We start from the raw sequence: 279157 nt of genomic DNA on the forward strand, positions 1-279157 counted from the left end.
ATAACTCAAAATTAATATCATTAAGTTATTATCCAAATACCATTAGAACTTACATATAATTTTCTCTTTTTTTATATTCTTGAAAACCTATAAATGTTATTGCCATTTTTCATGCCAATTTTATTGTAAAATGATTTATTTCGTATAATAATTTTTGCCTATTCCGTTTTTTCATCGGTTCTTACATTTTGTTTACTTTAATATTAGAGTGTTTTAAACAAATGTCTTAAACAAACAAAGAATACAATGACTCTAGAGCTGTCGTGTTTAAAGATTCTTATATGTGGATGACGGAGACAATAACGTGATATTTTACGATTTTACTTCGCTTCGTTAAATTGTTATTATAAGCGTAACAATATAAGGTATAATTTTTCATTTTTTATTAGGTAATATTAAGAATATATATATATTTAAACTGTAGAGATGTATATATACGTAGGGTACTCATGCATATTATGACGATTACAACTTTTACAACTTTTTGAATCGTTATATCTCAAAACCGGTGGCTAATAGAAAAAAAAGTATTAATAAATTTTATGTAGATAATTTTATGACCTACAATTTTTGTCTGAGGTATTTTCATGATAAAACTTACCGTTTTGCTGAAAATTTGCGAAAAACACATTTAAAATATATACGACCTTATTTTAGGAACAGATTTATGAAAATAGATTAGATATGTCAGTATATTAAAAAAGCTGGCAGTCAGAAAAAAATAAATTTTGTCTCTTTATGGATATTATTATTACATCGTATTAATAATTACAAGGGATATGTCGTATCTTCAATATTTTATATAACATTTGTCCAAGGAACTAAACTCAGACCACAAAACAAACACTCATGCGATGGAAGTGACCTTTGCTCGTATAAAATACACAAATTGTCGTCAACAAATGTAAATTCATTTAGTGCCTACTTATAACGTGATTGATAATAAATTTTTCGTATCCGTATTTTCAGTTTATTTTCACACATTAAATACTAGACTAAATATAAATATTTATGTAATCTGTACATTACACGATAATTCCATAAGGTATTGTTCGACGCGATCATGCATTTAATCATTAATAATTACCTAAAATTATAAAATATTCTTCCAACTTATAATAATTTAAACGTTCTGATTTTTTTTTTTAGAAATTGATGCCTGTACTTTAAACATTGTTATATAACTCGTCAGTATCATTGAAAGAAGACAGCGAACTGCTAAAACTCAAATTAATAATAGAGCAAGAGCCTGTAAACACCAGACTTTGGTTATTTCGTAAAAGCTGAAAGTCAGCGCATACACGGGTAAGTATGATGGCATAAGTAATAGTATTATTAATATTATAATCATTAATTCATATTGAATTAATCTTTGAAAATATCATATAATATAATTTTGCTGATATACGCGTGTAGAAATGTAATCCTTTTTATAATATAAAAATATCAACTTCTCTTCAACACAATGGGACCCGGCGCCTGACCGGTAAATCCATGGAATGCTGAGAAGTTTCGTCTCTGTAACTTGGATCATTTTACATTATATCCATGTGTACCCAATTTAAATTTTCATTTCTTCTTTTATCCATTTTCTATATATATTTTTTTTAATTAACTAAGGATCTTTAATGACCAGTGGTATTTATTAACTGTTTGTTTGCAGTCATCATAACAATACCAATCATATAGTGTTGAATACCAATTTGTTTTTAACTATTATAATATTAAAACACATTCTTTTAAATATTAGCACAAATTCTTATTTGTTGAAAGTAAAAGATAGCTAAAAAAAACACCTCGTATGAAATTTAATCTTTAAAGCAACATTTGTCTTATCTCAGTATGCAAACATACTTATTTATTACCAAATAAATCTGCGATTTAGATAGAAACCGCTCCCTAAAATATATATTAATTTAAGGCGGCCTTAAATAAAATATATATATAAAAATCGACATCGGAATAATGAATTTAATATTTCAAACAAAGGTTAAATCATTTATATGCCATCGATTAAGCTGATATAAAAAAAAAAATGTCGAGTGTAATCAAATAAAATTACGTAATATCACTTTTATGATTCTGGTAACACTGGTAACTTCCGTAAATTTACTAAATCGGTCACTTTGACATAAGACCTCTACTTATTACTCTGATAAAACTCTTTAAAATCCAGATACTTTTTCGGATGAGTCATGACAAAATAAATGAATTTCATAGGGAAACAAATTATTAAAAAGACTTACATATATCTTTATTAAAACGCATAGTTACTGACCTTGCATAATTAATAACCTTGTATTATTTACGAACATGTAAAATGAATAAAATAAAATGAAGGAATTATTTATATCAACGATATTTTAAGTAAGTAATGTTGAATTCATTTATCCTGTACAATATATTGTTATACATATAAAAAAAAACCACATATATTCATACACACTCCAATCAGAAGATTTAAAAAATACATTATTAAATTTCACAACCTACAGGCCAGGCTAGGATATAGGCTATGCTACGCTAGGCTATTGCCTTACACAAAAATATTACTTAATTTTTTGTATAAGTATGTGCTCGCTTTTGATTTCATGGGTTTGTCTTATATCATTCGGTATTAAAATGAATATAATTGTCAAATAAATTAATATTATTATCTCAGTTATAAGTTGACGTAACTCCGCCTGACGTACTAACTGTTTCATATGACAGCTATTAGTTAGACGTGTTATACATCGTTCCAATACAATCATACTCTCTCTCAATGAACCTTTCATAATATTTGAAGGTCGTCTTATTTCGCTATACATTTTTTAGCACGACTTATCCGCGAATCACAGATTTATCAAGGCGGAATGTTTCTTCCTGTCGGACGAGGCTTGCGAAATTTCGAATTATTTTAATAGGCTATAAAAATATGCAAAACGACATACCTAATATATTTCATTGTCACTGTTTACTTATGATGAATATTCATGTAACATGCTAACATTCTAATGACTTTTTGTGATTTTTTTATCTGTTTTCATAAATAATATATTTTTAGTTTAATTTAAATTACAATGAAGAAAACTTGTTGAACTAAAAAAGTGGTATGACTTAGTTACTTCTAAGGAAATTAGTTTTTTATCTTTTATATTGTAATATAAGTGCAACTGTCACTTAATGTACTGTAAGAGATATATATATATATAAAATGTAATATTATATGTCATAGAAATATATGTATGACATATAATATTTTCTATAATATATACGACACGTATATTTTTAGAGCAGCCATGTAATAGACTTAGCAGATGTCTAAATTGTTATAGTCTCATTATTTAATTTTGTAAATAGTGAAAGTTACAATTAATGTTTATGATTTAATTTTTTTCAAATAAACTTTACAAATTTCACGGAGTCCGCGCTATTTTAATGTCAAACACGTGGTCCAATATAATTACCAGGTTCGGGCGTTGACACAGCATAGCATTTTCTCATGTTTAATTGGCGAATTGTGGAAGGTCAGCCGGCTGTCACCTTGCTGTCCAAGGTGGTCCAGCAGTCTCTGGACCAATGCGGAAATATATCCGTTTTGTTCAAATCAATTAAACAATTTCATCAAATATTGCGCAACCCATTTACATATTGAGCGTGGTCACAAGGGCACTATATCGTGTTTATAGAATACGTTTTGCATTATAACGCTACATAGCAACAAATTATATATTGCTAAGTGCATTTTATAAGCTTTGTTATGTTGCGAGGCAGCGTAACGTGTAATTAATCTTCAATTCAATGTCAACGGTTAATTAAGCCGGCAGTAACTTTACAAGTTAAAATCCATAAAAATGCATGCCTAAATAACAAATGCGATCATTATTTTAGATTGGTGTGAATATGGCTGTTTGACATGTGATCGTCTGACAAAAACAACCTCTTTGTAGATATATATTTTTAATTTGTTTGAATAGTTGAAACTTTAGTTACATGAAAACAAAAAAAAATCTATTGAAAATGTATTTAATCATTACAGATTTTTTAATACAATATAAACACTCAAAATCTGGTAACGTTAACAATGTACGTAAGATGATTTATTACATCATTAACAATAAAAAAAATAATTTGGTTTGTTCAACGGATTTGTATGTTTTCAAATTGTGTATTGAATTTTTTTTATGCTCGCATAATTAAGAAATCAGTGACTTTTATAACTCATTCTAACGCCATTTTTAATTACTATCTATTCTTTATTTTACTGAGGCTTTTGTTCTATGTATGCAAAATAAATAAAATTAAACAGTTTGATTGTATTTTAAACTCAGGTCTTTTTATTGAAGTGATGGTACATGTACCAAAGTAAAAGCTGTTTTTTAACTTTTGTTTCGTTTAATCTTTGATAGGACCGTAGCGATCCAGACAGAACATTAACTAGCAGATAGTCGATGTTACAAGGAGTATCTTAGGCTAATTTACTTTTTGAGATATTAATTTTTTTTTTTTTGATATCAATATTCAAAAAAATATGTCGTGCAGTCGAATTCCTGATCATATTCAATTCCATATAAAACAAAATGTATAACATTTATTACTATGTGAAACGTGTTAGATAGGGGCCCGTTAAACCTACACCTATTACATTTTTTTATATGAATATAAAATTATAGCAGACCTTGTCAACTTATATTCTGTTTAGAAAAGGTTCAATTCGTCTCGAATTCCTATAAAAAAAGAAATTTCACATCTTTATGGCATATGGGATGGCTCCAGTCAGTAAATTAAATGTTCATATTGTTTTTTAAAAATCAAAACATTTCTAATTTTTAATTTCCTTTCGGTATAGCATTCTTTCATATAAACTTTTTTTTGTATGCGAACCGGGAAACGCTTAGTAAGAGTGCGCTGAAACTTTTGTTTAGCATTTTAGAACTATAAGTTTGTTTACACAAAATGATTTTATGTTTCGAATTAATACTCCTTTTTATTATAAAATAGATTAAAAACATAAGTGCTATAACAAGTAAGACCTTAAACTTTCATTTATTTTGAAGGTATCTGTAATTAAAATATAAATAATATAAATTTATTTGTTATTGTATCACAATCGAAAAAAGAATTGTTTCAAATGAAGGTGTTCAGTAATATATATATTCACTCTCATAACCTAGAATATTAAATCGAAGACATTGAGAATAAACGATATTAAAGCTGTTAAAATATATGTCATATCGGAACCGGTTTTAAAACAAAAATAAACATTCACATAGAGGACTCAACTTTTGTTTCCAAATGTTTAATTAGAACAATGCGACAAGCTTCGGCGGTTTTCCCATATACTATCTATGGCTTTGAACGGTTTAAGTCATTCATGAGAAATACCTGCGCTCCAAGGTCTAAATTAATAAGTAACTTAATAAATCATTTCCCCGTTAAAGGACTCATAGTGTGTAAAACTAATGTCCCATAACTTTTCCTATTTAATGTCTTATTTGTATTTTCTTTTGTTACAGTAATGTCATTTATTTTATTTTATACATTTCACGCGAAGCAAGGTCCCTTTGACATTTTAATTGAGATCAAACATGTTTTAAAGGTATTCTACATAAACTTTAAGGAGTTGACAGATATTCGAAGGTTTTTTAATCTAAAACATATAGGGGCAACGGTTCGTTGTTTAAAAAAAATAAATAAATAAATATTATACAATATTTTAAACTTATTAAGATACTAGTTAAAAAAATCTTCTCTAGCAAACAGCAATGCAGTTTTTAAAGTTATTGTAATTATTCTATTCTCAAATTGCATGTGGGTGGAAGATTTGTGTTTTTTTTTTTTTTTTGGGAACGTTAAATAACTGTAATAGTCTATAGTTTAAACGGCTATAATAGAAATAAATAAAGCTCTATACTGTAAGAACTTGCTCACAATCAATTATTACACTTTAAATTATAAATCATATCAAAAGACTTTATTTATAGCATGAAATATATTTAACACTTTTCACCTACATAAGAATTTTTATAAACGACGCCTTCTAAAGACGAATAGTTGAAATTTGTCGAATAGTTCAGATTTGTTCGGTTATCGTATTATGAATAATTAATAATGTAAAAATCTATTTCTCAAGAACCACGTTGAATAAACGGTGTCCCATAATCAATTTATCGGTGATATCTAGTTTTGAATCACGTTTTTGATCGTACAGGAGGCGACACGTGATGTCATAAGCACTGAACCACTATGCATACAACATATTCAACATTCATTAATGAATATTTTAAATCAGCATTATTCCCATTTTCACAATATATTTTGCACGTCACATTTTTTGAAATGGTATCGGTATTTCACCTCACTATCGGATTCTATATTAATTATTCTTTAAAATATTATCTATTTTTTATATTAAATACTCGTATATCGAAGATTTTTAAAACACATTTGTTGGTAACAAAGAAACTTTATTATTATTGATTATAAATTAAAGCGATTTTATTCCTGTATGTTTCTTTAGAGTTTTTTTTTTTTGAGTACGATTTCAAACAAAAACAATTTTAATAAATTACAATATATAATTATATACTTCGACTTACATTTTAATGTACACGTATTAATAAATATAAGATGTTTTATTTAACATACAATCATTAAATTTATGAAGTTGTACATATAAATTGTGCTACGTCGTAGACGTCTACGAATTTTTAATTCCAGGATAATTGTGAGAATGTCTTTCTTAAGAGATGTTATTATGATACTCACAAGTACCTATATATTTTAAACCACACAATATAGTCGTAAAGGTTTTCTTGTATTGTATAACTTTATTTGTAGTTAACTTACTAGAATTATATTTTTATAATTGTTATCTCAAACAGTTTTCCGTTGAAAAATTACGATGAAAATCTTGTGATAATCTAACATTAAGGAAGTAAAGATACAAAGTCCTGACGAAAAATTTTCTCCGTTATTGAATATAAAATATTATTGTCCAATATAAATATATGCTAACATATTTTTTATTATAATAATGTATACATATAATATTTATTTGCAGCAGCTTATAACCTTGGTGGGATACGACCTTAAGGCAATGACCTCAAATCTTCGTAACTCGAAATAGCTATAAATATTCCCGATTTTAGGGATATAGTAAATGTAGTTTAAGTAAAATCATATCTGTATAGTAATGGTCTAAAGTTCAATGCATTGAACTTGTTGACAGCTGTCATATTTTAAATAAAATTTATCATTTATCCTTCATTATACGTTATGACATTTAGGATAATTATAAGGGAACTGATGTAAATTAAGAATTATTATATAATTCAGTAAAGAGTTTTTATATTTAATTTATTCAGAGTGTATAAAATCATAACAACAATATCATAGCTAACACAATGTAGCAAATTTACGTAAAAAAAATCTTTTTTTTTGATAAAAAAATAAATAAATTATACTCTGACTGGATTATTAAATTAAGATTAGTCTCCAGTTATGAAGCGAAGGCAAAAAAAAACGTGTCAAAAAAAACGAGAATCGAAACACGGAATAACATTCGACGATTGAGTTTGTGAGTATAATTCAATGATTGTTATTTATCGCATCCATAAAGATTATACAAAATAATGAGAATTTAATTTGCTTGAATAAATTCTGATTAAACATATCTATAGATATGAAACTAAAGAAGAAAAGAAATATCGATTGGCAATATTTTTATCTATAAAAAAACGATTTTTATTTTTAAACAAGTTTAATTATAACGGATCCCACATCACACGATAGTTCAAATATCGTATTAATACATGAAACCTAATGATGTTTAGAGAACAGCATGACGAGGGTAATTTCCACAGACGTCAAAATAATAAAAAATTCAAATACCATATTGAATGACGTTCTGAAGAAATAAACAATGTTAAAAATCTATTTCATCAGATAGAGTTTGAAACATTCGTCAAAACAGTAATATAGTATAGTTTGAATTGTTTGTTTGAATTAAATTTATTAAAAAACACAGCGACAAAGTCGACGTGTAAATATTTATGCGCCTCACACCCAGACGATGGGAATCTTTCTCTTCCTTGATGACGACTGAATTACCCTTTTTTATTGACTCATAGTTAAATAAAGCCCAACATCCTCATTCATTTACTAAATATATAAATATAAAATTATTGTCAGATCAAAATAGTATACGAACTGTATAAACATTTTTTTCTTTTTGTATAAAATTAAAAAAAAAAACAAAGATATACTTATGTTTATTTTAAACTAGAGGGAAGTCCCCGCAGCGAATATGCCAGATAAATGTATAAAATTCTGCTAAAGGAAATACATTTCAATACCTCGTTACAATTAACAATATTTATAAAATATAATATATTCTTATTAATAAAACTCAACTGTCTTACAAAACACCTCATTCACCAGATGAAACAAATCATCAAATAAGATTAATCACGCCAACGATCGAAGGACATTGTTCGTTGTTTTTTCACTCATTAAATACTAAGCAGTAAGCTGGAGGTAATAATATATATAAGTCATCAAATTGGAAAAAAAGAAAACAATTTTTATTTGTTTATTAGTAATCGTATTACGTTCGTCGTGTCTTTGCTGCGTAGCCTAAATATTGTTGGCACTCAAACATTTGGACGGATGACATTTGTAAACTATAATGTTAACATATAAAAAGTAAAACACAGATAATATAAAACTTATCGATAATTTAAAAAAAATACAGATAATGCAAAACCTATATAATGTATATTAATTACAATAATACGTTAGAGTGTTTGTCATAAACACGTGGATATCTGTCAACGATCGGAATGGAATCCCGTCCGCTTTGTTTGTAATGAATACGTAATGGTTGTATTTTAATTACAATTTATCATAATAACATTTAAATAGGATGAGGTATCAGACGGTCGCTGACGTCAAAGTTTGACCACTAACCTCTGTTACTGTTTCTTTTATGTGCGTCAGACATTTTGGGTGAAGCTCGCAAAAAAAAAAGGATCATAAAGAACCACTTAATTAAAATATACAAGAAATTATATATTGTTTTAATTTAATATATAATTATATATGTATATTAGAAAATTAATACGTATAATAAAAAATTATATAAACAAATGTACTAGAACTCGAATTTCGGTTGCTTTAAAGTAATTTTCATGCAACATTGTTATTCCGCTTCTCTTTATGTTCAATGTAATATATTAATTATTATTATTATTTATTATAGTATAAAGCAAGCATCTGTCCGTCACAGAGTTCATTATAATTGCGCTACATGAATTGCAACCTCAACGTCTTATTTGTACATTATCTTGAGCAGTGATTAAATATACATGGAGTTGCTATTAAAAGTTTTTTCCATTATAAATATAATAGATCTCTGTGTTCATTACAAATGATTAAATATTTATGACGGAGTGAATGAACCTTACACCGATGCAAACCGACTTTTTATTTCAATGGGTCGTCGTCGCGATTCACGATTTTTTTTTATATCTTAAAATAACTAAACGTTGTATGTTAACAACGTTTTGTTATTTATAAACATATACATCGTATCGTATATACACGGTATAAATACCAATTACGAATAGAACAGTTCAAATAGATGTACATAAAAACAGCCTAACCATCCCGGAAACAACTACACAAGATAAGACAGGAATACCACAAATAGTAACTACCTGTTTCATGAAAAATATATTTTTTTATTTTTGTTTGCAAAAAAACAAAAATCAAATACTGACAAATTATTATAAGAAGACTCGATTATTCGATTGCAATATTATCACATATATAAGATTTTAAACAAAGAAAGTTTACAAATATATTAACAAACAATAAAACTATGAAGTGTAATAAATCTTAAAATAAACTATGCAGGTTATAAAACCACTTATTTTTTTACTTTATTTCTTGAATAGCAAGTATTAAAACCGCAATCATGTAAATATTCCGCTCTAAAAGTACAGAAATCAGATTGTTGTGATATAATGATTTAATATTAATAAGGGAATATTTTCCACACGCATTGGGTAAAACCCATTACGACCACAAGAGATCCACATATATGCAACTAGATGGTTTTGTTTTCAAGTAACGGAAACAGACCGAGGGAATCAGAAAAAAATTGACGTCATACGAAATTTATTCCGTCTCATAATCACAAAAAAAACCATAGCAATAAAATTTTAAGCAGTGTTTACACTATAAAATAGACTTAAAAAAAATTTAAATAACACATATTAAAAGGTTTGCGACTTTTCCGGTCTTGAAATTAACTGATCCCACGAAAACAATTACTGCAAATTACTAGAAACGTTAACACGTGGTAATTGCTAGATGTAAGACATCTAAGAAATATAGTCTTATACATATTCAAGATGTTTTTCTAGAACTTTCTTTTCGGATTAAAATGAATGTGCGTAGTATCAATATTTTTGTCTACACCGTGAAACAAAACAATGCATATTAATCGAGCAATATTTTCATAGAGACTATAATTTGCAACCCGAAAACCGGTGTTTTTTTTTTTAAGTTTTTAACAACATATTATAATAAAGCCTTACTTCTTATACCACGTTAATCAAACCAGTGTATAGGGTGCAATCCAAGTTTTGCATTGTCCCACTAAATGCAAGGCACTGCCCGTTACTCCTTAAATACCTACGTTTATACTAATATAATGTTTATACTAATATTTATGAATTAAGAACTGTTAATTCTCCGTACGTAGGTATCAATGGGAAATTGGACTAAGTATACATTGTTAAGATGTCCCCGCAAGTTATGACGCCTGCAATACTAGGTGGATCACTTACGCGTTGCCGACACTTACATATTTTGTAACCATTACGTTACCTTGATGTATCCCAAGTTAAATTAGACCAAAGAATAACTGTCACTATTTCATCAAAACTAAACAAATATATAATTTAATTACACATTGAATAAGTTAATATATCGTCAATAAATTATTTATCATTAGGCCTTATATATCTTTTCTGTCATGACATGACAGTGTCAAGTCAGAATATATGATAAAGAATATGTTGTCATCGAGTTAGCAGTTGCCAATTAATCGAATTATTAAAATTTAATCATTAATATATATAAAAAGCACTGACTCTTTATAATGACGAGGCCACTGTTAGAAGACTGGGGCGATTTATCGACTGCCTTGATGTCAAAAATAAATCAGCAGGGTATTTATTATTTATGAGTTTTATTAATTTTTACGAGAAGTAGTATTGGTTTTTTCATATTGTAAAATAAATTAAAAACAATATATATATTATTTTCGTATATGTTAAACTATGAAGAAATCTTATCTTAACAACTACAAAGGGACAAAATAATTTTCTCCATATCTGAATAATTTCAATTGCTGTTATATCTTAAAAACATTAAATTATTCAAAGATACAATGTATTGGCCTGAGTACTTAATTCTACATATAATAATATGTTGAAACAATATAATTACATACATTTACGTTATTTAGAAACACTTCGTAATGACATCTACCGACAGGTCGTACACAACTGGAACCATAACTATTTTTATAACGTCATAATAGGTTAATCATAATAACAACAATTTTCTTTGTTTTTTACATATGTACACATGTTCTCATATAGAAGTTTACTTATATATTATGAAATATTGGAAATAAATCTATATAGCAATCATCTTGTTTATTTCGTACGATATAAAGCTTTCTAAATGTGTATTACAGTTTGTACTTGTGGCAATGATTTTTAAATCTTAATATTTTTGGTACATATGTCGTTCAAATATAACTTGTATGTTTTCATATAATAAAAGAATATTTAAAACCATTGCCTTACACCGAACTAATAGTTGCTTTTCATAGCTTGGTATGAAATCTCGTCAAAAGTAATTAATTCGTGTTCGACCCTTTTTGCTTTATCAGAAACAGCCAGTGACGTAACATATCAATAAATTGTTTATACACCAATATTAAAATGAAATTTGTTTTTGTTACATGTGTACAGATCTTTACAAAGCATGTGTATCTTATGTTAAAATCCTCCCATAACTTCAAAGCTTAGAATGAATTAATTTAATACTAAATATATCGCTTTAATAATATTTTTGCATTCAAAAATATGAATAGCTATTATAAGTTTCGTTCGTTTTAAGATGGTCAAGATCACATATTGACTGTGAAGGCGCTACAACTACTTTATACGGAATCTAGATTGACTGCTTATATAAAAGTCTTTGTGCGTCACACATTATAATAAAGTAATAACGTCTATTAATTAATAAATACATTTATTCTCCTTCTAAGCATATATATTTTTCTTCATTTATTACGGTTATAAACATTAGAAAAGAGTCTAGAAGAAATTAACTTCATTATTTTCCATATCTTGATATGTTTTAAAAAAAAATAACTCGTAAATTAAGTAATATTTTTAGGAATAAACAATTAATATAAAATTTATACACAAATTTTAGTTGTACTTCAGTTGTGCTTAAAATAATATACGCCCTAATTACAACGTTCGAATCGTATATATGTATATTATTAAATATTAATTAACTTAAAATAAAACCTAAAAACTTTAGTATTGTTCTTTTTATGATACCGGAAAACCAAATGAAACGAAAACAAATGTTCAAAAATTATATATATTATAAAGTTTGGAACGAGTTTAAGACGTGATTGTGATTTTAATACAAACTTGTCCATTTGGAAGCTTCCATCAAGGAAGGTAGTATACAATATTGCATATATTATGTATGTGAGTTGTTAGTCACCTGTTATAAAGAAATATCCGACCAGACTTGCTGGATTTATAATATAAAAAAATACGGAAAAGGGACAAGAATATATTACGTAATCAAACTAACTTATTAAGTAATGTGACATGGTTAACATATTTTAATACTTAATTCCACTATTCGAACATTTAATACTACTACTCGAGTAAGGACACGATAGCTTAAAAGGTAAAACGACTGGGACGCGTTATCCCGAAGGTCGAAAGTTCCATTTCTGCTTATGTTTATTAATTATTGAATATTTTTTTTATTTAAATAAAAAAGTATAATGACCCTTTCAACTAGATTATTTAATATTAAGCAATGTTATTCAATAAGTATTTTATAAAAATTTCTTAGTATTGAGAAATATATTTTCTTAGAAGAGGTATATTAAGATGGTATAGTATTTTCCATTATAAAACATATATAAAACATATAGACAACTCTGACAACAGTACAAAGAAAAACTGACATTATATATACATATATATATATATGTGTGTGTGTGTGTTTGTGTGTGTATTTATATTGAAGTACTCTCAGATATATTATCCGTTATAACATGAACAACTAAACTAACATTTATCTTATTTAGTTGAGTGGAAAAAATTCTGTATAAAAAAACGCAACTACGCAACCAGATCATTCGAATTATATTCAGTTATGATCCTTATGAGCACGGAAACTTTTGAACTATTAAGTCGCTGAAGAGTTGTTGAAATTTATAACGATATGAGACTTGTTTACTAAAATATACCGAGAACATTCCATTATATGGAAATATTATGAGAAGATTTACGTGAATATAAAGTTAAACTCAAAGTTCCAATGAAAATACATAGGAGCAGCCAGAACAATGGCTTTCTCTTAAAAAGGTTTATATCAGATCTTGTTGAGTAACTTAATGTTATTATATTTTTTAAATTTGGTATATTTGAATAAATTTTATATATATCTTTAAGACAAAGTCTCTTGAATTGTGTATGATTTAAAAGTACTAAAGTCCTCCAATGCTCCTTAAACACCTGTTACCTTTAAAACTGTGTTTGGTTTTAAATTTTTACTCACCTTTTAGTTGGTCAATTTGTCAAAGATTTTTATTTGTCTGTCTCTGGATAAAAGAATTTATTCAATTAAATTCACACAACGAAATCCCTTAACATGGAATTTTAATGTCTCAACTAATAATGACCAACTAACAGTGATGATTTTAATTGATGTCATACATTCACTTAAATAATAGATTGCCAGATTCTAAATTTAAAAATTTTCTATTTAAAATTACATCACAAAAAAAAACAAAATAAAAACAATTGCACCAAAATATAGCTACCCACATTTAAATTATTTTAGGAACATGTTTATTAATAATCATAATCAAGTATTTGATGTAATATAAAAATATGTTAAAGTAAAAAAAGGGAACTATAAATTAGAAAACGATTTTTTTTTTTTATAAATTAATGTTTTAATACTGGCACGCTATATAAGAACTTGGAAAATGCTATGTAGCATTCTTATACTTAAATATTAGATATTCCTACAAATCATTGACTATAAAATATTTTAATAGGCTTAAATAATTATCATACAGCTGAGAGTTGGTTGTTCTATATATATATTACCTAAACAACCAGTTCTTTTCCATAAACAGCGTTTCTATAAAATAATTCATGGCATTTAAATCATCGTCGATATTAAAAACGTACGTCACACCTAACCTATAATATAAAAATTAAATACCTGCTCCAATCAAGAATATTACTAAATAACCGTAATAACATCAAAAAAAAAAAAAATTTCTTTTTAACTTTAGTTAAAAAAAAAGAAAACATTAACACGTCCAAGACGTTTGAAATGAAAGCAGTAAAAAGTCTCGATAACAAAAAAAACTTATTTGCAGCACTCACATGTTACTTACCAGAATATTCTTCGGGTCATTGGCCAGCGTATGACGTTTGGTTTATAGACGTATGAAAAAAAAATCATCAGTCATAACAAAGTTTTTGTTTTATATTTACTTACAATTAAGAACATTATTTTTGTATCCGTTTTATTTCATAACGATATCTCGAAATCCTTATTTAAAGTTAAGACTGTTTAAATTGAATTTAAATTTATTCTTTACATATCGAAAAAAAACGGATTTTATACTATAATATTTCTGCAAGTCAACCCTTAATAGGTCAAATACAATACAGAATAAATAATATGGTCGTAAAAAAAAATAAATATTTTTGTATTTAAAATTATAACTATATAATAATGTTGTAATCGTTGAATAACTGTCGGCTAACTGCAAGAGATCTTTGTTTAGCGATAAGATCGCCATTTGTCACTAAATATAATTACTTTTGATTATAATTGCGATTATTTTCTTCCTTTTATACACAATTTATATTTCATATACATACAAGTTTATATAAAAAAAAATATGCGATGCCTCCTCAAATACTTATGTTTCCTGAAAATTCCTTGAGTAGGAGAAAAACTTATTTTATTGTATAATTAAACGTATTAAAAAAAATACATATATGTTTTAACCTCACAAAACTTTAACATATCTAGGTATGTGTGTAAAATTGTGGAGGATAATTCATACCTATTGCTAGGATGTACGTTATCATTTAGCGTGGTCCTGAGATGTGACTTTGACAGTTTTTTTCTTTGTAGATAAGTCAGAATCTTCTGAAAGACATATTGGTGTCACCGACAAAGTCCTGAGACTAGTAAAAATTATTATTTATTGTAATCCAAGGTTATCTTAACGTAGTTTTGTCTTTAAAATGCCTTCAAAATAAATTTTCCACGTCTTGGTATAATAATACGCAGATTACCGCATTATAATCAATTAAATTTATTGATTTAATTTGCCAAGCTTTAATAGTTTCCTTTTATACTCTTTATATTTTACATCCTCTAGTATTTTGTTACGAAACGCACCTGCAAAGGTCTATCTTCCATAAGGACCCTGTGGAAAAAGTCTTATAAATTCTGATACAAAACAGCTAACTGGGTATCAGAATTTATCAGTTAAAAAAATATTTATAAGATTGAAAAAATTTTCTGATACAGATTTCTATAAGAATTTATCAGTTATGAGAATTTATGAGACCGTTTCCACAGGGGAGTGTCGATTAATTTTCAGGATAGGACGCCGATGTTGCTGTTAGCTAGGTTCACCATAAGATCATAATTAAAAGCCTCGGTGTAAAAGTATATTAGGATTTATCTAATAAACATACAAGTGCTTAGTGTTGAATGTGTATTTCTTTTTAGTGTTTTCGAAGATTTTTTCGGTCGGTCTTCTAAAAGACCGTCTGTTTAATAATATACGAGTACATCAATTCAATACAGATAAGTGTTAATAAAATAGGTGCTATAGATTACGAACGTAACTTTATCCACGTATTTCTTCAACACGACGGATTTCTCCCTGTAATGAGTTTGTATTTCTTTGTCAATTTATCCTGCATGTGATCTATTTGAATGTCAGAATACAATTCTTAATTCAAGGTACCATCAAAGGTTCGATGTTGAAATTGAACGCTAGCAGTTGTATATCTTAGATTTGTTACATTTGTCCTTATATAATACATTATTCAGAAACAAAATATATTTTAAGGAAAATCCCACCAAAATGCGATAAATGACAAAACTAAAAATTAGCACCTTCCTAACTTAATTTTCACTTCTAACTTTATATGAATATATACAAAATACTTTAAAGTATTTATACTTTTGGATCCAAATTTTCTAGAGAACACGATTCACGTTTTATGTTGTACGTAAATATTGTACTTTTTTTGTCATTTAATTTACTTGTAACATACAGAACTTATAGAACAGAAATATATGACAAATATTGATTTACCTCAAACTTACCTAGCGACTCTCAAAATATAACAATTAACTTAAAAGGAATGAATGCAACTTATTACGATAGATCTGATATGATTTATAGTCGTTTTTATATAACCGTCCATTAGGTATTTAATAGTAGAATAATGTAATTCCTTGAAATAATAAATTATATTTTATTGTTATTGTAAATAAAATCTAAATGACAAACAAATTGTTACCTCTGCTCTAGTTCAAGGTAAAGAACACAACGGGTTCATTGAGTTACATACACCAATAATTAAAATCAAAAATGATTTAATTATATCGTGATACAAAACAATGATTAAAACTATTGAATAACGTTTATTCGAATCAAAGTTGACTAAATGTTTGTATGAAACACTCGTAAACAGTTGTAACTTCAATATAAGTAAATAGTGTTTTCTTTAAAAATATTATATAAAAATCAATCACTGTCAATGTCAACAATGTTATATTTGCATTATATTAAAGTGCGTACTTATTTTCTTCACGATGAGGTAAGCAATATGGACTCTATCGGTGATATAAAAACTTCATGTTAAAAAAAACGAAAGACGAAGCAGATAACTGTAAAATCTAGTTTAGATAACCGGGGTATACCGTTTTAAGTTTCGACTGAGACTAAAAGTAAATTAAGCATAGATTTAAAAAACATACATTTGAAACTAAATTAAGTTTGATACAACCTTTTTCTTATGGCAACTGTCAACCTGAACTGAAGCTTTCATTTTCATGATCTTCGCTGACGTTTTATTTCGCTTTAAAAAAACAGTGATGAGAAAAACATGTCGTTTGAATTTGGAACGTTAATAAATTCTAATTTAAGTATTTCACTTATCTCTTAAATTAGTATCTATGTACTATTATTACACTTTTATGTATATATCATGGAGGAAACTTGATAATTTACCTCTAAACCTACTACACTTTCAAAAATAATGGCTTTATTCTAGGACAATTGATTAATTAGCGACAATAGTTTACTTTTAGTTATATACGAAAGCATATGATCGCGACATCTAGAGCTATTGATTAGTTATTAATTAGTTTTTTATGTAAAACCTATTTAAATGTCTCTTATAAAGCAATACAGAAACACTAAGGTGTTTTAAATGTTAACCATAAAATTAAGTATTGCTAAGTAAAAAAAAGAACGGTGAAAAAGTCAAACATTCCTATTAATTTAAACCTTACATTACAAAATACAATTAATTTTGAGCAACTTCCAAAAAGAAATGCATGTAAGCGATTATAATCGGAACAGATTCGATGTAATTGTTCTTAAAGCCAATGAAAAAGTAGAAAGTGGAAAATATTTACAAACATTGAATGTTTTTTTTTTTGTCGTGTAATTTTCTCGAAATTATAGAATCAATACTTTTTTTTCGTCTGAATTTATTTAAACTAATAATGGACGAGTCAAGGTCGAAGTTTTACGTCGCAATATCACTCATAATAATGAATGTCACTAGGTGTACTATCATTGACATCGTTTAGAAAGTAGATATTTTAAATACTAACACATTATTTTTTTTAACATTCAAGAACAATAATATTTTATTTAATATTTCAATTCAAACAACTTTAAATATGGTTTATCTTAACAGATAATGGTTATCAATCAATGAACACGTACATTTTTTAATAATTCATTCATACATGAATTGTTTCTGATAATAGCATTTTTTTTTATAAATAATTTTCTTAATATAATGAAAAAGTTAGATCAGATGAAATTAAATGTCATCAAAATTTTCATAACACAAAATTGATTCGTTTAATTTGGTTTAAAATTTATCTCCATTTCAAAAATTCTTTCAAAATTTTTAGATGTTGGTATTATTGGATGACTGGACATTTTCTTGTAAGACTTATTCGTATAACACTCACTGGTGTGACATTACGAAGTCTTTTTTAAGTTTATTGTCATAATCACCCTCAGATATTACGTTAGTAATTTGCGGTAATACCTAAATTCTTTCTTATAGGAGTAAATCCAACAAAATATATCATGAATCAAGATAATATTAACAGCTGAGTATTATTAATACAAAAATTTTATAACACAATGTTATATATTTGTGTTTTATATTAGACGTATGTATCTATATATATTTTTAAAACACATACTAAGCAAACGTTAATATTTAACATATACATAATAAACTACAACTCAATCGTAAAAATTAAACAAATACAAGTTACTTATATATAAAAATCGAACATCCTGTTAGGGATCGGAATATAAAGATTTTAATTAATTTTATGTAACAATAATCATATATTTTTTTAACTCTTTATATTTTCGTTTAAATTAAGCTAAAATTATTTTTATTATGGTTAATCATAATTCAGTTACATAAGATACTTATAATAATGTCATGTATATATATATATATACGACGGAACCTAAAGTCGTTGTATCGACTGTTTTCCGCTTAGCTGATTCAATTAATATCTGTATTTCGGCGTATTTTACTTTATTTAAACAAATGATGTAAGAATACTTCAGTATCGACATAAAAAGGTGATATTTACAATGGCAGAAAACATCTATCCATCCGCGTTCAAACTGTTCTTATATGATAATTGTCTTCAATAATTTAATGTTATAGTTCAAAGTCTGTGGCCGAGTGAATTACCTGGATTTACGACATAGTGAGGTTACTTGTTCTTCTAAGAAAATAATTTAATTAGGAATTTCCTACTTATACTATCTTTTGTGTTATTTTGTTTCAAGTTTTTTTGTCAATGTTTTTCATTTATAAGAAATTGTATTGTAGTTGGTCTTTGAAACTCGATTCTTAGATTCCATTAATTGATTTTACGAAATATTGCGTTTCTGCAAGATACGACTGTAATTAAAAATATATTAGATATAAAGATTTTTTATTTATTTTTTACTAAACCTCTGTTTTTTTGCGACCAATATTAATAGTGTACTTTCATAGCTATACATGTATATATATATTATTTTGAACAAATTATAAGCATTTTTTAATTTATTATTTATAAATATACAAAATAACATATTATGTCTATTTTAAAATTAAATTTCGTTCGTTAATCCTGAAATTAAGTCCGAGGTATGTTTTTTGCGTTATAAATTGAATTATGAACAAAAATATAAATAAAAAACAAAAATATCGTCTCTGGCTTTCTTTAAATTTTCCTGTAACAAAGAACACTGACCTCACTCACCTCATTAGGATGTTTGCACTATTTTTAAGTGAATAACATTATAGACCATTGTTGGACATTGTATTATAATTTATAAAAAAGTGTAAATGCTAAACACCAAAGTTTTTTATCACTAAAACCTTCCACATATTATCTTACAATCAATTCTTCAAAAGCTCAACAAAGTACCAGAAATTTATACATAAGACCACATTTTTTTCATAATACTCTTTGTAAGGTCGATCTTTGAAACCTATTATGCGCTCTGAACTCCAGACACCTGCTATTAGCGAAGTTTAAAAGTTGTTTGTTTATTAAACGCTCTGCCTAAATATAATACATCCTGCTTTACGGTGTTAGATGGTCCGCACGAGGAGTCAAGTTGAAGGCGCGTGAATGCGATGTGATAAAAGGGCGTGTTGTAGTTGTGGCGTGCCAGTCTCAAGTATACCTGCATACTGCGCGGGCGCACGGCACTCGCGCGTTCATTTACGAATTTCGATTAAGCAGCGCCCCCACCAATAGTATCGGACACCGCCGTCCATTCGTATAGTGTTGTGATCTCACTGGAAAGGCTTGGAGCCCATCAACAAACACTCTTAGGTGAGATTATGATGATACAAGCTATTATGAAACCATCGTTCAGTATCATGTGACTGATTACAGCATTCTATTAAAATATAATAAATCCCTTAATCAATTTAATTTATATGTTATAATCTTTTTTACTTTAAACACTAGAAAGCATTCAAACTGACCTTGTGACGAAATTCTTAATTGTAAAACTCAAAGGTTAATTTTTATACGTTAACATTCATATTGGAAATTTCTCGCTTTAAAAGGAATTATATTCATGGCCACATAGTTAAGATGCAATTAAATATAACTATAAAATATATATATTAATTACTATGTAAATAAATATATAATACAATGCACATAAAATATAATATAGAGAATTGCGATATATGTGATTAAATTCAGCGAAGTATCACATGTATGGGTAGATTTAAATTATACGTTTTGAAACAGTGTTATAAAAATAATTACTGTTCGAGAGTTAATTATACGATAAAGACAGTTTAAAGCTAATCTTTGACCGTATAATAATCAACGTAACCTGTTATATCTTATTTCTATATTCCATAAAACAAATAAAGAGCCTTTATGATGTATGGTGTCGGGGTATGCCAGTAAATTATAATATGATTCGTAGCCGTAATGAAAAACGTTCATTAAACGCAATAGTCTAAGAAAGGAGATTGGTTTTGAAGCCAAGGATCCACCAAGGCGTTTCGTAGACGTTAGTATTCCCAGTGCGTGAGGCGCGAGGCGGTGGACGTGTATCGTAAGGTCGCGACGACTACTTCACATGACATGAGATTTCAGATTAACTGTTAGGGGTTTGATATACCATTATAGGAATATACTACAGTTAGGCATTTGAAATATAATTGTTAGGCGTTCGTAATACATGTATTACGATAACATAGAAATCAATCAATTTGAAATCATTTAAGAATTGATAAGGTTAAAATAACTATTTTCTTTTCTCACTCGTGCGGTCAGTTCTAAAAAACCAATAATCTTTTATATGAATAATAAAGAAAAATAGATGAGAATAGGTTTCTTTAATTGTTGACATGCACATTTATTATTGTTATTATTATTAAATACTATCAAAATCAAGAGATATAAATAAAATTTCTTCAACTCTATTTTTAAATACTAAATTTTCACGCTTATATCAAGTTAGCACAGATAATGAAACATATTGATATGATGTCACTCGGGAAACATAGCACTTGTCTAATTTTTTTAAATCACGATGTTAACATCCCTAGCATAAGTAGTTGCGTCAATTTACAAATGACTTGTGTAAAGATTCTCAAATATAAATAGTATAGCTTAAGATTTTATAATGGCCGATTATTACAATGTATTACTTATAAAATATTTGCCTTTTGAATAGTTTTATACCAACAAAAGATCTTACTTGAACCATCTTCCATTTTCCTCATATAAGTCGGTCAAAAGAGATCATCATTGAACGCTTCATCAACTTACAATGATTACCTGGAAGAACAATAAATACCTTGGCCTCTTCGTGTGGCTTAAAACAAAATATATATAATGATGAAGCTTAGAAAATGGCAACACCCAGTTTAACATGAACGAAGCACATGCCTTATAGATAACATAACCTTCTTTAGATAAAAACCATCTAAACATAACCTAAATTAAGCGAAGATGGCATTGACAGTTAATAATAATACAGAACGAACAAAATTTTCACATTCACTTAAAACCGCTATAAAGATAAATGAAATCGGAAATTTATTATTTCATAATAAACATGACAGCGCTTAACAAATATTATGATTATTTATTTTCGTAAGAATTTGTAAATTTCTGATAGAATATATTTGTTCGATCTTAATTTTCCTATCATCAATATCCAAGAACCGTTGAAACTAGAAAGATGAATACTATAAGCAATTATACAATGAAGCTAGCTAAAACTATTTGGATAAAAAAAAATGTAACAAGGTTCAATTAGTACTGAGAAATTTACTGATAGAAAAGATAAAACTAATTTCATGGTGAGATTTAATTAACATAATTATCCGTAGCAAGGTTAATTTGGACTTGTCGATGGTTCCACAAACTGATTGTTTGAGTAAACAATTCCGATACTCTACCATTAAAGCCTCTGTATAAGGTACACGAATAAGGAAATTTTATCGGAAAATCGTGAAGCAATCACTATCATGAAGAAAATTAATTGTTATACAAATTGTTTTAAGGCCACTATTGTAAATCTTATTGCATTTTCATCATGTAATTGGCACTTTTTTTTCTATATCTATATTGAAAATTATATGTAAATTTTATCGATTAACCTTCTGCAAAAACAATACTGATCAAGCCTTTTATATATTCTCAGTTTGAGCATATTTGAAATGTTATTTACATTTTTTTGAGGCCGATTCTCTTAAACTATGTTTAACATTATAACATCCATTAGAGATACAGGATATCCTATTATGAATCAGAGTCCAAAAGACCTTAAGAAACCAAAATTAACCAAATTCTTCGTTCGTATACAAAATCAAATTGTAGGATGTAAAGTTGCTCTATTATGCCGAATTGTAAAACATCTTATATTATTTGTATTTTGCTCTTTTGATACCGGAAAGATGATGATATGTAGATATAAATATAAGTTTAATACCGGTTACCATTAATGTTCCTCACTAACTGGTTTGATGCTAAGATGAAGTAACAAATTATTATCAAACACGATCGCTATGTATTGACATTTATACAACAATGATTCCATGAAATAGTGACAGCGATCATTAGTTAGATATTTACAGAGACACTTGTATATAAACACATTAACACCACACACCAGCTGACTTATTTGATACTTACATCCTTATTATTACGGTTACGTAGAAACATCAAATATAGCGATGAATTCAAAATATTACTAAGGTAAATATAGTCCTAGGACGGTAATCCTTGAATGACCATTATCCAATAGGAAGTGTTCCTTGCTTACGATATTTTTAGCCTCGCTGTGTTTCTGATCATCGCTTGTCATATGATAAGCAGAATTCTGTTAAGTGATGATGTGGACATGTCAGATTGCTATACGATGGTGTGTGTGCATCACGTCCGTTACGGCCTCGTAAGTTGGACCGACGACGCCTGTAAATGTTTACATTTGAGCCGGTGGCGGTCCGAGTACCAGAGGCGCAACGACCACTGATTAGTTGCAAAATGATCGCGCCCGAATTGAGTTCAGGGTCGAGCGTGTTGCCTCCGGGTGTTGCGCAAGTCTGCACTCACCCGTCCGACAATAAACGACTGTCTACGCCGCCGCTGTTAACTTCCATCTCGGATCGAGACAGTTAAAATAGAACCGTTTTAACTATAGTTTTCGTAAACGTGACCTGAATAACTTAAAATAAGTTGCCGATTACAAGACAAGATAGGCTTAAAAAAAATAACGCTGTAAACTCGATTATGGGAAACAACTTTCGATTAATATTCAATGAATAAATGAAGTCGGTTAGAAAGATGGCAGCAGCCAAGTTATGAGTAAAAGTTACAAATGAATATTAATAAAGCAAGTAGTGGGCAAGTAGTAGTGAGTTATAAATAAAGGCTTTATAAAAATGACATTTTCTTTAGTAGCAATCCCCTGTGTATCATTTAGTTACGCTCTACTTTCAACGTAAATATTACGTAAAAGATTACTCGACAACTTGTATAGACTTCCACATTTACAAATAATATACAACAGAAACATAATGGTTTTACTTACATAAATCTTTAACTTTGTAGTATTGATAACATTCTAAACACAATTTCGGCGTCCCGCTCTATGCAACAGCATAAAATTTGAAATATTGTAAAAAACCAATACACAAATAGTTCATATAAATAATTTCGTTATACAAATTCTTGTCCTTGCTGAATATTTGACATAATTCTTATAAATTCACTATGTTTTCTATTAAGGTTAATGTTTTAATAAAATGGTTATTCAAGAGTAGAAATTTTGTAATCATTTAATAAGCACTCCTTTGTTTCACACAATTCGTATGAATTTGACCAAACAATGCTCGTTTGTAACGTGTAAAAAAAAATATCAGAAAACAATGGCTTAATTTAACAGTTTCGCCCTTGCTTATTTGGATACGTGTCCCAACAAGATAATTTTAATAACATGAAACAAAATTATTATAAAATTATGCATAAATACGAAGAAGTGTAAATCAATACGTCATTACTTCATAATAATATTATATCTTTACAATGTAAATTTATGTAATGATTTTAAACTCGAACAAATTTTTTTATAATTAAAATTTTAAATTTTTAAATACTTTGTCAGTATACAGTATTTAAATTTTTTTCTATCAATTTGTTCAAAAAGTTTATAAAACTCGTTTGAAGTCTAAAACAAAAACACTTTAAATGTGCAAACTAACATAAAAATTAAAATTGAAATAACAGTAATTTCAATATTTTATTCAACGGAAAACTACTTTATGAACGTACAAAGTGTAATTAAATTATTCTCTTAAAATACCTAGCCAAATAGCATCTCTTAAGATACTTTCACAACGTACGACTCGTTACAATTCACTGAAAGTTATTTACAATTACAAAACGGCATTTTATTGGCGTGCAGGCATGCTTCATTGTCAATGTCGCTTACACGCATACGAAGTTCAAACTATCAAAACACTTGACATTAATTTAATTTACAATAAGTAATTGTTGCCATATTTTTACATTTCATTTGTTTTTTTTACATTTCATTTCATGTGCCTTTTAGGTATTTTCAATTTAAATTCGCGTTGCAGTTTATTTTACTGTAATTCTCATAGCTGCTACAAAAAAAAAGTTTTTTTTTATATGTTTGTTCTTCAAATTTGCATGAATCTAACTTAGTTGAGCCTAAAATATTAACTCAAACAAAGAATTTCCTTTTTCACTGCATTTTGTTGTTATAAGTTTATTAGTTATTGTCTTAGTTTTAATATTTAGTAGTGTGTAATAATAAAGTGGCCAATTTTATTACAATAACATATTAAAGTTTTAATTCGTATCAAAATACATATCTAAATTAAATACATTTGATAATATTTCGAATGGTATGAAACTATAAAACTTCAACGTAATTAACGAAACTTTAGATAGTTTTTATTATAATATATTAAATAAAACATTTTTTATAATTTTGTTGTACACAAATATATTAAGTGTGTAAAACCCACAATCACCATGCATATAACATTTCCAAATTTATTACGTGTCAAGTAATTTATCATAGTTTAAATAAAAACAAATACAATACCTAATAAGACTATAAATTATTCGTTAAGCATATTTAATTTTACAATTTAACAGCTGCTCGTAAACAAAATAAATAATTTATCCTTCAAATATTTGTCATTTACACTTAAAGGTTGATGTCAAATATTTTACGGTAACAATAAAAGCTGTGACAGCGCGGGGTCTCAAATCGAAAGAATATGAACGAAAAGATTTCGAAGTAAGAATTGATAATTGTTGTTGAGAAAAGACCAATAGAGCCCGTGTTTTATTTGGACTCAAAGTTAGTAATGATTTAAGAAAGGAATCCTCCTTCGTACATCATTCTATTATATTTTTCATTCATACGATCCTAAATCTACAAGTGTGATCACTTCAAGATACTTATATTAAACAAAACATTTAAACGAAGATGCAAATTTGTATTGGCAATGCGGAGATAGTTCTCTCTTTATATACAACTTATAATACGTATTAGAATCAAACAACACTGACAATATTTGAATTTTTTTCTTTAAAGAAAACGTCGAAACAGTATCGAAGTAAAAATAAAACTATCGACGACGGTGCGTAAATATTCTGAATAGAATTAAATACAAAACTTTACCTGTGTCTTTTACTAATGTTAAATGAACCATGTACGCACCATACGGCAGTAGAATGACAATATGGTTCGGGCTTCCCCACTATATCTTATTTTTTAAATTTATGACTAATATTGCCATCATGCAGGTAATAACCTTATATCTTAGCTTTAAAACCTCTTTGCTATATATCTGTTACTATTTAACAATTATGCTTTCTTTTTATTAAATATGCATACTTTATTTACTAATTCGATATTGTTTTGTCTCAGCTGATCCACTTAGTACTATAGTGATAAGTTACGCGGTAAACAAAACATAAATAGGTAGGTACCTTGTTAAATGTTATAACTAATTTTCCTAGTAGCTTAAATATGACATAAAAAAAACATTATTATTGTCTTGCAAAATAAAATATGATATAATATCAATGAAGTAATAGGCAACCAAATTAATATTATATTTTTGTAATAAACATATAATATTATTATTTTGTAAGTATTTAAACTATTTTTTTTATTTTAAAAATTTTATTACCGTTACAGTAACGAAAATTAAGATTAAACCTACAATGATATTGTTGATTGTCTATGGATGAGATCATTCCTTTGTCTATTTACCGAGAATCGCTATTTTTGACATTTACGACGAGCGATCTGGTAATGGGTAATTGTTTATAAAACACTCCTTTGGATTATATAAAATTAACAAGGGAGACTTCAATTTTATAGTTTTGAGAGCAACTATAAAAGAAATCTGAATATATTTTAATTATTCTATATCAGAGTTTTACAACCAAATACCGATACGTTTATTAAATATTAACACTTGAATTGCGTAAGTCTGTTTTGTAAACATAGCAACGAAATCGATATTATGTCCGAACCCTTATTTAGTTTTAATATAATGGACACCTTATATTCTTTGGTTGCCATATTTTAAAACTAGTAATGTTTGACTTCTGACGTAACGTCGTCGTCGATCGGTTTGACAGGGTACACCTGTTGCTGTTAGCTAAGTCTAAGTGTGGATCGTCACAGTCGTGTGGAATGTGCCCTTTAAATAATATAATATCCGAAGATTGAAAAAAACTGTAAACGGCTGTAGTATTAACGTAGGATTTTTGAATGAGAAACTAGAAACGCTTCTTAATGTGACGACGCAAACTGGTGATAAGCTTGGATATAGAGATGAATAGAATAATATACTTTAATGCACACCACAAAAACGTAATTTATGTAAAGAATGTTACAGAAGAAAGGAGAAATAATCTAAGTTGATACTATCATATTATACGAAGATTTATGAATGAAAAACTGAACACGCTCCGTATTTAGTTGGACGATACAAACTTGTGATAGTTCTATTAATAAAAATACTGAATAGCTCACTTAAAATACATAATTGATATTGTTTTAGTGGAGTAAGCAGAAATAAATAATTACTTTGTAACATTTGTTAATTCATATTTGTTTTAAAATAATAATAATTAAATAAGACTCATTAAAATATGTTATGGCATTGAAAATTCTAATTAGAAAAAAATATTTACTTTATAATTACGTATTGCCAAAATACCTGACAGTGGCATTAAATATTATGTTGCCACAGACGCAACAGGTGCAAATGCAACTAAATATAATATACCAACCGACCCTAATAGTATTCTTATTTGTAAAACTTGTTTATGTACAATTTTATAGTTCGGATAATGTCTTCTTGCAAGCGAAGAGTTCTCACTGCAAGCAACCGCGACTCAGACAGTTCCACATTACGTAAAGCAACGTGCAGCCAATGACCCACTTAGGAGATTACTAAGCTAACGACAATAAAACTATATTAATGAAATAAAAAAAAACACACACACACCTACTTAGAATCTATCTGCATTAAATTTTGTTCCAATTACAAATTCATATGATTGTGATAATTTTTTTTATGTTGTAATAATGACATTCTTACAACACAACCCACTTACAGAGCAACAACGGCTCTTTATTATCTGTGATATAGTCATATGATAATGCCAAAGAAGATATTTTTAAGGTATGTTAAAGAAGCAAAATCGGACAGCACTTTTATTATAAATTTCGTCAACAATAACATGAGCAAAGCATTACTTGCATTACCACACATTTCTATATAAGTGCTGCAATCTAACGAATCGTGTGATTAATTCGATGTTATTATCGTAGTCTGTTTATACACTTACATATCTACTATCTAATCGAAAGCTGATAAATAGGTATGTAACTATAAAACATTTTGTGCTGACATATAGGACGTGAAAAAATGTTTCGCTGCATTGTATAAGTGCGTTGTCACAGACTTATGTCTGCGGCACGTATGCAACGACTTCATTTAACTACCGTGATAATAAAAACCTTTGAGATAATAATATTGATAATTTTAAAATTTTAAACCCCTTATCAATTTAAATTATTAAATTACATATAGTAACAGTTAATAACATCGGTTAACAAACTAAGGCGTGTTCATATATAATTTGATAACTATATCTTAGTGAATATTTATGACTTTCATCGTCACGCAGACGGCTGATAACAAACTAAAGCAGACAGACAACACTAGAAAGGTTATTGCGTTAAATATAAAAATTTCTGTACAGGATCAACTAATTTAATATGTACGAGTAAAAACATTTAATCTCGTGTGCAAATACGTCATGTTAATTAAAATTACAATAATGTTTATTATTGAATTAAACTATTTATAAGTAAAGTACTTGTCATTTAATAAAGGTAGTTTAAAAAAAATATTTAATATCGGAGTTTTTTTTTATATTAAGCACATTTGGACACATATCCTCTTTATTAATGAAAATAGGTTTTATAATTACCAATAGTCGACTTCAAACACTGATTGACATATTTTATTCTTATAATTGACACACTTTTGTTTTAGTGGTGAAAAGACAATTAGTCGCATTTATGTCAATAAATGTAATAATTTAAAAAATTAGAGACAGGCTTGAACTATATCATAAGTACATATTAAATATAAATAACCAATAAACAGTCGTTTTCCTTCTACAAAGTCTTGTTGAATATATTTATTTACATTAGTATCGAAGAACAAATGGAATAATTGCCACACCAACCATCGAGATCTTAGGAAACAATGACAAACAACATGAAGGGTTACAATCACCATTAGAATAATAACAGAAAAAGGATTATATTTTAAAATTGTGTAAAAATTCTCGAGCTTGTACAGGAAACCGGTACGATCTTGTATATTATTAATAATTTCATTATATTTTACCTAGTCTTCGTAGTTTTTATTATAGTGTGGAACATAAAAGGGGCCATTATAATAATTATCTTATGAATATACATTGGAGCCATTTTATGTATATATGACAGATATTGCCTCACTATTTTACTTAATACATATTTGTTTGCAATGTTTAATTTGCTATATTTATTTTAAATGTAGAATCAAGTCCTATACCAACATGGAAGAGTATTAGGTTTTCGTTAATATTGTAGAGATATTTCATTTCATAGAAATAAAGTATGAAAGCAGTAACTTGTTTTTGTACTATATATGTACTTTTTACAATTATTTATCTTAATTCATAATCATTATCATAAATTGGTGGCAATTTAAGTCTAATATCTTAATACACTGAGTTGTATTCCAGTGTCGTATGTACAATACGCTGAAATCGGTCAGATAAGGACAGCTTAAAATTGAAAGAAGTATAATTGACCTGCATCATATAACTCATTACGGTTTCTAAATTAAAAAAATACATAAAATAATGCAATGATTATTTTTATTGTCTTAGATCGCTATCCTTAGACCCGCGAGTGGAAGCTGTTTGCCAATATAAAATTAAGGTAAACTCCCAAATCTTTATTCATAAGATATAAAAATTAAAAAGAAAACATAAAAATAGTTTTCAACTAATATTTATTGTAGAATAAAAAATCTATATATTTCTTACATAAGTGATTTCTAGAGTAAATTTTTTAAATTATCTTTTGTTTTATTAATATACACGAAACATAACATTGTAAAACATCAGGATTTTAAATAATCTACTTTAGGTAAATTATTATATTTATCTTAATTATACAATAGGAATATAAATTTTTAGCATCAATTTTATGATAACATAGAAAGTTACGTATTTTTATGAAAATATAGGTATATTAGGTAATTACACGTGAATTAAAATATTTTAATATTTTTACGACATTTGATGAATGAGGTCAAGGTTTTTTAATCTGTGCGAATGTATGTGTATGTCATATGAAATTACGCCATCTATCGAAAAAGCGAAGCAACATCATCAAAAGTCAGTTCTCACTTCTCAGAGAGTGACTAATAATAAGTAATATGCAAGGTTCGATATGAGTATAAAATAATACTTAGAATCAATTATAGCCACCAAATTTCAATTAACATCAAACGAACCGCTAGGTAATTCCTAAAAATATGTAAAGTAAAATGGAAAATGTTACTATCATTAACTGATAGTACGGTGTGTTTCTGTTTCATATTACCTCTTGTGTCAGTGTAACTCAAAGTCTCGAGGTAATTCGTTATCTCATAGTTCATATCACCTCATTTAATCACTGTTAATTTTACGTGACTAACCAATACCGTTTTCTTTCAGATCACACTAAAATGGCTCTAATATTGCAGTATATAAATGATATGCATATATTTATGGATAAGTATGGAGGTAAGCAATAAGATTTTTATATGATATACTACTGGAAAAGATATAATTAACATCTGTCCTAAAAAAATTACTAATATACACATAGTATCCAAATAAACTTAGTTTTAAAAGGTTGATAAGCTAATAATATATATTCCAAGTAAATCAGTTTTTTTACTAGTTTTTTATATTTTATTACTATAAAATTGGTACCAAATTATTTTGAAATATGTATATAATTAAACATTAATATATTTGATAAAATTTTCTTTTTAGTTTATATTGATTTCTATTTAATGTCCAATATAATTACAGAACATTAAATATTCAAACAAATTTTATGTTTTAATGTACTAATGAGCTTGGCAAATTGCACAGAATTTGTCAATGATGTCACCATATGAAAATGCATATTTATAGATTGTTACAATATATGCACTTAAATATAAAGATATACATATAGTTATATATCTTTATATATATATAATATACAAACAAAACACCTCATTTAACATTACTGTGCAGCAAAATAAAAAGTATATATAAATATCCCTAATTTTTTTTTATGTGTTTAATGCTCAATTTGAAACCTTATGAAGCACTTTACACAACTTTTGTTAGAGATCAAGGGGTGTGTAAAGTGAAGTAAGTACTTAGAGAAGTATAGGTAGGAAATTCAACCTGTTGAAGAATTATTTATACAATTCATGTTTTGCCTCATATACAGGTTGTATTGTTTAACATCAAGGTGTTTTTATATAATTTCCAAGTAACCATTTTAATTATAATCTGTAATTGTACTAGTTTTTATTTTAATTTGCAAATGTCACAATCAATAGATTTAATGAAGGGAAACCATCAAATGAATCATTTAATTTTGTTTTATTGAATAATAGCCATTTATAAAAAGATGGGTCAGATAATTTGTGTTGGCACACTATAATAGAAGTGATTTATAAAATTAATTTTGTATTCCAGATCCTAGGACAAATCCATGGTTACTCATGAGCTCACCATTTCCTACTTTATTGATATGTCTTAGTTATGTTTATCTAGTCAAGGTGAATATATTTTTATTGTAAACATACTCTATATTAATATATGATATGTTTAGTTGTTGTTTATATGACAATGTGTATTGGTTTCAGGTTCTTGGGCCACGTTTCATGGAAAATAGAAAACCTTATGAATTAAAAAACTTATTAATAGCTTATAACTTTTTACAAGTTGTTTTTAGCACATGGCTTTTCTATGAGGTGAGATAACTGCATGTTTTGCTTATATGACTCTGTTAATGCACACTATTGTTCTTGTGTTGTTTTGAAGGTTGTATTTTGATTGAGTTTACAACAACTTGAATGTATTGTCTGTCATAATTTTTTACACTAGCAACACCTAAATGTCAATATGAAATAAAATATAATTCTTATTTTTTATTAGTATATGTTTAAACAAATTTAATATCTTTAAATCTAACAAGTTTAACTGTTTGAGTTCATATTTTTATGTGTTTTCAAATTGTTTCATAAAACTGATTGATAGACCATTAAAAAAGTTGTAAATGATTTATTGAAGATATATAAACAACATTAATATATGTACTTTAACGGAATGTAAAAAAAAAAAAAACTATAATTTTTCGCGTATTTATAGGAGACTAATAAACATTACTGAAATAAATAACATAAAAAAGAAATTTATAGCATAATAACTTACTATGTAGCAGTTTGCTGTTAAGATCCAGTGCTGAGAGTGTATTATTTTAACTTTACCGCAAGTATTGTGGTAACTTCTTTTTTTGAGGCAATATAGTTTTCTCGTGGTGCAGTAAGTTTCTCTAGCTTTGGTTATTTATGTTATTTGCAATGTACCCAGAGCATGATGGGAGGCTGGCTGGGCCATTACAGTTTTCGATGTCAACCAGTGGACAGATCAAACAATCCTATAGCTATTAGAGTAAGTGATGAACCAAACGTCACTGTACATAGACATGATCATGATGTATATAGCTCTACAGTATAATGTGTACTTTATACTAACACGTAATGCGTTTAATACCAGATTGTTCTGCGATCTATTTGGTATGGCATTAGATACATATATATGCAGGTGGTGTAAAATTAACATGGGTCCGGTGTGGGAATTGTTTCAGATTGGTGCTGCCGGTTGGTTCACAGGCAGGTATAGCTTTCAATGTCAGCCGGTGGACCACTCCAAACATCCACAAACTATGAGGGTATTTAAATTGTTGTATCATAATATAATCCCTACAGCGGCTGAATCCAGATTGTTTTAAACGAAATAGATGTGTTATCATAATTAATTGTTTATTAAAAACATATCAAGCGATTGTAAAATCCATTTTATCTCACAAATATTTACCAATACATCATGATTATCATTTGTAAAATCTTTTTCATATTAAATCATTTTGCACAATACATTCGCATGAGATATTGAAACGCTTTAGTAATTTAGGCTTTGCCAGTTTTTAATTTTAATTTAACGGCTTCCATGATAGATATTTAAATGTTATCACAATCATTCAGCGAGACATTTCACAGTGTAGATATCATGACATACCACGATTTATTTATAATTTTTTTCATAATATTTTACGAAACTATGCCACGATCCAATTTTTATGTAAGACTAAATATTGAATGGCGACATCCAATATAATTAATTCAAATTATTTCATATCATTTATATTATGTGTAGATTAGAACATCTTAGACAGTTATACAATCATTCTAGATGTTTTGTTCCAGTTTATAATAGTTTATTTTACAAGCTCTTGATTAACATAGTTTTTTTTTTATTAATATGAAGAGTGTTGTAACATTTGAAGTACTTGGTAGAGAAACCTTTTATTAAATGAAGTATTAAAAGCTTTTATTTCAAAGTTAGGCATATTTAAAAATGATTGAGTGAAACAATGCTAATTAATGTTTAAAATAATTCCAGATGGTTCATGCTTGCTGGTGGTATTACTTCTCAAAATTCACTGAATTCTTCGATACGGTGAGTTGGTTTGTAATTGCTTTGTATAAATTCTAATGATATGTTGAAATGTTATACAAAAAAGTTTTTATTCCGTTTTCAACATATTTATTCTTATACATTACAAATTTTTACCGTATTATATATTTCAGTTTTTTTCCATAAATTCTATCAAACAAATTTTATCACGTATCAGTGAAACGTTTAATACAACACGTACATACGTTTTCAATGTTTTGACTTTAACTCATTTTTATATAATGAAAAAATATTTTGAATTTAGAACATATATAAAATTGATTTTTTTTATTAAATTTGAAATTGGAACATTTCTGTATTTGTTTGCGACAGATCTTCTTTGTGCTAAGAAAGAAATTCGATCACGTGTCAACCCTCCATGTAATACACCACGGCGTGATGCCGATGTCGGTCTGGTTCGGTGTCAAGTTCACACCTGGCGGCCATTCTACGTTCTTCGGACTTTTGAATACTTTTGTTCACATCATCATGTATACTTACTATATGCTCGCTGCCATGGGACCTCACATGAGGAAATACCTCTGGTGGAAGAAATACCTCACCACCTTACAAATGGTGAGTTGAATTAATATTCATGTAGTTAAACTGAAGTATTATTAATATGAACACTAGTTTGTATATAAGCGATGATACTTTTTGAACCATCGCGGTCGTTCCTAATTTGAATTCTATAACGTTTGTTTACTTTAAATGTAGTAGTATAATATTTTTCTTATGTCTTCTTATATAAAAGTAGTCCTCAAAGGAACCATCGTTAGCTAATATTATATAGATTTCTATTGATTTATGTGAATTGAACTTTATGAATAATAATAATAATATAAACTTATTATATAGTTTATTCATATTCTAGTAGAGTCGTTATGTAATAGTGATGTTGCCACAAACCTATAAAATATAGAACCTGTTTCAAATATATCTCTAGTATCAGGTCGTTAGATTTGTATAGTGAAAATGACTATTTATTCTTATAATTAACCCGGATAAGTGCTTTTTTATAATAATTTATGGTTTAATGTTTGTTGTGTTATAATAAAATATAACATTAAAAATCTTAAGGTGTTGTATGTAGTAAAAAAGTATATAATGGACGATATATTATTCAGTATCAAATTGTTTTGGCAATCCAACGGGTCAAGGTCAATGGCCACATACTACGTGGACTCGACCCAAGGCCATGTGGCATGTAATATATTATAGCCATTATAATATATATGTGTGTGTAATAAAGGAAATGACTAACTACGTTTTTCTATTTAATACAATTCACAAGAATTGTTTTTTTTTTATATATATAGTATTACATTAAAAGTTGTTTTGATAGTTTGTGTACATTATTTGTTTATATTATGCATGGATATTCAAATTGAAGAATTGTTAAATTTTTATATTAAAGTTATTTACATAGTTGAATATAAAATTGAAACAACTGTTTAAAGAAATTTGCAAATATAGTAGGAATGTTATGTATAGGTGGCAACACAGGGCTGTCAAATGTTGCTATATGTATTTAATATTTATTTACAGGTCCAATTTGTTGGTATCATGGTACATGCGTTCCAGCTGTTGTTTATTGAGTGTGACTATCCTCGCGCATTCGTATGGTGGATAGGAATGCATGCGGTCATGTTCTTCTTCCTCTTCAAAGACTTCTACAACCAATCTTATTCTAAACCTAAGGTATGTCGTTTCAGCTGATATAAGAAATTAACTGATGTTAACTTCGAAAAAGAAATAAGATTTAATACTAAACTAAGGTTACACCATCAATAATGAGTAACTATGTAAATTTTCTTCCAGGCTCGTGCCAAGTCACCTGTGCCGGTTCAAACGAAAATTGAAGACGTTATGGACATAACTTATAAGAACGGTGTAAAGAATGGTTATGCTATAGGCCATACAAATGGTCTCGTCCGAGCGAGAACTGTTCTGCCCGCTGGCAATTGACCTCTAAATACCTCACTCTGTGATTCATAGCGTCTACTTGACACAACCCACAAACCCACATTAACCCTCATAATCATGTGAGTTCTTAAGCTCAGTGGAAAATGGACCTTAGGGCAATGGTGCAGGACATACTACTGATTAGAGTTAAATGTGATTTATCTAGTGTATATATAATGGTATCAGTGGTGTAAATTTTATTTTTTATTGATACAATATAGCTAGATTATGTGATCGCATAGCGTTTTGTACTGCTATAAATATATCGCCTGTCATAACCTCCCGCAATGGACTTAATATGTTTGGTGCTGAATTGAAATAACATAGCAACAAATCTATATAATTGTCAATTATTTTGAGTATTATATTGTATTTTCTATAATTTTTAGTGCAATTAGTTTGATTTATACATAATGTTTTTGTAACTTTTTTATTGTAATGTACTGTTTGAACTGAACAAAACGCCGGACACTTTGGGAACAAACCACTACATAGTTTGTTTTAATGCAATGTAAATTTATTAATACATGTAATTCGTGGATTGTTATTGTTTGTTATTGTAAAAATTGTACATAAAGTATAAATACTGTTGCATTGTAATTATCTGGACATATAAAATTACTGTTATTCATGTAGGGTAGTATTAAATTTGTTCCCAGTACAGATTTTGCTCAGCGCTGCCAATATAAGAACATCTCTCGCACTACTCTCTTTATACAAAATGCAATGCTGTTATTTTGTAACACTTAGACGGTTGTGTTGGCTATTTATTTTGTTTAATTTTAATTTTATTTATATACCAAATATATAACGAGGTAACATCCCGATGTCGCTGCAAACTTAGTGTCTTATTTTAGTTTACCAGATAGGTACAAAAATTATTTAGTCAAAATCATGTTTATCGTTAGTTAGATTAATTTGAATTATTATAGTTTGCGGTGATTCTGGATGGGGGGCTTTCTAACGTAATATTTATTGTTACGCGAGTTGCGAGAATGCTTTATATGTGTAACATTGGGCATTCTTCCTCTCAACAAAAAGACATAATTTAACAACGGGTTTGTAGCAATAACCATTGATATTTAAATTCAGTCTTCCGTTTTGATTTGTACTTACCAGATATTAGGTGCTTTGAGTTTTTCGAACAGTTGTTGTTGACTGCGGATAGGCTAAAGCTCGCCATTTTGTAAATATAATTTTTGTTTTATTAGTGATATTGAAATCATTTAATGTAATATTGCAATTTTTATACAAAAATGCAAATAAACTATAAGAATAAATGTTTTATTTTTTTATTTAATCCCTAAATTCATAAAATAAAATATCCTAACCACATTTAATACGTTACACATTTATATATGGAAGACTAGACAAAAAAAAAACATTACAATCATGCTTACATATGAAAATTAAATTATCGATATGCGAGGTAATAACTTTAAAATCTTATATTAAGTACTAAAGTAGACAAAAATTCGTAATATAAATACAACAATACATGGACGTAGTATTACGTTGATTTTGCACAGCGGAATCCTAAATTGCCGGCGGAACTGTCGTCAGTGTTGTGCGAACGCGAGGAACATCGATATCGATAACAGTATGATCGATGGCAGAGATACGAGCCTCCCTTCTTTACTTTTTCTTTGGGCTAAAACAACATAATCCTTAGAAGTTAGTAGTGTGATAGGATTTATTAATTCATATAAATAAAATGCGTTCCAATACCCAAAGTATATTTTTTTATGTAGTTATATAATTTTGTAGACATTACTGAATTAGCTTCATTCGTTTAAATGTCACGAGGCTAATAAGTTTTTTATACTTCGAAAATCAAGACAGGTGACGATAAAACATAAAATACCTAACCTTAAATTTATTTAAACATTAAATACACTTGATTATACTTACATTGTCTTCAGACCAGGAGTCCTCTGTCCATTCCCATACATTCCCAGCCATGTTGTGGAGGCCGAGTTTGTTCTGTTCAAACAGGTGTACTGGATTTGTGCCAACGTAACCGTCTTTCGCGGAATTGTGGTTCGGGAATGTACCTTGCCATATATTTGCCCTTAAACATCATTTATTATTCATATAAGTGTAAAAAAGGAAAGAGGTTACATTTAATTAAAACTATTCAATTCAAATGTATTCTTTTTAGTTTAACAATAAAAAAAGATAATTTATTAAGTCACGTGTATATACCACGAGCTTCTACCCGTGGGTCCAAACGCATGAGCATAATTATCAAAATAACAAATTCAATACTTAATATGTAGCTGTGTATGTAGTTAATTCACTATTACATTAAAATCTGCTTCGCTATAAAGAATTGGCATGATAAAAAATTATAACATGCTTTCTATTAGCTCCAGTGTGTAATTTGCATATGTATATAATAAATTTGAATTAATTTAAAAAAATTTGTTTGTTTTTTTTATCATATAAATTTATATTATCATTTTTATCATATAAATTTATATTACAATTTACTTAAAACTGTAATGAAACCAGAAGTTTTTGTTTTTTTTTTTTTTCTTAAAAATTTTATCTTGTTCGTATGAATATGATGAATTTTGACAAGAAGTATATCATTACAATCTTTTTTTAAATTAAAAAATTAGATTTTTTTCCTGTAATAATGAGAGGTCAATGTTCTTCGTAATTTTAAGACACACCCAGCTCCATTTAATTATATGAAAGCACAAAACATTGTTTTATATGTTAATTACATTTAGTCTTACAATTTTTCTTTATTTAAATTATAAAATATCACATAATTTAAATTTGTACAATTTAATTGAGTTCATACTATTTTTAAAGTTATTATGCGACAAAAACGTTGTTATCTTAAAGATAACATTCATCAGTCATAAGACGGTAAATCTTATAAGACACTTGATTGGATGATCAGATAATGATGCAGAAGGTAATCTTAAAATAAATTTTAATTATGACCTGAATGATAGACTAACGATAATACTATAGTCATTAACTTTACACTTCTTTTGTTTACTCACATATGCTGTCTATCCGGGAACAGTTTGTCACCCCATGGGTATGTTATATTATAATGATCCCCTCGGCAGCCGGCCTCCCATTCAGCTTCAGTTGGCAATCTCGCACCTCTCCAAGCACAGTATGCCTTTGCATCATTCCATGACACATGAGTAACAGGGTGATCCATCAAATCTATTTAAATATGTCTTTTGAATTTCCTTTACTTTGAATGTGAATGAAATGGTGAGTTAGTGATACAACTTATTATTTTCTAGGATCAGACTTCAATACGTCAGTTTGAGGAACAGATATTCTTTCTAAAAAGCTACCTAATGTAGTAGTGTTGTTAGTTATGTGATAATGTAAAAGAATTAAATCATTAACCTGCCACATCAGAGTCCGGACCCAAAGGATGTTTCCAATTGGTACCATAAACTTTGTACCACCATGGTGCCTGCATAACTCGAAAGTCATGCAATTGTTTCTTAAACGTGTTATTCAAAAAAAGTGTGAACACAAAGCTATCACCAAATGTTTCGGCCTCAGTCTTATAATCCGTTGATTCGGTAAAAATTGTAAAATCTCTGTTAGAAACCTCGTATTTGTCTAAGTAAAAACTTTTTAACTGCACAAATTTTTTTGGACCTTCATTATCAGTATCAATGAGTATTTCATCAGTGCCAACCTGGTAGGTACCCGAAGGTATAAGAATCATTTTGGAGGAAACACTATGGGTATTCAATGTATTCCCGTGTTTAATATCAATAGGACATTGATTAGAAGATAATTCATTATAAAAGTTCGTTTTTAAATTTACATGTGAATTACGATTGACGTTACAGCCACACTCAATTTCCGAATTGTGTATAACTTTAAAAAACGTAGAAATAATTAAAATAAAAAAGTAAAACATTATTAATATTTAATAGAAGTACAAAACCGCTAAACTAGTAAAAACGAAAAATAAACATGTCACTTGTCAATTCGTAAACACCTGTTTGACAAATGACATAAGAATTTAAGCGTATACTAATGTTGTATAATAATAATATTTTACAATTTATTTATGATTATTATACTATATGAACAGGAATAGTCGTCAATATTTTACTTCCGGAAAAGTATAATAAAACTTTTTAAAATATAGTTTTATTACTTGTGGGTTAGGTCATTAGCCGTAAACATTAATCTTAATAAATCGTTTAAAACATCCCACATATGATAATAGAAATAATAAACCTTTTCGTTTCGTTATAATAATAACCAAAATTTTCAAAAGCAGATGTTAAAATAACAAAACGTATATTTTTTTGATATTCCCAAGTACACTTTATTCTATCCTGCGTTTCTGACAAAGTATTTTTATCTGGTCTTCTCACTATGGTTTCTGTAAAAAAGATTAATATCCAAAAAACTTTTTATTTAATATCAGATTTAATAGAATTAATATAGTCATCACTGTCCATGTTTATTAGTTCCATATTTGGCATTTTGAAAATAACTGTAAATACTAAGTAAAATAGTACTGTTTACTCTGATTAGCGATTGCTAATCAGATGACTTCGAGACCCTTTTACCTATGATTATAAGTAAAAGGGTCTCGAAGTCATGTTAGACTAAATTAAGACTCTAAAATTAAGATTTTCCTTCATAAATGATTAAGTGCTAGTTTATAATAAGTATGTAACAAAGGAATTTAGAATCTTATCTATTTTCTCATCTTTTGGACAACTGCTCTAATTTTAACCAATATGAAAGGCATCAGTACAGTTTCAAGAATGTAACACAAACGTAGCATCTTCGATGATGGAAGTTCTGTTTCAAGGATTTTTCCACCAAGTAATGTTACCATTTTATACCAATTCAGATTGCTTTGAAAATGTGCTAATTAGTGCAAAGTGTTTGACTTCCGAATATAATTAAAATGTATAAAGTACATGTAAGCTTTCTATTACCTTTGTATCACATTTTTCGATAAACAAACATGAGTATGTCAAGAGTTAATTGTGTTCCTAACGCTTTTTATCTAGGGTAGTCGTTTAGTCTTTCATTATAAATACATTTTCTGATATAATGTTTATTCAATACTTATATTATATATCATGTATGTTATTTCACGATATTTTTCTTTTTTACTTAAATGATCATAATTGATGGTGATAGAGCCTAGCTGTGGGCAAATTACTGCAGTTCAAACATGGGCTGGCTCGACCGGGGAAGTACCACCCTCTCACAGAAGATCGATGTGAAGTAGTCTTATACGGCTGCGTTTCGTTCGATGAGTGAGAGAGCCGCTTGCCCTTTCCGTTTTCCCACCCTTTCCTCTCCCAGTTCCCCAAATAGGGGTGGCAACGCATCCGCAAATTTTTTTGCGAAAGTCCATGGGTGACGGTACTACCTCCATTAGGTAGGCCGTTTGCTCGTTTGTCTCCTTTGACATAAAAAAAACCTTATTGTGTCTTAGGTGCAGGCAGAAGAAATATTAACTTATATTTTAAAAACAGATTGTATCCATAAATTATTAATTTTCAATTTTCATAGAGCTACTAAAGCATGAAAAAAGTATAATAAATGGGTAGTATAATAAAACTCTTTTATTTAAATTATATTTTGTAAAATACAATAAATATTAACCAAATACAAGCCTGTATACGAAAGAAAATATTAAAAAATAAAATGTATATTTTATACCCATCCCTATCAACACCCTGTAAAGCGGTGGCCGTGGGATCCTGTAATAAGATCAACAATTTGTAATATATTTTGTAAGAAAAACAATAAAAGAAGATAAAAATTATTTACAGTTATCACTCAATCTCACCTTAATTAAAATAAATAAGAACTTGAGCTCATCACATGAAGATTTAGTTGCTGAAAATGAATAAAAAAATAAAAATTAAATTCTTACTTGAAAACCATGAAAAACTAGATCAAAAGAAATATAATAGATTAATTGTAATAAAAAAATAGTGCAACTAAATCTTCGGTTAAAACTACTAATGGTTTCTTAATAAAATTAAAATAATAATAATAAAGTAAGGCCTAAATACGTTAAGGTACCTTTTTTATTTGAAACTCATCTAATATCTACAAAAATAAAATATAAATCCTTACAATAGTAGGGGTACAATATCTTCTTGCTTCATCTGACCGTAGTATTTCATTATACCGTCAACATGTCCCATACCCACAACTCCCAAAACTCGAGGTTTTTCAACTAAAAGTCGTTTATATCAATAGGTTAGGGCTTAACACTGATACATAATTACTACGCAAGCCAGTAGTTATGAAAGCTTTATATAATTTTGTTACTTCCATAAACGATAGAGTCACATAAGCATTGATTATATAAAACTAAGTGTATTCTATTTGAGTATGAAATATTATGTTTTAAGAATTATAAGCCTAGAAAAGAATAGAACCGCATTTAGAGTAGTAAGACGGCTTAACATAAATTCTTAAACATTAAATATCGGAAATTCTCACCACTACGAACACATTCTTGCAAAGAAAATGCCAGGCATTTATCTCGTTCGTCGACAAAAACATGAAACACTTTTTTGAACGCGGGCACTTGCCTTGTTATTTCCTCAAACTGAGCATGTACGTAGTCTTTATCTTTATATCTCTCTAATTGGTCTTTGCTACAAACATATATATATGTAATTTTACTTCAAGATGTATTTCATATATGTATCATATTACAAGTTAATTTGTCTTAAGGAAAACCGTTTTATATGAAAGAAAGATATATATCGTACTCTAAAGGCTTTGGATTTGATGTGGTCAGGTGGTAGAGAACTTGTCCAAGCTCTAAGACAGTCAAGGATTGGAACGCCCGAGCTATAGTTATGCGTATCGGCCGATCGCCAAGAAATAATTTGCATCCTGGGATTTTCTTCATCTTGAAATAAAAATCATTTCAAACAGATAAAAATGGTTCACAATAATTCGTTGTTACTAATATTATTCTGGTGCTACCTTTGTAATTATTTAAGTCAAGATATTACTTAATCGGTATAAATTGTTATTAAGTATATAAAATATTAATTAGTATCTCCAAGTGTTCACCTCATGATATGCTCTACGGAATTCCCCTCCTGGAGCTACCCCCAGTTCTTTGGCGATATCAGCGTAGGTTTTTAATAACATGGCGTGAAGCATCCCAGACATAAAGCTCTGCCCTTTAACAGCGTCTCTAGGATAAGGTGAAAGACTGTTAGATTGCTTAAAATACTTCTAAAGAATCACCTATGAATACAATAGAAGGGACATTTCAAGTAAATAAATTTATATTAAATTAAAAATGTTTTATTTAAAAATTATTGTATAAAGTACATGTGACTGAATGTTTCTTATTTAGAGCTATCAATAGAGGACGAAACTAACAAAAGTATGTTTATAAGGTAACAAAATAAGTCTGACAACATATTGTAGTTTAAACTTACTTTATTTTCTGTGCATTTAAATTTTTAGCATCTTCTAAAAACTTTCGGTCATCCAATTCTAAGAGGGATACTCTTTGACGACATAGCTCTATTAGAATCGCATTTGGTTTGAGAACTTTCACAATCTAATAAAAAAAAATTGTATACATACATATTTAAATTGAAATAACACCTATATACAATCTTAGTTAAATAATACAACATTTAATAATATAATAAAGATACAGCTACCCATTACAGTAGGGTACTAGATGACGTTACGTGACGAACCTCAGAAACGTCCTCCACAGACTTTTTACTAAAATGCACGGTACCTAATAATACAACTTTAGCATTGTCATCGTTTTGTAAAAATGTAGCCGAAGGTGGTAATGGTAGACTGGCGGCGTCGCTCGTATTTCTTGCAGCAATGAGTCGAGGAACTACAAAGTTTAATCATTAAAATCACTTATACTAACGAAGAAACTACATATAATGTATTTGATATACATACAGTTGTCAAAAATCTTATGTCCCGTATTTGTAAGCGTCACATAATTATTGTATTTCGAAAATACAATTTGTCTAAGGGCAGAGCATGATGAGAATCTCATTTTTTATAAATAATATCTATACACTGAAATTTTGTTCCCAAAGTTATCATTGTTACATATTGATTTTTATTTAACACATATCCTAAGTCATTTTATCTTCATCTCAATGACACACTGCTGTTATTTTCTTTTAATTCTCCCTACAAATGTTATTCGAATAAAAAAGATTCTATTAAATACTAATGGAGACTTTTTTTATTTCTCGTTTGACGGAATTCTTTTAAAGAGGATTTGTGAACAGGATAGGAACACCCTATTTCAATTTTGAATGCGAACTACAAACAACAAGCCTTAATTATTCTACTAAATGCTTTTCTGAAAATTCATATAGCATTACAAATGCGGATAGAATTTGAGAAATATGAAGGCAATAATTTCAAATTTATTTACAATGATAATTTAAATTAGACAATAAAATTAAAAACAGAATGCATCGTAGCTGAGTAAATATAAATAGAAATAGTATTAGAAGCCAAAAAAATATTGAAAGTAAATAGTCATGGTTTTGCCTCAATGAATGCAATTAAACGTAACATGTCTAGACTACACAGAGAAAGTAGTGGAAACTACTAGATGGCAATCATTACACGTCTCTCGATCTCATTGACAATCATTTAACTTGCGTTATTTTTTCTTTTGTAAAGTAAGACATATTATTTGTCGGATAATATTATGTTCCTACAGGCGTAATAGGTACACCTTTACATGTAGTGATGTATAAAACAACTGACGTGATTTAAACACATCCCAGCTTGAGTAAATTATCTTTTACGTATGATTATCTACTAACATGCTGTACACTCAAAGAAGAAGTTACAATATAACTTATACCTACTCTCTCGTGTTTGCTCCACACAGTACTCAAGATTATAATTAGTCCAATAAATAAAAACGTTGGCATTGGCAAAAAATTCCACGATTCCAGTGCGATGAAGCCATAGCTGAAGAAAAATTATAATAATTTCACAATATAAAAACTGTATACTCAGTCTAAATTTGCATAGTTATGATAAACGGAGCGTTAATTGTTTTTTATTCATACGTATCACATTATTGTATTGAAGTATGTTAATGAATGAGAAACGGGAAATGATTCGTGTGTAGTGTGACCATAGATGCTTGGGAATTGTTGGAATTATCTTATAGAACGACAAACGAGCTATGAATGTGTCTTGTTTCGTCTTTAAAAACTTCTATTGTAACTTTGTCCCGAAATCCATACCGTCCTATATAATTTTGTAGTTCTGAGAGTTTACGTTTTTGTATCGGGCAGTTTTGTCTGAATCATACAAAAATATCGCAAAGCGGTCTCACGGAGATCGATTATTGACTGGGACTTTATCAGCTTTGTTGTTTAAATCGTAATTACTACATTTATTTTGTTAACATTAAATATTATTTATAAAAGTAACACCTAAATATTCATACTTACCTCTGTATTTCATGATATGAAATAATTTTTTTAAATAAAACAACAGTTATTTTTAAACTTATATTAAACATTCTCAACTATTTTAATTAACTATAACATTTTTGTCAGATTTAACACTTTACCATCTAACAATACTTTAAACATAAAACAATAATTAAAATAAAATTTACTTAAAATGTAAAAATTTTGATGACTTTAAAAAAAAATGTATCAATCAAACTCCTTTGAATACAGATAGTAAAAACTTAAGGAAAAATATTTTTATAACAAACATTATAATGTAAAGAAACTTAAAGTATGACATAATTTTTTTTTTGTCAAGAACAGTTATCGATGATAGAATAATTCAAAAGATAAAAAAAAATGAGAATCATTTTATATCATCTGTGAGCAAAGTCCTTATCAAAGCGGCGACTATAAGGACAACCTCGATTATCCTGAAAATATAAAAACAATATCGTTTCAAGGACTCTATTATTTATATATAACAATAATATCGTCTTTTTTCTTAAAATAAAATACTTAAATTGAATTCTTTACTTGTAAGTCGATAGCTAAAATAATGACGGAAGTTTTATTTTTTCGGACAGGCCACATAATATACAAAAAAATATACACGATAGCGGTATAAAGTTATTAATTAAAAAGGCCGGAAGGTATTTTTTTTATATTTATAACGATAATGAAACAACTCCTTTTTTTGCTAATTATTTTTTGTTACAAATTCACTTACCAGAACTTTGCATATACAAACTACATATTTCCAGTTTGATGCTATTATATGCGAACATTAAGTAATAAAAAAATATACAACTCGATATTTTATAATAAATAAAAATAATTTAATAGTGTAATTCATACATGTAATTGTATTATATACATACGTATATATCCGTCATGGAAGCCATCTTCTAGGCACCATCTTGTAAACGGCGTACACTAGAGCGCCCGCACACGCGGCGCGGACACACACACGAAGGACGCGAGTCGACACAGACGGCGGAGGGACCCTGAATGAAACGATGACGTCACATTGACATACACGAATAGAATGGAATGAATGAAGGATTACGACAAAACAGTTCGGGACGGCGTAGAATGATGACGTCACATGAGTAGAAATGAATGAATGATGTCTAAGGTGCAATTAGTATAACTTAAATATTGTTAAGTTTTGAATTTGGAACACTCATTTCCGTAGTCGATTTTATTCCATCCGTAACCTGTTTGTCGGATATGATCTTACATGACTATATCAAACAGTTGAAACAGAAATATTCTTACTTTTAATGTATATTCTCCTTCATTGTTTCCTATATGTGTATAATTTTCATTATTATTATATTCTTTATCTATCTTCTTTAAAAAGATGATTAAAAAAACAAGCTATGTATAAAAGTTAATGAAACTAATGACCTGTACACTGGATCTATCGACAATTGCGATATATACAAATGTAATTTATCATACATTGCAACAAATAAGTTATAAACATTAAAAAAATATATAATTACTTCAACAGCGGCGCTATATCTTGTGGACTGATTTTGCCCCAGTGTTCAACAATACCAGCCACGTGACCTATCCCGACAACACCGACGATTCTACACGGCTCCCGACCTGATAAATCAAATATAATATCAAAAAGACACATTGAATATTATAATATATTTAAAATATGATTTATATAGAAACCTATATATAAGTAATAAGTGTGAACATAAATAAGGCTTATTTTAATTTATCCCGTCAAAAACCCACTTTGTTTTATTCAGGTAACTGATGAAACCAGAGTTTTTACTCTGGTTCGTAACACTATTGTTCAAAATTTAATTTAAGTACTTCAAAACGGATCTTGCGACTACGTTTTGAACTTCGTACATGGCTTTGAGAGATTGAGAATGAAAAAAAAGTTTAGAGCCAGTTTCACCAAGTCCTGCTTGTTAAATCTAAACGAGCCGTCTATTAACAACGGATTATTAAATGACAGGTTAAATGACCGGCTACAAAATTATTCGTTCTTGTTATAAGACGACCAAATTCAAGTTATATCGTTTAATACGACATGTTTGCTACAATGGACCACTTTATCCCTCGATACGTCACTTGTTAGCTAATGCGAACAAATTGTATATATCCTTAATTGCATAGATTTGGCACAAAAAAGCCTTCTTTTCACTTTACTAGGTTGTACCTCTCAAAATCGTGTTGTCAATTTATTGGCATATAAATTGTGATCAAGTTAGAAGTGATGAAAGGACTATCTAATTTGCAATTTCATAGAAAAGACGGTGGCAAAAATTTTATCATCAATTGAAAAAGAATTCTTAATTCACCTTATCCATAAATACAATTGAATAGTCGAAAATGACAAACATGCTGTAACTATGGTTACCAAATATCAGGGGTGGGATTGGTCATTTGAGTTCTGACACTACAATAGATTAACAGTCCGTTAGCCATTTGACGGACGTCTAGAGAAGGAATTAATATTAATGCCTTGTGAAGTCATTTAAATAAACATTAGTGCGTGGTGGGACGTTCTATACATCTAACAGTCCACCGCACGCCTTAACAAGACATCATTCATTTAACATTGTTTGGTTAAACTGGATCTTAGTATAAAAACAACACGATCAGTTGTTTTGACGTCATTCTAAACCCAAGATGGCGGAGCTGTTAAGATGGCGAACTAATTTTTTTCTACATTATTGATATCAAACGAAATGACAACAATTATTTGTTAACAGCGCCATCTTGTGTAAATTTTTTGATAAAATCTTTTTCTGAATCTCAAACTCACGTGGTTGTAGAGCAGCAACTTGTAGTGAATGACTCAAATACATGTCTCTCTCAACTACAAACACACGCTTCAATGGCGGGAACTCTTCGGCCATTTCCTCCAACATGTCTTCTAGCAACTTCTTCTGTTTACATCTCTCAACTTCCTCTAAACTGATAAAAAAAGTGGTACTTATTAATTTAAAGGCAAAAAGAAAATATTTGGAATGAAAAATTTATGAATACAAGCCTACATTTAACCTACAAATTCCGGTTTATAGCGTTCCGATAAAATAGTCCACTAGTTAGTAAATATCGTGCTAAATATATGTATATATTTATCACGATATTTATTTTTAATAACATCACAATAAGAAACGATATTTTAAAATATATGTAGACTAAAACAATATACATGTCGATATAACTACTAACGACCATTATGCTCTTAATGGATACAAATACATATTTTTATTAATACTTGAATGTTTTATGAAATAAAAAAATGTATGGATTATGTTTTTAGTTTATTTGGACCTAGTTTTTGTCTGTGACTGGACTTCATATACAACACATATAATGGCTTGATCCCACAGGAACTACAGGGAGTTCTGGGGTATATCATATGTACCATTCTGATGTCTAAGAGCTACATACCTATATAGTATAAATATAAATATGTATATATATATATTTATATATATATATTCTAACTAACTTCGGCATTAATAATATAAATAGGATCAATTGTAATAATTCCATCAGTATTTTAATGAGTTTCCTATAATAATTTATTACCTGATAGTCTGGTTGGATGTGAGTAAGTGCCATATGAACCGTATTGTCTGACCCCAGGTCAATGAGGATATAGCTCTGTGTAGTGTTATATCGATGGCTCTATCACCGAGTTGGATAACACAGTTAGGTATCTTTTTGGCCTGTGGAAAAGATGATAATTAATTATAAGAGCTCATTTTTATTAAGAGAATAATATATAAAATATACGATAAATATTAATTTTATTGCCTTTAAAAGCTATATATATGTTTCCTAACATATTATAACAATTTTCTGTATAATCCAATTATAATTCCTATAGATTTGTCCAGTTTTTTTTTAATGAGTATACTTTTATAGCTGAAGCCAAACAAACGCAAGGCTATGTATGCATTAGGTAACAGTAAGGCGAGAGCGTCATGAGGGAAAAACACGTCATGATAAAATGTATAAATGTTATATACAATATATATTTTCATACAAAAGATAAATGTGCAGAACAAATTTCTAGAAAAATATCCAAAAAAAAAAAAGTATATAAATATATAAAGTGTAAAATTTAAATATTTTGTACTAAAAATTATGCTACTAGGTTACATATTTTATTATTCTTTCCAATAATTTCAATTAACCTATGTTTTCATTACTTTTACATTTACATTACTACTTGACAAAATGTCTAAAACTAGTGAACTTATTATACATTGGCTGGATCCCAAATATGTGATATGCAACCCCCTTTTACTAAATACATTTAAATGTTTACAAAGTACATCATTGGTTGAACAATATTGATCTGTCCGTCTATTTGTTCCTGATATCTAAAACAAATGGTCAACTTTTGATGGTAATTTAACTTGGTACCTGAGGCTGCTTGAATAGGAGAAACTTTATGAATTTTGATAGAAAAAAATTACTATACCTCAGCCATAGCTCGTCTGAATTCACCTCCGGGGGCCATACCGAGCTCACGAGTGATGTGAGCTGACATATTTAACAATAATATGTACATAAGGCCATTAAATACACCATTTTCAGCCATTGTTGTCCTGGATTGTAATAATATAACTTTTATATTTTTATGCTAATATGTACTATGATATACTACTATATAATTTAACATAATAATTTTTGTTTAAGATAATGACATAATTATATAATATTTAAGATCTATAAATACCTTATTTTAGCTATATTGATATTCTTAGCTTCCCTCAATATAACCTCTTCATCGAGCAGTAAGATATTGGTTCTCTGTTCACATAACTCTACCATTACAATATGCGGACATACTTTTTGTATAACCTACAACAAAAAAAAAACATATTGGTTATGGAATGCAATTATTGTCTATTGTGCAATTAACAATTATGTTAACATATTTCTTTATTATCTATAATAGAAATTTAACAGAAAAACATAAAAACAAATTTAAAAATTAGTAACTATTAATGTATTAATATTACTTTGAGAATAGCTTGGAAAGGATTTTGCAACAAATTTATTTTTATATATATTAATTTAGATGTATCTTAATTCTTATATTTATATATATATATTACCTTGGATACATCTTCTTGAGATTCTAAACTGAAATGAGCAGTTCCAACAAGATATATCTTCCCTCCATCAGGAGCATCCAAAACAGTCACTGTATTCGGCAGTCCGTTGTCAGGTTCAACATCTGTTGTACTATCAATTGCTGACTTTTTTTCACTGTCTTTGGTGGAAACATACAATATTTAAAAAAATATAATACTTTTAAAAATTATTAAGGGCATAAACATTTGTATTAATGAATAACAATTTAAAGTAAAAGTAGACAGGTTTTATTTTAAAGATAATTTAATTAAGTTCAATGTCATTCAACATTTCGATAACTGAATTGTATTATATATTTTTTTAATGCCTTACCTTGTGAATCATTGCCATCAGCTATGTTTACTGTATCATCAGATAAAACCTCTTTAGTCGGATATGGAGATGAATTGAAGAAGTTGGATCTATCTAAAAATTTACATATATTATATTAAAAATTCACATAAAAAAATAAATAAATGAGAGCACAGATCTATCACTTTTAAGTCTTGGATGTTTCCTTCGTGTCATCACTCTAAAGTTATTATAATTTAGCCGTGACAGACGACAGGAGTAAACTAACTCATATACAATGTCATAGAAACCTAACAAGTGTTACTCTTCAAATGTGACATGATTATCTTTGTGAAATGTTTCATATAGGACTATCAGTGTTAACAGAATAAAAAAATTTAATAATGTAATAAATATCTATACTACTATCAACTTCACACAGTTGTTTATATGATTAAAAAGGTTTTATGTTATCTTCTGGTTTCAATTAATAAGTTCTTTCCCAAAATAGCTAATGCGATCTTCATCAACTCTAATTAACAATGAAAAAATTAACATAGAAAATATTTTGTAAATCAAGTCAATTGTCATAAAATTTCACAATTGTACTAATGTTCCACACATCCTGATAAATAGTATCATATACCAAAACTAGGTACCAACCCCGGCTTTGCACAAGCTCTTTACAAAAATATAAAATAGTCTATTTAATTTTGAGAATTATTAAACTTATATTATGATAACATTCAAATGATACACCCAATTTAAATAATTTAAAAAGTAATTTACAGATAGTGATGTAGGCTTGAAAATGAAGTAATTTATTTTGATAAGACTTAATACCGTAGTTATGTAAATAGCTTTCCAATAAACGTTTTAGGACTGTCAATTTTTGAAAGTTATAAAATGGATATAGTATGTTATCCTTCAGGTATAGATATATGCCACTGCTGACTTTTTTGTAGACCTATATAAGATAAACAATTCCACCATATATTATTTTATTATATCTCAAAGATTTAAGGCAGAATTTTTGTTAAAAGCTCTCAGATGGCTCATGTTTTGCCGACATCTTCAACAAATATTGTTATTGTACACACAAGTAATTACTAAAACTTAACAAATTACATACTTAAACCTTCCTCGAGAATCACATTATTGAATAGTGATATTTGTTTGATAATCGGTGCACTAGTTTTTCCATTTATTGTGAACAGACAGACAGATGCAGCGAGGTTTTATAATATGTATTAATAATGTCTAAAATACCAAGGCTTCACCAACACTTTCAATATCTACATGAACGAAATTACAAATAAAAGACAATCAAAAATTTAAAGCCAAAAAATTCAATGTTTACTATTTGAAAGTATGTATTTCTAAACTACATATAGATGGATTGACAGTCATGCTCCATATTGTTGCATTAAAAGAAAATTGTGTGATGAGAAATAAAAGTATATACAATAATATTACCACTTTGTCCTGCTTCTACGTTTTCTTTCATGTTTACATGAGCATCACCACCCCCCTCTTCCGCCTTTAAGAACATTTGACATTCATTCACTATATCACATGGAACGGCTGGTTTCGTCTGATGGGCAAGTAACTGTTCTCTTTCAATCTCAGATTCCATATTACTTACAGCCTAGCTATAAAACGAGTATGACATTTCGTTATATGACGCCATATGGAGGCGTAAGTATATTTATTTAATATTAATACAAAATTATATAAATAAATATGTTTTATAAAGTTTTAATTAAAGGTTACTGGATAGAGAAAGCATATTTTATTAGGTTTTTATGTTGATAACTTCTTATAGTGGCATTTATAATAATATACTTACCACGTATTGAACCCCAATAAAAATATATGGTATTGTGCTCTGATCGCTTAAGATATTCAACTTATATTTTGTCACGTATTTATTAAAAATAAAAAACTTTACAAGACTATAGAATGCAATATTCATATGTGATTTGTCGACAAAACCGACATCTGTCAAAATATACAGAGAATATAGATCTCTAAAACAAAAACATCAAGATGTGTCATAAAACCTATTAATCTATGTTCCACTTCAACTATTTGTTAATAAATATAACTACTAATTAAATAATAGCTAAAATTTACTATTAAAAAATTATAATGACCTCACAAGTCCGAATATTTTATATTTACCCATATCCCGAATCTGACATATAACATCAAACTTTCAGTTTATTACTTATCTGTTCCACTGTTACATCACTGAATTCGGAATTTAATTTTCCGATCACATTTTAAGTTTTCTACTGTGCACTTGGATCGTGGATAAACTTTAAAAAACTTAAAATGAGTGCCTGGAGACAAGCGGGTCTTAAGTAAGTTATTTGTGTACCGAACGTAATATATTTCAGAGTATTATTAGTAATTAAAAATCTGTAAATGTACTTCCAGTTACATAAACTACTCCAACATTGCTGCAAAAATTTTGCGGCGGTCATTAAAACCAGAACTTCGTACAGAAGCTCTGAGACGTGATGAGTCCCATGTCAGAATTACACCTTGGGCTAACGGCAGGCCTGCTCGTAAGTTATACTTATTCACGTTCTATGTGAACCTATTTATACTTTTCAGTAAACATCAACGTACTATGAAATCCGAATCAACATTCAAATGTTACGAAGGTTGAATAATTTTATTCTTATCCATACAAAATATATTATTTCAAAATTTCTTTTCATCTCTTCCCTTTCTTCACCTATATTTATATCATGTTTCATAAATACCTTTAATTTTTCAGATGAAAAGGATTAGATGAGTAAGTCAGGAGTTAAAGGATAGGTTGCAATTTATTTTAAAAGCATGTACTGAATAACATAAATTAGATTATTAACTACTTATTTGTGAATGTAGCCGCCTTCACTGTTTTGTTATTGTCCTGCTATGATCCCAGATACTCCAAAATTGTCTAACTACCGTGAAATATAGTTGTGAATTATAACATGAGTGCCGAGTTTAAATATTAACCATCTTAAAAAAATGTTTAGTATAGTATTGTATGTCCGAAATGCATATTATAAGAAAACTAATTATTATTATTATTCTTCCAGATCTACAACAGAATGCTGCCAAGTAGATGGGTTTAATCAAGATGGTGATGAATAATTTATGTTAGTTATATTGTAATAAATATCTATTGCAAGTTGCTTTTTATTTGAATGACATTCATAAGTATAAAACCGGGGTCAGAATTAAAATAGACATTTATACAAAAAGCAATGAAGTATCTATCATATCATATCGTACATATAACTAAAATTGGAGTGTCTGTTTGTAATATTAAAATAACCTGTTTTTCGTTCATGTATAAAATATACATACATTACATGCACCAAAATATAATTTTTTGAAATTATGGTCTGTCTGTTTGTTCCGGCTTATCGCTAAACTGGTTGGACAAATTTTTGATAGGATTTATTGATAGGTAGCTGATGAAATAAGGAGTAACTTAGGCTACTTTTAATCATGATCTCGAAATTAAGCTTCAGCATGTATGAGTGGGAGGCAGAGCCTACAATGTGCTTACAAATGTTTTCGTTTTTTTTTACGCAGACGGAGTCGGGGGTAACAGCTAATCTTGGATAATATTTATTGATTCTCAATCAAAATAATCTCCATGTTTAAGAAAATTTTGTCAAATCAAGAGTCAAAGGATTAAATAATAATAGATCATTTTATTATACAATATTAAACTTTTTTAATCTCGTAACTCTCACTTGTATATCTGATTCTTTAACTTTGTCAATTATGTTTTTACCAAGTGGTGCGGTAGGATTTATTTCTATGGGCTCGTTTACACTATCTGACTTATGTTTTAACTTCTCCAAGGCATTCCATGCTATCATAACTCCATTGTCAGTACATAATTTGGGTGGAGGTCTAAAGACTTTGCATCCATACTTATTACCAATACACTCAATACTTTTAAATATAAAATCATTGCAGGCAACACCCCCAGAAACAACAATATTTTTGACATCCCCTCTGAACAGATTAGTCATTTCACAATACTTTATGGCCCTTTCTGTTCTATGTGCTATATGTTCAGCCATTGCCAATTGAAAAGCAGCACACAGTTCATTTACCTCCGGAATAATTTCATCACCCATGATATTATGATATTTTTCTTTATGTAACAAATGTCTCAAAAAAGCATCCTGAAGACCGCTGAAACTGAAATTGCAATCTCTATTTCTATTAAGTGGTAATGGGAAATCAAATTGAAATGGATTAACTGCATTTTTAGCTGCCATCTCAATAGCTTTACCACCAGCCATACCTGAATATTCTGGTAAATTTCTCAGTTTCATTCTCCTAGCAGCTTTGTCTAAAACTTCTCCTGGTGAATTATCCATAGTGTCACCAAGTAAGAGAAAATTATCTATTTCTTTCACAAATGCTAACAGACAGTTACCACCCGAAATTAGCAATGTTAGGAATGGTAGTTGTATATCTTGAAACATTCTGGCAGCTAAGGCATGCGCCTCCATATGATGTATAGGAATTAAGGGCTTTTTGTAAATTTTTGAAAGATACTTGGCATACTTGACACCAATTTCTAAACTAATTAATAAACCAGGTTTCACAGTAACAGCGATAGCATCAATATTGTCCATGGATAAAGAAGAATTTTCTAAACACTTAAATACTGCTTTTTCAATATTTTCACGATGCATGTCTCTTGCTATTAATGGATTGACACCTCCATACCTTAAATGCACTAATGTTTGGGAAAATAATGTTTCTCCAAGAATATCCCCTCGTCTATTCAAAATTGCACAACCTGTGTCATCACACGAAGTTTCTATACCCAAAACAATGGGACTCCAAGTACTAAAAGATTTATATCTGTAATCATTCTTACGCCAACAGTTCCTGAGGTTCTCTCTTATAATTCTATGCACATATTTTGAGAATTGCATTGTTATACTTTAAAATTATTAGATCAATTAGTTTAATAACATAACGAGTAACGATTTAATTTTTTATAATTGTCCTACAGATGCCATTTTTCTTCTTAAGGTTAGGTCATTCCGATTATCTCAAAACAACTTAGGTACCAAATATTTTAACGAAGTTTGTTTTATATCGACCTTATCATAAAAACAAAAAAAATGTTTCGTAGATAGGTATTGATTTCAAATATCAAAAAATTGGGATCGTAGTAAAAACCGGGCTGTCAATTTTATGTTATCAAATATCACTCATAAAGTAGGCATAACAATACCTATTACCTGCCCAAATGTGTCATTGTAGTCTGTCAAAGTCAGTTCGTCCCAGCAATAACAATCGATAGATATTTTTAGAATATTACTCAAAAAAGATAAAACTTAATTAAACTCAATTTATAAGTATAAATTTTCAAATTCCTTACTAGTTTAAGTAAATAAATTGTTAATTATGTGAGATCAGGAAACGTGTTGATATGAAAGCAAGATGAAGTGTATGAAACGAGAATAAAGGTTAGTTTTATTTTTTACATATAATTAAAAGTTTATTTAGTCTTGTCCAATGAAGTTTATTTTGTCTTATATTAACACTCTAGTATTTTTTTTAATAGTACAGTTAAAAATCGTGAAACTTTACGGTACAAGGGTTCACGTCACTACTTTGGACTATAGAGTATAGAATATAATTATTAATTTTATCGGTCGTAAATTAGATAAACCGAGTCCGGTCGTCACAAAATTCATTATTCCGACTGTTTTGCCTTCGCAGTGTATATTTTGAGATAATAAGTATATATTGTGAATTATGTGTAATAATTTTATTGTGGTTCGAATTCGCTCTATCTAAAAGTGTCCAGTAAGTAACAAAATAACCTGTAAAAATACCTCTAGACTTTATTTAATTCGTTCTGCCTATTTTTGATTAAAATACTTTACGATCGTTTATTTAATTTATAATGATTGTAAATAATTCAATGTAAGACGCCACGCAACAAATATATATAAATTCTTACTGTTTAAATTTATATATTATTTATTTAATAACTCTAAAATCTGGAACTGTTGCTTTTAAAGAAACCAAGAATTCTTTTTATTTTATTTAACTTACATTATGTTTCCTTAGAGGTGCCTTATTAGTGAAACAAAATCAAATTAATCAAACAATAAATTATAAATTTTTTTAATTTTCTACATTTAGAAAGTTCATAAACACTTTTGTTTTTTTTTTTTAATAAGTAACAGTAAATTATATTAAATAGTTAACATATGTTAAATGTCAAAATATAAAAGTTCTATATATCAAAATAAATAAATTGTAAAAATAAATCTGTATATTTGATAAGTAAAAATTTTTTGTTTTTCCAGTTTTTATGAGAAAATTGTTGAGGTGACTAAAGCAAAATGCTTTACTTGAACATATTGAAACAGTCAACTATAGTACATCTATGTTTTGCTATATCATACTTCACATCAGGGATATTGTTGAGTTTTATTCAGGCTGTTTTGTTCTTTGGACTAAAACCATTTAACAAGAGGTTGTTTAGAAAAATTAATTATTACCTATCATACTCATTTTACTGTCGTAAGTATCATCTGATATTATTGAATTATTGTATTGTAAAATGAATCTATTTTATACATATTGATTTATTATGTACTCTTTACATTCAAGAACATATGTTGATGTTATCATGTTGTATATTCCTGATAGTACAGACAGTGAATATATTATTTAATATCTAATATTATAGTGTTTTTCAGAATTAGTGTTTATGTCAGAATGGTGGTCAGGCACAAAACTATCAATTTATGTTAAAAAGGATGAATATGATAAGTATTACGGCAAGGAACATGGATATTTGATTATGAACCACAGTTATGAGGTCGATTGGCTCATGGGCTGGCACTTTTGTGATGGAATTCAAGTGCTTGGAGTGAGTATAAACTTATTAATATTTTTATTAATAGTATGGAAGTTTCTATTGGTTACTGCATAAAATGTACATTAGGGTGATTATTATTATTTAATTCTCAATAAACTGTCTGGTATTAAATAAATTATATGCATATACCAAGCCCAACATATACAAAGTAGGTACTCGTCCTCTCAGCTCTATTATTTTTCCAACAAATGTCAGTCTTGTATACTGGTACAAGATTCGGTGAATGTTTAATGATGCTGGATTTGCTCGATTTCCGGTTTCCAAATAATTATTCCATAGAGTTCTAACAGTGCCTTTTTTGTCTGTTCAGTGATGAATATTTATAAAAAAAAAAAAATGAATAATATAACATTTCATTGCATCATATTTGTCATTGTTTGTAAGGTGCCAATATATTGTCAATACAAAGGTTTCTGAGAGTGTTTTCCCTTTGAGAAAACTAACAAGATTTTGTTTTATATTAGGCATAAATGTACAATGCTTTCATTTGTATATACATTTGACCTCTTAACAATGCTATTATGCAGTATGCTCCGATGTTTGATGTCTTAATGTGTCTGGCACAACAGTTTATACAGACATTTATTGTTAATTTATCTATAGAGTTCACGATACGCATTCATTGTACGTTACTTGGATTTCATTTTCATGTTTCGCCAACTCTATTTTTGGCAGCTATTTGTATACTATAAATATGTTTTGAAAAATAAAATTAGTGTGATCCATCTTGTGCAACAAATTAAATTGCATGTTAATTTGTATTTGTAATGCAATTTGTCGTGCTATAAATATTCGTCGTAAATGTAAACAATACTAATAAAGAACACTTAAACATTGTTTCATAGTAACTCCTATTGGAGGTCAAGATTTCAATGTATTTTATATTGTTTGTGTTAAAAATCACAGTGTTATATTTTGAAATATTCCATTAACAATAATAGTACGTAACAAATGAGCAGATTGCTATATGAAATTGGTTATTTATTGAGCAAAGACGGATGAAGGAAGTGAATTGAGGTCTTGGATGAGGTGGGAATTGGTAGTTGTTCATCAATTATGGTATCCGTGCAAACGTGCATCGTATAATCAAACGCATGTCTATGTGCAGTAACAACTAAATTGAATTTATAGGAATAAACAAGTATCTATATTATCTTGATTAAAAAAAATTACTTCCCCATACATCAAATGCTAACAACATTAATTAATCGATATATCATTTATTACTACTTATATAATATTAAGATGTTTCTACACGATATGGATAGCTATTGTTATCGAATATGACATCGTGTAATAACAGAACAAAGTCCAATTTATGTTATAAAATCTTAGTAAATTTCGTCATATTTTTACCTCCGATATAATTTCATGCAAAACTATATATATCGATGACACACTATAAGAAGTATTACTCGCGCTAGAAGTAAAATTTATACCTAAATCCCGATTGATAGCGGGATCTTACGAGGTTGTGGTACAAGTTGTAACATGTCACTGAACTTGGACACCGCTGCCAATTTATTTCTCTTATATATAAAATGTTCGTTCCCGTACTCCTCCGAAACGGCTCGACCGTTCTCATGAAATTTTGTGAGCATATTGAGTAGGTCTGAGAATCGGCCAACATCTATTTTTCATACCCCTTAGTGATAAGGGTCGTTCACCCGTAAACTATTTTTTTAATTTTTGAACGAAATTTTTTGTTTTTATTTTTTTATTATGTCACAAAATACATACAACCCTAATTTTTTTTTAATCACCAACCCCTATTTTTTTATGTATATGTAAACACAATACGAGTGTATGTTTGTTTCGGCTTATATCTAAAATGGCTGAACCACGTTTAACGGACTTATTGTCAGGTAGCTGATGCAATAGAAAGTAACTTAGGGTACTTTTTTCAATATCCCGAATGACCATCCCGAAATTATAACGCGCGAGCTGGAGGCAGGGCGCATACGGGGCTTTAAAGTTTTGTCATAGTTTCTTATTATTTTTCTTACGCAGACGGAATCGCGGGTAACAGCTAGTAACATTATAAAATAGTAGGTTATTGTATTGTAAAATGAAAAATATTTTTGTTATAATTTGTTAATATTATAATGAAGCGTCATTCCAATCAGTAGAATTACATGTTTGACTTATACATATCTGTCAATTTTTCAAATTAAACGGCTGTAAGCAATCGTTTTTTTATAGTTTAGAATTTGGAGATCCGTTGCAAATATTTCGTAGTGTATTATTGATGAAACACATCCAATGGTCGTTTCCTATTAGTGCAGAAGGATGCATTGATTGCGATAACAGTAGAATAGATAATTGCCTAATAATTAACTGTGCAATCTATATTTATAATCGTAAAAATTTTTTTTGAAATCAATTTTATAAAAATATATCATTTTGCTGTCAAATATTTTTTTTACACGCTTTTTAAATCACTGAATGACGAATGTAACATTGTGGCTGTTGTTTTTGAATTTTAAATGTTTTTTTTTTTCCATTTACATTAAAATTACAAATGTCGTAAAGAGATGCGCCAAAATAATTACACTTTTTTCATCTGTCAACATTATGACGTCATTATATGAAACTTGTATTCTAGAAAGTTATAATATCGGAAGGTTATCTAATAAGAATAATTAGTGAAGGGAGAAGAATCGAAAAAGAGAAATTATTGTCTCTTATTTTAACTAAATCTTACAACTAGTCTTGGTAAGTCGAGGCTTCGTAAAACAGACGACACCCATTCTTTCTGTCATTTCAAACATAAATAAAACCTTTAGAAAAGATGGTAGAAGATATATTTAATACTTATATATATATTTTCACTTCTGCGAGTAGTTTACTGTTACATTTATAATTTTTGTTTAGCTTACATTTCGACGAAGAAATTGGTCGTTTCATTTTAATTAATGATCATTGATGCTTTTCTACGTCTGACTATCTTCAATATGTTTATACTAATTGTGCATGGTCACTCTGTCAAGTGTTTCTCGTTTATCATTCAATAACCTATGTTAGTACTATGATGTGTGAAGATTTTTGAATGAAAACTTATTGCTCTGTATGTATGTATGGCTATGTAAACTTGAAATAAGCGTAATGCCTATAATGTGATAATTTTTTACGATATTCTAATGTGTTGCAATCGGTTATCAATACGAGTTTAAATTAGGTTGTTCAATATTTCGCCTTATCTCAATTGTTTAACACAAATCGATTACAATTGCATACAATAATATTAACACCACAGCAGTTTTATCTAATTTATAATTTTTCGTTTTTGCCGCAACATTGTCTATAGGTTAAAATGAAATGAAATCACGTTTTACCGGTTCTTGATAAATAATAATAAATATTATCTCATCCAAATAGAGTTAAAATTATTTTATTGATAATTTAAAGCGATAACATCTATGAGATAATTTGTATGAAATAGGTATTTTTTATCGGATTATGACATAGTCGTAACAGTTATAACAGGTGATTCAAGATATGCTTCTTTCAAGGTTATCTAAGGGTACTGTTGTACGCGAACAATTTCCTCAAAAATAATCGGCATATATTATTCTACATAACAGAAATAGGATCGAATTTAAATTTTAAGGGAATAAAGATTAAGAAAAAATTTTTATATTTTTAATAATACTAAGTCAAGCGTGATTGGAAATAAGGACAATGTTTTTTTTTTAATCATTTTATACAAAAATAAACTAAACGGATTTTGATTAAACTTTCCCGTGATGTAATTTAGCTATCATTATAAAGTGACTTAGGCCATAAATTATCTCGAACAGCCATTTAGTGCTCTTGGGATTGCGGCGTAACAGTTGCATTATTTATAAAGCCCCGTGGCACAGATTCTACACGACGCTACCGGTTGCTTAACATTTATATATAATATTTTTTGCCTGCGACCCCGTCCGCGTGAACGTCAGAGTTGATCTGCGAGAGAAATGTATAAAGTGGTTTAAAACAATACGTATATTAACCTAAGTTGCAGCCTTTTCATTTGAAATGTCCTAGTTACCGACTGTATTGCCATCTGCCCGGGCTTATTTGTAAATCTAAATCATCAGGGGCGCTAGTCAAATGCATGCAAATAATAATCATTCAAATCGGTCCAGCCGTATGGGAGGAGTTCCGTGATATAGACACGTACAGTCGTTTTATATATATATAAAAATTAAGGCGAAAATTAATGCTAAGTTTATAGAAAAACATTCTGATACTAAGTAGTAAGGACTATATATAAAACAACACATTGAAAATGTTGTATAAATTTGTCTCGTAATTTAATAATGACAAATCTTAATCAAGATGGACGCTATTTTTATTTAAAACGATTAGATTTAATTTTGATATCTTTTTGACTGTCGCTAAGAAAGATTGCATTTGCGTTTATGTATTAATGAAATAATGTTCATATATAGATTTCTTAGAGGATATTTTTAAATTTTATATGTACATTAATTCTGACAATGATGATTGAAATTGTACTTATTAAATTTAAGACAATAAGTACATTTATTGTGTTCATTGAGCGGTAATAGTGTCACTGTGTAATTTAAAATCTAAGCAAAGTTTAAAGAACTTTTTGATTGCGTTGTATTTGATTATTTAAGTAAATAACACGCTCGTAATAAAGGTGTCAAGTGTTAAGATGTTTTTTTTTTATTTACAGAACTGCAAAGCGTACGCTAAGAAATCAATCAAATATTTACCACCAATCGGTTGGATATGGAAATTCTCCGAGTTCGTATTCCTAGAGAGATCATTCGAGAAGGACAAAGAGATCATCAAGGAACAGATATCAGAGATCTGTGATTATCCAGATCCAGTATGGGTGAGTGGATCAAGATATGATGGTCAATAGGTTATGTTAAGTGTTTGTGAATAATCTTGACGTGTAGTGAGAATCATAATTTACACACGATGTATACACCACGCGGAAGTCGTTGCGATCTAAGTGGCCCCGACTGTATTATTTGTATTCAAGCCGCTTTGTATTTATATTCACCAAGTACCGTCTTTATATTTATTTATTTTTTTGTGATACATATTTTCTTTGTGATCATTATTAATTTATACTCATCGTCACATTTAAGTAGCGTCCCTTGTTAAGATTGTCTATTAAAAAAGTTATAGTTTGTTCAAACAAACTACTAAATTCAATGACTCACAGACGTGTTATCGAAAACTATAATCGTTTCAATTTAAACTTATACATTATTTGGTTTGACGAAAGATCAGAATGAGAAAGAAAAATTGTAATTTCAACCATATCTTTTGAACAATTGATCTTAAAATGTACTAAAAGAGAATTCGCTAGTACCAATTATTATAAGTTTTGCTCTGTCCTTGCCGCTACTTAAACTTAAAGGCCTATTCCACAATAGTCATAACTAGATATACATAGTCCTTAATTTCATAATTTTTAAAGCTCCTCAAACGTTTTTTATTATTCGTGTTTGATCTTTTTTGAGGGTATTCCGAATTCATTTCTCACATAAAATTCTCGTTACATTTTATATTGAATCTTCTTAAAGTTCAGTTAATTATTTATTTTCACATTAGCAACCGGATTAATCCGATAATTAATAATTACATGCTTCATTATAGTAAGAGTTAACACTTTATTTCCTGTTAAGTACATATTAAATCGTAATTGTGGTCAAGTGAGTCCTGCTTCTAACAAAAAAGTATATATAGATCGATGTCTATCTATCTATCTATATATATATTTTATGTTGTAACTACGATTAGTTCAGAAATTTGGCCTCTACAAGGCCATGACGTACCAAATGTATGTAGGCTCAAAAACAAGTAAACCTTATTATGAATACAATTTTAGCATAAAAACAGTCCTTGTGTGAACGAATAGTAGTAAACTACCCACAAATAAAACTAATGGCTATATCCGTGTGCACTTTAACTTGACAAAACAAAATCATTTTGATGCCTATAATTAGATACGTTGACGGTATAAGTTCCGATCATGCAACGGTTTCCAATCACACTGTTTTATCGGGATTTGTGTTTTTGGCAATATTTTGGCAATGTTTTAAATCAAACATATTTCACTTACAATATTTTGGTATTCATAATTTATTAGGCTATGATCGTGGCTGAAGGCTACATGACTAAGTCAGTATTTGCAACATTTGGTTCATAAAAATCCTCATATGAATATGGTGTGGTCCAAACAAAGAAATATATTGTCTTTATATAGGCTGTAAACATAAAAATATATTTTGTAAAAGAAATTATGAAGGTTTTTCAATCTTATAAATTGCCAAATCGGCAACGAACATTAGGGGTAAGATCTAATATCATAAATGCGAAAGTTTGTGATGGTTTATGTATGTTTGTTGCTCTTTCACGTAAAAACTACTCAATGCATTTTGATAAAACTTATTAATTATATATCAGAGTAACACGTGTAGTTTCCCTCGGACCAAGGCATAACAGTTGTATCATGTATGACGTCACGTGACCCAGGCTCAGACAGACAGCTCAGACAGTTGATTAGCAAATCTATAGCTTTAACACACTGCACATTTCTCTTTAAGCACAAATCTGACTTTCATACGGACGAAGTCGCGGACAAAAACTAGTAAATAATGTTATTGTGTTAACATCGGTGATTTTAAACTAATATTTATTTTCTATATGACTAACTCGTTATTATTAAAATAGATTTATTTAAAATATATATTTTTTTCTACAGATCGACAGTGTTTAGCTCCACCCTATTTTTTTAATCAAATTTTCTTCTTTTTTCTCATCTATAAATATAAGTTTTATGTTGACAACTCTAACTTAATTGACAAAATGATAAATTTATAACAGATTCTTATAGAAAAGCAATTGAAAAGTATGATGTCGATAAAATGCAAATATTATAAGTGTTACTTGAAATAGTTTTTTTAAGCTCGCTAAAGAAATGCAAAACAAGTGACATTAATCATGACATACATCTCCCTAGTATTTAATACGCTATTTCTGTTTGTATAAATCACGATATTTGGATGTCGGCAAACATTTTTCAGCTTTCATTTTGTGTTATATTTATATAATCTATTAAATCATTACAGACTTATCTACGCATCAGTAGATTTTTTTTTTAATTTTAAATATTTATATTTTTTTAAGTGCCAGTTATTTTTTATGTGAACAACATTATTAATAAGAGTAACGTAGTATTTAAACAGGTCCCATTTAAAAACGTTGTTCTTTTTTCAAAATTTATTCTATATATTTTTATTTTCCAGCTATTATTAACACCGGAAGGCACGAGATTCACGAAAACTAAACACGAAGCGTCATTAAAGTTTGCTAAGGAGAAGAATCTGCCGCTACTTAAGCATCACTTGACACCAAGAACCAGGGGCTTCACTACCAGCCTCCAATACTTCAGAGGAAAGATACCAGCCATATACAACATACAGTTGGCTTTCGAAAAGGATAGCAAGGTAAACTAAGTAGGGCATTTTTTCGTTGATTTTAATTATTATTAAAAACCGGTATTTTTTTTAGATTTAAGCAGTTATTTACCAAGAAACGTGTTATTACTGTAATAATTATGTGTAAAATTTATTATTCAATATTTTCAAATTTTCATAGGTACCTCCGACATTGACCACGATGTTATATGGTAAACCCGTCCACGCACACTTGTATATAGAAAGGATACCGGTGGAGAGTATCCCGGAAGATGAGGCTGAAGCCGCGAAATGGTTACACGACATATTTGTCATTAAAGTAAGTATAAAACAATAGATTATAAAAAAATCAGCTTGTGTGCAAAAGAATTTAAAAAAATAATTGTGCGTGGAGACCCTCCGTGCGAAAGAAGTGAGACTTCGTAATGTTGGAATGAAAACAGGAAGGGGTTAGAAATTTATTTTTAAGAAGTTAGTTTAGTGTTTCTTTAAGATAAACTTTATTAAAATTACATAGTTTTGATTGCCCGGATGCGTACGAGCGCCACGCATTCCCTCTCTGTCTCTTTTTATTCTTCTCCCACTCCTCTGGAGCGTTAAACCTTTAACGCAACCTTGTTAGAAGTCGCGTAAGAAATTTCACTTCAATAATATCAATAACAGATATCTTAAAAACTTATCCATCTTATAGCAATATTAAAGGCCTGTCAATTTTTTTATTATATACTATTACATGACTTATAAATGTGAACACTACAGCAATAGGTGAAGTGATTTCTGTAACTGATTTAAATACAATAAAAATAAATTTACCAAATACATTAAAATGTATTTTCAGGACAAAATGCAGGATTCATTCTTGAACACCGGTGATTTCTTCTTAGAGTCGGGTGTGGAGAGAGTTGAGTCTTTCCAGCGACCTAACCGTATATACTCATTACTGAACACACTGGGCTGGGCGGTTGTGACCCTGACTCCCATGTTATATTACCTCCTGGGTTTGCTGTTCAGCGGAAAGCTCTTGTATTTCTCTATTGGTGGTGCCATTCTCCTAGCGTGTGAGTAATAAAAAATTATTAATGGAAATTTTGCTGTATAATAATATCTTGCAAGACTTTAAATGTCATTATTAATTGGTAAATCCTTATTTCAGTTTACATTCTGCTTCAAAAGTCCATAGGGATGTCCAAAATCAGCCAAGGTTCATCATATGGAACGGAGAAAACTAAGTGATTTATTTTTATTGTATCCAAAATATATTAAATAAAATTATAAATATTTTTTTTTATGAATGGTGGATAATGCCAAATATGATTCTGTTTGTGCGAGGATGAACCTAAAGATATTTTGAATATAAGCTTTTGTATGTCATTTGGTCGTTGTAGTATTATAGGTGGAAATTTTAGCTAGAAAAAGTTAGATACAGATAAAAATTTAATAGACTGTAAAATATATTTCTACAGCGGACAAGAAAAAAAAGGGCAATATTTACAATGATTATAAAAGCGAAAAAACAACGTTGGATTAAAAAAAAATAAAAAAATTAGTCGATTTTTGGATTTTATATAACACTTGATCTTAGTTCTTTCGGAACTATTTAGTTAGAGACTAAAATCAAGAACTTTCTTAAGCTTTGACTATTTTCTGCCGAATTTTCATAATTTGTGTTTATCATCACTTCATCCATGAATTGATCACAGTTGTGTAATCCATAAATATCACGATGCTAGTATGGAAACATTCAGTTTTAATATTTTTAATATCATAAACATTATTTACAAAACTCATTAGACAAGAGTATGATGAATTGGAACCACTTAAATTGTTGATATTTTTTTTTTTTTTATTTCTCATCCATGTTTGAAATATACAGCTTTTTTGGTAAATTATAATTGTTATACTATAAAATTTATATTTTTCACATTCGCAAAACATTTTATGAGATTTCCAGAACTATAGTTTAATTTGTACAAATACGCGCGCAAACTTTTTTACTCATGTAAATATGAAAGGCTATAAGGAACAAATTTGTTTCTCCTACTTGATATGATGAACCTGTACGTTTGTTATTATTTTTATATTTGACATAGATTAAATGATTATAGAGGTGACGGTTTTTATTTTTTTCTTAATGTTACACTAATAAAAGTTTTGTATACTCTATATTTAATACCTAATATATATTTTTTTTTAATATTTGTATAAATATTTACAGTTCATTATCCTGTATTTAAAATGATATTAAAATTTATTTAAGCACAGTATTTATTAGAATGTGTGCAATGTTTTCCGTGTGTGATACTAGCCTTAAAAAAAATGGTTTCCTAATTATTTTTTTCTTATTTAAAAATGTTGTTTTATTTAAAAGATATTAGTTTTTAATTTTGTAATTTTCTATTGTTCTCTTGATTATAGTACTTATCATCTGTTCATTTACTTTTGTTATTTATTTAAATATGTAGTGTGAGCCCGGTCGGACATTAGTATTTTACCTATATATGCTTAAGTGACGCACATTTTTGTTAGAATAAAATTTCAGGTACATTGATAGTTTGGTAATATATATTGTGTACAAGTATTTTTTTAACTTCTGTTATAAAAAAATTTAATAAACCCCATTTAATTATTGCAGTTTTATTTATTATAATCAATATTTTTACTCCTAAGACTATTCTGTACATATTGTAATCTGTTGGTGATAAGTTAAAGTATATTCAACACTTAAAATAATATAATGAGATCTAAGATTTTCGCAAATATTCATTTACTTAAAATAATATTTTAAGTGTTGAATATATGATTGAACTTAGAATAATTATTTAAAAAAGCCTAGAAACAAAAACTTAATGCGGTATATCCATTTTACTCAGTCTTAAAATAAAGTCCAATAGATACATTTGCACTTTAATCTCTATAGGTTTGCTCGTAACAAAGAATCCTGGAACACCGGCTTTTTCTAGAGTATCTTGTTGATCACTGACCTAAAATAATTAAAGCATTAATGAAACTGATTCAAAACTCCATATAAATATATATTTAAATAAAAAACACCTTTTGATCCAATTGTATGACTAATTTCATATCTGCTTGTTTTAGTTCTTCCTTATGTCTACGTAATAAAACATTCCGTTTAGATTCCTGTTGCTCTGGAGTTGTAGTATTTATCATTTCTTGAATCTCTACTGAAATTATAGCAATCCTTTTTAATAAAATGACAAATGCAAAAAGTAGGTATTTATTTTTTACATCTTTTTTACTAATTGTAAATATATAAGGAATAATACACTCAAGGTAATTTAAAATCATTTGTATGAAATATCATAAGAAGTTGCTAGTTTAATAACTTGCAAAGGACAATTATTATAGTTTTATTTCCATCCTATATAAAACTTACAAGTATGCTTGTTTATTATTTGTAGTCGTTGTTGAAACAGATGCTTTTCAGTAACATGTTGTATTTCCATTAAACCTTTGACTATTTCAAAAACTGTATCATTAAGAAGACAGTTTGCTAACCCAGATAGGAGTTCAATTGGTACCCTCATTTGGTATTTGCTGAAAGAAATCAGTACATAAAATAAATCAGTTTTAGTTATTGATTATAAAATAATAATAATAATATTCTTTATTGTACACCCTCAAATAAACAATTATTAGGATTACATTAGATAGAAATGTACAACTTGGTGGCCTTATCGCTATGAAGCGATCTCTTCCAGACAACCAACAAGGAAGAGTAAAATATACATATTAGGTATTTATTTTTTTATATTATATTGAATGATGATTTATATTAATTATATTTACGGCGGCAATTCTCTCGCCATTTCCTGTAATTGTTCTAAAAGGAAATATAATTTTCTTTGTAATGCCTCCGGTGTAGGTTCCATTACATCCATTTTTGTTTTTCAAATTATAAGAGCGCTACAAAACAATTTTTTATCATCACAACTTCGAATAAAATGCTCCTCTAAACAATAATAAATGTATGAAACTACGAAGTACGAACGATATTTTGACGTTTGACATAAGAATATTTATTATAAATTGTAAAAGCCGGTTGTCATAATACATAAGTTGACGAAATAAAAAAATTGATTTTTTGAACCTGTTGATCACTTATCTTATAAAAATGTCTATACAATTTTATGATACGAAAATTAACCAAGCTGATTCGAAATTTATTCAAAACTTACTCAATTCCATTCCATGCAACGGAGTACAATTTAATATGTTGTCCATTCTTGTTATATATTTTTTTGAAAGAACCTAAAATAATCTTATAGTTTTTACACTGTTATGTTTAATAATAATTTTTCATTTTATATTAAATATTTTAATAATGTGTACTAAGTAGTGTCCTTACTGCAATCACAGTTGTATATTTTTGTTTTTGACAGTAATAGAATGCGTAATTAAGCAGTCAGTTTACCAATCTTAAATATTGATGATAGTGGAAAAATATTATATTTTGTTTTAGAATATATATGTAATACAGCAATCTTATTAGATTTTAAATCAAAAATGCTGAGATCTTTACTAATTTTTTTTTATTACATTTCTGTCTTGGATGGAAAGTTAAGTATAAAAACTCCAATAAGTTCTAACTTTTTAATGTAAGTACATTTTCCTATTCTTTGTTTTATGTTTACTTAATTTCGATTCAATATTTTATGTTATTATTTTTAGTCAACAGGATGTTCGAGGATATTTATCAGAATATCCTGATGAGTGTTATGATATGTTGTATGACTTTGCTCAGCATGCATCCAATTTAACTTTTTGTTCAATCCTCAATGCAAGACCAATAACGCTCTGTGAAAGATGTGTTGAGAATTATGTGAAATTTCGTGATAAATATCACGAGTTACAACATACACCCATAAATGGAACCACTTGTATGGCATTTTTTGGTTCACATGATAGATTAAATGTTATACAGGAGTATCACGACAATATTCTGTCCATGTGGGATAAAGGAAATTGTAATGGTATGTGTTTGCTATATAATATTTTCTAAACTAAATAACATTGGAAATTAAAATTTACTGTCATGTGCACTGTGCAGTATGTTTAATACTGATGGGAGTGTCTGAAATCTTTTAATCTCCAAATAACTCTGTTACATTTAAAAACAAAAGTTCGGTTTTAAGCACAGAAAATCACTAATATTTTTAAATGGCAATGAATAATTATAAATCATAATGTATTAATATTTAAAAAAAAAATCTAATTGATGAGTCACCTGCAGTTCTGTTTAAGGATTAGAGAGTACAATACATAACACTGGGATATAGTTTTTCTCAGGTTTTGATCTTAGTTCTTGCAATAATTATTTTCCAATATGAGTCACCTTTATTTCTTTTAGGAATTAAATTAAAATTATTTATCTAAAAGCATGAAATTTTATTTTCATCACTAAAACTTTTCTACAATATTTGGTGTAACTAAATATTAAGATATTGATGTTCTTCTATACTAAAAACTTTTAGGATGCTTTGATTGGATTGATGGCAAACCATCTCTTAGAAATGAAACTAAACACTTCCACAAAATATACAATGAGACAATGAACTGTATCGTAAAGAATATGCTTGCCGAGGACAGTGATGTATGCAATAGATGCATGCAGTCATATTTGCAATTGGATGGATTCTATAAGACTTTAAGTACAGATTCCATTGGAGTTGATAGTGTTTGTATGGATATAGTGGATTCGGTAAATAAATTTTCATTAGCATTTCCTTCCTTTGTATTACAAAATTTTTTAATTTCATCATAATGTGGCATTACATTAATGATAAGCTACTAAAAAGTTTTTTACAAAATGTGTTGAGTTTAGTTTAGTTTAAAAAAATTATTTAAATTTACTTCTGAGTTTGCCATTAATAAACTTTTTGTATTACATTTATGAACTGGGAAAGTAGTTTAAATTCAATTTTTTTTAAGAATAAACTCATATTTTATAATATATGTTGTATATTGTTTGTGTCAGCTGTATTAAATTATTCATATCTTTTTTTTTTTGATAGATGAATGCTACCAGATCTATATGGAGTAAGACTCTAAATTGCTGCAATCTTCGAAGGACTCCTGAAATAGCATTTCTATGCTGTGCTGGATTTATATCCTTTTTACCAATCCTATACTATTTATCTGTCCGTTTTTGTGGGCCTATTAGAGATTTACCAAATGTTTTGAAGCGTAAGTAGTTATATTTTTGCTATTTATGTAATATCGATATATCACTAATAATACACTATTGTTTCAGAATCTAGATTTAAACAATCTATATTACGGACAATGGATAGCAGGAGTGATTGAAAAACTTTACCAAAGATATTGTGAATGTAACTTCTATATAATAAATAAAATTATATTTTTACTGAACATAAATTATTTAATCATAAAATTGGTATCCAAGTACACAGCATGTTAAGTACTTAAATTGTTTTAAATTATTGTCGACTTGTTATTATCTGTGCCTGGCCTTTTTGTTGTTATTTTTTTTAATGTTGCTATTGTTACTGCTGTTGGACAATTTATGTTTCAATGAGTTTGGTGTTGTGTCACCTTTGTTCATTAAGCCAATATCTTTATCTTTAGGTGTCCCAGGTCTACTATCCAGGCCGACAGCAGATAACATCTTGCTTTCACTTCCAAAAGCCTTTTGTAACACGCTACTCGATGAAGCAATTTTCTGAGTAATGCTCTGTTTTGTGATTGAACTATTTAGGCTCTTTTCAATTCCGCCATTAGTGTGTTGTTTACCGGAAGGTTTTGATGCAATACTTTCAGTGGAGCCATGTATAGTTGTATGATTTAAGTTACCAATATTTACTCCACTTAATTGAGTATCAGATGAATCTTCATTTGTCTGAGATTCTGTTTCACTATTTCTTTCATCTGTAAATCAAGAAAAAAAAAATTGCATGCTTATAATAACAAACAACAACTCATAAACAACAAATTAATACAAAATATGAAGTTTCTGGCATTCATATCTTAGAAAATCAAAGAAATAAAGTCCTTAATAAAACACAATATTTCAGTCACAAATCAATATAAATTGTTTAAATTAATAATTATTCAAATACTCACTTTTGGCTTCAGCAGGATCAACAAGTCCACTTACAGCCTAAAATAGACCTTTTTTTAGTATTTTAAAGATATAAAAATAAATTTAACAGATATTATTAATATAGATATTACCGCCATGGAAGTAATGGAAGACTTTGAGAATAATCTTTCAGCCTCTTTGAATTTTCTATTTCTTTTATCAGCCTTAGAGTTTGTACTTTTATTTGTGGCTAGATATCTATCCCAGCCTCTAATGATATTACCATATAGTTGTGTATCTTCCAAATAGGAACCTTCAAATGCATAAATTTGTCTTTCCAAGTTAGCTAACGTTTCCTGGTTAAAAAAAAAATTAATAAATACATGTCAACAAAACTAAGATAAATTGAAAGTAAATAATTTCACTGTTTGCATTTTGTTAAGATTCTTCTATACCCCAAATTTGATTACTAACAGCAACTTCCGCCTTTCGTTTCACCAATTCTGCCAGTTCAGCTCTTGTGTCTGCAACTGATGTTTGTTTCGAGGCCATATTGATTTTTTTAGCTTGAACGCTTTGGGTATCGCTGGCAGGACTTTGCGGTGAAACAACCATTTCGAAGCCTTCTTTGTTTAGCTTCTTATTAAAACATGTACTAATAATCACGATATATGGCTAAATTGTTCTGTAATAAGCTAAAATCGTGAAACACTAACTATTACTATTGTGCTGCTTTTCATCAAATCTCCATTTTGCCTAATGCCTTATTTGTAACTTGACATTGACGTTACTACTTAGTACTTACCAGTCTTACATATTTTTCATTGTTTAATTTCATTTCATACAAATGTATGCACTGTTTAATAATCAAATCTTTTAATTTAATTTTTATGAGTAATTTTATGTTCAAAAGTTAAATATCAAATTGTTTTTAAATAGTGGATAATTTACACAATGTATACTTATAAAAACAAGCAATATACATATTTAGTTGTTTAAATAGAAATTTAACACTAATATCACTTTTTAGGACTTCAAATATATTTGTTTTAATTTTGATTATTTAAGTAATGTTTCAAAGTCTAATGACAATTCGTTAATATGTTATTAATTCTGTCGATGTTTTGTAACTTTTTTATTGTTGACATTTGTCAATGAAATGTTGACATTTTCATGTTTTTATCATATTTTTTGTATTAAACAGGGATATAAACATTTTATATTTTTCTAATTTTGAAAATAAATAAATATAATTTAAAATGTCTATTACTTACATCCCAAGGGTGACCCAGGTATGCTAAATGTTATGTTATTTGTAGTTCTAGAGAAATAAAATAAAACATTTCTAAACATCTATTTCAGTTGGATTCTTTACAATTAGATACCGAATTGGAAGAACTATTTAAGCAAAAAATTTTTCAAGCTACGAAATATTTTGAGGTATTTTGGTGTGATTTCATTTACCTTTTCTATTTTTTCATAATTCAGGTTACTTAGCACTTTTACTTACTTTTTAGCCCGGCCTTCTCCAGCCTATTCTTCCTGAAATCGACTTGTCAATTCGGACATGGCTATTTTTAAATTCGGTGAAAACTAATAAAAGCACTTTTGGTCAGCAAATGCTTTCTTTAAAATATAAACCAGATAATTTTGCTAGAAGCAAATTGTACTGGTATTTTGTGTATGCTATTGGGTTAAAGTATCTAAGAGATAGAGCTTTATATAGTTTTACATCTAACACCCGAGTGCAGAACTTTCTATCTAAAATAGAAACATTCCAGCTAGTAGGTGACATTTTAAATTTTCTTCGTTTCATACAAAGTGGGAAACACCCTGCTCTTATAGATTTTATTCTTGGATTAGAGTTGACAGCAGATAAATTGACAAGGGAGGACCTCACTGACTTCTCTTGGACTCGGGAATTGTTATGGCATAATCTTATTGTAAGTGTATACTACTTGCAAAAAGAAAACTGTATTTCTAGTTCTTCATAAGCACTTAGACTTTAGAGTTATCAATCAACAATATACAAACCTGTTACTATATATAGTCAACATATAATTGTTTATGTATATATAGAAAAATTACAAACATTACAGGAACTTATAGGAACGGTGCTATCATTAGTAAATATGTTTGGTTTAAAACAAAGAATGACCACAATATTGAAGTATATGTGGTGGAAAAATCGTAAATCATACAAAGCCTCGGCGAGTCAAGCAACAATGACTTTGAACACAACATGTGCATTTTGCAATGAAAAACCTGTTCTGCCACACATTATGGGCTGCTCACACATATTTTGCTATTACTGTCTCTCGGTAAGTATGTGTGTTAAAATATATTAAAGCAGAAATGAAAATTATATTTTGTATAAAATTACATTTTATCTTTAGTAAGGTATATCATTTAATTTAACACTATCTTGAAGAAAATAATCTTTATTAGATTTTTTTGTTTTCACAGACAATAATATAAGCAACTATTGACAAGTTACATTATAATGAAGTAAATATTTATAAACCATTCTACCATAGTAAAAACCTGTACAAAATCCTAGCATGTATTTATTTATTAGTGTGAATGATGAATGAAAAATTATATTTTAGTTATAAGTTATAAAAAATAAGAATTTTCTAAGACAATATCAATAAAAAAAAACATATTTTTCTCTTTGTTTCAGGCTAATAAGACTGCGGATCCAGATTTTACATGTCCAAAATGTGATTACAATGGAAAAGAAGTTACCAAATACATCGTGGCAATGTAATAATTATATCTAAATATATAAAGTTATTTATTGTGTAAGGGTTGTGATATTAAAAAAATGAATAAGAGTTTATTTTTATTCTTGCTTTATTTTATTAAAATATTTAAGTTTTTTTTTTAACAATATTTACAAAATTCAGACTTTTTTTGATGGAAAATAATAATACATTTTAAGCAAAAAACAAAATAAAATTTTTAAGTAGTACACAGTACATTTGTGTTTGATAATAGATCAATACTTTACTAGAGAGTATATTCTTAAACCGACATTATTGTTTCATGATAGATTCTTATTCCTAATAACTTTAAGGCTAAAAATACATTCTAATAATAAGCGTTATGTTCTTCTAAACTAAGGCGCGAAACAAAGTAGACAAATTGACTTTAAGCAACACAGAGATCCTAAAACCCGGATAAAATAAAAAAAAATGCGTACATTTTGCAATAAAAAAAATATTTACGCTTAGATTAATTAAATGTAATCAGTACTGCAAAAAATGAAATTCCTTGAACAAATCGAACGCTTGTGTAATAATTAATTGACGGAAAAATTAAACGTCAAAATTGGCAGGTCTAGTAAAAAACTGGACTACAGTAGTTTCGGCGTTACACATCATATATGGAACGGTATTGCTAAGCTTTTAGTGTTGCTTGTCTTTGCTATTGTGAACGTTAGCGTGGAAACCGGTCTCCCAGTCAGCGACGTAGTTGACAGTTCGCACCGAACCGTCCGGTTCCACCAAAGAGTATTGACCTGGTTAAATAAATACACATATAGTAAGTACAGCGAAAAGCGAAAGGCCGAGTCTTATAATTATTAATGATCGTGATATTATCTGTTTAAGCTACCCTTAAATTCTCTTACGCTTACTTAATGACACATGCTGAGTAAGTGACATAACAAGTTCTTGTTAATATTGAATTATTGAATTTTTTTTTTTTATATATGATACCTTTAACAACATCTCCGTCGCGTTCTTCTTTTTGCTGTTTGATGTCTCCGGTGTGGGGATCGTTTACACCGTATTCAAAAGCATACCGAGGATGTGCGTCCTGAAAGAAAAATATATTCACATTATTGGCAAAATTTATTGTACTGTACAAATTTCTACTAATAAAGTGTTTTCAATACTAATAGTTATTAATTACAAACTTGTAACGTTACAATTCTGTACGTGTTACGTACGCGCAATATATTAAAAAATAAATGAACATCGCCGGGGAAACATTGTTGTAAGGATAAAATATCAATTAACGAGTGACGTTGCTGACTCCGCGGAAATATCACCAAGCCGTGTCAACCAGTAGATTCCTGATACCTCACAAGCTATGGAATGGGATTGCTATCCTAACATCGGGGCAATCATGAAGTCTTAGGTTTAAATATGTAATTTTTATTATAATATACATAAATGTAAGTTTCGTAGTTTTTCTGGAACCCCTAGTTGCCACGCTATATAATTTACGTAATAACATAAATGTTAATCTATAAACTGTAGAAGTTTTTGTTTAGTTTAACTATTCACACTAGCGCTAGGTGTCCTTAATCTTTTACGTTTGCATTGGTGAGTTCAAGTTCAACATATGCCTGTTACGATTAATAGCGCCTTATCAATTTCACTAGCTTCAATGTGTTCAACTTTGCGTTTTAAACATTTTCGTACATAATAAAATGTAATGTCTACAATGACAAAAGTCTACATATATTTAATCAAAAATTAAAATAATTCAAACATTCAATTTCAAATCCGCTTCTGTGCTTTACAAATTGATAAAAGCTGACATGTTTAACTACTTTTTAACACGCTTTTATTAGCTTGGGTTGTATATATGTATATAGGTATGCATGTAACGGAATCTTTGAGCTTAATTTTCACCGGTTTCACGAAGTCTGGATAATTTCAAACTTTGCATACGTATTAAAGAACGATGACAATGCAATAATTAGATTACAGTTTTCCATTATCCTTATTAGGATTTAGGACCGCCAGGATTAATGAATTCTCTTATAGATCCTCTGTAGTGGAGTGAGAGAGATAGAGCTAGTGCGCGGTCTGCGCATGTCTGCAGTTAAATAATAGTTTAAAAAACACTCTTTTATAGCTAACGGAACTAAAAAACAATAAATTTTCAATTACAAAGAAATTATATTACAGTAGTAGAGAGTCAAACAATCATTTATAGTTAATCACCTCAAAATAAAATTATAGTGAATTTTAAGTTATTAACAGATTAATTTAATTCAGAGTAAAAAGCGTGGGGTGCATTTGACTACATTTCATATCTTTCCTCGTATAGTAGATAGATAGTTGATTAACTATGAATGATTGATTGACATAAAATGATAACATAGTTATAAAAACCCTCTTCCTGGCTTACATTATTACTCGTGATGATAAGACGTTTATACTATAACATATATAAAGGTTATTTTTATTTATTTATACGTCATTAATATGCGTCAAATGAGATGATGAGTTTTATAGTCACTTCGTCTTCACTACTTCCTTAAATATCGCCAGTAATATAATTTGTGGGCAATTACTTCAAGCTGTTAACATATAACATCTTATGTAGGCTCAGTGAAAGTACTTTTACACTATAAATACAATTAGTTCCTGATTTTGTAACAATTATTTATAGCAATTATTTATTATTAATAAAAATTGATTTGTTGATAATATAAGAATCACTTCTTTGTTAACGTTTAAATTTATAAATTATGTTAATAAACGTATGTCTCAATAAACTGTCATTGTCATAATATAAACGTATGTTTTTAATAAATTGTCATTGTCATAATATAAACGTATTTTTTAAAAAACCTATTATTGTGACTGATTTTCACAAACTCATTAATTGAATGGTAATATTCACACGAAATATGTATTTACAAACAATATATTTTAAGATTTATATATAACACTAAAGACTTTATTTTTTTATTAGAAACATTAGAATTGAATGAATTAAATATGGAATGTGAATGTTTTTGTGGTATGTTTACATAAATATGAAATTCGTTCCCTATATTTACAGACTTGCAATAACAGTTGATTAACATTTGAATAAAGTTGCAAACAAGATTAGATTTACTGAGGTTAGCACAGTAAAAGTTGGTCAATGATTAACGATACAATTCCTTTAAACTTAGTAACGCAATAAGCGATTTCTAAATAAATTTAAAGACAAAAGACATTTGATAAAAATTTTAATATACTTTGGAAATTATTTCTATTTAGTTTTTTTTTATCTTGTTAACTTTTATATAAAACTTATTAAAATTAAATATTACTTTACACAATCGACAGCTACTAAAATTTTTTTTCCTTATAAGTATAAATTTAATCTATAAAATTATTAAATAAAAAAAATCGATATTTTAATCAATATAACATAATTACCGAATAAAGCATTATTCTTGAACTTAAAATTAATAACGAATATTATATATTTTTTTATTTATTCCTAACAATGGAGATGTCCATAAGGAAAATGAATATTCAAATATTTTTGAGGTCTACCTCTGCTGTCTACAGCAGGTATGTGGCTGTAGAATGTAACAAGATAATATTAGATTAATTTCGTTTAAATTATAGGTTAGTGACAATTTATAAATAAAATTTAAACGCATGTGAAAAGTTAAAAACTTGTATCTTATATGATTCTTGAACGGAAATTGATTACTCCATCCCAGCTATTTTTAACACTGGGCGCAAGAAGGTACGATTAGTTTGACGTCAATGTGTGTGTTTGTTTGTTTGTCTGTAGCATCGTAGCACTCAAACGGATTTATCGATTTTGATGCGGTTGTTTCATTTGGAATCCAGTTTCCTTGCGGTGGTTCTTAGATATATATATATATATATATATATATATATATAAATATTATAATACTCCAGCAGTGAAAGGGTATCCGGTATATTCCTAAATGATATAAAGCATTTTCGGTCTATAATTATTCGATTAACTTGGTCACGCGTGCCACTAATATCGTTCGATGACATTCAATGTCTAAGGACACTTTAAATAAAATAAAATAAATTCGTCATTTTAAATTGCCTTTATCATTCTATACAGATTATAATTGTTAAATTTATTCTGTCATAAGTGATATTAAATGAAAACTATTAATAAAAAGTGTCGTAATAGTTTGAAGTCTTATTTACTATTACTGGATTGTCAAATCAGGTTTAATGTTGAAATTGATATACACCTCTAAGGTGTAATAAAAACATGTCTTTTAATCGTTCAAGGTTGAGTTAATTAGCTTACTTTGATATTCACTGCAAGAGATTTACTGTTCAGTAATTTATTACATGTTTTCATTGATATTAATATCTTGGACCGTGTTGCAAACGATTTAGGTAATATTCATTTGTAAAATATTATTACTTTATACGTCAACGACTCTTCATAAATTTACTTCCGATTGCAGTAAATATAATGAGGTTTAATATAGATATAGTATATTTAGTTACAAGGAAGGTTGCAATACTTGATTGAAGTTTATCATTAGTGTAAAACATGTACTTTCGTAACTTGCCTCAAATTGGTGTTTTACAAGAATAAATATCAATTTGCGTCTATATATTACAATAAACGGAATTTAATAGTAACGTAATTATAGAGTGATATTTATATTCCTTTCCAATTACAGATTATAATGCTTATTTTCTTTTTATCCGTTTTGTCGTTCCAATTAAAAAATCAAGTTCATTACCTCTGTAAAGCTTGTGCAGTTAAAATATATGAACTTGCTCCTTATTATCGATATAAGAGTATTTAAGAAAGAAAGTGGTTTTTTTCGAGGAAAGAAACTATCTATACACGTTTTTTTAAATATTTTAAATAAATCATGTTACATAAATGATTGTCGATATCAAAAATTTCGATATCGACAATCATGTGTGTTTTCATGTGGAGCGTAAATGTATTTAAAAAGCTTTAAATAAAAATTTATTCTGCAAAAAATTTTGTTTTTAGAATTTAAGTAATAGGTGAGAATAAAACACTTACGTAGTTCTCCAAGAATTCCGTGTGCACATTTTTAGCCCTCTGTGAGTTCTTGACGACCTGAGCTATATCTGCTATAGCTACTTCTGGAGTGGAAACTGTTTGATGGGATACTGACGGTGCTAAATATTGCGAGGCCTGTACAGCTGGCTGTACTCTTGAGTATTGAGTCACGACTGGTGCAGAATAATGAGTCACAGATGGAGCTGAGTATTGAGCGACTGGTGATGTATATTGAACTGCCGATTGTGTTACGTAATGAGCTGGAGAAGAGTATTGTACCGATGCCGTTTGCTGAGCTAAATTAGAAGCTCTATAAGTCGGCGCAGAATACTGTGTTAAACTTGGAGCTGAATCATGAGACACAATAGAACTTGAGTATTGAGTCCCAACTGGTGCTTTGTAAACTTGCGCCACTGATAACGGCGCTGCAGTTTGATACTGATAAGCTGGAAGAACTGTTTGTTGCGATTGCACTTTAAGTGCCGGTGAAGTTGTGTAACCAGCCGTGGGCGCTGCATATACTTGAGACACTACTGGGCCAGCTCCGTGACTGAATGAATTTAATGATGCCCTTGCAGATGATCCGGAGTTATAAGTAGATTGTTGCGATAATAAATTTTGGGACACATATGTGGTTCTAGGTGGGGATATCGTGAATTTTGCTTGCAACGGTGCTGCAGTTATTTTAGCTATTATTGGAGCTTGGGCGTAAGTTGCTTGTGGAATTACAGTTCTTGTAGCAGATGCTGATAAGCCAGCAGAAGTAGCATACCCATGCTGTTCCCTTTGGGCTGAGTAACCAGAATACGTTGCAGCTATTGGTGTTTGGTATGTGATAGCTGGCTGCGACTGATAGCTGACTTGAGGAGTTTCTTGGAAAAGCACATTTTGTGTGAATCCTTCGGCGTTCTTGTAGCCACTAGAAGCAGAAAGCGCTTCCGCTTGAATAAGTCTTGGGGCAGCTGTGGCTTTTGCTTCCGGTAATGATAGCTGTATTGCGGGAGCTGCATAGTTATAGCCAGTGTGACCACATCCTTGAATATTTTGCACCTGACTCAAATGGTAATTAAGATCGGGATCGTGATAAGCGAATGCATTTGAAAGGAATGCAATAGTCACAAGCAGTATCTGAAACGAAAAGTAATAATTAAATTATATTTATTACGAAAAATCTGTTGTTTCGACTTCAAGGACATTTTTATTATATTATTAATTATATAAACGAAAACGGGTGTTTTTCATCAAAGCTTTGTACTGATTAAAAAATAATTACGGGGTTAATTTATCGCGGGTTATTGTCGAGCTTTCTTAATAAATTTAATTTCAGTGGCAGGAACAGAAATCTTTTTTAATGTATTAAAAGATTTGTATTCAAACACTGCTTCGAAATATCAAGATTTCAAATAACAGGTGAAAAAAAGCTTTTGATTTATGAAGTAAGCAAAAAGATAATATTTTTAACAGTTTTGAATAAAAGAAATATTTTTGATAGTAATATTAATTTAGGTATGGTTAAGTTATAAAATATAGCAAACAACACAAGCCTTACCGATTGCATTATCTAATTTGAATATGAATTCACTTTCAATTCCAAAGAACGTCACGTTTTATCACAATATCAGAACTAATTGTGTTTGGTAAAGTCTAATTTGAAATGAGAGCAAAACGAGCTGGCAAAGTCTTATATACCAAAGTCATATGTGTAAGAACGGCCGCTTTTTCACATTCGCCGTCCAAAACGTGGGTGCGGCTATATATGACTATGGACTGAGATATTGTAATTACTATTAAACATATTTAATATCACTTCACATAAAACTCGCGGTTCTGATTAAATTAAGGAAGCTGTGTGAATTTTTTATTCATTATAAGAAATTCATACCACTGACCCAAAGGGAAAGTTTATTGATATGTTAAGTTCATCATAAGTATAAAAGGTTATGAGAGTCGATAAGTTTATTTTTTTTATTTATTCACTTAGCAAAAAAACATTAAGTGATTTGTTTGTCATCTCCATAAAATGTTACTTATTTCTTCGAGTTTTAAGCTTCCAAAGCTCTTGCACTCGAAAAGAAAGCAGCCGTTATAATCAAGCGGATCTTCTGCGACGAGGTACTATACCGGTTAAGACATATTTTATACAACCCAGAGGCATGTTTAATAAAATATAGTTATAAAAAAATACTGTATAAAAGCTTTAAACAAATAAAATAGAAACGATTTCACAATCGAAGCAAAAGCGAAGTATGTAGGTTTATAGAATTAATTGGATATGTTTATAACTTTATAGAATTAATTGGTTTGATAGCAAGGTTTCAATTATTCGACCCTCTATCTTTCCGGTGTGGTTATCTGTGGACACAGAACTGTAGCTTTGAATTTAAATGTTAATTTACGGGTAAGATCAAACAGTTAAATGTAATACATTAAAAATGAAATATGGACCTACAATTATAAACTCTTTTTATAACAAATTTAGATAATATTAAATGTAATTACTTCTGTTCGCTCTAATATTAAACGTTTGGATTGTTTTCCGAAAGGAAACAGGGTTTATTAAATCTAATATTAAAGAATTCTAGGTTCCACATAAATACATTGCATATTAAAATTTACAAATGTAAATTGTTTTTTATTAGCTTTTCGAATGTGACATATTCCTTTATTTTATAGATATATTTAGTAACATTTTAGCGTTGATGATTTATTTCGTGATATTATGTTTCTGACCTCTATTTAAAAAATTATCTCTAATTAAATGAAGCTTTCCAAATTTTATGGTAGTGTAACAATAATAAATAAATATAATTAGTATTTTTTTTTAAATCTATATTCAAAATATTCCAAAACGTAAAATACAATTTACAGATAATTTTTGAAGAGTATTTTTTTTTAAAAGAGGTTTTTTGTAACGATTGATCATTTCGCTTACGATCATTATAAAAAAACTGATTCAAATTTGTTTGAGGTTTTTCAAGTAGTCATATGGTGATGAAATGTAGCACGAACAATAAAATAAATTCAATGACGCGAATCAAAGATCCGAAATGTGGATCATACATTAAAATTGCGAAATATAAGTACCTATATCAATATTACTTTGTCAAGTAAACTTTTATTATAGAAGGTTGTCGTTCATTAGGACGGCATTAATCCCCTTTTTTATATAACTAAGTAAGTTTAATTGGTAATTTGTCCTTTGTCTTCACCTAGGTCGTGTGTGAGGTCTTTTCATAATTGTTTCGTTCAAATAAAGCATAAAGAATATTTTAAAATCAAATACTCTTTGGTGTTGTTAGTTTTTTTTTTATATTACGATTTCTGTGAGTTAATTTTCTTTTATGTAATTTTAAATCCTCTTAAAGCAAGATTCAACCCCAAAGTGTTCAATGGAAAAAATCTATTATATATTATATATTATAAATGTTTTTATACTATTCTGAATTTTGTTATAAAAGATAAAATTTATAAAAATCTTTAATTGATATATTTGTATATTTAATAATAACTTTCAAGGTACGGCATTTTATAAGTATCGCTAAAATTATCTGGCAACCAAATTATCATTGATAACGCGAGCTAAGACGTCTTTTGTTAATTAATTAAATTAACGTAAGAAAAACATAAAATAAAGAAATAATTTTCTTAAATATTAATATATTAATTATTTATAAAAATTGAAAGTAAAACTAACAAAAATCCGTTATAAATTCAACGGATTTTTTAAATAAAAATGAGGCTTTATGAGAACAATTACGCAGCAAAAGAAAATATTATTTTCAATAAAAATTTTCTATATATTGTCGAACGTAGTAACATAAATATATAATCATTCATAAATAAACAAAGTATAAGAAATGTAACAGCCAACGAAATCCTCTTAACTCAGACATTCTAGACTGAAACAATTTAATTGCAGCAATCAAGCGTATGTAGATTAGACATAAATCTTATTACATATCTCTTATCAATACCTAGACCAGGTTTAAATGTGATGCGTTACGTAAAAACGCCGCGTTTAATGTATCAGGGCTTGCATCTTATTGATACCAATATTTTTATCTGACGTTAAATCTTTTTATATCAGTAAATGAGAGCGACTTGTTCATATAGAGTTTATAATGTTCAAATGACAGCTGTTTTACCAAGTGTTATGAAGTCCTTGTCATGTTTTTTGCAGCGACTCTTTTTAGATTTGCCGCGGTCACGCGTTTATGCTCGTGTTGACGAAATACAACAAAGAATTGCATAAAGGTTTTTACTTTTCATTAATGACAGCAAGAGACAATGTTTAATTTTATATATACATTGTTTGTTTTTTAAGGACAATTTCATATCCAACATATGTCATTAATAGTAGATATTTCATTTCGGTCAAAGTTCCTCATACGTACATCAGCGACATACGGAGAAATGTTTACAACTATATTTTCTTGCTTGAAATCGATGATAATTTCTTTGAATAAATTTATATTTGTATAATTTATTTATGATAAATATGACTAAAACGATAATCCTTCAAACATATGTGAAGTAATGTAGGAATTAGCTTGTAGAACTTCTAATACACCGTATGCGGTAATTTACGTCGCTAAAGGAGGTTAGATACTTTTGACGTTACATAATCCCAAGCCCCTAAGCTTAGCCGCAGCTTCTATACAAATTGCGCAAAGCTCACTGGCTCTAAATGAGATCATTTCAATATTGAGCTATTAAATATGTAATATATGAATACTAGTTTTTTTTTTTTTAATAAAACTTCACTGAATACAGATAAAACCATACTTGAAATAATTGCCAATGAGGTTAGTTAAGATTAAATCGATTCTTATACACCACATGCGTATATTGTGGTCATAAAATTTTACAACGCCCTATAAATACAAATACACATTGTTATAGATAAAAGATAAGTGTTAGGGTCATATTGGTCACATGGCCTTTATTTGTTCCCATTTCTAAATGTTCCTTCACCTTTATAGAATATATAATAATTAGGAAAAATATAAATGAAAAAAATTTTAATGTTTGTTTTTTTTTTTCATGTATATATCATTTTCATAATGTGTCGTTTTTTTCTAGAATAATTCATTAAAAATGTCCTCTTCGTCCATACATTCATCGCACAGCCAATTAATTAATAATCGCGATATCATCAGTTATTACGTCATTCAATTCCTTAAAGAGAAATTATGTAAAAGTTGTAACGTATAAATAATTTAAACCAGTTTTCAGACAATACCGTTGTTTCATCAATCACAGTCAGGATACGAGTTATTAAAGGCAATGTCGCCCTCCATTATAGAATATTACTTTCTCAGATATTTATAGAATAGTTTTATGTATTACGTAAAATTTATCTCAGCCGGCTATAGGTATTCTGGTTATTAAAATTACATATGGTAAGTACAAGTAATGAAAATATGATATTTCGTCTGAATATATCTATGAGCTTACCATAAGTTAGTGCCGTCACCCTGTATACGTAACGTTTTAAGTTGGTTTTCAATTTTCATAGACATTGATATTATCGTGTGCTAAGATTTACGATGTAGTCGGACGATGCAAACTTGCACTAAGCATATAGTTTTATAAGCCTCTCTTGTTTTTGTCTATATAATAAAGATTAACTTAAATGTTGAACAACTTGACACAGAAGCCGAAAACATATTTCAAACATAATCAATCAATTGTGTATATTGTCCAGTTTTTATAAAGTACTGTTCAAATAAGATTAGGTTTACGTAATGCAAGCAATCTGGCGCGAGGTTCCGAACGTAATGTTTAATGTTAATACAAGGTCGATATTAGATTAATTGAGCGTAAATCCGAAATAGACAATCTTTATAATATTACTGTTTATTTTAAAGTCGTTCAACGTTAAATGAAATTAATATCTTTCGGATTACTACTATTTTAAAAACTACATACTCTCGGCGTTTCGGTTACTTTGAAGCAACCGTGATCACGGACATGCGAGATGTCATTTGTTTAACGTTAGTTTGTTCCGTGCAAGATTGAACAAAATTATGGTTAATTTTAAAGATATGTTACACAAAATGATCTGTAAATTACATTTATTTAAATATCTTTGTATTTTTATATTTCTATTTAACTGTTTTATTGATCTTATAATAGGAATCCGATAGAATGCCTTCATGTTAACTTGAAAGCATTGCCAGCATATTTTAACTATCAAATGTGTTTTAAGGCTTATATAGAACATTATTTATACACTAGAAATATAATAAATTTACAATATGTATCGGATGCCCACGAGTCGTTTTAATAATTAAGAAACTTTACTATGTTTGTTGAATATAATTATTAGATTTTTTTTTGGATATAGTGATATGAAACATTTCCACTTATGGACACATAGATTTTTGGTTGCATCATTTGAAAAAAATACATCTTTAACTGCGACGTGTGTCGTAAAATGACGATGCTCGTCATATGGCTCGCTAATAAAGGTATGTGGATAAAATTTATAAATCGTAAATAGTTTTAATGAAAATGCTTTATGTAATATTACTGTAAACAGGTAATATTTACATTATATTACAGCAGTAAAAGTCATAATAGTTTTAAGAATTCCTAATATATGGTGTTTGTGAGTTGTGTATTAGATTTTAGATTTATAATCGTAGGTAAAAAGTTATAGTAAAAAAACTGCATACGAATATTTACACCGTATATAAGTATGACTGACAGACAGATAAGATACTTGTGTACATGCAATCAAGTAATATAACTTAGTTTTAATATAAGTAATATCTCATAGTAGTTTTCCTTGATCTTAAATTAAAATAATGTTAACATTTTTTATAAAATATTAGGATAACAAAACAGAAATTAAGTTTGATTGTTTGTGTAACTGCAAGTGTCACGCCGTACTGGTAATATCTATGTATAATTATATAATTGTTCACGATCTTAGCCTTAGTCCACTATATCACAATCAGCAGTTCAAGGAATAACTTATAATTTATATTAACAACGCTTCATGACAATAAATTTGAAAGGTATACCTTTATAATATTATGTAAAGTGTTATGATATTTTTTTTTCTTACATACGTATATATATAAATCAGCTTACATTTATGTAATCTATTTTACTATAAATCTTTCGATTTGAAGGTATATATTATTCTTTAAAAGTTATTATTGCCATTATTATATACTTTAAAGTGTGAACTGAATATAGATTTAGAAATTTAAAAGAAACGTTCACAAAAATATACGGAAGATACGAAAACATTTTTAATCTAATAATAATAATAATAATTTCTTATTTTTACTTATAAATGTATATAACTTCTGGAGTTAATACAGTATCGCTTTAATAAACATTTTAATCTATATTTACTCTACCAGTAGGTATCTACGAAACATTGAACCTGATAGAATGTTGTTACCAGCCTCGAAAATATCTGTAAAAGTCGCTCTGTCTCTGATATTTTGAATCATGATAAATATATTAATATATGAAGGAATAAGTCTTGAAAAATAATGGTTAAATAATTTTGTTCTAGTATATAAGCAAACATGTTGAAGATATTAGAAGTTTTGGCGTAACAGTCAACATAAAACGAATGCTCCACGTGTTTGCTCTTATTTAATCAGATATAAATTCAATGTATTCCTGATCTCACGCGTCATATTGTAGTAAAAGACAATATATTCAACTCGATAAATATTCTAAACAGACGTTGTTCTGCAATAGTTCGCGAATTTGTCTCAACGGTGCCATAAAGAGGCGATAAGAATCACGAAATAGCTATGGATATTGATCGGTTCAGTAGTACATAACGTTCAAATCTACATACGATCAGCATATGAAGTGGACCCAGGTGGAGGTGTATTACGTATTAGACCTCTCACTTTGATTTTACCTACACTTAAATTTGTGAATTTATGTAAGCTATAAATATTGTATAGCCTACAGCGACGAACTGATTCATGTCAGATTTTTTTATATGGTGAAGGGGGAAAACGAGCAGGCCTACCTGATGGGAAGTAGTTACCGTCGTCCATGGACGTCTGCAACATACAGGCTATTGCGGATGAGTTGCCTGTTTTGGAGTGAAGGGAATGATGGAAGGCTACTGATGATCTTGTAAAAAATTGCCTTTGGTCTGAACTGAGAGTCGACTTTTGTGAACAGGATTATGGATTGGCCCCCGATCTGACCCGCAGTTGCAGGGTCTCCCTGAACGTCATGTAAAAAAAAACACTCTCAACACGGAAAGGAAAGGGTGCGAAAAAGGAAGGGTCAAGGGAGCCTTCCAATATTTTTTCTGAAAATGTTTGTAGTAATTGGGCGATTATTTTCTGTTTTTAATGCCTAATTTCCTTGAGTTAATATCATTAATAACTGTGAACCATATTCGAAGGCGAACGTCAAACTTAGAGCACAAACAATTTATTACCGATCACATAGCCTCAATGTTAATGAGTATTGGTGTTTAAACTGTGAATCATCAATTATTGTTGATGAAGTGTGTTATGAAACTATTACAATAATATTAATGTTTATATAGCTGGTAAGCTTAAAATGTAATATGTTGATAATCAAAACTGATTGATGTCTTAATCTTATTGAGATCTAAACGTCTATGAGAATAAATGTCAAATACATTCATGCATACAATATAAACATATAGTCATACGTAAAGAGAACTATTTTTTAATATTTATTTTAATTTGCTAACCAGTACATTATCAATTCTTCGATTAAACTTTTTTCCAAATAAATCGACTGTTTGATTTATATATTTATATTGAATTTTTTTACTGCTGTCATGTATAACTTTTTAATTTTCATGTTACTGGCTGGTAAATAGTATATAAAAAGTCTTAATATTAAATTGATGGCGACAGGGCATATACATAGGCATTCAGTATAAATGGTTACGTATGGACAAAAAACGCATTGAGTTGTCGGGAAATGCCAAGCAATAATTAGAAATGTTATATCCGAAGTGATTTAGAACATGTTATATTTTTTCTCTTAAAAAATTGGTTTAAAGTAATTAATATTTCTGAACGATTATGAAATTAAATCAATCGAAAGTATTTTTCCATTGACGAGATTTTCGACAATTTTATATATTTGAATACAAAAGTAAAATACAAAAGCATAAAAAACACTTCTATACATTTTCTATATTTATGTTTTATTGTTATAATATGGAATATACAACACCATGTTAAATTAATATTGATTCAATTCAGAGATTTTTTACTGTTCATAAAATTTTATCCTTTGCTTGTAAACTGTAGTAACTTTATTGAAAATATTATGTAACGAAGATAACATTGAAGAACCTTCATAATAAGTCTGAAGATAAAAATGCTCGTTTTATTGATGAGAAATTAAACTTGAAGCAATAAAGTTATAATATTTTTTAATGTTCGCGCTTTAACAGGAACGAGCCCAACTCGGCGTCTGATTTGAAATTTTCCTCTGCGTCATGTCGACTCATTTTTCTGTTATAACGATGGGGATTTTCCATATATTTATTCATGTCATAGTTTCTATCTTCAATTAAAATTTCTCTGTAATTTTTATTTATTCTCGAATTCGGATGGTAAGGCTTACTTATTTCTTTCAAATGTTTTAAGCGGAGATATTCTAGGAGTGTATCATAGTTGTTATTAGGGGACGGCATGTGATTTCTTCTAGGTAGTATTAAAACTTGCCCTCCGTCACTGCGAGCGTAACCTCTCCCGCCCGTCTTCAGATATCTGTAGTCCAATATAATATGCGGCTCGTAATAGTCAGGGCTGTATACATCTTGTATTATTCTAAAATAATAATTACTCGTTAAATTGATATAAACGTAATTACTCAGACTATTTTAAATAAATAACTACGTTTTTACCTATTTTCTGCTTCAGTGAATTCAATTTCCTTGTCCTAAAAAAGTAAAACTTTATGTAAATTTAAATTCCTGGCAAAAAACACTGTCGCTTGAGAGTATTCTATATTTATGTTACAGACAAGCACCTTCTATCTCAAATATATCGTATTCTTTTTAGAAAAAAAAATATATCACATCAGAATTGGTAACAAGATCATAAAGTTTTAAATGGAATAAGTGATTTTAAAATGTAACAGGTTAAATTTTCGATATTGATTAGAAATGAGTAAGATAATTACATACTTCATCGATTTTGCCACGATCCGATCCAGATCCCAAATACTCTTGGTTTTTCATAGCTCGTAAAGACGATGGTTCGCTTTTAGAATCCTTCGCTACAGCGCAAGTCACAAAAATTGATACCAATATTATTACCTAAAAAGTTTACCTTAAAGTTTTAATCTCGCTTGATATTTAATCCTACAATCATTCCAGTGGCAACTATATATGAGAGGAAAGATATTAAATGTAGTCAAATGCACCCCACGCTTTTTATTCTAAATTAAATTATTCTGATATCTTAAATTTTATTATAATTTTATTTCGAGGTGGTTAATTTTGAATGATTCTTTGACCTTCTACTACTGAAATATAATATCTTTGTAATTGAATATTAGTTTCTATTTTATAGTTCGATTAGCTATAACAGCGTGTTTTTATAAACTATTATTTAACTGCAGACATGCGCAGACCGGGCACTAGCTCTATCTCTCTCACTCCACTACAGAGGAACTATATAAGAATTCATTAATCCTGGCGATCCTGATAAGGACAATGGAAAACTGTAATCTAATTATTGCATTGTCATCGGTCTTTAATACGTATGCAAAGTTTCAAATTGAAACCGGTGAAAATTAAGCTCAAAGATTCTGTAACATACATACATAGATACAAACATATGTACATACATATATACATACAAGCCAAGCTAAAAAAGCGTTTTAAAAAGCGCGTAGTACCGGAAAAACTTAGTTTAATCTGAATATGTACATGTACAAATCTTAGATATCATTATATTTTGGTATTAAACAAATCATAAGGTCAAAGAAAGAAGTTTGATGTAAGGCAACAGTGACAAATCAAATTCAACTCAAAATAATATAGAAAAATAAAGTTAAATTTTACTTATTAGGATAAAAATTTTACCTTAGCCATGTTGAATGATGAACAATGTGAAACCGACTGATTTAATAAACAACTTCTCAGTACTAATAATTTTAAATTTTTATACCGGATTTGCGTGTTCTATAATTTTAAGGATGTGTGTTGTTAAATTTAATAATTTTAAATTAATTTATGTCTACGGTTACTATTATACCAAAATTCTTATTGTAGTTACAAACAATGTTATAAAAACTCATATTGAAAATAATACAAATTGATGGTCCTTCGGTTCAAAACCATTTAATTTGCTGATTAATCTCTCTACTCTATTGTTTCACTTGTTGTTGCATTCGCTTAAATGAACTAAAACTATTCACCAAAATTCCAAGTTAAATTTGAACTTGGTTATTTTTAAGAGGAAAAAACAAATGAGTAAAACAAATTTACTTCTACAAAATATAGTTTTCTTGGTCCAAGACGTTCCTTGGCAAATCGTGTAAACATGTTGAATTTACTCTGATTTAATATTTGGGTTAAAGGAAAAATAAAGATATTTCTTTGAAAAACACGTTTGATTTACATGTAAATTAATAAAAACGGAGGCATCAGTTCACTAGAGTCATAAAATCAAATGTAATGGATCTCATAAGGAGTGAAATTAAATTAAGTACTGAAAAAAAATCCACTGTAACATAAATAACCTTTTTAGGCGGAGTAGTAATAATGATTAGTATATATATTATCGAGTTGAATATTACAGTGTATTGTTTTTGAAGTTTAAAAAAGGAACGACGATATTATGTTAATTAACTGGAAATTATTAATTTAGTGTTCCTTTCACTTTATTCAATATTAACATTTACTCTATCTGCATGTCCTTAGACAAATGAATTTTTTTATTATTATTTGACATATAAACATGGGCTTTTTTCGTTCGATTTTATATTATTATCTGTTTGAATATGAATTTCTTATTTTTAAATAGTATTCAATATTTACTTTTGGAATAGAAAGTTTATCATCTAAATGGGTCCGTATAATTTTTGATCAGTTTAGTTTAATGAGTTACAGTTTTTTACTTAATTTCGTCTAGGCATTTAAGTCTTAAAAATATTTTTTTTTCTTTGATTTTTAATATTTTTACTGTGTTACGGAATATGAAGTATTTACGTTTTGTGTTGTTTTTTCAATGATATTGGTCATTCAAAATTAAAAAATACAAACCATACCAATTTTTGTAGACCAAATAAAAAAGTATGTATATAATTTTATATTATTATTTTTATTTCTTTTTCAGTTAAGTCTATTTTTGCAATATTCTATATTAAAACGGGAATGCTATGTATCCCATGTAAATTTATTACTTAAATTAAATAATACCTTTCATCCGTCATTAACAGAATGTTGCATTCAGTCAAGTAATTTTTTTGTTGATACCTTATTTAAAGTAAATTTTAAACTATAACTAATTTCTCTTTGCCAACGCTTTCACATTTTTTGGATGATGAATGAGGATACGATGCTGATACTTGTCTTCATTTTCATTTTGATCGACAGGGTCAGATTCTTTTACAGTACTGTTTTCCACTTCATGTGTTCGTTTGCCATAATCGGAGCTTTCAAATTTCTTTTCCGCATCGTTTAAGTTTTCACTTTCTATATTTTTCTTTACAATGTTTGCCCTCGATCTTCCATAATTCTTTTGATCGGATTCAATAGTTTTAAGCGTTTCTAAATTATTTATTTTCTTACTGTTAACGCCGCGGTCATTGTTTCTGCGTTTACTGCGTGTTCTCATCTCCCTATCACTGTTAGCGTCCCTTCTTTTATTATTTATTTGACTGCCATGATCCTTTTTGTGGCGTTCATTACATTTACAATGTTCATCTGATTCTTGCGGAGCTTTTTCATTTAAGGCTTCGTTATTATCACCTGCATCAGCTACTTGCACTTTATTTTCATTGTTAGTTTCTTCTTTGTTTTTTTCCGCTGAATTGTTACCTTCTTTAACAATATTTTCCTCTTGATTTTTTAATTCATTTTCTTCGTTGTTAATATTTTTTTGTTCATTCATTTTTGGCTCATTCTTTTCTTGTTCATTATTGTTTTCATTCCCTTCATTTTTTTCTAAATTTATCATTTCTTCTTTTTCAATAATCTCGGTTACCTCATAATTTTGCACATAGTTTTCTTGGTGATTATTCTTTCTGCAATCAAATATAAATAAGTTTTTTATTAATCTAATTTTTTTTATTTAAACTTAATGAATTGACTTGTAAAAGTTTCCATAGTAATATTTTTTAATATTTAAGAAATAAATTAGTTGAGAGCTTACTCATTGTGTTCTTCTTTTTCGTTCTGGTCTTTTTGATGCAATGGATATCCATTTTCAGAAAAATCTACATTGGCATTAAAACTGAAAAATAAAAATAAAAAATAAATATTTTATTCATTATTGACAAATGTGAATTTGTTAAATATTTTTAATCGGAATTATAAACAATAAATTAAGATACTTTAACTGCATTTTGTAAAAAGTAAAAGCTAAATAGGGCTGTATTGTTTTGAGTACATAGTTAAAACAAAAATATATCTTACCCAATATGATCGTCAGAATGGTATTTGACAGTCCTTTTGCGGCCAGTGGGTTCAATGAGCCAATAGTTACCCTTAACCTTGTCACCATCTCGTTCTTCATGTTGACCCTTTATATCACGAGTATGCGGATCCTTCACTTTGTAGAAAAATTCATAAGATGGATACGATTCTTCCTGAAACAAATATATTTAAAATTAAACCGATTGTAGTAAATATATAGATAACAATGAAATATTTATCATTATATACAATGTATGTGAAACCTCAAAGTATTATAAAGTTTAATAAAATGCTAATTTGATTGTGTTATCCGTCGTTTCCACGGTACAAAAACAATTTGTATTACCTACGCAATATATAAGTAACTTGTTTGTAACTTATAACCAGTTTGTTATTAAATCTTTTATATTATTAATAATACAACTTTTATTTTCAAGAAATAAACCAAAATTGAATATACCAACCAAATTAAGATATGAATCTTTTGTATTGGTTGTTGCTTTAACTGTCTCGTGACTTTGAAGTACTAATAATATAGATTTAGCTTACTTTATCCATATGATTTTTCTCTTTGCCTTCAGAGCTTGTATGGATGGCTGTATTCTTCCGAAGATGCAAAACAACTCTTTGTTCAGACACAGCATCTTCTGCAGCTTGCACGCAGGCAGCCACGCCCATCACCAACACAATCTGAATATTTTTATTAAATATTATACAATTTATATAACTGAAATTAAATAAATTTCCTCTCTTTATGATTTATGGATTCATATGTATGTATATTGAATTTCTTGTATAAAAGATTCTCACGATTTAAATTACCTTCCAAAACATAATTAACAATAGGCTACACCCACGATACCTGATGCCAACTTAACTGATAGTGTGCTATCAGGTCTATATATACACAGGGATGTTACTTTTTCACTCTCTACTTTCCTTGACCAATTATATTGGTTCACGATTTGAGCGTTAATAGACGTGTCCGTATTCATGTTACGGATTGATTAAAAAGTAGATTATTTCAGTAGTAGTAATAAGTAATGTAATTATAATTATTATATTGATAACACATTTTTTTGCTTTGCATAGAAATATAAATATTTGGCTATTAAATGTCATTTATATGTTACCCTCAGTTTTCCTCACAGTTATCTTTAGAATTTAATTCCATAAACAATATATGATATATAAATTTCAGTATTATGCTAATAATTAAACTTCAATAACATAAGGCAAAAACTGTTAAGAAATTTACGTAAATAAAAACATTGGTTTACATAAAAATTTACGTTTAACATTTTCATCAATCGGTTGTTGATGCCTCTAATTACTTATAAAATTAACATACAGTTATGAACATATAGTTATTAAATAATCTAATAAAAAACTATCCATCCACGTAACACTGGCAATTCAATCTTGTGAAGCAGAGTACACATAAAATTGCGTAAACATTAGGGGTTAGCGGTTACGCAAGCGGTTAACAACGCCTTTTGTTGAAATTATATTAACTATTCATTGGCACTAGTTGCTTAGGGTTATGGACCAGTGAATTCTTATTAGGCAATATATTTCAATATAATAGTTGTAATCCATCAAACATAGTAAAAATATGTTAATATAAAATATACTGCGTATACTTAACACTGGAATTAAATCATAACATGAATTAAATTAATCGAAGCAGGTAATATAAAATTAAAATATATTTGGGATCCAATAAAATAATAAAATATTAACGAATCCTAGAAAAATTCAGAATGTGTATTCAGTATGTATTTTTTATTTATAGCAATTATGTTGGGCTGCTGATTTGATGTTTCTTAATAGGCTCTTTTACGTTTTTCAGATAATTGGGCTGGCGAAGTGCCGCGTTTTCACAAACTTCGGCATAGGATAGTGTTTTGTAAAAAGATGTATAATGTTAAATAATTGGGTCGGAAACCGTAAGATTTTCTTTTCTTCAAAAAATGCAATACTTCCTAGGACATAAGACAATATTCGTATAGTTATAAGCAATAAGAGGTGAGTGTAGCTATTAATAATCCGTTACAAGGAAGATTAATTTGGTCTGTTGCTTATAATATATTTTTGATTATAATAAAATAACGCAATAATAAAATCGGGTAGTCACATCCGAAAAACATGGCTTCATTTTAATTGTTGTTTTTTTTTTAAATATTAATATTCGTGTTTACTTAGTAATAAAAATAAATGAAATTCTATTTATGTTATGATTAATCTAAAAGGTTTAAAGAATTTATAAGTATTAATAAGTTGGAGTTTATAACGGATTTAACTTGATCTACATTATTAATGTGACTCTAATGTATTTTGATTTATCGTTAGGTATTTAAATGTTAATTTGATATTACAGCGCTTTTCTTATAAATAAGGTGAATGTACAGAATAGCTAATTTGGTTTACTAATTTATAAATAGGTAGGTAGATATGCGTGTGTGATAAATATAGTAGTACTTACGAGTTTTTGAAATCGATTCTGATCTTATAAAGTATATGTTAACAGTAATATCGAACTGTTTTGATGATATTAATCTTAAACGTATTTATATCTCATACTATCATAGATTTTATTGTATGATAAAATTTTTTCTTGTTTAATTTCCCGCCTAGCAATAAAAAATAGCAAATAGTCATGACTGCTCCTAAAATATTAAACTTACTTAGGATCGTTATTTAAAAGTCACATACATAAACTGTGATATCCTCTTAAAAATAGTTTAAAGTAAGTTCAAAAAATATGTAACATGTTTTGTTTTAATATAATACAATAAGAGGAAAACAGGAACTTTCTTATTGAAGTAGAATAAATTAAATGAAAGAGTAAATAAAAAATATTTAATGATACATTATCACTTATTATGTTATGAAATATTTTCAGTTTTTTTCTATTATGTTCTTGACTATTTTAATTTTGTTTTGACTTGTAATGATGTTTAGGATGATGAATAATTATGTGATAATGGGTTTTTGTGACTTCTTGCTTCCCTTTTTCGTTCCTCTCGCCTTTACGGCCATTGCTTTTGCCGTTATTTTCCTGGCCTTCATTACTACCCCTATTTTCATTGTTTCCCCCATTTTCATTGTTTCCTTCGTTTTCATTCCATTGTCCATTTTCTCCACTGTTACTATTTCGCTCGCCTCCATTTTCTTCCTGATTTTCTTCATCCTGATTGTTGTTTTCTTGTCTCTCATTGCTCCATTGCCCACGATCGTTTTCTTGGACTTCTGAGCTCTCGCTACTCTGCCTGCTTCTATCGTTACGGTTTTCATTTTCATTACCTTCTTCTCGTCTTCCCTCATTGTTTTCCTGATTTCGTTCGCCACGATTGCCACCCTCTTGCCATCCATTCCACTTAACACGTCCGCGCCAATTTCCTCCTGCTCTACCGCCATTATTTTCTCCGCCGCGTCTTTCTTCGCTATTTTCATTAGAACCACTGTTGCCTCTTTGCCATTCCATTCCTCGGTTATTTTGCCAACCCCTACCACTTTCACCGCGGCCCTGACCTTCACCCGAATTTTCTGCTGAATTTCGTCCACCACTATTATTATTTCTACCATTGTTGTTCTCCTGACTCCTGTTTATATTTATTGTCTCTCCTTCTTCTTCGTTATTATTTTCATTTCCACCATTTTCTGAGCTATTATCTTGATTAGACTCTCGTTCATTTCCTTGATTACGTTCTTCTTCTCTTTCTTGATTTTCACCTCCATTTTCTTCGTTTTCCATTTGGCCTTCATTATTTTCATTTGAATTTTCTCCTCCGTTTTCTTCGTTATTACTTCCTTCTTCCCATGGTTTTGAAATTAAAACATTAGCGTTAAATCTGGAAAATCAACAATGTTTATAAATCTCAACTTAAGAAAAAAGTTTATATAATGCATGATATATATTAAAATTTTGATAATCGGTAGTATTATTTGGATGTCAATGCCGTATTCAATGATATGATAATATTTGAAAAAACATTTAAATATTTCATCCTGGTTACTCTATGATTAACTGTTATGCATGTTATTTACATGAACTTATTGTTTTGCAATATATCGTGAATTGTTATGGTAATCTATAATCATTAGCTTTACAGGACGTGATTCTAAGACAAGCCTTTGGGGGAGGGTGTTGCATAAAAAAATATTATATAGTTTTAATCCTTTCGAAGGCCTGTTTGTTATATGTTTATGTTCTGTCCGAATAATGTTTTGGAAATGCTTTAGGGCAATGAAAAGAGGTTATTAAGAACACCTACCAGCAAAATTAGCAATATTTTTTTTTTAATTTATTTGTTAAGTATCGTGACAGTATAACACTGTTATCTGTGCAGTTTATTAACTTACCCGCTGTGTTTATCAACGTGATACTTTACAGTTCGTTTGAGTCCATCAGGTTGAATGAGCCAGTAATAACCTCTTACTTTATCACCCTCTCGAGCTTCATGGTGTCCTTTGAAATCGTGTGTATGTGGGTCAGATACTTCATACGTAAATTCGTATGACGGATGTGACCATCCCTAAAATAGAAGAAATAATTGAGAAAAATAAAAAGTAATGTAATTCTAAATGAGGCCAATATAGAATGGGATCGGAGCCAATAATTAAGCTCCTTTAATCGAAAAGTCTGAAAAATGAAACAAACAATCGTCGTAGCATAACTGATAAAAATCAAATTACTTATACTTTAACATTTGTTCATATATAACAAGTTCATTTATTTTTCCATACGTATTTTTCGTGTTCCTCAGGAGCATTAGATCCGATATGCGAGAGCTTGCCGTGATGGTTTATTGTCACCTTTTGTTCTGAATAAGGTGGACGGGCTAGGGTTAGAGCAATATGCACCGTACCTACTAATATTAAAACCTAAAAATATAACATTATTATTATTTGTGATATGAAGAAATAATTACAAATAAATCACTAACAATAACAATACTTAAAAGTAACACAAGCATGACCTATATTGATTAGAAATTTATAAAAACGTGGTAAATTTTAAATACGTTAATAATAGATACTCTCCTAAAAAAATTAATTAATTTCTTCTAAATATATAAAATATAATGAATATTTTAAACAATAAAAATCTATGTATATAATAGAGAAATACCTTCCAAACCATCGTACGTTGCCTCAGATGTTATGCTTTGCAACTTAACTGATAACAGATAAAATATTATCTCTATTTATATACAAAGTAACGAATTCATCTTTAATCTTCAATTTCCTATAAGAAATCAACAACTAAACAATTATTTTACAGTTTCACGAGATATGGGCGTGCAGGCTAAGTAATAACTTTTAATTAATATTAAATATGAAACGTTATATCATATTGCATGTTAAGGCAGCTTCTTTGAAAAGTATATGTACATAATGAGTTTTTATTTAATCGTTGTAAATACATATAGTATTTCGTAAGTTCAGTTTAAAATTAATGTATATTTATCTAAAACAAATGTGGGTTTGTTTAGACTCAAGATTTTTAAAGTGACTATTTACGTTTCAGTGTTTTAAAAGTGTCCGTTTATGATTACATCTATACAAAATGAGATTCAAGATTTTCGAGAGTATTCATTTAAATGGAACTAATATTTTCGGATACTATGCGTTATTTTATTATTTTTAAAACTACATACTCCCGACGTTTTGGTTACTTTGCAGCAACCGTGATCACGTACACGAGATGATTTCTTTGCATAATCTTTAAAAATCCAACAGCAACTATAGTTAAATTAAAAACCTCCACTTTTGAATTAGAGCAAAATCGGGATTACATATAACTGATATTTTGTTCAAAAGGGCCAATTGCCACAGAAATTTGTAAATTGCTTTCCTGTTCTTATTATTATTAAATTATTCAATGGTATATTGGGTTCTCATTAAGAGTTTTTTGAAATTCAAGTGCCAAATTTAATTCAGTTCGTATCAAAACTTGAAGAACGTATTCAGCAAGACCAGTAAATAGTAGACGTATTAAAAGGTTTACTTCCCTATATGATTTGAACGTTGTATATTTTGATGAATAATGTCATGATAATAGGATTCCATAAGTAATTCAAATAACATCTACCCTTCTTAATATATGTATAAGACAATAAGGGACGACATCTAAAAAGCGTTTAGTTTGCTATTAACGTTATGAGATTCTTAAATATTTATCGAATAACAAGTAAGTGAAAATGTTATATTATGTATTATAAATGTATATTGAAAGTTGCTGTTAACGACCTAATACATAGACCATTCATGAGTATTAAAGATAAAAAAATAGGAAAAATTTTATCGGAGAACATGTATCTGCTTTGCTTTTTAGCTGATGAATGCAAATGAAAAAGGATTAATTAAAAAAAATATCTGTTGATTCCTATTATTTAATTGTAGGCAGATATTTAAATCTGCTACATATTATACATAAATTTGTTAGGAATTTTTTTTATAGTTTTGAGGTTACATAAATGAAAAGAAAAAATTATAAGATAGCACTATCTTTATTCATAAAAAATATATTATAAAAAGTTTCCTAATTATTTATAGCTGGCCAGTTTGACGATGCAATTAACAATTTATTCTGATAAATCAAATATGGTGCTGGAGATGAACGTGATGATGTGGAGAGGAATGATGGACTATGGCATTAAACCTGAAATGGAAACAATACATTGCAATAATTGCAAGTAAAGTAACATTCGTATCACAAGATTGAATCGTTATACGAAGCGAGTCCCGTTTCACATTCTATAGTCTATGTTAAAACTACAATGTAAGATGTGACAACGAAAAACTATTAACTTGAGGTAAGAATACAGTAGTGTAAAGTATATATTGTATAAGTCCAAGTCTTTTCTTTAATTATAATTAAAGGCGTTCTATCACACGTAACTTTTAAGATAGTTCCGACTTGATACACATCACTTGTTTTCCCAGTTTTTAATTGCCATCTATCTTATTGCATTCAGCTTATGTAATTTATATATAATGTAATTAGTAACTCGACGTATTTATAATAAAAGTTAAATTGCAATAGTAATTTTGTTTGAAAGATCATGATAAGAAAAATATGTCAGTCATAATTCTTTGTGTATGTTTGTCTTACCCGGAATGATCGTCAGCTTTGTATTCAACTTTTCTCTGGCGGCCGTCGGGTTCGATGAGCTCATATCCGCCCTGCACCACGTCTCCATGACGGAACTCATGCTGTGATTTCACATCACCAGTATGATGGTCATGAACTGAGTACGCAAACTTGTACTCCGGGAATGCCTGTCGATTGAGTAATTATTTAGTCGTTTACTCTCGTATTGAGTATTTGCGGGTATTAATTTACATTTTACAATGTTCAAGCATTATTTCAATATAACAACGATTAACTTCTGTGTCTCTTCCACATTGGAAAAAAATTTAATACTGATATTGAGTTCTTAGAGCGTAATTAAATTTACTCTTGAATGATATCAGTGTAAGTGCTATATTATTAGTAGTAGAACACATCTTGTAACGGTTCGTTAAATGTGTATATCGTGACAGGCCTCATTTGATGTTCACTCAAGCATATTTCAATTTACTACCAAATATTATGACTAATGACAATAAATCTTGTTATTCAAAATCCTAATTACGTATTAAAATCGAAACATAGCACTCACTTTATTTTTTTTTTAAACAAAAAGGAATTAATACTTTAATTAATTCCTTTTTGGTTTAGGTAAATTTATATAAAAATTATCTTAAGTTAAAATTATATAACTATTAAGTTGTACACTTTTAATAGGTTTTATCCTTTCATAGTCACAATTAGGTTTCGTTATTATAATAATTTATGATAATAAAGAAACATAAAATTACTGGTATTTGCAATTCCCGAAGTCAGCAAAACAAATTAATAATAAAATCTGTTCAAAAATTAACAATTGTTTCACAACATAAGCATTGTTTAAAATTAATATGAGCTATAGGAATCACACATCGCAATATTGCTTATATCATCCCATTACTTATTGTTACTTGCGAGTTACTTAATCTTTTAACCGTAACACACTATTTTTGCTGATGATTTTGTAATTTGATTACCTTTGTAAGAGTCAGAGTCTTTAAACTGACTTTATATATATCTAATATTCTACATATTTTTTTCACTATCAGGTCATAACATGAGTATTGAATTTGATTTTGGATAAGCATCTTTAACAATAGCATGAATTTCCTACGTCAAATTAACTATAGACAGTCTCTAATTAATCATAAATGTATGCAATAACACTAAATCTATTATGAATCAGTGTGTATTTAAGAACAACTGAAAACTATTTGTTTTTAGCTTGTATATGCAAGCTCTTGGTTATGGTACTGCTATACTAAGTATAATTATAGTAAGAAGAATAACTTACATAATGATCGTGGTGTATTTGATGGTGAGGCACGTGATGAATGGGCACGGGTATGTGAAGATTGTGAATGACTCCAACGTGGTGGTGTGGCACGTGATGATGAATTGGTATCGGATGGTGTGGTCCGTCGTGCTTGATCACCTGCTGATGGGAAACAGCCAGGTGATGATGATGTGGATATATCGCGTAACTGGCCGACATTAATGAACACAAAACTAATAACTGAAAAAAATATTTTTAATTTATTATATATCTTATAATCATGGTTTCGGTTTACATCAGTTCGAAAAAGGAAAAATTATATTGTTTCGAAAATTTAATACAAATTAAAGGATAAAACTATTTGGTACTTTTTTGTTAACATTTTTTTTCATTTGAATAATAACAATTTGTAAGACTCACCTTATACATAATTGAGTATTATTGATACAGATCTAAAATCTATTTGATTTATGTAAAAGTCTTTGTGAAATCAAAGATAACAGTGCTTGAACGAGTCCTATACGATTAGTTTATATAGGAGTTATAATTGTGGGAAGTTTTAGAGAAAAAAATCAATTTCTCAGGGTTTGCCAATACTTTTATCGTAATATCTGTTTTTCATGTCTATCAGAAGTTATAAGACTTTTATAGGAACTAAATTAAAATCGATTGAAATGTCATTTATTTTGTTTAGTACTATACATGGACAAAAATCGCCTATAGGTCTTAAAACGATTGTAATAAAATTAAAAACTAATCATAATAGTTTCTAAAATATATTAAATAAACTAATTTAAACTAAAATAAACGACTTAAGGTTCTATCGCATTCACCGTTTCATTCTATTTCATTTACCTTTTATCTTATAATGGGCATAATATAGACCATAATTTAAATTAAAGAGATTTGTTGTTTACGAGATAAAGGTCGAGTTTTTTTTAAGTGTTTATTGGGATATATGGAATAAATAATAAATAGGAATAGTGGCAGTTATTTACATAAAAAAATCATTAAGTATTAAAAATGTTTTTTTTTCAATTTGATTTTGAATTAAATGGTAAGCAATAAATTTAAGTAATATTACACAATTGGGTAAATATTTGCCTTCAATCTTTAGTTTTTCGACGTTATTTTTTTTAATGTAATAAGAAAAACTTTGTTTAAAAATAAATATGTAATTATTTTTTTATCTTCGTGTATCAAGTGTCCCTGAGTTCAAGCAAAAAATATTGAGATCGTGTTGCATATAATGGAGGCAAGCCATTATTTAATAGAGGTTATTAGAGGTCGAGTGGGACCTTTAAATTTAAATTTAATAATACTGAACAGTGCTCCCATTGATAATAATTAGTTTGATTAAGAGAAGCAGAGATAGGATAAATGTTTATTAAAGGAAATAATATGAAAAATTTGTAAAGTAGCGGAGTAAGAAATTTAAAAGACTATTAAATGAGTTAATCGATTTATTTATTGGGTATTAAGGAATCAAAAACATATGGTCTTTATAACCGTTATTTTGACAGGTTTGTTTTTTAATAGACTGATTTTTTTTTGTGTACATACAAAACTAAGTGTCATCTTTATTTTTCTTAACTGTTTAGTTACTTATTTCAATTATAAGTACCAAGAAAAGTAGTAGTCACATATGTATATGGTACACCCCATAAAATTCGATAAATATAAAATTTTACTTGTTTCTTCTACATTTCGTAATTTGGTGCTAATCGGAGCTGGTTAATGTGTGGGAATAATACATCATTATAAAATCTAAAAGAATGGAGGTTTGTACATATGTAAAAAATGTCATATTGTGCAATATTTCCACTACATTTGTCTATATATTAATGGAGTTTTGGTCCAGGGCACTCTGGATTAAAATTGTAACTTACTTATTATTATTACGTGAGGGCGCGGGTTCGAAACCTGGCAAGTACCAATGGGATCTTTTCCGAATCATATGTACTTTCTAAGAGTATTTTAGACACCACTGACGGACGGTGAAGGAAAACATCGTGAGGAAACCTGGTCTTATAATTTCAAATTATAAGATTGAAATCGCCAACCCGTCTTGAGCAAGCGTGGTGATTAATGCTCTAACCTTCTCTATGTGAGAAGAGGCCTTTGCTCAGCAGTGGGCTCTTATAGACTGATGATGATGATGATGATGATGATTATTATTATTAACGAACTATTGCTTGTGCTTATCTTTTTATTTTTTTTTATTCAAAGCGTTTGGTGATCTGACAAAATATATACCTATAACTCTCCCTCGGGAGAACGTTTGAACCATAATGCTTACACAGCTGTTGACTGCATTATATCGTATTTATATAAAATTATTCAGTCACGATTATAATTGAGTCACGAGTAGATGTGTTTTGATGTGTTGTGAATCAGAGCTCGTATCATTTAGCGTCAATAAAACATCACTAAAATAAACTAAACTATCCAAAATAACTACAAGTGGTTTTTAAATAACAACTAAAAAGTAAAACCCCGACAATGATAATAGTTTTATAGGTAAAATCAAAACACGTCTTCATCTCTTTCTTATAGGGATATAATAAATATTTAAATGAAACTAATATTTTTCGGATAAACTACGCGGATTTTTTATTATTTTAAAAAACGACATAATCCCGACGTTTCGGTTACTTTTTAGCAACCGTGATCACGGGCAGACGAGATGTGAGTGGCTGTCAGTTGGTCCTTGTTATTTATCACCTACCGCCATAGATTTCTTAATTTTCTAGCGTACCGCTCTGGATGCCGGCAGAATGCGCTTACGGTGTCCGTAGGACCTCAAGACACCGTAAGCGCATTCTGCCGGCATATAATAAATATGTATATGTATTAAAAATAATTTATTAATAGTAATCTTTTAGACTCCAACTGAGTTGCACTTATGTTTTAAACGAAAAAAATTTATGGTGAACTTGGTACATCTGTTTTTATTTTAATTAATTATATACTCGAACCTCTTAGTCATATCAATAAAGCCTTTAATTAACTTTATTTCCCTTGAATACTAACCACCACAACCCCTTAAGATAGCCAATGTATTCACCATTCTTTTATGCGTCAGTAAAAATACTCGTATTTGTGTATAGTAATTTGAAAATTAAAATTGAAAGATCGTATATGACTTTATCTGCTTTAATAAATTTTATATAGCCTCTGTATTATATACATTTATAACGTGCACACGAATGGACACGCATATTTCTCTGAGTTAAGTCATTATGCATGTTTAAAACACTTATTGTTTTCTTCCGCGTAAGCAAAGTCATTCGATATTTTTTCTCATCATTTGTAGGAACGTACATATTACACGAACGAAGTGTTACTTGAAATGGATGTTTAAAATATTTACTTTTGATTCTATCGAGTCAAACAAATTCATTTATAATAAAAAAATATATATATTTAAAGTCGTGGTGGCCTGGAGGTTAAAGGACCGCCTCTCATGCGTGAGGGCGCGGGTTCGAAACCTGGCAAGTACCAATGTGATTTTTCATAGTCATATGTACTTTCTAACAGTATTTAGACGCCCCTTACGTACGGTGAAGGAAAACATCGTGAGGAAACCTGGACTTATAATTTCAAATTATAAGTTTGAAATCGCCAACCCGTCTTGAGCAAGCGTTGCGATTAATGCTCAAACCTTCTCCATGCGAGAAGAGGCTTATGCTCAGCAGTGGGCTTCCGATAGGCTGATGATGATGATGATATATTTAAAAATACTAAATTTTGTTTATATAAATATTATTTATATTTTAAACAAACAAAAATAATTTAAATAAGAATAATCTATTATAGTTTTTATTTTACTCTGCTTTGATTTTCATTTTCAAATTTTTTTGACTTTTTTAGGCTTATTTTCTGTAAAACATGTGTTAAGAAACTGTAAAATATAAAATTGTACTTACTTTGTATTTCAACGAATTGTGTGAAACTTATACATCAATTATTTACGAATTGTTGCAATTTGTTCTTCCTTTATCTACACACTTAGAGATACGTTGGGCTCGTTCTTGTATATTCTTGTACGGAAAGACAACCGAATTTGTGTAGTATTATACTATATACATAATTCTGATTCTTTCTATTTAATTATATTCAAAGGACACATTTATGTACAATTGTGGCAAATTCCTTAAAACTTTCTGTGAACCTTACATAATAAATCATGCGAGCTCATCGCGTCTTTTTACAAGTTTTATATAGATTAAGGTTAATTGCACGGAAAGAATATTCCCATAATTTTTCTCTTTGTGAACATTCAACAAACAACAGTTATATTTTTTTTCACACTGTGACTCAATATTACGTCAAAGTAGTATAATTTACTAGATAATAAAAAAATAAAATCTTATATATATATATGTGTTCTCTATATTTAGGTTAAGGCTAAATTGTGTTCACAGAACGTTTTGCATTATATTATTTAAATATTTTTTTTGTGTTTCTTTTCCTTTAACTGTTGAATGATTGGTCTGATATAATAGTTATTTAATTTATTGCTTGAATGCATTCTAGTGGGTTAGTACTTGTTTAAAATTTTGTGAATAATTTAAATCTAACGTTTGTATATCTTATTTGTAAGGATTGTTTTGGTATTACTAAGAAGTCGCTTAAGGACGACAGTTATCTTGCAAAAAATATTCTTATGTGTTTTGTAATAGTATTAAAAAAAAATATAGAGATATTAATATCGAATCTTTGGTTCTTTTAAATTAAATGATAATCGATATTGCAATAAAATCACGTACTTGTGTTTTATAATCTAAAAAATTTTAAATGTACCATCCCCGTCGATTTTGCATTTCTGGTATGTGTAATATTTTAATTACTAAGTTCCAGAATTTCAAGCCTATGCAGTCGCTGGCGTATTATAGGCTTGTGCGATATTAGCTATGTTTGAATATTCAATAAAACAAATTATAGGGTATGAAACTTGTCTATTACAGCTATGATAGTTTTTGTGCAAGTTCGAATAAAGACGGTACCTTCACTTTGCTTATAAGTGTCTCAGTTATTTTATCGATCAATGTCTATAGAGCAAAAAACGGTGCTGTTGAGAACGCATATTTGTTTTGCAAGAAGCAACAACTTAAAGCTAAAATGCGGGTTAAGAAAAGTGACATGCAAAGTTGTTTTGTTAATAAAATTTTATAGGTGCATGTAGAAACAATGTTTTTTGTTATTTAAATTGATAATGGATATATACAATTGATAGTAAATTAAATTTATTGCCCTTAAGTAATTAATTACAAGTAATAAATAAGGTAAAGACGGTCTTTATGCTGATAAATGTATGGCTTATTCATCTCAAATCCTTTTATAAATCAATTTTTGTAAATGTTTACCCATAACATGACATGAGTGCCTCGTAAAAGCGGCTTAAGAATGCGTGTAATTTAACAATTGCTCTCACGCACGATTGAATACATGAGATGCTTTCAGATAGCATTTATCACTATCATATATTTATTCTTAAAGAAAACAGATATCAGAATATTTAGCATATATAAAAATGTAGTAATGTATAATTTTTTTTATTGTAAAATTTTTGTATGCTGCTTATATTAAAAATTTAAAAGTTTATGAAAATATAAAGGTATTTACGTGTTTGGATAGGTATGTTTGTTATTATTTCATGTATAAACTTCTGAACGGATTTTGATTAGACTCTACAGTAATGTAGCTTAGATGTTAGGATAAGGTGTCAGCTATAATTTGTTTGTAACGTTTCGTTTGTATGAAGTATACATACACTTGTATTTAGTGTAAAGTTACTTTAGAATACAAAAATAATCTTAGTTGTTTTAACACGCTTTATACATTTCTTTTGGAGCCAAAGTCCGCGAGTACGAAGTCACGGGCAAAGACCTTTGCTTTCAGTAAAACTTTTAAAACTATTTTGTTAAGAAATCAACTTCGCCAGTATGAGCCAGTCTTTACATTTCGTAACAAGATTGATAATTATCTCGGCTCAAGGTTACGCCTTCCATTCATTGTTCCGATTATTTCAAAGCATGTGGTATCTCAAACAAGCAGCTATTTAAAAAATAATATTACTTACGTCATGGTGAACAAAGGCAGATACTTACTTATAGGCAGATATATACTTACTAAATAGAGAAACATTTTGTTTGAAGTTGAAGTACAACCAATTAAATATGATTACTGGATATATCAAAATTATTTCTATTTCCGAAAAAAAATAATATTAGTTGTATGTGTATCAAGATTTATTATATATTATTATCGATAGATGCGACAACTTCAACAACTCACCAGAGATCAATTCAAGTCTATTGGCTATTGTTAAGATCGGAATATGATTGTCAAATCAATCATTAAGAATTTGTTTATAATTAAAAATATATTTTTCAAGAACTAAAAAGACATTTGTAATTAGTGAATTGAAAAAAAATGATTTTATTATTTTCTAATCTAAAGGTCTACTTGTGTTGATGTAAATTTTTCTATTTATTTTATTTTTATTTTCATACCTCCTTTTTAATTAACTTTTATGTCACTCATCAATTCTTTTTAAAGACGCATAAAAAAAAAACATACTAATCTATGCATGTGTGTATTTTAAAGTATACTTTGTAAATTACTCAGCTAAAACACTAAATCCGTCATAATGGCGCAAATCATGTCCATTTGTCAACATTAGGTTGTAGGCTTGTGACATTTGTCATTTAATGGACATTTCGAAATACAGCCTACGGGGTACATAGGAAATTGGAGGTAATTTATATCATAGCGACTTATTTTGTTTTTGTATGTATGGGTGTTGTGATTGCCTTTAAATTACTCTTTGATGACATAGTACCCTTTTACGTATATTATTAAACGAAGTTTTTACGAAGTCTTTAAAGATTAACAATCTATATTTTACATTTACGTATATAATTAGTCGTTTTTGTTAATATTATTAGCATTTTCATATTATTCACGTGTTAAGTGTTCGATATTTCGCCCCACATTATTCTTACGTCATTAATTAAATCGATATAATTGTTTACTTAGAGTTTATTATTTTTTTGTTATTTTATAGGTCATGTAGACATGCGTAGAAAATTGGGTAATTTTTTTTTTCATAGTTTATAATTATCGTACCACAACAGCACGCAAACACGCGTGTCTATATAATTATGTAGTATAATTATAATTTTGAGCCACTGTGTAATATTTCAAGGGTAATATTTGAATTAAAGTATTATTATGAAAAAATGAATGGATTTCTTGACTAGTTATTGTGAAAGATATATGTGGTAATAAATCTATTGCAAGTATGTAGATTTTTCAACAAAAGATTTAAATAAAAATATATATATATACTGATCAGTAAAATTTATTTATTTACAAATGAGTATTGAATTCATCATCATATATACACATAAATATCACATACAATCATTCATCATGAATCACAATTACATGCTAGTCGTTTAGTAGTGGCCATGATGTCCGTGCGCCAGGGGGGCGATGACGTGGACAGGGGCAGCGTGTACGACAGGGGCGTGGACGACAGGGGCTGGGTGGTGTCCAGCGGTCTTGTGGACAACGGCGTTGAAACTGAAAAATAAAATTGTTTCGGTTACTTCATCACTCTGGTTGCCGTACTCCCCTAAATATGTATCAATAATATGATATAATGGAAATTTTATTGTTCTTCATATTGCAAAACACGACTTAAATAGTTATAGTTTATGACTTAATGCATTCAGCTTTTTATAAAGTTGAGTATTGCATTTCTTTTAAATATAGAAACCTATCGAAAGGAAATTCTAATATATTTATAGAAATAAGGTTCGCTTCAGTAAACTTACCCGTGGTGGTCGTCAGCGGTGTATTCTACTTTGCGTACGGAACCGTCAGGCTCGACCAGGGAGTAGCTTCCATGTACAGCACCACCGTCGCGGCTCTCATGCTGGGACTTGTGGTCACCGGTGTGGGGATCGGCGACGGAATACGAGTAGTCGTATTTAGGGTGAGACTGAGAATATTCAATTATATTATTATAAAATTCACTCCATTAAGCCTTGATTGATATATGCACTTTTATGTTATTGTGCCACTCACGTATTCATGAGCCACATGGACTGGTGCAGCATGGACGATGGGAGCAGCGTGGACAATGGGGGCGGCATGTACTACTGGTGCAGCATGAACCAACGGGGCAGCGTAGTGGACTGGGCTGTCGTGGCGGATGATGCTTTGGGATGAAACAGCGGGCGCATGGTGCAGATTCAAGAAACCGGCGTTGGCAGCGGCCAGCACAGCGCTAAGGGCTACAATCTAAAATATAATAAAATTTAATGAATGCTCTTCATAATAGGAGTATTAAATAAAACAAAATATTGTTTTCTGCAACTTACTTTAGAGAACATTTTGCAGTGGATAACCAGAGAAGTTGACTGATACTGCTATTGGTGTTAGCTGGACTTTTATATGAAAAGCAAAACGGAGACATAGTCCTTCTAGTGGTGGGGCTTGCGGTCATTTCAGTTCCGTAAGTTTGACATAGCGAGGTCGCCTGCGATAATCACTTACTAGAAGGCATTCGCGCCCTGTTGCGGAGAACGTTAGTCGTTATAAAAATAATAAAATGATTTTCACAATATACAATTAAATTTAATTCTCGAATATGCACCCATGATGACTCTGACCCATGAAAAGAGATATTTTTGTTAATTCATTAGTTAGGCATTGATTAATATCATTACATACTACTAGCAAAAGCTCTTTATCTATTAGAACCCGTATTAAGATTTTATAAAATATCCAAAGATTAAATGCAATATAAAATTATATTGGGATATCATACATTTTATACGAATTTAAGATTTCGAAACACCAACCGTGTCGTATCATAACACATTAAATATTTACGATTCATTACGGTGTAAATGTAATAAGTGGATATCATCTGAACAACCGTAGCAAGCTGTTATTATAGCAATTCAATGTCGTATTGGAGCTTTTTGAATGATTTGTTAAATGGTAAGCGATTATTTTTGTGCTTTTGGAGTTAAATATACCAACGAGTCTTGAGACCCTTGCTAAATATCCGTTAAAGAGATTAAACTGGAAACAGTAGTTCTTAGACAGTTGTAAATATAATGGTTAACACAATTTCAATGCTTTTTCTTTTTTAGGGTATAATATATTAAGAATAGATTATTCTTATTGCCTCAGGGTAAAATAGTCGAGCTATCCTTTGAAGAAGTATCATATATATAGTTTATATTATATAAATATCAAGGAAGAGTTTAAGGACGAACTGTAAAATATAAAAGAAAATTGAATGTATATCTCATATCTAGAACATAACGTTAATTTAATCATAATAAAAAAAAAAAACACAAAGAATATTAAAAGAAAACAATCTCTATTTGTTTATTATATTCTCCTAGACTTCATATTTCAAGTGATGATAATGTTTGCAAACCAAGCAGTATCAGGTACCAAATTGCATAATCGTGTGATCATGCACTAAGATTTTAACCACGTGGTGGTTTAGAAGTAAGACAAAACCAACATTGTGTTCGATTACTCAACTTCGTTCGTAACACGATCAGCTTGATATCAATTGGTTAATGAAGAAATTTAATGGTTGTATGAAAAGAACATTGTGTTGCCAAATAATTATATCATTAATATCATGTATATACAAATGTCTTGACATTGCATATTTTTCCTACATATTTATCCATATAGGAATAAAAGTTGAGGTGATTAAGATCCCTAACAAATTTTAAATGACATATGAATTCAAGGACGTGGAAACTATCGTAATAGAAATGGAAAAGATCATAAAGAGTTGCACAAGAACATAATAACATTAAATGAAGAGACTACATACATTTGGCAATAACATGTCAACTTCAAATACGTCACAAGTTTGATAATAGTGTGTAGTTAGATATAAACTATAAACCAATCAATGGTTTAACCTTTGACAATGAGTTGCACAATAAATGACAAATTTTGATAAAATCGTGATTTGAAACCACGTAGCCACGGAAGGAGACCTTCACGAGAAAATTTAATTGTATCAGATTTACAGGAATTAATTTAAATTTAAATTGGTGGATTTTCATTGTGATTGATTTAAATTAATCTGTTTTAATATCGGAAGCAATAACTGAGCCATTACAAGCAGGTAATTAGGTTATAGCATGATTTTTTCTAAATTTTTACAGTAGAAAATTAGGTTTGAATAAAAATATACAAAATAGTTTTAGATTAATTATAATTTATTTATTTCAGTAAAAAAGACATTTAATATTTGTTTTACAAGCAATTGCATAATTCGATGTACGCATAATTCGATGTATGTATATATGAATGAATTCGAACTTGTTTTTGTGATGAAAATGTTTCATTCTTTGGATATGTATTGTGTATATTAGATGTTTGCTTTTTCTTGAACTCCGAAATCAGAAATTATTAAAGAATATTATTTATCCATTTTTTTCTACTTCCTGTATGAAATTAGACACGAAACGGACATATTAATAAAGGTTACATTGACTAATAAAATACTATGAGATATTATTAATAGATATCTTTTTATAGAATCAATCAAAAAAATTACACTCCGTCACGATAAATGTAACCGGGCGTGGTTTTTACTACAAGGCTCTCTGACTAATTTGTTGAAAGGCAACATATAGACTGCTGTTCAGAGGTCAATCACCGTTAATTTTGGGCGTAAGATAAATTAACTTATCGGCATATATCGCTTTTGTTTCCACTTGAATTGAAGGTTCGGTTTATTTCAATATAAACCATGAGCAAAAAATATTTTTTTAACTTATATTTGAAATATTAAGACAACTTAATATATCCAGGTAGACTTTAGAATGACTTCTTAAATCTTCATTGGTATTATTATCTAACCTTAATTGTAACTTGACAACTGTATATTGCGGATTTAATGATATAGTTATAAAAAAATATTATAATATGGAAGAAAAAATATATGTACCATGTAATAAAAAACGAAAAACTTAGACAGTCTATGGCAACTTCGAGTTATGTAATAAAATAATATTTAATTAAGTTTTAATGCAATAAGAATATTCTCATATAAAAAAAAAATATCGTGATGTGTTATTAGGTATATTTTATATATAAAAATTGTTGCTGGTCAGTGTACATAGATTTTTTTCCTCTATAATATTATAGATATGGATATGAATAGTTGTATTTTTTTTATTTCTTCGTTTTCTTTATATACTAGATAGGTTTATAGAAGTTGAGTTCATACAGATAAATTATTTTGTAGTCATATAACAATTGAGCCGTAGAAAATTCTCAATAATGATATAAAGGTTCCCGCATTTTTTTTATATCTACCTTTCATTCAACAGAGCTATTGATAAACTATGTATTATATTCGAAAGAGTAGAAAGCACGAAAAATACATCTAAAATAACTATATATTATAAACGAGGCTGTTATATTCATAAAGGTTTTTTAAACGGACCCATCTACTGTAATAATTGCTTGTATACTGTGATATCAGTATATTTCAATATCTTTTACTAGAAGCAGTTCATAAAAACTTAAAGAAGTATCTTAACTCTGTTTATTTGTTAAATGGTGGGCAGATAAATGTTATGTCACAATTTTACAAAAGTAGAAATAGCCCATTTAAATAGATTAGAGAAATTATGGCATGTAAGTGGCGCGGATTTATGTATAGATTTGAGGCTGGTTGCGAGTAATTGAGATAAGTTATGCAAATACATTCGTGACTTGTGGTCACTTTTTAAGTAGTTTTAGTGTTGACAATCATGTTTTTAGAGTTTAATTCATCGTCAATATTAATTTCGGTTTTTATTTGGTATATCCTGACATGAGTTCTTGTAGGTTATTATCGTATTCATAAAACTATTATTGGGTTAGTTATTTTTAATTATAATTATTCAACGAACAATTACCACTCAGAACCGTAGTTAGATTTCATTATAAAATATTATTAATTTATTCAAACTTTGCCAAACAATATACTGTTAAAATTGTATGCTCTCCAACAGAGGCGTATTTTTATGAGAAAAAAACATTGTTAATTGTTATGCCACTCCGTAACTAATGTAAACTACACTTTGTCATATAATTATCAAGAGGTAAAATCAAGTTTACGCGACACATTTTCATGCTAACTCGCTTCAAATGCTTTCGTCAGTTCGACATTATCAATTAAATGTTCTGTCGCAATGAAACTTTAAAGTAAGTTGGTTTAAAAATTTCTTAATTTAATTGTGTGTAGTACAAGTTTCATTGTGAGATATATTTATCTTTAAATAGGCGCTTTGTTAGGTAATTAGGGCAAACATTTTTAAACAACATTGAAACAAATAAAGTATATTTATAAATAATTCTGATTTATTTGTAAATAAGTATTCGGTCAATGGAAAGTTATAAGAGTAATATTAATGAATTAATAAATATTTTATTAATCAATAATGATGATATTGAGCGGAGTAAACGTGATGGCTTGGTCCGGAGTTGTGAACTACGGCGTTGAAGCTGAAAATAATAATAATAATAGATTACAGTCGTATAATTTATATTTTACTCTTGTTTGTTTACATTTAATATTGGACTGGTTAAACAAGTTACACTCTGATGCTTGTCTGATGGGCGTAAGGTCGCATGAGGGCATTGATCGTGTCATACCGGAATTTCGTATCGGTAAGTCTGACATGTGATTTTGCTTCGTCACGTTTTTTATTTTACGTATGTATTATAGCATATGAAGATTCCTTAGAAAGCAATGTCAGAGTACGATGATTATTGGTTTTACGCATTTTTACGCAATATTTGGAAAGTTGACACGTTCTTCATAGTTTGTCACGAAATGAGTTACAATTTTGTTTAGTGATCTCTAACATATTACATAACAAGTTCTTTTTTTAAATTTTAATAACCTCCTAAGAATTAACTGTCACATACAGCACTTGATCAAATCAAATGTAGCTATATAACCAAAGGAAACTGAAATAAAAAATGAAGTTTACGTCAAGTTAATCTGCATGAGATCTACGATGCCACATAGAGATTCACAGACACACACATACACAAACATCTTTGTCTTGCTTGTGACAACCCTCTTTTTACGTCATATTTTAAAATCATGTCAATTGTGACATAAAACGCTTTACTTCGAAAACGAGCCTGCTTGGTGTGTAAAATATTTAAAAGATGAAATAAAACTTGTTGTTTACCCATTATGGTCATCAGCAGAGTAGGAAACTTTCCTGAAGGATCCGTCAGGTTGGAGGAGGGAGTATCCACCCTTGACTACGTCACCATCACGAACCTCATGCTGAGATTTGTGGTCTCCTGTATGGGGATCCGCAACAGAATAGGAGTACTGGTATTTTGGGTGTGACTGAAATATAAGGAAACACAGGTTAATTTTTATGATAATTTTAGTTTTGCTATTAGTAAAGACAATAAAATATAGTACATACGTTGTAGTTATTGCTATGACCATAGTGGCCTGCGTAACCGCCGTAACCCAAAGGAGATGAGTGAGATAATGATACAATATTATTAGTTGAAGTGGCATGAACAATAGGGCCATGATTTAAAGGGGCAGAATGAGCTAGGGGTCCAGCATGAGGAACATGACCTACGGAACCGCTATAAGCTAAGGGACTATTGTAGTTCGAGTGACCAGCGTGTGCTAAGGGGCTGGCATGGTTTAAGAGGCCAGAATGAGCTGATAGTGCAGCATGACCCAATTGACTAATACTGCCTATGGGGCTGGGATAAGCCAATGAACCAGCATGTGCTACACTCTCATATCCTAAACGCGCGACTTGGTGTAGACCAGAAGGATTCCAGCCCACATTAGCTTGGGCATTTTCATATGCCAACGATCCTATTGGTGCCACTCCGTTATATGGCGATATAGGATAGCTTCCATGACCTAAGCCCAAGTTTCCTCCATGAACTAATGCTAATGAAGCACAAACGATGACAATCTGTAATAAAATTTTTGTTTATAAGATTGTAATAATTAAATTAATTAAACTAAGATGCTGTTCTAACTTACCTTAGAGAACATTTTTTTGAGAATTGTAATGTTGTCTGACATACCAATGATGAGTATTCGTGACTTTTATAAGACTTCTCATTACAGATTCGGTGGGGCGCCAAAATCTCTGTATTTCCATGATTCTGCAAGGTCAGCACGCTTTACAATTGTTTACTATTCTCGCATTTTGACAAATGAATTGTTACTTAACAATGATACTCTGTGAACTGTCATACTGGTTCTCATTATATTGACACGGATTATGACAAAATATAGTAACCATTATTCTCATAAAAGCTTCAAAACAAGAATGAGGAAAACACTTTCATTTGTGAGTTCACACAATAAGACAATTTAAGAACACATTCTACCTCATACCTGAAATACGAACTATATTTAGAGTTTATTGTTTAAAGTATGTGACAAATGAGAGTGAGGTAGAAATATTTGTCATATTTTTATTATATGTAAGGCATGTGTTAAATTCTATTTGTATGTTAGTTTTAGTTTTAGAAGTTTAGGTATAAAAAGTTTTTATTTCTGCAAAGTAATAAAGTATTATGATTTCTTATCTCTTTAATGGCTTCCAGATATTTATGGATGAACACGCAAAAAGTTTTAATCCTATCGAGACTGTTATAAGCTTCTGACTCAATCCTTTAACAATTAAAAAATTTTGTATATCACTTCGTATAAGGTGAATAATATTTTGACAGAAGATAGCTTTGTGACTTTTTGTGTATTTTTTTTATCATTATTTATTTAAAGACAATTATGTTAAGTTTTTTTTTGTAAGTCGTGTAAGATTGTCCATGGCTGGTCAGCCTTTGAAGAAACCTATACGAGGATGATTTGTTTTAAATAAAATTTCTAAATCTTATAAACGATATAAAAGCTCCGTGTTTATCCAATAGGATATAGGCAATAGCCTTACACTTTCTATATTATAAGCATCCCTTTCTGGTTACTGTGGTACAGTCAGGTTATGGTAACAAGCACGCAGCAACGTCATACAATGTGTTCCTCATATAACGGTTATACTCTGACAATGCTATTTATTTCTTTAAATTAATTGTAGCGTATGAAATATTCATGCGTAATCTTAAATTAGACAATTGATTATTATCAGATATCTTCAAAACTATTACCAAATCACGTCGACCTTAGTTGCAATGTTAGAATTCTTGTCGGCATCGTTAGTTACGGGTTGCTCCGTCACGGAAGATAAACTGCGGGTTAATATAATGTTAATTACTATGTAGTTTAATTATCTCTTAGTCAAGAGCAACACGTTTGTTATTTGTTATCCTAATATAGTGTTAAGGCTAAGGCTTAAAACTTTTGATGTATACACTCCAGTTTCAACCATTTTGTAGGTTTTTGTTTACATACATGTGTTTATAAATAATATGGTTTTGTATAGATTTAATTATATTTATTAAAAAAGTAGGTCAAAAATAATTTAAATTAGAACATGATAACTGATTTGCTTATTTCAAAAAAAGATAAAAGGGTTTATACCCGTATATATTTGTTAAACAGAAGTGGTAGTGATTCCAAACTATTATTATAATTTTTATATATTTTTTTTATATATATACAATTTCTTAGGAATATTTTGTGTATTGTTTTTATTAAACAACTTGCAATTAATATCTACATAGATACAGACCCTAACGATAAATTGTTACTATCCGACTATATACACCAAAATGCCGATTAAACATGTTAGTTTCTACACCTTTATAAAATGTGTTTACATCTAAAGTCAAAGAGAAGAATGTCATTTCGGACAGACAGGCAATAACGATTAAATTTCTTTTAATAAATGTCAATACTCTTGTAAAATTTTACGCTGTTTAAAATATTTTTTGTGATTTTTTCGAGGTTCATTCAATTTAATTTTTTTATGAACTTGTAAGGACATGTATTGTAAATTGTCATATTATTATTGTTTTTCTTAATCTTTCAAAATGTTTGTCATCATAGTTCTAAGACTTCTAAGGGCTTAAATTTTAGTAGGTTAACTTTTCCCTTGGGCATTTTATTTGATTTCAATTTGACTAAGAAGTCTTTCGACAAGCCTTTTGTTTTTGTTAACCACTATAATGCTCAAAACTTTTTATGTTAACTATTGCGCAGTTTAAAACATATCATAGTAGAAGTGTTTGTTCTCAAAATACTTTTTTAGGAATTAAAGAACCTACTATGATCATATGCAGATACACCTCATTCAAACAATATATTTTTTTATATTAGTGCAGCGTAATTTTAACGAAATATCCCTTGTATATACGTATTTCCTTGTATATCCATATATATAAATATATATATAAGGAAATATCATATACCAGATGATGCTGTCGATGCAAAAAATTTATGAAATTAACAGCACACTCACAAGAAAAAATAAATTGTTAATTTGTATATGATAACAAATTCAGGTAGAATTATATTATCTTTGTAAAGAATATTTTGTGAATGTAGGCGATTATTGACCATAGGCAACAAGTGACCATATCTATTCATATTCTAAATTAAATAATTTCCAATAAGAGAGCTAACATTCGTTCATATTTTGTTGGAACACAATAGCAATAAATTGAATATTAAGGTCATACCCTAAATCTCATAGAAATAAATCAATACAAAATAATAATAAAAGGCAACACAATAAGAAGGTCGTCTAGAAAAGATTTCAAATGTCATAATTCAAGTAATATTTTAAAGTTGTTACGACCCATAACGTAGGAAATTTTATATATAACTAACCATAATCGTATCATCGCCCACATCTTGTGTTCGCCGCAATTTTAACAAAAAAGTTATGGAAGTATTTGCAACTACAAGGCGTCAATTATAGTTAACCTAACTTAGGAATGAAAAACAAATAAACAAATTTAGAATATAGTACTGTAAAAATATACACTTGTAACGAAGAATACTGACAGCATGAATCAAATGCCAAAAGTAGAACATCATCCCAAATCTTTACTGGAAGAGCCCATTATTACAAAAAAAAATAAAAACTTCAATAACTAAATTATTGTTAAATTAAATATTCTAAGTTAAATAATAATAAAGTAAAAAGTATTAAATAAAGATAAATGTTAAGATATAAATTTAAGTAAGTTATTTGGTAAAAGATGTACGGATATATGTTTAATAATTTATTAATAATCCATTTAGTCATTTGCTTAAAATATTTTATTGAATTGTAAAGTCGTGCATCACTTTGGTCGTTCAGTAGTAGTGGCTGTAGGCGTGTTGAGGGTGGACTGATGGAGCAGAGTTGTGAACGACCGCATTGAAACTGAGAAAGAAATAATGTATTAATATGACGTTTATATATAGTTGTCAATTCAATAATACGACTAATGTAACTTTGTGTATGTATATCTTACCCATTGTGTGCATCAGCAGAGTATTCCACTTTACGTACGGAGCCGTCAGGCTGTACCAGGGAGTAGTAGCCATGGACGGCGTCACCGTCGCGACTCTCGTGCTGTGACTTGTGGTCACCGGTGTGAGGGTCTGCTACTGAGTATGAGAAGTCGTATTTGGGGTGAGCCTGTAAATTTAGTAATAATTATAAAATATATTTGATGAATCAATAAAGACAATAGCAGCTTCTTGGTTTAATCTTACATATTCATCATGACCGTCGTAGTGGGCTGATGGGGCGGCGTAATGTCCGTATGCTACGGGAGCATATGCAGCGTATGCAACAGCGGGAGCAGCATGATGAACAGCACCGTGGTGGACTATACTTTGGGAAGAGACGGCGCTGCCGTGTCCGGGGTAAACACCAGCGTTAGCTGCGGCCAACATGGCACCGAAAGCTGCGATCTAAAATTGAAACAATTATATCTGTTATTGAGTAATTCACAGTCCATAATAAAAGTATAAGTATCTTCTAAAAATCATACTTTGCTGAACATTTTGTTGTTTAGTATGTGGGACCGTTGACTCACAATTGATATAGTTTGCTAGTTATCGTAAGTATTTATATTGTATTGTATTTTGTAACAGTAAGTGGGGTGGAATGTTTGATTCAATTTAAACTATGTTAATGAAACGAAGGTGTTATTGAAATATAATTAAACGACTTTTAACTTTTGAAGCAAACTTGAATGTTATATTTCTTTTTTACTTTCATACATACGACATTGAACGGAGTATTTCGTTTTAGATTGCGATGGTAAAGCTTTTTACTACCTTTTGTTTTAGTGTCATATTAAGGCTATATACTTTTTAAATTAAAGCTTAAATCTCAACGTCAGTGAAAGTGTAGTCTTTAAAAAGTTAAAATAATATGTCGCTGTAATACTAACATCAAAGTTCATTTATTCATTTATGTTAAACAAAATATTGACTACTTTGAATAAAATGAAAAATAGATATCATTTCATGATTGTAGATGTGTTTTGTTTTATATATAGTAATATTGTATAAGTATATGTATCGTTTTGTATACTATGCTGAAGCAGTAAATTTCTTTTGCCACTGCTATTCTAATATTAATTTATAGTGGAAAATAAGAAGTTACTATTCTTGACAATGTTTTCATAGTTTGCTTGAATTCTCTGACTGTGGTCTACACTTATCTATTATGAAAAATATGGACATAATTTTCTTTTGCGTTTTGTGGACGGGTTTTGCTCTGCTATAAAGAAACGCATTTAAATATGAATAAAGACGTCTTGAAATGGTTTTGTATAAAAGAGCAAGAAATTCTACACCCGTGGGAATATTCTTATTTGTTTTATATTTTTATTGTTAATAAGCTTTTAACACTAGAAGCATCGGCATTGAATAGCCGTCAATTCATTTAAATGAATAAAACTCGCGAAAATCTTAGATCTCAATTCATTTTATGTTGAATAGTATAGAAAAAAATTATAAAAATACTTAAAAATTTGTTGAAGCGTTCGTTATTCCTCCTATATTTTATTTAATTTTTCATATACATATATCGTTTTAGTTATTAATAAAGTTGGGAGGAAGGAATATCTTGAAAATGAATGTTCTAAATGTATTTTATAAAAAAAAATATCTTAAAATTTGCAATCATACAGGCCAAAATGATTAAACATGATTCAATGAGATATTATTTTTTCTGTCTCAGTTTATAGATATTAGGTGTGCGATATTAATCATTTTCATCTTTCTCACTTAGACATCTAATATTTTGCAAACTTTTGTACCACCAATAAAGAAGAGTTATAATATATTATATTCATACTATCATTTAAATCATTCTTAAAATAAAATATAGATATAAAGCAATACAAGCATTCAAATGAACTTACTTGTGGAAGCCTAAGTACATGGTATTTATACTTTCAGTGACAACTGCTATAATATTGTATTCTACAATAAAGGTTTTTGTTATGTCCTTTCGTTTATGGAAAGAATACTCAGTTTCACAAGGAGTTTTAGGAGGTCTTGTGCGATGAAAATTTAACTAGAAGCAAGACAATAATATATTTGATAATATTTAATTTTTTGTGTCAGTAAGGGATTAAAATAAAAATAAAATGCGTTTATGTTTATTAAATTGTATAATAACAGTGCTAAGGAGCTGTTGACAACAATAGTTGGTCATTTGAGGAATTTCGATGACGACGAAACATAAAAACGTGTAAGAACTAGCTATAGCGAGATTTACTGGAGGTAGTACTATTATCAAATGAAGTTGTCAGTCTTTTTACAAAATATTAATAAAATTTTACTAAAGTATAGCCGTTTGAGATATCTTACAAAGATACATTGCAAAATATAGATAATTAATTAATCACTCAGTTCAAACTTACTACGTAGTAGGCTATTAAATGTAATAATTTTTTAGACATTTCAAAGAGAAAAGCATTTCTCACTATTGGAAGCGTCTGGCGATGTTTATTATTGTCTTACAGCTTGGGATCCTAAATATATTAATGTGTTTATATAAATTATAGGAATATAAGTTCATGTATTTTAAAAAAGGTTTTAGAAAAATTTAAACTATTGTTTCGGGTAGATCGTACAAAGGAAATAATGGATGTATTTTGAATAATTTATTGATTATCCATTTGGTAATTTATTTAATATTTGGTAATGTTTTATGGAACTGTACAATCAGGCGCTGTTTTGGTCGTTCAGTAGTAGTGGCTGTATGCGTGTTGAGGGTGGACTGATGGAGCAGAGTTGTGAACGACCGCATTGAAACTGAGAAAGAAATAATGTATTAATATGACGTTTATAGACAGTCAATTCAATAATACGACTAATGTAACTTTGTGTATATATATCTTACCCATTGTGTGCATCGGCAGAGTATTCCACTTTACGTACGGAGCCGTCAGGCTGTACCAGGGAGTAGTAGCCATGGACGGCGTCACCGTCGCGACTCTCGTGCTGTGACTTGTGATCACCGGTGTGAGGGTCTGCTACTGAGTATGAGAAGTCGTATTTGGGGTGAGCCTGTAAATTTAGAAATAATTATAAAATTTATTTGATGAATCAATAAAGACAATAGCAGCTTCTTGGTTTAATCTTACATATTCATCATGACCGTCGTAGTGGGCTGATGGGGCGCCGTAATGTCCGTATGCTACGGGAGCATATGCAGCGTATGCAACAGCGGGAGCAGCGTGATGAACAGCACCGTGGTGGACAATACTTTGGGAAGAGACGGCGCTGCCGTGTCCGGGGTAAACACCAGCGTTAGCTGCGGCCAACATGGCACCGAAAGCTGCGATCTAAAATTGGAACAATTATATCTGTTATTGAGTAATTCACAGTCCATAATAAAAGTATAAGTATCTTCTAAAACTCATACTTTGCTGAACATTTTGTTGTTTAGTATGTGGGACCGTTGACACACAATTGATATAGTTTGCTAGTTATCGTAAGTATTTATATTGTATTGTATTTTGTAATAGTAAGTGGGGTGGAATGTTTGATTCAATTTCAACAATGATAATGAAATGAAGGTCGTATTTGAGTATTATAAAACAAAAATTAATCTTTTTAGTGCCCACATATATATTTTTCTGTAAACTTTTACTTTGGTCTTATGACTTATATGTCAATGGGCTATGATGTTTGAAGTTTTAAATGTTTTTATGTAACGTATAACGTCAACGTATGTTTTATTACAGATATTTATCACAATACATTTTGCAAAAAATTGTAAAGGTTCAAATTATAATCACTTTCTCTTTTAAAGGCAAATTTTTACTTTATTGAATGAAATTATTATGTGAAGTGAATATCAACTCGTCGTTCGAAACATGTGTTTTAATTATTTTGTTTTAATTTTGTGTATTTCTCAACAAAAAAAATAATATTAAAATTACTACGTTAGTAGTATTATACTTATATACTTATTGAATATTAGCAAACTGAGTAATGCCTTGTACAAATGAAATATCAAAATAGTAATGTTGCAGTTTTTGAACTCCATCATCTAGCAATGGAAATAAGAAAAGTCCCCGATCACATAAACAAAGCGTCAATTCTCATTTTTGTATAAAAGACATCACACCAATGAACTGAAATAAGTGTTGAGAAGGTTTAGCATGACGGACCAATAAATTGTACAAACGCTGAACTAACCGGAAATACTATTAAAATTTTTCTATTATCCCGACAAGTGGGACTTATTACACCAGTTTTAATAATTTATGTTGCCATTCTTTTTATTATACAAGGAAAGTAAGAAAAAAAGACAGGATTGTCAGAACGCTTTGCGAAATAAAAATACTCATAATTCTAATCTTAACCGTCAATTTCAAATAGAAACCTTCCTTAATAAATGTCATAAGTGACTGAGAGCCAGTGGTCAGTATAAAAAAAATGTTACCTTATCCATACTGATAGAAGGTATACAGTATAATATTTAACCAAACACATACATATGGTAGTTGGTTCTAAAATTTGGATGGAAGATAAAAATTTTACTTTATAATATCAGCGATATTGAATTTGTTTCTTTTTATCTCGCAAGGAATCATTAACCATGCTCTTTTAAAAAATGATGCGAAAGGATTGTTAATTATTTACTGTAAAAATTTAAAAATTCTCTGATTTAGTAATAGGTAAATAAAATTAGTCATAAATTACTTTACTTTATTATATTGCACATATACGAATATGAATTCTTCCGTTTTTTTTGGAAAAATATCGGTTAATCAAGCAGTTTTAATTTAACCAAAAGATATTGATGAAAAAATTTTTATTATTTGAAAATTTAAAAGAAAGTATTAACAATAATGAGATCAAAGATTTTCGTGAGTATTAATTTAAATATAACTAATATTTTCGGATAACTACGAGTTTTTATTATTTTAAACCTCGGGAGTATGTTACTCCCGACGTTTCGGTTACTTTACAACAACCGTGATCACGGGCATACGAGATGAAAATCATCATCTCGTCAGCCCATGATCACAGCACGTAAAATATTCGTTTTATTTAAGAATTAACATTAACAATGCACGATTTCAGTTTAGTTTTCATTTATGGCACAAAACTTTTGACGTCAACGACAGCTTCATCTAAAAATTTACCACATGAAAATTTTACTCTTTAAGAGTTCTTATAAAAAAAAAAATGTTTTAGTTTCGGACATTAATTTTTTTTAAATATGTTAAAATTAAGACTTTTAAATTGACAACTTAAAAATAGTGCTTAAGAATAAAAATAAGCCATGGTTTGTATATTCAATAATTTATTGGTAACCCATTTAGTAATGGGGTAAAAATATTTTGTTATAATTTAAAATCGAGCGTCGCTTTGGTCGATCAGTAGTAGTGGCTGTAGGCGTGTTGAGGGTGGACTGATGGAGCTGAGTTGTGAACGACCGCATTGAAACTGAGAAAGAAATAATGTATTAATATGACATATATAGACAGTCAATTCAATAATACGATTAATGTAACTTAAAGTATGTATATCTTACCCATTGTGTGCATCAGCAGAGTATTCCACTTTACGTACGGAGCCGTCAGGCTGTACCAGGGAGTAGTATCCATGGACGGCGTCACCGTCGCGACTCTCGTGCTGTGACTTGTGATCACCGGTGTGAGGGTCTGCTACTGAGTATGAGAAGTCGTATTTGGGGTGAGCCTGTAAATTTATAAATAATTATAAAATATATTTGATGAATCAATAAAGACAATAGCAGCTTCTTGGTTAATCTTACATATTCATCATGACCGTCGTAGTGGGCTGATGGGGCGGCGTAATGTCCGTATGCTACGGGAGCATATGCAGCGTATGCAACAGCGGGAGCAGCATGATGAACAGCACCGTGGTGAACAATACTTTGGGAAGAGACGGCGCTGCCGTGTCCGGGGTAAACACCAGCGTTAGCTGCGGCCAACATGGCACCGAAAGCTGCGATCTAAAATTGAAACAATTATATCTGTTATTGAGTAATTCACAGTCCATAATAAAGGTATAAGTATCTTCTTAAAATCATACTTTGCTGAACATTTTGTTGTTTAGTATGTGGGACCGTTGACACACAATTGATATAGTTTGCTAGTTATCGTAAGTATTTATATTGTATTGTATTTTGTAACAGTAAGTGGGGTGGAATGTTTGATTCAATTTCAACAATGATAATGAAACGAAGGTCGTATTTGAGTATTATAAAACAAAAATTAATATTTATGGTCCACTTTAACATTCTTTTTTCTTAAACGTGAACTTTGATGATATTGACATTGAAGGAGTTCAGCAGCTTTTTACGTATCAAAAAGTAGAAAAAAAATTTGCGTGTTTATTTTAAATTCTAATTTTAAATATTATTTCATGTTTTTCATTGATTTAAATTTTTGTGTGATCATATTTAAAAAACATGATTTATCAGTTTTAATCAATAGACAAATTATTTTATAATATGAATTACGCAATTTTAAATTGAAATATGTTTTACTTAAAATCTGTCAACCTATGTAGTAATTGCAATTTAAATAATCTATGGTCTTAATTATAACTATACTCGTTCTTACTTTGAATGAGCTTACCTCTTGCCTTAAACTATTCTGTAGGTTTATTTTATTTTGCTTGCCGATTTTCACAGTTCCGGTTTCAGAACGGAATTAAAGAATACCTACAATTTATAAATCTTTTGAAATTTAGTTTAGTAAAAAACTTTACTGTAATAATTGTTTAAAGTATTCCATAGTTTTTTTAATGTTATATCGATTCCTTTCTACATATGTTATGAGTATACAATTAGTACGACTAAACGGTCTTGTAAGTAAAAAATAAGCAATAGGTACATATTTAAATGACACAAGATAAATACAAGTTGTACATATATTTTATTTATAAGTCTTACTTTCGTCAAAATAAACATAATTACATTTACATTGTTTTAGTTTTAAAAATTAGGTTTACTTACGATTAGGTTGATTATTTAATTTTCTTTGGGTCATTTATCTTTATTTATGTTAACTATTTGTTACTGTTTATATTCTGTTTTGGAATAAATTATACAGGGTGCCCTTTAAGACACGCCGGATCCAGGAAAACTATTAAAATAATCATGTCATGATTATATAAACTTAGAACTAAAATGACAGGATTGCTCCTCTATTGTCATAGTAATGCCATATCATTTCTTGTATTTTATCATGAATCAGATGTTCGTTCCGCTATATGATATTTTATTCACACAACAGTGTCACCCTCGGGCGATGATCGATAAATTTTCAATATATGTTTTTTGGGTATCTGTTTTATTGATATTAATATTGCTCCTTTGTGGTCTGTCAACTAACATAATGCGCTAAAATAAAATTTATTTACGTAAGAACATTTGCTTTTTAATGTAACTCAAATTAACAAGGGCTTATCTACAATTTGAACATGAAGTAAAGCATGTGGTTTCAAAATCAACTCATTCAAATGTAAAGCTATAATTAGTGCTCGAGGCCTGATATCAAGAACTGTTTTCATTACTCAATATTGTTTTTTTTTCTTCCGCGCTATTTTATTTGATCGAAATATTTCAGCTCACTTCTGATCAAATTTTAAGTTTTAGGGGCTTGGAGTAACTTAAATATATCTTCTTATAACCATACTCTTCACTCTAGCTATGAGTCATCTCAGCTTTTTTGTTAAAAAATCTTTTATAGAACATGCTTTTTTATTGTGAATTTGTCCGCATACACAAATATGTCAATATCTGGGTACTTGAAAAAATTTAAATAGCAAAAATTAAGATATTAGCACAAATGAGAGGCCTTATTCTACTTATCTACTTTATATATTTTAATAAATTATTTCATGTAAAAAGAATCTTGTAACTTATATTAATACTTTAACATTGGGGATTTTTCTTCTAATATGTAAATAAAATATCTCAAAAATGTATACCAAATGCATAAGGGACTTTAATAAAATAGATCTAATTTTTTGTTTTTAATGATTGTTGCCCTTAATATAAGATCTAGAAGAGGCTGTGAAATTGACAATTAAAAATTCTGAAGTGTGCAATAAAGAATATTTTATTATTATAACTTTTTTATAATGGACCAGATTTAAAATGATTATTCATTAATTAGAAGACAGTATTGTACACAAACCTATCAAGTTAAGGGAGATAACGTAAAAGATTTATAAATATTCTGGAAGATGATTTAAAAAAGTAAACTCTTTAATGATTACGTTAAAAAGATATCTATGTCATTGAAATCCTCAAAAACAATTTAAGCTTTAGATTTTTAAAAGATCTATTTGAAAATAGGCTTTCTACAAATGGAACAGGTTGTTAATATTAAGAAAGAAAATCATTAATTATATATAAATGTTTAATGAGTTATTTATTATTCATTAAATTATAAATAATTTGTGACGATGTATTATCAGGATCTGTTTTGGTCGTTCAGTAGTAGTGGCTGTAGGCGTGTTGAGGGTGGACTGATGTAGCAGAGTTGTGAACGACCGCATTGAAACTGAGAAAGAAATAATGTATTAATATGACATATATAGACAGTCAATTCAATAATTTTACTGTGAATACGACCAATGTAACATTGAGTATGTATATCTTACCCATTGTGGTCGTCAGCAGAGTATTCCACTTTACGTACGGAGCCGTCAGGCTGTACCAGGGAGTAGTAGCCATGGACGGCGTCACCGTCGCGGCTCTCATGCTGTGACTTGTGGTCACCGGTGTGAGGGTCTGCTACTGAGTATGAGAAGTCGTATTTGGGGTGAGCCTGTAAATTTGAAAATAATTTTTAGATCAATTTATTAATGAAAAAAGGATAATAGCAGCTTCTTGTTTAAACCTTACATATTCATCATGACCGTCGTAGTGGGCTGATGGGGCGGCGTAATGTCCGTATGCTACGGGAGCATATGCAGCGTATGCAACAGCGGGAGCAGCGTGATGAACAGCACCGTGGTGGACAATACTTTGGGAAGAGACGGCGCTGCCGTGTCCGGGGTAAACACCAGCGTTAGCTGCGGCCAACATGGCACCAAAAGCTGCGATCTAAAATTTAATAATTGATTAAAATGACGTTGAGAAATATATATAAATATTAGAGACTAATGTTCTTCAAAAATTCATTACTTTGCTGAACATATTGTTGGATTTCCTTGTGTTGGTCTATCTGAATATTTACTAACAATTGATATAATTCACCTCATACCGCAAGTATTTATATTCTATTATGTTTAGTAAGAATAAGTGGGGTGATACCATTGACTCAATTTTAGATATGATAATAAAATAAAGGTCATGTTATAAGTATTACAAAACGACAATTAAATTCTGCTACGAGTATAATACTTTTTTTAAATCATTTACCGTGGTGAAACATGACACTGAGCGAGGCCTAAACATTACTTTACGTTATTGCCACATTTTTTTTTGTATTTATATGTTACATAGTAATGTTTTTTTTTTTAAATCACTATAGTAGGATAGTTATGTGTTATGAAAATAAATACTTAGTTGTATAAAATATAAATATAAATACAATAAAATTTAATACATTATGAGATGAGCTGAGATATATATATATATAATGTGCTAAGTATTGGATGTTCTTCGCTTCAAGTTCCCATAAAATATGACTGAAAATACTGTTGAACTGTTGAGAAAAAGTGAAAGACATAATTACTTACTACATGATTTAAACTGTCCAAAGATTATGTTGATCAACAGTTTATAAGACAGTTTAAATTGCAGTTATTACATTATTAACAGTAAAGCATCGTTAGTACTGTAATCAATCTATTCCAGCTACTGTCCAACCACGTAGCCCTACTTATTTTGTCAGTGATAATTGTTATAATACCCACAACTAAGAAATACGTATCAATCACAAACTAACGATATGTAAAATTACAAAGAGGTAAAAAGTTTAAGTGACTGTCATTTGGATCTAAACATCTAAACATTTTCTGTTGGAATTACTTGAGAAGATAGCTTTCTTTTCAGATAAAGATATAGGGCTTATAGTTTATATATAAATAACATCTTTTTGATCTTAGTACAATATTAGATTTTATTATTTAAAAATTTGTCCAATTTCGCTCTGATGAATTGCTTAACATTAACAGTTGGCAGATATACCATGTGTTGAAAGGCTATTTTGATATAAATATTGGTTTATTAAAGAAGTCTCGAAGTGCATATGAACCAGAGAGGTTTAGCTATTAGCCGATGACAAACATAAGTATATATAAATACATATAAGTACATATAAATATATATTACTGGTTGGAAGGATCGTTTAACAATTCTTTTAGACAGTTGAAATAATGTTAAGACCGTTTTGGATGTTTAAAATTAAATAAACATAAAAAAAATATGCATTAAAAATGACTTTCCAGTCGAATAATACAATATTATGTTTTCTGAATTTATTTGTAAAAGTAAAAGTTGGAGACTTTGGCAATATTCAGAATCAACCAAAACTTTTCAGTGTTTAATTAAAAATGCTACATTAGTCCAATATACTATATTATTGTATACAAAAGGAACAAAAAAGACGATTAAAGAATTACTTAAATATAAACAAAATGTGTTATGCATATTTGATGTTTTAGTACGACTTAAAAATATATGTTTTAATTAAACCTCTCTACAAGGAACAAAACTATTTCGGAAAAATTGTAATAATATATAAAAATAGATTTATAATTAAAACATTCATTGGTTTTAGACGCGGATCAAACTCTTTGTGTGCGAGTTTGGTTTCCTTAATTGCTTAAAGGTCGTTTAATTCAGCTGTTATGCTGCTGTTTTATTTAACTTTATCTTCTTACTGATAAAACTCTGATTAGTCGAAAAAATGTTCCCTTTTGAAACTATAGTTGCAATTACTAGTAAAATTTATGGTAGACATAAGTTAAACCGTTTTCGTAATCTCTTTCTTTATAATCTTTTTGTATCTAAATGTTTGTAAAATCTAGAATGAATGTTCCAAAACCACAAACATTACGAGTAAGTGTTTGCGATGGACACAAAGCACACTCGATATTGATCTAACATATTTTCATTCTTATATTATCGCTTGAAGTATAAAGTTTTATATAAAGACCGAGGAAACTGATTCTTTTTAAAATGAACATGTAAAATGCACATGTAGTTATTTATATTTGAGTATTTAAAACTTATTCAATACTCAGTGACTAACTGATAATAATAAAAAAAAACCTTTGTTTGTAAATCGTGAGTTAATACTGCTCCATGAAAAAAATAAATTAAACTAGATTTATTTCAGAATTTAATTAAACCATTATTAAATATACAATAAGGTACTTAAAAAGAGGGATTTTCTTTTGAAAAGGCTTTTATATTCAAATTATATCAAATGATGTGTGAAAATGGGTATAAACCTTTATAACTCGGGGGTAAGTAAAATTATGCTTGATAGTTTAAAGACTTAAAAATCAAAGAAAAATAGAGGCTTCATCCATTACAAAATAAATAAGAAAAAGTGATTAGGTTTTTGAACGAACTTTTATTAAACCTTTATATTTAAGCTTAATTTATTAATTTTCATTGTTAACGAATGTTAGGATTACAAATAATTAACATCAATAGTGATCGTAGATAGCTTCAGGGTGGATTGAAGGTGCTGAATTGTGGACAACGGCATTGAAACTGTAACAAAATATAAAAATTAAAAAAAATCATAATTTTTTCTTTTCTAACTAATAGCTTTTTTTTGTTCAGCCAAGTACAAATGTTAAACACTTGTCATTTAATTCCATAGGTTGCATGTGATAACATAAAAGATTTTTCATTATTATCTGTTAAATATGACTTGTCAGTAATAGAATATATAACTGAATACCAAATATTATGTTTATTAACATATATTTAAAAGTTTTTGTGAAAGCGTTAAATTGGTTAGTTTCATTTTATTTAAATTACTCAAATGGCAGATAAATTTAAATATAACTATTGCTGTCCTTGTCTTTAAAAAAGTATTCTGTTCTCACCCATTGTGATCGTCAGCAGAGTATTCCACTTTACGTACGGAACCATCAGGCTGTAACAAGGAGTAGTAGCCATGGACGGCATCACCGTCGCGACTCTCATGCTGTGACTTGTGATCACCGGTGTGAGGGTCTGCTACTGAGTATGCGAAGTCGTATTTGGGGTAAGCCTAGAAAAAAATTATATTGTATGTACAATTATTACAAAGATATTGGAGAGGCGATATAATAGATAGAAATGCTTACATAAGAATCGTGGCTACCGTATAGACCGCTATACTGTCCAGCGTATGGTATAGGGGCAGGATAGTGAACCGCGGGAGACAGTGGGACGGCGTCGTAGACTGGTACAGCGACATGTCCTAGAGTGAGTGCTTCATCGTGACGAACAATACTTTGAGATGACGTAGCCGGGCCGTGGTAGTAACCAGCGTTGACAGCAGCAAAAATTGCTCCGAATACGACGATCTTTAATTGAATGATATTAAATGTGCATTACTTATTATCCATAGTCATGTGATAAAGCTTTTAACAAGAAATATTTTATCTAATCTTTTTTTTTTAATTCTTCTACCAAATAAAATAAATAGTAGGTATATAACACATAAGAGGACCATATATGATTCATCAAATTGTAATCAACCTTCGTATCGGTTTCCAATAACTCGTGTTCACTTCATATTTTCACACGATTAATTCATTGAAGGTAACCAAGGATTTTATTACATACAAATTATATTAGTGACACTCACTTTGCTGAACATGTTGATCTCGTTTAATGGAATTCTGGTAAGTGATTGATATTCCTTGTCGTGGTCAAGTAGGCTTTATATAACAGAATTTACTTGTGAAGTGGGGTGACCGCAGGTCAGGAACTAGAAACTTAGTTAAGGTCACCTAAAAAACCCCATTGAGGATTGAATGTTTCTCGTCATGGTTTATGAGCCTGCAGCACGCATTGATCTTGGCACGTGGCGTTTGGTTAAAAAAATAAGGGTGAGGGTTACCTGATTTTACGGAGCGTGTAATAACTATTGCATTCCAGATGGTAAGATATTTTTTGTTGCTGATGTTATTGACTTTTTGCGTATATTTTCGTACAAAAATGTTTAATTTTGATCTCGTTAACAACTTTTTATATCAATTCATGTATGCTCATAATTTATTTTAGAATATTTTTATTTTAAGGTCGTGTCTAAGCAAAGAAGTTATTATAAACTACTAAGATTTTAAGAAAAGTTTTTTTATTACTTTCCTTTTCAGTAAAATTATCTAGGGGTAGGAAAAAAAGAGAAATCTTGTGATTGATTGTAACTTTTATTATTCGTTAACAACCATTTGCCTATCGATTTAGTAAAATTATTATGATCATGTCAGTCTTAATACCAATATGACCCATTTTTAATATCATATTTTACTGAACACCATATAAAATATATATTTTGTCATAACACAAAAATGCATAATAGTTTGACAAACAAATAGAAACGCGTGTTACGTACGCGCTACATATTATAAAATAAATGAACATCGCCGGGGCAACATCGTTGTATGGATAAGATATCATATAAAAAGTATCGCCGCTGACTCCGCGGAACAAACACCAAGCCTTGTCAACCAGTAGATTCCTGATACCACACAAGCTATGGAATGGGATTGCTATCCTAACATCGGGGCAATCATGTTGTCTTAGGTGTAGGTTATAAGTTTTAATATGTAATTTTTATTATAACATACATATAAGTATGTTTCGTAGTTTTCCTGGAACCTCCCGTTGCCACCTTATATAATTGGCGCAGTCAGTAGGATTTCCGACGTTAGTTAGATTTAGGATTTTCTAAAATCGAAGACCGTCTAACTGACGAAGCTTTCAAGCCTTATCGGAAGTTCAGAACATTATGGAATTGGGATGGCTGCTGGAGCTCGTCACACATCGACCTAGGAAGACTACGACTAAAATTAAGTAAGTACACCAGAATCGCTCTTGTGTTACCTCTTTCCCTAGTAATAAGATCCTCTATTCCTTTATAATTGCATCGAGCAAATTTAAGGTTTAAAGTTGTTATAAGTAAATGAAAAATGGTATATTTGCAAAAATTAAAAGATAAATGAACTTTTAATTTTGATTTCACCCTTTTTTTTTAAATTAAACTTTTTTAATCTCATAAAATGAATAGATTATTAAGCAATGTGATATTTAATTAAAACTTTTTACCCTATACCTACTTGTGTCTTATAACCTATTCCTCTAAATTATCCTATTAATTTATAGCAATAGCATTCGGTGTAATAATGGCAGAAAGCCCGAAGTTTTAAAAATAAAATTTCTGTAACCAATCTGATAAATTAAACACTTGAAAAAAAAAAGAAACTAAGAATCTGGATCCATGGAACACTGCGGCAACATTTTACTCTGTGGAAAATAGTTACCGATCTACGGGTGGCGGTGTTACGTACGCGCTACATATTATAAAATAAATGAACATCGCCGGGGTCACATCGTTGTATGGATAAGATATCATATAACCAGAAGATTCCTGATACCAAACAAGCTATGGAATGGCATTGCTATCCTAACATCGGGGCAGTCATGTAGTCTTAGGTATAGGTTATAAGTTTTAATATGTAATTTTTATTATAATATACATATAAGTAAGTTTCGTAGTTTTCCTGGAACCTCCGGTTGCCACCTTATATAATTCGCGTAGACAAATAAGTGTAATATTTACATACGTTTTTTTGCATTCTAAAATAAGAATTTAGCTTAAAAAATATACACGAATGAAATCGTAATTATTATAAAATTAGCATAAATATTTTTCGCCATTGTGAGTCCATTTCACAACAATAATGAGACTACAAACCATAATAAAAGTTATTGCACTGAATATAAAATATATCCAATGCAATAAGTTTTAGCTTACTTTAGTTGTTCCTCTAACTAATTTAATTTTAATGGGGTAATATAATTTAGTCGTTTACAATTATGGATGGAATCTGGTGTGTAATTCCTTAAACTGAGTAATGAATTTAATTATTAAACGAAAGTAAGCAATTGTTTAAGTTAATTATGAAACCGGTGAGTACAATATGTACATGTTCACTATAGTTTTGTGATTTTTAGTTTTTTTTTGTACAACTAGATAATATTAAAATCCTGATCGAGATTTAAAATATCTAATTTGATTTAAATTATCTTTTGCATATTTAATATGTCCTATCTTTAACTTGTTTACTAAAGATTATTGGGATATAAATATGTCTTATTCCGGCGATAAACCACTTCTAAATAAAAAACTTCATCTAGATATGTTTTTGTAGTTATATTGGTTAAGTAGCACACAGGTTGCTACTAAAAATCTTTGCTTCTATAATATGACTACGGTCATTGCCTTTACTCAAAAACAGTTTTGATTCAAACTAGATAATTGTAGCCGTAAATTCTTTCATTCTACTTAAAATAAAGTAACTGAAGTTTGGGTATAAAAGGACAGACATAATTAAGTTTAGATTGTTCGCCTGCTTTGCACTCACTTTTTTATAACACTCACACACACATATATATATATATATATTTCTTTATTTTTTTGAGTCTATTTATCAAGGTATTCATATTATAACCAGAAAACTTTTATAAAGACGTGTTTTACAGTCATGAAAGACTATCATCATTCTTCCATGATTGTAAATAGATGAAGGTATATCATAGAAAAATCTTTTTCTTATTTTATTTGATAAGTTTTCAGGTTTTATCTTAAACAGTTTAGTTAAAACTCAAATAGTAGCACTGTTTAACCTTTAAAATATTATGTTAAAATATAGAAAAAGATATCAAAATATATTATGGTAACTTTAGATAAAAAAAAGAAAATTTGGATAACAAAATGACGATTATTATCATTTAATATGTAGAATGAGCATTTTACTGTAATTTAAAATACTATTTTTAAACATGTTATGTATATTAGTATATTCATTGTAAAGTTATTATTCAAATCATTATTCGTAGAGTTACTCGCAGGGTGCTATTTACATATACAGTTTTTCTTAGTTTTATTCGTTTTTGAAAAATTTACTTGGTGTTTTGTTTTAAAGCGGACATTTTAAAAATATAGTCATTGTTTATATCAATCACACATTTATTTACACATCACGCACACATAACTACAAATATAAAAATTAATTATAAAAGATTAAGAAACGTATTAGGATTTTAGATATTCTTCATTTAGTAGTGATGGTAGGCTGGCACTGGTGCGGCATGCACAGAGGGAGCTGAGTTGTGTACGATGGCATTGAATCTGAATAGAGTAACAGAAATTATGTGGTTATACATCACATTACATGTTAAAAGATGTACCTTATTAAAAATTATTCGCATACCCATTGTGGTCATCAGCAGAGTATTCCACTTTACGTACGGAGCCGTCAGGCTGTACCAGGGAGTAGTAGCCATGGACGGCGTCACCGTCGCGGCTCTCATGCTGTGACTTGTGATCACCGGTGTGAGGGTCTGCTACTGAGTATGCGAAGTCGTATTTGGGGTGGGCCTGTAAAGATATTATTGTCATAAATTAAATTCGGGTTTCACAGGGAAGCGTTTAGTTTGTAATTAAGTAGTTCTTATATTACATATTCATCATGTCCATCGTAATGGGCAGCGGGTGCAGCGTAGTGAGCGACTGGGGCGTAGGCAACTGGAGCAGCATGAGCGATTGGGGCAGCATATGCGATGGGCGCCGCGTAGTGTCCTTCATCATGACGGACAATGCTTTGGGAGGACACAGCGTGTCCATGACCATGAAGAAGACCAGCGTTGGCAGCAGCCAACATAGCTCCAAATGCTACAATCTGAAAGAAAAGAAAGCTAACTTAGTATTATAGTAGTCATGGTGTCTTAGAATCTTCCAATTAAAATTAATAAGAACTATCGTTGAACGAATTGCAGTTGATTTATTTTCTGCTTAGATTTTTTGGTTACTTACTTTGCTGAACATTTTGTGTGTTTGGTTGAACAACTGAGAATTGATTATTGTCAACGGTCCAGCACAATGGTTTTATAGAACAGGGCCGAGTGGTTCGGTGGGGCGAAGAAATGTGCGAGTGCGTTCATTCTTAAGCAGACAAACATTTCAAGGTCAATCAGACACTAAAAAACATAAAACAAAGTGATCAATCTTTGTTGTTATTGTATATATTTTTCAATATTCTGTTATTTTACTACAAAAAATATCTATGTCAATATTATAGAATTATATTAGTGAATATTTTTAATGTATTGAATCTATAATAAATTATATAAGTTTATATGAAATAGATGCGTGCAGCACCATTTAGGCTGTAGAATATTTAAACACATCAAGTACTAAAGGTTAATTAAACCTGAAAGATAAATTAGTTTGATTATCTCATACTTTGTTGCCCTTAGCTGTCATTTAGTAACACCTTTGGTTCTGTTAATAACTGATTGTCATCGTCACTGATTTTGGTGATGTGGGTCAGGTTTAATTTAAAGGTCATTCGATTTGATTGCATTTTATGATAATATTATCTAAAGTTCTATTTCAGATTTTTTTTGTGTGATTACGATATTTATTAACCATAACTCTGATAGTTACTTGGTCGGGATAAGACTTAAAATACCAATCCCTATTTAAAACAAATTTCACAAGAACAGGACTAAAACTATAATATAGAATAATATATTATATATTAAATTTAATATATGAATATTATAACAATAGCCTTCGACGGTGACTAATCTCACTTATAGTATAAGGTTGTTTTTAATTGAAATGCTAAATTTTTTTGTTGACCGTAAACGCATTTCATATTTACCTGAAATAATTTTATTGTCATTTAAAAAAAAAAAATCCCGCATAAATTAGATTTATCGTGAGAAATTGACATTAAGCAGATTTCTAATAACTTTGACTTCTGTATATTTTCATTTAATGATTTTTTTTTGTATTGCACGGAAACGTTTCGTAAAAAGTTTTTCTCAAATTTATATGCTTAACAATGTTTATGTTTCGCGCCTTGAGATTTATTACAGCATACCATTTACCTTGTTTTATAAAAGTAAATTTAATGGTTTGTAACGTAATATGAAAGTGAAAATGTTATAGTAACAGTGTGATAAGCAAATAGACCTACGTGCTTTTGGTATAAAATAGGTCAGCTTAATTTTTAATATATTTAATAACTACAAAGTTCAATTTTTTTTTTATTATTCCTTATATTGTGTAACGGCCTTAAATTAAGTTAAGGTCTTGTTCGTGTCACTAAGGTAATTTTTTAGTGACTTTCTGTAAATATATAACTAATGTTAACATAAAATAATACTGTACATAAATTTTTATTTTGCCAATAATATTTAAAAATACACTTCAACAAAGAAAAATGTGTATTTAGATATCTCGAGGTGAAAGTATTATTTTATTTCATATAAATTGGTAAACATAGAAGTATTTTTTTTTAAATTACTGAATTTATGAAACTGAATTTATGAAACAGACTCATTCAACTTTAAGCAAGAGTTGATTTTATGGAATGTAAGTAGGTTATCTGGCAGTTAAAAGTAAAATTATAAAGATATATTAATTGTGACTTAATGATTGATTGAAACAAATTTAGTGAATTTTAAAATAGTTCGTTTAATCAGTTATAAGTTTCGTGTTACAAAATCATTTCGTTTTGGATTATGTTTCTCGGTTAGCGTGGCTTTGTTTGGATAGTGGACTGACGCGAGACTAATGTGTCCCACGGTGTAAGTTAACAAGGTTTATATGATGAAGGTAATAATACATAGGTGAGCGGAGAAACCACATTCGGCCCTTGTAGTTTAGATTGCAGACATTTAACTATGTCACTATAAGTAATTAACAAGTTTGATTCTTGACCTCCTTCAGATAGGATTACTGGATGGACTTCTTCGTTTGATTTTTCGACAGATTTTTCACCCGAGTTTTCCTCACTATCTTTTTCGCTTTTTTCAGCACTATGCTCATGGCTTTTATCAACATTTTCTTCATTTTTTTCTGCACTTGCTTCTTCACTTTTCTTTTCATTCAGATTTTCTACCTCTAAATGTTCCTGTTTTACATGCATTTCCTCTGATGAACTTGCTTCGTGATTTTCTTGTTCATGAGCTGGATGACCTTCTTCATTTCTCTCATGTGCATGTGTTAAATGTTCATTTTTATTGTCTTTGCATGGCGGTATGATGTGTTTCTCTTCTGATTTTTCTGTTTCAGAAGTATGTTTGTGTTCCGGTTCAGGAGATATGTTACGTACTATAGCGTTGAATCTGTTAAATTTAAATTTAAGTAGAATACACATGCCGTTATATAAATATATAAAGTGTCTAAGGATTTACAAAGAAATATGAAATGTATACACTAATAATTTAAATATTTAATACAACTAAAATAGGAACTGTTTATTGAAATAAAAAGGAAATAAATGTATGATCTTGATACCCTTTCAAATCGTCCGCCGTATAAACGACTTCGCGCAAGAAGCCGTCAGGTTGAATGAACGAATAGTGCCCTTGAACTACTGACCCGTCACTGCGTTCGCTTTGAGTTTTCTTGTCACCGGTGTCTACGTCAAAAACTGCGTAAGCATATTGGTATCCCCTTGATTCCTGAAATATATATTTTTAAAATACATTACAATCTCCAAGATTCACCTACTCTCTTATTTCATATTTTAAAAGTTTTATCTTCTTTTGTTTCAATGCTTTAAGAAAAAGTGTTCGGAGAAATGAAGATAGAAATATTAATAAAAAATTTTGTTTTCCATTTTCAAGTTAATTTCTGTTCTTTGTGTTATTTTTGACGTAAATATTTTTTATAATTCCCTAAATACTCACGTCTTTATTTGTCAATATGACAGGTACATTCGCCGCTGATGTCTTATAAGCACCAATTTTAGCATTAACCGTGGATTGGACGGGAGCTGCATTAGGAATGACGCAAGGCGACACACATGGAGATAAAACACTTGATACTAGCGGTTCAGAAATTACTGATTGTAATGGTGCTTGAGATAAACGAGCCACTTGAGACGTGTATGTTAATGCAGATGGATTATAGTTGATGTATTCTATGGGAAGTACTTCAGATCCTCTTTGCACTATAACATTTGAAAATGATGCCCCAGAAGTGATATCTTGATACAAGATCGTCACCAACAGGAAAAGTAGAGAATTCTGTAAGAAATGCGAGTTTTAAATACACTTTTGAATTTTCTATAATAAAACAATTTTAAGACATTATTGTGTACTTACTGAAGATGTCATCTTTCTAGTAGATAATCGGAAGACAACTGATATTTTTCAGATGTTTACTCCTCTTATATCGTGCTTTGTTGGTCCCTAAATATGCCATTCTGTAACACCGAAACAAAATATCAATGTCGTTGTATTAATGAATAGCAGTTAACAATTAATATGGTAATACAGATTTAACACTGGCTTCTTTCTTATCCTGTATTCATGACACGAATTTAACAAAAGCAAGAAATTGGCCGTGAAAATTGTCTTTGTCTCTAACATCGGTCAGTTGACCATTTATGTAATTTTCAGGATATAGTTTTACCACCTATATGAAGACAATGGATTTCTTATTGTTTATATACATTTATAAGCCAGTAGGTGTTAGGTGACGGGCCGATTTAAGCTGATATCAGGGTTAGTACCATATTATAGATATACAATATTTTTTTCTAATGTTTCTACAGCTAAAAATCCTACTCGCTAACATCCAATGATCTGTTACTACATGTTATGTATCTTAAAATAGGCTAATTGTAGCACAGACTAAAATAAAAACGAAATCCACAGGATATATTTTTGCGATTTGAGCGAAATTGTGAAAAAAATTAAGAACTTCACTGAACACTTTATAAAAAAAAATTTATTATTTCAATTGTCCCTATCATACTTGACTATTTAAGATAATTTTTGTGGTATGTGAAATAGACATTGACATATTCAATTAAAAATTGTAGTTTTTACTCTATTTTATTGAAATACTTATTTATATGTTAACTGAAATAATATTTTATAAATGTCGTAAGTTTATAATTTTTATAATATATCCATGTATTAAAATTTCGAAGAATTATTTAGTTAATATTACAAAGATAATACTTAAAAACATTGAAAAATAAAAAATTGTCTTAAAGATTGAAACATTAAAATTGCACATAAGCCTTAAATTGTATATATTAAAATTGTACATTATATAGTCCTTTAATACCAAATAAAATTTTAACTTTCCTTTAATACCAAATAAAATTTTAACTTTTAACTTTCCATGCACTCTTTTAGACCAAGCTAAGTTTCTGTTCAGATGTAGAAGTTCATTTCCGAGGGTTGTTTCTAAAAAGAAACTTATCTACTATGGCCAGTGTTAGATAATATATATATATATTTTTGTTCATATAGACTGATATACCTACGTATGTACGTATAACATACGTTAAATAGTGTGGAATTGTAAGTTATTCCCTAAAAATAAAAACCAATTAAAATTTTATAATTTCATTTATATTTAATTAATTCATATCATAATTTCTAATCGTGTTAGATTGCCAATTCCTCTCCGTAAATTTTAGCAAACAACACCCGTACAGATTTTGAATTTATAAAACACCAGGCGAATAAGACTTATGTTCGGAAACACTAACTACATTTATTTTTACCAAATTGTCTTAGTTATTTTTTTTTATTTTCTATTATAAAAATTAATGTTTTACTAAAGCGAAAAAATAAAAATAAAATAATAGATTTCTGGTAAAAGAAGTAAAGAAATATATTATTCAAAAATGATGTAAGAAAAAGAGGTTTCAAATAAAGTGAATGGATTTATTACAAATAGGTTTACATTATTTAATGAGATCTGAGACTTTCGCGAGAATTCAAATAAATAAAACGAACATTTTTCGGATCACACTACGCGTATTTAATATTTTAAAAGACTACACACTCTACTTACTTTGCAGTAACTTTGCAGTAACCGTGATCACGGGCAAACAAGATGTCGTAAACATCTTTTACGTCGACAGTTTTTCAAAATAATAAAATAGGCGTAGCATAATCCGAAAAATATTAGTTTTATTTTAATTGAAAAACTGCTTTTACAGAACATCAGTAAGAAAAAAACTACAAGAATAAGACATTATCGTATATTTATAAAATATGATAGTTTATAGATTGATGATACGAGATCTGTTAGTTTTAGCTGAACTAAAATGCCGCTGTACTTTTAAAATAGAAAAAGCGGTTAAAATCGGTTAGTGCGAAGAGGTATTTTTTTTTACAAAACCGTAAATCCTCTCTGTGAGAACATAAAAGAAGGAAATGAATAGAAATACAAGATGAAATTGAGCAAGTAAAGTAAGTGAAAATCACAAATATTTACAAAAAAAATATACCTAATAAGGGGATTCCTATAGGATGACTACTAGATACGAGTTAAGACACTTCATTAAAAAAGTGTAAAAGCAAAACACGATATGTAATGGATTCCACCACTGCATTTTGGCTACACCAAATAAAAGTCTTGTGTAGCTTAAAATGTAGTCACCGATTTGTATTTAAACCTTTGTTGCCAGCGAAAGGAATTACTTAGATAAATATAAGAATCTCTGTTAATAGTAAGGGAACTTAAAACCGATAAGTATTGAGCACCGGATGGAATTATGAATATAATAAAAAGTTTATTATGCTAAAGCATCTATTACATTTTATGGAGCAAACTCTTTAAAGAAGGAACTGTTCCACATTTGCAGACTGAATCAATCAATTAATCATAAAAAAGGTAATCCAAACATAGGAAACTATCGTCCTATAAGCTCGCGTTGTACCTCTATATTATTTGAATATCTAAAGATATTAACTTACAGCAACAGCAAAGACAATTTTGTTCATAATGAAATACTGAAGACTAATTAAAGGTACAATATGTTGATAAAACTCTGGCAAGTAATTCAGTATTGGGTACAAATTCTGAGCGTCTTATACTGGTGATAACTTTTAAACGAGATGTGCGATTGGCATGAATGAAAAGTATTTTATTCCTACATAAATGCCCTTGATAGCATCATGCTTAATTTGGATAAGGACTAATGTAACGAAACACATTTAAAATAGTTTTTTCTTTAGACAATTTAATGGTTTTTTGAACATTAAAGCAAATATTGTGACTAAACTGTGATAGTTAGTTATATAATCTCGCCGACCTTTTTCTACATCTTAATGGGAACTACTGCTACTACTAGTAAAGTAACAATTGTCTTACTATTACGATAAATTTTTTGAAAATAAAAACACTGAAATAATTTTTCAAATCGGAGCAGTAGTTACTGAGATTATCGGTAGTTACTGAGATTAGTTATTCAAACAAACAAACTCTGTAGCTTTATAATATTAGTACAGATTTAAGTAGACGTACCAAGTCATCAAGAAATGCTTAGAATATAATATTTATAAACGGTTATATTCAGATTTCATCGATTACTAAAACACGTTTGATAATTCTTCAAATAGCATCAAACGAAATCATTAAAAAACCAAAGAAAAGAAAAATTGTGTCTTTAATTAAATTTGATGAAGACAATAGTTAAGACTAATATATTTTTTTTTGTTAGTTTTGACTTGACCGTAGCTGTTAACCCTAATGACTTGGCCGCGTCACCATGGGGGGGGGGGGGGGCTTAAAATACGGGCCTTAAACTAATTTATAGGAGATATCCATAGATAAAGGTCGATTAGTGTACTCATTATATTGTTGGAAATTAAAAAATATCGACCCAGTACCACCTCGACTGATAAAATAATAAATATGACAAAACAAAATTGCCTATCCAATGACGAAAACAAGAAATTCTGGCTTATTTTACTGGAAGCTTTACGGTTATTTGTTTTTTTTATTACCTTTTAAAAGTTTATATTCTTTCATTCATTTTACCTATAGATACTTTAAACCTTAATTAAATAAGATTTAAGAAGAACGTAAAAAGAAAATCTAATCCTTTTAATTACAGGTTGTATATAAAGTATTATTTTCAGTTTAATAAGTTGGGTGTAATGTAGTTATTTAAATACATAGAAATTATAATAATTTGATTGAAATGAAATTTAAAGTCCTTAAAATATTGACATTGGGTTAAGTAATAGACAAATGTGTACTTTGAACTCAGTATAATAAGTTATACATTTTTATTACATTAAATAATTAATGAATGTTTACCACGTTTTTATTAGCTTCACCTGTTTGTATGTTTGCTTGTTTGTGATCGACTCCTTTGGACTTAACTTTGACCCACTCTGAACGGCCAGATTTCATTTAAACTTGGTAGACCTATCAAAGATCGATGATACTATGGGCACCTTAGCGTCGCTTTAGACATTTTTTTATAGTGCTGTTTACATTTTTGGCGAATGATACATTTCGGTACAATTTTAAAACTAGTATTTATATGAAATCATATTTATGATTTGGAATTCATAACATTATTAATGTAGGAATTTGGTCGGACAGGGGTTAAAAAGTACACTGACCACAAACGGTATGATACAACCTAGTTATGAGTTACATCGGATGCTCTAGTCACTCTCACGGTAATTATATCTATATGTAAAATATTTCATGAAGTGAGAGAAATAATTATTATAAAGAAAATAAAATAAAATCACGCTTAAGAAAATATTTTAATGGAAAAATGAGGGTGTATGTAAACATGGATTTGTGTTCTCTTGCTAACAGAGTACACTCGTCACATATAACTAGATGTTGATAGGAGTAGCAACATCGAAGACATATTTTTCAGAAAGTACCTCAGTATCTTTTTTACATTAAAATATTTTTTTTTATTTATGACTCTTGTCCATAATTTGAATTATTTAAATAAATATTTTCTTATTTTTAGTTCGGTTTATTCATAAAAGCGTATTTTTCTAGTTTTTCTAAACTATTATTTATTAACTCTTGGACCATGCTTGCATATTGTCACTAATTGTGTTAGTTTGGTTAAGTTGATAAGAACATCCTTTGTTAAAAAAAAAGTAACGAGTCAATTTATTAATCACGGCTTTTTGAAATAGTTATTTGGGTACTAGATTTATTTTAGGACTATGATATCAAAATTGGACACGTTTCTATTTCTGGTCGTCAATTTAAGTGGTTCATAATCCTATTATCCTTGAAAATAATATACTGGCTCATATCCTATTTGTATTATATCCTAGAATTATAACATAAATATAATTCCCATTTTAGTTTCCTTTAAACAGTTTGTTTGTTTGTTTGTTTGTTTGTCTGTTATGATTTGTTTTGTTTTCACCACTCCTTTCTCTAAAACCTAAATCCTTCACTGTACATGCAGCGCGGTCCAGGAATTCTATATGAGGCTATGTTGTATATAGATAAAACGTGCTATGCTTTAAATACAATAAAAGAATTTGAGGAATATAATTCTCTTTTCGTATATAACATGTGGATTTTAATAATAACAAGTACATATGCAACATTGTTTTTATAATTTGGTCACAGAGAAGATATGCTATTCTATAGTAGCTCGTCTAAAGAGATTTTTTTTGTGTCCAACATTTGCGCAAACGCGCTGCGAGCTTAGAATGCTTTATTATTTATTTTTTTCAAGATTACTCTATTGCAATTTTTTAATGCCAATTAAAATGTTTTGATGTCGTAATGGAATTTAATACATACAATATTTCTATTCGAACATAAAGCGAAAGTAATAAGTTTCGCTGTAATAATAGACGAGAGATAGGTTTTCGAAAGTTTATTTACGCCGCAGTCTTATAATAAAAGTTTGTTGTCCATTAAACACTATCTATAAGTAAGGTACAATAATATCACATAAAGGTGGCTCGACGCCGTATATTTAGTGGTGGTACTCGGGATGGACTGGCGCTGTGTTGTGGACTACTGCGTTGAAACTGGAACAAAATTTTATTAATAATTAATGTTACTTTTATGTAAGGTAAAGCTTCAATGAATTGGCTAAGCTTGACTATGTTTCCTGTAAGTTTATGAATGACAGACGTAGACCTAACTGGATATATATATCTTCGTGAATATGACCTTTCTTTTGAATTTCATAGAAAAATTTGAGGTACATGTAAATAATTACCCGTTGTGATCATCAGCGGTGTAAGTGACCTTGCGGAAAGAACCGTCAGGTTGAAGAAGAGAGTACTCGCCCTTTACGACATCGCCATCACGAGCTTCGTGCTGTTCCTTGTGATCCCCGGTGTGAGGGTCAGACACAGAGTACGAGTAGTCGTATTTAGGGTGGGCCTATAAAAAAATACAAGTATAGTATGTGTTCAATTGACTGATCATAAATGAAATGTTTGTTTTTTATTCTCGAAATTTTACTTTGATTGTAAAGATTTTTTATGGAAATAAGTTTAGAATGTATGTATGTATATTGTACATATATGAAAACACTTATGAAACGTTTGTTCTGTATCAACATTAACTAAATTCATTGAAACTACGTAATGATAGCAATCTAAATATTCCTATTAGGGATTATGCAATTGTTTTAAATATGTGTAACGAACATCATGCTACGCTAAGTCGAGCGTGAGAATAATGTTTATGCAAACAACGAAGCGGTTTCGCATATGCATCTTGTCATTATGTCCCAGTCGTGTTTCGCAATATCCTGGGAAACAGGCTGTTATCGGCCCTTCAGTCACGACGGATGCTGTTACGTAAACAGATAATATCGAGTTAATTTCTAGTTCTCTATGACATTGTTTACGATCGAAAATTGCAGTCCACTTAGATGTAATTGAAAATTTTCGTACTGTAGTTACTAGTGCTCATAAATGTATGAATTGAAAGAAAAAAAAATATTTCGGTAATTGCCCACTCCTTTTAGTCAACGTACTGGCCTTTCAGGTTCTTAAACCGATGAAAAGCAAACACGAACACTCATTATTACAGTTATTAGGTAAAGCGGGTTTCTGGCGTGATTACGTTAAAGATAATTCGTATTTATACTCAGGGACCTATTCTGCTTGAACTGTCATGACGTAATAAATAGTAAACCTGGATTGTTGTCAGATAGTATAGCCCGGAACTCAGATACTAAGCAACTTTTGCGTTATGTAAGCTATCAATTAGTAAGATGCTATTGTATTACGCTATAACCGAAGGGAATAACTGCTCTACTAACACGTTAGCATTATTTGTGCATGTTCAGTGATTTTAATAAAACGATTCTGGCAGATATTATGAAATTGTTTGACACAATTTTAACTGGACGCTATATATTGGGTAACAGACGTTGCTGATTATAACATTTGATTTCACTTACTGTAACAATGTACTGAGTTTATAACTTTTTCAATTCGTTCAACAATTTCTTAATTTGTAATATAAATGTCCTTGACCCCAATGTTTGAGATTCTATTCTTAAACATCGGTAATACGGATAACCAGTTGCGTTATAATTGCATGTTATGTTCTTAATGCGTTTGGCGATCTACGATAATTTCACATATATTATATACAAATAGTTGTTATTTTACTTATAGAGTATTTCCTAACATATTATTGACATATATATAATATGTATAGCTATTAACTGTAACGTATTTTATAGCATTAAAATATTTATTAAAAGAAAATAGAAAAACTTTTTTTTACAAATATTTTTAGTGAGTGTAGTAAGTTTAAATTCAGCTAGGTATTCTACGTATTCTAGGGATTAATTTATTACCTAGTCGTAACTTACATGGTAATCGACGTGCTCGTCGTGCCCCTCATACTGAGCTACTTGAGCGACTGGTGCATATGCTGCCTCGTGGCCATAGCCCTCGCCGCTGTATCCGTGGCCGATTTGGACCACACCAGCTGCTGCTAATGCCAGCACGGACAGGATTACTGCGACCTGTTGTTAAATATAATAAAATATATTCAAATTTCATAATACATTTGATCTAAGTTAAAAGAAAAAATAAATTGAGTGTTCGTTTTTATAACCAATATATATATGTATATAAATAAATCTAATATCTATTTCTTGTTTACTAAAAACAAATATTGAAAGAAAAATCTATTTGGAATCCTTTAATATATGTGATGTATTAGAGATCTGTTATAGCAAACCGATATTGAAGGATCGTTATATTGAAGGAACGTATCCTTTCGCTATAATTCTCATTGGAATAGAAACACAGACACTTACTCTAGCGATCATTGTAATTGTATAAGGTTTGCTTCGTTTCACCGATCACACACGACTGATACAAACTGCTGGAACCGCTGACTTTTATATTAGACTACCAGCGAGATGTAAACCTTACCCGCTGTCTGCGCAAGAATACGGTAGTCTGATTATAATATAGCAATCACGTAAATTATTTAGTACTTGGCGTTTCAAGGACTTTGATCCATGTGCATTTTGAGACAATGCATTCGATGTGGAACATTTGAAATTGCTAATGACTAATGTCGTTAGATATATTTGACCTATATATGGATTATCAGAATTATCTGTTCAGTATAAACTGAAGTAATATAGTACTTACATTCTTCAAAATAACTGAATCTAATACAGATAAGGATATCAGTGAGAAAGAATTCATAGAATATCTTATACTTTTTAACTAGAGCAAGAATTTTATGTAATAATTGATAATTTATTTCAAATGATAGATAACGTTTTATTTTTATAGAGAATATTTTTAATTCATATTATATTGTTTTTAATTTCCTGTAAATAACTTATAATAAATTTTCAATTTAAGAATAGTCAAAAAAGTTCAGCTTCATAAAAATATTTTATCAAATTATATAATATCCGATACATATTTCTTTCATTCATTCATTCACTTTCATTTATAACATTAGTAGAACCTTAATCGATTAATATTATAAACATTTTGTAATATCCTCCCAAAACTGGCAAGATATCTCTTTAGATTAATAAGCGGAAGAAGACACAACACGTTTCCGCTGTTAATCTTGATGGCATATAATTTCCTAATGCAGAACATTTTAAGCATTCAAAATAGGCTCATCGCCGAGATCTGAATCACGTTTAGAGACTGTTTTCTCCGAGGGTTCATGAGTGTCAAGATGATGTCACAGTTTTATCCACGTTTAAAATTTATTGATGCATCAAATAAACAAAACATTTATCGTAATAATTAAGTAATTTATATCTGCAATTAAACGTTTTATTTTCACAATGAGTTAATTATAATAAATCTCATTTATTCTATTATTAAGTTTGGATATCATTGTTTTTATATAATACTAATAATTTATATTTCATATTCGGATTTGAAATATATTTTTTTAATTAGGAAATATTGCTCATGACAAAAATAACAAAATTGAAATGACTGTCATAGTGGCGAACGATATGATGTTCAAAATATAGAACACGGAAATACGATATAAAATATACAGCCTCTTTAGAAATATGGTTGTATTGCATGTTAACATTGATATGTATTGCGTTGAAATTTAATCCTGAAAGGTAATTAGAAATTCGAACGAAGGCCACGCTTAAAGTGTATCTGATGTTTGTTTTAATATAATTATATATTTAACCGCAATGCAAACCGCAATCACTTAACGGTTTCGGCTAACGTTTTTGTAAAATATTTTTTATGATTTATAGATCGTGATAGTCTAAATATAAAAAAAAACTTTCAATGCGAAGTTCTTAAGGCTTTATTTATTCGATGTTATATAATTATTTGATATATATTATTAATTAAGATTAACATAATTTGTTTATTTCTGACATAAACATTTTCTTCTATTTGGAATTTTTTTTTAACTGTGATAAAAAAGTTTAATGAAAATTGTGTAGTACATATAACTTTTGATTAATATATAAAACATTTGACAGATAAGTTTAATAGCTCTTAGCAAGATTAAAATATTAAGTGTACCATCAACGGTGGTACCAATAATAGTTAAAGCTGTTTCAATAAAGTCCTAATGATTAATTATTGTTATTCAATCTGCAACATTATATATAAATGTTTTCAATTTATATACTGTCAAGGGTTACGCTTTCCTTCTTTATCATCAATCAAGTCTGTGTAAAGTCATTATTTTAAATACAAATGGTACGTAAGCCGGGAATTAGAGCGTATTTATCTAAGATGTTACCAACTTAAAAGACAAAATAACGTCAGTGCTTTGACCTTGATACTCACAGTGAGAATATTTTCTTTGTTTATTTTGAGTTTTGATGACAAAAATTTATATTACATTCAGTCTTCGTTTATGAAACGGGGTTTTTGGAAGTAACCTATGAAATATAAGTATGACTTAGAAAATAAAAATAATAAATTTTTGACCTGGACTAAAATCGACTATGCATAATGGTGACATGATGCTTTTTGGTGTAAGTTAAAAGTTTTTACTTAAATTTACTCAAATATGGTACATATATAAATGTACATTACATTAGTTGATGGACATATGTTGTAACTTGATCATCAATGACATTAATTTATATTATTTATCCATGCTTGAGAGAATAGTTTTTGCCTAAATCATTACATTATCTTCAGTATCAGAAGTCATAAGTTGCAGCTAACTAACCACTATCCCCGTTTTTGCATTGTATTTCAATTGCATCATTTAATTTACGTGTATACAGTAACAGATCTAAAACAATAGGGAATCATTGTTTCAGCAATACATTTAGAAATGTTCTCTCTTAGACAAGAACATTAATTTTGATGCGCTCTCAGTACAATTGCTAGAAAAGATCTCATTTTCAGATTATTTCTCATTTGTTTTTAGATATTGAGGTATTGGTATTATTATTGTCTTGATAATTTTTTACTAAAATAAATAAACATAAATCAGTGTTATAAATAAAGTTGCATTTATTTCTAGATATTACGAAGTACCAAACAAATTACAGTAATAAATTAATGATGAGCCAGAACTGGGGCAGCATGGTAGACTGGAGCGTGAACTGCGTGTACTACTGGGGCAGCGTGAACTACTGGGGCAGCATGTACTACTGGGGCAGCGTGTACTTGAGCGGGTACAGCATGTGCAGAAGGGGCTGAGTTGTGTACAACGGCGTTGAAACTGAAATGAAAATTATTGAATTTATTATTTTACTTGTATATAAATATAATACGACCTAAACACACATTTTCAAAGCTTCAAATGTAAACTAAATGAAACGATTTTATCAAATTTATTGAGCAAAACATTCGCGGATAAATTACATCGTCCTACAGTCATGAGTATTAGTTTCGCTAGACTTACAGAGCGTACATACTCGTATGTTTCGTAATGTAACTTACTGTACAAGTTCATGCCAGTGGTAATGGAACACAATCAGGTTGTATATTACATACTATTTTTTTTTTGGCTCCACAAAGTATGGCAATCTTGAAAGCATTCAAGTGGCAATATTTCATGGTTGTGTTAGTCATCTATTATTATATGAGATCGTTAACTCATGATTGTATTTACCCGTTGTGAGCATCAGCGGTGTATTCAACAGTTCTGACGGCACCATCGGGCTGTACCAGAGAGTATTCACCCCTGACGACATCACCTTCGCGGCTCTCGTGTTGTGACTTGTGGTCACCGGTGTGAGGGTCTTCTACGGAGTAGGAGAACTCGTAGTGGGCAGGGGCCTGGCGAGGATTAGAGAAATATTCAGTTGATTCAATGACAAATTCATTTTCGTACAAAATAATTCTGTGTAGTTGCTTATGTAAGTTTCATATTTTTTTTCTAAATATAACCGATAAACGAAATATATCATTATGATATTAATTATGATACTTCGATAAATAGATGTTCAAACCAATCATATGTATCATGACTGATAGTTGATGCTGTCATTGCGAAACATTCTCTTGTAACGTCAAATACATTGCTCAACACTTGTTTAATTGGGCTATATTAACCGAGCACATTTTAATGAAATCTCTTTTGTAAACCTTTCTCTTTTATTGTTAACTGATTAAGACCTTAATAAGCTCGTAGTTAATTTGTTACTTTCTATTTTTTTTTAATATAACAGTCAATAGCTCCGTGCATTTGAATAACATTTAAGATTAATTTCAACATTACCTAACGATTCCGATCTAGTCGATATTACCAAAGTTATTTAATGAAACAAGCGAACTACTTCAATATCACCCAAGTGATGGTGGGATTTATTTGCAGACCTACTTTTGGTAACACTCTATTAAATGTTGGCACTTCCTTATCGCAAGAACTTCACTTCAAATAATATTGTGTACTGTGTTTTAATATTAAATATTTCTGACTCTTTTTAACTTACGTGCTCTTCAATAGGCTCAGCACGGGCAACGGCGATGGGAGCAGCATGGGCTACATGGGCAACTGGGGCAAGGTGTTGGACGATGGGAGCTGAGTGGATCAGAGGTGCAGCATGTTGGACAATGGGAGCAGCATGGGTCAGAATGGGGGCAGCGTGAGCCACAATTGGGGCGTATTGAGCGCCATGAGCTGGTTGGTCGTGACGAATGATGCTTTGGGATGATACAGCCTGTCCATGACCTTCTTCAATGAGACCTGCGTTGCAGACCGCCACGAGGAAGCTGACTACTACGATCTGAAATAAAGTAATTAATATATAGCTCGCTCATAGCAATATTAAATAAAAATATATTTTTTAAACTTCGATCTTACTTTGAAGTACATGTTGATGCTGTATTGATTGAGTACAGTGTATGATAAGGACGTAGGTCGGGTGGTAGGTTTTTATACTCGGGTTGCATGTCACCCGATACAGAAACCGGTAATATGCACTATCACCTTTAAATTACGTCACTACATTGACAGATCTGACCGTCAAGGTCAAATTTAAGCTTTTTCCAAACTTTCTTACAGCTAATTACCTCATATTATAAAATATTTATAATATTCCTTTCAATAATATATAGGTTTAATGAAGTAGGTGATATTTTAAAGGTACCCAATTTTCTTGTATAGTTGTTTAGAGGTATGTAATTTAGCTTCTACAATTATTTATCTAATTTATGGTATGATATTCAGAAATATATAAAAAATTACTCTCATATTCCCTGTCTCGAGAATATAAAGAACTAAAAATGTTTAAGTAATAAGTTATATTATCACAATGTGTAACAATTAAGAAAAAGAAATGTCTGAGAAATGAATTACAAATTGCTGTTAAAGTTTTTTGTTGAAATTAATCCGTAGAAGATGAGTTGCATTTTATTCTTAAACAGAAATTGTCTCGTTCAAAATTTTGTCAATATATAATACTTAAGTAGCATATCTTTCATCGCATTGTTTACGTTATTTATTGGTCTGCTGCGAACGTCTGACCACAATCCGGTAAGAAAGTAGCTCTTTGGATTGCAGAGAACGCTCTACTATCTTGCGCAATATTAAGATTAACGGTATGAAAACTGTTAAGTATTTAACAAAATAATTTTATTGATTATTATTCATTATAAGGTTTGTTATGAGAAGTTAATTGATATTAAATTTTTATGTAATGATACAACGAACCATTTTGATCGGTAGAAATATAAAGAAAAATACTATCAGTATTGAAAATAATAACAATCGTTACTATAATTATTGTATAACGATGCTTGTACTAATAGTACCCTAAGTATATATTATATAATTTATTGTGAAATCTTAAATCGTCATAGAGTCTGTATTGTTTTAAAAACAACATATACGTTAGTTAAGTTGGCTATTATTATAGGAATACATGGTAGTGTTTACTTTCAGCTATCTTATAATAAAATATATATATATCGTGCTATCCTATTTACAATTATTTTTTTATTACCATTACATTTTTATTCTCATCTATCTAAGTATCTAATCTATTCAACTATCGAAAGGATTTTTTTTTTCAAAACATTAAACTTCAAATAATAGTTTGGACTAAATCAATAAAGTAAATCATTTTTGTTTGAACAAAATTAATATTCTATACATAATTATTTTTAAATTTAATTTTTTTAACGTTGCATAAGACTAGTATAATGTTAAATAAAAAAGAAGAATATTAAAAAATATCATCGCATTTTTGTAAGAAAGTACCGTATACTACATAAAAAAATCAACGGCTTTATAAATAAAAATGAAGTCAATATTCGAGCAAGGTTATAATGTAAAAATAACAAATTAAAATATAACATCATGTGTGTTGAAGTATATTGTGAATTATTAATATGGTATCGGTAATATAGTTTTTTTATGAGAGTGACTCACTGGGTCACTGGTGCACGCATTCGAGTGTAAGAAACGACCGTGCCGCAGACTTCCCTTTTGGTTTTCCAACTGAATGCTTACCGCAATCTCTAGGCAAGACAGTCGCAAGAATTATAATCATATACAAAAAAAATATATAGGACAAATAGAAAAAGCTATATGGGGCATAGGACAACTAATAATTAAATAAATATATGTGTTCATTATTTTATTTTTCTATTCCTTTTATTTTTGTGTTTTATTTACAACATACTCATTTTTCTCTATTCTCTAATTTATATGGCTCTATTTCTTATTGATTTACAGGAAAATATCATACGATTTTATTTAAGGGTTTTGTCGCAAATTTACGCTACAACTACATTCACCTTTTATCGAAGCCTGTCTTTGCGCGAAGGTCATCAGTTTTACATGATATTGGCAAATCAACCAATTTAACAAAACCTTCGCTGTGGTTCTTTTTTATGCCCTGTTTTAACGTAAATCGTATATCATGTCGCTTCGATCAAATTACTTAAAAATTACCGATATAGTAATACAATTTAAATTTTAGAGTCCGAATCCATACTTAAACGTTTTTTTTTTTAAATAAATAAATTATAAAGTAATGCTGTATATTTTTGTATACAAATGACTTTTTAATATACTTTTTTAAAACCTTAAGGGCTTTTTTATATTCAGTTATTGAAAATTATAGTTACATCATCATAATTAGAGTCGGCATTGATTTATCTATCAGAGGCTTCTTAAAGCTCAAATGTTTAATTAAACATATCCCAAATTGAATTGAAAATTATAATGTTGTTTCGAATAAAATGTTTTCCCTTAATTTAAAAGATATCTTGACATCTAAGATTTTCGCGAGTTTTATTAATTTAAATGAAAAGATATCTTTTATAAATTCGGCTGAAATTTTGTATATTCGTTCACTTGGGACGTTGACAATGCATTGATGGCTTGTATTTTAGTTTAGTAACTGCAACATGGACCATTGAGATTCTTTTATTCTTATGCAGCTCCATTCTGGAAACATTCCATTAAATTCATTCGGTTTCACGATACGAAAGTCAAATCTCCGTATTTTGTATAATTATGTTAGCAACGAAGTCACAAAAATTTTTGTTTTTTTTTTTTTCACAATTTCTTGTCCTTAAAAAAATTCGAGATTATAACACTGCCTTTAAGGCTCTTCTGTTGGTGGAAGTAAAAAGGCTGGTGTAATAAGTTGAAAATTATATTTTTTAAATAAATAATCTAAACAAGGCTAGGCATAAGATGAGTTCCAATAGAATAATGAAATGCAATAGGACCAACCTCCTTAAATAAAGATAAATTATGTCTTCTAGGATTTGAAAAATGTGTACAATTTATAAATATAAAACAATATCGATTTTTTTCTCAAATACTTTAATAGATAAGACTACTTTTTTATTTCAATTTCTTTTTTATACCATAATTTCTTCTTATATGTCGTTGAAAAATAGAAAAATATTTCAGGAGAAACTGTAAATAGCAAAACAATCACTCCTTTATAAGTAAAAAATAAGTTAGGATGTTTTTGTTGCTGGCAAATAAGTTAATTTAATGTATCAGTATCCACTACAAAAATAAGGGATGATGTCTTTTATAAGTAAATTAATCTTAAAAGAAACATAAATTTCCATTTCAAATATTATTACATTAACAATATTATAAATATACCCCAAGGTTTAAACGTTATGAAAGTAATGATCAAATTTTATTGTAATTTTATTTTAATTTTTATGTCATTATTTTAATAAACGTTAATAGTGACAGTTTTGTATTGATGCATTTTCTTACAATAAAAGCATTTGGTTGTAAAAAAAATATAAATCAACATAATACGTGTCAATTTAAATATATAAGTGAAAGGTATGTTGATTGCTCGTTACCGTTGCCCCGTTGCTCCGTTTTGTTAGTATTAGACAATATCCTATATTAGATAATGAATTATCGAACCAAAATTGTCAGAATCTTATTGCGTAGTTTAATTTTGGAGCCTATGCTAAAATCATACATGTTGCTTAAATTCATTATTTTTATATAAAAATATAATAGGACTATAAGTGAATGGAAATATAAATAAATATATAAATTGATTTTATTAACAATTGCGGGCATAAAATTCAAATTAAGCCGTAATGTAGCCATTCAATATATTTTTTTTTATTTCGTATGTATAAATAGGTGTTATGATAACTGCCATTAATATAAATCATGCTACCTTTTTAATTAATCAGACAACTCACAGCTTAGAAAATAGTTTTAAAATTCAGTGAGTACCTTATAAAAAGAAATAGAATACATTTGTATGTAATAAAGTGTTCAGAACACAGTTCGCTCAGGTTTGTGAGATGAAGCAAGTTGGTACATTCAAAGTAGTTCAATTACTACATCTCGGAATATTAAATATGTAACAGTGTTTCATACTGTCCTGTGTTCGCTGTCCGTAATCACTTTCACTAACTTTAAACTAATAAAATTGTTATGGTTCTATAAATAAACGTGACGGCATAAAAGCTTGTTATTTCCCCGAGCTTAAACAGTGGTGATGTTTTCATCGCATGCATCAATTTTTGGCGTTTTGACATTTCAGATTGTGACGAAAAACGTACCTACTTTCTTATATATGGGATAAATGCAATACGATTTAAGGTCGACGCATTTAAGAACTGGTTTTCGCTTTTTTTAATCGTTAATCACAACGGCAGATGTCCTGCTTTTCGCCATAAACGGAATGTTATAGTCCATAAAGTTTAATGTTGTGTGATATTATGTTGGCAACATTTACTCGTCATAATCTTCAACGTATTCCAGTTTATTGTAAGCGAAATTGTTTTTATCGGGAATTAAGTAGTTTTTTGCAATTTGTAATATTTCAAAATTATATAATTTAAATGCAAGGACCGACGTAAAATGATAAATATTAATTATCCTTTGTTAAAAATTTAAGTTTTTCAAATTTTTTTGAAAGCATGTAAATTAACCTCAAGTGCATGAAAATAACCTATATTAAAATATAGAGTATTTATTAAACGAGATTGTGTTACTTATGACATAATTGTAGCTATTATCATTTATTCGAAGTAGCAATTGTCATTGTAACATTTCATAATTACAGTCGAGGCGAGCGGATGTAACGCAAGATTTGTATCCGTCATTCCGTTACGAGGTTTTATTTTCGTATTTGATGTGGTTTTGTGGGTAACATATGTAAGTATTTTCTTTAAAATAGATAAAGTTTTTGAAAGGTTCCTTTAACCCATCAAACTAAAAATAATATTACTATTTGTACAGTAATATTCATTTACTCGGTCGTTCAGCGACGTCCAGTATATAATAACTGCTACACTAAAATATCTACATCTGAAACATTTTTAATTTATGTTAATAATAAAATTAAAATTCAAAAAAACTTTTGGCCTTTCATTCTCTAGTACCAAGGAATACACATACACAAAAAACAAGAAGCTGCCATTTATTATGTGTGCTGTTGCTCTTCTGAAGCAGCAACAAATATCTTTAGTTCGTATCGCAAAAATTATTACATAAACATTGGATCTGTATCGATAATCTCTTCTATTTGAAATCGGTTAAATTTACCATGTCTAAAGTTTTGTGCAAAACTATTTTACTAAGACACCAAACATAGGCTGTGTCCCTGTCCACCACAAACATATTATTTTTTTTTATTGAAAAAAAAAAACAAAAAGAAATAATTTCAGTACAAATTATATACGTGTTATATAATACGCATTTCGTTCGTGCGACCTTGGCACTCATTAAAGCGAAGAAAAAACTTTCAATTTCACAGTGTTGAATTACTGTATCTTTTACTTAATAAAGTTGGATCAGATTTCCCACATTGATTTAATTACTGCTCTTGATTTTAAATTATAAAGGCGCAACAAATTAATTAATTTTAAATTGTTTTAAGAACAATTTAACATTGATGGTGCTGAATTATTATTAAATAAGAATTTTTATATTTACAGAAAAAAAAAATTAAAATATGCTGCAAATAATATGAAGTTGACAATTATTTATTCCTTAAATATATTTCGTTTACTATGACAATACCCGAGTAATTTGTTTTGATGATGATATTAATTATTATTGTTAAAAATCGATAGAATGATCGTTTCGATAACTTAAGGGTTTGTTATTATTAGTTAAAAATAACAATTTCGAAGAATGTCTCATACAAAACAATGAGTCAGTTTAATCTATTTTTGATGATTTATAAATATTCTTTAAATTTTAGAATTCCTATTGTGATTTGAAATAAAGAAAACAAGACAGTAAAAATGATGAATTTCCATGTGCTTTTATTGAATTATTCTTTGTAGAGAAACCATATTTACAATTTTTATAATAATAAAGCAATAGATAAAAGAGCTGGATTTTCGAAAATACATTTCTGGATTATCTACGCACTAAATTACCTACTAATATCACAGTTTTGCAACGTCTCAATGATGATGGATGACGGGTGGAGTGTTGTGAACCACAGCGTTGAATCTGTTGATAAAAACAATTTAGTGTATGTTCTACATAATAGGTTATCTACAATGTTTTAGTATATAAATAATTGTATTGTACATTTTGGCAGAATTCATAGAATATTATATGGTATCTTGTTTCAATGTGTTTCAATCCATAAAAAAATATTTAGAATAAAACCTATATAACAAAATTGTAATTAAAAATAATGAAATTGTTCTTAAATATAATAAAATTTCACATATAGGTACAGTATAGAATTCCAATTTTATCCTAAATTTAATACATTTCTATACCTTTTCATAAATAAGAAAATAAAGATCATAAAGTTGGAGAAAGTAACACAGGGCACCATTCTTGCAGTTACAATTCTAGCACGTTTACTTATTGAATAGAATTCTTACCCATTGTGGTGGTCAGCGGTGTAGGTGACTTTTCGGAAGGAACCGTCAGGTTGAAGAAGAGAGTACTCGCCCTTTACGACATCGCCATCACGAGTCTCGTGCTGGGACTTGTGGTCACCAGTATGGGGATCCTCGACGGAGTAAGAGTAGCCATATTTGGGATGAGCCTTCAATATAAGAAAAATATATATGTTTTTTTATTATTTTACTGTTTATTTAGTGTACATATAGAGATATAATATTTGAGTTGTTCTATCTTGTTTTCAAAACAAGATACTGGAGATAGTTTATTTTTTAATCTTGATTAAAATATTCTTATGGCGATTTGTTGACAATATTTATGTTAATGTTTACTATGAAATATTGTGTTATTGACACTTGGAATACAGAAAAAAAATAAATAACATTTTTGCATATAATTATTACCCATTAAATATTGTTCTTTTGTATCCTTTTTAATGGAGATGACTTACGAATTCTCCTACGTAGTGGTCATCTTCGTGAGCACTGGATGCCCCATGAGCAACTGGAGCAGCATGGGAGACAGGGGCTGAGTGAGCAGGTGAGGCATAAGCTGCTGGGGCAGCGTGTACAGAGGCTGTATAAGCAACGGGCGCTGCATGAACAGCTGGAGCTGGGTGGACAATTGATGTATGAATTGGAGAAATCTGGGACCCATGATATGAGGGAGCTGCATGGACAGCGTAATGTCCCTGGACTTCATGGTTAATATAATTATGAGACACTGCTGGTGCATGATGCAGGAGACCTGCATTGCTTGCTGCCACCATAGCATAGATGACGATGATCTGAAAAGGAATAATAATATCTATTTAACTTTTATAAGCAAAAGCAAACTTGAACTGTATACAATCACATAGTTATTTAATACGTAATATAAATTTATATTGTCGTTATCTTACTTTGGAGAACATTTTGCTTTGGTTAGAAACACCCAGTTGACTGCTGTTACTGTGTTAGCGAAGTCTTTTTATATTACTAACAAAACATAAGCTGTGGGGGGGTGGTTTCTAACGATATCCGATCGGATCACAGTAATTTGCTGTTAGCAATCTGCTCACTCTATCGTCTTGCAACACCTGATACATAATATGTTAGGAAAATGTGAGAGGCTAATTATTTTCCATTTTCTTATTCGCATTTTTTACCTTATAATTATTACATTAGTTGACATTATATTAGTCTTACTATTAAAAAATATTATTTAATTTCTACTATTTTTTATCTTGATTTAAGGTTATTATTAAAGAATTCTGTTAGTTGTATCGTTCTCGGAAAATTTTTGTGTTATGAAGGCAATAAATATGTGATTTATTCCATTTAAGTTTCGTTATATAGGAATACTATTGTTTTTTTTATTATATCACAAAAACTGCCGCAGGTTGAGTTCAGCGCTAAAGTTAATTAAATACAAATTCTCACACAATCCAACATATACCCATAAGAACTTTCGAATGTATGTCATTTATAGGAGTTTATTATTCTATTTTATAATGTATAATTTTGCTTTTATGTTACGAATAAGCATATCGTCCTTCAAATAGTAATCGTTAAAGTATTTAAAATACGATGACGGCAACAATGGAATTTGATAGTACGTTTCAAGTAAGAGAAAAATTGGGTAATTGGTAACAGATTATTACAGAAACCTACATTCAATCATCTGTGTTATTATAATTTTAGCACAATTATATAATGATGTTGTTACAAAAACACAGCCTTGTCTTTGTCATTCTCGTAGGCGTTGGAAATCTTGTCGAAGCATTTATTATATTAGATAATCAATTCAACTTTATTTAAGGTATACTTTGAAGGAGATGAAGCAGGACCCATTTAAATGGAACTCATATTTTCGGATTACTACGAGTTATTTTATTATTTTTAAAAAATTACATACTCCAGACATTTTTTTGAAATATATTGTTAAATCGCAACTTCAGTTAAGTATTGATTATTATCTAAAAAATATTCTGTGGTAAATTTCTTTCAGTAGTATATTATATATCTAGTTTATCTTACTCTTATATAACAAATAAATATGATTTTAAGCGTTTTAATATTTACATAGTTACAGCATTAATCAAAGTAATTAGTTATAGACGAAGGAATGCTGCCCTTACGTAAATGTCTCCTGCGTTAATGAAAGCGTAATACTATCTATATTTAAATAGTTACTTAACAAGGTAAATATTGTTTTGCTATGATAAAATAATAACTTTTCTCGATAGATATGTTAATGAGAATAATTTTATTTAGGGAACATAGCAATATGAAAAGTGTTAAGAGAATTTATTGCTTATGTCTTTTTACAATTTATAGTTTTTTAATATCAGTTTATTTTAAAAGTTTGTTTTTTAATCGTAAAGATTTTTATATGGATATAAATGGATTTACTTGTTATATTAAATATAATATTATATGTTATTTTGTGTCAGTGACTTTATGTGAGAGATTAACTGTTATAGGTGAAATGAAAATCTTCCTAATGTTTTAAACATTTAATAAACATATAACAAATGCTCACCGAAAATAACATTTTTAAAAATATTGCAAACTTAACATGACTTAAGACTTAATACTTCAAACTTAAAACCCTACGTAGTAGAACTTAGAATAAAAACGTGACGATGCTGCTTCGGAATCTTCTTGAGTTTTTAATTTTTCTGTTTCAACTGCGGCTTTTTCATTAGAAGTGGATGCAACTTCAACAACCGGCATCTCTGTGATCATATGATTAACAGAATCAATATCGTCATTCTTGACCGTCGAAGTAGATTCAATTGTTTTGTCAGATTCCGTTGTTGGTATTTCCATTACAGAGGCTGCGGTGGTAAATGAATTCTCGTTTTCAATTGGATCAAAAGTCGTCATTTTACTTAGATCTTCTAATTCCTCCTCAACTTCCTTATCTAAAGCTTTTTTTTCCGGTAAATTTTGGTTCGGATTTTTCTCACTTACTGGTTTTATTTCAATATTACCTTTGTTTTGTGGTTTATCAAAAAGATAATTGCTACTTGGGAGGAAGTGTTTTATTTTCATTTCACTTCTTATGGGATGAAAATGTCTTGTATGATCAAACGTAGAGAATGCATGTCCACCATGGCGATGGAAACCTCTGCTTACAACAGCATTGAAACTGAAAATGTAGTGGATTATTTAATACTACAACTTAAGATACTAATATACATATGTTATTTAGCCCTGAGTATGACAGACAAAAATTTACACTATGCGGTTGTAGGTGTAGGTTATTATTTTAGTTTGATTTTTTTGTAAGAATAATATATGTTTTTCTTGTAGTTTTCTTGATGCTTGAGTTTATGTACTCGAATTATGTTATTTTGAACATTTAGTCACTTACCCATTGTAGTCGTCAGCATTATACTCAACTGTCCTCAAAGAACCGTCAGGTTCAATAAGACTATAGCCTCCTTGCACTCTGTGACCATCTCGGAATTCATGGTGATGTTTGTGGTCACCAGTTTTTTTATCAGACACAGAATATTCGAACTTATATTTAGGATATGTCTGTATAATATAAAAAAATATATTTTATACTCAGATAAACATAGATATTACGGAATTAGTATAATAATATAATAATATAATAACATACATTGGTATTATATTTGAATAATTGTTGATTATGCGACGGATATAGGGTCACCATTTGCCATCTTCTTTCATTCATTAATTCTCTTCCTGCTCCTTCATTCGGGTCTATTCGGATTGCTGAACATATTTCAATGATGCAACAAAATAATACCACCTGAAAATAAGACAAAATAAAAAGACCGATTATATGAAATTTATCAAGTAATCATATTATATGATGGTATTTAATTACTTCTAATACCTTTAAAACCATCATTAGCTAGAGACGAACGCCTTTAACGGGATGTACTGTGAAACTGTTGTTCGCAATAACGATTTTTTACCATTTTATACTACTTCTTTATTCTATTATATAAATTTCTTTAAATGTTATCATCTTAGCATCATTGGTTTATTGTGGAAGAATAATGTGGATTTAATTTTATGATAACATCATAGCTTTCTAAGTTCTAAGTTATTGTGTTACTGAAATAGTTTTTAAAATTTACTTTGGTCATTTTTTTTTTGATAGAGAAACTTTTATATATATGTATATATAAAGAATAAACTAAGTCATGTACAGGTAAGTTTGTACGTTTTGTCTTCCAAACTAAAATATCTTTATTTCATACATTTATACGATTAATAAAACGATTTAACTCAAAATCAATTGCATATATTTTTAATACTTCGACCTAAATTTGTTTTAATACAATTAGTATTAATGACGCTTTTAAAACGCTATAGAAAATTTATTAGTTTTCAAAGGAAGTAAAATATCAATATAATTCACCTAGTTTTTGTAATTATTTGTGTCTATAGCTATATAAAGTAGTGGCAAAACTAAAATATGTACCAATTTGTGAATGTTTACTATTTTACACCTTCAACGCGGTCCACAAATAACGTATTTTAACAGCCTACGAATTAAGTTTCGCGCTATCAAAAAATATTAAAGATATTTACTTTAAAAAGTATGGTGATCATAACAAATTTTATATAAATACGCTCTGTAACTCTTTTTATTGCGACGAAACTTTTTAAATTTGTACTAGAAGCACCAACCACAGTCTAGGAATTTATAATTTATGCATAGTTATAAATCACTTTTGTTTCGTTATAATCGTACATTTCTTTTGTGAAAGAGAAGATTTTTAGTTCACATAGAAAGGCAACATACTTTTGTAATAATACAGGTAGTAACTATTGATTATATTTACTAATATACCTAATAATTTAACCTAAAAATCATAACTATTTTGTAAGGTGTGATTAAAATTTTTATTATCCTAATAATAATGTCCCATCTGCATCCACTTTACTTTTCTTTGCCCCAAAGAAGATAATCGTCCGGTTATCGATCTCTTTTAAGTATTTCAATTACATTCTTTCGCTTTTGTAACGATTATCATGATTACATACATTCATGTTTTTTACTTTCTATCTTAAATTATATCGTATTTATTTTAAAAACGGTTGTAAAGATACATATGTATATATTATGTAACATTATAGACTTTTAAGCAATTACTCCTTAACAATTCACCTTTGTACAATTTTGAATTTGTACATGATGAAGTTGTAAGTTATTTATGCATAGTAAAAAGGGGTTATAAAGATATAGTAGATTTAATAGAAAAATTTAACTGGGGATAGTTGAAGCAGGTGTGCTTTATACTTAAGTCTAGTGTTGAAGTAAGCGAATTCAAGATTGTTGGAAAAAATTAAAGCATAACTTCTCATTTTTCTTATAGTTTTATAGATTTAAGGTATATTCTGCAGACAACTAGAATTTATTGTTTTTACTAACGACAAATTATGAAGGCATAAACAACTAATATATTATTTCAACAAGCAATGAATTTGCAGGAAGGCAAATTTATTATACAAATCATCTTACATTCCTACTCAGCAATGTGTCCTTTTTTATAATCTATTTGAGATTTGTATTAAATTGAAACTTGCAAAACTTTTTGATTACTAGGTATGATGGGTAATTCATTACTTTTTGTGCATATTACAACAGGTAAAGATGTAAACTGTCAGAGAGCATGACATATTATGAAAATCCATTAGGAAGTGAACAGGTTGAGCTATGACGTGAGTCAATTTATTATCGTTTTCGATTCATTATCGTATGTCTTTTATATTAATTATTTTATAAATAGCACGTAATTATTAATTTTTGTAAAATTTTTACCATTTCTTTTATTGAATTACAGGAAGACAGGATAATATGATCACGAAATTGAAAATAAGGTGTGTGGTTCATCGGTAGCAGACAAAGTATCTCAACATTGTTCATTACATAAATAAAAGTATTTTTATAGCATAACTAGTGATAGGATCTAGAAATTATTTATTGAAAAATAAATAAACATTTATGTTTTTATTGTTAAAATATTTAGTGAAGTTAATAGTGTGGTACAGGTGTAGCGTAGACGGGAGCCTTGAGTACAAGTGGGGCAGCCTTGATGAGGGCGGGCGCGGCGGTGGGAGCGGAGTTGTGTACTACTGCGTTGAAACCGTTCTTGTCGTCAGCGCTGTATTCCACAGACCTGATGGAGCCGTCAGCTTCATGGAATGAGTAGGATCCCTTCACAACATCACCGTCGCGGGACTCCTGCTGTTGTTTGTTGTCTCCGCTGTGTCCGTTAGCAACGGAGTAAGAGTACTCGTATTTGGGATAGGCCCAACAATTATTTCTTTTATTTATTTTATAATAAACGATTTCTTCGGGTTGAGCAACAAGTTTGGCGATAGGAGCAGCGTGGTAGGCGACTGTGGAAGGGGCAGCGTGGTAGGCGATTGGAACAGGGGCAGACTGGTAGATAACGGAGACAGCGCGGTAGGCGATTGGTTTACCGTGGTAGGCAACTGGGGCAGCAAATGCTAGCTTAGCAATGGGAGCCAACACTTTGGCTTAGTCGTGGCGTACGATGCTCTGGGAAGAAACAGATGAAGCTGGAGAGTAGTGTACAGCAGCTGGTAAAAGTCCAGCAGAGAAGATCACTACAGCAGCGTAAAGGAGTAGAAGCTACAACAGAAAGAATACTACATTAATCTGAGATCATTATAATTAATAAATCTTTTGAGAACATTTTTTGATATTGGCTATTATTTGAATACTGAATAAAATTGTAACTGCTCTGTGATTTTGTACACAATTCATCATAGCCATCGGCAAAGAATAGTTCGTTTAGATACTAACCTTGTCATAGTTCAATTTTGACAATTCTGTACTTTACGTCCACTAGACGGCCATTGTGAAATTTTTTATACTGTATAATCTTTACCTTATTGTAAGTTTATAAAAACAATATGGAAATTAATACAGGATTCAATACAAAAATTAGTGATTATATTTAATCATGAAACTCATTTGTTTTAATGCAAAACCTAGTTATACCAATTGAAAAAGAAAATAGAAGTAAAGGTTTTTAAATTATTTCAAAAAGAACATTTTTAATGTAAGCTTTATCAAAGTCTTTATGATTATATAAAATAAATACTGGTAGTTAAAATAAAACTAATACATGAATAAGTTGTGTATGACAAAATTTTATTAATGACTGTTTTTGTTCACAAAGTATTTTTAGAGTTTTTTAACGCATACAAAAAAGTTTTTTTATGCTCTCAATATTTGATACGTAAGATTGTTTTGGTCTTTTAAGTTCACTGGGATGAATAAAAAATGACGCCTTTAACGGTAGTTTAGCAAAATTATAAGCGCGCGCGATATTAAGATGCAGCCGTGGTACTTTTACAAATGGGTTAAAAACAGGTTTCATATGAGTTTTTTCCAAATCTGATAGTTCTTTGAAGCTTCTGTAATCATGAAAAGAAGAAAAGGTTAAAATTGGACGCCCTAAAAATTGTAACGTCTTACTATGACAGAGTCATAATCAGTATAATTTATTACTCACCTCGTTGTTGGTAAAGGTTTTATATTTTTAAAACGATTCAGTTTCTCTGTTTTATTATATGTTTTTATTGTATCTGTAACTTTCTCATGCTCATAATTTTCTTGATAATTGTTTGGAAGAGGTAATACGTTATTTTGCTTTAAAGAAAAAAAAAAAATTAAGAAAATAATAAAAATCGGGTCGTTCTTAATTATGAAGAGAAATGAATACCCACATTGTTACCTTTATTTTTTTCGGATAATGATTCTTGTTTATATACATTGATATTGGGTTCCAAATTATTAATTTTATGTGAAACCATAATGTTGTGTCCTTTTACGTAGTGCAACAAATTAGACTCAGTCGCATGATCATAAGTTTGAGGTGTTTTAATAACTCTGGGCTCTAAATTTGATTTCTTACGTATCAAATTTGGTTGATTAACTGCACGTGTAGATAAAGATTCATCTTTGTCTATCAATGGAGCATATTGTATGTTTTTTAATGTTTTACTTTTCTGTTGAACGTTGCTTGTGTCTTGGTCGTCTTGCGGAAGTTCTGTCAAATGATTAAGTTTTGAACGATAAGGTAATAAAACATCGTCTTCGTAAAAAGTTGAAGTTTCTTCATTTTCTTCCGAACAAAGCCCTGATATGAATAATCCAAATATTATCTGAAATAAATTTGTTTAACATTCAATTTAAATGCTCCTTAATTAATTCTTGAATTATAAATCAAGTGTAATTGTTGAATAACTTACATATAGAATCATGTTGCCAAATGTCCAATTTATTAAAACGAATATACAAAAATCACGAAAAATAATACAGAATACGTTCACATAATTTAATTTACACTATAAAAGTGTTTGACTATGCGATCTCCAGGCAGCAATGAGACAGATGTTTTCATGTCTCTAACAATGATCTCAACAGTTGATGTATTATTTGGTATTCGCCTATTGTTTAAGAATCTATTATTTCATTGCTAGTCTAATGATTATATAAATTGCTATTCAGATATTGCTAGTCAAATGATTATATACATTAGTATAACATTTATTTGCTTTGTTTGGAATAAAAGTACATAAATAGAGCCATGATATTGAATGAACATTAAGATTTAAATGAATTTATGATAATATTGATATTGTTTAACGATCACTAAAAACATTAACTCCTTTTTTTTTTGATGACGCAGGGAAACTCTTTTTGCGAGCCGTCTAACCGGCCTTGGTGGGGCCGGAGAGGAGGTGTGAGACTCGGCCTGGGCAGGCCCATATTCACTAAAACCACTGCGAAAGCCATCGGCCGCTATATTGGTGCACCCCGGATCTGTCAGCGACAGGGCACACCAGCGACTGCCCGGTCCTGGCAAAGACCGGACTTACTCCTAGGAGAAAGGGGGCGATCCCGGTAATTAGGATCGACCCGGCGACGGCGGGCTTTAAAAAACAAAACATTATCTCCTTACCTAACCTAACCAAAAAATTAATTTCATAGACAATCAAAGGTACTGATTCTTTATAGCGAATTCGACATTATTAAATGTAAATTTTGTTTTATTTAGATAAATTTTCGAGGGTAATACTCCAACATTAGTGTGGCTTTAAAGGTAGTAAGAGAAATTCATATAAGATTGTGTATCAAATTAAAATAATTTTGATATATGTTCAATTTTACTATTGTTAATGTTAGTGTAGAAATGTAAGTAAAAATGTCTCTTCGTGTAACTTATACATTGAACGGTTATGTAAATACAAATTTTAATAAGAAAAATATTCACTTGTCGTCCTTGACCTCACAATTGGGGCACATTTCTTCGAAACCAATTCTATTTAAAAACTAACTTCATAAATAAAATACTAGAGTAAATTGTGTATTAAATAATTCCTTAATTTTATTTACTATTTTGAAAGGCTAACAGGTTAAGGATGAAATAATTTGACAAGAGTGTTGCAAGGTGCATAATAGTAAATTATGTATGAAAAATTATTAATATATATATATTAAAATGAAATAACAACAACTGATTCTCATCCTATTAAAAAAATAGTCTTAGAAATAGCCGTCCCCATTTCAATTGACTTCGAACTAACAAAATTAAACATACCAAGAGGTAAAAAGTTTTTATTTTATAGACTGTGAGGTAGAAATATAAAGCTTTGTTACATTTTTATTAAGGATTTAAAAAACAGGATATAACTTTCACTAAAGCAATTACGTGTATTTCCAAACCTTTTAACCTTGGTGGGCTTAATGTTTTTGCTATAAAAAAGAACGCTTCAAATTTATAATTCAGTAGGTACAATACAATATCACATTGCAATATGTTCTCCAAAGTAAGTGAAATTATGGAAAAACTAAATTATTAATAAGTTACATATTTTTATGAAATGTTTCTGTTTTAAATAAATATAAAAATTACATTGTTAACAGGTATTGACATTGAGCGCTATTCTGGCAGTGGCCACAGCAGGCCTTATCGCTGAGCCTCATTACTCCTCTGCTGCCGCAGTTTCTTCTCAAAGTATCGTTCGTCACGATCAACCTCATGCTGTAGCTGCAGCTCCAGTTGCAATTCACTCTGCTCCTGTTGCCTACCATGCAGCACCAGTACACTATTCATCTGCCGGAGCTGTATCCTCTCAGTCGATCCAACGTCACGACCAACAACGTGCTGCTATTGCTGTTGCACCCGTAGCCCACTACGCCGCTGCTCCAGTTGCTGTTCACTCTGCTCCTGTTGCTTACCACGCAGCACCAGTACACTATTCATCTGCCGGAGCTGTATCTTCTCAGTCCATCCAACGTCATGACCAACACCGTGCTGCTATTGCCGTGGCTCCCGTAGCTCACTACTCAGCTGCTCCAGTCGCTCACTACGCAGCTGCCCCAGTAGCTCACTACTCTGCCCCTATCGCCCATGCTGCATATGCTGCCCACGAAGAAATCGACTCTCACCCTCAATACGACTTCTCTTACTCCGTACATGACGGACACACCGGCGACAACAAGTCACAGCACGAGAGCCGCGACGGTGACGCAGTGCACGGCGAGTACTCCCTGGTAGAGGCTGACGGATCTGTACGTACCGTTCAATACAGCGCTGATGATCACTCTGGGTTCAACGCCGTCGTCAGCCACTCAGCTCCATCAGCTCACGCTGTACCAGCACCAGCTCATGTGCTTGCTCACCATTAATTCGACCATTACTTGTTAGGATTTTATAAAATATTTAAAACTAATTTCGTAAATTATGACTTAATTATGAATAAAAAGTTATTAAATTATAATACACTATCACTTTAATTTTATTCCCAAGCTTTTTGTATCTATAATAGTTTTTTCAACTTTTACAAGTATCTTATATTAGAAGGAATATCAGTAGTCAATAACAAGTCAGAACAATGGATTATATACCTTACCGTGCATTACAAGAATTTTATTTATAAATATTTTATTTTTATAAACAGTAACAAAAAGTGAAAGTAGCTAAAAGAAATATGGCGATAGTGAAAATATTCAGCCAGGGTGATAATATCATCGTGTTATTAACTTGAGTTAGACCAAAAACTAGATGAATTCTTAAAAGTGTAACATTAAGTTAAAATAATGAAACACGCGAGGAAGTACTTAAAATAGCTGTTAGCTTAGACTGGGCAAAAGTCACCTACTTAAATTAGTTATTAGTTCATTTAAATATTTTATCATAAATGTCTCATAATTGTAAAAGGTTTACCTATCACGTAGAACTTCATTACTACAATACTCCTATATTTATTCTTATCGTTTTTTGTTGCTTAGGCGAAGTGTGTTAAAAAATCAATTTAAATAGCCAGTATTGTTGTATGGATAAAATATCATATAATTAGTCACACTACTAAAACGACGGTACGATCAACGAGCCGTATAAACCAGAAATTTCTTAATACCACACAAACAGTGGGATGTGATTATCATCTTAACATCGGGGCAATCGTGTAGTCTAAAGTTTAAACTTTATAAGTTTCATTAATCACATTTATTTGAATATATGTGCATAAAAATACATGTCGTAGAATTCATGGACCCTGTGTCTAGTCATAAATCGCATCCTATATAACCTTTGTGTTTTCTTTGTTCCTTTGAATGCAACTATTTTGGTTTATGTAAAAATTTCAAATGTGTCCGTGAGAATGGAATCTCAGTGTTCGTATAAAATATTGGATAACATATTTTGAAAATATTCAATTTTACCAACCGATTCTAAAGACTTTACATAGAAGTGATAATAAAGCTCTCCGCTATTGCATTTAGTGAATAGATGATTTCCATCACATAGTGTACTATTGAATTTGATTTTACCTACTAACATGGACGAACGATGTTTTAAACAGGTTTTTATTATGATATATTCTCACGATCATTATGATTATCACGTAAATATTGAATTAAAAACTTAGATTTATAAATGGAGCACTGGAAAAATATTTTGTATATCATTATGTATCTTGTTACATACGGGAAACCTAAATTGCAAAATTGAAAAAACTTACCCGGGGCACACGGGGTATAGTTAAAAAATCTTATTATATCGAGTGAAAATGTTGACTCAACTCAACCAGAAAATTCCTGAATATCTGGGCAAAGATGAAGGCATAGGTTACAGATTTAGTTATGCAATTTTTATTATAATATAGGTTTAATTAATTTAATATTTCTTATTAACCGTTGGCTGACCATAAACCGCATCCTATATATCTACTAAACGTTGAAGCAATATTGATATAAATGTTACTTAAAAAGTATAAAATAAGAAATTCCATGTTACGAGATGAATTTGAAACAAGGAACCTATTAGAAGATTATTTTGCTTTATACACGAGTGTGTAATGTATTTTAAAGAGATATTTATTTCACTCACCATTGTCATCATAACAAAAAAAAAACATATATTTTTTTTAAACGTTGGATTAGTTTACTTAAATAGTAAATATTTTGTTGGTACTGTGAAAAATATATCATAAGAAAATAATGTAATCTATATAATAACACGTCTGACTGCCTGCAGTTTCGAACTGGTCTTTAAATGAATAGCAAGAAAACCATTATCTAGCAAGAAAACCGACCAAAAGTGGCAATTTAGGACATGCCATTATCTATCTTTTTGCATTCTCTTTAAAATTTTAGGTAAATAAAAATACTGTTTGATACATACACCTAAAAAGCCTTTCTATGTGCCCAAAGAAAGCATTTTTTTTTGTAATATTGTATTGCGATGTGGTTTTATCCTGTCGACCTTGTGGCACTGAAAGTAACTCCAATGTAATCACTAACTATAAAAGGTGATTTAATAAATTTAAAACATCATTCAATCACCAGAACTCAGCGAAATGTTTTCCAAAGTAAGTTTAAGACACTATTATTTGTTGTATATTAGAAATATTTGAATTTAAATAATAATATTGTTGCCAGGTACTGACGTTATACGCTGTTTTGGCGGTTGCAACAGCAGGCCTCATTGCTGAACCTCATTACTCCTCCGCTGCCGCAGTTTCTTCTCAAAGTATCGTTCGTCACGATCAACCTCATGCTGTAGCTGCCGCTCCAGTTGCAATCCACTCTGCTCCAATTGCCGTTCACTCTGCTCCTGTTGCCTACCACGCGGCACCAGTACACTATTCATCTGCCGGAGCTGTATCCTCTCAGTCGATCCAACGTCACGACCAACAGCGTGCTGCTATTGCTGTTGCACCCGTAGCCCACTACGCCGCTGCTCCGGTTGCTGTTCACTCTGCTCCTGTTGCCTATCAAGCAGCACCAGTACACTACTCATCTGCTGGAGCTGTATCTTCTCAGTCCATCCAACGTCATGACCAACACCGTGCTGCTATTGCAGTGGCTCCCGTAGCTCACTACTCAGCTGCTCCAGTTGCTCACTATGCAGCTGCCCCAGTAGCTCACTACTCTGCCCCTATCGCCCAAGCTGCATATGCTGCCCACGAAGAAATCGACTCTCACCCTCAATACGACTTCTCTTACTCCGTACATGACGGACACACCGGCGACAACAAGTCACAGCACGAGAGCCGCGACGGTGACGCAGTGCACGGCGAGTACTCCCTGGTAGAGGCTGACGGATCTGTACGTACCGTTCAATACAGCGCTGATGATCACTCTGGCTTCAACGCCGTCGTCAGCCACTCAGCTCCGTCAGCTCACGCCGTACCAGCACCAGCTCATGTGCTTGCTCACCATTAATTCGACCATTACTTACTTGTTAAGATTCCATAAAATATTTAAAACTAATTTCGTAAATTATGACTTAATTATGAATTAAAAGTTATTAAATTATAATACATTACCATTTTAATTTGACACCCACGGCCCTTGATATATATACATATATATATATACAAATGTATACTTTGTTTTTTTGATATGACATAGAGTTTTTATTTATTTTTAATAATCGAATTATTTTAGTAGTCAGAACAATATAGGTCTTCCAGTACATTACAAGAGATTGGTAAAAATATTATAAAATTTATGGTTTATAGACAAAACAGAAAGCAAAAATCTGTAAAAAAATACGATGAGAGCGAAAATATTCAGCCTAAGTTGTTATTACCAACTCATTACCAAGTCGAGATATAAAAACAAGATATATTCTTTCTGACTTGTGCATTTTATTTGTTATTTAGTTATAAGAATGAAAATACACGTGGAAATTGATTTTAAACTGCTTTCACAAATTTATATCGATGTTTAGTGAAATGCTATGAAATATAATAATAATAATTTATATATACTTTGAAACAGAAAATGATCGAAATGGAAGACACCAAAAAACAAGCTTACGGTTTACTTTGGAATAACTGCCAGCTTTGACTAGGCAAGAGAAACCTTATCAATTTTGATATTAAGTCATTGTTTCACAATGTTATAGGCTTTACTTTTAGTTAGAACTTTGTTAACATAGTGCTCTTATTTTATTTTTGTGACTGCATTTGTTGCTTGTGCGAAGCATATTCAAATTTGAACGAGTATCATGAGGGCAGCACCGTTATTTGGAAAAAATATCATGTAGCAAGTGACACAGCTAAATCAGCGGAACGTTAACTGGCCATATAAAACGGAAAATTTTTATACCACACAAGTAGTGGGATGGGATGACCATCTGAATATTGGCGCAATCATGTAGTCATGGGTGGTGGGTATAATTTTTAGTAAGGTTATAAAAATTGTAATCAATGTCTAAACATGTAGAACCACTTCTGGCTGGTCGTGGATTGCACCCTATAATTTTTGTGTATCTTATTTTTGTTCCTATAAATTTTAATTACTTGGGCTTGGGTAAGCACTTAAACATAGTTGAACAATCGGGGTATCAATTTTTTTTGTATAGTTGACTCACTTATTTTTGAAAATATTTAATTTTACCCACCGATTCTAAAGACCTCTGATTAAAGTGATCAAAAAGCACATTTAATATCTGTATTCTAATATATAATGTCCGCTTAAAATGGATTATATGGATTATTAACGTTTTAAAAAGGTTGTCATAATTAGATTTTTTTCAACGCTAGGTCATATTTATACAATAACTTACATGACAGGAGCAGAATTTGTAACAACTCATCTTTTCGAAGATAATTTTGCATTACGTAGGAACAAGTTGGATAAGGTTAAAAGAAATTGTTATTTCACTTACCTTTGTCATCATATAAATAGCATTCATATATTATATTGTATTCAAGACAATTGAAAAAAATTGGGTGAGTAGTTAAAATTTTTAATAGACGATCCAGTATAGTACCATATATAAATATTATAAAAAAAGGTTCTATTTCTATAATAAATTATTTAATTGTCTGCGGCTTTGAACTCATCTTAAAATTTAAATTAAGAAAGCCATTTTCTACACCGACCAAAAGTGGATATTAGGACATAACAGATAAAAATCTATGTTTTCGCAAACTTTTAAAAAATTTTAAATTTGATTATAATATTTTTTTAATAAAAAAATTTAATACTATTTAAAAAGCCTTATTAGGTACCGAAAGAAAGCAATTTTGTTTGGTAAAATTGTATGACGATGTGGTTTGATCCTGTCGACCTTGTAGGACTGAAAGTAACTCCACTGTTTTACTAACTATAAAAGGTGATTTAATAAATTTAAAAAATCATTCAGTTACCAGAACTCAGCGAAATGTTTTCCCAAGTAAGTTTAACGAACTATTTTTTTTCTATATATTAGAAATATTTGAATTTAAATAATAATATTGTTGCCAGGTACTGACGTTATACGCTGTTTTGGCGGTTGCAACAGCAGGCCTTATTGCTGAACCTCATTACTCTTCCGCTGCCGCAGTTTCATCTCAAAGTATCGTTCGTCACGATCAACTTCATGCTGTAGCTGCCGCTCCAGTTGCAATCCACTCTGCTCCAATTGCCGTTCACTCTGCTCCTGTTGCCTACCACGCGGCACCAGTACACTACTCATCTGCTGGAGCTGTATCTTCTCAGTCCATCCAACGTCATGACCAACACCGTGCTGCTATTGCCGTGGCTCCCGTAGCTCACTACGCCGCTGCTCCAGTTGCTCATTACGCAGCTGCCCCAGTAGCTCACTATTCAGCTGCCCCTGTCGCCCACTACTCTGCCCCTATCGCCCAAGCTGCATATGCTGCCCACGAAGAAATCGACTCTCACCCTCAATACGACTTCTCTTACTCCGTACATGACGGACATACCGGCGACAACAAGTCACAGCACGAGAGCCGCGACGGTGACGCAGTGCACGGCGAGTACTCCCTGGTAGAGGCTGACGGATCTGTACGTACCGTTCAATACAGCGCTGATGATCACTCTGGTTTCAACGCCGTCGTCAGCCACTCAGCTCCGTCAGCTCACGCCGTACCAGCACCAGCTCACGTGCTTGCTCACCATTAATGGGACCGTTATTTACTTGTTAAGATAAATTAATTAGAAATAAAAATGAACATTATTATACACTATCACTTTAATTTTATTCCCAAACCGTTGTTCCATAAAGTTCATTTTTCTACATACAAAATATATCTTTACGTGAAAACTAATCAAAAAAAACCGTAATAATTTAAAATATGACATCTTAAAACTGCATACACAATATTTTTATTTCTTTGAAATAAAATATTAAATGTAGATTTTTTTTTTCATGTCATACCTGCATGAATTAAAAAATATCAGATAAAAATTATACTACTTTAAAAGTGTCAAAGACTAAAAGTTGACGTTTGTGGTTGTCACTGACCTCTGTCAGTCCATATGTCCATGTCCATATTAATACAAATATGTAAATATATTATATTATCAATACCTAAGACAAATTGTACAACAATAATAGTATTACAAACAATTAACATAACGTAATAAAACTTAGAGCGTTGTGGTATCCATAAAATCATTACATATGTACATATGTACTGTATTGATTGAAGGAGGCCTTTAGTAAATAAGTAGTCAGTTCATCTAGTAATTTATGTTTTACTGGTATAACTATTATAGTTTTGTCCAATATTCACTTTTGTATTCAAAAACCATATTAAATCTTCTGAAGAGATAAACTACCTAAAAAAGAAACTATCGTAATATTAATTCTTATCCAAATTAAGTATTATGTATTAAAGGCATTTACATATATAGAAGTTAAATAATTTTTGTTTCATCCCAGTCAGACATTTCTTTTAGTTATCACGCGTTTAAGACGCGTAGAATTGGAACTTGACAATGAATTATTTCGTCATAGAGTTTTATTAGCATAATATACCTAATATTAATATATTATGTAATTGTCAATAAAATCATCTAGTCACATAATTTCTATTAAGATCTTTGTATAGTATAAAAGCAAAAGTAACTCTGTCTGCCTGTCTGGTTGTCTGTTTCTTCCGTTTCACGCCTCTACCGCTCAACTGATTTTGATGAATTTGGATGTAGAGAATGACGGAATCCTGGAGAAAGGCAAAGTAGACTTTTCATCTCGATCCCGATCCCGAATCCCGAATCCAGATCCCAACCCTGATCCCAAAACCGAACGGATGGAACCATGAAGTGTAGTTCGGATTCAGTGGCCGTAGTGGCAAAGAGCTACTCTGATGTTCATGCGGACGGAGTCGCTACCAAAAGCTGTTAAGTTATATATACTCGACGTTTTCTTTTTTTTGCAGCAACCGTGATCATGGACCGAAAAACGTTTATATTCCTAAAACCATAGTTTTATTTGTTTAATATCTTGTTTTCAAAAGACAAGTCATCGTTAAATTATTTAATAATTCAATATAACTACACTTCTTAAAAAATATTTTATAAAAAGTGCTTGGAGTGTAGAATATTTTTTACCAAAGAACCATTAAAATCGGAGTAAAATAAATGGTCAACATAAATCAAATTCATTGAAATGTGTGAATGATTGATTAATTATATAACCTGAAAAAGTTAAATATTTTTTTCTGATATTTATGAATTTAAAATTACATATATATCTCAAAAATTTTGTTAAAACTTAAAATTACAAAAAATAAGGTGTGTACATATTATGTTGGGATCAAATACTGAACTTGATTTGTATTAAAGTTGCATTTAACCCATTGATATACTTTTTTTGTACATGTTATATTTAACAATGTATAGTTAGTTCAATAATCTTTAACTCTTGTACTTTTGATTTTTTTTTGTTGGGCTTCTGCCTATATGTATATATAATTGTATATGAGATTATTAAATAAAAATTCAGATAATAAAAATTGTGTCAAAACATTAATATTGTCCTTAGTCACTTAATGAGACGGTTGGCGATTCATTTTATTGCCCCCCTACCGCTCCTTGTTTCACTCTTTACACAATGTAAGGTTCGTCATTGTAACTCCACTCCGTGTGTGGATGAAAAGCCACCTCGGAAGTGCCCCAGCTCTGTGTTTCGGATACGGTAGAGGAGAGTTCTTAATACATTTTAAAGGTCAGGAAGGCCACCGTCGGTTTCATTGGTTTGATCTGCGGGTGACCACAAGGTTCTCGGCATGCATTTTCTAGAAAGGTGTGTATAGGTAATTTATTCCCCGACTTACAAAAACATTGTAAAGCATAAATAGATTATGTATTTTTAGTGTCTCGAGAATATTTAGTATCATTGAATTAAATTTATTACATTTTTTTATATAACTGTGAAATAAAAGATGATGAGTAATACACATTTTGTTTTTATTCATTGTTTATTCGTTAATGAATTTATCATAAATAAATAAATTATTATTGACATATTTAACTTAATGATGTGCGAGTACGTGCGTTGGCACTGGAACAGCGTGAGCTGATGGAGCGGAGTGGCTGACGACGGCGTTGAAACCAGAGTGATCATCAGCGCTGTATTGAACGGTACGTACAGATCCGTCAGCCTCTACTAGAGAGTACTCGCCGTGCACTGCGTCACCGTCGCGGCTCTCGTGCTGTGACTTGTTGTCGCCGGTGTGTCCGTCATGTACGGAGTAAGAGAAGTCGTATTGAGGGTGAGAGTCGATTTCTTCGTGGGCAGCATATGCAGCATGGGCGATAGGGGCAGAGTAGTGAGCTACTGGGGCAGCTGCATAGTGAGCAACTGGAGCAGCTGAGTAGTGAGCTACGGGAGCCACTGCAATAGCAGCACGGGGTTGGTCATGACGTTGGATGGACTGAGAAGATACAGCTCCGGCAGATGAATAGTGTACTGGTGCTGCGTGATAGGCAACAGGAGCAGAGTGAACAGCAACTGGAGCAGTGGCGTAGTGGGCTACGGGTGCAACAGCAATAGCAGCACGCTGTTGGTCGTGACGTTGGATCGACTGAGAAGATACAGCTCCGGCAGATGAATAGTGTACTGGTGCTGCATGGTAGGCAACAGGAGCAGAGTGAATGGCAACTGGAGCAGAGTGGATTGCAACTGGAGCGGCAGCTACAGCATGAGATTGATCGTGGCGAACGATACTTTGGGAAGAAACTGCAGCAGCAGAGGAGTAATGAGGTTCAGCGATAAGGCCTGCTGCCGCAACCGCCAAAACAGCGCTCAATGACAGTACCTGTTTAAAATTAATATTTGTACTGAATTATATAAGAAAATTAATTTTAAAAAATCTATTGATAAAAAATACTCTATATTTATTTACAACACTTAATTGCTCTATTAACTTACTTTTGTAAACATGTTGCCGAGTATGATTCAGTAGTGATGTCTTTAGTTTAAAAATTCGACTTTTATACTGGTGGTGTTGGAATTAACGAACAGTAGGGCAAGGCCGACGAGGACAACTTAAATCAGTCTGAACAGAAATGCTTTCTCTAAATGTAAAGACAAAAATTAATGTGGCTGTAATTGGCGTTAAACAAGGTTCTTAATTATTTCTATACCTTATAGGTTTTTTTATCCTATTATCGAAAAACGTTTGTTATTTTTACTTCTATGTATTAAGAATATGTATAATGTATGTATATACAGTGTATATAATTTGTTGCTATATTTATATGTACCGCATTTGTTAAATGTTAAACTTTTGACTCTTATAGAATCCATAACATATACAAACTTTTTGTCATGAATCAATAACATATACAAAAAGTTAGAGCATTCTAACAGACCTTTATTCCAGTCAAAGTTGATAAAATCTATTGATTAAACTCTCGAGGAACTTGCATTGGATTGTTATTATTTAATTATTATTTCTTTCAATGAAATTAAATGAATATTATCATGTCATACGAAATTTACAATGTAATTAGTTAGATGTAGTTACAACAAAAGTTAAGCTTTAAACCAAGGGGAGGAAAAAGTTACAGTAACTATTCTGAATTTAGAACTTTACTACGAACACATTGTTCCTCTTACAACCATATGGGTTGGTAAATACAGATAGGTTTAAACCTTTATACGAAACTATCGTCTATATGTGAAGTCTGAAACTATTTAGATATTTTCTTGTCGCATAGGACCTTTTAGTCAAATATCAATTAATCATTAAGTTGTTAATTTAAAAATTTATTTACGAAATTAACATGAAGTTAAAATCTTTGCTTTTGCTTAAAAACTTAAGTAAGTAGTAAGTATATATTAATGATAGAAAACACATCTATCCTGAATTTTGATATAATAATGAGAATTGAGAACAACTATTGTTATGATTTCAAATTAACTTTACATGATGTAGAACAATATTTGATAATTTTAATATAGATTCTGGGTACAAAACATCTATCGAACATTCTAATGTAAAATGTGTTTCCAACATTGTTACTGGAGCCCAAAGTACGTTACAAAATCGTACGTTAAAGACAGTTTCTGACGTAACTTTTTATTGAAATAATTAATAATGTTTTAATTACTTTCAAATACTCGAATCTTAAAAATATCGCATAAATATTATTGCAATGTTGTCTTAAATTGCAGCTAACGAAAGCAGTAGAAAGTAATTGTGTCCTGATTCTGACTTTTGTCCATTTTACTTCTTTACCAATTTTGCTAAGTAACAATTGATAAACACAAAATTATTTCCCAAGTGAGGACATATTTTCGTATTAGGCTATTTTTGTATGTTAATTGGGTCATTTAAAGAGCCATTCTGTAATAATTAAAAAAAACAAATATTTATTTCTATTATTAATTTCTGTTCCATTGTAAGAAGTAATATGAATTGACGGCAACAATGTTGAAAATAAGTATAAAAAAGACTATCTCCGAGGAGATAATCTAAATAATTGATTTGAATAATAACAATGTATTCGAAAAAAAAAAAGAAAGTTTAATATATATAATATACATTTATTTTTATATTTAAGCTTAATAATTAAATAGTTTTATTTAATGATGTAAAAGAGCGTGAGCTGGTGCTGGTACAGCGTGAGCTGATGGAGCAGAATGGCTGACCACAGCGTTGAACCCAGAGTGATCATCAGCGCTGTATTGAACGGTACGTACGGATCCGTCAGCCTCTACCAGGGAGTACTCGCCGTGCACTGCGTCACCGTCGCGGCTCTCGTGCTGTGACTTATTGTCACCGGTGTGTCCGTCGTGTACGGAGTATGAGAAGTCGTATTGAGGGTGAGAGTCGATTTCTTCGTGGGCAGCATATGCAGCATGGGCGACAGGGGCAGAGTAGTGGGCGACAGGGGTAGCTGAATAGTGAGCTACTGGGGCAGCTGCGTAGTGAGCAACTGGGGCTGCTGCGTAGTGAGCAACTGGAGCAGCTGAGTAGTGAACTACGGGAGCAACAGCAATAGCAGCACGGTGTTGGTCATGACGTTGGATAGACTGAGAAGATACAGCTCCGGCAGATGAATAGTGTACTGGTGCCGCGTGGTAGGCAACAGGAGCAGAGTGAATGGCAATTGGAGCAGAGTGGATTGCAACTGGAGCGGCAGCTACAGCATGAGGTTGATCGTGACGAACGATACTTTGAGAGGAAACTGCGGCAGCGGAGGAGTAATGAGGTTCAGCAATGAGGCCTGCAGTTGCAACCGCCAGAACAGCACTTAATGTCAGTACCTGGCGAGAAAATTATTAAATTCATTAAATTCATATATTTCTAATGTACAGAAAAAAAAAATTGTTTGTAAAACTTACTTTGGAAAACATTTTGCTGAGTTCTGGTAACTGAATGATATTTTAAATTTATTAAATTACCTTTTATAGTTAGTAATACATTGGAGTTACTTTCAGTCCCACAAGGTCGACAGGATCAAACCACATTGCAATACAATTTTACCAAACAAAAATGCTCTCTTTCGTCACATGAAAAGGACCTTTTAAGTGTCAGTGTCAAACAGTTTTTTTATTGACCCAAAATTTCAAGAGGTTGCAAAAAGATAGATTCATTTGTTCTGTCCCACTTTCTAGTAAGCATAGAAAAACGGTTTTCTTGCTATTCATTTTAAAACTAGTTCGAATCCTCAGGCAGCCAGACGTTTTATCAAATTATTTTTAACAGTAACAGTCTGAACTCAGAAATATTTACTATTGACGTAAACTATTTCGTTGTTTAGAAAACAAATTCTGTTTATCCTTTTTAGATGTTGACAATGGTAAGTGAAATAATAGCTCTTTGAAACTCATTATACCTTCTCGTGCATAAAACAAATTAATCTTAATTTTAATTTTTTTGTTTTATATTATTTAAGTTACATTTATTTAAATATTCCTTGAACGTTAGGTAAATATATAGGATTCGTTTTACGGCCAGCCAGAGGTAAAAATAACTACTAGACTAATTAAAAGTATCCTTTAATTCAAATTCCGTCACAAATTTGTAACTTGTACCGAAGCCCTAACCTAACCTAACCTGCCCCGATAATACCACAGCAATGCCATCACATTTCTTAAGGAATACCAGGAATTTTCAAAACATCGATCATCCATGTTAGTAGGTAAAATCAAATTCAATAGTACACTATGCGATGGAAATATGCATTCTCTAAAAGTAATAGTGGAGTGCCGTATTTTGACTTCTAACGTCGTTAGAATCATTTGGTAAAATTGAATATTTTGAAAAAAAAAAGTTAACCAAAAATTCATAAACACATTAAGATACTAGTTGTTACCGACATATTAATCCTTTATATGGAATATCACATTTTGTGTGTTTAATGACGTTAATCTTTATTAAAATTTCTAAATGTATTAAATTATGACTATTTAACTTATATCGATTAAAAGGAAATGTTTTACCGATTTATTTTTGTAAAGTGATAGTTTTTTTTACGTGGGGTATTATTTTATTTTGTTTTTGAGTATGGTATGATTTTTAAAACGAAACTCGATCGGTCACTCGCTGTTAGATACCGATCGAGACGGTTGTACTTGAAGATATACAATCATTTTAAAGTATCAAGGTGTTTTCTTGTAATCGACTCATCAGGTTATAGCCTACCAAGTGCTAGTCAAAGCGCTATTAGAATAATATACTCCCAAATACGGTTCCTGAGCGTAATCGAAAGGAGTGTATATTACATTCTATTACAGATACTTAATTTTTTTTACACAAGCTCAAATAGTTGAAATTCAAAGGGAAAAAATATACAAACGTAATGATAATTTTATGGATGTGATTTACGACTAGACACTGGATACATGAATTCTAAGAAACCTACTTTTACGCGCATATATTCAAATAAATGACATTAATGAAACTTATATAGGTTATACTTTAGACTACACGATTGCCCCGATGCTAAGACGATTATCACATCCCACTATTTATGTGGTATTAAGAATTTGGTTTATACGACCCGTTGGTCGTTCCATCGATTAAGTAGTATGACTGGTTATATGATATTTTATCAATACAGCGATGCTGCCCTGGCTATTTATTTTAATTTTCCAATACACTTCGCCTAAGCAACAAAAAAAAATAGAAATAAAAATAGGAGTATTGTAGTAAAGAACATCTACGTGAAAGGTAAATATTTTAAAATTATGAGACATTTATAATAAAATATTTAAATGAACTAATAACGAATTTCAGCAGGTGACTTTTGCCCAGTCTAAGCTAACAGCTATTTTAAGTACTTCCTCGCGTGTTTTCATTATTTTAACTTAATGTTACACTTTTAAGAATTCATCTAGTTTTTGGTCTAACTCAAGTTAATAACACGATGATATTATCACCCTGGCTGAATATTTTCACTATCGCCATATTTCTTTTAGCTACTTTCACTTTTTGTTACTGTTCATAAAAATAAAATATTTATAATATAATAACTTCTTGTAATGCACGGTAAGGTATATAATCCATTGTTCTGACTTGTTATTGACTACTGATATTCCTTCTAATATAAGATACTTGTAAAAGTTGAAAAAACTATTATAGATACAAAAAGCTTGGGAATAAAATTAAAGTGATAGTGTATTATAATTTAATAACTTTTAATTCATAATTAAGTCATAATTTACGAAATTAGTTTTAAATATTTTATAAAATCCTAACAAGTAATGGTCGAATTAATGGTGAGCAAGCACATGAGCTGGTGCTGGTACAGCGTGAGCTGATGGAGCGGAGTGGCTGACGACGGCGTTGAAACCAGAGTGATCATCAGCGCTGTATTGAACGGTACGTACGGATCCGTCAGCCTCTACCAGGGAGTACTCGCCGTGCACTGCGTCACCGTCGCGGCTCTCGTGCTGTGACTTGTTGTCGCCGGTGTGTCCGTCATGTACGGAATAAGAGAAGTCGTATTGAGGGTGAGAGTCGATTTCTTCGTGGGCAGCATATGCAGCATGGGCGATAGGGGCAGAGTAGTGAGCTACTGGGGCAGCTGCGTAGTGAGCGACTGGAGCAGCTGAGTAGTGAGCTACGGGAGCCACGGCAATAGCAGCACGGTGTTGGTCATGACGTTGGATGGACTGAGAAGATACAGCTCCGGCAGATGAATAGTGTACTGGTGCTGCGTGGTAAGCAACAGGAGCAGAGTGAACAGCAACTGGAGCAGCGGCGTAGTGGGCTACGGGTGCAACAGCAATAGCAGCACGCTGTTGGTCGTGACGTTGGATCGACTGAGAAGATACAGCTCCGGCAGATGAATAGTGTACTGGTGCTGCGTGGTAAGCAACAGGAGCAGAGTGAACAGCAACTGGAGCAGCGGCGTAGTGGGCTACGGGTGCAACAGCAATAGCAGCACGCTGTTGGTCGTGACGTTGGATCGACTGAGAAGATACAGCTCCGGCAGATGAATAGTGTACTGGTGCTGCATGGTAGGCAACAGGAGCAGAGTGAATGGCAACTGGAGCAGAGTGGATTGCAACTGGAGCGGCAGCTACAGCATGAGGTTGATCGTGACGAACGATACTTTGAGAAGAAACTGCGGCAGCAGAGGAGTAATGAGGTTCAGCGATAAGGCCTGCTGTGGCCACTGCCAGAACAGCACTCAAGCACAGGACCTGTTTAATAAAATTCTCGATAAAAATACATAGTTTTAAGAAATAAAATCCTTAGTATTAAATAATGAATATTTCATATTAAAATTTCATATGCTTGGTCACTACTTACTTTGGTAAACATGTTGTTGTGTTTGATTCAATAATGATGCCTTTATCTTAAAAATTTCGACTTATATACTAGCGATGTCGGAGTTAACGATCAATAGGGCAAGGTCGACGAGGACAACTCAATTCGTTATGAACGGAAATGCTTTCTCTAAACGAACATTCACAAAAATAATTTCTGCTTTTAAATATTTTTTGATATTATTATATTCTATGAAATACTTCTTATTACATTTAAAAAATAACGTCATTGATATATTTTAATTAATATATTTTAGGGAAAATGATTTAATGAACGAATTTGAGTTACAAAATGTTAACGTTAAAATGTGACAAAATTGTCTTTACTTAACAAAAAAACAAATAGGGAATCGTATTATAAATAAAGTTAACTTTTATATTTTACAAATAAATAATACTTAATTAAGTTTCTCTAGTATAAATTATAATAGTAATTGTCTTCTTCAGGACAACTTCAGTTTAAAATGGAAAAATATTTTTAAGTAACCGTGTTTTGTATTTATTGACTTTGACATGTTTTTCATGCATACTTTGTTACCCCGTTTTAAATGCTGTATATAAATCGAGGTTATAATCTGGATAATAATATTATCACCATGTTTACTTTCTTACAAATATCATATAAGAAAATATTTAAATATATTATGAATATAAAATTATCCAACGAAAACTAAGAGTCTAGTCATAGAAATTAAGTCTCCTAAACACAGATGGTAAGAAAATATTCACAGTTTTGTAAATTATACATACATATATGAAATTCGGATAACAATAGGATTTTTGAGAAAAGTATTATCTGATTGTCGATCAGAATTTACTTCATTAAGACTTATTTATATTTAAAATATCGTTTTGAGAGATCAATGTTAAATAGCTAACTTTTAGATTGAATATTTATAAAAAGGCTTAAGTAAATTTGTAAAAAAAAAAAAAATATGTAAAAATGTTGAATAGCTCTTACAGTATTCTACTTATATCAAGAGTTAAGTACAAAATATAACGTTTACTTTGAAATTATTTGACTAATTGTGAGACTTGTTGTTTTTCCTGTTCTCCTTAGAATGTTTTTTTTTATAGCAATGCAATTGTTGAGCTTCAAAAAATTATTGTAAGCTATAGGAAACTACTAATAAGCTTTAAGTAATGAGTAGTAAGATGAGTTCATTTTTTTGTAAGATTTTTAAGTTGGGACTATCTTTTTTAACGTTGAAAAAAAATTGCATTTCTTCATACTCGTCGGACAGGTAATTTGACCAGAGTGGTTATATAGAGCTCCCTACAAAAATGCAAGACAATCGTCTCCTTCTTCCCATCCTACCCTAGTAGAGCAGATTAGTTGACGAAGAAGCTGAGATTGTCTAACGCAAAGTTATCCAAATTAAATTCAGTTAAGCGTAAAAATATTTTTGGTAAACACATCTTCGGTTGTAAATACGGTAGTATTATCATAAATTATGTTGAAATTTGTAATTAAAAAAGATTCAAAATTATGTAAATTGGAACATTGAGAAAAGAAGTAATAAAAAAAAAACAAACCAACAGAGTTTGGTATTTATTAAAAAAAGTGATCATATATCAAGAAAATTATTTCAGAATTAAAACTTTTAAAAAAAGTTATTCAGGCGTTTTGAGTGACTTATTGTAAATCATACTTTTTTAAATTTATATTTAATGGCAAATAATTATACGCTGCAAATAATTTGATTGTGTATTTTATTTACTTTGGAAATCATTAAAAAAAATTAATCAAAATACTCAATTTAATATGACAATATGAAAAGGTTTGTCTTGTTATATAGCAAAGCCCTGATAAGAATAAAGGTTTTTTAATTTTACATTTTGAATATTATAATAAATTTTTTAGATTTTGGTGTAAGATAAAAAAGGTTGACCGAATTCTTTTGTCATTTTATATCACCCTCGGACTTTCTAATTCTTACAAATATTTTTATTGTATGAATATTTCATTTCATCTTCACATGGGATCTTATATATATACATATATATAGTCAACATCTTTATGCATAACAAATAACATATTTAAATGAACGCAATTTTTAAACTACCGGTTTTTTATAATTTTTTTATCTACACTTTTCAAAGTTTCGGTTCCTTTACTGAAAAAACATCGAAAGCATTAAGGTACCAATAATAATTTTCCTAGAAAAAAAATTTCAAAGTATGTACAGCGTACCATAATAAGCAAACGATAATAATTTTAATGAAAGTTTGATAAAGTTAAAGAGATTAAAACAATTTTTACATTCTTTAAGAGCAAACACGAGGATCTCCGTTCTGTGTGACATTTGGAATGAATAAGTAATGAGATGATTTTTTCCCCTTTGTCATATGAATTACAAGTTCTGAGTGTAGATTTATTTGAGCGTTTGAACTTTGAAATTATGTGTTTAGAAAAACTCATGTTTATAAAAATTAACAAATCAAATATAATAAAATATATGTTTGATACTAACTATTACATAATTTAGGTTTATAATATTAAGCGTATTTGAAGTGAAATATTGACTGATAATATGAGATATATTTGAAGAAAAGTTAGTAACAAAATATTAAGATACAGGAATGTAGTTTCTCGCTTACAGCCTACCTGTGTTAGGTTTTTATTTCTTTTGAAAAAACAGTTATAATTAAAAATCTAGATAAGTATTCGCGCTACATACATACTACTATGATAATACACAGTCTTTATACGACGTGACGTGTACTAATTTTAATACAGTTAGCACAATACCCGCCACTGGCAGTGAGCGGTCGCCGTGGGGACCAGTTGTTGCGCCTGCGCAATATAACTATTTTAATATGTGTAGCGTGTGTAATGGACTGACTTGAGAAGTTTTTTTTGTTTTTAGTTTTAAGTGAGTGCTAATGGAAGAACATTTATAACAATTACTTTATAATGATACTTGTTAATTAAACAATTGTTTTAGTGTTTTGTTGAAATTGTTTTTACAATAATTTTACTGTAATATATCCTTGATATAAAAAAAAATAAGAAATTTACCCTTCCCATACAGAATCGGTATTTTTTTCCCGAAATTTTACTATCTATTTACAGCTACATCTCACGGATATTATGTTTAATGTAGATTAGCACAACAAACAACGAATTGACTAAATTTATTGGAATAATTACATTTTTTCATTTCAATGGCTTCGTTAAATCTATAATTACAAAGCTCATATCTAGGAATTTAAAAAATCATAAAAACTCCTTTTTCAATCGTAGCGTTTTATCTAATTTTAATAAGTGAAAATGTAAATAAAAAAACTGAAAAGTTCACTAGTAGTAAATGATATTGCGTCTTTTTGTATATACAGAGACACGCCACACTTACGTTGTTAAATTAATTACAATATATGAATTGAGGAACATTCCCCATTTTAAAACATAGGAAAATAATATTTCCTTTTTTTATTTAATATAAAAAAGAACAACGGCAATATCGTGTGTTGTTTAAGTGATCACTCTTGTTTTTATAATTATTAATTAGTCATGTTTGATTAATTATTAAGGATAAATTATAATTGAAGTTAAAGAACCGTGACCAAATAGTTGAACTTATATAACTAAATGCTTGATTACTATATTTAACAGTAATAATAATTGAGTTAAACGAATATAGCCTAGAAAAGTGAAACTAATACACGCATAACATTCTTAATTATTTCCATAAATATGTAATAAGATTTAGTATGTAGTGAGAGCAAATTAATTTTAATTATTTTATCAAGCGCAGTCCAAATAATCAAAAATTTCGATATTCGAATACTTATTTATGACAGCTAGTATCGAAACAGAAGTGTGAAATATTTTTTATGTAAAAATTCAATAATTTATAATTCTTTACAATGTAAACAGTTGACTATCACTGTTTTCATACTGCCTTTGAATATAATACTGTTCTGTTTTTAGGCTTTTGTCAGGAAAATAATAAAATATTTCGCTTTAAAATACGAATTGCTAGGCGAATCCAAAAATACTTAATGAGTAGTTCAAGTAATGTTTATTTTTAATTCCGCGTTTTTTTTCTTATATTATATATGTATATAGTTATATATATATAATATTATTAGATAATTATTTTACAATTTATATTATCACTTTAGGTACTTACTTTATATATGAATCAATATTGCTTCAAAATATAAAGTAAGTACCTAAACTGATACTGTATATGAAAATAGCAATATATGAATATGTTTAAATTCATTTCTTTAAAGTAAGTATTTTCTTTGCCTAAGTTTAATATTAAGCTTTACTTACATTTTTTTACTTTATATGAGTTGTCCCGAGGTGTTCAATTAAAATTTTGTAGCATAATTTAATTCTCTTATTATATCAGTAAAATTAAATAAATGTCAAATCAAATTAAATCCTATTAGTAAAGAAATATATGTTAACGAAGGCTTCAAAATAAAAATATCTCTGTTGGAAGATGAAAGAGTAGAAGCTGTATGGCATAATTGTAAGTGATGCAAATGATGACTAGCAATAATAAAGCTATTTATTATATAACATGTCAAATTTTGGGCGTTTTTCGTAGAAAAAATATTGTAGCGCTTATTGCTTTTCTATGTAAAATGTTATAATGCACCTTTACCTAGTTATTTGTAGCAAAACTTAATAATAATAATAATTACAATTATAAAATAAAGTTCACTTTTGTTTCCTTGAAAATTTCTACTACTTAAATTTATAATACTATTTACCATAAATTTTGGTTTCTTTATTAAAAAGGTATTCTGGCTAAGATCTTTTTTAAGAGATAAGTTATTCTTTGTAAAAGTAATTTCTTTTATAAAATTTTATAGTAATAAACATAATTATGCCTAAATGTAATAAATATTTTCCCTTTAAATTGTTATTACATCTTAGTACTATTAAATAATAATGTAATATTTAATTTCTATGTAAGTTTAGACAGTTCTGGTTACAGATCTGTGTTGTGCAAGCTATTTTACTAGCTCTTAAACAAACTTATCAACTGCAAAAAGAGTGTCTTTCATGTTTATAGTAACCGTTTAATTTGAATAGATGTTTTAATTCTATCAAGGATATAAATAAATTATTTTAATTAATGTATGGTAAAACTTTTACATCTTCACTAGAAAATAATAATAAAAGAGACAGTAGAATTTTGTGCTTTATTGACAAATAAAAACAAAAGCAATACATAGAAAATAAACGTACCATTATTCGTAGTTCATATGAATTACTAGAATTGGTTATTTAATTATAGTAGTATGATCTTGGGTAGTAATCTGGGTACGGTTTGTAGTATCTTGCATACGGATAACGATGATTAATTTTGTATTTCACATCAGCTTGGAAACTGAAATAAGATAGGCAATAATTATTATAGGCCTCTAACTCCGACTACTCGCTTTTGTTGGTAAATAAACATAAAATATTATAACAGAATTAATCTAATCACAAATAATGAATAAAGAAATTATCATATTACCCAATCTTATCGTCGCTGTAGTAATCTACTCTCCTCTCGTGTCCATCAGGTTGCAAGAGTTCGTAGAAACCCTTAACTAAACCTCCATCTCGTAATTCACGTTGTTTCTTAAAGTCTCCCGTATGGGGATCGGCCACTTTGTATTCGAATTCATATTTCGGGTAAGCCTGAAAAAAAATATGTTTTAATATTTTAAAAGTTATATTTTATAACGCATATGTACATTAATTATATTACACATAAATTATATCACTCACGTAGTAGTCATAGTGGTTGTATCCATGTCGATAGCGGTAGTTGTTGTGGTAATAGTCATTATGATAATCCCTATCAATGATGACTGGATGATCGTCTTTTTTTATAATGTATTGTGAAGAGACAGCCCTCTCGTATTCGGGGACTAAATTAGCCATTGCTACAGCTAACAGTCCCAATAAGCACAATACCTAAAAAAAACATATAAAGTTTTAAAAAGAAAAAAGTGGGTGCATTTATAAACAAAAGAAATAAAAATTCTGTCATACCTTGAAATACATTGTTGTTTAATATGTTAGATAACCGAAGAAGATACTAACCGAACTGATGATTTATGACTAAAATTTGCGATATTTATATGTAAGAAAATAATATTAATTGAGGTTAAATTGGTTTCACAGGACGTAATTATTTTGTTAATTACTTCTTTATAGACATGAACAAATGAACTCAATATCTATTTCCATCACGGCAACAGCTCTTCTTACAATCATATCCGATTCAAATACAGAGAATTTGGTATAAAATTGACATAATATCTGGGAAATGAAACGAAATAAATATGTAATTAAATGAAATTGAAGAATACTATATTTAAGAATCGAATAAAGTTATACTATTGTTTCTATAATTTAGTTTGTCAATATATTGTGACTTTTTTACGAATCATTAAAACAGAATAATATTCTATTTATATTCCGTCAAACCTATAATGATATGTCATCATAAACGTTGTGAAAAAAAAATAATTGCAAATGCTATTTATGAACTTTCACAGAATTTTAATTAAAATTTCAAGTTTGTTTTTAGAATCTTTTCGACTTCAAAGGTGCACCTATAATATTATCTTAAAACATTAAAATCGCTTAATAAGACTTACACTAAGCTCTTAAAATTAATCGCAGTTCGGTTAGAATAAAATAATAATAGGGTAAAATAAAACAATTCAATAGGACGTTTAAGTTTCTTGTAATTTTGCTATACAACATGAGAGTTAAAAATATCCGTATTTTCACAAACTTATGCTAATGTTTACATTGAATAAAGATATCAATAGTGGTGGTGCTTAGGAACAATGTGATGTGTATCATATTTTACGTCAGCATGGAATCTGAAAAGAATTATATTTTAAATTTTTTAATTAACCTATAATAAAAAACATTTGATTATATTATTTCTGTAATGTTTACCCAGTGTGATGATCACCGTGATAGTGAACAGATCTAACGGATCCATCAGGCTGGTGAAGGGAATAGTGTCCCGTCACGTGGTCTCCGTCACGACTTTCGTGTTGATCCTTGATGTCTCCAGTGTGGGTATCCTTCACTTTGTACTCGAACTCATACTTAGGATGTGCCTACAATTGCAATTTTCATTATATTATGTTAAAGAAGAGTATTGTTTCAGTAACTTCTTGGTTTACTAAACCCTTATTGGTACTCACATGATAATCATGACCGTGGTGGCCGTGCACTATGTGAGGATGTCCGTCATGACGGGAGATGTGATTGGATGAGTAAGCGTCTCCATATACATGACCATGCTGACAGGCTGCAATGGATATAAAGGCGGCAATAAACAAAACCTGAAATAAAATATAATCTCAGTTAAAAAATAAATAAATATTGCAGTCTAATTTAAAGTAAACCAAATATACTTTTTTTATCTAAGTTATACCTGAGTTAACATGGCTCGTGAGGTGTTTTAATTTCTCTGGTTTGCTACTGAGTGACACAAAGTGACACAAATTGCTGTCTTTTATATAATTAAAGCAAGGAGAAAGATATGACTTCATCTCACGCTATTTGCCATGAATGGAATTGTAATCGGTCGCAGAACACATTTCCTAATATAAATATGCAAAATATTACAAATAGTCTTTGAAATAGCTACACCTAACACAATAATTAAAGTAAAAATTTTCAATGCAATGTTATTTTTTGCTGTTAAGAAATAGTTAATCAACCATAAGGAACTGTAACTAACTTATGGTTAGTGTCTCTTTGATTTTATGTTGTAAAAATTTAAAACAAGTTTTTACACTTTCATCGTCGTCATCATCATAATATGACAGATATTAAGGTATCAAGCCTATTGATTGATATAGACTTGCACCACACTCTACCACGAAGACGGGTTTTACTCCGTCTGAAACTAAAGAAACTGGGATCTTGGGACGGACTGGCCAGGTCATATATCCATCAAGTGGGTAGTCTATCTGCGTTGAGCCTAGATATTTTGGGTCGCGTCTATACGATCTTTGAACAGCATCAATGGTCCATTCTTCGAGATATACGCAGGGCCCCTGACACCTTATCTAAATTCAAGGTCTATATTGTTTCGATATATAGGGCTACGTTGGTTATTTTTTTACTCTGCAGTTTGGAGTCTATTATGTAATGAAACCTCCTTCATAACCAAAATTCAAAGCACTCAGACAGCAATGGCTTGCCTTTGTCATCAGGGCGATTTTGAATTTTCTAATAAGACTTTATCATAGTTAGCGACCGTTTATATTAGTTAGCGGGCGATATATGGGAGCTAACTGGCAACATTTTTGTCTTAAAACATTTAGGCTTTTTGGTGTCTGGAATGCTGCCCAGCCGAGTCCGATTAGAAGATTTACCGAGCTCTCGTAGGTGAAACTATTTATCTGGGATGGTTTGGTCAATGTAGATGCATTTGACAATAATTTTGAGAACATACATTTTGACACTAACTTCAACAGTCTTGATATGGACCTATAAATGAGTTTAGTTTTGTCTTAGTCAATTTTCCAGCCCCCCTAAGTTTAGAGGCTCTTTTAAGTGCTGAGAATTTTTATGACTTCCTTCAAAATTTTGGCCATGTCTATTACATAATTAGTGACTACATTTATATGTAATGCTGCTTAAATATTTTGTTTTAAATAGATTTGATGTTCTTTTAAATGATGTTATGTCGTTTACGTTACTGGACCGACTCCGTTTTAATTTTAATTTATATTTTATTCTTAGAAGTGAAAATCGGTACTATGATTATGCATATTTAATATAATGTCAAACAAATCGTAGATCTATCTTTTTTGATGACACAATTATTGAGATATTATTATAATTAATTGTTGATTTTTAAAAACTTTATGATAAAAATTTTAAGTACCTTTTTTATTATTATTTAGATATACGTACATATAATATGTCATATTGCGTATATCGTGTAATATTAGTATAGGTGATTATGTTTTTAACATTAAAACAATGTTTGGCTAATTCTTCAATGAACAACATTGAAATTAGACAACATACAACAAAAAAAAAATTATTTAAACGAGCAATATTCGAACCCGCCATCAACGAAATATGGAGTTCCAGTTACTTTGCCAACCCAGCTATCGTGAATTTTTTTTGCAACATGAGCAGGATATTCTGAAGGTTTACGTTCGATATATCTTTTTTTGATTTGTCAAAACTATAACATATAAAAATTTAAAAGAGCATACTTCAATTGGAATAATAAACAAACATTTTCATTCTAGCATAATAAAAAGAATGCCAGCGTCTGTAGCATTACACAATTTACATATAAAAAATGCTAACAATAATGTTAATGTCTATTATAATGGTCATAAATGTCTACATACCATATATGTTTGATAACAAACATTTCTATGAAAATAAAAAGCTTATTAACTTAAGAGTTTTATTGTGAAGAAAAAAACAAAAAATCAGAAGACATACAAATTAAGAGTAGTTTGTCATATGAAGTACAAGAATTGGTTATTTATTGATAGTAGTATGATCTTCGGTAGTGATCTGGGTACGGTCTGTAGTATCTTGCATACGGATAACGATGATTAATATTGTATTTCACATCAGCTTGGAAACTGAAATAAGATAGGCAATAATTTATTATAGAACCCCAACTCCGACTACTCCTTTTTATTGGTAAATAAACATAAAATATTATAACAGAATTTATCTAATCACAAATAATGAGTAAAAAAATTCTCATATTACCCAATCTTATCGTTGCTGTAGTAATCTACTCTCCTCTCGTGTCCATCAGGTTGCAGGAGTTCGTAGAAACCCTTAACTAAACCTCCATCTCGTAATTCACGTTGTTTCTTAAAGTCTCTCGTATGGGGATCGGCCACTTTGTATTCGAATTCATATTTAGGGTAAGCCTGCGAAAAAAAAAATTGTTTCAATATTTTAAAAGTTATTTTTTAAAACGCATATGTACATCATTTTTTTTATGTGAAAGGTGGCAAACGAGCAGATGGCCTACTTGGTGGGCAGTAGCCACCGTCGCCCATGGACATACACACCATCTCTGTTGCGGATGGGTTGCCAACCTTGGTTTTTTAGGAATAGGGAGGGGTGGGAATAAGGAAATGATAGGAAATGGTGGGAATAGGGAAAGGGCAACCGGTTCTCTCACTCATCGGACGAAACTATCACGCCGATCTTCTGTGAGAGGGTGGTACTTCCCCAGTGGAGTCAGCCCATATTGGATGTGTAGTTATATGACTACAGCTAGGTTCTACCACCTACAAATTATATTACACATAAATTATATCACTTACGTAGTAGTCATAGTGGTTGTATTCATGTCCATAGCGGTAGTTTTTCTGATAATAGTCATTATGATAATCCCTATCATTGACGACTGGATGATCGTCTTTTTTTATTATGTCAGCTCTATCGTATTCGGGGACTAAATTAGCCATTGCTACAGCTAATAGTCCCAATAAGCACAATACCTAAAAAAAACATATTAAGTATTATAAAGTTTTAAATAGAAAAAAGTGGGTGCATTTATAAACAAAAGAAATAAAAATTCTGTCATACCTTGGAATACATTCTTGTTTAATATGTTAGATAACCGAAGAAGATACTAACCGAACTGATGATTTATGACTAAAATTTGCGATATTTATAAGTAAGAAAAATACTAATCGAGGTTACATTGGTTTCACAGGACGTAATTATTTTGCTAATTGCTTCTTTGTAGCTACAAATACATTAGTACAATATTCATTATTATCACTGCTCGTCATAGTATCCTGAGTAATTTAAGTATCCAGAATTTAACTGGAAAATTAACAACACTTGTATTTTAAATTCAGGTTTCTCTAAGATTTTTATTATCAAAAATACAACAAACTGCTTTGAACATATAAGAACTGTGTTAGTAGATGTATAATAAGTCGTAAAAATTTTCTGAAGGGTACGCGGATAAAAACAGTAACTTAATAGTATTAAATAAAAGTTTTCATTAGGAGGTTTAATTTGTTTTATTTATTTTTTAATAAAAGTATATACAAAAACATTTTATCCTATTTTTTACCTTGATTAAAGATATCAATAGCGGTGGTGCTTAGGAACAATGTGATGTGTGTGATAATTTACGTCAGCATGGAATCTGAAAAGAATTATTTTTAAATTTTTTTAATTAAGCTAAATAAGTAAACATTTGATTATATTATTTCTGTAATGTTTACCCGGTATTATGATCGCTGTGATAGTGAACAGATCTAACGGATCCATCAGGCTGGTGAAGAGAGTAGTGTCCCGTCACGTGGTCTCTCGTACTGATCCTTGATGTCTTCAATATGAGGAAGGATCATACTTAGGATGTGCCTACGATTGTAATGTTCATAATATTATGTTAAAGAAGGATATTGTTTCAGAGACTTGGTTAACTAAGAACTGGAAGAGTATTGTTTCAGTTTGTTGGTTAACTAAAGTCACATGACAATCATGACCGTGGTGGCCGTGCACTGGGTGAAGATGTCCGTCATGACGGGAGATGTGGTTGGATGAGTAAGCATCTCTATATCCATGTCCCTACTGACAGGTTGCAATAGATATGAAGGCGGTAATAAACAAAACCTGAAATAAAATAAAATACTAAAATATAATATGACTTGAAAAAAAATTTAAATATTGTAGTATAATTTAAAATAAACCAAATGTACTTTTTTATCTAAGTTATACCTGAGTTAACATGGCTCGTGAGGTGTTTAATTTCTCTGGTATACTACTGAGTGATAGAAAGTGACACAAATTGCTGTCTTTTATATAATTAAAGTAAAGGGATAGTATGATTTCATCTCACGCGATTGTCCATAAAATAGAGTTGTAATCGATTATAGCATATTACTCAATATCGACATGCAAAATATTACAAATAGTATTTGAAATAGCTAGGCGTTGCACATTAATTACATTTCAATAATTTTGAATTAACGGTAACTGTTAAGTAATACATATAAAGTTTTACCTGGTGACTTATAAACAAGTAAAATTTTATACAAAAAATTAATGTAATAAAAAATGCTCCGTTAGACTTTTTCTTTTTTAGAAAAGTTACTGCGTTTTGAGTTCTTGCTTTAAGCTGTTCAGATTTAAATTTCTATCCATATTTATTGTATAATAATCGAAATTTGATTATTATTAATTCACAATTTGAAATTCAAAAATGATGTTGTAACTTAAGTATTTCATTAGTATATTGGAACACTTATAATATTTTCTTCTGTTTATATTTTGAGGGTTAATAATGTTGAAATTATTGTTAATAATGTAGATCTGCGTAGTAAATAAGGGAATAGAGGAGATAAATATTAAGAAAATGGTCTCATTACAGAGACAGATTTTTTTTAAAATTCTAATTATAATATAAATCAATTGTTAAGAATTCACACGTTGACATTTTAAACACTTAGTAATTTTTCTTTATTTTTAACAGATAAAAAATCTACTAATATTAAATATACGGTAGATAGTAATTTTCTGGAAAGGAAGTAACATGCTAAAAGTATATGACATTTTATCCAAATATTTTTCAAAATTAAATATTCTTTAAGCATAGAAACTACAGTTAAATAATTATAAATCATCATCACAAAAACAAAACAAAATATGAATCTCTAACATGTTATTTATGTCATAATAAAATAGACATTTGGTATTACTGAAGTGAGTAGAGTACACAATTTTAACCAGTAATACTTATTAGAGTACAAAAAACCAGTAATACTTATTAGAGTACAAAATTTTAACCAGCAATCAGTAATCAATTCAAATTATTTTAGTCTAAAAGTAACTTTTCAAATTATATTTAATATTTTCAAATTTGAAAATATTGTAAGCAATATATATTTAGGTAAATTTCGGTGTCGGTTGTGTTTTCAAAATAAATTGTGTAAATATTAATAATAGTAGTTTTTATTTTAAAGTTCATTATTTTTGATTAAAATAATTACACCTAGTTTAAAAAAAAATATGCAAACCGTGCAAAAACATACAAAATATACACGGCAAACAGCGAAACGTTTCCGTATAATTTTGTGCTAGTTGAACCGACCGAATATTTGGGAGATATGGAGCACCGTACATCTTATTCTTTTTAGTTTTAATATTTACCGGATCATGCCTGACTATTACTCAATTTAGGCTGTTGGTATATGAAAATGAAATAGTTGATGGTAAATACAATATTTGAGTATTAGTTCATTCGCTTTTCCCTTACACACCCAAAATATAATTGGAATGAGACATAGACCACACAAACTGTTCCAATGCTTTATAGTGCTCATAACAAAGATGGAAACCTAAATTCTCGTACGGATTTGAGGAAGATGTACAAAGAAAAGATGAAAAGTATCTGCGTCTGTTGGTCCGGTAGTAAAAAGTGGATGCAGGCTAAAAAATTGTGTAAATTCATCGCATACTCTTCAAAGTTTATCCAACAAAATACTGAGAGACTTCCCATTTCAAGCATGAGCATAAATTTAACTAGATATTACTATATTGGTGTTAACTAAATCAAGGTTACTGATAAGTCTTTGTGCACGTTTACCCACGAAGTCCAAATGAATGAGGTGCAATGGCAACTGACAAATCTTTCCAAATGTTCTTGCCCATGCTCAAATAAACGAGCTCTTTGTAAGTACGAAGTTAGCCCTGTGCTAAGTACTTTAGTACATAGGTACCTCCTAAGACAAGGATAACGAATATCCTTGCAACTGTCTTAGCTTTGCGCCCAATAAACTTCCTGAAGTGAATGTTGAATACCTTAGTATTTAACAACTGAAGTCGATGTATGTTATCAATTTTTCTTACAGAAAAAACATGTTCATCCCTTGCAATCCAAAGCAGGATAACGGATTATTTTCTTATTATTGCATTATTATCAGACCTGGAAAATTTTAATTTAAATGTCAACTTTTAAAGTCATAAGTTACAAGATAGATACAAGTGGAAGTATTAGGAGCGGTCTGAGAATAATTCAAACATCTAAAAAATTGCATGATTGTAAAGGGATGTAAGATATTATATTCAAGTAGAAATGTGAACTTTAAAAAAGAAAGAACTTAGATATTTACTTTACGTTTTTTTTTCCTTTAGTCTTTCTTTTAAAAGTCTCATTAAAATTTATTAATTTATTCTCTAGGTTACCTTTCACAGACATAAAGATAGGCGGAAAAGATGTTTTCATGTTATCTCTTAACGGTTAAAGCTCTTGAGAAAAACTTCATTATCATAAAATAAATATATACAGGCATTGCTCTAGGTTCTGCAAACAATGTAATTATGAAAAAGCAACTATTTTTACTACGATAACGAAATAATGTTTTTTTTCGTTATAACCAAGTTGTAAGAATGAAATAAAGGTCTAATAAATACGAATAAAAATATGAAAACAATTTTATTGTATTTGAAAATGGTATAAAAGTCTCAAAATAACACAGGAAAAGGTAACACAATATTAAAAAACAGTTTTCAGTAATGATGGTGCTGGGGGACAATATGATGGGTATCATATTTAACGTCAGCGTGGAGTCTGAAACATAATATATTTGAGATCAGCCATAATTTAAATATATTTGGATACAAGTTTAGATATCTGTAAAATGATGGCTCTATCTTGAAATGTTTTTAAAATCTAACAGAAATAATAATGGCATTTTACATATTAAAAACATATGTAAATTAAGTTTTATGGGTCTTTCTAATAATATAAATTAATATAAAAAAAAATTACCCAGTGTGATGATCACCGTGATAGTGAACAGATCTAACGGATCCGTCAGGCTGGTGAAGGGAGTAGTATCCTGTCACGTGGTCTCCGTCACGGCTCTCGTGTTGATCCTTGATATCTCCAGTGTGAGGATCCTTCACTTTGTACTCGAACTCATACTTGGGATATGCCTGTTGTCGAGACAATTTTAAATTATGAATAAATAGCACTATTTGTTTATTTTTATTTATAATATATCTAATGAATCTTAAGAAATTCTAATTAAATTGTATGTAAAGGAATATAAAGATAGGAAAGCGTACATGGTAATCATGGTGACCGTGATGTCCATGGACCAGTTGTGGATGTCCATCGTGTCGGGAGATGTGATTAGACGAGTACGCTGACCCATGACCGTAGCCGTATTGTGCCGCAGCAACGGCGACGAGGGCAGCGAAACATAATATCTGGAATATATAAAAAAAAAATAATAACAAAATAAAACAAATGTATGTCTAAATAATGTTTAGTAAGATTAATTATAACTTTTGCTTTGATAATGCATGTACCTTGCAATACATTTTGGTAAACTGCTTCGATTTCCAGCTCCAAATATTGAATGATGCATAGCGGTAAAGAATGGTTTCTTTTATACAGTACAATCAAGGGTACCGATGTGGTTTCACCTCACAATAAGTGTCCGTGAAAATTAGTTATTACCAGTCGCTTACATATTTCCTAACACCGATATGGAAAAAAGTGACAGAGGTTTTTGTATAGTGGTTACGCATAATACACTTATTTTTGAAATTTTTATACAAAATCAAATGTGGAGTAATATCTACAAAGAAGTTCACCATATTTTGTTGTCTAATAAAATTTCACTAACAAAGTTTATCAGTTGCAAAGATCATAAAGGAATTTATTACTCAAATACCTCTCCATTATTTCATTGCACCACCTAACCAAACTATGTGGATCTTAAGAAAATAGTTATTCGTGAAAATAATAACTTTGGATTTTTTACTCGACAATATTTGCATATGTTAAGACAATAGAAAATTATATATAAAAATTAAAAGATAATTTCACTTCTGTCTTCAATTAGGAAAGTTATTTTTTAATTTTAGAAAATAAATTGTATTATAATAATTATATATTATTATATCACCAAAACCTCAGAACCCAAAGAGAACAAATTTTATTTAAATATTTAAGATTTATTTAATAATGATTTTGTATCAACAGACAATAAGATAAAATTATGGAATATTGCTGTTTAAGCAAGTGATGTAACTAATGCATTAATAATTTTAATATTTCACTGTGATCAATGTTCTTTTTTTAATATTAGTAACAATTTTAATAAAACATTGTCCAAGTTAAATTGGATATGGGAAGTGATAGAGCAATTTATTCAAAATATTCTTGTTAAGATGTCTAAGATTTCCTAAAACATTGTGAATAACTTATGTTTAAATTAATTTTATTTTTTACACTTTCGTTTAATCATTATTTTAAAAATAAATTTTGGGCTCATTTCTTAAGACGGTTTTTGTATTTGTTTCAAATTGTTTTTTCAGTATAGTCTTTCGTTGCTTTAGCTATGGGAAACTTGTAATGTTTAGGCCATTTTATTGAGATTATTTTGGATATTTATGGATAATAACTGGCTTAGGTCGTTGTTTAATGGATAGGGCTATATTACTATATAATTTTTTAATATACTTTGTTGTTGTTATAAAATAGATATATGTATTTCTTCTCAAAGCAAAGCCATATTTGCATAAACGGGCATATAGCCATATTTGCATAAAATTTGCATCGATACAAAGTTGTGTTAAAATCATAAAGAATATTTGCATTTATCCTTTTTATATATTTATGGATCCATTAGTAAATCTACAAATCTTGTACAAACATGTCTAGTTAATACATTTATTAGAAATTAACTTTGTTTTTAAAAGTATGTTATCAATAAAAATATATTCTCTTTATTGTACGTATCATGTAAGCACTTAACTCTATATCTTATTATTTTTAAGTTTTATTCATGAATTTTTATCTTTCCTGAGTAAAACAACGAATATTTTGTAGCTGAAATAATGTGGTGAAGACTAAAAAGATAAATTTAGTTTAATTGCTATATCCTCTTTTTTCATTCAAAATATGTCATGCTGTACATAATATTTTTATAATTTTATATATAAAATATATTATAACTCAAAACTTTACAGACTTATAAAACCTCTTTGATCCATTGAATATTTCATCTCATATTGTAGACTACTAATTTATTCCGTATTACATTATTAACCTAAAAAAAACCACTCACAATATGTTGTTTGTTTTTTCAATATGTTCAATAATAAAAAAAAAAATATTTTAACGGTCATTTTAAAACCGAAACCAAATCGATTTTAATGACTAACAAGATATAGAATTTTCAAATATTTGCGATGCTTAATAATTGCTATTTTTTAAATCACAGCACAAAAATGTATATGGTATATATAGTATAGTATAGATATTTCTATATAGTAGATGGTCATTAAATGTATACCTGTATTCATTTTGATATTAATATGAAAAATGTGTTCCAAGCAGCCATTTTGCTACATCTGCATGAACAATTTGCATTTTTGTTCCCAGGTTTTGGCACTAAAGAACAGGGTTTGAATTGTGTAAAGATTTATGAATTGTCAGTTACGTATTTTTATATTTTTGTAAAAACCAACACACACACACACACACGCACGCAAGCACGCACGCACACAGGCACACACACACACACACCCTTACAAGTATATACTAAAATTGTAAAAAAAAAACAGCAGAGTTCTAAATATTGTACTTTTATTTTCAATTCATAAAAAAATAGAAATAGGGTAAAGTAATGTTGTCACTAATTTTTCAGTAGTGATGATGCTTGGGGACGATGTGATGCGTATCGTATTTGACGTCAGCGTGGAATCTGAAAATAATATATTTGAATCTTGCATAAGTACAGTATTTACTTTTATTATAATAAAAAAAACGGTAATTTTAAATTGTCTGTACCCGGTGTGATGATCACCGTGATAGTGAACAGATCTAACGGATCCATCTGGCTGGTGAAGGGAATAGTATCCCGTCACGTGGTCTCCGTCACGGCTCTCGTGTTGATCCTTGATATCTCCAGTGTGAGGATCCTTCACTTTGTACTCGAACTCATACTTGGGATGTGCCTTTCATAGAGACAATTTAAAGTAATTTGTAAATAACTTACTATTAATTCAGATTTATAATGGATTTCGTGAAATTCTTATGGAATTGTCTGTTAAGGAATATATATAGATAAGAAAGCGTACATGGTAATCATGGTGACCGTGATGTCCATGGACTAGTTGTGGATGTCCATCGTGTCGGGAGATGTGATTAGACGAGTACGCTGATCCATGACCGTAGCCGTATTGTGCCACAGCAACGGCGACGAGGGCAGCGAAACATAATAACTGTAATATAAAAATAAAACAAATGTATATCTAAATAATCTTTTGTAAGTTAAATTATAACTTTTGCTTCGATAATGCTTGTACCTTGCAAAACATTTTGGTAAACTGCTTTGTTTTCTAGCTCCAAGTATTGAATGATGCAGAGTGGTAAAGAATGGTTACTTTTATACAATTAAAGCAAGGGTACTGATGTGGTTTCACCTCACATTGGCCGTGAAAATGCTTTGCAATCAGTATCGACAGATATTTCCAAACATCAATGTGTAAAAAATATAAATGGTTCACTCAGTATATTTAAGTGTTTTTAATAGTATTTCATTTATATGCAATAGTCATGCGATATAGAAATTATTTCTATTCTATTGTTTATACGTTAACTGTAGCTATTGAGAAATTCTTTCAAAAACAGATAAAAGTGCTTAGAGACAAATATAAGACTTAGTAGTATAATTTCTAGGTTTTGTGAGCTATTACGTTACGAGCTGAAAAATTTACTATAAATAACGTAATAATTAATTTTATTTTTTAAGCTCATAGTTGTGTTCATTCTGTTTGATTTATATTAAACTTTCATTATTGTATTACAGGAAAAAGAAACAAATAAAAAATCAATTACATGAAATTATTAAATACATACATAATGTAGGTTAGACTAATAGTAATCGTTGCGAGAATAGTCAATGACTTTTTAAGTGAAACTTTTATTACAACACCCTCATTTTTTCCTCACTCTACCGTATGTCGCGTTACAGCCTGCCGTAGTGTAGATGTAAATCAAAGGCGATCGGCAGGGCAGCCAAGGCCAAAATAGCGATGCCAATTTATCGCATCACTTTTTCGTGCATCATCTCCATTCTTCCTCAATGAGTGAAAGTATCGTGCGAGTTCTTTTCTTAATTTGTATGTTTTTATCAGCGCTTTGAATCAACACTGTCCTCAGTTCTGAGTTGCAACTTTTCCTTTACAAATGTTTTTAATATGTATTTCGTGCTCTATACGACGTTTACAAAAAAATATTTTAGTTTTATACCTTGCCTAGGCTTCATTTTAAATAATTCATCAAGTTATATTTAGTTAACTAAGATTTGCAATGCTTTTTATAACCTAATTCGAATAATAATAATAGTCAGTTAAATAGCTAGCATCCGAAAAAAAAATAAGTTCGTTGTGACTTCAAAAATCTTCATCTCACATTTCCGTTATCAGCTACACGGATTTAATGAGAATACATAAAATGTATGTGAATAGTGTGTTATTGACTTGTCTCTTATTACTATAACCAATCAGTAGAACTGAAAATGTAACTGATTAATTTTAAAATATTAAATAATAAATTTATGTAAAATAATTGAGATAAAATCTCTTAGCATTCAGTTAATTCACCGTGCAGGTGCCGGGTCCATCGCGTTGCAGGGTGAGGATGTTCAACAGTACCTGGGACTTGGGACCCAGGTGTAGGTTACGTGTTAGGCCGACGTATAAATATCGTCTAGGATTTTGAATTGTTTCTCATATGAAAACTTCGTTCTAAAAAAACATGTCTGTTTGTTATTTTAAAACGAATTATGTATACATTTTTTAAATGACATAAAAAAATTCAAGACCTGTAATGGAATCTAAGATTTTAAGGTACATATTCAAATGAAACTAGGATTTTTGGGATTTACAAGTTTAATAAAATAATAAAAAAGCGTAGTTTCAATTAAATGTAATGTCTTTCATAAGTGTCCTACTATTATTATATATTTTAATGAGAGGAAAATTATTTTTAATTTTATATTCTTATTAATTGTTTTATAAAACAATGCACAGCAAAACTAAAATTATTTTTGAAGTTATTGTTTGATCCACTTTTATTAAGTTATTGTCATCTCTAAATTGGTCATAACGGTCTTGTATATCCATTTTTAAGTGTTTGTCCTTTAGTTGGTTTTATTTATATACTAGGTACCAGCCCCTGCTTCGCACGGGCTCTTTACAATAAATATAAATGGCCTTTTTAATTTTAAGAATTATTAAACTTATATTATGATAACTTTCAAACGGTACGGCCGATTATTTAAAAAGTCATTTACAGATACTGATGTAGGCTTAAAAACGAAGTAATTTATTTTGATAAGACTTAATAGGGTATTTATGTAAATAGCTTTCCAATAAACGCTTTAGAAATGTCAATTTTTAAAGTTGTAAAATGGATATAATATGTTATCCTTAAGGTATAGACATATACCGCCCTGGATTTTTCTGTAGACCTATATAACATATACAATTTCATTATATATTATTTTGTTATATCTCAAAGACTTGAGGCAGCGTTATCGTTAAAAGTTCTCAGACGGCTCATGTCTTCCTGACATCTTGAACAAATGTCGCTAATGTACAAACAAGTAAATACAAAAACTTAACAAATTTTGTACTGAAATATTCCACGAGAATCAACCTATCGAGTGGTGATAAGTGTTTGATAATCGGTGCAGTAGTTTTCTGAATATCGAGAACAGACAGACAGAAAGACGCGGCGAGGAACTTTGTTTTTTAATATGTATATGATATTTATTTTCTGAAATTAAATTATTTATGAGACTTAAAAATGTTGTATAATTTAAAGGATTCAAGCACAGGTGAGATCTAGAAATCTATCAGATTGGAAAAGCAACTAAGTTTGATATTTTATATATATGTGTGTCTAAATATTTATTTTTTTAATAGAAAATATAAAATGTTTTATAAAACTTTATTGTATAAAATTATTATAATAAAATGAAAACCAGTAATAAATAAAGCATTTGTAGGATGTAACATACAAATAATTTTACAACGTTTAAATTTTCAGTAATGATGGTGCTTGGGGACGATGTGATGCGTGTCGTATTTGACGTCAGCGTGGAATCTGAAAATAATATATTTGAATCTTGCATAAGTACAGAAGTTACTTTCATTATAATAAAAAAACTGTAATATTGAATTGTCTGTACCCAGTATGATGATCGCCGTGATAGTGAACAGATCTAACGGATCCATCAGGCTGGTGAAGGGAGTAGTATCCCGTCACGTGGTCTCCGTCACGACTTTCGTGTTGATCCTTGATGTCTCCAGTGTGAGGATCCTTCACCTTGTACTCGAACTCGTACTTGGGATGTGCCTTTTAAAAATACAATTTTAAGTAATTTATAAGTGACTTATTATTACTTTAGATTTATAATGCATCCCATGAAAATGTTATTGAATTGTATCTAAAGGAATATAAAGGTAGGAAAGCGTACGTGGTAATCATGGTGACCGTGATGTCCATGGACAAGTTGTGGATGTCCATCGTGTCGGGAGATGTGATTAGACGAGTACGCTGACCCATGACCGTAGCCGTATTGTGCCGCAGCAACGGCGACGAGGGCAGCGAAACATAATATCTGGAATATATAAAATAGTGTTACAAAATCATTCTTACGAAATGACATACATAAAGGATTTTTTTAAATAAACATATATTTTTTGATGTTTAACATACCTTAAAATACATTGTGATAAGCTTATTTTGATTTCTAACTCTGGAAACTGAATGATGCATAGAGATACGAAATGTTGTCTTATATACAATGAAAGGCGAACTGATAAGATTTCACCTCACATTATGTGTCCTTGAAATTCGGTTGTAGTCTATATATAAAGCAATATGCAATATTTTTGGAACGGTTTTGTAAAATGTCGTGTTTATAAAGCATTAAATCAATTATTAAACGAAATTTTCAAAGATGAATGAACTATGTTTGTTAAGCAGAAAATTTTATTAATGATTCTACTTTTATCAATGGCTTTGATCTTAAATCTAGGTGCAACGTAAAATTGTTAATTACTTTGTTACACCAGCTTTATGAGAACAATTTGTTGGCTAACCCATAACGGGGATAAATTACTAGATATACAGATCGATATTGTTTATAAAATGATCAGTAAGAATGTGTTGATTTTTCCGTAAGCAATGAATTGAAATGATGAAAAGAAATCTAAAACAATTATTTTAACCTTACATTAATTATGTAAAAAAAATTCAATCATATTTCGTCATTCTTGAATTTTTTTTCCATTTGTTGTACACTGTTACACTGTCAATCTAATATTTTCCTATAAGAAATTTAATTGTTCTTCTCCTTTTGCCTTTATGTTTCCATTGCCACTATAACAAGTTGAAGAAGTATGTATATATTTTTGTTGGTTTATCATTATCGTAGCAGTTCAATTAAAATTTTAATGACATTTTTTTAAATTATTACCTATGAAAACCGAGAAACGGAACAAAAAGCGTTATATTTACTTTTTTGTTAGCAAACAATTCGTTCAAAATCGATTATAAATAAAATTAAAAATATATAAATTTACATTTTATAAAATTTAGAAATTTTAATAAAATTCTTTCTGTCATAGTACAAGATACAACTGTCATAACGAGTATATTGTAATCGATTAAGAATAAACCAGCAGTTAAGAAAACTAATTTAGAAACTAACTAAATATCGGTGAATTCTCCAAATTTAGTGACTATCTGCTACTACTCTTGAAAATGATGTTAATTTTAATAACAAGCTGTAATTTTACATTAAAATAATTAAATAATTGACAAAAGTGTATCGTCAAATTTCAAAAAATTCCTTTTTTATGTCTCAATGTTAAACATGTAATAAATTATTTTAATTAAAAATAAAACTATTAGATCAAAGGCTTAAGTCTTAAAATAAATAGTTAACAAAAATAACATAAGTAACAAATTTATAATTTATAACTTTAGTCGCTATAGATTAAGACCCAGTTTCACCAATAAATGTTGAATAAATAGCGTCTTGTTAAGGCGTCTGATGGACTGTTAGATGTATCGAACTTCCCAACATGCACTAATGTCTTAACAAGTCATTAATATATATTTTTTTATAATATGGCCTCCATCCGTGCAAAGACGTGCACAGTATATTCTGCCAGAGTCATATAAAATGGAGGAGACACTATCCGGGATTGACTTTTGAATGAAATAAAATTTTACAGTCTCGACTGAAGTTACAATTAGGAACTACATATGTTGGTAGATCTGACAACACAAATTCAATTAAATGCAAACATAGGAGATAAAAAATGTAAAACTAAGACCAATGTTATATAAAGGTAAAACAATTAATTACAAATTAATTCAATTCATTTTAATATATTTACATATAAATTCACTAAAGTGACCAAACACCAACTACAATAAAAATTCGGTATTTAAAGGACAGGGAATGTGAACGGGGAGGGCAACATATAGGGGATGAAGGAGTTTAGGATAGCTGAAGAGAAGATTGGGAACGGAACCTTTGTCAAGGCCACATTCACAAATAGAGTGGCCAAAACGAATTCTTATACCTTTTAGCCAACGAAGAGAGATTTTTGATGGGATTTTACAATAAGAAGTTAAACCGGTCAAAATGGCTTATTTGGCTAATAGGTCTGCTGTTTTATTGCCAGGGATACCAGAGTGACTGGGAATAAATACCAAAGCAACAGACAAACCCATTTGATAATTTAAAAAAAAGGCCTCCTGAAACATCAAAATGACGGGAGACCTATACTTGCATTTAAAAGGGTTTTATTTGACTGATTTAAGACAGCTTAAGGAGTCGGTCAAATTATAGTCTGTTTTAAGCTGTGTAACTTCGTATAAAGAATAGCCTAAAGAATAGCAATGGTTTCATCGAAAATTACTGAAAATTGCGATGGGAATTTAAATTATAAAATAATTCTACATTTTGGGAGAGAGCATGCCGCACCTACGCTTCCTTCCGGGGATGTCTTAAACGCATTTGTGTAGATAGAAATATGTTTTGGCTAGTTTTGGGAACATATGGAAGAGAATTTTTCTTTAGTGACAGAAGAGCCTTTCATAAGATCGAGATCTGTGGTGACTAGGGGATTGAATATGAGGCAATTATACGGGAATAAATATAAAGGATTAAGCGGGAAGGTAAGTACCGCAGAAGGAAGTGATAGAAGAGATAAAAGATAGAAGAAGTGATAAGGTAACTATCTAATAACAGGGGTTTTGGATGAAGGTAGAGTTGTACAGCTGGGAAAGAGGGCGCATATGATTAAGGAGGGTATGAGAAGATAATTGCAGTATTTTACAAATAAATTTATCGCAAAGGAGCTGGCGACGTTTATTAAAGGAGGCATCAACACATTCGACCTGCAATACCATCGCTGGAGGCGATTTTAATGCCCCGAGGATAATTTTTAGGTTAATTTAATTTGTTTAACTTTTTGGAATCCACTTTATAAAGAGGGTTCAACAAAAACAAGCCATAGTCCATGACGCTACGAACTATGGCATTGTATACACTTTTTAGAGAATAAGGGTAAGAACCCCATTACACACAGAACAAGGCGCGAAGAACATTTGACCCTTTTTCACATTTTTTATAACGCAATCAAAATGCGGAACACTAGATAATTTTTGATCAAGAACTGAAACAAAAATTTGACCTGAGGGGTAAACTTAATGTTTTGATCTTCACAAGGTAAGGAGAAGGGATAGAACGTTTTTTTGAGAAAACAACAGCTTGACATTTGGAAACCGCCAAAGATAAGCAATGATTGGAGAGCCATTGGTTTAGATAGAAAAGAGCCGTTGAGATCCTGTGAGAAATATTCTCGACAGCCGGAGAGCTGTGGTAGATAACATAATCGTCAGCATTCTCAAGATCATTGCCGAAACTATTAACGGATAATTCAAAGTCACGGGAATAAGTATATTACCTTTTGCAAAGAAGGGTACCCCTGCTGACCCTAATTATTATAGTTGTATTGCAATAACCTCTGTAATCTTACAGATTATAGAACGTATATCGGACAGATGCCAATTGGCATAAAAAGAAGACAATCTTCTTAGTAACTGAGACTGATCAAACACTCATAAGTGAAATTATTAATTAAAATATGTTAATAAAAGTATAAAAAAGAGGAACCACAGACAGTTCTATAAAAAGATTAACATTATATATAATTGTGTTTATTAAAAAAAATTACAAATAGTAGGAAACATATCACTAAGTAACAGTTGAATATTAAAATACACTGTCTTCAGTAATGATGGTGCTTGGGGACGATGTGATGCGTGTCGTATTTGACGTCAGCGTGGAATCTGAAAATAATATATTTGAATCGTGCATAAGTACAGAAGTTACTTTTATTATAATAAAAAAACTGTAATATTAAATTGTCTGTACCCGGTGTGATGATCACCGTGATAGTGAACAGATCTAACGGATCCATCAGGCTGGTGAAGGGAGTAGTATCCCGTCACGTGGTCTCCGTCACGACTCTCGTGTTGATCCTTGATATCTCCAGTGTGAGGATCCTTCACTTTGTACTCGAACTCATACTTGGGATGTGCCTTTTATAAAGACAATTTTAAGTAATTTATAAGTAACTTACTATTAATTCAGATTTACAATGGATTTCGTGAAGTGCTTATGGAATTGTCTGTTAAGGAATATATATAGATAAGAAAACGTACATGGTAATCATGGTGACCGTGATGTCCATGGACCAGTTGTGGATGTCCATCGTGTCGGGAGATGTGATTAGACGAGTACGCTGACCCATGACTGTAGCCGTATTGTGCCGCAGCAACGGCGACGAGGGCAGCGAAACATAATATCTGGAATATATAAAATAGCATTACAACTCATTTCCACGAAATGAAATAAAAAAAATATTTTATTAAATATATCTAAATTTTTTTGTTAATAAGCATACCTTACAATGCATCTTGGTAGACTTGTTTTGGTTTCTAACTCTGAAAACTAAATGGTGCATAGAGATACGGAATGTTGTCTTTTATACAATGAAAGTGTAAAAACTAAGTGTCCTTGAAATTCGGTTGTAGTCTATATATAAAGCTATATGCAATCATTTGAACGGTTTTGTAAAATGTCGTGTTTATAAAGCATTAAATCAATTATTAAACGAAATGTTCAAAGATGAATGAACTATGTTTGTTCAGCAGTAAATTTTATTAATGATTCTACTTTTATCAATGGCTTTGAACTACACCATCTTTATGAAAACAGTTAATTGGATAACCTATAATGTGGATAAATTACTAGATACACAGATCGGTACTGCTTATAAAAGTATCAGTAAGAATATATCGATTTTCCCGTAAGCAATGAAATGAAGTTGAAAAATTTTCATTTATATTTTTATTATTATTATTTGAATAAAAAAATATTTTTTGACGTTTCCCACCATTCTAAAAATTTATTTATCATTATTTACTATTTCATGGCTAAGTAATCACTGAAGATGTCAATACTTATCCCTGTCAATCTTATACTTTCCAACAATAAATTAAATTGTAGTGGTGTACTTTTTTTCCTTATATTATTTCATTGGCACGATAATTAGTTGTTCTTTTTTTTTTATTTCTATCATACAATGTTTCACAAAATTTTCTTAAAATTAAAATAAACGTTGCCAAAGGAAACAGAAAAACGAAACAAAACATGATATGATTTATTTCAAGCAATTAATTGGTAAAAAAAATTGTTAAAACTCGATTATAAATAAGGTAAAATAAATAATAAATAAAGTAACATATTTTTACATTTAATTTGGTTCATTTTAATAAGATCAAATTCGTTATATAATATTGTCTAAGATTATTATGGTATTTATTTTAATATCTTGTTATAATTGCTCGGTATTGTTAAAATAATAATATAATTTTAAATGTAATGTTGGTAGATTACTGTATTAAATTAGTTTCTGTCATGCAGTTTTGCTTTTATTGAATACTACATTAAATGACGAATTGAATATAGTTTTATTGAATACTACAAAACTAAATTCCCTCGACGTTTTGGTTCCTTTGCAGGAACGGTGATCATGGGCAGATAAAATGAAAATGTCCGTCAGGTGGTCTTGTTATTTGGAAATAATTAGGAAATAAAGAAATTGTTGGTGGTGGATGAGAAATAGGTATACCTCAACCTTAAACACCGAGCTTACCGGACTGCGGTTCCTTTATGACAGGGTTCTAAATACTAGTAATAATACTAATAAACAGGTACCAAGATCTCTGCATAGTCTTGACGTGAACAAAAACTAATTAGCCTCGATGATAAGCGCCTAAGCAGAAGAAAGGAAACCGTTTAGACCCTGTTAATTATCGTCTCATTGCAATTTCCTTTATAATCTGTAAAACTATCGGACGTACATCTAAGAGACGCCCCTTTAAATATCTAGAATATATTCTTCTCAGTGACTGAGAATATGGATTTCGGTGAAAATGGTCAACAGAGAATCAACCAATAGCTGGCAGAGTTTCTATTTTTTTTTGTTGTAGACCATCAATGCGCCCGGAAGAAGCCATAGTAAAGGATTGAAACAGTTCGCCTGCTTCTTCTGTATTTCCTTTTAGTTATAATTTGGGTGTTTTTTAGAAAAGAATGAACAAGCTGTCAATAATATAGTTAAATATTTCTTCATTTCATTGCTTACGGAAAAATCGATATATTCTTACTGACACTTTTATAAGCAGTACCGATCTGTGTATCTAGTAATTTATCCACATTATAGGTTATCCAATAAACTGTTTTCATGAAGATGGTGTGACAAAGAAATTTTACATTTTTATGCTGCACTTAGATTTAAGATCAAAGACATTGGTAAAAGTTGAATCGTTAATAAAATTTGCTCCTGAACAAACATAGTTCATTTATCTTTGAAAATTTCGTTTCATAATTGATTAAAAGAAATGTTAAAAGATGAATGAAATATGTTTGTTCAGAAATAAAATAGGCGTAATGCTTTATAAACACGATATTTTACAAAACCGTTCAAAATATTGCATACAATTTTCTATTACTAAATTTATTTTAAACACAACCATATTTCAAGGACACTTAGTGTGAGGTGAAATCATATCAGTACTCCTTTCATTGTATAAAAGACAACATTCCGTATCTCTATACATCATTCAGCTTTCAGAGTTAGAAATCAAAACAAGTCTACCAAGATGTATTGTAAGGTAAGTTAATAAAAAAAAAGTAGGCGTATTTAAAAAAATATTTTATTTATGTCATTTCGTGGGAATGGGTTGTAACACTATTTTATATGTTCCAGATATTATGTTTCGCTGCCCTAGTCGCAGTTGCTGCGGCACAATACGGCTACGGTCATGGGTCAGCGTACTCGTCTAATCACATCTCCCGGCATGATGGACATCCACAACTTGTCCATGGACATCACGGTCATCATGATTACCACGTACGCTTTTTTATCTATATATATTACTTTACAGACAATTCCGAAAGAATTTCATAAGATCCATTATAAATCTCAAGTAATAGTAAGTTAATTATAAATTAATTAAAATTGTCTCTATAAAAGGCACATCCCAAGTATGAGTTCGAATACAAAGTGAAGGATCCTCACACTGGAGATATCAAGGATCAACACGAGAGCCGTGATGGAGACCACGTGACGGGATACTATTCCCTTCACCAGCCAGATGGATCCGTTAGATCTGTTCACTATCACGGTGATCATCACACCGGGTACAGACAATTTAAAATTACCGTTTTTTTTATTATAATAAAAGTAAATACTGTACTTATGCAAGATTCAAATATATTATTTTCAGATTCCACGCTGACGTCAAATACGACACGCATCACATCGTCCCCAAGCACCATCATTACTGAAAACAATGTTAATATTCAGCTGTTACTGCGTGATATTTTTCCTACTATTTGTAAATACTTTCAATAAACACATTTAAATATAATCTTATTCTTTTTAAAGTACTTTTTCTGTGGTTCCTCTTTGTTATCAATGACTGACAAAACAATGGTTCAAAAACTTGGAATAATTACGATGTCGTTTTATTAATATTTATTACTTATACTTTTATTAACATATTTAAATTGAAAATCTCACTTATGAGTGTTTGACCGTTATTTTACCAGTTCGTAGGAGGAAATGATGTCGTGCGTTATGAACGCACTATCACATTGAAAGCTTATTCATCCTCTTCTAAAAAACGCCCAAATTAAATATATAACGAAATACAGAAGCAGGCAATTTGTTTCAATCCTTTACTATTTGCATTAAGAAGAAGGAAGCGTATTGCTTCTTCTCGGTGCATTGATGGTCTACAACAAAAGAATGAAAGCTCTGCCAGCGATTGGTTATTCTATGATAAAAGGGATGCATTAATTATAGCATAAAACTCCTGTGCACGCGCTCCAGAGTGTATCGTGTAGAATATCCAGAAGCTGGCCACTATCGTGCCCGACCCTGTCGAAACCTTTGGGATATCGAGTGAAACTGCGAGATCTTTACCGTTGTTCTCTGAAGCTCTTTCACATAAATGCTTAGCGTGAACGCACAAGATTCCCTGTTGACCATTATCACCGAAATCCATATTCTCAGGCCCTAAGAAAATTTTCTTCTTTTTTTCCCAATTACCATCTGTCCGATATACGTTCCACAATTTGTAAGATTACAGAAGTTATTGCAATAGAACTATAATAATTAGGGTCAGAACGGGTGCCCTTCTTCGGAAAAGGTAATAAAACGGCAAGCTCTCAAGATTTAGGTACTGTGCCTGTCATCCAATCATTGCATACCTATCCATCTCTTCTAAACGATTGTCCTTCTTACATTGTACAGGTCGCAGAGGAAGTCCAAAACCCTGCATCTCCCATTCCCATTAGACCCATTACCTTCTGTAAATTTTTACATACTCATAAAATCAGTAACATTGTAAAAGATGGCGTAAAAAGTGTAGTTCAGAACAAATTCTCTGTGCAATTTACTTCAACCCAAGCAGTTAACAGTTTTCTAAGTAATAAAATATTATAAATGTCTAATTATAAGGCTAATGTTATAATCTTACACGCATAGGTTTAGACAGAGGTATTCCTGTAGACATGTCTAGGGACGAATTTGTTGACTCACTGAATCTGCTTCCATAAGATTGTGGAATTGTTTTAAAAGCAAGGCGACTTAACCGCAAACAGGTGTTTTTGGAGGGTATATCCTTTTGGTTTCTTACTCAGTCTGTGGTACTGACTTTTAGAGGGCAGATGTTCCGTTCAAATCGGTTCATTTTTGACAGGATTCTAAATACTAGTAATAATACTAATAAACAGGTACTAAGATCTCTGCATAGTCTTGACGTGAACAAAAACTAATTAGCCTGGATGTTAAGCGCCTAAGCCGAAGAAAGGAAACCGTTTAGACCCAGTAAATTATCGTCTCGTCATTGCAATTTCCTTTATAATCTGTAAAACTATGGAACGTACATCTAAGAGATGCCCCTTGACACATCTAGGATTTATTCTTATTGGGGACTGAGAATATGGATTTTGGTGAAAATGGTCAACAGAGAATCAACCAATAGCTGGCAGAGCTTCCATTTTTTTTATTGTAGACCATCAATGCACCCGGAAGAAGCCATACGCTTCCTTCTTCTTAATGCAAATAGTAAAGGATTGGAACAAATTGCCTGCTTCTGTATTTCCTTTTAGTTATAATTTGGGTGTTTTTTAGAAGAGGGTGAATAAGGTATCAATGAGATAGTGCGTTCACAATCTACGACATCATTTCCTCCTATCAACTGGTGAAATAACGATCAAACACTTATAAGTGAAATTTTTAATTTAAATATATTAGTAAAAGTATAAGTAATAAATATTAATAAAACGACATCGTAATTATTCCAAGTTTTTGAACCATTGTTTTGTCAGTCATTGATAACAAAGAGGAACCACAGAAAAAGTACTTTAAAAAGAAAAAGATTATATTTAAATGTGTTTATTGAAAGTATTTACAAATAGTAGGAAAAATATCACGGAGTAACAGCTGAATATTAAAATACATTGTCTTCAGTAATGATGGTGCTTGGGGACGATGTGATGCGTGTCGTATTTGACGTCAGCGTGGAATCTGAAAATAATACATTTGAATCTTGCATAAGTACAGAAGTTACTTTCATTATAATAAAAAAACTGTAATACTGATACTTGTTTGTACCCGGTGTGATGATCGCCGTGATAGTGAACAGATCTAACGGATCCATCAGGCTGGTGGAGGGAGTAGTATCCCGTCACGTGGTCTCCGTCACGACTCTCGTGTTGATCCTTGATATCTCCAGTGTAAGGATCCTTCACCTTGTACTCGAACTCATACTTGGGATGTGCCTTTTATAGAGACAATTTTAAATAATTCATAAGTAACTTATTATTTCTTGAGATTTATAATGGATCTCATGAAAGTCTTTCGGAATGGTCTGTAAAGTAATATATATATATATATATAAAGATAAGAAAGCGTACGTGGTAATCATGATGACCGTGATGTCCATGGACAAGTTGTGGATGTCCATCGTGTCGGGAGATGTGATTAGACGAGTACGCTGACCCATGACCGTAGCCGTATTGTGCCGCAGCAACTGCGACTAGGGTAGCGAAACATAATATCTGGAACATATAAAATAGTGTTACAAAATCATTCTCACGAAATAACATACATAAAGGATTTCTTAAAATAAACATATATTTTTTTCATCATTAACATACCTTAAAATACATTGTGGTAAGCTTGTTTTGATTTCTAACTCTGTAAACTGAATGATGCATAGAGATACGGAATGTTGTCTTTTATACAATGAAAAGAGTACTGATATGATTTCACCTCACACTAGGTGTCCTTGAAATTCGGTTGTAGTCTATATAAAAAGCTATATGCAATCATTTGAACGGTTTTGTAAAATGTCGTGTTTATAAAGCATTAAATCCATTATTAAACGAAATGTTCAAAGATGAATGAACTATGTTTGTTAAGCAGTAAATTTTATTAATGATTCTACTTTTATCAATGGCTTTGATCTTAAATCTAGGTGCAACGTAAAATTGTTAATAAGTTTGTTACACCATCTTTATGAAAACAATTTGTTGGATAACCACTAACGGGGATTAATTACTAGATAGACAAAGAATGTAGGTAGTGTTTTTTAATATTTTCAGTAAGTATTTTCATTAAATTATAATGATGCTTTTTTAGCTTACTTCAACAAAACGAGGTTTTCAATTCGTCTGTATTTACAACCGACTTGTATATATTTGTTATCTCATAACTTTCGACAGGATTAAGCGATTTTAATGATTTTTTTATTAGAATGCTGGTGCTTTCCGTGTGGTCGCATTTTAATTTGGTCCAGTTCTGACAATGACATCCATGAGAAAAACGTATGACCAAAATTACCATTAAGTATGTGTGCGAGAAATGTACGAGTAATTCAATATCACGCCAACCGATTTATAAGGGTAGCCTTTACAAATAGTCCCATGATGATAGGACTACCTGACCTTATTATGGAATTCTGAGAAAATTACAGAAAATCCTTTAAATGTGTAGGCATATATAATAGACATCAAATTAATTGCATTACATAAGATTCATTCATTGCCGGAAGACAGATTTCCTAATTTTGTTATTAACCGAATTGAAAAAAGGAGAAGGTTCTTAAAACGTCGGAATCTTTTTTTTATATCTGCACAAGAATTTACTAAACACATAATGTAGACAAACGAACATTATTTTTAATTACTTTCCAATAATCTAATTTAATACCTACCTAAATATATACAACTTTTCAGTATCTAATCACCTTTTGAAGTCGGTGCCTCTTCTACAGATTAAATATCTAAGCAGTAGGCAGTAATATAATACTTAACACTAATAGAATACTAATTAAAATTACCAAAAAGTACACGGTACTTACGGTTACTTTTAGTAAAAGTAAATTTCGTTTATCCTTAACACAAGTAAGAACACAATATAATGATCGGAATAGAAAATGTCGTATGGAGCAGCAGAGACAGGGATTGCACAGAGATGCAAAACAAATTAATTACGTTTGCGGGTCTTATAATACACACAGCGCCATTTTCTCACCAATAGTGATACTAGCCTTCAATTCCTCTATTTATTAAGAAATATCTCCCTTAGATATAAACTTGAAAATGTATAATGTTGATAAAGAAATGTATATATTTAGTTAGGTATTAAATAATTAATACCTAACTAAATGTATACAATTATTATTTATATTAGATAGTTTTGGTAAGAAAATAGTATTTAAGTGTAAAATATTTTTTTATTTTTTAGTTCTTGTGTTAATATGTTGTTTTTTTTTAATTAATTTTTTTACGTAAAAATAATTTTATTGCTCCTATGATTTTATAGGCACAATAACTCATTGAATATGATATTTTTCTTTTTTGTAACATATTATATCGAAACAAAAAACTACATAAATATGTACTTATTTTTTGGCAAAAAAATTGTTTTAAACCGATTTTATGTAAGGTAAAAAATAAGTAATACATAAAGTAAAATAACTTTCGTTCATTTTAATAAAATCATTTTAGTTATTATACGCGATACAATTATACCGACGAATATATTGTAGGAATTTATAAGTTACCTAGAAAACAGTAAAGATTTGAAATATTGGGTAGGCAGGTTTTTTATTTGAAATAAAATATTAACTTAACAACAGTAAATATTACAAACATTTATACATACTGTGATTACCTCCAACTATTCTTTGAAATTATTTTAATTTTAACAACATTTTAAGCCGCACTTGTTAATTTTATTAGCAATAAAGATTACAATAAAAGTAACTTGTCAAAACTCGAGTCAGTGAACAGATTATTAGGTTTATGTACGTAAACTACCGCTACTCTCTTAAAACAGAAGTAAGACAAGCTTTAAATATTGTGAGCAAAATGCAGAAAAACTCAGAGCCATGAATTGCGAGACAAAATGTCTTAAGGTAAGTTTTAAATTGAAATAGGGTACTAAAAGTATGCGCATTGAATGTTTTTAACTAATCGTAATATTAATTGTTTTTACAAAACTGTATCACAATAATACACACCATTATTATTACCAGATTTAAACCGCTGATATGTCCGCTTTTGACAACAAAGAGGAACCACAGAAAACAAAAAGATGAGTTTTCATTGTGTTTATTAAAAGTATTAACAAATTGTAGAAAAAAATACAATGAAGTAACAATTGAATATTAAAATAAATTGTCTTCAGTAGTGATGATGCTTGGGGACGATGTGATGCGTGTCGTATTTGACGTCAGCGTGGAATCTGAAAATAATATATTTGAATCTTGCATAAGTACAGTATTTACTTTTATTATAATAAAAAAAACGGTAATGTTAAATTGTCTGTACCCGGTGTGATGATCACCGTGATAGTGAACAGATCTAACGGATCCATCAGGCTGGTGAAGGGAGTAGTGTCCCGTCACGTGGTCTCCATCACGACTCTCGTGTTGATCCTTAATGTCTCCAGTGTGGGGATCCTTCACTTTGTACTCGAACTCATACTTGGGATGTGCCTACGATTATAATGTTTATTATATTATGATATATTACTTTATTATGGGATAAGCTAATTGGTTCACTAAACTCTTACTGTCACTTACATGATAATCATGACCATGGTGGCCGTGCACTATGTGTGGATGTCCGTCATGACGGGAGATGTGGTTAGATGAGTAAGCGGATCCATGTTCATATCCATATTGGGCTGTCGCAGCAGCAACGAAAGCAGCGAAACACAAGACCTGCAAATATATATTTTCATAAAAAGTAGTAATAGCGAAACAAAACCAAAAATGTACCTATATGTAAGCACTGTAAGTTTTTCTAACCTTGCAATACATTTTGCCAAAATGCTTTGATTTCTCAGAGTTAAATGATACTAAGTGACACAGATTGTTCACTTTTATACAATCAAAGCAAGGGTATAGATATGATTTCTCCTCACGCAACTGTCCGTGAAAATGGGCTGTGGTCAATATCTGTTGAATTTGTTAATCACTATATGCCATTATAGATTTTTTGTATGAGTCTCTTAAAATATTTACCACAATATATTTCCAAAATTTGACACGTTGTTTGTTTTTATGTTAATTCAGTTCGATAGTTGCATTGTATCTTGTTGTAATTGTTTCATAGGTATACGAAATTAAATTCTGTATTTATCAAAGTTTTGAATGTAAAGCACTTATTGCCATTAACGTTAAATTGTATTGACCATGATATAATCTTGGCTATAGTGCGAAAGACGTAAATTTCAGAGTTGACAACTATTTATCTTATAGCAATTTCAGTTATTTATTGGCCAATCAGTCGACTTGTCAGTTGGTATTTGCCTCAACGAAATGTTAGTTGGGATGAAGACCTTTACGAGAATCCTTTTTATATTTATGGGAGAATGTTATTTAGAGCAAAAACAGACTTGTGCTCTAAATTGATCCAATTAAACCTTAGACCCAATTTAACCTTAAAGTTTATTTATTGATTTATTTATGGGAAAACAAACACCTTATATCACAATAAGTTATTTCGGTAGGGTAAAAACAAATGAGATCTAAGATTTTCGCGAGTATTCATTTCAATGAAACTAGTATTATTACTAGTTTCATTTAGGGTAAAAACAATTTGCCAGAACAGTTTCCACCGTTATTTTGACATGGAGTGTACCTTACATTAGAAATAATACAAATAAAATAAGAAAACAACAAATACAGCAAGAAAAGAACATTAACAGCAAAGGGTATCAAACAAACAATTTACTACAATAATAATTTATAAAGATAACAAAACAAAATAAAAAATAATTTCTTAAATATTTATTTTGAACATTTTCTATCGCTTTAATACTATTCCAAACACAATACGCAAATTCTAATTTTGATCTAACGAGACTGTTATAAAGTAAATCAAAAGTTAACATATTTTTAACCCTGACGAAAGATGAAACCTAGCATTTAGTATGTGCTCCCGCAACAATATTTTAAACGTGTCTTCCAAATGTAAGTCCCTGATTAAGAGTTACTCCGAGGTCTCTAACACCCTAGCCAGATGATTGCCAAGTATATAATAACCATAAGAAATAGAAGTTATTTTCTTGGAAGATGTTGTTACTGGCACTTATAAATGTTTAAATGTAAACCATTAATGATACAATAGTGTACCGAGGAAATTAAGTCTTTTTGTAGATTTGAACACTCCGTATGGTCCTTTATACATTTTCTTGTCATCGGCGTATAGTAAAACGTTTGAGTGTTCAAAACAATTATACATATCATTAATGAAAATATTAAACAAAACGGGGCCAATATGAAGTTTCCTTATAAGAAGTAAGTGTGAAATTTTATCAAATGCCTTTGAATAATCGGTTTACATGACATCCACCCGAGATCCTTCCTTTAAAGCGTTAAGAACAACATCGAGAAATGCACAAAGATTGGTTTCGATACATCGCTTTGTAATAAATCCATGTTATGCAGTAGTAAAAATAGGTCGGAATATCGGAAAGAGAGTGTCGTAAATAATTTTATCGAATAATTTCGGAATAACAGATAATTAAGATATTCTCCTATAGTTTGTGACGTCATGCTTATCACAAATTTTATGTATCGGAACTATTATTGACTATTTCGAGAGGGGTGGTAAGTATCCGGTTTTTAAATTAGATAAACAAGGGAAATGAAAGTTTTTTGTAACATCTTTTAAGAAATGCCGGATGAAGTAAATCTGGGCCCGGCTAAGAACCCGTTTTTATTGAGATTTAATACATATTTTTCCATTTGATTTTAACTTATGTGGATATTGTTAATTGGTATTTGATTATCGTAAGATGAAAAACCGTTCATTACTAAGTTACCTACAAAGTTGCCATGAATTTCGAAAACAGACTGAAAAAATGAGATAGATTGGTCATCGGATCCTTAACGCGAGTGTAAAAACATTCTCTCTCGTATATCATTACTTCCTCGCTTAGATTTAATGAAGGTCCAAAATTGTTTAGAGTTGTAAAGATTGTTACGTTCCCAGTTACTGACATAGTCATTACTAAAATCCGCCACATGTTTGAGTTCTTAATCCAGAAAAGCGATAATAGTCGCAGATTCTATCATAAATCTTCGATTTTTTATGCAAATCCAATTTTTTTCTGACGACTTTTATTAAAGATTTTGAGAACCACTTTGGAAATTTGTTTTTTCAGATACAACTTGACATGAAATACAACGATCAATTATATTATTAACGATAGAAAAAAAAATGATTTACCGCAGATACTATGTTATCAGAGTGAAGTTTCTGTATCCAGTTCACATTGTCTAATTCACCAATGATGGAATCATAGTTAGCATCATGAAAGTTACGACTTATGTGGGGAGTAGCTGCTAAATTATTTTTGGTGATATTAATTTGTATTGAAATTAATAAAGCAGGGTAATGCGTATCCTCAGGAACTGAGAGTGGTGAGGTTCTTTCAACATTACAACGTACTCGTAGGTTAGACATTATGAGATCTCAAAACTCTATTATTACTATTAACCACATGATTGTATTGAAACCAACCAGTAAAATTAATGAAAGCAAGGTTGTATAATTAAATTATTTTCAGAGGGATTTTATATACTAAGGGGTTCCTTACACCCCAATGAACATTATACATCCCTAATATTAAAATCTCCTAGAACAATAAAATTGTTTAAGCTTAAGTCAGACAAAAATACAAAAAACAAAGACTCATTATAACATTGGTGAACATTTTGAGGAAAATAACAACAAAACATATGCAAGTTTTCATGAATTGAACCTTCAGGTACTATTAAATTTATGTACGTAACGTCTGCAAGTGGAAATAATGGAAGATTATCTAAACGTCTTACATCCACTGAAACCATTCCACGTCGCACCCCTATGAGAGTTCCATCACCCATACAAACATTGTGTTGTTTAAAGTTGCAATCATTACGGTAAATGACATATCGTGAATCAAAAATTTTCTCGTCAGAAAAAACAGGCATGAGCCAGGTTTCACTAGGATAGATAACATCATAATCAAACTGCAGAAGATAAGAATAGGATTGATTAGTTTTAGTTCTTAAACCCCTTAAATTTTCCAAAAAAGCTTGAAATTTGACGATGATAGGTCTAAGTTTATTATCTGTAATATCGTTCTTAATGGCGACTCTGGTCTCATAAAGAGATAGGATCGTTTTTACGGTCTCTATATTGACAACAGTTTTGAGACTGATTTGTCTAATCTCTGTATTTCTATACAATTCGACGTTTCATTTGACTTGTCAAATCTAATTGATTTGATAAGTCTTTTATAACTTTGTAGGATGAACTGTTTCTTTACGTTTTCTTTGGATTTCTGTTTTTTATAGCACTTTTCTTACTATTGTTTAAAATGCTTATTTCTGGTAAGTCTTTTATCAAAGTAAAAATAATTATTGAGCCTGCCGTTGTATTTTATTTAGAATGGTTTTGCTTTCAGCACCACTGCATATAATTGAAACAAAATTTGTATATAAATTTCGTCTCAATAAAATTGCCAAATAATTCACATCAAAAGAGTCACTCAAATACGTACACATAAAATAAGTTTAATTTATATTTTTTAACAACAACGGAGTTACGGTTTTGTTTAATTAAGACAACAGTTTAATTTTAGAAAACATCTTAAGTAAACAGTACCCTAAAGACACGAATAAAGTGAAAGTGAGGAAACGATATTTTTCAATAATTTTTTTGTCGTATATTGAACTGAAATTACTTAAAGCAAATAATTATTAGAAATAAACTTTTGAATTCTCCTATTTTGTAAATTATGGTTAGGTATCACTGATTCTACCTATACTATACTACATACATCTATGTAAGATGATGGCATAGTTATACAAGTCTTTGGTGGGGCCTTGGGGCCTATTACATTTTCTGCGTATACTACAATTTCCTAATTTTACTCAATATATTCCAATTACAAAGTTCCACAATGTTAACATCAAAAAAGTAAAATCTCTTCAACAATTCATATTAACAAAGAAATAATATTTATACTAATAAAGGTTTTTACTTAACATATCATCATCATCATCATCATCATCAGCCTATCGGAGCCCACTGCTGAGAAAAGGCCTCTGTCTCGCATGGAGAAGGTTTAAGCATTAATTTGAAACTATAAGGCCAGGTTTTCTCACGATGTTTTCCTTCACCGTCTGTCAGTGGTATCTTAATACTCATAGAAAGTATATATGACTCGGAAAAGGTCACATTGGTACTTTCCAGGTTTCGAACTCGCGCCCTCACGTGTGAGAGGCAGGCCTTTAACCTCCAGGCCACCACGGCTGTACTTAGTAACTTACTTAACATATATGGCAATTTTATTACCTAATAGGCTATTGTTATAACTCGTTGCCATTGACAAGGACAAAGAAGCGGTTGGAGGCATTTTTATAAGTAAAATATCTTACAATTACTAGAGAACCATAGGTTGTCTGTTAAGGTTATATTTAATTTATTTAATAAAATGAGAAAACCAATGCACCTATAGATATTGCTAGCAAATAGGAAATAAAAATTATAAATTCATGATATTTTTATTATTATGAACAAAAAGCTATGACACTTAATTAACTAAATGTTTTGGTATTCCTAGTATGTCCAAATACATTATTTTCAATAGTGGTGGTGCTTGGGGACGATATGATGAGTATCGTATTTGACGTCGGCGTGGAACCTGAAAATAAAATATGCATTTATTTTTAATAGGTATACTTACAGACATATGTTCTCATACAAATTTCAGGTGTGCAACCTCTTACCCTGTATGATGATCACCGTGATAGTGAATAGATCTAACGGATCCATCAGGTTGGTGAAGGGAGTAGTGTCCCGTCACGTGGTCTCCGTCACGACTCTCGTGTTGATCCTTAATGTCTCCAGTGTGGGGATCCTTCACTTTGTACTCGAACTCATACTTGGGATGTGCCTATGATTATAATGTTACTTTATTATGTGATAAGTTAATGGGTTCACTAAACTCTTACTGTCACTTACATGATAATCATGACCATGGTGGCCGTGCACTATGTGTGGATGTCCGTCATGACGGGAGAAGTGGTTGGATGAGTAAGCATCTCCATGCCCATGTATATACTGACAGGCTACGGAAGATATTAGGGCGGCCAGACATAAAACCTGAAATTTGATACATAAATGATTTTTTTCATATGAATTCTGACTGGAAATAAAGGAAGTAAAGGATAATATGTTTTGGTTTACAATTAATACCTTGATATACATTTTGGGAGTATCTTTTGTGTACCACGTCTAATAACTTAATGATAAATATCACAACCGTACTATGTCTTTTATTTAAACTATATCAAGGACACTAACACAATTTTTACTCACGCGATTGCCATGTTAAAATCTATGATCGGTATCTAACGTGATTTCTTAAGAAAGATAACGGGAAGCAGTTGCTAATTGTTTCCCAAATTACCTATGATGGAACCTCATTTGAGTAATATTCAGCATCTAAAAACAGTAAAGATATTTCTGACAACCATAAAGAATAATCTAAAGGAGAAGGATATATCATCTTTTAATTTCTGTATATAAATAAGAAGTCTTCTCTACACACATAACAAGTGAAACAATATTTGAACAAGTGTAACTTTCAAATGTCTGCTGTCAATTAGTTAGTGCATTTCTATAGCTTTTTTTATACTCCCTAATCCGTTTCTTTAATCTTATTCTAATATGTAAATATCAAACAATCACTTAATACATCTAACTTAAACGAAATGTAATAAAATAAAATATGACCAAAGTTACTTTTACATTTAAATTGAATCGTAGGAATCATAAAAGGGCACCATGCCCCTTTTTTGTGATTTTGATTTTGACTTACATATTAGTTATCTATTTTGATGTTGTTAATTAATCTAAATGAAAAGTTCGTATTGTGTTATTCCTAAACGATGTATGTAGTTTTAACTTGTTCTTTTTAGTATTCTCCGATGTTGTAGGCGTTAGGAATGCGTGGAAAAAACAATATAGGTCTATCTATGGTTTACTTGCTTACCGACTGCGAATGTTTATATTTATGTAAATATATCTATAGTCGAACATGTATTTAGTACTAATAATATAAAAACGGATAATAAAATGCTTCGTTATTTGGTAATAACGCCAATTTCGTGAAATGAAAATATGTTTAATAAATACAATATCCATACCAATATTCTATACCACGTCTTTGGCAAACAAGCTTACCATTTACAAATTAAGCGGTTTCACAATTATAATATCAGGGTTTCCGCTTGTTTGTTGCTATATTTATTCTATCAAATACTTTAAACCTCTAAGGTGCTTCTTTCTTTCACTGCCACATTATTTAAGACGTGGATGTTTCAGCGCTTCATTATATAAACAATAATTCTTCTAGAAAATATAAATATCACGAGGGGAAAGTCTCTTTTTAAATTTAAATAAGAAGTGAATGAATTTTCTCTTTCGTTTCTTATTTTAATTTATTAGTAAATATAAACAATTCTCTAATTTTAATTAGATGAAATAATATTTACTACCATAATAATTAAGACAAACGAACTCTGTATAGAAATAAAACTGTTTGAATGTAAGTGTTAAGATTATTTTTATAATAGTTATATTAATAATATATTTTAAATTTTATATTAATTAGGAAACATGTATTGAATAAATAAAAATTATCGCTTAGGCCTTTTATATTATCATATTTTCTAAGTTTTTCCTTCCGAACATTCCTTCTTATTTTGAGATAAGATTTGTTTTCTCGCATGACTCTTATAACCGCTTCTTACTTTTATAAAAATAAGATAATAATATACATATGACAGCAATTCTAAGGAAAGGCCCAAGATATTTTCTAAGTTTTACTCCATATATTTAAATTACAGCGTTCAAAAAATGAATCATCAAAAAACTAAAATCTCCTGGACCATTCAAGAATACAGAGAAAAAACACATTTTTAAGAAGTAAATTTATTATTTATTTGAATTAAAACGAAAATTTACTCAACACCGAATAATTGAAAATTACTATCATACTAAGATTTTCCGTAGACTTCAGTGATGATCATGTTTATATACAGGCACGTGATGATGGGTGTTGTATTTCACGTCTGCGTGGAATCTAGAACAAACAAAATATTTTAAAAGCATATCATTCGGTGTTTAACAATAAAAATAGTAACTTTCGTTTCTTCAACTGAAAATAAAGTTATTACAATAATTTTTACAAAATAATAAGGTAACATGTACCAAAAATTTATTTAAGTAAAAAGTAATAATTAATTTTATGTTTCAGAATGTATTTAAAGTAAACTATATTAAAACCATCTATTGATCAGACAATTTACCCAGTTTTGTCGTCACTGTAGAAATGAACTACTCTCTCAAGGCCATCAGGTTGGTGTAAGCTGTAGTGACCTTTGACATGATCACCATCTCGGATCACGTGCTCAGATTTAATATCTCCTGTGTAGGGATCCTTCACTTTGTATTCATATTGAAACTTGGGGTAGGTCTGTAAAACATACAATTTGATACCACACTTTACTAGTAGAATGAATCGGAGCGTAATAAAGTAATGGACTCTATATTTACGTAATAATCGATATGATCATCATGGTCAACATGATGATCTTGATGACGATGACGAATGACCTCTGGATGGTCATCTGATTTCGTTATGTGAACTGACGAGTATGCGTCTTTGTGCTCGTGAGCCCATGTTGCGGCGATCACAACCAAACAGCACAAAACCTGGACAGATGTAAAAATTACTTGTTAATCTATGCCTTAAATTAATGCGAAATAATAATTATATTCATTACAATATTCTGCACTGCTTACGATTATTTGTACACGATTTTGATATCAGTATACATACATACCTTAAAATACATTTTTACACAAATAGTATTTTTGGCCTGAAGTCAAAATAATACTGATGCTTTAGTGCTTGGAAACCTTAATATTTATACCAGCAATATGATGAGTCAGAGAGGATTTTATAAATCAATATGATTTAAGAATTTAATAGCCTTTATAATTATTAAAATAGAGCCTTGAAAAAGAAAAATATCTGTAAATGTTTTATATAAATCTTATAGCATTAAAAATTTGTTCATAATAAAAACAATGAGAAATTTCCAAAAAAAAGTAGAATATGCTATTTATTTCATATCTGCGAGATATATGTCTGGACTGATCAAAACAAAGTGTTAAAATAATTCACACTTTCACATTTTGGATTGCAAACTATTTAAAATAGTTCTCTTCTTGGTCCTATGTCCCCTAAATGGGGCCGAGGGCGTCCGCAGTACGCCGCCATCTCGTTCGGTCTTGAGTTTCACCTTTCATGTGTCTCCGCCAGGTCTGCTTAGGGCGGCCACGTTTTCGCTTTCCTTCAGGGGTCCAGTCTAGGGCTTGCCTCGGTATGTATTCCGAATCTCTTCAAAGACTGTGGCCGATCCACTTCCACTTGCGACGTTTGATTTGCAGGTCAATCGGTATCTCACCGCAGCGTTCCCACAGATTAACGTTGGAGATTTTCTCGGACCAGTAACTACCGAGAATACGGCGAAGAGATAAATTGACGAAGACCTGAAGCCGATGCGAGATGTCCTTAGTAATCTTCCATGTCTTAAAATAGTTGGTAAATAAATATATATGTATTACTGTTATTAAACAAAACAAGCAGTTTAAGACCATTCGAGTATTTATTTCGTTGATTTAATTTTAAAATCATAATTATACGAACTCAATAATGGTGGTTGTATCCTTACCATGCTTTTTTCATACTTATTGCATAGTATCTAAGAGAACCTAAGACATGGCACCTCTATCTCATCATTATGGTTAAATATAAGAATGCTGAATTAACTGTCTCTAGTGAGCTCGGAATAGCTTAGTTGTTAAAACTATTGGAAATCGATATTCCAGAGATTCAACTTTAAATACTTCTCATTTCGAAGAGCTTTTAATTGTTTATTTTCTGTTTGAATTACAATTGAAATAACTAGATGTCGAAAATTTCTGCATGATTCTTTGCTCATCTACAGTAAGATTAGTTACAATTAGTAAATAGATCGTTAAGAAAAACCTCAGCCGGTTTAAATTATCAAGAATAGTATAGGAGACTGTATAGTATAGGAGAAATACAGTCTGGTACGATAAATTTAATTCTTTTGGGACTAGCATAGTTTGCGTTATGTATGTATGAATACTGCGTGGAAAATAGAGTGAATGTTCTTTAAATATGATTTGTTAAGGATTTCTCTGTTTGTTTTGCACTGTTTTGTTTGAGCTCACTTGTAATGCTAATTCAGTGTTATTTAAAATTAGTACTTTATTTAGAAAAGAAAACGAGTTACCATACTAGCAAGAATTCAAATCTTTTTATGATTCGATATAATATTTGTTAAGGTATTTTGTTAAACAGTTTTTGATATAAAGAAGACAATTGTTTTTAATGAGATCTAAGACTTTCATTTAATTGTTTTCAAGTTGTCACATATGGTTTGTTTTTTTTTCTTGTTATTAAAATCCCGTCCTTCCTTAGCGGTTTTATAAACAATGGAAACTGGATAAAAAAATATTTACACAAACTTATACATGTATTGATTTAAATATAATCAATATTGCTTGATTTTTCATTATGATGATTATTTTTTTCTTAAACCTCGTTAATCTGAGTGTTATATGTATATTACTTTAATTTTATTACTTAACGATAGCCTGATGAGATATTGCTTTAAAATTTTGTGGTATTTTTTTTATTTAGATTATAAATAGTAATTTGTATAAAATTACTATAAAATCAACTAGTCCTATAAAAACATTACAATATCCATACCATCCTCAGTATGAACGAGCGTCTGATCAGGTGACCGTGACCGTGACAAAACGCGATTGCGCAGATACCAACCCAGATTTTTTAGTCCAATTTCCGTTATTGACTTTATTTGGATAAACGCTCTCTCTCTCGCTTAATATTAGTCACTTATAATTGAAAGTATATATTTAAATTAAATTTTATTCAATCTTTTCATGAATTGATAACAAGTTAGCATTGGCTCAAGTTTCTAGTTCCGTTTCATATCTTACAGAAGGATATAGAAATAAAATTCATATTTTATGAAAACTAATTTATTATCATAGAAATGTATAAAACAGAATTTGAATCTATATAATTATTTAATGTCATTTGGCTAGTTTATATTTTATTGCTCTTGTTTCTTCGGAACAATGTGGTGGGTGCCATATTTAACATCCGCGTGGAAACTAGAAGGACAATAGGTACGAATAAAAGTTTAGTTTACTGTTGACAACAAAAATCAGTACTATGTATGAATAGGACACTAAAAGCACATTGAATAAAGTTAATGAAGGGAATAAAGTTTACATTAATAATAAAGGATGAAAAAATTATCGACACACGCAGATATTTAATCTGAAATATGGCTTCCAGGATATCACGTCCCAAATCATGGTTGTAAAGATGTATTTTTATTTAGCTATTAAACATTAAATAAATCAGTTATAGTTAGTACGAAGAAATACTCACCCGGTGTGTTTATCTCCTTCATAATGTACGACCCTCTCAGATCCATCAGGTTGATGAAGAGCGTAGTAACCCTTGACTACGTCGCCATCTCGGGACTCGTGTTGAGATTTTATATCGCCGGTATGAGGATCTTCTACTTTGTATTCAAAATTATACTTGGGATACGCCTAGATATGAAATATAATTGTTTTTATTAATATTATTTTCAATACCGATTACTAACATAAATTAAAATTACTGTGCAGTAATTTTTTAAATTCATATTTCGGTGTATAGAGTGAAACTATATAGCCCTTACATAGTAATCGTAGCTTGCACCATGTCCGTGACCTTCTTTACCATCACCATGGCCAACCTGAACCAGTTCTGGTTTCCCATCTTGTCGTGATATATGCAGGGAGGAATACCCCGTACCATGTTCATTCGCCCATACCAAAGAAGCCAGAGTCATAAAACAAATTACCTGAAACGCAAAGAAGTAGTAGTATGTGTCACTTTGAAATATAGATTTTTAAGTAAATTTACCTTTGAGTACATTTTTGTAGGTTTAACTTTCTGTGAGATGATAAGTCTAGAAACAAACTGATACACTTCTTCTGATAGCCGGGTCTTTTATATTGATCATCGATAACAAGGGTGACCAAGGTAATAGATTTCTCTATTATAATAATTTAAATAAAATATCTAGCACGCTCTATAGTCTATTTGCAATTATGTCGCAAAAAACATTATCCCAGGTATACACTACGTATTGTTAATTTTAAACATAATTGCAATGAAGCAATATAAGAGAAATGATTTGATTCTGCCGGACCATAGTTACAATAACCAAATAACCTACATTATTTGTTTGCATTATGTAAGAAGTTTTTGTTAATTGGCAGTTGAATTTTTCTTTTTGGAGCTAAATAAAAAACATATTTCGGAATGTAGCAGTTAATACGAAAACTCTTGTTTTATATCCAGTGACCTTTAAATCGCGATGCTCTGTCGATTTATTCTTGATAGAAACTCAATTACTACATGAGAGGTCATTGTTCATTAATATAATTGGTTAATTGTATATATAAATTGTTATGGATCATGAAGCATTAATTTACGACAAGATTTTGAGTGTGTAAAAGATTTTCCAGTATTGAAAGAAACGTACAACGATTACACGAACTCTATTTCTTAGTCAATGTCTCATTGTATTATGATAATTGGTTCTGGATACAAATCTTCATCTTTTGGAACTGAATTTTGTTTAAACATAAAAAATTTAAACACAAAACTTATTTTCTTGAATTCGTGTGAACGTAAATAGTATAAAAGTTATAAATCGGACTGTTAAGTGCAGAGTATATCTAAACATAAGCAAAAAAATTAATACAGGGCGTCCCAAAATGAACACGTCCCAGTGACACAGGTGTTGGATGAGCTCGAGATCACAATCACAATTTGACCTCAGTAAAAATATCACGGTTTTCGAGATATTCGCACTTTTTTTTTTCAAAAATCGCTACCTTGTGTCGGATTATCTGCTATTGTTGCCTGGAATAGCTTCGGATTGTAATTTTTTTCATTAGTGTTCTACCATTCCTGAATCAACATTAAGTAGACCACTTTTTAAAATTATTTGCAAACTCGGTGTCATACATTTTTTTTTCACACCAGCTAGTCAAAGTTAGTGTTTGTCTTTTCACAAGGTCTCGAGTCACAGTAAAACAATTGATTTTTTTTGAAACAAATAATAATTCTAATATTTTGATAAGCTATTCAAGATGTCAGAACAATAAAAAAAATTACAAACCGAAGCTATTCCAGGCAACAATAGCAGAAAATCCGACACGTTAAAAGTTTAAAAAGTTACAATTTTACATTTTGTAAACTAACGTTATCATAAAAAATTTATTATTACTAATAAAGTTATTTAAATTATACTTTAATAATTAGTAAAATGTAAATTAAATTTATTTTATATACTATACTATCATGCCACTTCTTGTACCTACCCTTAGACTTGACCTCATATATCGTGGCTACAGTTTTAGGTTCGCCAGTAAATTTACTCAAACTTTAATGGTATTTATTCATGATATAAAAAAGTTATGGATTCCTAATCGTGCATCATTATATGTTTTTTTTTACTTTTTGTACTACATACCAGCAAAATTTTTAAGTTTTAGTTTTATGACAGATGATTAGAAAGGTGTGATGTTCGGTTATTATATTTTTAAGAGGTCTATTAGAAAGTAGAGACGTTATAATAAAAAATATATTTTCCTCAATAAATTTACTTATCAATGAAGTATCAATAAATTAGGGGTTCATAAAGATTTTGAAATATATGACTTCTCTTTTCATAACTAATGAAAAACTCTTAATGAAAAACTATATCATACATTCAGAGTTTCTGAAATACTATGATATTAAAAAAATAACTAGTATTTACACAGATTATATTTTGCATTTTTATTAATCGTAGGAGTTGTTTCTTCATATTTTTTTTTATTAATAATACTTTGTAACTTGATAACATCTACACGCTTGGAATGTAATTCTAAGTGTTATTAAGTAAATGATAGTTTATAAGCATAAAGTATTTATTTTTCATAGGTGAATGATGCAAAAATATTTATGTATGGTAATTTGTATATAGCAGCTTTCTGAAACGTTATAATTTTTAAATTCGAAAACCTTAGCATTACCTATTACAAATTATTGAGACTAAACCTCTTAGCATTCAATGGATTCACAGTGCACGTGCCGGGTCCATCGCGTTGCAGGGAGAGGAGCTTCAACAGTGCCTGGGACTTGCGACCCAGGTGTAGGTTTAAGGGGCCCCTAACTAACGCGCGTCAAACGCTCACCTCCACCTAACCAAATTTGAAAAGAACCTACTAGGGCTGCCTTCGAAGTACGTTCCAAGAATGAATTGATGTGAGTTCTGGACAAGCCCAAGTCTTTTAGTAGGTTGTGGAGAGATTTAGCCGTTATATCTCTCGCTCTCACTTCTACCGCATATAAATCAACGACGAATCTATTTCGAGTGAGTTCGTTAGTGAGTTCGTTATATTTGTTGACCTTGATGGTATGGTCTTTGGGGATGTTGGTTTCCCAAGGAACCGTAAGCTCTATCATCACAACGCGCTTTAAAATTCGCGAATACATAAATATATCTGGTCTGGAGGCCGACGCACAAATATCCTCGGGGATTTTGTATTGTTTTTCATACGTATCCATCATTATAGTCCAATCCGTAGCCGCTTTAAGGATGGAGTAAGGCTTGACATTTGATTTTATAGCCCTAGTGCCCTCTCTCACAAAACCTACTGATCACTCGTTTGTGGTTATTCCCCTTTGCGCTCTGGCTACCGAAAGACTAACCGCTTCACGTATGATTTCCAGAAGCCTATCGTGACGACGCGAGTGTTGATCGCTATCCAGGAGTACCTTACATCCCACTAACAAATGCCTAGCAGTTCCAACTGCCTTCCCACAGATAAAGCAAGTCTTTTCGGTACCTTTACCCCATCTTACTAAATTACTCTGATCTGGGAGAGTCATCTGGAACGGATTGAGAAAGAATTTTAGCAATGCTGGCGACGAATCATGGATTAAGGTGCGCCATTTTAGTGCTAATGGGATTCAAAAATCTCCTATGTCTAACCACTCGTTCTGCATTTCTAAACTCATTGCATGGATCTTATATTTATCATTCTCGTCTTGCCGAATAAAAGACTTCAATATATCCGTATCTTGGACTTTCTAACTTGATCCTAAAATAAATATAAAAATCCTGAATCTTGTATAAATATCCACTGATAACTTACATGTGAGTGGGTGAATAGAACATAATATATATTTTTAGTACAATAAGGCTATCCTATAAATATATTTTTGTAAACAATAATTATGCATAAAATTTAAACAAGTCTGTTTATCCTGTGATACAATAATAGTAACTGCAAGGAAATAAGTCTCATTTTAATAACATTATAACCACGTCAGCGTCATCATAGTCTCTCATCAGTAAACAAAAAAGATATCTGTCAAATATAATCCGTGGGTACATGTTTTATAAATGAGTTTTATAAAATAAATAAGTTTTTACATTAAAAAAAAAATAATTATAATGGTAATAATTATATTTTTAAATAAATTCATTTTTATAATTTTTAAAATTTGTCAAGTTAATGAAAAAATAACTATCAGTTTTATGTTACTCAGATTTTAATTTATGTATCAAATGTAACGTAAATGGAGAGAGACTTTAACTAATTTTAATAAAGTGAAAACTTACATATTGTCTCTAATTGCAGGTAACTTTTTCCCCTTTTCATCGGTTTTATAACTTGTTATGAGAAAAATATTAGGAAACTATAATAAACGGTTATATCACTTACTTACGTAGCTACAACATAGTTATGGCACAACATCATTCGGAACAAAATCAAATACAGAAATTGTTCTTTATATGTCAACAAAAGTTTACAAATCGACTTTTAAATTAAACTCAAATTGTAAATTTATTTAATATGATATATTATATCTCGTACGTAAAATTTTTAAAACCGCCACCCTGAACAAATGAGTTACCCAGTATGACAAGTTTGTCACAATGGGTATAAACAACAACCAGATCTGATTTTTAAAAGATTTCTTGTGTGTAACAAAGCGGAACCCTTTTTATTGCATTTGATATTTTTTGTATTGACAATCGCATAAGACATGTGAGGCCAGAAGTAATACATACCTAGGTATTATGTTTCTTAGTTGTTGTTTGTTTTTTTATGTGGATTTTACCTAGGTCTTGGTGTCGAAATTATTTTTTTATCTAGATATTTTTCTATCGAAATTATTTTTTTAAAAAGCAAAAATTAAATTACCACACCTCCCTTTTTCTACATATTTATATTAAAAAATAATTTGAACAGTATTCATAAATAAGTAGTTAAAAAAGAAAAATATATTAGCATTAATTTAATTAAAAGTGGCTTACCAAAAACGTGAGGTTTTTTCACTCACTGCGTTTCGCTTTACTTTAGACCCAAATAAAACTAAATCTATGTTAAATCTGAATACTGATACAGTCTTTGTATGTAAAAGAAGTTTTAGAAATCTCAAATTGACAGAGTACTTTATAGCGTTTATGTTAATCAGGATATGTAAAAACGCCATATGAATTCTATTTGAAAATATATAAGCAAAAAAGCCTTTTTTTAAATTGTTTTAATTTTTTCGATAGTTTCATCAAACAAGAATAAACAGCAAAATATTGTTTGATATTTATTACAAATTGTTTTTAAAGGTATTCATGTATCTTTACAAAAAGACTTATATTAACATAATCAGCTTTAAAAAGCAATTAATGTTTTAGTACAGTCAGTGACAGTTTAATTAAAAAGCATTTCGATGTTTTGTTCTACTTTCTTGATATTAATTTTTTATCACCAATCAAAAGGTGAAACATTTTGTCAATAAATTATATATTAGGAAATAATTTATATCACTGTTTTCAGTATTTTATCTAAACTGGACTGACAACCTTCACATTGGTTACATAAATTACGTCAAACGGAACGCGTTCATGTTACTAATTTGACGCCCCAAGCAGTAAAAGATTGATTCAATTCTTTCTCGTAACCTCTCTAGTATATATTAAGGTTTAACCAATGCTAATTCATCAGTTGCACTAAGGAAGTCTTTGAAGAAAGATCAACATGTTAGCTAAAGTGTGTAATTTTTTTTTTATTTAGATTACATAAACAGCTTTATTATAGTTACTAATAACAATTTTTGTTTTAGATTTTAGTTTGTGCCATCGCAGTGGCGGCGTGTTGTGGCCAGGAACACGGTTACAAATATAAACCTGTACAAAGGGAACATGTTAAAGAATATAAATACCCATCTCTTCATAGTTCACTGGGTTTAGTTAATCATGAACCAGCGCCCATACACGAAGAAGAAGCTGCAGTAGAACCTGTTGAGGTCTATCAATCGCAAGACCTTAAGAATCCCTCAGTAGTGAACTATAGACCCGTCCACCACGAACCAGCCATATCATCACAGAGCGTAGTACATTTCCAGCCATCTGCTCACCATGAATCTCAATCTCAAGAAGCTTCTGGAGAGTACAACGAACAACCACTCGCCTACAAACAGTACTACCAAGAACAAGTGAAGTTACAACAGGGAGTCAAGAACAATATTCAGTCCCTACATTATCCTGTAGCCTCACATGAAATAAAGTCGCCCCATGTCCCAGCTCATGAGCAAGCTCATTATATTCGTGTGCCCGCTCATCATTACCATTCTTCTAGCCAGGAATCAGAAAATCATGGACCAATTCACCAAGTTGAATCTCATTCTCATGATGAACCGATCGATTATTATGTAAGTTAACGACGTTGTCACATCACTATTTCACTCACGGATATCCGGCAACATAACTTTCTACCATAAATTCTAATAGTATTTATTCTACATTGAGATCACTATACGACTTTTGTTTAATAAATTGTTTTTTCTAGGCTTATCCTAAATACCAATACGAATACAAAGTGGAAGACCCACACACCGGAGACAACAAATTCCAACACGAGATCCGCGATGGGGACAGTGTGAAAGGTGTCTATTCCTTGCACGAAGCTGACGGTTCAGTCCGAACTGTTGAATATAGTTCCGATAAGCACCATGGGTAAATCATTGTTTTTGCTAATTAAATTAATTCTCATTTTTGCCTAACATTTTTCCAGAAACCCATATATGCTATTTTATTTTTTCATGTCATTAATAATAACACTGGACATTTTTTCAGATTTAACGCTGTAGTTAAACATTCGTCGCCAGGACAACACGTCCACATTAAAAGTCATCACGAAAACTAATTATTAATCAAGTTTTTTTTTTGTTATTTTTGTATTATTGCACCTAAATTATTATTATGATATTTGCTTGTTGTTATATGTGTAAATAAATATTATTGCTTTTTGAAAAAAAATCGTTTCTTATTCTGAAAAATATTTTTAAAAGAACCAATTCCTTTAATCAAAATATCAATGAATTACGAAATGAAAGTTTATTTATTTATTACTTTTAATATTTAAAATAAACGTTTGAACTCTAACAATCCATATCACTCAAGTGCCGTGTCTAAATATTTCTTCTCATCAAAATATTGGCCATACTAACTTAAAATTAAATCAATAAAAGCAAAATCTAACATAGTCAGTTAACAATCTCTTTTTGGGAATTCAAAAATTATGACCATGTTCTTACGTTTATTGGTAATTGTAAAAGAGACAGGCATAATAAAGTTATTAAGTCAAAGAAGCATACTTAAAAATACTTTGAACAAAGGAAGCCTGTTTACATCTAAAGAGTGAAAGGAAACGACACGGAAGGCTTCATTAAAATACGTTAACGTCTTAACACTGATGTTATCTCAAAGAAATGAAATTGCCAACTGTTTATTGTATGTCTGATAATAAGTACGTAGATAATTACTTTCAAATTATTATAATACTTTTTATAATGTAGATGCACAAAGAATATAAACTGGCCTTTATATTTGTATTGTAATAAAATTAAATCGGATGAAAACTCGATTTTCAACATTATTAAATTTCCAGAATATTAAATGGCAAAAAAATTCAAGATCAAATTATCATGTCATTAAAAAAACTGGTCTTCTATGAGAACTGACGAGTCTAAAACAATACACTGGTAAAAGAAAAATTTTATTCGCTCGATATTAGAGTAGAAAACGAGGATTGCATAATAAATGTGTATAGAAAGAATGTTATTTCTTTTTTTTAAAGGAAATAAATAATGATTAATGATTCTTACTCATTAAATAGTCAAGAACGCAATGAGGAGAGTATTAAATAGGATGAACGTGTGTTGAATGACCGTATCGTTCAATGAATTTGAAAGTGATAACTGTATATTAAACTTGTTAATAAGCAGACTGCAGCAGCAAGTCAGACTGTGTCGCTGTAGATTAAATTGAAATTAAAAAGTTTATTACACTATTTTTGTTATATTTTATGAACTTAATAGTTTTGTATCAACTTATGAGGATATACGTTTTCAAAGACAAGAAACTTAAATAATTTTTTTTATTTTGTTTATTACGAGAGCGTCAAAGAATATTCATGATGTTAAGTAAGAAGAGGTGATATATTAGGATTTTATTTCTGTAGTAGACGTTAATTTACTCACACTTTGCAAATGCCAGTATTATAGTGTACAGCCGCAGCAGTCCAATTGAATCCAAGTACAATGTATAAGCCAGTTTGAAGTCACTGCACCGTCGCCACACTCGATGATTGAATTTGATGTCATTAGCAAGGGGTCATTGACACTTTTTACGAATTCATATCTTGGATATGAATTGATTTTAAGAGAAAACAAATAGTAACGTAATTATAAATAATAATCAATTGTGAAATCTTCACAGTACATTAGACATTTTATACGAGAATAGTTTTGTGGAATTTACGTTAAATAAAATTAAAGACAGACTCATTCCATTTCCCTTCATGTTTCAAATGTCTATGAAAAAAAGCTATAACTATAAGTGACTGTATATATAAAATGGTTTTTTCTTCTTACTACTTCGTAAGTAGTCTTATTAATGTTAAGTAATTGTGTTATACCCAACTTAAATTTTAATAACCATGTTATTATATACGCATTGACCATTGCTGAATATGTTTTAATGTAATAGACGATATTGAACACTAAAAGCAACTTTATTAAGGAGGAATGAAAGAAGAATGATATGCGACACTGGCATGGTAGAATATAAGAGCATCTTAAGTCATTAGAGATGAACAGAGCGTAGTTAAAGACGAGTGAATGACTAGTAACAAGAACAAATAAAACACGACCCGTATAATTTACGATAACTTTAAAAAGACCTTGATGTACTATTGATGAATCTAATAGTTGGCATTGGTCATTAAGATTATTATGTCAAATTATATATTAATTGAGAGTATTATGGCGACAGACATCGCCAATATAAGAATATAAAGATTTGTGTGATTAAAATTATGACATATAAAATTTAATTCTAATTTTTTGATTCTAATTCACTTAAAAAAAAACCTTTCGACTTACATATCGAGTTGTGTGTTTAAGTAAACTGTAATATAAAATGATAAGTTCAGTTTGAGCTCATTTGCTTTTATACTTGTTACAGAAATTTTGAAAACTTATATGACGTGCAAGTTGCAACGAGTTCGGTCAAAACAGAATAACTTTTACAAATACAATTTTATATAAGATTAAAATATTGCAACTGAAACATGTAAATGTAAAAAGTTATGAGAATGTTCTTTTTAATTCGTTCCTGATTATTTAATATATGAAATGTTATTTTTAATAATTTTAAAACGGATCAATAAGTTCAATTTATCTTTCTGATCAAAGTATGTACTTAAGATTTTTTGGAATATCCCCGAATGAGTAATATAATTCTTAATGTCATATACAGATATATATAATAAAATACATATACCCTTAAAAACAATGAAATTTCTTATTATAGTATAGATTATCTTTATTTAAATAAATTATATAGCAACTAATTTTTTTCATAATTTTTTACATCTGTTTTTGTACATTTAAAACGGTGATTAATTTTTATTTAAGTTAAATACTTGCCCTTAAAACGTCATGAAGTAACTGGATCAAAAGTATTTAAAACAGGTTAAAATTTTTGATTGTTGTAAATTACGTAATGGTTTCAGGTTTTGTAAGATCTTTAAACTCATTACAAAATTATTGTTTTGTAAAGAAATGTTAAGAGCCAGTGATATTATGTTGAAAAAATGTTAAATTAGAATTTTTTTATAAAAAGATATATAAGTTCTAAAAAAAGTTCTAAAGAAACCTTTTAAGTACTCGCTGCATCTATTTTTGAGTTTCATTAAACAAAAACTCGTCATTACAATAAATTGTTCTGTCATCTTATAAAGGCTGTTGCGAAATAATAGAAACCAACATTTCTTTGAAACCGCCCACCCTTGAACCGCAATGGTGATTCAAATAAAAAATAAGATAGAATATATCAAAAAAAAAGAAAAGAAAAGACTATAAAAATCTTTTTTATTTTATGTATGCGTAATTATTTATAAAAAAATATATATTTGGAGAGGTTTAAAAGTATGCATTTGTTATGTGAAAATGTTATACACTTTTTTGTATTAGAACTTTTTTTAATGTTATCTTTAAGTAGCATGATTTTGTTAATTTCTTTATACCAGCCGGTATAAACACCAGACAAAACCGGTTGACCTGCTTCCAAATTGAAATACGGTAACCCTTGAATATAATTTATGTTGGTTAAAAAGTGTCATAAGCTTAAAGTCGATGATTGTGTATGTGTATTTGTCTGTGGCATCGTAGCTCTAAGACGTATCGACTACAATTGCCTATGATTAATGGATCATGTGTCTCACAGTTGCCAGTATATTAGTTAAAGTACAATTAATGTTGGGATTTGTTTTTTAATTTATTCGAATTATCCGATAACGTATGCGCAAAACTATATCCATGTGCGACGGTTACTACCTCCAGCAGGTAGGCCGTCTGCTCGTTGGCCCCCTCTGAAAAATATACATATATATATATATATTGTATAAAAACTCTAAAAACTCCAAAATCTTGAAATATTTATATTATTCTTATTTCATATATATTTGTATTTTGCATCCATGCAAAATTAAATTAATATAATATAATTTTCGGACTTACAGGGTTTTATGGTAGTAGCTCTACTGGAAGCAGAAAGTGCTTAATATTATTCTTATGGAAATGCCACCTCATCCCAGTCCATCATTCGTCATGATAACCCCCTAAAATGTTTTAGTCTTCCGTTATATAAGCCACATTAAACTAATTTCACAAGTACAAACATCAATGCAAAACTTTCATGATATAAAACAAAAATGAATATTTGTTTGTTTTTTAACTTTTTATCCGTCCACTGTTTACTGGCTTACACCCAGAACTGTATCTTGGTTTCTTTAAGTGTCTCAAGAGAGATATTTTTTGGTTGATAGATTATTAGAACCTAATAAAGAAAATATTATCTTTGTAAGTTTCTGTAAATGGTATCACAGGCAAAAACTTGCCCTTTGATACAAATAGACAAGTTAGATGTATGTTTATATAGAAACTGAATTCTCTTTATTAATTTTTAAGTAAAACTGTATCAGATGCCTATAAATCCCAAGTTTTAAATTCTTATAGTTATATAACTTATTTCAATTAATTGTTATAGCTTAAGGACGAATTATTAAACCAGTTAAAGGCTCGAATACGAATATAAAAAGAACGGTCTGAAATGAATTTGTATCATTCGAATATCACATTGAAAGACATAAACATGCTGTCAAAGGTAAAAAGTTTATATAAAAAAAATATTAAAACGTATTTCCATGTAATAAAACTTAGCTTTTTCCATTTTAAGTGTCAATTATAAAGAATATCAATAGTGAAGTAATAATTATTTTACTAATTCATAGGTTCTTACGTTAGTAGCACTACTGGGTGCAGCAAGTGCTCAACATTATTCTCACGGACAAGCCACTTCATCCCAGTCCATCATTCGTCATGATAACCAACACGGATACAACCACGTTCAACCTATCGCCGTTCATTCAGCTCCTATCTCATACCATCAACCTGCTATAGCTGTTCACGCTGCCCCAGTCTCTAGTCACGTCAGTGTTCAACATGCTACTCCCATCATTCAACACGCTGCTCCAGTCATTCAACACGTTGCTCCCATAAGACATGTAGCTCCCATTGCTCATGTAGCTCCCGTGGCATACCATGCAGCACCTGTTCATGCTCAAGGACACCAAGAATATTACGTAAGCTAGTTTTCTAAGTATCTTACAATAATAAAGTCTCGTGTTACTTATATTAGAACCAATATTCATGTTTATAATATCATATATTTTCTAGTCCCACCCCCAGTACGAGTTTGAGTACAGCGTAGCAGACACTCATACTGGTGATATCAAATCTCAACACGAAGCTCGCGACGGTGACCACGTGACCGGCTCCTACAGTCTTCACCAACCTGATGGTTCAGTTCGTACCGTACACTACAGCGCGGATGCACACAGCGGGTATGTTGGAAATATGTTTGGTTCGACTCCGTAGTCAAAGTAGTACGGGAAGAGTTGCGTCGTTTTTTCTCAACACTTATGTTTATAAAATTATAAATCGTTATTTAAACCTGTTTCAGATTCAACGCTCAAGTAGAAAATTCAGCTCCTTCAACCCATGTCCAGCCTCAACCTCACCTGGCGCCTGTTCATGTTCTGTCCCATCACTAACATTTATAAATTCATAATTTAGCTAAATGTATAGGTCTTTAAATAAAATCATAAACAATATTATTCGTAGCAATTTTTTTATTAAGTACCTACCAACTGCCATTGCTGCACTTGTTCTCAGTATACCCGTGACAAAAAATTGGAAATGTAAAAAAACTAATTAATATTATAAAATAACAACCATAAATTTTGTTTTTTGCATATAAAGCCTAGTCATTATGGAAAAAGCTTTTCTTTTCCCACACTCGTGTGCAACTGTGACACATGATATTATATTATCCTAGACCCTTCTGAGAGAGGAAAGAAATAGCGAGATTGTGAAAGACACTAATAATTTGGAAAATCTAGAATTACAACCTTCCAAATAATGAAATGAATTTTTAATAATGAAGTAACGATTTCTATTGTATACAACCATTAATTGAACTTATTTTCAGGTGGCAAAGTTTTCTTATTATGTGAAAGCCTTTTAAGGTTTCGTACTACAAGGCCTTTTAAAGTTTTTGAAATACCAAGTGCAGCATTTGTACTAGAACTTGTTAGTGGCTCTCTAGAAATTGCCAATTAAATTATTTTAATTTAATTTGCAATGAAATCGGTGAAAATTATCTTATCTGGAAGCAATTCGTCATCACCTAGAAATTCTATGGAAATAATTATTATCATTATTTCATATTGCTATAAGTATTATCATATCCATCAGTCAATCAAAAGTTATATCCTAGAGCAACATTTCACTTAAAAGCAGCATGAATAACTCGGGATAAATTTAACGGCACCGAATTTGATCGTGAAATTAAATATTCCTAAATATGTTAAAATCTAGATAAAGAAGGTAGACCTTTACAATACGTACAGAGGTTTTCTAAATTTATATTTAATAAGTTCAGTCTTCTTTATATTGATGTATTTACATTGTTTTACAAGTACTTTATACTAGAAATAGGGATATATCTTAATACATATAAAGTACATTTATTTTGCATGAGATATGTGTAAAGCCCACCTCAACGTTTCGCTTATGAGGCTTTTAAAAAGTTCTTAAAGTTTTCGTATACTATTTGAAAGTTGTAATAAATAATTAAAATTTTAAAGTTTTTGTGTTTTTTCTATTACACAAATATACATTCCGATATATCTAAGATTTATATATAATAATAATTTTATTACATTTGGAAATGCTTTCAAAGTTTTTTTTATATTTCCAAAAAAAAGCCTTAGATACACGCAAGTGTAGAATTTGATTACATTCACTTTAAATTTATTTCCTATTATGTTATTGTTATAAATGCTTATACGTATTCGTTACCACATTTTTCTTATATATAATGTACTTGTTACGTTTAAGATAGCCTTACTAAATCTTTGCTTCTATTGAGTTCTTTTATAGGTCAGTGTGTTAGATTTACACCTAAATAGAAGAAAATCATTTAACAGAAGAATGTTTCCGGTGTCTGACTTACAACTTATTACGTGGTACTAATTATAGAACCTTAATTTATTACAAATCAAGACACGTTGAATGAAACACAATGTCATCATTGTTCAATAATTGTTATTCAAAAATATATTAACAAATATAGGACAATTCTATGCAAGCTCTTATAGACCGATAATTTATAAACGGCGATAGCTTCAGCATGTCCTTTTTTATGACATTGCGAACATTGTTGCAATAGAAAAACAAAACATTGTTTTTAAACCGCTATTATAATTAAGTTTACTATGTTTTGATTACAATTCGCAAACAAAGTTGATGATAAAAATGTCTGGATAATGTAAGAGTTCCTGTAGAATAAAAAAAAATGAATTGAGTAAAAGTTTGTTTTTTAATTAGGTACATCTTGTATAGCCATAAGAACTATTTTATCCGCACGTTAACTAAATTACATTTTTTTAATTCTATATATTCGTTTGTCTTTTCCTACACTCGAGCCGATTTCAGAATGTAAACACCAAATATGATTGGGGATTCTGATATTTTTTACCGTCAAAAAGTGGTTAATCAACAACGGACGATCCTTTAGTAACAAATTAAAACAACATTTCATTTTGTTATTAAATAAAAAAATAAATAAAAAGATGAAAATCATAATATATTACGTCTTCTATAAGCAGATGTATTTATACAGAAAATTAAATAATATGAACTGCCAATGAATATACAAAAAAAATAATTCAAGTCATTTAGTACAATTTAAAGATTATGCTGGAATACGTGAGGCACATAATCGTGTAATAAGCCAAAAGGTCCTCATATTACTTTTTGGAAAGAAACGTATAATCTTACACTGCTTGACCTATTTTAATCAAACATAGCTAAAAACCATCATGAGGAAACTGGCTTTCAATTTTAAAAAGACCATCAAAATTGGTCTTTCCGTTTGCGAGCAACAATGCTATAGATGGATACTCATACACATCGTCGTCTTACAGATTTGTGTTTCAATAATAACGTAAAAAAATAAAAAAAAAAATTGAACTTGTCTGTTTTAGGTTTGACAGCAAAAGTGTTCACAGATTCAACAAATCTGTCAAACAAAAACACTTTGACATAAATTATAAGTAACGAAAGAGATGCAGGCAATACACAATAAATGGTAAAAAGTAACAAAAAATTCGTATAGTTCACACAATAAAAGCACTTGGCTATTTGGACATAGATATATTCGTATATATATAAAATAAGTCCTTTTTATTAATGTACGCTAGTTTTATACATGCAAATTTATAGCTCTACTTAGGTAATACTTACATTACCCTTTTAATTTTTTTTTACAGTTTAAGTACACAATCATAAACCAGTTAAGAGGTCAAATAAAGTTTTTCGGATATAAAAGACACAACTTGATATTAATTTGTATCATTCGAATATCATATCGAAAAAAAGAAACATGTTCTCAAAGGTAAGCTGAATAATACTTAATATATGAAGAGGTTATTGATATTATTTCTTTCTGTATTTAATTTGTTACATAATATATTAGTCCTGCAAACTACAAACTTATAACTTCAAAGATCAACGAATTTTTTTTTAATAACAAATAAAGTTATTTTTTTTTTTTATAGGTGCTCATGTTAGTATCACTGTTGGGAGCAGCAAGTGCTCAACATTATTCTCACGGACAAGCCACTTCATCCCAGTCCATCGTTCGTCATGATAACCAACACGGATACAACCACATTCAACCTATCGCCGTCCATTCAGCTCCGATCTCATACCATCAGCCTGCTATAGCTGTTCACGCTGCCCCAGTCGCTAGTCACGTCAGTGTTCAACACGCTACTCCAATCATTCAGCACGCTGCTCCAGTCATTCAACACGTGGCTCCCATAAGACACGTAGCTCCCATTGCTCATGTAGCTCCCGTGGCTTACCATGCAGCACCTGGTTATGCTCAAGGACATCAAGAATATTATGTAAGCTAGTCTTCTTAGCATCTTACAATAATAAAGTCTCGTGTTACTTAAATTAGAACCATTACCCATATTTAAAATGTTTTATATTTTGTAGTCCCACCCCCAGTACGAGTTTGAGTACAGCGTAGCAGACACTCATACTGGTGACATCAAATCTCAACACGAATCTCGCGACGGTGACCACGTGACCGGCTCCTACAGTCTTCACCAACCTGATGGTTCAGTACGTACCGTACACTACAGCGCGGATGCACACAGCGGGTATGTTGGACATATTTTTGGTTTTAACTTCATAGTTAAACTAGTACGGAAAGAGCTGCATCTTTTTTTCTCAACGTTTATGTTTTTAAAACTATAAATTGTCATTTAAACCTGTTTCAGATTCAACGCTCAAGTACAAAATTCTGCTCCTTCAACCCATGTCCAGCCTCAACCTCATTATGCTCCTGTTCATGTTCTGTCCCACCACTAACATTTATAAATAAATATATAATTTAGATATATGTGTAGACCCTTAAATAGCCAGCCTAATAAAAACAATAATTATATAACTATTTTCTTTATTTAGCACCTGTTAATTGGTTTATTCCTAGAGTACTAAGGACATAGATTGTGTACTTTTCGAAAACCAAAACAACGTCTTAATTGTCACAATACCTACAACATCTTCCTTACAAGTTTTAGATTTTTTTTTGATCATGATGAATGAGCAAACTTGGACAAATTGCAAAAGCAATGATTTATTTCTTGTTGTAGACCCTTTTTTATGAAGAATTTGACTAATAAATATTAAATGAAATAAAAATTATTTTGTCGTCAGATATAGTCCTTAACGGGTATTATTTATCTACTTATCTTGCTTTATAATATATGTTCGAAAATTTAACTTTAGATTATCAATATATATATAAAAAATTAAAATTCGCTTGCAACAGTCATTATGAATCTAGGAAAATACAAGTGCAGATTGAAAAGAAGTTATACTTGCCTGGTTTCTATAAACTCTTAAAGTATAATGAAGTAAAGTTAAGGTATAACGGAAAAAAAGATTAATGTTTAGCAGTTGTCTTTATATATTAACACCTGTAATTGCAGCTAGGCAACCCACCAAGCCACCTTATCTAAAATATTTACTTATTAACAACATAGTCTCCTTCTATAGACAAGCTAAATAAAAATGTATATTTTGTTAAGTACTTAAGTTAAGGTAAATACTAAATTACAGCCAATTATCTTATTAAAAAACAAAAAAATATTGTTTTTACACAAATCGCTTCGCAATGTATTTTATTATTTTATTGTATTTAATTTTCATAAAATAATCATGTCCGAAAAGGAACAAACTAAATTACATTTGCAGACCAAAAATGTTAATATTATATTATATGAATTATTTATATTTGAACTTGTTTAATATATTTGAACACAAAAATACGCTACCATGAAACTTAAATATTTAAACCTATTAAAATATCAAAAAATAACCTTACACGGGTTACCTTATTTTTTATGCAAACGCAACCGATTTTTTTTTTTTTTTAACTAGAAATACTATAAAAGTATATCTTTAGATACTAAACCCTACGGGTGACGTTTTAGTTGATCCATGTAGATTCTTTATGTTTGATTTATTATAACTTTTAAAGTTAATTTTAAACACTTTGGGATTTTAGCTTTTATGACGCTTTGTAGATGAATTAATTGTTGAGACAAGATAATAGAATTGAAAAATATAGGTTATAAATTGAAATAATTTTTTTTTAAGAACATACAACTTGGAAAACGATGTTTTATTTGAATAAAATACATATATAAGTCACCATGTCTACTTCGCCATTTTTTCTGAAATTTGTAATTTTAAATAAAATATATTTTAGTGCAAAAAAGCTTCTCACATCTGTCCCATTTACTTATTTATAATACAAATATCCTTTAAGTTTGTTATATGAGATAAAAAAAGCCTATGGGATGTTAAAACTTAAGAAGTGAGTAAGATAAAGTCTCGTGTATTTGGTTAATTATGTTCTTAGTTTTTCTAGATTTTTAAAACTTGTAGAGTCTAATCCTGGTCAGTTACTACAGCTCGAACATGGGCTGGCTCTATCGGGGAAGTAACACCCTCTTACAGATGATCGTCGTGAAGTAGGCTGCGTTTCGCCCTATTAGAGGCAGATCCGGTTGTCCTTTCCCTGTTCTTACCCTTTTCTGCCTTTTCCTTATTCCCACTGCTCCCTTTTTCTCAACATCTAAAGTTGGCAACGCATCCGCAAGATCTGTTATGTTGCGGATGTCCATCAAGTAGGCTGCATACTCTTTTGCCACATTTTGAATTAAAAAAAAATGTGATGAGCTCTACTAGCACTTCCTACTCAATATCTTCTGGACTTCCGATTAGGATATAAGATCTAAAAGGTAAGAAAATCCTAAATCTAACTAAGGGCGCAATTTTGTATATTGTTTTGACACCGCCAGTTTTGTAGAAACTGAAAACAGATAAGTAAATGTTCTAGCAAAACTACGAAGACATCACAAATATATATTTTTACACAATTTACACACCTAAGTTTACGACCTAAGGCTCACTAGTAGATAAATTTGAGTAGGAATGTCAATATTTCAAAAATCGCTTTAGGAATCGCCATGCAAGGTCATGAAAGCGCGAAGTCACGAACTTGGAACGATGCATCATGCTTCATACATACACATTGTCCCAGAAATGTTTTAGATATTTAATACATAAGTTAGTGTAGTCAGTACAAAAAGCAACTAAAAAATGTTTTGGACTTTAAGTATAAAACATGATTTCGATAAAGTTACGCTCAATATAAAATTTTACCCACCAATTACAGAAGGAAGAACACTAAATGCAGTATTTATTTACTTTTTTGGATAGATCTGTGACGAACTGCAGCGTACTCATTAATTTTTGATTATATGAGATAGAAGGTTGTATATATATATATATATATATATTTGTATGTTTGTTTTTTTCAATGTTGTTTTTCAGTTTGTATGTTCAACACTGTAATGTATATGTTTATAGCACAAACAGCTTTTACACATGTAGTGTTTTTTATTTTCACGAGTACAGATTTAAATAAAACGCTTTTTTCTCTAAAGATGTTGTGCAATTTTTTTGAGTTTGATAAAAGTTTGGGAAATGAAAAACTCCGCAACAAGTATTGTGACACATAATTTAGTGAATATTTTTTATTTTCCGAATACGCAAGAAAATTGATATTTCTTTCTTCACCAGTACCTACTGTAATACAAATTGTTATGTTTATAATATTAGGATGTTACATCTTTGTCAATTATATCAGTAAATCTACCTATAAGAATTTCCTACACATATGTCGTGTTAAAAGTAATTTTTATTAGAACAATATTTGCACATTTAATCATATTTTTTTAAATCTTTCTTTTAAATGTTTAACAAAAAACCCCATAAAAACTTTATTACCAGTGGCCCTCATTTAATATTAATTGTTAATCTTGTCAGTGTTATGTAAACTACAGTTAAAATTTTTCAATATTTGGTACAATTTAATCTTGATTTTATTATAAAATATAAAACCAGTTAAGTGTCAGACTCAAATGGAATATAAAAGGACATTTCGATATGAAACAGTATCAATTCAAAATCATTTACCGAAACCTCAACATGTCGAAGGTGAGATAGAGTAATATTTTTATAAAAATAAAGTAGATTTATTATAAAAAAATATAATTTACAATCTTTTAACAGCTTTAAATTATTATTTATTTATTTCTATTTTTATAGGTTCTCATGTTAGTTGCACTGCTGGGAGCAGCAACTGCTCAATATTACTCTCACGGACAAGCCACTTCATCCCAGTCCATCATTCGTCATGATAACCAACACGGATACAACCACGTTCAACCTATCACCGTCCATTCAGCTCCAATCTCATACCATCAACCTGCTATAGCTGTTCACGCTGCCCCAGTCGCTAGTCATGTCAGTGTTCAACACGCTTCTCCAATCATTCAACACGTTGCTCCAGTCATTCAACACGTGGCTCCCATAAGACACGTAGCTCCCATTGCTCATGTAGCTCCCGTGGCTTACCATGCAGCACCTATTCATGCTCAAGGACACCAAGAATATTATGTAAGCTAGTCTTCTAAGTATCTTACAATAGTAAAGTCTAATGTTACTTATGTTAGAACCATTATTCATGTTTATAATTTTGTAGTCCCACCCCCAGTACGAGTTTGAGTACAGCGTAGCAGACACTCATACTGGTGACATCAAATCTCAACACGAAGCTCGCGACGGTGACCACGTGACCGGCTCCTACAGTCTTCACCAACCTGATGGTTCTGTACGTACTGTACACTACAGCGCGGATGCACACAGCGGGTAAATTACGTATATTTATATGGAACTACTTAAATGTAAAAAGAATTGGTTCTAATGAGATTTTACTTAAGTTAATAGTTATTGTTAGCGAGAGGTTATAATCTATTTTCTAACTTTCAGATTCAACGCTCAAGTAGAAAATTCTGGTCCTTCAACACATGTCCAGCCTCAGCCTCAGCCTCACTATGCTCCTGTTCATGTTCTTTCTCATCACTAATATTTAACAATTGATAATATAGCTGTAATGTAATTAGAAACGTCTTGTAAAAAGTAATAATAATAAATCGTTTTAAATTTTATATTGTGTTGCAATTTTTTTCAATTATTATTAATATCTCAAAAATGAGATGTTTTTTTTCCTAAAGGCTTAGTTATCATTGTAAAGGGGAAGTATTTTACAGAAGATATCAAATAAAACTAAATGTAGTAAATGTAGAGATTATTTTAAGTTTATTTTACACTGGTAAATACTAAAACTTAACAAATTTTATACTATTTGTCCCGAGAATCACGCTATCGAATGGTGATAACTGTTTGATAATCGGCGCAGTAGTTTTTCCATTTATCGCGAACAGACAGACAGACAGATGCAGCGAGGGACTTTGTTTTATAATATGTATATTGATAAGTCAACTGTCAAATTAAATGCTCTGAATACTTTTGCGTTTGAAGTTCTTCGGAAGTTTTTTTTTTTACTTATGAAGGATTGTTACACAATAAAACTGTTTGGTCTTATTTTTTTATCTAAATATTTTTTTTGTGTTTGTGTATTGAAATTTAAAAAAATCACATTCATACGTTCCTTTTCAATGGAAATTAGTTAGTGAGATAAATCAATGATCATTTACAAAAATAATTACATTATATATTTTCTATTGCTCAAATATTAAAGATAAAATTATTTGATCATGCTTTGGATCTGTATTTCATTTCTGTTTACTTTAGATAAAGTTTGTAAGCTTACCACTTCGCTGAGGTGGTTTTGTGAGATCTACCAGTGACAAACCCGAGATAAATAAAATACGGGATCGCTTTCACGTGCCATCGTGATTCTCCAGGTGATTTTCCATGCCCCCTTGGGAATACCATGATTTATTTGAGGCACCTCTACGTCAGAAATCTGTTTTCAGTAGGAGTAATAATAACAGTAGCGTATAAACATTAACATCACCAAAGGCTTAGTAGGGGACTGTCGAAGAGAGATATGAAACCCGAAAAATAAAATTTCGTTTTTTACTTATTTCATCATTGAAACTAATGAACGTATTTTCTATGGGATGAACTACTTCTTCAAATATTAACGTTTGACAAGAAACTTATACTATTTATATTAAGATAGTAAAGTTGATTTCTGGATGTCACATGTTAACGTGACGATATCACGTTCGTCACTCTTGTGTCCTTTTTTTACAGCGTAAAATGTCATTTCAGAGTTTTCTAGGTGATCGTAACTTGTTTTACTATTTTAAGTTTTCAAGAATTTTTATTAAAGTACATTATTTTCTACAAGATCATTTTACAATGTTGCCGGTTTTTATCTCCTATGAAGTGAATGCTCCTGGAGTATCTTCTGGTTGATATATTTATTGCAAGAATATACAAAAAGTTGTGCTTCACGAATAATTGAGCGATAGTTGATAAATTTCACTTTTCACAACTTGGTATTAATAGAGCAGTACAATTTTATTTATTTTTTTAAGTTTTTATTAAGAACTATTATTTCATAAAAATATTAAACTCCGAGAGTGATTCTAGTGTATTTACATATTTTAGATCTAAATAATTTTATCAGTATGTTGCGCTCTCCTCAAAATATCATAACTCTGTAGGCTTTGCACCGTCGTAAACCTTTTAGAAAACTTTAGAAACTTATTTTAAAATACATTAACAAGTACATAATATATTTATTCCACACCTAAGCCTAGATAATTTCCCCAATGTTGGATTGGTAACTTATATATAAAAATCAAAATCCCTCATAACAACTAATAATGAAGGAGTAATATATACGTATAGTAATGAAAGTAACTTAACTTTATAATTGCAGGTCTTTAATTACGTAACAAATTTGCATAAATTTTGACAGTTTTAGTACAGATTTACAAACCAGTTAAGTGGAGAGATATTTTTTTGTATATAAAAGGTATAAGTTGGTATGTAATTGTATCATTTAAACACTACTTCGAAAGACAGAAACATGTTGTCAAAGGTGAGAAAAATTTGTTTGAAAAATCAATATTTGACATAAAACTAATAAAGATTCTAATATTTCCAAGAATAATGCCGTGTTTTTAACTAATTTCATAAATCTATGCTAAAAAACTTAATTTAAGATTTTATCTTTTATCATAGGGAAAGTAATTTTATTTTTTATAGGTTCTCATGTTAGTCGCCCTACTGGGAGCAGCAAGTGCTCAACATTATTCTCACGGACAAGCCACTTCATCCCAGTCCATCATTCGTCATGATAACCAACACGGATACAACCACATTCAACCTATCGCGGTCCACTCAGCTCCAATCTCATACCATCAACCTGCTATAGCTGTTCACGCCGCCCCAGTCGCCAGTCATGTCAGTGTTCAACACGCTACTCCAGTCATTCAACACGTTGCTCCAGTCATTCAACACGTGGCTCCCATAAGACACGTAGCTCCCATTGCTCATGTAGCTCCCGTGGCTTACCATGCAGCACCAGTTCACGCTCAAGAACACCAAGAATATTATGTAAGATTATGTTCCTAAAGTTTGAAGAAAATTAGTTTTAATAAAAATAGTTTTCAAATAGTACTGATTATGTTAGAACCATTACCCATCTTTATAATGTTTTATATTTTCTAGTCCCACCCCCAGTACGAGTTTGAGTACAGCGTAGCAGACACTCATACTGGTGACATCAAATCTCAACACGAAGCTCGCGACGGTGACCACGTGACCGGCTCCTACAGTCTTCACCAACCTGATGGTTCAGTACGTACCGTACACTACAGCGCGGATGCTCACAGCGGGTATGTTGGAAATATGTTTGGTTTGACTCCGTATTCAAACTAGTACGGTAAGAGTTTCGTCGTTTTTTCTCAACGCTTATATTTATAAAATTATAAATTGTCATTTAAACCTGTTTCAGATTCAATGCTCAAGTAGAAAATTCTGCTCCTTCAACACATGTCCAGCCTCAACCTCACCTGGCGCCTGTTCATGTTCTGTCTCATCATTAATATTCCCTAAAAATTTTATCGTTAGGTGTTAATAATGAACTTAATAATTTACAACTTATTTTTAATTTATAACCACTTTAAACTGCTAACGTTTTCCATGATTACGTTTATTTTAATGAAAGAAATGATGAATAAATAAAAAAAACATCAATAATTTTTTAAGTTGGATATCAACATTAATACAATTTTGAATAACAAGATATCATACATAAAAAATATATAATAGGGTTCATTAAGGTCTAATAAATAATTGTGTTAATATAATGCACCACTGACACCGTATAATTATTATTCTGTATATTTGTCTATAGGACGAATTTGAGAATAGTGTATAATATCTTTTTTTAATAAATTAGTGAATGAGATTAGAAAAATATTTTTAAATATATACCGAGGCACGATGTATTCCGATCATTATAAAAATTGGTTTTACTTAATAAATTATTCCAAACATTTATTCTATCACTTGGTCGTCTTTGTTCGGCCTCAGTTCAAGTTTTGTCTCATTTTAATATAACTATCTTCCCTCGTATACATTGTTCACATATCTGTTATCTTATATGGGGTTTTCCAATAGGGACGCTTGAACTTTGACAGCTGATTGCGGCCATGTTGTTTGAGTGACAGCTGTCAAATGCAGTGTGTTATATTCATTCCGTCCTCCCAAACCACCATGGCAGGTTACAGTGTCGAGCAGCACGTGCAAATCATAAAATTGTTTTATGAAAATGGGTCTTCAGTTCGAGCAACGTTCCGCGCACTTCGCCCGTTTTACGGTCGCGATGATCGTCCTGCCGAGTCGACTATCCGTCGATTGGTGGACAAATTCGAGTCAACCGGGTCAGTTAACAATCAGCCGGTTCCCGTGCGTCAACGTAACGCGAGATCTGCCGAGAATATCGCCGCTGTGCGCGACAGTGTCCTCGAAAACCCGCGGCAGTCAATTCCGCGTCGCGCACAGGAACTCGGCCTTTCGCAGACGACAACTTGGCGAATTTTGCGTTGTGACTTGAGCCTGCACCCGTACAAGATCCAGCTGACCCAAGAGCTCAAGGTTAATGACCATAGACAGCGCCGTGTGTTCGCTGACTGGGCATTAGAGCAGTTGGAAGTTGACGCCGATTTTGGCAAAAAAATCATCTTCAGCGACGAGGCGCATTTTTGGATGAATGGCTATGTCAACAAGCAAAATTGCCGTATTTGGGACGAGACCAATCCACACGAGGTTCACCAAGTGGCAATGCACCCGCAGAAAGTGACTGTTTGATGCGGATTTTGGGCCGGAGGCGTGATTGGTCCGTATTTTTTCGAAAACGATAATGGTGTGGCCGTCACCGTCAATGGTGAGCGATACCGGTCGATGATAACCAACTTCTTTTGGCCTGAAATCGAGAATATGGATCTGGACAACATGTGGTTTCAACAGGACGGCGCTACGTGCCACACAGCACACGCTACGATGGAAGTTCTGCACGAGCAATTTCTGGACATGGTCATCTCGCGCGGAGGCGACGTGAACTGGCCACCGAGATCGTGCGATTTGACCCCGCTGGACTTTTTCTTGTGGGGTTTTCTTAAGTCGCAGGTCTATGCCAACAAGCCGCAAACCACCGATGCCCTCAAAGTCAACATACGCCACGCCATCGATCAAATACAGCCCGATTTGTGCGCCAGAGTCATCGAAAATTGGACCTTTCGTGTGCGCGCCACCAACCGAAGCCGTGGCGGTCATTTGAATGATGTCATATTCCATACATAATGGGGTCGATAGACCTTCCAAATAAAAAAAAAATTTCGCAAATATCTTTCCTACATGTATTGTTTTTTGCATTTCAAAGATCAAGCGCCCTTAATGGAAAACCCTATATAATACACGTATATTTAGTTTATATAATTATCAAAATAATAAAATAGACAGCAGGAAACTCCTTGGCTCTTTTTATATATCTACATACCTTGTTGTCACAGAGTGCATTGCTTTGGTGAAGCCCAATGACTGGTTGTTGTTCAAAGATTTTATCAGACTTTGAGTCCAATGGTCAAATCGGTTTTACACCTCAATAAAAAGGTTACTGGTCGATCATCATAATTGTTGTTATTTTAGTTTGTCTATATTTGCCACAACCCTTATATAGTTGTAAATAACTAGTTTAAGGCTACTTTTAATCCTATGCTTTTTCAAATTTTAATTAATAAAATGTACTGTTCCATTTACTACTGCATATGTTAAAATAAATAAAACATTTTGACAATCTGAAAATTAGGAACCCGGCCCTATGCCTTTTGGCTTCATAGTCAAAATGTTTATTTAATTAATATGATAGTCGTTGTGTTATTAATAAATGTTACTTTAGACTCTTCTAGGAGATCATACAATTTGTACTTTTGCTGTACTTTCTCCCAAAAGATGTTTTTTATTTTGTAAGCCTTCAGGATACTGTTATGTTATATGATTTTTAATATTTTATTTATGTGTATATTTCATGCCATATTATGTTAATTTTGTCTATTTGTATTAGTTTATTTCCAGAAAAAAAAAATGTCATACGTAACAAATCTTTTATATGCTACGTAAACGCAACCCTGATGTCACCTTCCGTAACGGTGACTCTGTCAAAGCCATCAGGGCTAAGAGCAACAAACAAGTCGAAACGTGACGTCCCATGAGGATAGCGCCAACGTTACCTTCGTGAGCCGTCAGGTATAACTCAGAAATGCATGCATCTGCCTTAAAGGCGAATTTTTAACAAAAGTTTGATTTATTTTTTATATTATTAATGACAGATCCCTGTTAATGAGTTGCGAAATAAGATTGTGTTTTTGCGATTTATTTTATTATAGATTTGAATTGTGTCAAAGTAAAACTTTTGTAACGTCCCCGTAAACTATTGTTGTCAGTCTATCTTTAATATATAATGTAACAGCCGGCCGAAGAGCAGAAGGAAATTTAAGGGCGCTTTTTAAAACAGCTAGGACGAACATGACAACTCCAACGGGTAACATCAGCTTGCCATGAAGAATTTTATTTATTACGCATGAAATAATAAGATAGAGTTAGATATATTTCCTACTATTTGATTTTCATTATTTCAAATATATAATAATCAAAAAAGAAGTAGTTAAACTACGAAATAAATTCAAGAAAAACATTAATTATATACTCAGACAAGTCAAGACGTGTTAATATTATCACTAATAATAAACAAAACAATTATGAACTTTAACAAGAGGGCGAGAAAGTAGTAAAATTAAAGTTTAAATCATATATTATTTATTATTATATTTTTAGGTTTAGTTGTCAGTGATGAGGAAGAACATGAACAGGAGCGTAGTGAGGTTGAGGCTGAGGCTGGACATGTGTTGAAGGACCAGAATTTTCTACTTGAGCGTTGAAGCTGAAACAAAGTTAGAAAATAGATTAAAACCTCTCGCTAATAGTAACTATTAACTTAAGTAAAATCTCATTAGAACCAATTATTTTGACATTAACGTAGTTCTATATATAAATAAACGTAATTTACCCGCTGTGTGCATCCGCGCTGTAGTGTACGGTACGTACTGAACCATCAGGTTGGTGAAGACTGTAGGAGCCGGTCACGTGGTCACCGTCGCGAGATTCGTGTTGCGATTTGATGTCACCAGTATGAGTGTCTGCTACGCTGTACTCAAACTCGTACTGGGGGTGGGACTAGAAAATATAAGATATTATAAACATGAATATTGGTTCTAATATAAGTAACACCAGACTTTTTTGTTGTAAGATACTAAGAAGACTGGCTTACATAATATTCTTGGTGTCCTTGAGCATGAACTGGTGCTGCATGGTATGCCACGGGAGCTACATGAGCAATGGGAGCTACGTGTCTTATGGGAGCCACGTGTTGAATGACTGGAGCAACGTGTTGAATGATTGGAGTAGCGTGTTGAACACTGACATGACTGGCGACTGGGGCGGCGTGAACAGCTATAGTAGGTTGATGGTATGAGATAGGAGCTGAGTGGACGGCGATAGGTTGAACGTGGTTGTATCCGTGTTGGTTATCATGACGAATGATGGACTGGGATGAAGTGGCTTGTCCGTGAGAGTAATGTTGAGCACTTGCTGCTCCCAGTAGACTTACCAATACGAAAACCTTTATCAATGGAAAATAACTTTATATTAATTATAATCAAAGAAATTAATAAATTTCTAATACAGTGTTGTTAAACTTGAAAAGTATAATAAAAAAGTTTATCATAATTTTTTTTTTTTTGTTAATTTCATTTTCATTAAGCTACATCTCACCTTTGAGATCATGTTTGTGCGTTTTGATGTAATTTTCGAATGATACAATTTCATATGAAGCAGCCCTTTTTATACATTCATTACGCAGCATTGTAACTGGTTTAAGAATGTCTGACATAATTATACTTGACCCTAAATATTTAAGAAAGTTATTAAAAAGGAAAAATTAATATTATGTATATATATTATTTCATTTAGTATGTAAAATTTGGTGTTTATATTTTTACTTTGTTACGCATTTGTTTGGTACAACACTCGGACTGCTTTACTTAACATTAGAGATCCTATCTTATATATATATATAATAAAAGGACCTTTAAGTTATACAAGGCATTATGCTTACTGTTATATTTGTATATTATTTAACGTAATAATTACTTTCTTCAGATTCTTTCTGGGGTCGGTTTCAAAGTTTAATATTAAAGCAGTTTTAAATTATAATTTGGTTTTATTTTAATAGTTTACTAAGTATAAAATAAATTATAAAGTATAAAAATAATTCCTCTAATTCTTTTGTGCTGTATTTTATTTTATGTGCTGTAATTTATAATTATTTTAGATAAGATTATATTAATTTTAAATAATTTTTCTTTTGGACGTTGTTGTCAAAGTGCATTTGCATTCATTTAATGCATCTATGCATGGTATAATTCATTTATGATAATAACTTATCATAGCCAAAGAGCCTTCTCAGACATATTAATTCGTAGTTTAATCAACGAATAGAAATTAAAAAATATGAATATTGTAATGTATAAAATATTAAAAATTCACAATTACAGAAATCAAATTCAGCGCTTAAATATTTATAAAAAGTTTTTAAGTCTATGCAAGTAAATTACTTTTTGAATGTTCTCATAATACTGGTTGTACTAAGAGCAGATAGCAGTTTATACACTCATACTGGTCATTTCAAACCCCATGTGACTCCTACAGTCATCACCAACATAATAGTTTGGTACGTACCGTAAACAATAGCTTTGAAGCACTAAGAGAGTAAGTTTAAGTAAGTTACTCTATTAATATTGATCAAAGTAAAGAATTTGTATAATTGGATCTCTGTTAAAATTGATTCAAACATACTTCCAATTTGTTTGAGAAGAACATTCTCCTTCTTCAACACGAACGTTGGAAATGATCAAGCATTAACTCACAACGTCTCTTCATTAATTTGCCATCCTTTATTTTTCTGATGATTTTAATGCATTTTGTATCTAAATGTATTTAAAAACTTCACTTGATAAGATTTTATAATTTTAATTTTATGTTCTAACACATTATAAAAATATGTAACAAAATTGTTAGAAAAACAATGAAGGTCCCTTTACCTTTTAACAAACTCGCTTTTCATCTTCATCAACAAAATCGATAGGTGATTCTATAAAATCGTTTTTTTTTTGTTTATTTCCCTTAACTGCAACGCTAACATTTATTTACTGGGGTTATAAAAGTAAAACAAAAACGTAAATGAAAATAGTTATATTACATAAGCAAACCTCCATTACATATTTCTTAACGTTTCATAAAATGTAATCTCTTATCTATATTCGAAAACGGTAAAAGACTTACAAACTAAAAAGATAAATATAATACAGAAGCTAGCACCTCAGGTACTGATTGTGAAGTCTTGGGCCGTCGTCCCTTAAGATACACCTTATGAAACGCTGTGCCTCTAAGCGAACCTTTCATTGAACCGTTACAAAAGCATCCATGTTACGTAGTCGAATTCTTATCCTAAGTATAGATAGTAATAAATATTGTTGTAGCGTTTAATGGAGAAGAGAACCATGTCCCAAGGATGCTATGGCGACGGGTGCATGCGCAACAGCGGCTGTAGCTGGGTGAGCAGCATGGCCTTGCCTGCTCACAACAGCGTTGAATCTATGAAATAGGTATCATTTATTGAATTGAACTTTATTTTCAATGATTTGACCTGCTCACTCAAATACAATAATTAAATCAAAGTAAAATTAATTGTACCTGTGTGTGTTGTTATATGCAAAATGCATTAATTTAAAAATCTATTTGGATCCGTTTAGTGATCCTGTGATCTTTATTGATATACTTCCCTGATATAAGATTTGTAAGATTACTGCTGTATTATGAATAACAAAATAGTTAATTAAGACGCTAGCTGTTGTGAGTCAAAAAAATCTTCTTCATTGCAAGGGAGAGATAGAAAGTATAATGTACGAAAATTTTACATACCCATTATGGTCATCAGCAGAATAATTAACGGTACGGATGGTGCCATCAGCTTCCACGAGGGAGTACTGTCCCTTTACCACATCACCATCACGGGATTCCCACTGGCTCTTTTGGTCTCCAGTGTGGCCATCAGCAACGCCATAGTTGAATTGGTAGCGAGGATGTGACTGTTTATGAATGTATTACTATATATCAGGCACAAAGTTGTAAGACCAAATTGCAATACGTCAAATAATTCTAACGTTTGTATTATTTAAAGCAAAAGATTTTAAGATGCTCTCCATGTTTTCTTTATAAAAAAAAGTATTTCTTATTTTAAGAATATTCCTAAATAGTCAAATCCGTTACTAACGTATACTTCAACAGGAGCTACGGCATGAGCGACGGGTGCAGCGTGAATCAGAGGAGCTCGAAGAAGTGATCCGTGAGAGACTAGACCACCGTGACCTTAAAAAAAATATTTTTTTTTATAAAAGGTTGAACAGATTATAACAATATATATGAGAATAGTTTGAAGAAACAAAATATATTAAGTATAAGTACCTAATCCCCAACCCAAAGCTGGTGCAGCAACAGCGTGGGCAGCAATGGCAGGAGCTGGATGTCCCAAAACTATGCTCTGGGACGATATAGCTCCATGACCTGCGAGTAGGCCTCCTTGAGCTACCGCCAGGAGAGCGCACACGATGAAAGTCTGGATATTAAACACAACAATTAAAAAGTAACCACACTTGTATAGTCCAATTTATGCAAATACTTGATATATGAAGTAGTCCAATTTACCTTAGCGAACATTTTCACAAATATTATTAAGGTGCGAATGTTACTTCTGAAAGCACTAGGACTTGATGTGTGTCTAATCCTAAGATATCTGGCGCTTATATACAGGCTAAGTGTGCCCTACAGATAGAACTAAGGTCCTGTTTGCGGTGTCGCAGGGTACGAAACTATGCTACTACCTATAGTGGGCGCTGTTCGCATTCAAATGTCGATATTGATGTGGATATCCCTATTGTTTTCTAAAAGTATTTAAAAGTAAACATGTACTTTTAATTTTGATTTTTTGATTTTGATAAACATAAGATAAATATATGCATTTGTGTGAGACACGTACATATAATTGCTTTTTATAGAAATTATATATCTAAGTAGAATAAAATAAAAAAGGTTAACTGAAGTATATTCATCTTAAAAATGATCAGTTGTAAGAATATTGTTCTGTTTTAAAATCTAAAGTATAAATAACAAATTACTTCTAAATCTGTTTGTCAACATAAATGAAAAATTAAGCTATGAGACTCCCCAAAAACTACGTGGATACTGCGTAGATCACACGAATTAACGTAATTTTCATTCACATTAGGAAAAAAATTGTTATTGTAATAATATTAACACCCACTAGACTTCTAGTCAGCGAAAAGTATTCATTATTAATTTTGTTCAGTTATTTTTATAAGGATGCAGTTTCGTAGCAAAGTGTTTTTTAAATTCATACAGTAATTTTGACATGGTTGAAATTTCGCAGCAAAGTAATGATAATTTTTGAAAACATTATAATGGAATTAACAATTTATAGTTTAAGATATACATTCAATACTCATTAAGATAAACACATAAATAAATAAAATGACAAATCTAAAATGTCCACACAATTCTTTCTTCCAAAAACAAGCTAAGAATTAGATTAGGAACCATAAATTTATACTTGTGAGTACAGAAAATGAAATAAATATTAAACTATAAAAATGTACATTTATGATGAAAACTATATATTACTTAAAAAATATAATATTACATATAGGTATATATATAATATAAAATTTAAAATGAAAAAGGTTTCTCAAAAATAGCTAAGATAGATCAATTCGGTTAATCGAAAAATTTATAATTGAATTAAAATAAGCAGATATCTCTTTATAGCATAGTAGAACATCAGTGGCGTAACTGGATATTATGGCATTATTAATTTTATTCTTGGTTGTTCAACCTATGTCGGCTATCGAACAAGCACGTGTTAGTTCATTAATCTCATGTTGTAAGCTATTTAACATTAACATATTATTTAGGTCGTGTATGAAAATTAAATTGCATTTGGAAACTGTACTTGTTTTTGCTTTAAGAGAAAATATAGAGCTCACCTTTTACCACTTAGCTTGACATTTAACTTAATATTGAAACTGATATCGATTTTAATTTACATAAAAGAAAACAAATTTTGTTATTATATAACAAAATGAAATGAGTGTATGAAAAATTTATATATATATATATATATACGATATGTAATAAGAATTTCTATCGTGACTGTACTTGTCGATATTAACATGTTAACAAAAACTTTTATTAATTTAATTTTAATCGGTCAGTTTTATTTCTTACTTCAAATAATATTTATTTTTAACAGACATATATTTTTTAGAAAGTAGTTCAAACTCATTTGGAATAGTATATATTTGATTAGCTGGAGGTATACTGGTTCGTTTGGATCTGGTAAGTTAACTTGTGAGGGAATTTTAATATTTTACATATCGATTAAGTCGAAAACAATGAAAACTGAACCGAGGAATTTTTGTTATCGTAGGACTTATCTTTGTTATTACAAATAATATCTGCAGATGTATAAATATACATACATAATCAGTCACTATCTTAATTTACTGTACTCTACTTTACTTCATTACTTTATTTACTTTACACTTAATTCTGTCACTGTAACAAAACTACTATTTTTTATTGTAATCATTATGGAGAATAAGAATTATTTTTTGAAGAGTAAATATATTTTTAATGTAAAATATCCTAAAATGTAAATATCCTATCAATAGTTCTATCAGCAACATAGAAGGACTACATAATCGATTTTTGTCTTTCTTTTCATTTCATGCACATTTTGTAACTACGAAAAAATTACACTATATAATAATTTATTTTTTTATATAAGATAATCATAAATTATCAAAAATTTTAAATTATTTTATTATAGATATACTTGTGTTTTTATTTTTATTTATATATACGTAGTAACATTTTCCCATGACCATTTTATTATCTCAACCTTTTATTATATATGTTTATTTATAGTGTGTTTGATATCAAAATCAGTCAGACAAATCAATAAATTGCAGATAACATATTTTCTGGGTTATATCACCGAAATACAATATGAATAGCTGTGTTTGATTTCGTTTTCAGTACATTTTTTTCATATATTTCATATGTTGATGTTAAATAAACGATGAAATAAGTTATTATTTTTAAAGTTGTTTAAGGAACTGATGAACACTAAAAGGAAAATAGAATCAAATGTCGGAAGTTAGATTGTAATACGTGATTTGGGATTAGATTTAAATACTTTCTTTTACTTGACATTAGCAATCAGAAGTGGAGCGCGATCGTTGTCACGCATGAATCTGTGACTTGTGCTTTATGGACTAAGACAAGAAATTTCTATTAAATGATTTAATAGTAATGTAAAGTTATTTGAGCACTGTCTTCATAATATTTTGAATAAAAGAATCGACAAATCGTCTTTTATTTACTGTAGGTATCTTTATTTAAGTATACTAAATAAAATGGTTCAATTGTTAAAATGATATGAAAAAATCTGTTGTAATAAAAAAATGTATTTTTCATATATAAATTATTGCAAGAGCAATAGAACATCAATAATAAAGTCAAAATGCCACTTATTTAGTTATCTTTAACAATAGAATGATATTCCAACAGACATTTGTATCATATTGCAAGTCCATAACGGGCCTTTGATGTGTAGCTCATATTACTCATCATGTCATTAACCGGCGATGCAAATCAATACTAACCAGTTATGTTAAATGAAGGTCGAATAAACTTGATATTTTCTAATTAACAGGCTATTCCACTTCAAGATCTACCCCATATTTATCGGACATCTTATAAATATATATGATATTTTAAGAAATTATAATCTGTTTTGAACCTTGAATAGAATGTATGGTATATACAATTATGATATAATATAAAACAACTCAATACAAAAGTATGTAATCAATCTTTTCTGCGTCGTGCATATCATTAAGATTATCATAATTTAATTACGTAATGATTAATTATTTTTTTATACCTACATGTAAGCTCGGCTTTAACGTTTACACTTGTGTATTATATAAGAAAAGATAGGTAAATAGACGACGTGAAAAGTTTTGACTTTGTTTCAGCATTTTCGTTCACACAAATAAGTAAAATCTACTCTATCTATCATAACATATTTACTTAAATTATGTACAATAAAACATATTATTAAAGCGAAAGCTATATACAATTCTGTTCGTTATTTTTTGTTATATAATATCATAACATTTTCATTGTATTATCTCTTTTATTTGATTAGCTATTTGGTTGATTGGTTTTAGAAATGATCAGTGTTGCCTTTCAATATTTAATAATAGCAGCAACAACTGCTTTAAAAGATCTTTTCAAACAGATATGCAATGTATTGAATGCTATTGAATGAAATTTTCGTTTCAACAATAGATCTGTTGGGAAAGTTTAACAATGAGCAAATAATTTTTAAAAGATTATAAATTGCATATTATTTTAACATACATATGTACATACATTTAATAAATAGTCATGGGTGCCGATATTTGATTAATTGAACATAATACTCGTCTGTCCTACACTGTTGGGATAAAATATAATATATAAGTAAAACCAGAGTCAAAATCTTGTATGTTGTTGAAGCAACGTCTAAAAATAATAAATACAGCCTTCTGTTCTTATCCAAAAAAGAAATACACACAAAAATGTAAGTAATGTTGCATTACTTGATATTAGATAGTTTAATAAATAATAGTGTGCATTTTGCTTTGCATTGCGTTTGACTACACTTCATATCTTTTCTCTCATAGATAGTTGCCACTGGAATGATTGTAACATTCAATATCAAGCACCCCACGCTTTTTACTCTGAATTAAATTATTCTGTTGATAACTTAAATTTTATTATAATTTTATTTTGAGTTGATTAATTATGAATGATTGTTGCAACATGATGGTGTACTTATATAGCACCATTGACTTTCCCACTACTCTGTGACTGATGGTAGCGTGACATCCGATAGATGAATAAAAACTTAAGACAATGTAATAACAGACTCTCAAGCCTTAGTATTCTTGGCTAATCAGTTAAAGTTCTGTTTTTAAAAAATAATTGAGTGAGAATAATTTTGAATGTTGGTATTATGTAATAACAACGTACATGAATTATTCATATAATTGATTGATATCATTAGTGGATAATTTTAGTTTCGATTGAATAAACGAATGATCTTTTATAACTATCATAATTTAATATATTGGTAGTTTACCGAGGTTAGATTGGTTTTTATAAAACTCTAATAAACTACCTCATTTAATGATAACTAATAACAACTTTAATTGATATAAGAAGGAAAACGGTATTTTGTTTTGCAAAAACCTACACCTGAATCCATTATTTTATAGCATGAAAATTACACTCGTAATAGTGTGATAATTCAATGATCTGTTAAATTATATGCATTATTTTAGGTATCATTATTTTTAGTATCATAAACACGACCTCAGACCTTAATTTCTAATAACCTAAATACCGATAATCAGAACGAATTGATTTATAAAAGGGTAAGGCAAGTGTTGCGACAATAGAAGTCATGTCACGGCCGCGCCTATTGGTGAATGTCTACATATGTGTTACTCGAATTCAATATGCCGCCATATACGGTCACCTAAAACACCACATTCTAACCACACAATTGACTAGTTTAACTTTGGTAACTATTATAACTGGTTCACTAAATAAATTTGTATTTCCCTTTAGACAAATATATAAAGAGAAATAAAAATAAGAACCATATTTCATGATGTATCTCGATTTTAAAGAATCGTCTGTAAATCATAAAATTTTATTGGTAAAAGTTGATGGAAATTTAAATATTGCATTCACGCATTCCGTGTGTATTGCAATTAAGATCGCTTTTAAGAGATACAAGATTGTTTGATATATTTTATCCTTCCTTAATCTGACAATATATGTTTATTAAAAACTAAAATAGATATAAAAGATATTTTAACCACCACCTTAACTCGTATAAAAGAGAATGTAAAATTTTTAAATCAAAAAAATTAAAAAAAAATTATGGTCCATCATTGGCGATCTAAATGAAACAAGTCATTATAATTATTAATATAACACCTTAATCTTAAAATGTAAGCACGGAAAATACATTTTTTAAGTGTGATATCAAAACTATAAAAATATTATTAACTATTCTAAGATACGATCAATTTAAACGAAAATGATAATAACTTGGTGTTCCTTTGACTTCAGCGTTGTAGTTCTTAAAGTATCCCAGAGAGATATTTCTTTATATAACATCAATTATTTTTCAAAATAAAAATCAACCGTATTATAAATTTCCTTTAATATTATAAGAAATGAAATCGGAACAAAAATGTAAAATTTAGATGTTAAGATAATTTTCACTTTTTATCTCAAACGTTAAAGCGGTTAGAACGTCCTTGTAATACACGAGGCCTACACTCGCTCCAGTTTAAATACTTTCACTATCATTGTGCGATCTCTTACGCAAGTATAAGTGATACCGCCTGTCGTATTAACAATTGCTCAATTATCGATTGTCTTTCTAAAACATATGTGTTTTAATTATGTTTTTATTATCAATAGCAGTGGTAAATTCAATAAAATAAACAATATGTTCCATGACTTTATTAAACAAAAATTACTTACTAATCATTATTTATACATATTTAAACAGCAAATAGTTAAAACAAATTGGTTTCCTATTTCTTATGGACTTAATAAAGCTAGTGGCAGTCTTCTTGATCAGCAATTAGGGCATTATTAACAGAAGTGTTTCCCTTTTCCTAAATGAGAAGAATTTACATATTACACATACATACGTTAAATAATTCCAATTAAAAAAAAACCCTAATCTAGTTTGTATTTAAAACCTAAATATCAAATATATCGAAGATATTAATTGTTGGTTGTTTCTTAACTATTTTCTTAACAACTTCATTCTGATTCGAAGTCCGCGGTGGTTTGTGATAGCGATCATCATCATACGTGTCATCAAATTCTTCGTCGTATCCCGTATTATATTCCGGATGATCTATAATTCTGGACGGCTTTCTGAGTTTCTTCTTTGGAACTAGGATATAATCATCGAGCTCATCAGGCTCGTAATAGTCTGGCTTCTTCTGAGGCTTATATTTCTTCTTTGGTCTTGGTGCATCGTAATCTGGATATAAGCTTTCTGAAGGTGGAATATTAGGATATCCGTGTTTGTAAGAAGGCCATTCGTATTCATCTGGCTTAGATGGTTTAAATTTGTCATTGTTCTGTTTGTATCGCTGAACTACTTTTTCTATTTCCATATTTGATGCTTCGCTCATATATTTGTCAAAATCGTTGGCGTACGTATCGGAAGATGATATCGATGGATACTTTTGCTTACGATAATCCGATTCCGCTGTTTTAGAATAGGGATACTTCTGTTTTTTATTCTTATTTTTACAATTTGGATCAAATTTAAATCCAATATGTGATGTAGCCTCTGGTGTTAATTCATCGTGAGGATGTTTAATTGAAAAGCTATGAGAATATTCAGTGGGTTCATAATCAATGGGATGTTTTGGTCGCTTAACGAAAGTATAATCATCAAATATGGACTCATATGGATGTCTTCTTTTCTTCTTTTCTGTCGATTTAAAGGGAACATCTGTATCAGCGTCTTCTGAAAAATCGTAATAGCGATCGTAATCTCTGAGGGCTTTGTCTGCCATCACCGCCTCATCGTTAATTTGTAACGGCTGTGTGTCGTCGTTATTAACTGTCGCTGTAAAGCCATGCTGTGGACTTGCTGAATACTCTACAGTTCTAATAGATCCATCCGGTTCTAAAACACTGTAGTGACCTTAAAATTAAATAAACATGTTATCAACTTGAAAATAAACTTTCCCATAGTTGAGTCCTAAATCAAGATGTCCCTTACCCATAAAAATTGTAAACATATACAAACAAAAGGAATGTTTTCATGGAATAAAAATATATACCTTTGACAGAGTCACCATCTTTAGCTTCCCAAACAGTCTTGATATCACCAGTTAGTGTATCAGCCACGTCATAGCCATAGGAATAACTCGGATTTTCCTGTAAAATCAAACGTTCAGAACATAAATACAATTTTATATTCCCTCCTATAATTATGTAAAACTATTATAAAAAACCTCATCGAGGAATGTGTTAAATGATAGTTTGCGTGCGTTGACTCCGTATTTTACTTATTATAATACTCCATCGCATGTCAGTACTTTATAATTCATTATTCTAAATCAGCATTCAGTTTTTTTTTAAGTTTTCATAATAATTGGTATGCTACTTGGGTAATGAAGACGAAAATATGTGAGAAAACTGATAGATTTAAGCATCTATTAGTAAACACTTTCAACACTTTCGGTTTGATACGCTTCTTGAATAAAGAAACAATTTTTTGTGGAAGAAACCTTACCAGAAAATCTATTATTTTTTGCTTAAATGACATTGAGCTAACGTTAATGGTTTAAATTTTAAATGAATATAACATGCTGTAATATTATAGGAGCAACATTATTATATTATTAACCTACTATAAATTGAACCAAAATTATGATACGTATTAGTTTTGTTAACGTGTAAAAATAAGCTAGTATGAGCCTTTTCATTCAGCATCTTAAAAAAAATTCATCATCAAAACAAACACTCACAATTTTTACAAAACTTTAATTGAGCCTCTATATTGATACGATTATAATCTAATATTTATTTAAAAAAAAAAAAAAACTATAATCTCAGTCAAAGTACGAGCTTAAAATGGAATAAGAAACATTTATATTTCAATTAATAAACTTATTAATTAAATGAAATATGATAATAGTATAATAAATACAGCAAGAACTAAAATATAACTGACCATAAACAACACACGTCTCTCTCAAGTTCAAGATGAGCAACACGCATCGCCTTATCCAATGTCAATGACAGAAGTTGACTTTCATTGCTTCCCGTTAGGTACGTTCACTTTTTATTCATAAAGCAATTATATGATATTCGTTTTACATTACGCATTTAAAATTTATAATTAAATCTGAATAGTTATGTAACTAATCATTTGTAACATAACTAAAATCCCTATGTTTTATACTTTCACTTCATTTTTAAATTAAGATAACGGTATAAAGTGTTTCATTTGCTGAAACTCATTTTAAAATAAAGTTAACGAGTTACTATCGAGAAACGAGGGTAAGTACTGCTTGTATAACTGGTCCTTATATTATGAAACCAAAAAACACTTTCAATGAACTAACATTGTAAACGTACTTAAGCTTACTTTAACAAATATAAATTATATTGTGGACGATAATATGTCTGCCTTTATAAAAATATTTATAATAATCAGAAATTCTATTTAGTTTTCTCAGTATGAGTAGTATAATAATGACAATAAAGCTATTTTAAAGAACATCTCGTCATATTTTATCTCGTTAGCATAATGATGTTAAATGTAACAAAATAAATAATACTAACTTTATCACTTTCTTGATTTCCCGATGGTTCATTAAATAGATGGCTTTCTTGTCCATAAGTAAGTAACAGTTTCGCTAAAATAACCTTTAAATAAAAAAAAAATTGATATTATTATTATTTCTTTATATTTAATTTCTAATCAAAATCTAAATCACTTACCAACGACAGTATTTTGGCCATAATCACTTCATAATATACTTAACTCACCATACAGATTTAATAAGTCATGAACAATTTCTTAGAAATTAAATGTTTCAGAGAAAATCAGTATATATTTGTCCATATCCAAGGTTGGAAACGAAGACCGCATGCGATGTCCATCACATACCTATTTATAAACACACACAATGATGAGACTGATGTGCGTACACACGCACACACACAATCTCACAACTAGGATGCACCCTCTTTAATTACTGCATTGTCCAAAGATTTATTCGTTTGTAACAGTGTTGCCTACATAACACAAGGCCTGCTAATGCCAAGACCATCTTTATTATATCTGGCATTTAAGTCTAATATCAAATGTATACATAAAAGTGAAAAATGTCATAAAATATTTAAAAAATAATTTATAAACATCATTATTCATACTTAATACTATGCAATAAACGCAAAATTAGTTTTTCAATTAACAATGTGGTAGCGTATTTTATTTAAATACGTCAAGTAACAAATATAACCTTGGCGGTATCTGTATCGATTACTGTACATGCTAGTGTTGATATTTCAAAACTTTTCATGCAAATCAATGAAAGTGAATGTGTTGTATAATAATTGCGTGCACTCAACGCATGCCGCTGTAAATGACGGCGATTACAAAGACTTATATATATTTTATTTTATTACTATTCGCCGTATTTTAGCATTTAAAATACATATACACTCTAATAAAAAAAGTTTACATCATGAAAGTGATTTATTGTTTCTTCGCAGAGATTCTTGCATTTTCTTCATAAATTTTATAGAGACGATTTTTTTTTCATGAATTTCTCTTTTTATGTGCAAAACACAGTAATATTATCAAAAGAAGCGAAACAACGGCTCATTTATCTTTCATAATGATTGGCGATCACTACTTTCCATGCATGAGCTCATGCTGTAATAATGAAAAATTAGATCGGGAAGGAATGAGTGATGATTTCCTATTTCTTTTCTTTTAACACTGCTGCCAGCTAAATATTAATAACGATATTAAACAGGCTGGTTTTTTTTTTTACTTTTTTTTAACTAACACTAACGTGCGAAATTAAAAGTAAAGAATCTACACTTTTGTTTTGGTTAAATTATTCGTATTTTTTTTTATTGCTTTTGGGAATATAAAGGTTCTTATTGAAACATGTAACTAAGTCATTATTTTTTTTATTTTTGTTTAAAATAAATTATTTAACTATCTATTTAGAGCATGACAAGTTTTTGTTTTTCTTTTCGACATTTACAATATCACAGGAAAGTTACTTGTAGCGCCATCTATTGGTATAATACAAAACTTATCATATGACTCTGTTTTTGGTAACGCCATCTATTGGTAGCTATAGGTGTGAACGGCTTCATATTGCTTCGGATACACTTCAGTGTGGTAAGGCTGTCCGATGCGCTTGACAACAGCTTTAAAGCCACTAAGCTTGTCAGCTGTATATTCCACTAGGCGTGTAGTGCCGTCTGCTTCAGCAACAGAATATGCACCTGGATATTTTACAAAAAATATAAAGACCTAATTGTCTACAGTCACTTGGGATCACGTCATAACAACCGTATCATGTATGAAGTCACGTGTCACAGACTACAGATGTCTCTGTCAATTGTTTACCATAATATTTGTTTTCGCCCATTACACGTATTTCTCTAATCCAAAACTAGTCAAAAATATTGGGCTCAACGACTTTTCTTTACAGATTTTTAAGTAAACAACAATAGTTGTATAATAATACCTCGCACGACGTCACCATCACGGACTTCCCACGCAGTTTTGTGATCTCCAGTGTGGGGATCGTTTACTGAGTAGTCGTAGTTATATTTTGGATACGCCTGTAGGGAAGGAACTGATTATTATATTAAATAGTGGTATGCAGAGTACAAGCGCCTGAGAAAATATTGACAAAAATTCACTGCCTGACAATTATTCTCATTATATTTTAAATTGGCCTTTACGTATTATGAATTAAGTCATACAAAAGACATCAACGCCATCCTTGACTCGTTTAAATTTATTCCTACACAAGTATATAATAATATTTTTTATACAACAAGCATTTAAAGAAAACCGCATCTAATTATTTATTTGGTATATATCTTGGAACGTCTTTCATGAATGTACTAGTATATGACCTTTTGACAAATTTTGACCATAAGTTTAAATTTTAAAAATTATTAACAAAAGACGATCGATTAAGATCAACTATTGTTTCAATTGTTTCACGTTTGTATATAACAATAAATGAAACTTGGTACTGGCAGTTTTATAAACGATATTATTAAGATTGCAACAGCAATAAGAAAGACACAGATATGTCGCAAACGGGCATGTCACGGTGCCTGAATCCCCTTCAACAATAAACTGTCATTTGCTATAAATATACTGAAGGCATCATTATACATTGGGGACAATGTATATGTGAAACTGACGCGGTCATGTGTAAAGGTTTAATATTGTGATATTTTTTTCTTAGTATATGTAATCATTAATAATTTTTTTTTTTTTATTATGAAATAAAACCCTTCATTGCACTTTTTTAACGAAAGAATGTGGGTCAATAAACTGGCCTCTTTAAATTTAGTACTAAATGAGTCTTATAATTATATTATTTGAGGAGTGGCATAGTTTGTTTGAGAACAAACCGATTGTTTGATATTTTTAAAGATAACAAAATTTATGGACTTATTTAAATGAAACTAATATATTTTCGGATATACTACGCGGATTTTATTATTTTAAAACTACATAATCCCGACGTTTCGTTTACTTTTCAGAAACCGTGATCACGGGCAGACAGGATGTGAATGTCTGTCAGTCGGTCCTTGTTATTGAACGTCGGGATTATGAAGTTTTAAAATAATAAAATCCGCGTAGTATATCCGAAAAATATATTAGTTTCATTGAAATTAATAAAACTCGCGAAAGTCTTAGATCTCATTTATGGACTTATACAGTCGAAAGAGATTTTACATCGAACTATTTATAATAAAAAAATCTGAAAGAGTCTGTTTATCTCATAAAAAGATAGTTCAATATGGTCAATCAAATAGTATTAGGTCTTAATCGGTATTAATGAATTCTCTAAAGTTGATTCTGTATTTCATTAAAAGCAGAGGACACTAACAAAATATGTACATTAATTTACATATTGTCAAACCCATTTAAAATATAGTCACATTCGAAAAATAAAATGTTAATATTATTAGGAGGTCAAAATAGAGGTCACCGAGTCTGTTATTCGAAATGTCTGCTATATTATAAGAAATTAACATATATATAAAAAAATATTTCAGTATAACATACATAATAATTTCCTTGGGCATCTCCGCTGTAGTCCTTGTACGCAGTTCTATATGTGCCGTATCCAGGATAGTATCCATAGCCCTCTCGAGGATATCCGATATAATCAGCTTCGATGATGACGCATGTTGTTAATAACAAACAAACCTGAAAGGGAAAAAAAACCATATCACAAAACAATAAAGTTCATTTTGGTTTGTAAGCCAGCCATAACTAGCAATTAATTTTTTTAAATATAAATATATGGGCTTATCATGTAACCGTCTGTGACAATATGATAGTAATAAAAAAGATTAAAATTGAAGGACGAATAGTCAAATGATATAAATTATGAAAAATATTACTACTACAATTTTATTACATAAAGGGCTTTAAATCAAAATGTTTACAATAAACTAAATTGATTTCTTAATAATAAGTTTATTACAAATATGCATTCGCAAAAATATGGATAAACATATGTAGAATTATTTATTATAACATTGACAATTAAAAAAAAATGGTATACAATTATAAAAAAAATATAGTTGACTTCAAAGTAAACTTTAATTGAACAATGTTTATGAATCAAAAAAACATCATCATTGACTGCGTGCTCTGTTCGGCAAAAAAATAATTAATGAAAAATAATTCTATTGACTATGACTAATACTACTAGGTAAATTATGCAAAAAACTCAGAACAAGGTCAGAAAAGTGTGAATCATAATAAAACAAAGCACTTCCAGATCTCTGTCGAGAGACGAACTCACATGTAACAGAAGTATACACGAACAATGGAGATTAAAAAACAAACTACGGAAGTACTGTAGTAGTAAATAATATATTGTATAATATCCGCCTAACACGCTCCATTAGAAGGGATAAGTTACGTGTAATTTTTTAAACAAAATTCGGTTTAAGGCGAACGACACACTTGAATATTATTTTATTTTATCAAACGTTTGTTATATAAAAATGTATATTGCATAAATTAATGTATGATTTTTATATAGGATACAATACATTTATTTTTAATACGTTAAAAGTGATTTAATTTTATGACGTAAAATTAGAGTAACATCATGTGTACTATGGCTTAGTTGAGTAAACAGCTTCAAATGATACATTTGTTATACAATCGTTTCTTAAATAATGAGATTACGTATTTATGTATTAGGTCATAACCTATTTATTCACTTCTAATAACAGAGTTATAAAATTTTCTCAGTACTCTAACACACAAAAAATTAGAAGTGAATTTCGATAGAAACTGTGATGATAAAAAAAAATAATTTTCATGACTAAAATAATAATTTTAATAAAAGTGGAATGGTCCCATTCTCATTATTTAAAGTTTAATCCACATAAGGCTGACGTTTTTTTTTTTAAATTTCAAATGCAAATTTAAAAGACAGATTCCTATCAGAAACTTAATATCTTAAAGATCTTTGACAGTTGTTTTCAGAATTTTTAATTTTGCCCTTCCCTCCAATAGGTACACATCTTTATAACGATTTCGCAGGAAATACAGAAGAAATTGATAGTATTGAAAGATTTCCTTAAAACCGATTAATTTTATGATCTAAATCATTTATGTTAGGAATACTTAAAATGTATGGTACACATTTATCATTAATATTGTTAAACATAATTAATAAAGACAATAATAATTCTATTGCTTTCGTTGCAAATTCTTATAGTCACTTGTAACGACGTTACTAAGTTCGGAAGAAAGACGTCCACGAAAACAAAATAAGACTCTTTTTATTTGGTTATATCTTATAATAAAAAAAATAATTAGCAATTTTCCATATTTAAAGTTGTGTGATGCCATTAAATATTTTTTAAGTAATCATAGTTTTTATTGTATCAAATAAATTCAAAAATTCTAAATGTTGTCTATTTTTGAATTGGAATTACGAAAGGTGTATGAAAATATTCCAATACAAGTGAGTATTAAAAGTCGAGACTGAAAAAGCATAAATATCTTCGATTCTAAGAATTAATTATGTTTAATTCAAATGATAGACATACGTGATATTTAAACACTATTTAAGTAGTAAAACTGTTAACAAACGTAAATAACCCAGTAAATGTTACACATACTTACATGTAACAGAAACATCGCTACCACTTTACTCTTCTTCAGAAGGAAATAAACTGAACCTCGTACTGTGCTGAGGTGTTCCATTTATATAGAGGTGCCAGTTACAACATCTTGCCGTATTTGTTACGGCTTCTAACAATAAACAGGGATGATATGTGAAATTAAAAATTATATGTACCTTGAGAACGTTCACGTTTTTCTTTATTCCAATTTACGTTGAGACTTTTAAAATTTGACAGGTGGTAAATTTTATTTATTATCTTATAATCAATTTTTTATTAATGATTTTCGTTCTTTTTATATATTATTTTATTATTGTAAATTATTTTAATAGGCAAATGTCGTAGATTCAGTCACCATTTTATGATTACGATTATTATCTTTATAATCATATAAGTGTTGTGATTTAGATATATTAAATTCATACAAGGCGTGAATTTAAACTTTATAAATAAATAAATAAATATATTATATAAAATAAATATATTTTATTTCTATGGCTTTCAGCTTAAAAATATGTTGCTATGGTATTGCATTTGAAGCTCAATAAAATAAATAAAACAAATCTGACTAGTACCAAGTGACCACAAAAGTTTTACACTTCACAAAGCTGATATAATGTGACTTATAATTTGATTACAAATTGAGAAATGGTCAAAACAGTTTTTAGTTGCTTTACTTGTATACAAAAAAAATATCTACGTATTTTATATCGAAAAATTTTACATAATTTTGAGCAGATTCCATTTAAAATAAAAATAATTCAAGTCAGTCAAATTGCAGTTACTAAATATTGCATTTAAATATTACTCAATACAGGCAATAAAATTTCACAATTAAGTAATATTAACATAAGAAGTTTTTGTTAAAATTGATATTGAAATTGTGTTGTTCGAATATACTGAATAAATGTTTGCTGTAATTATTATATTATAATTTGATTAACACTTTGTTAAAATAAATAATGTAGTAAAAAATAGTATTACACCTTTTTTGAGATTTAGAATTATAGAAAAATAAAAAGAATGCCATTCAGCAATTCTTCATAAGATTCCAAGTAACATGAGCATTTCTTTTTAGCAATGATTTATTTGTCATCCGTAAGATCTTTAATCAGGCTTATTTCGGCAGAAGGAATGCATATTTGAAATATTGAGCAGATAAAAAATCTGGATGTTAAAAATAGTCACCTGGCTGTCTGAAAATGGATTAGATACTTTGTTTTTAATCTAATAATTCTTGTTATTTGACTTCCATCACAGTGAACCACATCACACACTTATTTATTGTAAAGTATTTCATTAATTTTTTTTTCCGTTGTGTAATTACAATTGTGCAAGCATTTAAACGTTCGCACTTACTTATGTAAGTAAATTTAATATATTTTCAATTATGCATCTTGTTTTTAATAAATAACAAAAAATCTATTGCAATATATGTGCATATGTAACTCTCACATTACTTCATTCCTCAAAAGTTGTTATGAAAAATTTTTCTGGATCAGTCTTTAAATATTTACAACAAATTCTCAAGACATTTTATTAATTACTTATTTACATTTTATTAATTACTTAAAAATACAGCCTCGTAATATACCAATACTATGTACTTAGAGAAAAGGGACAAATTTCTAAGTATAAAAAATTAAATTTCGTTATATGTTTAGTAATGTAAGCTTTGACTGACTCCGAAGGATCTATACTTTTTTATCGCCACTAAATATGTTTAAATATTTGTTACAAACATACTGCGGGCATATAATATACCTACTACAATTTTCATCTATTCTCTTGAATGTTACGCTAAAAACAAAAAAAAAAGGTATAATTACCTCTATATTTAAAAAAAAAGAATCTTAACAGCAACTGAAATCATAGAATACCTTTATTTTTTCCACCTTTATCATAGTGCATAGTGCGTTTATTAGCACATAGTGGCCAAAAGTAGGGCAAGAAAGCTAGTATGTATATAAGTTCAACTAGTGACCCTGAACAGGCGATAATTTTAGAAAATTGATTCATACTCAATGAGCCCATACAGCCCGCCAGGGAGGCTATTTTGTACATAAATGGCTTAAACGTAAAATATTGTGAGGAGAACAGAATAACCCTCATAATCTTAAATTGCATAAAGCCGGTAAGAGATTCGGAACAATCCCTATGCTGGAGATGTCCATCGGCTTCGGTGGCCATTTCGGTGACCAAAAACCAAAAAAAAAAAAGCTTTTTGTTTAATTTACATGAATAATTGAACTAAAATGAAATTACTGTTTAGTCTAATGAAATAAATCATCACTTATATCAATAATAAGGGTGTAAAATACGATGGATGCAATTTTAAAGGCGACGTTCTTTGAAAAGTAATAGAAATAATTAAAAATACTCTAAAACAAAAAAAGGGATTATTGAATTTGTAATTTAAAATAAATTAAAAAAATTTTCGAAAAAATAAATTTTTTCTCCAACGCTTCACGGAAAGTGTTGACATAATGACAATTAAAGGACATAATATATAAAAGAGTTTCGAAAAAATCATTTGTACATACCTCCGACAATATTTTTTTTTTCATCAAAATGCTCTTCGTCACAATATTATTAGAAGTTTTTATTCAAAAACATAAAATACGCAATGTTCAATATTAAACTTTGTAACTTATTTTACACGCCATCTATTTCCGGTTTTCAAAACTATTGATTCGTTATTAACAATGTTAACATTTACACGGTTGGTTGGCTACAAACGATTAAAATTCTAACTATCATCGCTAGATGGCAGTGTATGGATTTTTATACTCTACAATTAGGATACTAAACGATCTAATAGGATACTAAAATATTTATAAGGTAGTTAAATGAATTTAATATTTATTGCCAACATTTTTTTTAATCTTAGTCTTTAGAGCAAATTTAAGTACCTCTTTAAAACACTAAAAAACAATAAAATTTAAAATTAAAATACTATTCTTTTAAATGCTGAAAGCATCTTTTTTGTAGACTTATTATCATAACCTTGTTTGAGGAGATTAATGGTATCGTTTAGTTATTGGTCCAAGTTTTACATTCTACAAAATTGATATGAGACGATTGCGTCGGCTTTAAAAGTAAAGAAATAGTTGGTTGCTTCGTTTAGTAATTAATTGCATTTTGGTCACTAAAATATGTTTCGGACGGAATTAAATCTATTATATTTAGCTATAAGAATACAAACTTTGATTTTTTAAATACATTAACCATATTAGTGCATATCTGTCGTGTATACTAACTAGCTTCTCATTTTTTATAATCTGCGGATGAATATTTAAATTTTAAACTAAATGATCCAATCCATCGGGTAACCAATACAGTATAATGTGTTACCAGTAGGCACATATTTAATTCCAGTCTACCTATTATTTATATTTACATATTTTTTGCATTATCTATATTTATGTCCTTATAGAACTTTCAACCTAAGACATTACAATCACAATCATTTCAATCTTCCTGTTTTGATAGAAGTTGTATTTTTACTAATAAATTTAATTACTTTATTTATTTTGCGAGATTTAGATTTGTTAATTATTGTGAATATCGAGAAACTTTTGATTACTATTTTATTTTATTTTATTGTAGCTTTGTATAAATATATGATTTAAGAATAATGTTGTCATGACTTAATCTTTTAAGAAAATTAACAACTCCTTTCATTGGGTAACAGCAGTTTATTACTACATGTCTCTAGGAGAGGCGAGCGTATTCAGCTTTAACATTAAGACCATTAGGATTTTAAGTTAACCTAAAAACACATACATAAAATTTTAAGTCGCATTTGATGAAAAACATTTTATTATTGACGGTGAGAAAAGGGTACTCTT

At 30.0% G+C, this 279157-nt stretch overlaps 54 protein-coding genes and 1 pseudogene across 66 annotated transcripts; 13 read left to right on the forward strand and 42 right to left on the reverse strand.

Annotated features, from left to right (window-relative positions):
- Window positions 1-20306: 20306 nt before the first annotated feature.
- On the forward strand, window positions 20307-37280 carry LOC116765592 (elongation of very long chain fatty acids protein AAEL008004-like). 6 transcript variants are annotated; one of them, XM_061522083.1, is made up of 10 exons: window positions 20307-20481; window positions 30967-31035; window positions 31993-32075; window positions 32163-32270; window positions 32890-32970; window positions 33167-33250; window positions 33982-34038; window positions 34369-34611; window positions 35584-35736; window positions 35857-37280. In XM_061522083.1, the coding sequence occupies exons 2-10, from the start codon at window positions 30978-30980 to the stop codon at window positions 36001-36003; spliced, it is 1014 nt and encodes a 337-aa protein (XP_061378067.1). In that variant the 5' UTR covers window positions 20307-20481; window positions 30967-30977; the 3' UTR covers window positions 36004-37280. The 6 variants fall into 6 exon arrangements, with proteins under 6 accessions (XP_061378067.1, XP_032511010.1, XP_032511006.1 ...); XM_032655115.2 differs by lacking the exon at window positions 32890-32970 and adding an exon at window positions 30133-30184 and having other exon boundaries at window positions 20309-20481; XM_032655119.2 differs by lacking the exon at window positions 33167-33250 and having other exon boundaries at window positions 20308-20481.
- Window positions 37277-39966, reverse strand: LOC116765591 (formylglycine-generating enzyme). Its single transcript, XM_032655113.2, has 4 exons — window positions 39385-39966; window positions 39021-39192; window positions 37912-38071; window positions 37277-37651 (listed from the first exon to the last, which is right to left on the reverse strand). The coding sequence occupies exons 1-4, from the start codon at window positions 39911-39913 to the stop codon at window positions 37511-37513; spliced, it is 1002 nt and encodes a 333-aa protein (XP_032511004.2). The 5' UTR covers window positions 39914-39966; the 3' UTR covers window positions 37277-37510.
- Window positions 37694-116369, reverse strand: LOC116766024 (uncharacterized). Of its 2 annotated transcripts, XM_061522085.1 has the most exons (5): window positions 116255-116369; window positions 115668-116183; window positions 115419-115585; window positions 114655-114720; window positions 37694-37705 (listed from the first exon to the last, which is right to left on the reverse strand). In XM_061522085.1, coding segments are annotated over exons 1-5 (792 nt in total). In that variant the 5' UTR covers window positions 116297-116369; the 3' UTR covers window positions 37694-37704. The 2 variants fall into 2 exon arrangements, with proteins under 2 accessions (XP_061378069.1, XP_032511571.2); XM_032655680.2 differs by lacking the exon at window positions 37694-37705 and having other exon boundaries at window positions 114540-114720.
- Window positions 41577-44174, reverse strand: LOC116765853 (traB domain-containing protein-like). 2 transcript variants are annotated; one of them, XM_032655476.2, is made up of 9 exons: window positions 43942-44174; window positions 43719-43870; window positions 43449-43573; window positions 43072-43198; window positions 42762-42904; window positions 42487-42644; window positions 42115-42217; window positions 41822-41871; window positions 41577-41732 (listed from the first exon to the last, which is right to left on the reverse strand). In XM_032655476.2, exons 1-8 carry the CDS (start codon window positions 44039-44041, stop codon window positions 41865-41867), a joined length of 915 nt encoding a protein of 304 aa, XP_032511367.1. In that variant the 5' UTR covers window positions 44042-44174; the 3' UTR covers window positions 41577-41732; window positions 41822-41864. The 2 variants fall into 2 exon arrangements, with proteins under 2 accessions (XP_032511367.1, XP_032511366.2); XM_032655475.2 differs by lacking the exon at window positions 41822-41871.
- On the reverse strand, window positions 45520-52913 carry LOC116765678 (traB domain-containing protein-like). The gene is made up of 11 exons (XM_032655252.2): window positions 52753-52913; window positions 52380-52555; window positions 50946-51038; window positions 50594-50751; window positions 50212-50336; window positions 49954-50080; window positions 49053-49192; window positions 48277-48428; window positions 46988-47093; window positions 46358-46483; window positions 45520-45910 (listed from the first exon to the last, which is right to left on the reverse strand). Exons 2-10 carry the CDS (start codon window positions 52537-52539, stop codon window positions 46369-46371), a joined length of 1176 nt encoding a protein of 391 aa, XP_032511143.1. The 5' UTR covers window positions 52540-52555; window positions 52753-52913; the 3' UTR covers window positions 45520-45910; window positions 46358-46368.
- LOC116765679 (protein stunted) lies at window positions 53126-54093 on the forward strand. Of its 2 annotated transcripts, XM_032655255.2 has the most exons (4): window positions 53126-53269; window positions 53346-53476; window positions 53692-53709; window positions 54002-54093. In XM_032655255.2, exons 1-3 carry the CDS (start codon window positions 53241-53243, stop codon window positions 53703-53705), a joined length of 174 nt encoding a protein of 57 aa, XP_032511146.1. In that variant the 5' UTR covers window positions 53126-53240; the 3' UTR covers window positions 53706-53709; window positions 54002-54093. The 2 variants fall into 2 exon arrangements, with proteins under 2 accessions (XP_032511146.1, XP_032511145.1); XM_032655254.2 differs by lacking the exon at window positions 53692-53709.
- LOC116765972 (tRNA N6-adenosine threonylcarbamoyltransferase, mitochondrial-like) lies at window positions 54606-56177 on the reverse strand. Its single transcript, XM_032655624.2, has one exon. It carries the CDS (start codon window positions 55871-55873, stop codon window positions 54629-54631), a length of 1245 nt encoding a protein of 414 aa, XP_032511515.2. The 5' UTR covers window positions 55874-56177; the 3' UTR covers window positions 54606-54628.
- LOC116765684 (1-acyl-sn-glycerol-3-phosphate acyltransferase gamma-like) lies at window positions 56257-67918 on the forward strand. 2 transcript variants are annotated; one of them, XM_061522079.1, is made up of 8 exons: window positions 56257-56413; window positions 57266-57482; window positions 57662-57834; window positions 62531-62692; window positions 65121-65321; window positions 65473-65610; window positions 66130-66349; window positions 66445-67918. In XM_061522079.1, exons 2-8 carry the CDS (start codon window positions 57302-57304, stop codon window positions 66522-66524), a joined length of 1155 nt encoding a protein of 384 aa, XP_061378063.1. In that variant the 5' UTR covers window positions 56257-56413; window positions 57266-57301; the 3' UTR covers window positions 66525-67918. The 2 variants fall into 2 exon arrangements, with proteins under 2 accessions (XP_061378063.1, XP_032511150.1); XM_032655259.2 differs by lacking the exon at window positions 56257-56413 and adding an exon at window positions 56589-56756.
- Window positions 68124-69278, reverse strand: LOC116765658 (gonadal protein gdl). Its single transcript, XM_032655221.2, has 4 exons — window positions 69099-69278; window positions 68686-68846; window positions 68343-68473; window positions 68124-68272 (listed from the first exon to the last, which is right to left on the reverse strand). The coding sequence occupies exons 1-4, from the start codon at window positions 69188-69190 to the stop codon at window positions 68135-68137; spliced, it is 522 nt and encodes a 173-aa protein (XP_032511112.1). The 5' UTR covers window positions 69191-69278; the 3' UTR covers window positions 68124-68134.
- LOC116765743 (osteopetrosis-associated transmembrane protein 1) lies at window positions 69702-83143 on the forward strand. 2 transcript variants are annotated; one of them, XM_061522084.1, is made up of 6 exons: window positions 69702-69907; window positions 69981-70282; window positions 70784-71010; window positions 71324-71495; window positions 71563-71637; window positions 83134-83143. In XM_061522084.1, exons 1-5 carry the CDS (start codon window positions 69816-69818, stop codon window positions 71613-71615), a joined length of 846 nt encoding a protein of 281 aa, XP_061378068.1. In that variant the 5' UTR covers window positions 69702-69815; the 3' UTR covers window positions 71616-71637; window positions 83134-83143. The 2 variants fall into 2 exon arrangements, with proteins under 2 accessions (XP_061378068.1, XP_032511223.2); XM_032655332.2 differs by lacking the exon at window positions 83134-83143 and having other exon boundaries at window positions 71563-71676.
- On the reverse strand, window positions 71632-73123 carry LOC116765744 (chromatin modification-related protein MEAF6). The gene is made up of 4 exons (XM_032655333.2): window positions 72826-73123; window positions 72504-72707; window positions 72393-72429; window positions 71632-72197 (listed from the first exon to the last, which is right to left on the reverse strand). Exons 1-4 carry the CDS (start codon window positions 72964-72966, stop codon window positions 71767-71769), a joined length of 813 nt encoding a protein of 270 aa, XP_032511224.1. The 5' UTR covers window positions 72967-73123; the 3' UTR covers window positions 71632-71766.
- Window positions 73483-75188, forward strand: LOC116765633 (peroxisome biogenesis factor 2). Its single transcript, XM_032655187.2, has 5 exons — window positions 73483-73643; window positions 73714-73791; window positions 73869-74294; window positions 74451-74672; window positions 75035-75188. Exons 1-5 carry the CDS (start codon window positions 73611-73613, stop codon window positions 75119-75121), a joined length of 846 nt encoding a protein of 281 aa, XP_032511078.1. The 5' UTR covers window positions 73483-73610; the 3' UTR covers window positions 75122-75188.
- Window positions 75279-81788, reverse strand: LOC116766047 (paternally-expressed gene 3 protein-like). Its single transcript, XM_061522078.1, has 4 exons — window positions 81689-81788; window positions 80140-81267; window positions 76074-76173; window positions 75279-75874 (listed from the first exon to the last, which is right to left on the reverse strand). Exons 1-4 carry the CDS (start codon window positions 81695-81697, stop codon window positions 75762-75764), a joined length of 1350 nt encoding a protein of 449 aa, XP_061378062.1. The 5' UTR covers window positions 81698-81788; the 3' UTR covers window positions 75279-75761.
- Window positions 88861-91236, reverse strand: LOC116766033 (uncharacterized). The gene is made up of 4 exons (XM_032655687.2): window positions 91214-91236; window positions 90311-90442; window positions 90029-90063; window positions 88861-89951 (listed from the first exon to the last, which is right to left on the reverse strand). The coding sequence occupies exons 1-4, from the start codon at window positions 91220-91222 to the stop codon at window positions 89552-89554; spliced, it is 576 nt and encodes a 191-aa protein (XP_032511578.2). The 5' UTR covers window positions 91223-91236; the 3' UTR covers window positions 88861-89551.
- LOC116766019 (GATA zinc finger domain-containing protein 14-like) lies at window positions 92472-94764 on the reverse strand. The gene is made up of 5 exons (XM_032655674.2): window positions 94627-94764; window positions 94319-94459; window positions 93770-93942; window positions 93507-93587; window positions 92472-93378 (listed from the first exon to the last, which is right to left on the reverse strand). Exons 1-5 carry the CDS (start codon window positions 94762-94764, stop codon window positions 92637-92639), a joined length of 1275 nt encoding a protein of 424 aa, XP_032511565.2. The 3' UTR covers window positions 92472-92636.
- LOC116766018 (cuticle protein 21-like) lies at window positions 100299-102658 on the reverse strand. The gene is made up of 4 exons (XM_061522088.1): window positions 102583-102658; window positions 102181-102402; window positions 100890-101056; window positions 100299-100436 (listed from the first exon to the last, which is right to left on the reverse strand). Exons 1-4 carry the CDS (start codon window positions 102589-102591, stop codon window positions 100373-100375), a joined length of 462 nt encoding a protein of 153 aa, XP_061378072.1. The 5' UTR covers window positions 102592-102658; the 3' UTR covers window positions 100299-100372.
- LOC116766032 (cuticle protein 7-like) lies at window positions 109512-110668 on the reverse strand. The gene is made up of 4 exons (XM_032655686.2): window positions 110559-110668; window positions 110263-110478; window positions 110010-110176; window positions 109512-109755 (listed from the first exon to the last, which is right to left on the reverse strand). The coding sequence occupies exons 1-4, from the start codon at window positions 110568-110570 to the stop codon at window positions 109629-109631; spliced, it is 522 nt and encodes a 173-aa protein (XP_032511577.1). The 5' UTR covers window positions 110571-110668; the 3' UTR covers window positions 109512-109628.
- A 3024-nt stretch (window positions 116370-119393) lies between the features above and the next one.
- Window positions 119394-120211, reverse strand: LOC133319070 (cuticle protein 7-like). The gene is made up of 4 exons (XM_061522091.1): window positions 120166-120211; window positions 119885-120085; window positions 119641-119807; window positions 119394-119549 (listed from the first exon to the last, which is right to left on the reverse strand). The coding sequence occupies exons 1-4, from the start codon at window positions 120175-120177 to the stop codon at window positions 119480-119482; spliced, it is 450 nt and encodes a 149-aa protein (XP_061378075.1). The 5' UTR covers window positions 120178-120211; the 3' UTR covers window positions 119394-119479.
- Window positions 120212-122334: 2123 nt separating this feature from the next.
- Window positions 122335-123203, reverse strand: LOC116766037 (cuticle protein 7-like). Its single transcript, XM_032655693.2, has 4 exons — window positions 123060-123203; window positions 122779-122979; window positions 122535-122701; window positions 122335-122446 (listed from the first exon to the last, which is right to left on the reverse strand). Exons 1-4 carry the CDS (start codon window positions 123069-123071, stop codon window positions 122377-122379), a joined length of 450 nt encoding a protein of 149 aa, XP_032511584.2. The 5' UTR covers window positions 123072-123203; the 3' UTR covers window positions 122335-122376.
- A 1733-nt stretch (window positions 123204-124936) lies between these two features.
- Window positions 124937-125832, reverse strand: LOC116766035 (cuticle protein 7-like). The gene is made up of 4 exons (XM_061522089.1): window positions 125708-125832; window positions 125427-125627; window positions 125184-125350; window positions 124937-125095 (listed from the first exon to the last, which is right to left on the reverse strand). Exons 1-4 carry the CDS (start codon window positions 125717-125719, stop codon window positions 125026-125028), a joined length of 450 nt encoding a protein of 149 aa, XP_061378073.1. The 5' UTR covers window positions 125720-125832; the 3' UTR covers window positions 124937-125025.
- A 2200-nt stretch (window positions 125833-128032) lies between these two features.
- On the reverse strand, window positions 128033-128868 carry LOC116766038 (cuticle protein 7-like). The gene is made up of 4 exons (XM_061522090.1): window positions 128817-128868; window positions 128535-128735; window positions 128291-128457; window positions 128033-128190 (listed from the first exon to the last, which is right to left on the reverse strand). Exons 1-4 carry the CDS (start codon window positions 128826-128828, stop codon window positions 128121-128123), a joined length of 450 nt encoding a protein of 149 aa, XP_061378074.1. The 5' UTR covers window positions 128829-128868; the 3' UTR covers window positions 128033-128120.
- A 2331-nt stretch (window positions 128869-131199) lies between these two features.
- LOC116766034 (cuticle protein 8-like) lies at window positions 131200-132546 on the reverse strand. Its single transcript, XM_032655688.2, has 4 exons — window positions 132451-132546; window positions 131945-132166; window positions 131702-131868; window positions 131200-131360 (listed from the first exon to the last, which is right to left on the reverse strand). Exons 1-4 carry the CDS (start codon window positions 132460-132462, stop codon window positions 131294-131296), a joined length of 468 nt encoding a protein of 155 aa, XP_032511579.2. The 5' UTR covers window positions 132463-132546; the 3' UTR covers window positions 131200-131293.
- A 3265-nt stretch (window positions 132547-135811) lies between these two features.
- Window positions 135812-136794, reverse strand: LOC133319069 (cuticle protein 8-like). Its single transcript, XM_061522087.1, has 4 exons — window positions 136684-136794; window positions 136331-136549; window positions 136082-136248; window positions 135812-135999 (listed from the first exon to the last, which is right to left on the reverse strand). Exons 1-4 carry the CDS (start codon window positions 136693-136695, stop codon window positions 135927-135929), a joined length of 471 nt encoding a protein of 156 aa, XP_061378071.1. The 5' UTR covers window positions 136696-136794; the 3' UTR covers window positions 135812-135926.
- Window positions 136795-138329: 1535 nt separating this feature from the next.
- LOC116766044 (uncharacterized) lies at window positions 138330-140462 on the reverse strand. Of its 2 annotated transcripts, none has more exons than XM_061522081.1 (5): window positions 140342-140462; window positions 139992-140092; window positions 139575-139913; window positions 139180-139346; window positions 138330-139007 (listed from the first exon to the last, which is right to left on the reverse strand). In XM_061522081.1, the coding sequence occupies exons 2-5, from the start codon at window positions 140001-140003 to the stop codon at window positions 138473-138475; spliced, it is 1053 nt and encodes a 350-aa protein (XP_061378065.1). In that variant the 5' UTR covers window positions 140004-140092; window positions 140342-140462; the 3' UTR covers window positions 138330-138472. The 2 variants fall into 2 exon arrangements, with proteins under 2 accessions (XP_061378065.1, XP_061378064.1); XM_061522080.1 differs by lacking the exon at window positions 140342-140462 and adding an exon at window positions 140302-140326.
- Window positions 140463-145608: 5146 nt separating this feature from the next.
- On the reverse strand, window positions 145609-152486 carry LOC116765796 (cuticle protein 19.8-like). Its single transcript, XM_061521912.1, has 7 exons — window positions 152404-152486; window positions 152033-152326; window positions 151210-151376; window positions 150654-150816; window positions 147482-147637; window positions 145865-146031; window positions 145609-145670 (listed from the first exon to the last, which is right to left on the reverse strand). The coding sequence occupies exons 1-7, from the start codon at window positions 152413-152415 to the stop codon at window positions 145616-145618; spliced, it is 1014 nt and encodes a 337-aa protein (XP_061377896.1). The 5' UTR covers window positions 152416-152486; the 3' UTR covers window positions 145609-145615.
- A 5822-nt stretch (window positions 152487-158308) lies between these two features.
- LOC116766030 (cuticle protein 8-like) lies at window positions 158309-159863 on the reverse strand. Its single transcript, XM_032655684.2, has 4 exons — window positions 159824-159863; window positions 159374-159709; window positions 158901-159067; window positions 158309-158514 (listed from the first exon to the last, which is right to left on the reverse strand). Exons 1-4 carry the CDS (start codon window positions 159833-159835, stop codon window positions 158466-158468), a joined length of 564 nt encoding a protein of 187 aa, XP_032511575.2. The 5' UTR covers window positions 159836-159863; the 3' UTR covers window positions 158309-158465.
- A 1590-nt stretch (window positions 159864-161453) lies between these two features.
- On the reverse strand, window positions 161454-162789 carry LOC116766023 (uncharacterized). The gene is made up of 4 exons (XM_032655679.2): window positions 162778-162789; window positions 162538-162690; window positions 162283-162449; window positions 161454-162057 (listed from the first exon to the last, which is right to left on the reverse strand). The coding sequence occupies exons 1-4, from the start codon at window positions 162787-162789 to the stop codon at window positions 161508-161510; spliced, it is 882 nt and encodes a 293-aa protein (XP_032511570.2). The 3' UTR covers window positions 161454-161507.
- A 2139-nt stretch (window positions 162790-164928) lies between these two features.
- LOC116765797 (cuticle protein 8-like) lies at window positions 164929-165696 on the reverse strand (annotated as a pseudogene).
- Window positions 165697-166068: 372 nt separating this feature from the next.
- On the reverse strand, window positions 166069-167302 carry LOC116766049 (uncharacterized). Its single transcript, XM_061522041.1, has 4 exons — window positions 167181-167302; window positions 166656-167093; window positions 166442-166578; window positions 166069-166343 (listed from the first exon to the last, which is right to left on the reverse strand). The coding sequence occupies exons 1-4, from the start codon at window positions 167190-167192 to the stop codon at window positions 166121-166123; spliced, it is 810 nt and encodes a 269-aa protein (XP_061378025.1). The 5' UTR covers window positions 167193-167302; the 3' UTR covers window positions 166069-166120.
- Window positions 167303-168735: 1433 nt separating this feature from the next.
- LOC116766045 (cuticle protein 21-like) lies at window positions 168736-169688 on the forward strand. The gene is made up of 2 exons (XM_061521777.1): window positions 168736-168761; window positions 168859-169688. The coding sequence occupies exons 1-2, from the start codon at window positions 168750-168752 to the stop codon at window positions 169621-169623; spliced, it is 777 nt and encodes a 258-aa protein (XP_061377761.1). The 5' UTR covers window positions 168736-168749; the 3' UTR covers window positions 169624-169688.
- A 2096-nt stretch (window positions 169689-171784) lies between these two features.
- On the forward strand, window positions 171785-172765 carry LOC133319002 (cuticle protein 21-like). Its single transcript, XM_061521775.1, has 2 exons — window positions 171785-171806; window positions 171877-172765. Exons 1-2 carry the CDS (start codon window positions 171795-171797, stop codon window positions 172660-172662), a joined length of 798 nt encoding a protein of 265 aa, XP_061377759.1. The 5' UTR covers window positions 171785-171794; the 3' UTR covers window positions 172663-172765.
- Window positions 172766-174499: 1734 nt separating this feature from the next.
- On the forward strand, window positions 174500-175374 carry LOC116766020 (cuticle protein 8-like). Its single transcript, XM_061521913.1, has 2 exons — window positions 174500-174535; window positions 174697-175374. Exons 1-2 carry the CDS (start codon window positions 174500-174502, stop codon window positions 175354-175356), a joined length of 696 nt encoding a protein of 231 aa, XP_061377897.1. The 3' UTR covers window positions 175357-175374.
- Window positions 175375-177628: 2254 nt separating this feature from the next.
- Window positions 177629-178659, reverse strand: LOC133319001 (cuticle protein 21-like). Its single transcript, XM_061521774.1, has 2 exons — window positions 178610-178659; window positions 177629-178496 (listed from the first exon to the last, which is right to left on the reverse strand). Exons 1-2 carry the CDS (start codon window positions 178619-178621, stop codon window positions 177711-177713), a joined length of 798 nt encoding a protein of 265 aa, XP_061377758.1. The 5' UTR covers window positions 178622-178659; the 3' UTR covers window positions 177629-177710.
- Window positions 178660-180239: 1580 nt separating this feature from the next.
- On the reverse strand, window positions 180240-181126 carry LOC133319003 (cuticle protein 8-like). Its single transcript, XM_061521778.1, has 2 exons — window positions 181031-181126; window positions 180240-180952 (listed from the first exon to the last, which is right to left on the reverse strand). The coding sequence occupies exons 1-2, from the start codon at window positions 181040-181042 to the stop codon at window positions 180269-180271; spliced, it is 696 nt and encodes a 231-aa protein (XP_061377762.1). The 5' UTR covers window positions 181043-181126; the 3' UTR covers window positions 180240-180268.
- A 2238-nt stretch (window positions 181127-183364) lies between these two features.
- On the reverse strand, window positions 183365-184487 carry LOC116766046 (histidine-rich protein PFHRP-II-like). The gene is made up of 2 exons (XM_061521773.1): window positions 184449-184487; window positions 183365-184339 (listed from the first exon to the last, which is right to left on the reverse strand). The coding sequence occupies exons 1-2, from the start codon at window positions 184458-184460 to the stop codon at window positions 183404-183406; spliced, it is 948 nt and encodes a 315-aa protein (XP_061377757.1). The 5' UTR covers window positions 184461-184487; the 3' UTR covers window positions 183365-183403.
- A 5229-nt stretch (window positions 184488-189716) lies between these two features.
- On the reverse strand, window positions 189717-190487 carry LOC116766043 (uncharacterized). Its single transcript, XM_032655700.2, has 4 exons — window positions 190476-190487; window positions 190209-190397; window positions 189952-190118; window positions 189717-189819 (listed from the first exon to the last, which is right to left on the reverse strand). The coding sequence occupies exons 1-4, from the start codon at window positions 190485-190487 to the stop codon at window positions 189717-189719; spliced, it is 471 nt and encodes a 156-aa protein (XP_032511591.2).
- Window positions 190488-191163: 676 nt separating this feature from the next.
- LOC116766050 (cuticle protein 7-like) lies at window positions 191164-191939 on the reverse strand. The gene is made up of 4 exons (XM_061521788.1): window positions 191884-191939; window positions 191651-191791; window positions 191397-191563; window positions 191164-191317 (listed from the first exon to the last, which is right to left on the reverse strand). The coding sequence occupies exons 1-4, from the start codon at window positions 191893-191895 to the stop codon at window positions 191257-191259; spliced, it is 381 nt and encodes a 126-aa protein (XP_061377772.1). The 5' UTR covers window positions 191896-191939; the 3' UTR covers window positions 191164-191256.
- A 2029-nt stretch (window positions 191940-193968) lies between these two features.
- LOC116766042 (cuticle protein 19-like) lies at window positions 193969-196199 on the reverse strand. The gene is made up of 5 exons (XM_061521914.1): window positions 196188-196199; window positions 195953-196037; window positions 194774-194790; window positions 194205-194371; window positions 193969-194071 (listed from the first exon to the last, which is right to left on the reverse strand). The coding sequence occupies exons 1-5, from the start codon at window positions 196197-196199 to the stop codon at window positions 193969-193971; spliced, it is 384 nt and encodes a 127-aa protein (XP_061377898.1).
- Window positions 196200-198886: 2687 nt separating this feature from the next.
- Window positions 198887-199833, reverse strand: LOC133319004 (cuticle protein 19-like). Its single transcript, XM_061521781.1, has 4 exons — window positions 199785-199833; window positions 199539-199682; window positions 199240-199406; window positions 198887-199038 (listed from the first exon to the last, which is right to left on the reverse strand). Exons 1-4 carry the CDS (start codon window positions 199794-199796, stop codon window positions 198978-198980), a joined length of 384 nt encoding a protein of 127 aa, XP_061377765.1. The 5' UTR covers window positions 199797-199833; the 3' UTR covers window positions 198887-198977.
- Window positions 199834-202053: 2220 nt separating this feature from the next.
- On the reverse strand, window positions 202054-202903 carry LOC116766021 (cuticle protein 7-like). The gene is made up of 4 exons (XM_061521782.1): window positions 202794-202903; window positions 202566-202709; window positions 202276-202442; window positions 202054-202189 (listed from the first exon to the last, which is right to left on the reverse strand). The coding sequence occupies exons 1-4, from the start codon at window positions 202803-202805 to the stop codon at window positions 202129-202131; spliced, it is 384 nt and encodes a 127-aa protein (XP_061377766.1). The 5' UTR covers window positions 202806-202903; the 3' UTR covers window positions 202054-202128.
- A 2536-nt stretch (window positions 202904-205439) lies between these two features.
- On the reverse strand, window positions 205440-210533 carry LOC116766048 (cuticle protein 19-like). Of its 2 annotated transcripts, none has more exons than XM_061521785.1 (4): window positions 210486-210533; window positions 210244-210387; window positions 205685-205851; window positions 205440-205599 (listed from the first exon to the last, which is right to left on the reverse strand). In XM_061521785.1, the coding sequence occupies exons 1-4, from the start codon at window positions 210495-210497 to the stop codon at window positions 205539-205541; spliced, it is 384 nt and encodes a 127-aa protein (XP_061377769.1). In that variant the 5' UTR covers window positions 210498-210533; the 3' UTR covers window positions 205440-205538. The 2 variants fall into 2 exon arrangements, with proteins under 2 accessions (XP_061377769.1, XP_061377768.1); XM_061521784.1 differs by lacking the exons at window positions 205440-205599; window positions 205685-205851 and adding exons at window positions 209735-209868; window positions 209954-210120.
- A 2148-nt stretch (window positions 210534-212681) lies between these two features.
- LOC116766041 (cuticle protein 19-like) lies at window positions 212682-213519 on the forward strand. Its single transcript, XM_061521786.1, has 4 exons — window positions 212682-212760; window positions 212856-212999; window positions 213123-213289; window positions 213376-213519. Exons 1-4 carry the CDS (start codon window positions 212749-212751, stop codon window positions 213434-213436), a joined length of 384 nt encoding a protein of 127 aa, XP_061377770.1. The 5' UTR covers window positions 212682-212748; the 3' UTR covers window positions 213437-213519.
- Window positions 213520-215536: 2017 nt separating this feature from the next.
- On the reverse strand, window positions 215537-216367 carry LOC133319005 (cuticle protein 7-like). The gene is made up of 4 exons (XM_061521783.1): window positions 216317-216367; window positions 216074-216217; window positions 215772-215938; window positions 215537-215684 (listed from the first exon to the last, which is right to left on the reverse strand). The coding sequence occupies exons 1-4, from the start codon at window positions 216326-216328 to the stop codon at window positions 215624-215626; spliced, it is 384 nt and encodes a 127-aa protein (XP_061377767.1). The 5' UTR covers window positions 216329-216367; the 3' UTR covers window positions 215537-215623.
- A 2393-nt stretch (window positions 216368-218760) lies between these two features.
- LOC133319006 (cuticle protein 7-like) lies at window positions 218761-219520 on the reverse strand. The gene is made up of 4 exons (XM_061521787.1): window positions 219478-219520; window positions 219250-219390; window positions 218996-219162; window positions 218761-218909 (listed from the first exon to the last, which is right to left on the reverse strand). The coding sequence occupies exons 1-4, from the start codon at window positions 219487-219489 to the stop codon at window positions 218849-218851; spliced, it is 381 nt and encodes a 126-aa protein (XP_061377771.1). The 5' UTR covers window positions 219490-219520; the 3' UTR covers window positions 218761-218848.
- Window positions 219521-224210: 4690 nt separating this feature from the next.
- On the reverse strand, window positions 224211-224981 carry LOC116766026 (cuticle protein 7-like). The gene is made up of 4 exons (XM_061521789.1): window positions 224924-224981; window positions 224690-224830; window positions 224455-224621; window positions 224211-224369 (listed from the first exon to the last, which is right to left on the reverse strand). Exons 1-4 carry the CDS (start codon window positions 224933-224935, stop codon window positions 224309-224311), a joined length of 381 nt encoding a protein of 126 aa, XP_061377773.1. The 5' UTR covers window positions 224936-224981; the 3' UTR covers window positions 224211-224308.
- Window positions 224982-226747: 1766 nt separating this feature from the next.
- LOC133319030 (cuticle protein 7-like) lies at window positions 226748-227589 on the reverse strand. The gene is made up of 4 exons (XM_061521915.1): window positions 227578-227589; window positions 227288-227446; window positions 227041-227207; window positions 226748-226814 (listed from the first exon to the last, which is right to left on the reverse strand). The coding sequence occupies exons 1-4, from the start codon at window positions 227587-227589 to the stop codon at window positions 226748-226750; spliced, it is 405 nt and encodes a 134-aa protein (XP_061377899.1).
- Window positions 227590-229850: 2261 nt separating this feature from the next.
- Window positions 229851-230822, reverse strand: LOC116766040 (cuticle protein 8-like). The gene is made up of 4 exons (XM_032655697.2): window positions 230778-230822; window positions 230551-230715; window positions 230253-230419; window positions 229851-229969 (listed from the first exon to the last, which is right to left on the reverse strand). The coding sequence occupies exons 1-4, from the start codon at window positions 230787-230789 to the stop codon at window positions 229909-229911; spliced, it is 405 nt and encodes a 134-aa protein (XP_032511588.2). The 5' UTR covers window positions 230790-230822; the 3' UTR covers window positions 229851-229908.
- A 5003-nt stretch (window positions 230823-235825) lies between these two features.
- On the forward strand, window positions 235826-237131 carry LOC116766022 (drebrin-like protein). Its single transcript, XM_032655678.2, has 4 exons — window positions 235826-235969; window positions 236043-236630; window positions 236768-236934; window positions 237055-237131. The coding sequence occupies exons 1-4, from the start codon at window positions 235958-235960 to the stop codon at window positions 237122-237124; spliced, it is 837 nt and encodes a 278-aa protein (XP_032511569.2). The 5' UTR covers window positions 235826-235957; the 3' UTR covers window positions 237125-237131.
- A 4470-nt stretch (window positions 237132-241601) lies between these two features.
- LOC116766028 (cuticle protein 8-like) lies at window positions 241602-242643 on the forward strand. Its single transcript, XM_061521779.1, has 4 exons — window positions 241602-241647; window positions 241775-242125; window positions 242220-242386; window positions 242506-242643. Exons 1-4 carry the CDS (start codon window positions 241636-241638, stop codon window positions 242594-242596), a joined length of 621 nt encoding a protein of 206 aa, XP_061377763.1. The 5' UTR covers window positions 241602-241635; the 3' UTR covers window positions 242597-242643.
- A 3026-nt stretch (window positions 242644-245669) lies between these two features.
- Window positions 245670-246488, forward strand: LOC116766029 (cuticle protein 19-like). The gene is made up of 3 exons (XM_061521780.1): window positions 245670-246016; window positions 246111-246277; window positions 246398-246488. Exons 1-3 carry the CDS (start codon window positions 245672-245674, stop codon window positions 246486-246488), a joined length of 603 nt encoding a protein of 200 aa, XP_061377764.1. The 5' UTR covers window positions 245670-245671.
- Window positions 246489-249680: 3192 nt separating this feature from the next.
- On the forward strand, window positions 249681-253634 carry LOC133319031 (cuticle protein-like). Its single transcript, XM_061521916.1, has 8 exons — window positions 249681-249689; window positions 249801-250151; window positions 250237-250403; window positions 250524-250602; window positions 252574-252612; window positions 252780-253130; window positions 253245-253411; window positions 253531-253634. Exons 1-8 carry the CDS (start codon window positions 249681-249683, stop codon window positions 253619-253621), a joined length of 1254 nt encoding a protein of 417 aa, XP_061377900.1. The 3' UTR covers window positions 253622-253634.
- A 3275-nt stretch (window positions 253635-256909) lies between these two features.
- On the reverse strand, window positions 256910-257933 carry LOC116766027 (cuticle protein 8-like). Its single transcript, XM_061521974.1, has 4 exons — window positions 257907-257933; window positions 257404-257754; window positions 257143-257309; window positions 256910-257016 (listed from the first exon to the last, which is right to left on the reverse strand). The coding sequence occupies exons 1-4, from the start codon at window positions 257916-257918 to the stop codon at window positions 256920-256922; spliced, it is 627 nt and encodes a 208-aa protein (XP_061377958.1). The 5' UTR covers window positions 257919-257933; the 3' UTR covers window positions 256910-256919.
- Window positions 257934-259517: 1584 nt separating this feature from the next.
- LOC116766031 (cuticle protein 7-like) lies at window positions 259518-260953 on the reverse strand. Its single transcript, XM_032655685.2, has 5 exons — window positions 260898-260953; window positions 260658-260808; window positions 260467-260561; window positions 260115-260281; window positions 259518-259787 (listed from the first exon to the last, which is right to left on the reverse strand). The coding sequence occupies exons 1-5, from the start codon at window positions 260907-260909 to the stop codon at window positions 259676-259678; spliced, it is 537 nt and encodes a 178-aa protein (XP_032511576.1). The 5' UTR covers window positions 260910-260953; the 3' UTR covers window positions 259518-259675.
- A 5784-nt stretch (window positions 260954-266737) lies between these two features.
- Window positions 266738-270017, reverse strand: LOC116765800 (uncharacterized). The gene is made up of 4 exons (XM_061522016.1): window positions 269880-270017; window positions 269721-269804; window positions 268211-268307; window positions 266738-268071 (listed from the first exon to the last, which is right to left on the reverse strand). Exons 1-4 carry the CDS (start codon window positions 269898-269900, stop codon window positions 267107-267109), a joined length of 1167 nt encoding a protein of 388 aa, XP_061378000.1. The 5' UTR covers window positions 269901-270017; the 3' UTR covers window positions 266738-267106.
- Window positions 270018-271066: 1049 nt separating this feature from the next.
- On the reverse strand, window positions 271067-275441 carry LOC116766039 (cuticle protein 7-like). The gene is made up of 4 exons (XM_032655696.2): window positions 275308-275441; window positions 273220-273363; window positions 271652-271748; window positions 271067-271406 (listed from the first exon to the last, which is right to left on the reverse strand). The coding sequence occupies exons 1-4, from the start codon at window positions 275386-275388 to the stop codon at window positions 271243-271245; spliced, it is 486 nt and encodes a 161-aa protein (XP_032511587.2). The 5' UTR covers window positions 275389-275441; the 3' UTR covers window positions 271067-271242.
- Between the last annotated feature and the right edge of the window lie 3716 nt (window positions 275442-279157).

This window comes from Danaus plexippus, chromosome 11 (genome assembly GCF_018135715.1).
Source record: "Danaus plexippus chromosome 11, MEX_DaPlex, whole genome shotgun sequence".
In the NCBI taxonomy this organism is placed as follows: domain Eukaryota; kingdom Metazoa; phylum Arthropoda; class Insecta; order Lepidoptera; family Nymphalidae; genus Danaus; species Danaus plexippus.

What these genes read in the sequence shown, in the direction of transcription:
- LOC116765592 (XM_061522083.1), top strand. Translation starts at nt 30,978, where the DNA reads ATGGCTCTAATATTGCAGTATATAAATGATATGCATATATTTATGGAT. An exon ending in TCACTGAATTCTTCGATACG is followed by an intron (nt 34,039 to 34,368) that starts GTGAGTTGGTTT and finishes TGTTTGCGACAG; the next exon opens with ATCTTCTTTGTGCTAAGAAA. An exon ending in AATCTTATTCTAAACCTAAG is followed by an intron (nt 35,737 to 35,856) that starts GTATGTCGTTTC and finishes ATTTTCTTCCAG; the next exon opens with GCTCGTGCCAAGTCACCTGT.
- LOC116765591 (XM_032655113.2), bottom strand. Translation starts at nt 39,913, where the DNA reads ATGTTTTACTTTTTTATTTTAATTATTTCTACGTTTTTTAAAGTTATA. An exon ending in TTCCCGGATAGACAGCATAT is followed by an intron (nt 38,072 to 39,020) that starts GTGAGTAAACAA and finishes ATGATGTTTAAG; the next exon opens with GGCAAATATATGGCAAGGTA. An exon ending in ACTCCTGGTCTGAAGACAAT is followed by an intron (nt 37,652 to 37,911) that starts GTAAGTATAATC and finishes ATGTTGTTTTAG; the next exon opens with CCCAAAGAAAAAGTAAAGAA.
- LOC116765853 (XM_032655475.2), bottom strand. Translation starts at nt 44,041, where the DNA reads ATGAGATTCTCATCATGCTCTGCCCTTAGACAAATTGTATTTTCGAAA. An exon ending in CTGTGGAGGACGTTTCTGAG is followed by an intron (nt 43,574 to 43,718) that starts GTTCGTCACGTA and finishes TTTTTTTATTAG; the next exon opens with ATTGTGAAAGTTCTCAAACC. An exon ending in TCCGTAGAGCATATCATGAG is followed by an intron (nt 42,905 to 43,071) that starts GTGAACACTTGG and finishes TTTTATTTCAAG; the next exon opens with ATGAAGAAAATCCCAGGATG.
- LOC116765678 (XM_032655252.2), bottom strand. Translation starts at nt 52,539, where the DNA reads ATGGAATCTGAGATTGAAAGAGAACAGTTACTTGCCCATCAGACGAAA. An exon ending in CGTAGAAGCAGGACAAAGTG is followed by an intron (nt 51,039 to 52,379) that starts GTAATATTATTG and finishes GTAAATTTTTAG; the next exon opens with ATAGATCCAACTTCTTCAAT. An exon ending in TCAGACGAGCTATGGCTGAG is followed by an intron (nt 49,193 to 49,953) that starts GTATAGTAATTT and finishes TCTTTTCCACAG; the next exon opens with GCCAAAAAGATACCTAACTG.
- LOC116765679 (XM_032655254.2), top strand. Translation starts at nt 53,241, where the DNA reads ATGAGTGCCTGGAGACAAGCGGGTCTTAA. An exon ending in TGGAGACAAGCGGGTCTTAA is followed by an intron (nt 53,270 to 53,345) that starts GTAAGTTATTTG and finishes ATGTACTTCCAG; the next exon opens with TTACATAAACTACTCCAACA. An exon ending in GGCTAACGGCAGGCCTGCTC is followed by an intron (nt 53,477 to 54,001) that starts GTAAGTTATACT and finishes TTATTCTTCCAG; the next exon opens with ATCTACAACAGAATGCTGCC.
- LOC116765972 (XM_032655624.2), bottom strand. Translation starts at nt 55,873, where the DNA reads ATGCAATTCTCAAAATATGTGCATAGAATTATAAGAGAGAACCTCAGG.
- LOC116765684 (XM_061522079.1), top strand. Translation starts at nt 57,302, where the DNA reads ATGCTTTACTTGAACATATTGAAACAGTCAACTATAGTACATCTATGT. An exon ending in ATTATCCAGATCCAGTATGG is followed by an intron (nt 62,693 to 65,120) that starts GTGAGTGGATCA and finishes TTTATTTTCCAG; the next exon opens with CTATTATTAACACCGGAAGG. An exon ending in CTTTCGAAAAGGATAGCAAG is followed by an intron (nt 65,322 to 65,472) that starts GTAAACTAAGTA and finishes AAATTTTCATAG; the next exon opens with GTACCTCCGACATTGACCAC.
- LOC116765658 (XM_032655221.2), bottom strand. Translation starts at nt 69,190, where the DNA reads ATGGATGTAATGGAACCTACACCGGAGGCATTACAAAGAAAATTATAT. An exon ending in AATAATAAACAAGCATACTT is followed by an intron (nt 68,474 to 68,685) that starts GTAAGTTTTATA and finishes CTATAATTTCAG; the next exon opens with TAGAGATTCAAGAAATGATA. An exon ending in TCATACAATTGGATCAAAAG is followed by an intron (nt 68,273 to 68,342) that starts GTGTTTTTTATT and finishes TAATTATTTTAG; the next exon opens with GTCAGTGATCAACAAGATAC.
- LOC116765743 (XM_061522084.1), top strand. Translation starts at nt 69,816, where the DNA reads ATGCTGAGATCTTTACTAATTTTTTTTTATTACATTTCTGTCTTGGAT. An exon ending in GGATAAAGGAAATTGTAATG is followed by an intron (nt 70,283 to 70,783) that starts GTATGTGTTTGC and finishes AAAAACTTTTAG; the next exon opens with GATGCTTTGATTGGATTGAT. An exon ending in GTATGGATATAGTGGATTCG is followed by an intron (nt 71,011 to 71,323) that starts GTAAATAAATTT and finishes TTTTTTTGATAG; the next exon opens with ATGAATGCTACCAGATCTAT.
- LOC116765744 (XM_032655333.2), bottom strand. Translation starts at nt 72,966, where the DNA reads ATGGTTGTTTCACCGCAAAGTCCTGCCAGCGATACCCAAAGCGTTCAA. An exon ending in CTTCCATTACTTCCATGGCG is followed by an intron (nt 72,430 to 72,503) that starts GTAATATCTATA and finishes GGTCTATTTTAG; the next exon opens with GCTGTAAGTGGACTTGTTGA. An exon ending in TGATCCTGCTGAAGCCAAAA is followed by an intron (nt 72,198 to 72,392) that starts GTGAGTATTTGA and finishes CTTGATTTACAG; the next exon opens with ATGAAAGAAATAGTGAAACA.
- LOC116765633 (XM_032655187.2), top strand. Translation starts at nt 73,611, where the DNA reads ATGTCTATTACTTACATCCCAAGGGTGACCCAG. An exon ending in ACATCCCAAGGGTGACCCAG is followed by an intron (nt 73,644 to 73,713) that starts GTATGCTAAATG and finishes CATCTATTTCAG; the next exon opens with TTGGATTCTTTACAATTAGA. An exon ending in TGTTATGGCATAATCTTATT is followed by an intron (nt 74,295 to 74,450) that starts GTAAGTGTATAC and finishes CAAACATTACAG; the next exon opens with GAACTTATAGGAACGGTGCT.
- LOC116766047 (XM_061522078.1), bottom strand. An exon ending in CGGAATTCTTGGAGAACTAC is followed by an intron (nt 76,174 to 80,139) that starts GTAAGTGTTTTA and finishes TTTTTCTTTCAG; the next exon opens with GACGCACATCCTCGGTATGC. An exon ending in CGACGGAGATGTTGTTAAAG is followed by an intron (nt 75,875 to 76,073) that starts GTATCATATATA and finishes TTATTTAACCAG; the next exon opens with GTCAATACTCTTTGGTGGAA.
- LOC116766033 (XM_032655687.2), bottom strand. An exon ending in ATCGTGGCAAAATCGATGAA is followed by an intron (nt 90,064 to 90,310) that starts GTATGTAATTAT and finishes TTACTTTTTTAG; the next exon opens with GACAAGGAAATTGAATTCAC. An exon ending in TTCACTGAAGCAGAAAATAG is followed by an intron (nt 89,952 to 90,028) that starts GTAAAAACGTAG and finishes TTATTATTTTAG; the next exon opens with AATAATACAAGATGTATACA.
- LOC116766019 (XM_032655674.2), bottom strand. Translation starts at nt 94,764, where the DNA reads ATGAATACGGACACGTCTATTAACGCTCAAATCGTGAACCAATATAAT. An exon ending in CATTCTGACGATCATATTGG is followed by an intron (nt 93,588 to 93,769) that starts GTAAGATATATT and finishes TTTATTTTTCAG; the next exon opens with TTTTAATGCCAATGTAGATT. An exon ending in GAAAAAGAAGAACACAATGA is followed by an intron (nt 93,379 to 93,506) that starts GTAAGCTCTCAA and finishes ATTTGATTGCAG; the next exon opens with AAAGAATAATCACCAAGAAA.
- LOC116766018 (XM_061522088.1), bottom strand. An exon ending in AAATACACCACGATCATTAT is followed by an intron (nt 101,057 to 102,180) that starts GTAAGTTATTCT and finishes CTCAATCGACAG; the next exon opens with GCATTCCCGGAGTACAAGTT. An exon ending in AAAGCTGACGATCATTCCGG is followed by an intron (nt 100,437 to 100,889) that starts GTAAGACAAACA and finishes TTTCCATTTCAG; the next exon opens with GTTTAATGCCATAGTCCATC.
- LOC116766032 (XM_032655686.2), bottom strand. An exon ending in TCCATGTGGCTCATGAATAC is followed by an intron (nt 110,177 to 110,262) that starts GTGAGTGGCACA and finishes GAATATTCTCAG; the next exon opens with TCTCACCCTAAATACGACTA. An exon ending in ACCGCTGACGACCACCACGG is followed by an intron (nt 109,756 to 110,009) that starts GTAAGTTTACTG and finishes TTTATTTTTCAG; the next exon opens with TTTCAACGCCGTTGTCCACA.
- LOC116766024 (XM_032655680.2), bottom strand. Translation starts at nt 116,296, where the DNA reads ATGTCAGACAACATTACAATTCTCAAAAAAATGTTCTCTAAG. An exon ending in TCAAAAAAATGTTCTCTAAG is followed by an intron (nt 116,184 to 116,254) that starts GTAAGTTAGAAC and finishes ATTTTATTACAG; the next exon opens with ATTGTCATCGTTTGTGCTTC. An exon ending in TCTGCTGATGACCATAATGG is followed by an intron (nt 114,721 to 115,418) that starts GTAAACAACAAG and finishes TATTATTTTCAG; the next exon opens with CTTCAACGCCGTAGTTCACA.
- LOC133319070 (XM_061522091.1), bottom strand. An exon ending in ACGACGGTCATGATGAATAT is followed by an intron (nt 119,808 to 119,884) that starts GTAAGATTAAAC and finishes CTAAATTTACAG; the next exon opens with GCTCACCCCAAATACGACTT. An exon ending in TCTGCTGATGCACACAATGG is followed by an intron (nt 119,550 to 119,640) that starts GTAAGATATACA and finishes TTTCTTTCTCAG; the next exon opens with TTTCAATGCGGTCGTTCACA.
- LOC116766037 (XM_032655693.2), bottom strand. An exon ending in ACGACGGTCATGATGAATAT is followed by an intron (nt 122,702 to 122,778) that starts GTAAGATTAAAC and finishes CTAAATTTACAG; the next exon opens with GCTCACCCCAAATACGACTT. An exon ending in TCTGCCGATGCACACAATGG is followed by an intron (nt 122,447 to 122,534) that starts GTAAGATATATA and finishes TTTCTTTCTCAG; the next exon opens with TTTCAATGCGGTCGTTCACA.
- LOC116766035 (XM_061522089.1), bottom strand. An exon ending in ACGACGGTCATGATGAATAT is followed by an intron (nt 125,351 to 125,426) that starts GTAAGATTAACC and finishes ATAAATTTACAG; the next exon opens with GCTCACCCCAAATACGACTT. An exon ending in TCTGCTGATGCACACAATGG is followed by an intron (nt 125,096 to 125,183) that starts GTAAGATATACA and finishes TTTCTTTCTCAG; the next exon opens with TTTCAATGCGGTCGTTCACA.
- LOC116766038 (XM_061522090.1), bottom strand. An exon ending in ACGACGGTCATGATGAATAT is followed by an intron (nt 128,458 to 128,534) that starts GTAAGGTTTAAA and finishes TCAAATTTACAG; the next exon opens with GCTCACCCCAAATACGACTT. An exon ending in TCTGCTGACGACCACAATGG is followed by an intron (nt 128,191 to 128,290) that starts GTAAGATATACA and finishes TTTCTTTCTCAG; the next exon opens with TTTCAATGCGGTCGTTCACA.
- LOC116766034 (XM_032655688.2), bottom strand. An exon ending in ACGGTAGCCACGATTCTTAT is followed by an intron (nt 131,869 to 131,944) that starts GTAAGCATTTCT and finishes ATTTTTTTCTAG; the next exon opens with GCTTACCCCAAATACGACTT. An exon ending in TCTGCTGACGATCACAATGG is followed by an intron (nt 131,361 to 131,701) that starts GTGAGAACAGAA and finishes ATTTTGTTACAG; the next exon opens with TTTCAATGCCGTTGTCCACA.
- LOC133319069 (XM_061522087.1), bottom strand. An exon ending in ACGATGGACATGATGAATAT is followed by an intron (nt 136,249 to 136,330) that starts GTAATATAAGAA and finishes ATATCTTTACAG; the next exon opens with GCCCACCCCAAATACGACTT. An exon ending in TCTGCTGATGACCACAATGG is followed by an intron (nt 136,000 to 136,081) that starts GTATGCGAATAA and finishes TACTCTATTCAG; the next exon opens with ATTCAATGCCATCGTACACA.
- LOC116766044 (XM_061522081.1), bottom strand. An exon ending in TCATATTGACAAATAAAGAC is followed by an intron (nt 139,347 to 139,574) that starts GTGAGTATTTAG and finishes TATATATTTCAG; the next exon opens with GAATCAAGGGGATACCAATA. An exon ending in ACGGCGGACGATTTGAAAGG is followed by an intron (nt 139,008 to 139,179) that starts GTATCAAGATCA and finishes TAAATTTAACAG; the next exon opens with ATTCAACGCTATAGTACGTA.
- LOC116765796 (XM_061521912.1), bottom strand. An exon ending in ACCGCTGATGCTCACAACGG is followed by an intron (nt 150,817 to 151,209) that starts GTAAATACAATC and finishes TTTTCATTTCAG; the next exon opens with TTTCAACGCCGTTGTACACA. An exon ending in ACCGCTGATGATCACAACGG is followed by an intron (nt 145,671 to 145,864) that starts GTAATTATTTAC and finishes ATTTTGTTCCAG; the next exon opens with TTTCAACGCAGTAGTCCACA.
- LOC116766030 (XM_032655684.2), bottom strand. An exon ending in ACCACTACGTAGGAGAATTC is followed by an intron (nt 159,068 to 159,373) that starts GTAAGTCATCTC and finishes CTTATATTGAAG; the next exon opens with GCTCATCCCAAATATGGCTA. An exon ending in ACCGCTGACCACCACAATGG is followed by an intron (nt 158,515 to 158,900) that starts GTAAGAATTCTA and finishes TTTTATCAACAG; the next exon opens with ATTCAACGCTGTGGTTCACA.
- LOC116766023 (XM_032655679.2), bottom strand. An exon ending in TATTCAAATATAATACCAAT is followed by an intron (nt 162,450 to 162,537) that starts GTATGTTATTAT and finishes TATATTATACAG; the next exon opens with ACATATCCTAAATATAAGTT. An exon ending in AATGCTGACGACTACAATGG is followed by an intron (nt 162,058 to 162,282) that starts GTAAGTGACTAA and finishes CTACATTTTCAG; the next exon opens with TTTCAATGCTGTTGTAAGCA.
- LOC116766049 (XM_061522041.1), bottom strand. An exon ending in AAAAAAATAAAGGTAACAAT is followed by an intron (nt 166,579 to 166,655) that starts GTGGGTATTCAT and finishes TTTTCTTTAAAG; the next exon opens with CAAAATAACGTATTACCTCT. An exon ending in AAACCTTTACCAACAACGAG is followed by an intron (nt 166,344 to 166,441) that starts GTGAGTAATAAA and finishes TCATGATTACAG; the next exon opens with AAGCTTCAAAGAACTATCAG.
- LOC116766020 (XM_061521913.1), top strand. Translation starts at nt 174,500, where the DNA reads ATGTGGTTTGATCCTGTCGACCTTGTAGGACTGAAA. An exon ending in TCGACCTTGTAGGACTGAAA is followed by an intron (nt 174,536 to 174,696) that starts GTAACTCCACTG and finishes TATTGTTGCCAG; the next exon opens with GTACTGACGTTATACGCTGT.
- LOC116766043 (XM_032655700.2), bottom strand. An exon ending in ACAACCACTATGACTACTAC is followed by an intron (nt 190,119 to 190,208) that starts GTGAGTGATATA and finishes ATTTTTTTTCAG; the next exon opens with GCTTACCCGAAATATGAATT. An exon ending in TACAGCGACGATAAGATTGG is followed by an intron (nt 189,820 to 189,951) that starts GTAATATGATAA and finishes ATCTTATTTCAG; the next exon opens with TTTCCAAGCTGATGTGAAAT.
- LOC116766050 (XM_061521788.1), bottom strand. An exon ending in ACCACGGTCATGATTATCAT is followed by an intron (nt 191,564 to 191,650) that starts GTGAGTACCAAT and finishes TTGCAATTGTAG; the next exon opens with GCACATCCTAAGTATGAGTT. An exon ending in CACGGTGATCATCACACTGG is followed by an intron (nt 191,318 to 191,396) that starts GTAAACATTACA and finishes AATTCTTTTCAG; the next exon opens with ATTCCATGCTGACGTAAAAT.
- LOC116766042 (XM_061521914.1), bottom strand. An exon ending in TACAGCAACGATAAGATTGG is followed by an intron (nt 194,072 to 194,204) that starts GTAATATGAGAA and finishes ATCTTATTTCAG; the next exon opens with TTTCCAAGCTGATGTGAAAT.
- LOC133319004 (XM_061521781.1), bottom strand. An exon ending in ACGGTCACCATGATTACCAT is followed by an intron (nt 199,407 to 199,538) that starts GTACGCTTTCCT and finishes TCTCGACAACAG; the next exon opens with GCATATCCCAAGTATGAGTT. An exon ending in CACGGTGATCATCACACTGG is followed by an intron (nt 199,039 to 199,239) that starts GTAATTTTTTTT and finishes ATTATGTTTCAG; the next exon opens with ACTCCACGCTGACGTTAAAT.
- LOC116766021 (XM_061521782.1), bottom strand. An exon ending in ACGGTCACCATGATTACCAT is followed by an intron (nt 202,443 to 202,565) that starts GTACGCTTTCTT and finishes TCTCTATGAAAG; the next exon opens with GCACATCCCAAGTATGAGTT. An exon ending in CACGGTGATCATCACACCGG is followed by an intron (nt 202,190 to 202,275) that starts GTACAGACAATT and finishes TATTATTTTCAG; the next exon opens with ATTCCACGCTGACGTCAAAT.
- LOC116766048 (XM_061521785.1), bottom strand. An exon ending in ACGGTCACCATGATTACCAT is followed by an intron (nt 205,852 to 210,243) that starts GTACGTTTTCTT and finishes TATTTTTAAAAG; the next exon opens with GCACATCCCAAGTACGAGTT. An exon ending in CACGGCGATCATCATACTGG is followed by an intron (nt 205,600 to 205,684) that starts GTACAGACAATT and finishes TATTATTTTCAG; the next exon opens with ATTCCACGCTGACGTCAAAT.
- LOC116766041 (XM_061521786.1), top strand. An exon ending in ACGGTCATCATGATTACCAC is followed by an intron (nt 213,000 to 213,122) that starts GTACGCTTTTTT and finishes TCTCTATAAAAG; the next exon opens with GCACATCCCAAGTATGAGTT. An exon ending in CACGGTGATCATCACACCGG is followed by an intron (nt 213,290 to 213,375) that starts GTACAGACAATT and finishes TATTATTTTCAG; the next exon opens with ATTCCACGCTGACGTCAAAT.
- LOC133319005 (XM_061521783.1), bottom strand. An exon ending in ACGGTCATCATGATTACCAC is followed by an intron (nt 215,939 to 216,073) that starts GTACGCTTTCTT and finishes TCTCTATAAAAG; the next exon opens with GCACATCCCAAGTATGAGTT. An exon ending in CACGGCGATCATCACACCGG is followed by an intron (nt 215,685 to 215,771) that starts GTACAAACAAGT and finishes TATTATTTTCAG; the next exon opens with ATTCCACGCTGACGTCAAAT.
- LOC133319006 (XM_061521787.1), bottom strand. An exon ending in ACCATGGTCATGATTATCAT is followed by an intron (nt 219,163 to 219,249) that starts GTAAGTGACAGT and finishes TTATAATCGTAG; the next exon opens with GCACATCCCAAGTATGAGTT. An exon ending in CACGGTGATCATCACACCGG is followed by an intron (nt 218,910 to 218,995) that starts GTACAGACAATT and finishes TATTATTTTCAG; the next exon opens with ATTCCACGCTGACGTCAAAT.
- LOC116766026 (XM_061521789.1), bottom strand. An exon ending in ACCATGGTCATGATTATCAT is followed by an intron (nt 224,622 to 224,689) that starts GTAAGTGACAGT and finishes TTATAATCATAG; the next exon opens with GCACATCCCAAGTATGAGTT. An exon ending in CACGGTGATCATCATACAGG is followed by an intron (nt 224,370 to 224,454) that starts GTAAGAGGTTGC and finishes TTTTATTTTCAG; the next exon opens with GTTCCACGCCGACGTCAAAT.
- LOC133319030 (XM_061521915.1), bottom strand. An exon ending in ATGATCATATCGATTATTAC is followed by an intron (nt 227,208 to 227,287) that starts GTAAATATAGAG and finishes TATGTTTTACAG; the next exon opens with ACCTACCCCAAGTTTCAATA. An exon ending in TACAGTGACGACAAAACTGG is followed by an intron (nt 226,815 to 227,040) that starts GTAAATTGTCTG and finishes TGTTTGTTCTAG; the next exon opens with ATTCCACGCAGACGTGAAAT.
- LOC116766040 (XM_032655697.2), bottom strand. An exon ending in GTGCAAGCTACGATTACTAT is followed by an intron (nt 230,420 to 230,550) that starts GTAAGGGCTATA and finishes TTTCATATCTAG; the next exon opens with GCGTATCCCAAGTATAATTT. An exon ending in GAAGGAGATAAACACACCGG is followed by an intron (nt 229,970 to 230,252) that starts GTGAGTATTTCT and finishes TTGTCCTTCTAG; the next exon opens with TTTCCACGCGGATGTTAAAT.
- LOC116766022 (XM_032655678.2), top strand. An exon ending in ATGAACCGATCGATTATTAT is followed by an intron (nt 236,631 to 236,767) that starts GTAAGTTAACGA and finishes TGTTTTTTCTAG; the next exon opens with GCTTATCCTAAATACCAATA. An exon ending in AGTTCCGATAAGCACCATGG is followed by an intron (nt 236,935 to 237,054) that starts GTAAATCATTGT and finishes ACATTTTTTCAG; the next exon opens with ATTTAACGCTGTAGTTAAAC.
- LOC116766028 (XM_061521779.1), top strand. An exon ending in AAGGACACCAAGAATATTAC is followed by an intron (nt 242,126 to 242,219) that starts GTAAGCTAGTTT and finishes TATATTTTCTAG; the next exon opens with TCCCACCCCCAGTACGAGTT. An exon ending in AGCGCGGATGCACACAGCGG is followed by an intron (nt 242,387 to 242,505) that starts GTATGTTGGAAA and finishes AACCTGTTTCAG; the next exon opens with ATTCAACGCTCAAGTAGAAA.
- LOC116766029 (XM_061521780.1), top strand. Translation starts at nt 245,672, where the DNA reads ATGTTAGTATCACTGTTGGGAGCAGCAAGTGCTCAACATTATTCTCAC. An exon ending in AAGGACATCAAGAATATTAT is followed by an intron (nt 246,017 to 246,110) that starts GTAAGCTAGTCT and finishes TATATTTTGTAG; the next exon opens with TCCCACCCCCAGTACGAGTT. An exon ending in AGCGCGGATGCACACAGCGG is followed by an intron (nt 246,278 to 246,397) that starts GTATGTTGGACA and finishes AACCTGTTTCAG; the next exon opens with ATTCAACGCTCAAGTACAAA.
- LOC133319031 (XM_061521916.1), top strand. An exon ending in CTCACTATGCTCCTGTTCAT is followed by an intron (nt 250,603 to 252,573) that starts GTTCTTTCTCAT and finishes TAATTGTATCAT; the next exon opens with TTAAACACTACTTCGAAAGA. An exon ending in ACAGAAACATGTTGTCAAAG is followed by an intron (nt 252,613 to 252,779) that starts GTGAGAAAAATT and finishes TATTTTTTATAG; the next exon opens with GTTCTCATGTTAGTCGCCCT.
- LOC116766027 (XM_061521974.1), bottom strand. An exon ending in AAGGACACCAAGAATATTAT is followed by an intron (nt 257,310 to 257,403) that starts GTAAGCCAGTCT and finishes TATATTTTCTAG; the next exon opens with TCCCACCCCCAGTACGAGTT. An exon ending in AGCGCGGATGCACACAGCGG is followed by an intron (nt 257,017 to 257,142) that starts GTAAATTACGTT and finishes ACTTTGTTTCAG; the next exon opens with CTTCAACGCTCAAGTAGAAA.
- LOC116766031 (XM_032655685.2), bottom strand. An exon ending in TAGCTCCTGTTGAAGTATAC is followed by an intron (nt 260,282 to 260,466) that starts GTTAGTAACGGA and finishes ATTCATAAACAG; the next exon opens with TCACATCCTCGCTACCAATT. An exon ending in TCTGCTGATGACCATAATGG is followed by an intron (nt 259,788 to 260,114) that starts GTATGTAAAATT and finishes CCTATTTCATAG; the next exon opens with ATTCAACGCTGTTGTGAGCA.
- LOC116765800 (XM_061522016.1), bottom strand. Translation starts at nt 269,900, where the DNA reads ATGGCCAAAATACTGTCGTTG. An exon ending in GAAATCAAGAAAGTGATAAA is followed by an intron (nt 268,308 to 269,720) that starts GTTAGTATTATT and finishes TTGATTTTACAG; the next exon opens with GAAAATCCGAGTTATTCCTA. An exon ending in AGATGGTGACTCTGTCAAAG is followed by an intron (nt 268,072 to 268,210) that starts GTATATATTTTT and finishes TTTAATTTTAAG; the next exon opens with GTCACTACAGTGTTTTAGAA.
- LOC116766039 (XM_032655696.2), bottom strand. Translation starts at nt 275,388, where the DNA reads ATGGAACACCTCAGCACAGTACGAGGTTCAGTTTATTTCCTTCTGAAG. An exon ending in ATGCCCAAGGAAATTATTAT is followed by an intron (nt 271,749 to 273,219) that starts GTATGTTATACT and finishes CCTTCCCTACAG; the next exon opens with GCGTATCCAAAATATAACTA. An exon ending in TGATGGTGACGTCGTGCGAG is followed by an intron (nt 271,407 to 271,651) that starts GTATTATTATAC and finishes TAAAATATCCAG; the next exon opens with GTGCATATTCTGTTGCTGAA.